The sequence below is a fragment of the Candoia aspera genome, chromosome 4, assembly GCF_035149785.1.
Source record: "Candoia aspera isolate rCanAsp1 chromosome 4, rCanAsp1.hap2, whole genome shotgun sequence".
Taxonomy (NCBI): domain Eukaryota; kingdom Metazoa; phylum Chordata; class Lepidosauria; order Squamata; family Boidae; genus Candoia; species Candoia aspera.
In genome coordinates this window covers 5,015,001-5,266,154 of record NC_086156.1, presented here as the reverse complement: position 1 = coordinate 5,266,154, position 251,154 = coordinate 5,015,001, and the positions used below count along the sequence as shown (strand labels likewise).

The 251,154-nt window shown below is 44.9% G+C and overlaps 5 protein-coding genes across 7 annotated transcripts; 3 read left to right on the top strand and 2 right to left on the bottom strand.

The window, feature by feature from the left end:
- Positions 1-3,922: 3,922 nt before the first annotated feature.
- Positions 3,923-15,256, bottom strand: MYD88 (MYD88 innate immune signal transduction adaptor). The gene is given in 6 exon segments (XM_063303303.1): positions 3,923-7,936; positions 7,939-8,049; positions 8,269-8,360; positions 9,933-10,113; positions 12,487-12,621; positions 14,874-15,256. Coding segments are annotated over 6 exon segments (909 nt in total). The 5' UTR covers positions 15,211-15,256; the 3' UTR covers positions 3,923-7,883.
- Positions 15,257-63,696: 48,440 nt separating this feature from the next.
- On the top strand, positions 63,697-119,043 carry LOC134497593 (mitogen-activated protein kinase kinase kinase 3-like). The gene is made up of 16 exons (XM_063303316.1): positions 63,697-63,783; positions 82,360-82,463; positions 92,551-92,594; positions 93,456-93,555; positions 97,336-97,449; positions 99,845-99,956; positions 102,533-102,666; positions 102,928-103,001; positions 103,622-103,689; positions 105,030-105,119; positions 107,198-107,395; positions 109,797-109,945; positions 112,610-112,741; positions 114,839-114,968; positions 116,588-116,765; positions 116,934-119,043. The coding sequence occupies exons 1-16, from the start codon at positions 63,780-63,782 to the stop codon at positions 117,160-117,162; spliced, it is 1,860 nt and encodes a 619-aa protein (XP_063159386.1). The 5' UTR covers positions 63,697-63,779; the 3' UTR covers positions 117,163-119,043.
- A 3,118-nt stretch (positions 119,044-122,161) lies between these two features.
- ACAA1 (acetyl-CoA acyltransferase 1) lies at positions 122,162-134,128 on the top strand. 2 transcript variants are annotated; one of them, XM_063303301.1, is made up of 12 exons: positions 122,162-122,341; positions 122,859-122,952; positions 123,161-123,218; positions 124,166-124,245; positions 124,640-124,682; positions 128,025-128,123; positions 128,860-128,940; positions 130,578-130,768; positions 131,405-131,584; positions 131,899-131,954; positions 132,637-132,782; positions 133,158-134,128. In XM_063303301.1, the coding sequence occupies exons 1-12, from the start codon at positions 122,180-122,182 to the stop codon at positions 133,231-133,233; spliced, it is 1,266 nt and encodes a 421-aa protein (XP_063159371.1). In that variant the 5' UTR covers positions 122,162-122,179; the 3' UTR covers positions 133,234-134,128. The 2 variants fall into 2 exon arrangements, with proteins under 2 accessions (XP_063159371.1, XP_063159372.1); XM_063303302.1 differs by lacking the exon at positions 132,637-132,782.
- Positions 134,129-135,055: 927 nt separating this feature from the next.
- DLEC1 (DLEC1 cilia and flagella associated protein) lies at positions 135,056-189,863 on the bottom strand. Its single transcript, XM_063303330.1, has 38 exons — positions 189,750-189,863; positions 186,353-186,493; positions 185,810-185,966; positions 182,335-182,445; positions 180,436-180,635; positions 178,279-178,502; positions 177,229-177,310; positions 176,660-176,747; positions 174,640-174,813; positions 173,106-173,242; positions 171,960-172,052; positions 170,038-170,128; positions 168,501-168,663; positions 164,450-164,642; positions 162,750-162,808; positions 161,358-161,529; positions 160,594-160,687; positions 160,277-160,407; positions 158,846-159,004; positions 158,429-158,568; positions 157,445-157,595; positions 157,246-157,356; positions 155,617-155,735; positions 154,797-154,982; positions 154,016-154,077; positions 153,667-153,818; positions 152,579-152,688; positions 151,303-151,373; positions 150,651-150,853; positions 148,422-148,571; positions 146,028-146,150; positions 144,913-145,007; positions 143,747-143,831; positions 140,920-141,114; positions 139,005-139,166; positions 137,460-137,613; positions 136,707-136,827; positions 135,056-135,301 (listed from the first exon to the last, which is right to left on the bottom strand). Exons 1-38 carry the CDS (start codon positions 189,846-189,848, stop codon positions 135,175-135,177), a joined length of 5,085 nt encoding a protein of 1,694 aa, XP_063159400.1. The 5' UTR covers positions 189,849-189,863; the 3' UTR covers positions 135,056-135,174.
- A 6,189-nt stretch (positions 189,864-196,052) lies between these two features.
- On the top strand, positions 196,053-244,919 carry PLCD1 (phospholipase C delta 1). Of its 2 annotated transcripts, none has more exons than XM_063303312.1 (15): positions 196,053-196,277; positions 218,500-218,664; positions 223,141-223,369; positions 225,435-225,564; positions 227,388-227,619; positions 228,220-228,421; positions 229,413-229,557; positions 232,211-232,360; positions 235,734-235,862; positions 236,315-236,468; positions 238,703-238,819; positions 239,823-240,001; positions 241,062-241,194; positions 242,190-242,339; positions 244,643-244,919. In XM_063303312.1, the coding sequence occupies exons 1-15, from the start codon at positions 196,244-196,246 to the stop codon at positions 244,732-244,734; spliced, it is 2,241 nt and encodes a 746-aa protein (XP_063159382.1). In that variant the 5' UTR covers positions 196,053-196,243; the 3' UTR covers positions 244,735-244,919. The 2 variants fall into 2 exon arrangements, with proteins under 2 accessions (XP_063159382.1, XP_063159380.1); XM_063303310.1 differs by lacking the exon at positions 196,053-196,277 and adding an exon at positions 208,618-208,871.
- Positions 244,920-251,154: the final 6,235 nt, after the last annotated feature.

The following is a 251,154-nucleotide window of genomic DNA, read 5'->3' as shown; positions in this document are numbered from 1 at the left end:
GGATTTAGAAAAGTCAATATAGGCTTAATGTCTTTCTGGATGTGAGGAATGACCCTCCAGGGAAATGCTGTTGTCAATGTTTGGAAAGCACATCTTGCAGAAAGCAAGGAAAGAACAAAAACACCACGATGTACGTTTTAAACGTGAGTTTTTATAGCTTCTTGCAATTGATGTGAATGACGCAAAAGTTCTGGGAGGCAGGCATTCACCTTACAAAAACATTAAAACATTCGTGCCCAGCATAGGAAGCCTCTCTTGTCTACCTGGACTCTGTGGAAAAAATTGTTACATCATCACACTAAACCATAATGAGGTTTAAACTTGGTTTAGTTGTGTAAAGTGACCCAGAAAGTTGCAGACCATGGTTTATGGCTTATCATGATATGTGAACCCAGCCATTCTGGCATATTCAGCAAGCCATGGTTAAGAACATTGTGGCTTATTTAGTGCAGTATGTGACTCATCCCTCTCTGTGTCCCCACGTCGGGGAACTTTTTTTCCTCTGACCGTTTCTCAATGGTACACAATTCAGATACACCCAAGCTGGTATTTATATTTGGTGTTGGGTGGTGAGATTTTAGCAACCCTTACATGAGCACAAGAAAACGTGGATTGGGAAAAGTATGAAAAAAAATATGAAAAAATGTCCTGCTTCTCCCAGTAAAAGAAAATTCAAAGCTACCAAGAGATTTGTCATGACATCCAGCACCAAAACAGGTGGAAAATGTTGATGGTGATGCCCTTGTCATGCTTTGGGGATGCAATTCTGGAACAGGGGCATCTGTGGTGGGAGGGTCAAAAAAGTGAAGATGGTGGCCGAGAGTGCAAAATTTAGGCCCCACCCCCCTTACACATGTATTGCATGCTCAATGCACGTTTAAAAAGTGGGACTTCTATCGTGCTGCTGCATTCACCATATCGAATTTTTGAACCAGTCGCTTGCTGAGACGGGCGGCTATAGAAATCAGATGATTAGATAGATAGATAGATAGATAGATAGATAGATAGATAGATAGATAGATAGATAGATAGATACTCTGTTGGCGGTGAATGCTTGGTTAGAGAAGAGCCAGTTTGGGGCAGTGGTTAAAGGCATTGGGCTAGAAACTGGGAGATGTGGGATTGTTCTCTCAGCCCCCGCCAGTGTGGGGTAGTGAGGAAGAGGCTGGACTAGGAGCAGAGAGACCTGAGTCCTAGTCCTGCCTTAGGCACGGAAACCAGCCAGGTGACTTTGGAGCCATCCCTCCCTCTTAGCCCGAGCTGGACACCTGCATTTTATTCTGAGTAATACAGTAAAGTATTGCATTGCAAAAAATGCGTTTTTCCATGTTTCCCTGACTCGCACCCTTCATGTGGCTTCAACCCGCAAACTTTCCAAAACAGAAGCCAAAAGCAACCTCAGCTGTTTCTTGCAGCAATTCTCCTCCTTCGTGCAATGTTAAGCCAATGGTGCATCCCAGGCGTTCTCGGTGGGTGCCATCTTTCCATTCCCTTTCTTCTGAGCCTTTCTCAGCACTATCAGAGCAGCCCCCTACCCCAGGCCCTGATCAACTCAGCAGATCCATGCCTGTTCAGCAGGCATGTTTCCCCTACAGTGTTGCATCCTGAGGATTTTGAGGTCATCTTTTTCACAGGATCCTCAGTGAAGAAAGCCGCGCCAGCAGCAGGTCTGAACAGAGACTTAGGAAGCAGAAATGATGATCCCTGGCTTGGGGGCTACGAAGTGAGAAGAGCGCAGGTTGGCAATGACTGTGTTGGCAAAACAGCCTCTCTCGGGGTGAACAGAACCATGCTTTGCCCAATAAACTCGGACGGGCTCTGCAAGCCCTTTTCAGACTAGCACATTTTATTTTTAAAAAGTTTGTCTTTGTTAGGCTGAAAAAGGGCTTCCAGACTCCTCCTGAGTTTTGGCTACCATAGCCTGACATGGCTCTCCTCTTATGTCTTTGATGAATTCTGGAAATTAAGCCCAATAAGAAATGGTTAAAGCAGTGTTTCTCAACCTGAGCGACTTCAAGATGTGTGGACTTCACCTCCCAGAATTCCCCAACCAGGTTGCTTCAAGGTGCGTGGACTTTGCTGGCTGAGGAATTCTGGGAGTTGAAGTCCACACATCTTCAAGCTGCCACAGTTGAAAAACACCGGCCTAGATCAATACAGTAGAATTCTAGTATTTCATGCGGGGTCTGTTTCCTGACAGCCTACCTCAAGGGGCTGACCGCATCCTAAAAGAAGGAAGCAGAAACCACTTCGATATTGCTGCTAGGAAAGCTACAAGCATGTTTCATGAAGTCACCAGTTGATTTTGATTTGAGGAAGATTTTACACAAAGAAGAAAGGGACTTTGCTTTCTAGCCTGGAGGCTGTCATACTTGAGATTTATTTTTAGTTATTTCTAGATACCTAGAAATGCATCCCTCTTGGTTACGGTGCACTTTTTCAGATGATATCCTTCTGTGGAAACAGCAGCAAGGACCCATCAATTCATGAGCTGTCACATTGCCAAAAGGGACAATACAATCAAGCCTAAGTGTTCAGCCTGATGTCTGAGAGTGGCCAACATCTGGTAATAATCAACCCATTATCTGAGCACAAAGGAGGCCTGCACAGCACAGGTATACAACATCTGGCCTGTGCAGTCATTTCTTTTATTCAGTTCTGCTCTGCATAAAAATTGGGCGAGAAGAGTTGTCAATGTCAAATAGCAACCATCCAGCTGAAATAACTGAGAAATAGGACTGGGCTGCCAAAAACCCAGTGACCACTAGGGGGAGGCAAAACTCTTTGCTGCCCCCTAGGGCCCATCTGCAAATTTGCAATCCTTATCTGGTAGCTCGAAACCAGGGTTTCTCAACCAGGGTTCTGTGGCACCCTAGGGTTCCATGAGAGGTCACTAGGGGTTCCCTGGGAGATTGTGATTTATTTAAACAATTATTTCACATTCAGGCAACTTCACATTGAAGAGTTAAGTTTCATTCTGTATTTTTAGTTTAAGAACATTGTGAATGCATCTCTACAGGCCTATCCATGAAACGAGTATAATTTTGTAACTTCTGGCCTATATTTGACCCTGAATATGCAGGGGTTCCCCAAGGCCTGGAAAATATTTCAAGGGTTCCTCCAGGGTCAGAAGGTTGAGAAAGGCTGCTCTAAACAACCAAGGAAAATGCGAGGTTGATCCAGGCATCCAGCAGAGGATTAATTTAGAACAGCTAAAGGCTGGACTGAAATCAGGTATTACTGTAGAGCCAGACTGTTCTCCGCTAAAGGTGTTTATACCTAGCTAGCATGGTTTCCACACAGGGTCAGAGATTAATCCATGGCGAGAAACAGGCATTGACTCTTGTGTAGAACCATCACTGAGCTCTCCTCTACGTTCTCTGCTTCTACATCTTCAAGCATCTGAAGTTTCTGGGGCTGGCAAGTCCTTAACTTCTGGTTCCAACTCAACCCAGACATGATCCCTGGTGCTGAAACGGGCAATTCTGATGCTACCTTCTCTGTAGGTCCCAAATGAGTAGTTTCTGCACTGTGCTCACTGGAAGATCTTCTGGGGTGGTACGTTCCTTCTGCAAAGACTGCTTGGTGTAATCATTAACTACAAAGGGGTAGAAATCATTGAGCACCCTTTTCAAGCTGATAACCTCAGCACTGTTTGGAGCTCAATTCCCATCATCTCCAGGCAACAGGAGGGCTGTGAATGATGGGAGTTGGACTCTGGAGGACAGTCCGCTGGAAAAGAGCCAATCTTGAGGCTTACGGATTCATTCACGCCTTTAAATACTGCCCCTCCCCCTAAGTAAAGTATTGCTTTTATATTATGGGTTGTTAAGTATTTGGGCAGGACTTGAGACAAGGAGTCGTCCTGTGTTCAAGGAAAACACAGATGGGAGCTTTCAAACACAGACGGGTAACAGCAAGCTTGGCTCGAAAATTATATTCAACAACATGCCAGGGTAGTCAACACTTAAATGTAATTATGAAAAGTCTTCCCTCTGCCAGAAGTGCTCAGAATCTGGTACCACAACCTAAAAAAAACCATTAAAAAAATCTACAGATAATTGAAACACTATACGCTGAAAATACACAGAACAAACAGTTCGCAATTGCAGTTTTGATGACATTTTCATCTTGGTTCAGATCTATAAGCTACTAAAACAAGAAGGTATTTCTATCTGCAAGTGGATTCTTGACAGCAGACATGCAATAGCATGAAGTACAATTTGTTGCAGGTCTATGAAATCGTGAAACATCCCTTGAAGAAATGGAAATGGTGAATTTTGATGTCAGATTTCCAGCCTATCTCAATGTTACAAATGTTAAAAAAACATACTCCTTCTTCTATGAATAGCTTCCCTTTCTTGTTTTCAGGCAATCTGTCCTGAATTCCAAGGGAAGGTTTTCTTAACTTCTATATATACATAACCAAACGTGCATTATTGCAAAATGAGCTTCAACAACACAGAGTAAAATGCACTGATTCGTTTCCAACTCATGCTAAGCCAAAAACAAATAAACCCACTTTCTGAGTAAACCTGGGTTAATTATTACCCTGCATTGGCACACTGTTTATGACCATCCTTGAATTTATCTGTAAAAGGAGAAACACATCCCAAAATATCAGTTTCTCATTCACCCAGTCTTACATTCATTTCAAATTCCCATTTTCCGCATCGCTCTGCACTTTTGCTCAAAATCCACATTAAAAAATTGTACGCATTTGTTGCGCCTCTAAGATAAACAGTCTGTTGTTAATGTCTTTTGTGGGGGGGTTGTTTTCAGCAATATACACATTTTTGCTCAATTTCTTCATTATAACATTTCAGAAAGTGCTAATTTCAAAGTACAATTTGTTTTGAATCTTACTGTGATTCAGGAAGTGCGGACAGTTTGAGTACATCTGCCTTCATATGAATCAGATTAATTCCACCCCCCCATTCCCTGTCCAAAAAAAAACAACCCAGATGAGAATTGGATTAATTTACACATCCAAAATTACCTCCAAGGACAAATCAAATTGAAGAGGGGGAAAACCACCCCCAGTAACAAGGAACATTTTTTCTTCCTTCTTTCTTTCTTTAATTTGTGGACACCACATAAAAAGTCTTTTTGGTTCTACAGAGTTTAAGGGCAGTACAGAATGAAAAGCCATTATGCAGCACAAAATAAGAATAAAATGGTGAGCAAGAGGGCATGTGGTTAAAATACCCCAGCAAAAACCAGCCTATGTAAGCAAACAGGAGGAGAGATGGATCCTGCTGGCTAAGAAATGAATAACGTGAATTATACAAATGCGCCTTTAGCCCCTGAAGTCTTTAAATGCTACCTAAGAATACATACAAACTAATATTTCCAAGTATCATATATTCTGATCTGACACATGGCACCTGAGGGCCCTGAGATAGTTACAGAGATATTTACAAGCTGTGGTCAAAAATTTCAAGATTGTTGCCGTGATGTGTGATCAAAGCTCCACCTGTTTTTAAGTGCATGTAAAAAATGGGTGCAGCTTTGATCCTATAGTCAAAACTGCCATCTTGACTTTTTTGACCATCCCCTGCATACACCCCTGGAGAGACAGATAAAAATTCAAAGCTGTAACAGTACAAACTCCAGCACTGATTGCCGTTCTGTTAAACCAGTGCATCATGGAGCCATGTGGGAAGTGGCGCACGCACACCTCCAGCCATATTGCAAGAGGGCCCAAATGCATTAAAATTATTATTTTTTCTACATTAAACTTTCAAATGTAACTACCGCCCTCACCCAAACATTGGCGGACCTCAAAGAAAGACACTTGGATGAATTTCGGCTTCAACTCCCATCATCCACAGCCTAAGATGACGTGGGTGGTAGTCTACACATACCTGTAGCAATCCCAGGACAGGGAAGATTATATTTCATGGCATCTTCAGAAAAAAAAAATCATTTTTTCCAGCTGGAGCACGTCAACTCTTTCACTGTTAAAAAGACATTGCTCCCCCCTGCAAGGTGGGGAGAATGCTGAACTTTGCAAAAAAACATTTTAAGGAGAGATGGAAGTAGCCAGACGAGGAAGGATCATCCTCACGGGGTATGGGATGCAGATGGAATGTCTCTATATTACAATAGCTACAGAAATATATTATAAATTTTCTTTGTCTATTTTTTTTATTCAATATTTATGCATTAACACCCCAAATATTTCCATGATCTCTCTTTCAAGTACTATGTTATTGCCTAAATCTGGGGCATGGGCCTTGTGTGTGTTTGAGAACTTGGTGGAATGAAAAAGATACAGGTAGTCCTCGCTTAACAACCATTCGTTTAGTAATGGTTCAGACTTACAATGGTACTGAAAAAGCCAACTTGCAACCAGTCCTCACACTTATAACCGTTGCAGTATCCTGGGGTCATTTGATCACAATCTGGGCGCTTGGCAACCGGTTCACATTTTTGACAGTCGCAGCATCCTGTGGTCAATGATCGCCATTTTTGACCTTCCTGGCCGGCTTCTGGCAAGCAAAAACAATGGGGCACCACACGGTTTGCTTAACACCCATGGTGATTCACTTAACGACTGCCGCAAAAAGGTCGTAAAATCGGGTCAGATTTGCTTAGTGACTGCTTTGCTTAGCAACCAAAATTCCAGTCCCAGTTGTGGTTGTTAAGCGAGGACTACCTGTATTTTTCTCCTGCTCTGAACATCATGGGCTGGACCCAGACTTGACTATGCTTGATCACCCCTGAAATTAAAGGGATCGAGCAACCTAGCATGATTTCAGCAGGGTCAAAACTGTACCAGCTTAGTTGCTGTATCTAACTGGTTCATGAACCTGAGGAAGTAGGTCTCAGTCAGGAAAGTCAGAAAGCTGGTCTTGAAGTCTTCCCACGCGAGCACCAGCATTTGGTAGAAGCCACAGTGACATCACCCACATCATGACATCATCACCCAAACTATATTGTTTGCGACATTTGCATTATGATGTCATATGAGCATCCCTCCCTTTGTGATACCCATGCGCTCTAGGCACAGCTGAGAGTCAGCTGTGGGTCCGGTACCCATTCAAAAGACACACTTAAACTGTGGCCATTTCCTCTCCCTGATTTGGAAGTGGGACAGAGAGAACTGGTTGCTTGTAAAATTTATACAGGCCACGTTTGCTCATAACTCTAAGCCATAAACCCTGATTTACCCACACAAGAGTGGAATTCACACCCTGCACTAGGCCTCTATGAAACAAATCATGTTTGGTTGAGCAGCCCTTGTGAACCCAGCCACTGTCAACTGTGCTTCATGGCTTGGTATTACGTGTGAATGAGTTCACTGAGGCTTGGTCAAGCAACCTCGGTTAAAGCAAACCATGGCTTATGGCACTAGGTGAAATGTGCGTTCACGTACACAAGGCAGATCCGTGAAATGCGGTAGGCGAAGGGCCTTCTAAGGCGTTGGGGGTTGACTGCCCTTCTCGGAAATAGGAAAGTGGGACGGGTCCCACTCTGATTCTGTGGCACAGAGCGATGGTTCTTGTGGTCTTCCTCCATAAGAAGCCACAGGCACTTAGCAGGAAGTAACTGGTGTTTTTCATCCCACCGGGTTGTTGGCAGGAAGTTTAAAAGACTTCCTGCCATCCATCAAGTTTTTCTTGGTTCCTTCGTTTCACCAAAAACGAAAGGAAATAAGCAAACGGGACTCAGATTAATATCCCAGTTGTTACATTCTGTTCCTTCTGACCCCAACGCGAGGCCGGGGACTGCTCCAGGGCCTTCACGAAGGCTGGCTTTAACCCGAGTTTGCCGTTCACAGGGAAGGTGAGGAATCGCGTGTGGCTAAACCCTGCTTACTCTGCGACTCCCACCCTCCCTGCAGGCCCCACCCTCCGGCGTCGCAAGGCTTCGGCCTTTCAACGCGGCATCACGGGAGCAACAGAGATCGGGCCAGTCGGGTCCAAAACCACTTCTTGGTGGCCGGATTTGTGTAGTCGCAGATGGTGATGAACCTTAAGATGCTCGGGAAGTCCTTCTTCATGATTTTGCATTTCACTGGAATTAGGCGCTTGTGACGAGCTCCTGCCGAAGGAAGCCGAGACGGGAACGTGACCTAACCAGGCATGTCACCTCACCCCGAGCAAGGGACACGCGGCCGCAGCTCTCCCGGCCAGCCTTCCCAACTGCATCTGGCGTTCTGAACCGCGTGGCCCATCCCAGGGCGGCCCAAAGGTCCGCAAGGCCACACGGCACGGCTGACCAAGGACGCTGACCTCGTTCCCACCGTGATCAGGATCTTACCTGGGGAGAGACTGAGAGCAAACTTGGTCTGGAAGTCACACTCCTCACTGTCCAGGTAGTCATCTGAGATGACCACCACCATTCTCCGACACCTGTGGTTACCCACAGAACAGGGGAAAAAACACACCAGGGATGAGTTCTTGCTCTGCACTAAACCCGTGTTTATCGACTCATGAGCTGAATAAGCCCCCTTTGGCTGAACCTACACAATATGTTGTGTCACAAGCCATGGTTTTCAAGGCACCGTGAGCGTTTCTATAGCTTACGACCTGCTCCACACCTGACTGGGCGACTTGCTAAATCCCCTGTAGGGAATAATTGTGTAGGTCGGCAGGTCACCAAATAAACAAGGAACTTCAACTTCTAGCTCCTCCATTTCCAGAAGTGACTTACAAAGTGTCGGTACAACAAAATTAAAAGCAAAAGCTTTGATGATGATTAATCAGTCATTCGGATGTGCCACCATTCGGGGACGGCTTGGTCTTCCCTTGTCCCCCTACGGAGTCACGTCTCAATGAAAAAGAAAAGAACGAGGACACTGAACTGACGATTTATGGATCTGGGGATTAAAAAGAGCTAGAGTGGGAGGGGAAAGGGCGAGATGGCAATTACTTGATAGAAAAAGGGGCAGAAGTCAAAATTCTATGTTTCCTTTCTTTTTTTCACTTCGTTTCTTCCTTATTTCCTATCTTTTTTCTTCTTTTACATTTTTTATACTTTTATTGTATTGTAAAGTTCTAATAAAAATATTTGAAAAAAGAAAACATGGGGAAAAAAATGAGGGAGGGGTGGTCCAGATATCCAGGCTTCTATCACTGAGAAGGTTGGGGCTCAGGGTCTCTAAGGATGCTACGGGTAGTCCTTGGCTTATGTCCACTCGTTTAGCGACCGTTCAAAGTTACAGCGGTGCTGAAAAAACGGACTTGCAACCAGTCCTCGAAGTTCTGGCTGGTGCAACACCCCCGTGGTCATCTGATTGTGATCCGGGCACTCAGGTGCCCGGCTCGTGATTATGATGTCACAAGGAGCTGCGGTTATGCGATCGCCACTTGCGACCTTCCCTGCCAGCTTCCCACAAGCAAAGTCAATGGGGAAGCCGGCAGGGAAGGTCACAAGTTGCTCCAAGAAGTCGGTCCTGTTGCTTTTTCTCCTGAGGAGGGTCCCACTCCATAACACTCCACCTGCTGCACTCTGTAGCAGGCACCCACACAGGGCCTCCTCCAGCCCTCCCAAGGCCTCCGCTGACCATCCATGCTCCATAGCATCTGCCCGTGGCAACCCCCTGTGACACCGCAATAATCCTTGCCTGGGACTCCCACCGCTTCCTGCTTAATGACCCAATTGGTCCTGGGGTTACAACGGCAACGAGGACTGCCTGGATTGCTGTCGCTAAGCAATGGGGTCATGTGACATCGCGCTGTACAACTGCACTGCTTAGCGACAACAGTTCTGCTCCCAACTGCCTTCATAATCCGAGGACTACCCGTACTTCTTCAGTGGTGGGACCCACAGCAAGTCTCTTCCCCCAGATCTTTTTGGAGAGACACTAAGCTGCCCTTCCCACCCCCACCCCCAAGTGAACACAATCAGTGTTTTAATCCCAGCTCATCCCGCTTCTCCTCCTGGGTCAGCTCAAAGCTTTTCAGACATGGTCCTGAACCCACCGCCTCTCTATCAGCTCGCTGGTGATGGACCACACGCAGGTTCCCGGCAGGACATCCCGATCAAAGACACAGAGCTTCAGCTTATGTTCTGCCTGCTCCAGTTCCTGGATCATCTCTTGAACAAAGGGAATGTCGTTCTGGCAGTAACAGATGAAGGCGTCAAACAGCTCCGGGGTTTGCCCTGCAGAAAAGAAGGACAATAATCAGGAAGGGAGGGGACCCAGCATCGGTACAAGCCACCGTGATAGCAAAAACGCCTATCTGTGCGGCATGATGCCACAGTGCAAGCAGTGTGAATTACCTACTGGCGAGTAAGCAATTCATGTCCTCCGCAGGATGACATCATGCTGCATGTTACCCCTTGCTCCCTCTTGCCTCCCCCAGTGGACTCCTTGAGGAGGAGAGGAACAAGATAACCCAGTTGTCTTTTGTGAAATACTGACCCCTCCCCACCTTTGCAAAGCTTCCCTGATGCATCATCTAGAAAAAATAAACTTGTGCATCGTGCTCCGCCCCTGGTTTGCCTGTGGCTTAGTGTGATGTACAAACCCATTTGTTTTTGCTCATAAATCACTGTTTAGGGCTTAGTGTTGATAAGCAAGCCAGGCCACCATGGCTTGTTCAACCACATCAGCAAGATAAACCATGGTTTAGTGTGACAAACCACAGAAGCCCTAAACCAGCTTGCTTCCACCTGGAACCCTCCAGAGGTGATAGGCTTCAGGGCCCAGCGTTCCCAGCCTCTGGGGCCACGGGAACTGAGTCCAATATAGCTACAAGGGAATGTAAGATTATACCTCCCATTAATAATGTGACTAATAACTAAAAAGCAAAGCCAGGGGCAGACTGGCTCCCTCCTCAAAAGAGACTAGCATCCTCCTGGTTACATCAAAAGTGCGGGGGGAAGAACGCCAGCATCTAACAGCTTTGAACAGCCTGCAAAGAGGTCCCACGACAGAAAGCAGGTTACTTGCTGGAATTCTTGGGTCAGCCTTTTTCGTCATCAGTCTTAGAATTGTTCCTTTGCTATTCCTCCAGCCCCGCTTGTGGCTAGAGAGGCGCCGGGTTGGGGAAACCTATGATAAGCCAAGGTTGACCATTTCCTCATCCACCCAAACCGATTTTGGTTGAAGGGCTGGAAATTAACATTCCGTGGCAGATGCCGATCCATGACTAGCCAAGAGCCGGAAAGAACTCCTAAGAGAGGATACACACATTTCAGCTGCTAATCCCCCCTGTGAGAGATTTGCTCATCCCAACTCACTAGCCATGGCGTAGTGAGGAAGCCTGGCATTGTGCTGAACTGGGTTCAAGTCCCACTTTCACCACCTTCAACCATGAAAGCATCCTGGGTGACTTTGGGCTAGTCTCTCTCTTCCTCTTCCTCTGCCTAGCCTACCTCATGGGGCTGTTGTTCTGGGGAAGAATACTAGGACTGAGCACGATGCACAGTGCCTTGGGCTCCTGAAGGCAGGATATAAAACTAATGAAGTCGTAAATGAACGTGCTCTGCTAGTTGGAGACTTAGAGGGTTGTGCAAATCCAGTTTGTACGAACCAAGCCAACTGTGGTTTATTCCTGAAACCAGGATTAGGATAACCATGGCTTAGCCTGTTGCCTCCCCCCATCTCTCCAAAAATGATACCCAGTAGCATAAACAACTCTGGGCCATTCCAATACTGAGGGGTGGGGAAGGAGACCTCAAACAGGGCTAACCCAGAATAAACAGATACAGTCGCTCTCTGAAATGAACAATAACATCTGAGGTCCCCTTACTACTCAGGAGGTGCACAGTAAGCCAGTTTCAGCTAGCCTCCTGGAGGGAAATGCCATAAGCTGGCTTGCACATCACGCTAAGCCACAGTTTCGGGTTTCCATAAAAAAGCCACAAGGGGCTCCATACCCAAACCATAAACAAACCACAATTGCCTCCATGCACAAACTATAAATAGACAGACCACAACTGGGTCCATACCCAAACCATAAATAAACCACAATTGCCTCCATGCACAAACTATAAATAGACCACAACTGGGCCCATACATGAACCATAAATAAATCACAACTGACTTTGCAAACAGACCACAGTCATCTAAATGATCCTTATTTATTTATTTATTTATTTATTTATTAATTATTCAGATTTCTATTGCTGCCCATCGCCCCCCAAAGAGGAGGACTCTGTGGTCTGTGATGTATGAACTAGCCTGTCGAAGCTTTCCCTGCGGAATTTCTACCTGGCTTGCAAGTGTTGGTAGTTCTGAGAACCAAGAAATCTTCCCTCACTCCTACTGCCAGAGGTAGTAGGATTGTCCGCTACTTCCTCCCTAGGACCAACTTAAGAGGGCCCCACGCTACCCCTCTTTCCAATCCCCACCATCTGCCTGATTTAATTTATTTAATTGAGGCCCTGCCCAAGTCCGAACTAACTCCGGGAGGCCTACGGTAGAACCAAACAGAAGAGAAAATACAATACAATAATTATTTTAAAAACAGTCATTATTAAAAGATGTTACAGTGTTAAAATTATTCACAGATCTGACAGCCCAGTTACCAAGCGGGTCGTCCAGAGTGGTGATACCCTTCATTTCGGATGCCCTCGGAAAGCTACTGTCCACTGCTGGGACCTGGACTGGCCGCTCTGATTCTTCTTGCTTCTTCTTCTGCAGATACTTCTTACAGTTCTCCTCTGCAAAGTGGCACATAGAAAAAAATGTATCTCAGAGAAGAGGCGGACAACTTTGGGAGGCGGGGACAATGCGTAACTTTGGGGAGGTGAGAGACGGTGGGGACAGCCATCCAGGACAAGCCCCCATGGCATCATCTCTGCCAGGGGTCCCCAGACTCTTCAGCTCATCAACCCCCAAACATTTATTATATGAAAATAATAAATACTACCTTAACCAATAGTACTATGAATAATACAGGTAGTCCTCACTTAACAACCATTCATTTAGTGACAGTTCAGACTTACGACGGTGCTGGGGAAACTGACTTGCAATTGGTCCTCACACTTATGACCATTGCAGCATCTCCGCGGTCATGTGATCATGATTTGGGCACTTGGCAACTGGTTCGCACTTATGACTGTTGCAGCATCCTGTGGTGATGGGATTGCCATTTTCGACCTTCCTGGCTGGCTTCTGGCAAGCAAAATCAGTGGGGAATCGCGTGATTTGCTTAACGCCCAGGTAGTTTGCTTAATGCCCACACTTATTCACTTAATGGCCACCACAAAAAAAGGTCATAAAATCAGGTGGGATTCAATTAATGACCGTTTTGCTTAGAAACTGAAATTCCAGTCCCAATTGTGGTTGTTAAGCAAGAACTACCTGTAATAATAATAATAACAACAACAACAACAACAGACCCAAACACCCTAATTTTACAAAAAAATACACGCTTGGAACTGGTTATATCTTCAGACACTGCCTTAATAATTCTTAGGTCCTTGGTTAGGACTTGAATTATTAAGTTTTCACCAGTCTTTGACTGAATCTACTTGTAGATAACAATAACAATAATAATGACAACTCAAGGCCACGCTTGCTGGCGGCTGACCATCCAACCCTGGGTCACACTGTCTGGCTGCTAGCCGCCTCACCTTCAGGACTAAGGTCCCAGGTCAGGGGCTCTACAGAGACCCCAAAAGATTAATTGACCCCCATCAACCTTCCATCATTTATTGACTCTCTACTGACCCCCAGACATTTATTGACCCCCTGGATAGTCCCATCAACCCTTGGGGTCAATAGTGACCACTTTGGGGAACCTTGATCTATCAGAACGTGTGACATCACGTGCCCCCCCAAGTGCCTACACAGGTGGGGCCACATCACAAATGAAGAGAAAAAGGAAGTTTTACATCTTTTCCCATGGTGTTTTAACCATGCTATTATTATTTTAGGGATACAGTTTCCATCCCAAACCCTCCTTAAAATGACCCATTTGCTGTCAGTTTTCAACAATCCAGAACAGGGCTGAAAAAATGGAAACGGTGGGAGGAGATGGGCAGTGACAAATTTGATAAATAAATAAATAAAAAATAAAAAGAACAATTATCTTTTTCCATCAAAGTCAACCACCAGGACTGCATGCTCAAATGACTTATTTCCTGTCCACTTATGATGCCATTAAACCAGTCTTCCCTATTTTGAACGCCCTCCAGATGGGTGGACTTCAACTCCCAGAATTCCCCCACCAGCCTGCCCGCTGCTGAGAATTCTGGGAGTTGAAGTCCACCCATCTGGAAGACACCCAGACCTGGGGACCTGAAACTAAAATCTGGAGACCAGAGGCACGTCGGATGCTCACGAAAGCTTCTGTTTTAATTAAACGTGTTAGTTGGAAAAACGGCTACCCGATTCGTTTGGAGGTGCTTATGGTGAGCCCAGGGCAACGAAACAGGATGGGGAGGAGGGGTGAGCAAGGAAATGATGATGAAACCTTCCCTACAAGGAAGCTTTTCGGGTTTTGTATAAATCACCCACAATCAGATGGCACAGGGAAGGCTGCTTTAGGGGGCATTTCAGCTCTTCCCCACCTCCAGCCCCCCACACGTGCTTGACAGACAGGCATTCAACAGGTGATGTTTTCCCCAACCTCACCTGCCTTCCTAGGGCTACTGTTGAGAAGGGGATGCTGGATTAGACCACAGCTGGAACTAAATGCACAGGGGTTTTGCAACACCAAAAAACAAAACGAAACCCAAACCGTCGCCCCTCCGGAGCCGAGCTGGGAGCCGGCCGAGGCCGATCCGGAGGGGCTGGGCTTCGGGAGGGCTCCGCGGGCAACCCAGGCGCGCTCATCCCAGGGTGGCGCGCCGCGCTCGCCAGCTGCAGCGCAGCCCCCCGTGCAGCCGCGCGACAGCTGCCTCCCCAAGGCAGGGCGCCCCCGTCCCGTCCCTCGGGCCGCGACCCGTCCCGCTCCCGCGGGGCTCACCGATGCTGGGTCCCAGGTCGGTGAGGATGTCCTGGCGCCCCAGGAGGCGCAGCAGCGCGAGGAGGCGGCCCACCGTCGCCCCGCCGGGGCTCCGCGCCTGCCAGTCGTCCAGCAGGCGCCCGGTGGGGTTCGGCTGGGCCTCGAAGTGCTTGATCTCCAGGTACTCGTAGCCCAGCTCCTCGGCCAGCGCCGCCCAGTCGGCCGCCACCGGGGCGCGCGGGTTGAGGTAGAGCGCCAGCCGGCGCCGCAGCGAGTAGTTCAGCGCCACCAGCGGCACCGCGGCGTCTTCCGACGGCTCCGACGCGCTCCCGACGCGCCTGGTCACGGCTCCCGCCATGGCCGGCTCCGGCTGGCTCTGCCCCGCCGCCTCGCCTCGCCTCGCCTCGCCCTGCCTGCGCGCCGGGCCGCCTTCGCCCCTCCTCCGACGGCGCGGAAGCAGAGGCGGAGACCTCGCCGCCCAACCGGTTCCGCTGGGGAAATGCATACTTTTCCTTTTTCTTTAAAAAGAATGTTGTCCGAGGGAGGGATCGGGCGGGGAACTAGCATTAAAATATAAGTTGGGGTTGGAAAGCACACTACGCCAATACGTGTGAACTCTGCCAGTGTGCCAAGGCGGGCAGTTTAAAGCTCTCCCTGAACCCCACTGAGGCGGTTTAAATCAAGGCCAACCAGGGTTAAGCAAACCAGAGCTTAGTGGATTGTGTCAACAGAACTGGAAATATGATAGTAAAGTAATTTGAAGAATCTTAGCTGTTCAGTTTAATGAAGTGTTTCTATTGCCCCAAGGCAGAATGGCAGGTTAAAAAAAGAGAGAGGGAGAACAGCTAAAAGCCAGAAATATTCCATTCCTAAATATTTATGGCTTCTGAGAACTTGGTTGGTTTGAAGAAGGAACTACAGTGTAGTTTTCAGTGTCTGCCAGAAAGGTGAGAGATCCCGGTTTTCAATGGAGTTTAGCTTTTGCCCCTGCCAGCTCTTGTAATTACCCAACATTTCAAGCAAACTGGCGTATTCTGCCAGAATTCATGATAGACCCCACAGTTTGTTCATCTGGTGGTTCATAAGCTCACCCCAGATCACTTGATCAAGATGGTAATTCAACTGCTCTCCTCCATCTAAAACACTGCATTTTTCTGGCCACTTCCTGACTTTTTTTAAATGCTTTTATTTTTTTGGCATTTCATGGAGGAAGTACCAACACATTACGGTGAACAAATTATACTAATGGGGACAACGCTGAAGGGTATTGCTCCTCTGGATTTTTAAGCATAAAGCGAATGCCTAAAGCAGGGTTTTGCAACCCCCATGAGAATTTGAAGGGGGTCATAAGGATATATATATATGGCCAAGTTCACCAACTTCCCAGATTAGGCTAAAATGGTTTGCTTGCTTCTGGGTCAGTACAATGGGAATCCAGCTGTTATCCCAGTGGGTGATGTGAAGTAAGCCATCCTCTCCTGCATCATCAAGGTTATTTGGGCATTGCCTGTGATGTGAATGTCACAGCTGTGATTTGCTAAACTAGGTGTAAGATAAGGGTTGTGTGAAAGCAGATCATGTGATCTGTTTCTTTTGGCTTTGAGGGTCATCTGATCTCACCCACCCAGCAAGGTTGGGCAGCCTTTTGCAGCCAAAATTGCCTCTTTTAAAATAATTCTTTTTTTGGCCGCTAAAAAAACCAAGTGGACAAGATAGCATTACAGAGAGCGCAGGGGCAAGATTTTTATTCATATAGACATTTTTGGATTCCAGGCTTAACACGTCCATTTCTCTTTCATTTCCACTGAAAATCAGCAGGAAATCATCTTTAATCTGCTGGGTGGGATTCCATAAATTGCCTTTGGCATCATGGCAGCTGGGGAAGCAGGCAAGCAGGCTACACCACGCTAAAAGGGTTGATGAGTCAGTGGATTGGGGGATTCCAGCTATTATCGTAGCAGACTGGAGACCACCAAGTAAAGCCTCTCTACACTTTCTTATTTTGAGCATAGCATCTGCTGTGAACCCAGCCACGGTGTTTCCTTAGCCCATGTTTTGGGTTTCACCAGCGCATTTTAATCTGTGCTTTGTTGAATCATGTTCAGTTTCCAGTTTTCTCTGGGAACACTGCCAGCTCCGGGGTGGAACAGCTGGTTCCTGTAATTGCTGAAAATCTCATTGTCCATCTTGGATAGGACAGAGATTCATGCTCGGAAGTAAAGCTTAGAAACCAGTAAATCACGTGCTCGGCACATCATGCTTCCTCTTGTAATACACAGCAACAGTTGTTTCTCGTCAGACCCAATGCCTGTGCAGAAAGCAGTTAACTGACCCTAATCCTTCAAGAGGTAAGAGTTAGCACAGTTATACGGAGGGTTAAAATAACTCCATCCAATCTGGTAAGTTGTAAGAAAAACCCATAAATAAAGCTGCTGAAAGAAAGCACAAAATTCACCGACCCTTCCCACATCCTCATTGATTACCATGGTCGAGTCCCGCCTACTGTTGCTGGCCTGCCCAATAGGAAAAGAGCTGATGATGTCACGGAGCCAATAAAAAAAGAGGCAGGGTTTCATCGTGAAGTTGCAGCCGCCGTCTTGACTCTTTTGACTCCCTGGCAAAGAGTTGATGCTTGACTTTGTCTGGCTCATAGATCTGTTCGGCTCCAGCTACGTGGTTGGATAAACCTTTCCCTCCCTGCGGATTCTTTTCCCAATTTGAACGAGGCCTAAACTGAACATGCTTTGGGCAATGTACCACATCAAGGGCGATTGCCCCACAGTGCTTCTTAACCTTGGCCATTTTAAGATGTGTGCACTTCAACTCCCAGAATGCCCCAGCCAGCTTTTAAGAGGAAGGGGGATGTAAAACAGCTTTTTAAAACCAAGAGAAGAAAGGCAATAGATCTTGCAGCAAGGCTGTGGTTTCAACAGAGGAGAGAGCCCTCTAGTGTCCAGCAACTAGAATAACACACTTTTGAAATAAGTTTGGTCCCATTTATCCATTTGTATATTACAGGTCATCCTCGCTTAACAACCATTCGTTCAGCGACCATTTAAAGTTACAATGGCCCTGAATGAATGGTACTTACATCCAGTCCTTGACGTTATGGCTGTTGCAGTGCTCCTGCGATCATGTGATCAAAATTCAGGGGCTTGGCAACCTGCTCGCATTTATGACTGCAGGGGTGCTTCAGCTTCCCCCAACCCACCTATCTACCCCCCACCTCTGCCCTTTTGGCTGCCCTGCACTCCACCGCCCCTGACACCCCCGGCTGACCTTCACCCTCTTCTTCCTCCCACTGCTGCTGAGGTGCACCTGGCCAAGCCCGTCACGGAGCAGCTGCTGGCCCACACAACACTTTCTTCTGCTGGCTGTGCAGGAAGGCCACGTGTGGCCTCAGGAAATAGGCATTGCATGGCCAGCAGCCACCTCGCGAAGGGCCAGGCAGGGCACACCTCATCAGCAGCGGGAGGAAGAAGATGGCGAAGGTGACTTGGGGGCAGTGTTGGGAGACCTGAAGGACCAGGTTGGGGACAGATTTTTATGAAGAAAATCTATCTTTGTGGTCACTAAGAGTCAATAATGACTTGATCGTACATAAACCATCCAACTGTAATTAATTCAGTAATCCTTGCTTGGGTGGAATACAGAAAATGTATTTCTATGAACATATCCCTCGAGCTCCTGTTGAAAATGATAACTGGAATTGAAGGAGTCTGTGCAGTGGCATTTCTCTGGAGCAAGGCTCACTTGCAGTGATCACACTAGTTGGTTCCCAGACTGGTAACTCCAGAAGACCATCCTATAAACAGCCAGATGCAGGCATGTCTGGAAGATGGGGTCAAAAATGTCAGGAAGATGGCCGTGATGCTGCAATCAAAGCTTGACTTCTTTTTTATGTCCATTGCCCTTCCTTCCTTCCTTCCTTCCTTCCGTCCTTCCGTCCTTCCGTCCTTCCGTCCTTCCTTCCTTACACTTACATGTCTGCCCATCTCATAAACCTGAACTCTGGGCAGCTCACAACACTAATAAAACCGAGAACAAGGCGACTGACCTACCATCTCCAATCCATCAAGTCATACAATCCTTGAGCTCTAACCTATCTCCATGCTATGTCCATCCTGAACAAATCTCGCACATTTCATGCTGGCTGGGGAATTCTGGGAGTTGAAGTCCATACATCTTAAAGTTGCTGAGGTTGAGAAACACTGTAGTAGATCAAAATGTCAATTTGACTGCTAAACTTACTTCAAACCTTGGCTATCATGTGCTAAGCCATCCAATCGCCATTTCTTTTTTCCAAACTGGCCACTGCAGATTGGCCAGCACTGTCCGGCTCTTTAACAATGGCCTCAAAATCTTCCCAAGCACCATTTTCAGATAGTTTTCTTTAGCAAGATTTGTTGAGAAGCATGGGATGGGGTTACAAGAATCCCAGCAACTGAACTTTTTCCTTTTGGAAAGTCTTTTTGATTTTCTGTTTAATAGCACTCCTATGATCCCACAAGGAGGTGTGTCTTTTCAAGAATAACAGAAAAGCTTGCAGCTGGGCAGGGATTAAAAAAAAAGTCAAGATGGCAACTGTAAGGTTTTCTGTTATTAGTGAAAAATCAAGGATTCTGTGAAGCCCAATTTGAAAAGCTTAAATGCTGTCCATATGGCACTCTCTCTATTCCCGAGCTTTTCCATGCCAGGAAAAGATTTAGCCAAAGAGGGAGCAGCTATTTCTGAACCCAGTCATCCATCCAAACGACAATTCCTGTGGGCACGCATGATAATTATATGATTATCTAGAGCATATGTGAGGGGAAGATATTTGCTCGCCCAAAATTCTCTTCCTTTCTGCAAGGCGTTTATTTGGAGAAGTGAACATCAAGCGTGCCTCAGTTGTCGGATGAAAAAGGATCTCAGCAATCACTTTACCCAGAAACTTTATTGGTTGAACTGATTTCTTCCAGAGGCTTTTGTGTTTCAAAGGGTGCTTGGCATGGTTTCCATGCTATCGTTGCTATAATTAAAAGGTGCCCTATGAGTGGGTGACTTTTCAGCTGACCGTACCCCAATTTGGTTCAATCCTCTCAGCCTCTAGAACCCTCAATGCCACAATGAAATTTTATATATTTAGTCTGCCTTAAGAGATGGAAAAACTGTGTGTTTCATTCCCTGGCCTGTTTGCATTTATCTTTGAGAAAGGACAATCCTTTGGTCCTGCTCCTTGCACCGTGGGGCTAAGCGAGTGCTGTTGGACGGCTTTGCAGACAGAAGAGGCAGTCTTTTGCTAATCCTTTCTAGGGCTTCATCATTAGTGAAGAAAAAGGGTTGAGATTTTCCTTGCTTCTGGACTGGAGACAATCACTCAAAAAGGGGAAGATGGAAGGACGTCCAAATCATACATCTTTCTAAGCCGCAGGCATAGTTTTGTTCATTGTGGTTTAATGAATCCATCACAACTGGCTGAGTGTGCATAAAATTCAGCCATAAACCAGGGTAAACCAGGGCTCATCGGGCAGGCCACGACAAAGACAAAGCAGTCAAATTAAGGCTTAATGAGACGCATAATCCCAATCTAAGCGGGTCTGAAAAATAAAAAGGTCAACCCACATCCCAGCTGGGGAAGGAGTAGTAGATAAATGTATTAGGAGAAACATCTGCTAATGCTGTATGCTATATATACTGTAAAGCTGGGGAATGCTGTGCTGTAACGTTGTGTTTGGATGTCAGAATTCAGCCCATAATCCGTTTTCTACCTGCCAAAATACTTCAGGTGCAAAATGTGTTCCTAGTGAGCAGATATTTCAAAGTGCCAGAACACCAACTGAAAATATTGGTGGCAATGTGAGAGAAATTTCTCCTAAGTCTGCCACTTGCCAAGCTTTCTTCTGGATGAAAGCGCAAAATGGAACGCTGACTTTTTATCATTATTTTTACATGACTCATATTTCCTTTCTCCTCTGTTGGTTTATGGGCTTCCTTTTTGCAATGCAGCTATTTTTAACCCCCCTCCCCCCATTCCCATTGTTTGGAAGGGAGATACTCATCAGATCAGGCTTCCTTGCCCACTTGTCGCGGCTGATGTTGTGGCACAAATGACTTTTATCCGAAGCAGCTTCATCTAAATCGAAAGGAGGGTGTGAGTTGGACTGTGTTACAAATAAAGAGGGGTTCACTCACTGCACATTTGCCCCGCAAGTTGTCCTGATGTTCACTGGCCACAAGGACATGCGCAGGAAGCCTCTGGCGGAAAAGGGGCAGTCCTCCAGCTGACCACAAACTGGTCTATTGCAAGATTAACAATTGCGGTGTTTGGGGCCACTAAGTGCTACAGACCACCATTGCTCAGTGGTAGACCACATGCTCTGAATGTACGGTTTAATTCCTGACATTTCCAGCTCCAGTGAGCAAAGACCCTGGTCTAAGAACAGTGGCCAGTTATTGCAGACAATGGTGGGTTGTATAAACTGTAGTTTATTTAGCCAAGTTTCATTCTATAAACCATGTTTGACTGGTTCAGGCATCGCTGTAAACCTCAACGCAAGCTTCAGGCGACATGCTAAGCCTGAACCAAACAAATCATGTTCTGACTTAGCACAATGTGTGAACCCAGCCATTTGTGGCTTATTCAACAAACCGCTTCGTACAACAGGAGAGTTGAGCCAGTGTAAAATGAAGGCCAATTCACCTATGAAATTGACCCAGAAAGTGTTCAAATATCTAGACCAGTGTTTCTCAAACTTGGTAACTTTAAGAGGTGTGGACTTCAACTCCCAGAATTCCCCAGCCAGCATGGCTGGTTGGGGAATTCTGGGAGTTGAGGTCCACACTTCTTAAATTTGCCGAGTTTGAGGAACACCGGTCTAGACCTTTCCAGGAACAGAGCATCAAAATTTGGATTTTTTTTTTCTAATTATCATCTGGAATCTACCTTCCTGTGACTCAGATCCATTTTTCCAAGCCTTGCATTCTGGAATGAGGGAGGACAGATCCTGCTCCCCACAACTTGTTACAGCCTCTTTGGAAGCGTGTCACTACCCTGGCTCACTTGTTGGGGGTGGAAGTAGGTGGGTGAGTGTCCCAACAGATTCCTGAGCTGAAAACTACCTCTTTTTTTGATGCCTCTCAAGCTTCTACCAGGCCCAGAAACAGGGCTGTAAACAAAGACTGCGTTTAAATGAAGTTCTTTGCTTTGCAATATGCTACCTTCCTGGATTTTTATTTTTTTTCGGTTAAAGAGCTCCAGAAATTGGGCACTGAGCTTGAGAAGACAGTGCTAGAAGAAAAATTAGTGCGGACACCGTGGATGGCATCTCAGCAACCTAGGCACTAACCCTAATATTCTCCGCACCACCGCAAGTTTGGCTTAACACGGTGTTGCTATTGCAAATTACGCAATAAGCTACGATCCAGCAAATCGCATCTCGGAACACTGGCAGTTCAGCCTCTGCAGAATCGCTTTCCCAGGTTGGAAAATAAGAACCAGTAAATGGTGCTGGAGAACGCAGCTTTAATTTCCTGGTTATTCTGTGATGCCTTTTACAAGCGATTGCAGTAAAAGTCTTGATTTGCAAATATCTCAGCTTGACGGATCAAAAATAAAACCAGTGGGCGTTTCATAGCAGTGGAAATCCTGCAGACAGTGGCTTAAGTTTCTTAGTTTTACAACATGCATCTAGCACTTGGGGTTTTAGAAGGAAAGGCCCCAGCAAGATGCAGTTCTTCTATCTTGTTCGGATGGAGTTTCTGTTTTCTGGTCCTCATCTAATCCAGCTCCACTCCTGAATACAAGTGGAAAGTTTCCACAGCTTCTCCTAAATCTGATATTGGAGCTAGGAGTGATTCCTATAGGTAGTCCTCGGCTTATGACCAAAATAGGGACCGGAAATTTCATTGTTAAGCATGTGGTCATTAAGTGAGGTATCATGTGACCCCACCTGATTTTATGACCTTTTGTGCCATGGTCATTAAGCAGATCACATGGTTCAGCACTGACTTTGCTTGTCGGAAGCTGGCTGGGAAGGTTGCAGGCAAGCTGGCAAGCATGTGACCCTGGGATGCTGCAACCATTGTAAATACATGCTAATTGCTAAGCACCTGAATTTTGATCATGTGACTGCAGGGACACTGTGATCGTCAAAAGCGCGAGGACTGGTCACAAGTCAGTTTTTTCAGCGCTGTCGTAACTTTGAGCAGTCCCTAAATGAATGGCTGTAAGTCGAGGACTACCTCTAAAGCATCTGACTCATCAGTTTAAATAACCTCCCACTGCAGTTTCAGATAGGTCTGAAACAACCATGGTCCCCTCCTTCTCAATGAGGTTGCATTCAGTCTCCTGTACTTTTTCAATAATCCTGTAGGGAACTAGCATGATCCATTTGCATCCTGCTCAAAAGCAGGTAAAGGAGAACAAAGCGCTTGGCCTGGAGGCTAAGCAGGATTGCATCCGTTGGGACGTGGATGGGAGACCACAAGGCAATCCCAAGGCTGTAGGCTAGATTGAGAAGATGAACAGAATGTTCCAGAAGGCTGCGGCAAACCACTGTTGCATTGGAAAAGAAATTGGGTACATGGCAGAGCAAAACATTTGGAAGCTCTAGGGCAATGTTTCTCAACCTTGGTGACTTTAAGATGTCTGGACTTCAACTCCCAGAATTCCCCAGCCAGCCTTGCCTGCTGGGGAATTCTGGGAGTTGAAGTCCACACATCTTAAAGTCGCCAAGGTTAAGAAACACTGCTCTAGGGGGTCCCCGCTTTGGAGTTATCCAGAAGTGGGAAGAGAAAGAAGTAGTGATGGTGATATGGATAAATCCTTTTTCTAAAAAGATACAGATAACACTGAATCTGAAGGTGCTTTGCTGGAGGTGTGCCCAGGCCTGTGACCCAACCAGAACCACCAATCCTTTTTGTACAATAATCAACCATATTGAGCTGGGATGTCCACACAATGTGGTCAAAAAAATTAAGGTCGTGGCCATGATAGTGCAACATTTTTATGTGAAACAGGTGGAGTGTCACTCACACCATTGTGGCTGCCATCTTGATTATTTTGACCATATCCTACAGATACCTCTGATGCTGAGCAATAACCTAAACCCTGAACTCCTGGTGAAGGCATCCATATTGCCTTCTTCTTGGGTATTTCTTTCATTTCCAAGTCTAGCCTGCACCCGTGGGATTACCTTGTGGTCTCCTTTCCACATTCTAACCAGTTCTGACCCTTTTAGCTATCAAGCCCAGGCCAGGTGTGGCTAACTTAAACAACACCTCTCACCCTTCTAAATGAGAATCTGCCTCACTCAAGAGCAACATATTGATTTGCCCCTTGGGACCCAAGTTTGAAGATGATTGGGCTACAAAATCTCAGATGGCCACTAGGGGGCAGAAAAGTGTTAAAATTTTTTCGTGTTCTATTGGTGCCATCTAGTGGTGGTCTATAGTTATGCTGGTACTCCTAAAAAAAAACCCAAACCCACTTCACTTACCTAGCTTTATTCCAAATCCTTGTTTGTTGCACAATATATGCAACTAAAACCCAACTTCTCTAACTTAAGCATCTGATGTTCAGCCGACGTCCAACGATATGCTCCCCCTTCCTTGCTCAAAAACCATCTTCCTACAGGAAATTCGGCCGTTTCTCCCTTGCAAAGGGGACAGAGAAGGGCAGGGGGAAGGGACTAAATTGGGAGACGGAAAAATCACAGCAACAATCACAGGCTGACAGGCTGCTTACGCACAATTGCATTTATAAATGGGCCGATGTGGAAAGTAGCCGTGAAGCTCAACAGAGCCAGCAGAAATCTCTTATCTCCGGAAACATATGCTTTCACTTCCTCAATGGAGGTAAAATAGGACCCGCGGTAGTTTGAAAGCAAGAAGCCAAAACATGGCTGGGAGACAGAGCTGGCAGCCCTGCTTTATTCAGGACCAATGAGGACACCAGGCAAGAGGTTGTCTGTGCGTTGTGTGTCACACAAAAGAAAAGAAAAGGGAGCCAACGGGGTGGGGGGGAGAAAGAGACAGACAGCCGTAACGCATCAAATAGTGTGGGGCACGTAGCAATGGCGGACCCACATACAGGACTGCAAACAGGCAATCCTGTTAGGCTCGCCCTGGTTCTCAAATTTTGAAAGGAAGTGCCGCGGTGCAGCGTTCACAAGGCTGAGTTTTCTTGGAAATCGAGGGGAAAAACGGACTCTCCCCACGGCAGAAGGGGTCTCTTCGCCATCTGAGTGGGGAGACCTTGCACCAGCATAAAATGCCCTCTCTCTTTTACGATTCTTGCTTCCCGCTCCCAGTTTCTGCTACTTTTCCTCCAGGGTGGCCTAACTGATTTGACACCTCTTGGGTGGTATCAGAATAAGGGGGGGGGGATTCATAAGGGGGGAATAAGGTGGGGTACAGCTAAGGATGGATATGCAGTTCACCTGATATAGAAAATGTTTTTCATATTAATTGTCAACTATATGCATCCATCAGGCTTAAGTATTTATCTATTATTATTATATATATTATCTATTGGAAAGAACAGCATACTGGGGCCCAAATCTTAGATTGTCTTAGTTTCTCCACAGCACTAATATATATATATTGCACGCAGAATGGCTACGTTTATATTGAAGGCTGGGGCTTTAAGATCCCAATATATTGAACAAATTGGGGTATCTCACGGGGACTCAGCAGAAGTCAGAGCCTGCCAGGGCATCTTTGTGCCATCCTTAAGGGGAAGTGGAAGAGGGCCACACAGAACTCTAAATGCCTCCATTCAACATCAGGAACTGACACCAGAAAAATAAGGTTTTTAACCCAGCTGAAACTGAGACTAGGTTCACACTGCGTGGCGTTGTTTATCAGATAAGCTAAGCCAAAAACCTGTATGTTACAATCCAAATGGGCAGTTGTGCCCACTGCATAACTTCAAACTGTGGTTTGTTTGGTTTTGGCTTAGCATGACACGAGACCACATGGCTTGGTGTATGACAGCGTTTTTCAACCTTGGCAACTTGAAGATGTGTGGACTTCAACTCCCAGAATTCCCCAGCAGGCATGTGGGAGGGGTTGTTTAAGGTAGCCACACCTGGCCTGGACTTGGTAGCTCAAAGGGTCAGAATTGGTTAGAACATGGAAAGGAGACCGCAAGGGAATCCCACAGGTGCAGACTAGACTTGGAAGTGAAAGAAATATCCCAGAAGGTAGTATGGGTGCCTTCCCCAGGAATTAGGTGTTTAAGTTTAGGTCAGGAACATAGACATTTGTTCTGAAGGAATTGCACCAATACTAGTATCCTTTCCAAAATTTCCCAATTCAATAGACCAGAGTTTCTCCACCTTGGCAACTTGAAGGTGTGTGGACTTCAACTCCCAGAATTCCTCAGCCAGCAAAGCTGGCTGGGGGATTCTGGGAGTTGAAGTCCACACATCTCCAAGTCGCCGAGGTTGAAAAACACTGGTGTATGATATTGAATAATCAATTGATTATGTGCCATCAAATCAGTGTTGACTCTTAGTCTCTTTGACTCTTCATGTCTCTGCACATTACGTGAATCAACTTTGTTTCAATTAATCCCAGTGAAATAAACCGCAGTCTAGTGTGTTGTGCAAATGCAGCCAGAGGAAGTCACAGTCAGTTTGGCAAGCTTGCTCTTGACCGATTCTTCACAGATTAGCCTGAAACGGCAGCAGCGGGGAAGGGCCTGAAGATGGATGGGCTGCGGCAGAACGAGATGAGGCCCTCATGGGCACACAGGTCCGCCGTGTTTTCTCCGCTCACAGAGATCTGAAACAATACCGGAAAAATAATTCTAAAGCAGCAGCAGGAAAAGAAACATGAGATGTACTTCCTCTGCGGACTGAACTCCAGATAGAGGAGGGAGTCTCAGAGCCATGCTGTTCCACAGCTAAAACGTTCAATATATGTACTTTAAAGGTAAATCTCACGATCAAATCATAAAATCCTTCCAGCAGCAATGGTGAGACTGGAAATCCCCCTCGGTAAAAGGAACTGGACTTTGGGGAATAGGAAGTAGCTTCCAGCAGGGGAAAAAACTAAGTTAAAAACACAGCAGTACAGGTAGTCCTTGCTTAACCACCATTCACTTAGTGACGGGTCGGACTTACAACGGTGCTGAAAAAAATGACTTACGATCAGTCCTCACGCTTATGAGCATCACCAGGTCCACATGATCACAATTTGGATGCTTGGCAACCGGTTCACATTTATGACCGGCGCAGAGTCACATGGTCCCGTGATTGCCATTTTTGACCTTCCTGGCTAGCTTCTGGCAAGCGAAATCAATGGGGAACTGTGCGATTCGCTTAATAACCACATGGTTCACTTAATGACCAGTGATTCGCTTAATAACCACTGCAAAAGTTTGTAAAATTGGGTCAGATTCACTTAATGACTGCCTCATTTAGCAACCAACATTCTGGTCCCAATTGTGGTCATTAAGCAAGGACTACCTGTAGTTGCAAACTGCCTGGGGAAAGAAACTCCAACAGCCTATTCGGTTCCTCCTTTTCACACCTCCGGGGATCCATGCATTAAGCAACAACGCTGTGTCTTCGCTCGCTCTGCCCACTTGTTCCTACAGATTAGCCCCCTGTTAACAGCACAGCTGCTGAAGCTGGTGGAGAAGTTGGCAACCTTAATCATGTTCACTTGTTTAAACCAATGTGAAAAGTTTGAAGCACGGGAGATAAATCTTCTAAATGAGCATTTCTCAATTTCAGAGCGTTTAAGATGTGTGGACTTCCTCCGAGAATTCCCCAGCCAGCATGCATGGACTTCAATTCCCAGAATTCCCCAGCCAGCATGCATGGACTTCAATTCCCAGAATTCCCCAGCCAGCATGCATGGACTTCAATTCCCAGAATTCCCCAGCCAGCATGCATGGACTTCAATTCCCAGAATTCCCCAGCCAGCATGCATGGACTTCAATTCCCAGAATTCCCCAGCCAGCATGCATGGACTTCAATTCCCAGAATTCCCCAGCCAGCATGCTGGCTGGGGAATTCTAGGAGTTAAAGTCCATGCATGCTGGCTGAGGAATTCTGGGAATTGAAGTCCATACATCTTAAAGGCTCTGAGATTGAGAAGCACTGTTCCGAATTTCTTTTAGTTTTCTTGTTTTGAAGGCCGCATTTGCACAGACACCTTTAGTAACAGCCTCAGTCAAAGAAAAGAGGAACGCCCTACACTTGGTGGACAACTTCTCACCTTTTTGATAACTTTTCAATCTTGATCTCTTTGGAAGAAGTTGGTCAGGAAAGAACGTAGAGGCTTTGTCTGACGGAACTGCTTTCCGAATGAGGCTGATGCTGCCTGTGGCCCTAAAGCAAAATTTACTCCACCCTGTTTACAAGGGCCTTTGTGAAAATAGGGCTGTTGAAAACTGTTCTCCGTTCTCAGGAGCTGGGAAGGCGGCGGAGTTTTCCCCTCGGTCCCTGACGGCAGGCTTTGTGCATTTGGGGTTATTTAAGCTACGGCTAGTGCTCGGATGGGAGGCCAACAGGAGATCCAAGGCTGGAGATTAGATTGAGAAGTCTGAGCAGCTTTCTGCAGGAACGTGCAAAAAAGTGCTTTGGCATTGTTGCTTAGGAAAACAACAGGGATGCGCAGAAAGCAGGACTGGGCCTTCCCTTGAAAAAAAATGACTTTTCCTTGATGGGGCCTGGTGAGAGGTAAATGGGCTCCTTGCTATCCACGGTGTTACAGACAATGGCCAGCTAGTGCTCATGGCCAAGGCCAACTATTAAACACTCAGTGTTCTCAGGGAAGTGCAGGTATCTCCTGGTGAAGGATTTCTTTGGAACCCCAAAGCTGAAATGGGGCTGTTCAGTTCCCACCAGAAGTCCAGTTTGAACAGAAAGACACCTATTCTCTCCATACTTTCATTTTGGGCTCCGTAGGTCTTTACAATTCAGAATTCTTTGAGGAACAATAACAAATATGTATTAAAAAAGCAGAATTGTAAAGCATGAGATGTTACTGTCTTTATCTTTTATGTTTTATTGGTTTTATTGTAATTTCTTTCTTTGACTGTTGTGAGCCATCCAGAGTCATCAAGAGTCAGGTGGCATGCAAGTTTAATTTATTATTATTATTATTATTATTATTATTATTATTATTATTATTGCTTCTCCCCCAGATCTGAGGATTGTAGTCAAGGTTATTGAGGGTCCCCTCTTCTTATTAAACTAAAATTCCTGCTCAGTTGTCCTACTGAATATAATTAGAATTCATTTGGAAACCATTTTTAGACTAAAACTGTACACGTGGAATTGTATCACATCTGAAATTTGGGTTTTGGAGTTTCTATTTTCATTTGATTCATGATCTACCTATAATTTACAGCATTCTCTTAGTGAAATGCTCATTATCTATAATTTTTCCATTCTCCTTTTATTGATTCTAATTGTGTTGATCAAATATTTTTAAAAATCCCATAGAGACGTGCTTTGATTAGAAATCTGGTATGAAATGTCCTACACCAGCCTTTCTCAACCTTTTGACCCTGGAGGAACCCTTGAAATATTTTTCAGGGCTCAGGGAACCCCTGCACATTCAGGCTCAAATACAGGCCAGGAGTTGCAAAATCATTCTATTTGTTTCATGTGTAGGCCTGTCTACATGCATTAACAGTGTTCTTAAACTAAAAATAAAGAACGAAGCTTACCTCTTTAATGTGAATTTGCCTAAATTTGAAATAATTTTTTAAGTGAATCGTGATCTCCCAGGGAACCCCTAGGGATCTCTCATGGAACCCTGGTTGCGAAACCCTGTATACTGTTGTACTTTAAGTTTTTAATTGTGTATCATATTAGCCATAGAATATTTTAGATTTGTAGGTTGTCCAAGATTTGTTAGCTAAACGCCCCTATTTTAGTGTGTAAACTGAGATGATGATGATGATGGTGATGATGACGATGACGACTTGTACCACTTCTTTACATTCTTTTAAACTTGTATTATATATTTTCTTCCCTCCTTGGAAATGATAACACCTAGCTTGAAAAAAAGAAGTAAAAGTAACATAAATAATTAGAATTCATTAGCCCACTTGATGTCAGCAGGATGATTCGCAGGGGGCGTACGGGGGGGGGGGGAGAAGGTGAGGAAGTGGGTCTTTTGGGTGCCTGGACACCCAGCCCCTGAGGAGGGGGTGGAGGAAAGGGTGGGGCCCCGGTCCCCTGCTGCTTTGGTGCTGCAGCTGCTGAACTCAACTCAGCTTCGGGGCACCTGTGCCAAAGTCATAAGGGGTATTCTTGAACCGTGTGACCGGTCTACCGGCAGAACGCTACACACAGGTATTAAAAAGCTGACGTTATGAGTACGGATGGTGAGCAGGAGGGGGCCCCTATCCAGGGGGGAAAACGCATGCGTAGTTTAGAGGCTTTGAGCTGTCCTTCAAAGAAACCCAGAACAGACCCGCCTTGAGTTTGGGGGTTTATCTGTCTGGGTTTCCCACGCTCCTTCGGTTTGGTAGGATTTTCTGTCTACTATAGCAGTTAATAAACACTAGAGACATTCTCCTCGTCTCGGTGTGGTCTTTGCTTAAGCCAGGACAGCCCAGGTCTTAGTCTCTGCAGCACCTATGCTGCTGTGGGGTGGGGTGGAGGATAGAAGTGGCAGGCAGCTGTACTGTGGGTGGAGACCCCCCCCCCCCGTGCCAGGGATGGCAAGAGAGATGGCTTTCCGGCAGCACAGGAATGCCCCATCTGACCCCAAAGCCCTGAGACCCATAGGCCTGGGGAATGGGGTTCCCTAGCAGCCCCAGCTGGCCAATAGGAGTAGGGCATCGCCCCCCAACCGAAGATTTGCTGCAGACCCACTGTGCCAGCTGACGTGGAAAAATACCACTTCTGAAGTACAGCAAGAAGCAACTGGCCAAGGTTACCTTTGAGGGCAGGCAGACAAGTCCTCATTTCACACCTGCAGCTCTTTCCACTTTCCCTCCGGATTGATGGACTCTTGCTTGCAGGCCGCCTTTACTCCGAACCAACCCATCCCTTTTCCTTCGGGATCCTCTTGAATCCAGAGAGAGACAGAGTCCTTATTTCACACCTGCAGCTCTTTCCACTTTCCCTCCGGATTGATTGACTCTTGCTTGCAGCCAGCCTTTAATCCCAACCAACCCATCCCTTTTCCTCTGAATCCAGAGAAGGCCAGAGCGAGCCCGATTTTCCCAAGCCAAGAGGCGGGGAAGGGGGCTTAACCTATCAACCTCCGCGTGGTCCCCACTCCTCCTCGGTCTCCGCTCCCCGCCCGGCCGCTGAAAGCGAACGCGGCCTCGGGACGCGGTGCCAAAGCGTGCTGGGCGCCCATTGGCTGCCGCCGCCTTTGACGTCATCCTTTCCGGCTGTTGGGTCCCCCTCCCTCCCCGGACTGCGCGCTGCGCGCCGCAGCTGCGCTGGGTCGACGCGGGCGAAAAGTTTTTCCCTGTTGCTTTTTCTTCGCTCGCTCCCTCTCTCTTCCTCTTCTCCTTCTCCTTCTCGGCGTCTGCACTCCCGTCTCCCCCCCGCCGCCTCCTTTGCAATTCCCTTTTTTTTTGGGGGGGGGGGAAAGCAGGAAACTGGGGCACCCGCAGACCCCCTTTCTCCCGGCGCCGAGAGCTTCGCCAGCCGCGAGCCCCGACCGAGCGTCCTGCAGCTGGGCGCGTTTCTTTCTGTCTCCTCCTCTGGACGGGGAGGAAGGGACCCCCGTCCGGGAAGCGCGTCGCGGGGCCGCTCCGGCGGGGCAGTTGCCCCCTCCCCTTCTCCTCCTCCTGGGGAGGGGGGCCTTTGGGATCGATCCGGCCCCCCGCCGTCCCCGGTCCCGAGGTCTGGGCTGCGGGAGACGGAGCCTCCGCGCAGCTGGCGAGGCCGAGGAGGAGCGCGGAGTGCGCGGGTCTCCCTGCGAGAAAGAAAGGTAAGCCCTCCTCGATCCTGGCTTGCGTTGCGTCGCCGGAGTTTCGGGCTTCATTCTGGGAAATCCCCCCTCCGGTCAAAATCTCCCTCCAAGTTGGGTTGCGCGAGGTCCTTCCTCCCTCCGCATTGCTGTCGGATTTCCTCAACTTGGCATTGTGGCTGCGTAGAATGGTTCTCCCCTGCCACTCCCCTCTCTTGACTAGACCTGCATTCACACGGCCGGCCGAGGCGGAGGCTCCCCGCTCGAAACTAGCAGGTCGTGTGAACTGGTGGTTCAGGGATCTTTGGGTGAGCGTGTTGGCGAATGCCTCTGGAGTTCCCCCCACCTAACCCTGCCACTCCTTGGAAGACTTTCCCTGACTTCTTTCTTCCCACCATTTCTCCCCCCAAATAATTCCCCCCCCCCCGCTTTTGCTAAGGGAATGGAAGAGGTTAGCATCAGATCTGGGAGGTTAAAAGGAAAATAAAATAACCTACACCTTTAAATAGCATCTCTAGTGCAGAGAGTTAAAAAGTTGACAACTGAGATTTTGGACCCTGCGGAAGACAAATGTTGATCTCAGCACAGAGTTTTTGTATCTAGGATTGGTTTTTATTTGGGGGTTGCACACACACACACACACACACACACACACACACACAGGTAGTGTTCTTCCTGTTTTGGAGGAGAAGATTAATAAATTAGTAGGGCCTTATGCATATATGCACAGTGTTCTCCCCAAAAAGAAAAATAGTTCCAGCTGCTGCAGGCCACTGTGTCCAAGAAAGCATGTCGCGGGCTGCCCTGAACCCTAGCAGTTTTTATGTAAAGACATAAAAACGTACACAGCTCTTTATGTACGTAACCTTGGCCATGGATATTTACGAGAAGAAAGTCCGGTTGCAAATCTGGACACAAAAATTAAGAATTGACCAATTCAAGGGCAGCTCTGTTACTTGAAAATCAGCCTGTTGACTCCAAGCAAAATATTTTACTGGCCTTTTTTTTTCCTTTTTGGACGAAGGCTGATTTAAAAAAAACAAAAAAAAAAACTTCTGCTTTACCCTGTAAGTTAGCGAAGTTTGGAAAGTAGTTCCCTTTCTGATGAAAGAAAGGGAAGGAATTTAGCACTGATATGTAAGTTCCTTCTGTGCGATAACAATAGATTTGTGGGCTCGTTTACAAGCCACGAGCTTAGCCTTATGGTGGTGGGGAATAATAATACCAGAACTCTGAATATGCACAGGATTTCTTTGCTTTTTCATAGTCAACTGACGCATGTTATCTGGGATAAATAAATATCCAGGTCAAAGTGTGTGTGAAGTTCAGCTGTGCCAAAGACATATCATGGGAAGGGCGAGTTAGTTTCGTTTTGGTTTCAGGTGATAGGTAACCAAGCCACCCTCTCTTGCTTATACTTAAAGAAACCATAGCTTGTTGAGTCCTTGGCTTAATGTGAAACTGTAGCTTAATGTGAAGGCTGAAGCTGGTTTGTCAACGGTGATTTGTTTACAAGCTGATCAGGAAAGAGAACTTGGAGCGAAAGGCTCAGCTGAATGCACATATCAACCAGGCGTGTGCTGCTGTTAGAACAGACTTAAAACTTGCTAAAAACCCCGTGGAAAGAATTGGAAATTGAAGGATCCATGCAGTAATCACTTTATATAAATCGACTGTTAGACTGAGTGCAGAAGACGTACGGTTGGGGCCACAGCATCTGAAAAAGGGTATTGTACAATTGGAAAAAATAGGGGCAAAACCCCCCAAAATGATTGCGGGGTAAAACTGAATGAAAAAACCACAGTGCTGAAGCTTGCAGGAAAGGGGCTATGCTTCAGAGATCTATAAAGTAATGCGTAACGTAGAAAATGTGGAAAGGGAAAGTTTTCTACCTCTCTCACAACATGTGAAAATGCTGGCTGGAGGGGGTTGATGCATTGGATCAGCCGCCATGTAACACAGAACGCTGGACCAGATGGGCCCTCGGCCTGATCTGGCCTCCATGTGGCTTAGTGCAACAGCCACACCTCGGCACCGGGGCTTAGTCCAGCAAAATAAAGGATGCGTGAATCTGGTTGAACCATCGCGGAAGCCAGGAATAATTAGCTGTGTATTTCAGGTTACGGCCATGGCCTTTCCTGTTCTCTTGAGCCAAAATCTTGTGGGCATTTCTTGTGACCTTGTGGGCATTTCCATGCACTGGTTCTGCATTGCCTTATTCCAGGATGTTTTTTGAGTTCCCTGTCTAACTTAGCATCTTGGGATTCCTTGAGGATAACCTGGCTGGATTGCGTGTGGTTAGGCCCCCCCCCCAAAAAACCTATAGGCTTTTGCGGGAGGCAAGGGGATGTTCTTTATGTGGTTGTCTTCATTTTTTAGAAAAATCTGAATTTGGATGGGATATTGTATTTCTTTTGCATTTCCCCAGGGGGTTTTATCAAGGGATGGGTCCTGTCTCTCCCCCGCCCCCGCCTGCCCATGTGGTCTTTGATGAAATGTTAGGAATTAGAGCAATCCAATAAGCCAGCAAATAATGAAAACTCCAATCTGGATTTCATTCAGATTTAAGTCCTGGGTGGGAGAATGCGATTTCCAGATAATTTTACAAACATTGACAGGACCATCCTATGCCTGGTTAGTCAGAAATCAGTTCCCTGGTGATTCTTGGGCATGCAAGAGATCACAGTCTTAATGGCTCTGTGGCACACAGTCATCTGGTGGGGAGAATGAGCAAAAAGATTATTTTTCCCTATGTTTCCAATGCATTGTATCAGGGCTTACTGGTGATTCCAATCTACATTTTGGGGAATTGAGAAAAGCTTTACAATTGCAGTTTGGGATGATGACTTGGGAACCACGGAGGAGCCAAATGAAATGCCCATTTCCTGAGAATTAATGTGTTTAAAAACAACAACAGCCACCAATAGCTTTATAGCTCTGGAGGGGTGGTGGGGTCTTTTTCTGAGTCTGCAGAATTGATTACTGTTGCAGTTGATCGATTGCGGTTGAAAATGGAAGGGTGTTCTTGCTGATCTGCAGGTGTCAGTCAGTCTGTCGGTTCCTGGGTGCTGTGAGCAGGTTCTGCTGCAAACGTTAAAAAGCGCTTAGTTCAGATTCGGCTTGCAGAGAGGGGGGTCCTGAGGCCGAGTGAGGAGAATGGGCCTTAATTGCTGCCAGAAATATTGGCTGTTCTTGTCAAAGTCGGTAGTGAGTCTCCAGTGAGCAGTCAGAGGCAGGAAAATGAGATTCCTTTGAGTTAACTGCTGGCGACTTCCCTGAATGCATTTGTGTAGTTTTTTTGACAACACTACGGAAGCAGTTTCCCATTGCCTTCTTCCGGGATGCTGTTTTGGTTTTCCATCTAGTCTACTGTCCTGAGATGTCCTGGTGATCTCCCATCCAAGCACTAACCAAGTCTGGTTTTGCTTAGTTTAGCTTCTGAGCCCAGACGCCATGCATGTAGGCTGGGTCAGGCTTGCATGGCTGAATGATCTCCAGTGGGCAAGAGGAAAAAAGTGGATGTAGAAAACTGTAGGATCATGTGGAAGAATTTGTCTAATCTTCCCCCACATGCCTTCTTCCCACACAGTATTTTTTTTCCTCTTTCTCTCTTTAGAGGCTTTGTGAAAAATTGCATCATGCTTTTGTGGCTGTGTCACAAAAATTGGAAGAACAATGTTGGCAATGCAGCCCGTGGCAACTGAGCTTCCCTTTCTGTCTGGTAGATATAGATCGGCCTGCATTTGAATGGCTGTGAAAATGCAGCCCCAGTGTTTTGGCTGTTGGGAAGTCAAGGATGGGATTCATGCATCTGGCTAGGGAATTCTGGGAGTTGAAGTCCGTGTATGCTGGCTGGGGGATTCTTGGAGTTGAAGTCGGCGCACACTGGCTGGGGGATTCTGGGAGTTGAAGTCCGCGCACGCTGGCTGGGGGATTCTGGGAGTTGAAGTCCGCGCACGCTGGCTGGGGGATTCTGGGAGTTGAAGTCTGTGCATGCTGGCTCGGGGATTCTGGGAGTTGAAGTCCACATACCTTAAAGTTGCCAAGGTTGGGAAACACTAATCTGGATAGACAGAAAGAAAAATCCAGGATTAGTCACTATCCCATGAGTGGTAGCTGGTGTCTAGGTGCAGCTGTTAAGCCTCCCCACTGTTGAGATTTGATCATTATGTTTGCAGAACATGCTAAAGTTTAACTAAAATGAAGTTTGGGATTCAACATGTTAAGGGAATGTAGCCATTACCCCACCATCTCATTAACCCATAATCCTGTTTATTTGTGAAGGCGCAGAATGTGATGGGAATGCAGGAACTGAGTGTTGTTAGCCTGGGTTGAGTGTGTTTTGCAAAGCCAGCCAACATCTGCAGCTGTCCAGGGTGGGAAAAGCTAGGTCAGTCTCCTCTGCGAAGAGGAAGAAGAAAGCATTTTGAAAGCCAGCGTGGGGTACAGGCAGTCCTCACTTAACAACCACAATTGAGACCAGAATTTCAGTTGCTAAGCAAAGCGGTCATTAAGTGAATCTGACCTGATTTCGTGACCTTTTTTGCAGCAGTTGTTAAGCGGATCACTGCGGGCATTAAGCGAACCATGTGGTCATTAAGCAAATCAAGTGGTTCCCCGTTGATTTTGCTTGCCAGAAGCCGTCCGGGAAGGTCGAAAATGGCAATCACATGACCACGGGATGCTGCGACAGTCATAAATGCGAACCAAGCACCCAAATCATGATCACATGACCATGGGGACACTGCAACAGTTGTAAGTGTGAGAACCAGTTGTAAGTCAGTTTTTTCAGCACTGTCGTAAGTTTGAACCACTAAATGGATAGTTGTTAAGTGAGGACTACCTGTAGTGGGGAAGGTGCTGGACTAGGAGGGGGGAAAAACCCAGGTTCTCATCCACCTTCAGCCATAGAGGTTCCCTGGGGATGGGTCATCCCCTCCCTCTCAGACCAGCCTACCTCACAGGATTGTTGTAAAAGAAAATAACCTTGCTCTGTGCGTAGTTATAAACTCATACCAAATGCAAATACTTTAAGTAAACCCCTGATTTGATAGCCTGGCAGGGGGAAGAGAGGTGTTTAAAAGTAGAACAGCTTTCAAAATCCAATGGGATTTTGCACAAACAGATTTGTAATATCTTGTGCCTTTTACGCATGTGTAACATGGCAAGTAGGGGACATGGTGGCACTGCGGGTTAAACCGCTGAGCTGCTGAGCTTGCCGATCGGAAGGTCGGCAGTTCAAATCCACGTAACGGGGTGAGCTCCCGTTGCTAGTCCCAGCTCCTGCCAACCTAGCAGTTCGAAAACATGCCAATGTGAGTAGATGAATAGGTACCGCTTCGGCGGGCAGGTAACAGCGTTCCGTGTAGTCATGCTGGCCACATGACCACAGAGGAAGCGTCTATGGACAAACACCGGCTCTTTGGCTTTGAAACGGAGATGAGCACCTCCCCCTAGAGTTGGACACGACTGGACTTAATGTCAAGGGAAACCTTTACCTTTACCTAACATGGCAATCAGGATTCTATAGGTGTGCAAAAGCATGCAGGGCGCAGGGGGATTTTGCCTGTGGCATCCAAGTCTGCTAACCTGAGGTTAATTAAAGTGAGAGTTTACAGTAGCCTGGATGGCAAATGATTGGCAGTCTGAGGATCTACCCATAATGGCAAAAGTGGATTGTTTTTTCCGTCCTTGATTTCAGATCCACGAAAAGAACCAGGAATCAGACAGGCCAAAACTCCACACCAATTCAGGATGGATGGGTTCAGCATTGCACTAAGCCCTTGTTTGCTTCACTGATCACCCGGGACCGACACCATAAGCCACATAAGCAACAAACCATGTTGGCTGTGTTCATGCAACATGCTAAACAAACCACCCAGATCTTGGCTTAGTGCCGTGCATGCTCCTGCTTTGGTTAGTCAGCAGACAGGGGATGTTGAGGTTAGCCCATGTTGCAGCAAATCAAGATTTGATGGGAGTTTTGGGGAAGTATGGTAAAAGCAATGTTTTTGCTGAGATTTTCTGCAGGAGGGGGGTGTCTTCGGGGATGGTGGGTTGAAGTTGAAAGTGCTTCTGTTCTGCTGAAAAGCTCAAAGACCCTTTTATGCCCTTCGTCCTCAATATAGTCTTGATGTCTCAGGGGTTTCCAGTCCTCCAAATGTGCCCTAATAGGCAGAAACCCACAACTGTGCTACGTTCATAAATGCTGAAAAGACATGCTTTCTATCTTGAGCAATTGGAGTCCTCTGGGGGAGACAAGGACCGGGTAGGCGAGAGGCTGATGGAGCTTGAAATTTGCATGCTAGGCCTGAAAAACGCCACAGAAGGCAACTCCTGGGTTGCATCAGAGAGATGCTGAAGTTGTTTGTTCCTGGCGGGACAAAGTGTTTCTTGGATCTGAAAATGGGCCTGGATTTTCTCTTGAAACTTCTAGCCTCGGGTGGCCAATTAATAGCCTGTGGAGTTGTAATAACGTCTCAACTTTCCTATCATATATGGTGCTTGCTAGATTTGTATTTCACCTGTCAAAGCAACTCAAAGCAACATAAGCAGGGTTCTAACTGCACAAAAACAACCCAGTAAGGTAGGATGGACTGGGAGTTATTGATTGATCCCAAGTCCCTCGGGGAATTTCTATGGCTGAAGATGGATTTGAACCTTGTTTTTTCCCATCCTGCTCCATCACAACCCAGTGTTTCTCAACCTTGGCCACTTCAAGATGGCTGGGGAATTCTGGGAGTTGAAGTCCACACATCTTGAAGTGGCCAAGGTTGAGAAACACTGCCTTAACCACTACACTGTGCTGCCTCTCAGGGGCATCTTCAGGGATTAATCAAGATCAGAAAGAGGGCAGATGGGGTACTGCAATGCAAGTCCTGCCCCTTTTGTGTTTGTGCTGATGTTGCACACATGTTCAAAAGGAGAGGCAGCTTCATCAGGACGCTCCATCTGTCATATTGTGGATTTTGACCACTGTGGCCCCCTCTGTTTCTGAGCCTTTGGGACAGGAGTTCTGAATCTGTCCCCAGGTGCTATTTTGGTGTGCTGAAAAATTAATGGGGACAGTTAGTGGCAGAATGGCATCACTTGCAAAAAAGATGAATGAATCACTTGCAAAAAAGAAGCATGCATCTAATTGCCATTGAAAGAAACATGCACCTAATTTCACGGAGGGAATGTTCCTTTTCATATGATAAACCATTCACGGTTAATATTACTGTCTTATTATGGTGGTGATGATGATTATAATCAACCATCTAACCCTGTCCAACCCCTTCAGATCATTTTCCTGCAGCTCCTCGTTCACTGTCCAACTGAAAGCAAGGAAGGAAGGAACTAGGAGGTTCTGAAGTCAGATGTTAGTTGCAGATCCATAACTGGGAAAAGGTTGCTTTGGAGTTAAGAAAAATAGCACTGGAAAAAAACCAGTTGTTCTAGAAGAGAAGTCTTCTAGGGCTGTGCAAAATGGAAACTTGCAATCTCAGTGAGGCTATTCCAGTTGTTCTGGGCATGTTTTGAGATCCGACTCTTGTGAGGGGTCTGTTCCAAAGTAGGATCAAGTTTGGACTGCTCAAAACTTCCCATGCATAGTTCAGAACGGACCATCTCAGAGTCAGAAGGATCTGTGATATCCCTGGAATCCAGCTGGGTCTAAACAGTAAACCAGAGTTTCTCAACCTTGGCAACTTTAAGACACGTGGACTTCAACTCCCAGAATTCCCCAGCTAGCATGCTGGTTGGGGAATTCTGGGAGTTGAGGTCCAGACATCTTAAAGTTGCTAAGGTTGAGAAACTCTGCAATAAACTGTCCAACATCCTAAATGGTTTAGGACTAGGATCTCTCAAAGATCTCTGAGTGACCTGCTCTAGCTAGAATCTCCATTCCTAGACCAGTCTGGTCTCCAGGGCACGAATACAGTCTTCCCCATAGTTTCTACGTTCTATTTTACAAAGCCCCTTACTCTGTTCTGGTGCTTCTAGACTGTGATCTCTAGAAACCAAGATCTTTTCCACAACAGGCATTAGCCAGGAGGGCTGGGTTTTGGTGGGAGAATGGACTAGCAAATTTGGAGATGTCCAGCTGAGAAAGACTGTTCTAAGCCTTCTTTTGAGTTCATTTCCTGATTTTCATCCTCTTTCCTTAACAGGAGTTGGTGTTTCTTGTTGCTGCTATTTCAGTTTTGGGCCATAGGCCTCCTATTAAAATAGGAAAAATATATATGGCCAAGGAAATTAAAACATTGGTATCTTGGAGTTCAAACTAGGTTGCTGACTCATTTTCCCCTCTCGATGTTGATGCTCTAATTACTTAATCACTGTGTGCATTGGGAAGACTGATGAGAGATGAACAATAATATGGCTTAGCTTTTCCTTGGAAATATTCCCTCCCTGAATCTGGTTCAGGGATATGAAACACACACTCTCACAGACCAGCATTTAGGGTTTTTTTCTCTCCCTGCCGCTTCCAAAATGTCAGTTTTTATAAAGCAGAAGTTTAAACCAGGAGACTGTGAGTTCTAGTCCCACCTTAGGCCTGAAAGCCTGCTGGGTGACCTTGGGCCAGTCCCTCTCTCTCAGCCCAAGAGCCAATCAGGCGTGGTAGAAGAGTTCTAGTCCCGCCTCAGGCATGAAAGCCAGCTGGGTGACCTTGGGCCAGTCCCTCTCTCTCAGCCCAAGAGCCAATCAGGCGTGGTAGGAGAGTTCTAGTCCCACCTTAGGCCTGAAAGCTGGCTGGGTAACCTTGGGCCAGTCCCTCTCTCTCAGCCCAAGAGCCAATCAGGCGTGGTAGGAGAGTTCTAGTCCCATTTTAGGCATGAAAGCCGGCTGGGTGACTTTGGGCCAGTCCCTCTCTCTCAGCCCAAGAGCCAATCAGGCGTGGTAGAAGAGTTCTAGTCCCATTTTAGGCATGAAAGCCTGCTGGGTGACCTTGGGCCAGTCCCTCTCTCTCAGCCCAAGAGCCAATCAGGTGTGGTAGGAGAGTTCTAGTCCCATTTTAGGCATGAAAGCCTGCTGGGTGACCTTGGGCCAGTCCCTCTCTCTCAGCCCAAGAGCCAATCAGGCGTGGTAGAAGAGTTCTAGTCCCGCCTCAGGCATGAAAGCCAGCTGGGTGACCTTGGGCCAGTCCCTCTCTCTCAGCCCAAGAGCCAATCAGGCGTGGTAGGAGAGTTCTAGTCCCACCTTAGGCCTGAAAGCTGGCTGGGTAACCTTGGGCCAGTCCCTCTCTCTCAGCCCAAGAGCCAATCAGGCGTGGTAGGAGAGTTCTAGTCCCGTTTTAGGCATGAAAGCCGGCTGGGTGACTTTGGGCCAGTCCCTCTCTCTCAGCCCAAGAGTCAGTCAGGTGTGGTAGGAGAGTTCAAGTCCCGCCTTGGGCATGAAAGCCGGCTGGGGGACCTTGGGCCAGTCCCTCTCTCTCAGCCCAACCCACCTCACATGGTTGCTGTTGCGGGGGAAATAGGAGGAGGAAGGAGTATTTAGGTATGTTCCCCGCCTTGAGTTATTTATAAAAATAATAAAGGCAGGATAAAAATTCTAAAAAAAAAAAAAGTCATCTTTTCAGACCCTCAGACAGGCTAGCTAAGTTCTTTATTTGCTGTGGGGGCATTTCTCATGAACTTAAAGTAAAGGTAAAGGTTTCCCTTGAAATTAAGTCCAGTCGTGTCCGACTCTAGGGGGCGGTGCTCATCTCTGTTTCGAAGCCGAAGAGCCGGTGTTCGTCCGAAGACGCTTCCTCTGTGGTCATGTGGCCGGCATGACTACACGGAACGCCGTTACCTGCCCGCCGAAGCGGTGCCTATTAATCTGCTCACATTGGCATGTTTTCAAACTGCTAGGTGGGCAGGAGCTGGGACTAGCAACGGGAACTTACTTAGGGGTAAAATGTGCTTTCAGATTTGTTTATTTATTTGTAAGTAAGGGAATCCATAGCTGTCAGACGTTTGGGAAAATGACCCTGTTAATAGAGGTAAATGTCATTGAAATAATTTGCATTTATTGAAGCATGAGATTGGCAGTTTCTATACCCGACGTATGGACAGTAACAGAACAGCTCTCATCTACTTGTCTGTGCTTCTGAGCTAAAATTGCCCAGCTTTCTAGCTTACAACATGTGTGAAGGGTTGAATGAAAACAGCTTGTATGTACTTGTAGGTTCAGGGTGCAACGCCGTTTTTGTGTGTTGTGGTATAGCTTCCATCTTATGGTCCCGAAATTGCTTTGGATGCCTTACTGGACAACCTGTGTTAGAAACTAGATGGGAGAGTGTAGCCTTCTTCGACTACTCTGTGGTTTTTGATACCTTCAGTCTTACTGTCCTTCTGAACTGCTTAAAAGGTGGGACTTCGGGGGGCACTGCCGTGCAGAAGCTCTGGGTCTTTCCGTCCAGCCAAGTCCAAAAAGCAGGTGTGGTAAACAACAGCTTGAAACATAGTCCATTGACGTTTGGTGACCAACAGGGTTCCATCATGACTCCCATGTTGTTCAGTATCTCTGTGATACTTCTGGAGGAGGTCATCCAAGCTTTGTTCTTCCTCACCATCCAGCTCTAAGGAAGACTTAAATTGGTGTTCTTGGACACTGTCTGAGTTTGATAATCAACCTGATGAAGAAGACTAGTTGAAATTAAATCCAGAAGGTCCTGGGGATGAATGGTTCCTAGCCTTGAAGGCGGTGGGACTGCCTCTGAAGGCCACCTGCTGCTCTGAAGGCCATCTCATGGGCTTCCTTGGGCAGTTGGGGGCCACTGTGAGAACAGACTGCAGGACTAGATGGGCCAAGGGGCTGATCCAACGGGGCACTGCTTATGTTCTTACATATGTTCTTATGTTCAGGCAAGATGGAAGTGCCAATGGTAAAAAGCAGTTGTCCTCTGAAATGGTCCATTTGCTCTGAATGTTGCAATTTGCAAAGTAGAGAAAAGAATAGGTACAAAAACTGGCATACAGACTTCCCTCAGATATACGAAAAGTGTATACAAACTTCAGTTAGATATACAGTTGCAAGGAATATGCACAATAGGCAAAAATATGGACCAAGACTCTGGGCCGTGGGAGAAGCTCATACAAAATTAGATACAAACTTTTAGGCAACATGTTTTTTCCAGTCTGCAGCCCATAGCGAAAAGAGGGGGAGCAAAATTTAAGATTGGCAAAATAACACACCTTGACAGATTCAACCGCTCCTGAAACTTAGACGAGGCTCCCTTTGCTACCTCTTAGAAACACTCCACGGGTGAAAATGGGAATGAAAAGCTCATCAGAAATCTAAAAGGGGGTCCTCACTGTGTGCCATGCCCTGTTAGGTAAAGTTTGAGAAAGTCCTTTTGGAATTTGACCTGCAGCTTTTATTTCTGAGATATTTGTAGCTACGAAATACTTGTGTACTCTTCAGTTACAAACATTCCTGCTGGAGAAGAATCCGACTGAATGCTTTTTCTGTGTACCGCCTGTACGGAAAACAGATTATAGCAGCCTGAAAAGGAAATATGGGGTTCATCTGGGTTATTTTCTTTGCACAGAAAATCCAGACTTACTGTTTGCTTTTCCCAGAAGGTGATACAGTATGTGGGCTGCAGATCGCTAACCCAGGCTTACGAATTTCCCACTAAAGCCTTGTTGTTTCTCCAAAGAAATAGGAGCCAAAATTATCAACTGTGTTGCATTCAGAATTGCTTCGGGGGGAAATCAAAGGAAGACAGTGTGTTTTTGGAATGTGAGGAATGATTTGGCTTCCAAAGCAGAATTATTTATGTTGGCGGTTTGATTTCTCACCTGTTGCTGGAATGGGACATCCTTTTTCCTGTCACTTCTGTGGTTCTGGTTGATACGTTGCTGTTTTCCTTAAACCTTTCAACCTGAAGATGGGCGTGGACAGCAAGATTACCTTGGAAGCACCCTCAGAAAATCAGACTAAACCACAAAGGTGCCTTTTTGCCTCCTAGTCCCAGAGATGAAAAGTTGGGAATTTGGAATGATGGCCCCCTTCAGGAGACGGTGCCCAGTTGGACTTGCCACAATCCAAGAAGGATGTTGAAGAACTGGAAAGGTTGCAGAGAGGTCCGACAAAAGATGGTGACCCTTGGAGGCTGAATCTTACCCAGAATGGTTAAAATGTTTTGCGTAAAGAAGGGAAGGCTGAAGGGAGACCAATCCCATCTTCCAATCCCAGGATTTATTCTCCAGAGCTCTCAAGGGCAGGACAAGAACCAAAAGGTGGAAGCTTTACGGAGAGCTTCCATAACTCGGATTTCCCAACCGTGCGAGCCACGAAGCAGTGGAACAGCCTGCTTCCTGGAGTCATGGAGGGTCCATCTCTGGAGGTTTTCAAATCAAGTTTGAACACCCCTTTGTCTGGGATGGTCTGAAGATCCCTGCCCTGAGCAGGGGGTCGGACTGGAAGACCTCCCGGCTCCTTCCAACTTTAGGACTCTGTGATTCTATGACTGCAGAAGGGCCAGCGAAAGGAAGTCCCCCTCGCTTAGCACATGTGATGGCACCAATACGGCTTCTGAAGCTTCAGATCCATTTTGCAGTTCTTTTAGAGCGATGAACCAGCCTTTACAAATAAACAAGCAAAAAGCATCTGAACCAGGAAGAAAGGATGGGTGCGTATTATCTTGGTCATACCAGTTGTGAAACCGGTTTTGGCCACGACTCGGATGTCATTATTTCATCTGTCATCAGGCATGACAAATATGGTTTCTTGGGGATCTTGACATAATCGTTGGTTAGCATTTGTAGGGTAATAAAATGTCTGATCTTTCTCTTACTTGCTTATTCTTGCAATAAGCGATGAGGTTGCGCAAGCAGGGATGGTAGATGGCTTATGTCTCTGGGGATGGAAGTGGAAAAATGAGGCCGACACAAACGGAGTCCAGGAATGGTGAATTTGCAGATTAATCCAGAAAATGACCTTGGCTGAAGAGCTTTTTGGTGTGGTCCACCTTCGTGAAAGACACATTGCATTAAGTACGTGTGAACAAGGATGGGATTATTCTCTGATCGGTGTGCAAGCAATTGCATTTCTTTGCTTATTTGAGATTTTTTTTTCTGCTTTGTGTGCCATACAGTAATGAAATTTGAGAGCAGTTTAGGATGGCAATCACAATAAGACATGAATGGTGACAACAATACATTTAAGTCAGTGTTTCTCAAGCTTGGCAACTTTAAGAGGGGTGGACTTCAACTCCCAGAATTCCCCAGCCAGCCATGCTGGCTGGGGAATTCTGGGAGTTGAAGTCCACCCCTCTTAAAGTTGCCAAGTTTGAAAAACACTGGTAAGTAAAGGCCAGACAATGGTGGGCTCGTAAAATCAAGGCAGTAGATAAAAGGCTGGAGAATCACCAGGTAATCTTGAAAGCCCCAAAGAATGGTTAGATATTTCTTGACACTCGAAGGATATAAAAATGCCAGTGAGAGTTTTGCCTCAAGGAGGAACTTCTCATGAGCAATTCTTTGTAGATGATCTAGGAAGTGAAAGTCTTTTGAATTAGAAACAGATTAGAAAGGCTGTTTTTAATAGCATGCACGAGGATTAAAGTGTGTTTTCTTTCTTTCCTTCCTTCCTTCCTCCCTGCTTATTGTAAGAACATAAAATGTAGAGTGGAAATTCATTCCCAGAAAAAGCTGAAACTTGGCAGCTCCAGAACTCGAGTTGGGCAAAACAAGGAAATCAGACAGATTCCTCCAGTTCCGACATATTGTTATAAGTTTTGCATATCTCTGCTTCCATCCCACTTCTGAAATCATGTTTGTTTGTAGGGGTGGTTTTTTTTCATGCCACTTCCCCCCACGACCCCCCAGGACAGCTGTGGCTGATACTTGGAGGTTCAGGGCCTGAAATTAACCTTCTGAAGGGCCCAGGACGTCATCAAACAATGTGGACTAGCAACTTGATCTGAAGGGGTGTCGTTGAACTTTTCTGGCCTTCGGGGGTGCTTTAAGTGTGCGGGGAGCAAGATGCACCTCATAGACCAACTCTCCCCCATCACTCTTAACCTCCCCTGACAAGAAGACTCAAGAAGATACTCTTCAAATTTGGCCATTTTACCCCCCAATTTATTTATAGATTTATTTATGATTAAACTTATACCCCTGCTTTCTGCAGAAAGCAGCATTCAAAGTGGCATGCAATTAAAAAAAAACGGTAGGGTATGTAAACATAAAAAAATCATTGCAATTAAACCCAAAGGCAAAATTGAAATGAATTATTGAAATAGTTAGTCATTAACAATGCAGGCTGGTTACAAGCAAGCTATAGATTGCTAATAATCTTTTCTCTGTTTGGGCTTGGACTGTAAATTAATTTAGATTGATTGAATCATCTCCTCCTCCTCCTCTTCCTCCTCCTCATTAATATTAGCAGCAGCAGCAGCACCTAATTATTAGAGCTTATTTAAACCTAACAGCCAAAGAATATAACTGATTTTCTGATAAACCGCCCACAGTTCCTCCTCGGGGGGAGATGGGCAGTGATATATATGATTAATAAAATAAATACAAGAGGATCAACGACTACAGGTAGTCCTCACTTAACAACAATTCATTTAGTGATGGTTCAGATTTACAATGGTGTTGAAAAAAACGACTTATGACTGGTTATCACAGTTAGGACTGCTGCATCGTCCCCATGGTCACGTGATCCCGATTTGGGTGCAGGGCAACTGGTTCGCATTTAAGAGCATTGCAGCGTCATGTGGTCACATGATCGCTATTTTCGACCTTCCTGGCTGACTTCTGGCAAGCAAAATCAATGGGGAGCTGTCTGATTCACTTAATGACCATGTGCTCACTTAATGACCTTAGTGATTTGCTTAATGACCATCACAAAAAGTTCATAAAATCAGGTTGGATTCGCTTAATGACCATTTCACTTAGCAGCTGAAATTCTGGTCCATTGTGGTCATTAAGTGAGGACTACCTGTAATGCTTAGTAGGTGCGTTTGGTGAGTCGATCTGCTGCCAGAATCTCATTCTGCAGCTTTCAGAATTTCCACCCTGCGAATGTTTTATCTATTACTGTGAGTCACAAAAAAAAGGGGGGGGAGATTTTCATGCATGCAATACCCAGCACAACCTTGTTGGCTCTTCAGGAGTGAAGCCCATTGAATTCAATGAGACCTTCTCCATGGAAAATAGGAATCTAGTTGTTGGAATGATTTACAAACTGCTCCTGGGTTTTTGGGCTGAAGCTTCATTGGGGAGCTTCGGCTTGCGCCTTTTTAATTAGCAAGCCTGTTTTCCTGCAAATTGTGATGGAAAATATCAAGAAAGAGGAGTAGGAATGCTAGAGAGATTTTGCTGGCAGAATGGAGGAGGATAGAAACTAGACTCGGCGCCAAGACATGAGAGCAAATCCACCTGACTTTAAAAAGGAAAGGAAAGGCTTGGTTTCTTTTAGGTGATATTTGTCTGGCTCCTGTTCTTTTAACACCTATCTGACGCTTGAAAGATGAGCAGATAAATCGTCCTCCCTCCTATGCCTTGCTCTGCATACCAGGAAATAGTTTACCTGTTCAGTTTTGGCTGGCAGATGTCAGAGCAAATACTGGAGCAAAATCTTAGGCTAGGAAAACAGAGGAAGAGAGAAACATACAGATAGTCCTCACTTAACAACCATTCATTTAGTGATGTTTCGGACTTATGACAGTGCTGGGAAAACCAATTTACGACCAGTCCTCACACTTACGACCATTGCAGTATCCCCACGGTCACCTGATCACAATTTGGGCACTTGGCAACCAGTGTGTATTTATGACTGTCGCAGCGTCCTTTGGTCACATGATCGCCGTTTTCAACCTTCCCAGCCAGCTTCTGGCAAGCAAAATCAATGTGGAACTGCTTGATTCACTTAATGGCCACATGGTTCGCTGAACATCTGCAGTGATTCACTTAACAGCTACCACAAAAAAGGTCCTAAAATCGGGTTGGATTTGCTTAATGACTGCTTCACTTAGCAACCAAAATTCTGGTCCCAGTTGTGGTCGTTAAGCGAGGACTACCTGTAATTACGAGGAGATGTGATCAAACTGGCAGCGCCCTGCTATGGCTTTGCAAAATGGGGAGATGAATGCTCAGACTTGAGGGAGAGTGATCCAAGAAGGAGTTTGCACCTCCTGGTCTATGGTTTGCACCTCCAGGAGAGCGTGACCTCACCATTTTTGAGACCCAGGCTTCCTGCAGAGACCTCTTTGCACCTACCTTTTCCACGATTAATGAAAGGCCCAGCGAAGACCAGTTCCCATGGAGACACACGCTACCTCCTATGGCGGCCACCTTTAAGTTGGATCTTGCCGCAGGCCCATGCTTTGTCAGGAATTGCGTTCTTCGGGCAGAGTCCTAAATCAGGGTCCCAAATTCTGCTGAGCAGGTCTCCCTTCCGGGCTGCAAGCCATCTGCTTGACTTCCCACTCCCCCTTTCAAGAGAGCCTTCAGGGAAATCTGTCCTCCTTTTCGTCTATTCTTTTTCGGGATGTGCTGGATGTCGGCTTGCGCAGCAGGTTGAGATGCTGGCTCCGCAGCTGCCCAAGCAACAAGACGCTTGTTTGGGGTGACTCATGAAATGCCAGCCAGAAACAGCTAAGAATGGATGAGATCATTGTGAGAGCTGATCGGGAGCATCTGGTTTCTTTGGGGAATGGCTGGACAAAGCCGGCTTGCAGTCCAGGAGGGGATTTCCAAACAGCTTGCTTTCTTGCCTTATGTGTCTAATTGTTTATTTTGGGCTTATCTTGAAATCCAGCACACCATGTGGCTTTGTTCGGAGGAAAGGGACAGAATTGGCAAAGCTGGTCCTTATTCTTTCAGATCTTAAAAAGGAGTTACCTGTGTCCAACTTGGGTAGAATTAGCCAGTGGGTAAAGCTGCGGGGATTGAAGTGGAAATTTAGGATGATGTTGGCTGGGGAATTCTGGGAGTTGAAGTCCACACATCTAAAAGTTGTCGAAGTAGAGAAATCCTGGCCTAAGGGAAGTGCATTTGAATGAAAACACATCTGTCTGTCTTGCATGAATGCTGTCAGACCACTTGCCTTCGGTCTAAAAAGAAAAAAAGTGTGCATTACCTTCTATGAATCTGTTCCAAATCCACCTTCAGTGGTTGCATTTGCCTTCTGAAGGTTTAGAAAACAGCATGTAAGGTTTTCAGGTTTCAAGAACCAGGATGAAAGGTTTTGCAGACACCTTCCCTTCTGATTTCCTCTGCAATACAAAAATAATCACTGTGTTTACCGGTCATTGATGAGTAGAAAGGACAACTGAGCAGATACTTGTGCTCTGATATCATATTACATGCCTGCATTCAGGTGGAAGATGGCTTTGGACCTCAGCTGTCCAAGGTCCACTTGTAGTTAGGGGGGAAAAAACCTGTCGCTCGTAAAATTTGGTCAGCAAAGTCAGTAGACCGTTTGTGTAGAGAAGTGTGTACGATGTGAATGGGTTGTGCACAAGCACACAATTACGGATGTTTCGGGGCTGTTGGGAGTTTCAAACTTGCTTCTTGCTGGGAGTTTCTTCAGGGCCCCCCAGGTGAGTTGTCCTAACAGTCAGGAACCACGCTGAGACAAGGAATCGGTCTCTAGTGTTTATTGCTGCTACATAGGACAGAAAATCCTAACAAACTGAAGAAGCATGGGAAAAACCCAGACAGATAAACCCCAAAAGTCAAGGCGGGTCTGATCTGTGTCTCTTTGAATGGCTGCTCAACTCCTCAGTACTACGCATGCGTTTTCCCCCCTGGATCGAGGCCCCCTCCTGCTCGCCATCAGTGCTCGTGAGATGAGTTTCTGCTACCCCAAAAGCTGAATACAGTATGGGCTTGTAATGGTACCGTAGCAACCTGGGAGGACCTGAGGAAATAAGATTGCAGCAGGAATTGCATACGATGCAGCAGCATTTTCCAATTTGTTGGTGGACTGTGGTGTGTGTGTGTGTGTGTGTGTGTGCATGCATTTGTGAAGACCAGGAGTGAGGTATCAGTAAAGGACTAATTCATATAAAGCATCTGTGTTCTTCCTACATCAGGAGAGAATCTAGGCAGTGTTTCCCGTGCTGGCTGGGGAATTCTGGGAGTTGAAGTCCACACCTCTTAAAGGCGCCACGATTGAGAAACATTGCTTTACAGCTTATGTGCAGTTGCCATACAAGCCTTCCTATAGACTCTTAAGGTGAAAACAGCATCTTTTGTAAAACATAATCCCAAAAGTTTGTAGAAACCATAGGCTGAGAACAAGAATTTTCCATTGATCACTTAGGAGTTCTGTATAAAAGCTGCATGCACAGTTCACATTCATCCATCCACCTACATCCTTTCAGGGTAAGCAGCATTACGCAAAGCATACAAAAAGTAGTAGACAAAGAAATTAAGGGAGGAGGTAAGAAAAAGGAAAGAAAATCTGGATTATTTTTATTTTATTTATTACTTCCTGTACCCTTTCAGACTTTTCGATCCTTGCTTTTGCCAGGTCTAAATGCTGCTTCAAATACTTCCTTCTGTTCTTCAAATGTCTCTTCCCTCCCTGATTCAGGATTTAATCCACCCCATCCAACCACGTGTTCAATCTACCCCTTACTTCTGACCCATTCATCCTGTCTTTTATATTTATTTTGAAATCTGACCCTCATTAATTCTCTCTCTATGATCAATCCATCTAAATATAAGTCTTTTGTACTGGTCAATCCACATTCTTTCCACTCCCATTCATTCCTCACCCTATGGCTGTTAACACCCTTCTTTAGTACCGTCAGCCCTTTGAGGTAGGCCAGATCAAGAAACGCCTGGGATTCCAGAAATACTTCCCGTTGTGATAAAGTGGAATAACAGAGTCTTGAAAGCCTGTCCAAGTTTCTTTCTGTCCCATTTTATTCTAAGCACAGTCACGACAGAGTTATTTGGAATTTTTTTCCCCGTGTTACCCACTGTTTCAGGACTGTGTCATCTCTTCTCCAAATCCTTCCTTAATAGCATGTTCATACTTTCTCCAACATGCGCTCTACATTTCTTTACAGGATCCTATTCCTGATGTATTTTATTTTATTCTTTTCCAGCTCTTACTTCTAAGTGACATAATGAGATCATGTGACCACTGGGGGTGGTGCGATGTTTTGGAAGTACTTTACAGGCCATAAAGCACCCATTCAGAAGCCGTCATAACTTCAGACCATTGTTAAACAAACAGTTGTAAGTTGAGGACTACCTGTAAACCACCAAGGTGACATCATACAGTCTTGCCTTATTTCCTGCTCAGCACAGAACCATTTGCTAAGCATCCCATTTATTCTTACACATATGTTGTTTTCGTTATATGCCACTCTTAACCAATTTTCAACCCATATTTGTGCAAAACATTCCATAATTCAAGCCTATCGCTTTATCATATACTTTTTTAAAAACAGTGTTTTTCAAACTTGGCAACTGTAAGACATGTGGATTTTAACTGTCAGAATTCCCCCATGTATTATAATATTATACATATTAAAGCAGTTTCCAGAAGCAAACCACTTCCATATTTTAGCATTCCTTCAGTTACACCATCAACACCTGCAGCCTTACCGTTTTTCAACATTCTCACATTTTTACTTCTTTTTCATCAATTTTTTCCCCCTGGATACTAACATGTATAACATTTGTTTCAGTGCTGTTCTCCAAATGTCACTATCATTCCCATTCAATCTCTAAAATACTTCCAGCATTCCCTCCCTTCGTTTTCATCCCAAATCGTGTCATTATTCTTATTTAATTGCATTCACTCCTTGGGAGGCACCTTGTATAGCCCTTTTGGCCATGTCTAACATTATTTTTCATTTTCTTCAAAATCATTCTACATTTTCTCTGCCTCTTTTAATCTTCTGCTTCTCAATCTCTTTGACTACATTTATGGCAACAATCTTTTTCTCCCTGTGCACATTACAGTTAGTCCTCACTTAGTGACCACAATTGGGACTGGCAAGCACCGTGGTCATTAAGCAGACTCATATGACCATGACAGACTTATGACTTAATGCTGCAGTTATTAAGCGAGTCTTCTGGGGTCATTAAGTGAGACATCATGTGACTGCAACTTGCGATTTTACCGCCAGCTTCTCCATTGACTCTGCTTGTTAGAAGCCAGCTGTGAAGTGCGCAAATGACGATCATGTGACTGCGGGACACTGCCATGGTTGTAAATGCCCACTGGTTGTGAAGCGCCTGAATGTTGATCACATGACCACAGGGATGCTGTGGAGATCATAAGTGTGAAGACCAGCCGTAAAGTTACATTTTCAGCGCTGTGGTATCTTCAAATGGTCGCTAAACAGGGACGTCATTAAGCGAGGTCTACCTGTATATAATATAATCCCTCGTTTTTTTGCAGCAGTCTTTCTGTAATACGTATTTTGGTCTCATCTGCAGCCACTTTCACTTCCTTGTTCCACTAAGCGTTGTGTTTCATACTTCCCATTCTCATTTTACGCACTTCTGTGGCACTCCATAACACAATGTTCTGAGCAGCATCCACACATTCTTTTCTTACCTTTATTATCCATTTATTCTCTTGGGAGATGGAGTGATATTCCATCCATCCATCCATCCATTCTGCATTTTCTCTTCCTGCAGTTCTACTTTCACTGTTATTTCTTTTCACTTCTTTTCTTCCATGCCCATCTTCCCCAAGATCTGCTCCTGACACTTAATAGCAGTCACTAAAACACCTTCAGAATCTCTTATCACTCTCGCATCCTTTACTAGTTAGCTCAGTATTTCATTACAAAGAATGACATTAGTTATGGTTTGAGATTTATGATCGTTCCTTTTGCTGTGTATATGTATGAATTGATTTATGCTTAAAACAAGTATCTGCAAAACCAGAATTTTTCCTAACTAGATACCACTCAGTCATAATAGTCATTCCTTTTTACGTCTCCATTTATGTATTCTTTCATCTCAGACCCACCCATCAATTTATTTCTCCCTTGGATTGCATTCGTTCAGAAAGTTGCACAATTTTCTCTAGTTCTTCAATTACCACCATTAACTGGAGCATTATATGCAACTATCACTAAATTATGGATTCCTATTTTCATAAGTGACCACAACAACTTGATTGATCGATCGATCGATTGATTATGTGCTATCAAGTTGGTGTTGACTCTTAGTGATCACATAGATTTTCTCCATGACACAATGGAGATGGCCCCCGTTCATGTTTTCTGACATAGGTTTAATTCTTCCATTCATAATAAAACTTATGCCTTCATTTCCCTACATGTATTCACCAATACCAGAAAGATCAGACTACAGCCACATATAACCTCCTCCTCCTTTCTCTTAGATTCACAGTCCTCCCTCCCTCCCTCCCTCCCTCCATATACTTCAATAGGAATTGAGGACAAGTCACTTATATTACAATCCTAAGCATATTTATTGGGAAGTAAGCCCTATTTTATTCAGTTAGGTTGATTGCCAAATTTGCATAAGATTGTAGCTTTAGTCAAGACCCAACCCAAGATATTTATTGGCACTGCTTGTAAAGTCAGCTGTTCCAATAGATACTCCATCCAATTCTCTTAAAAAACAGTCAGAGGCATATCAACTTAGCAGTAAGCCCCATTTTGTTCTAAGGAATTTACTCCTCTGTAAATACGCTTCAAACTGCAGTCTACTTAGTCTTTTCCCCAATGGGGCCTTACCAGATTAGTTAACTTCACCACATTTAAGGTGAATGCTACCTAGCCAGTATTTATACAGTGGAAAAGGTCAACTCATATCCTTAATTATGGTAGGTTGATTATTAAAAAAAAAAAAAGTGGGACAGCGGTGTTGGACTGTAGACATACAGCTCAGAGTTTTCAGAACTACGACTCAAAAACCCCTGGAATAGATGGAGAAAATGAAGAGACCATAACTCATCATTTTGCTGTGAGTGTGTCTTCAGTTGCCTTCTAGATCATTTTATACCTTGTAAGAAAGTCAATCGTGAATGTAAAAATCTAAACGGTCAGAAGCGGCAGGAGATACAGAGAGCTCTTAATTCTTTGTTGTCATAGAATGGTCATGTTGAGTTTTGTGGACCAGATATGGTAGCCCTTCACTTGATGTATCAAGAAAACCTGCCCGTTCTCTGCACACTGTATGAATGGTCTGCCATTAGATTGTCCTCAGTCTTCATGTTGGCTCTGGAGACAGGATTCAGCATAGGTGTTTGCATCAGTTATCATTTGTGTTGTTTATTCATTCAGTCGCTTCCGACTCTTCGTGACTTCATGGACCAGCCCACGCCAGAGCTTCCTGTCGGTCGTCACCACTCCCAGCTCCCCCAGGGACGAGTCCGTCACCTCTAGAATGTCATCCATCCACCTTGCCCTTGGTCGACCTCTCTTCCTTTTGCCCTCCACTCTCCCTAGCATCAGCATCTTCTCCAGGGTGTCCTGTCTTCTCATTATGTGGCCAAAGCACTTCAGTTTTGCCCTTAATATCATTCCCTCAAGTGAGCAGTCTGGCTTTATTTCCTGGAGGATGGACTGGTTTGATCTTCTTGCAGTCCAAGGCACTCTCAGGATTTTCCTCCAACACCACAGTTCCAAAGCATCGATCTTCCTTCCTTCAGCCTTCCTTATGGTCCAGCTCTCGCAGCCATATGTTACTACAGGGAACACCATTGCTTTAACTATGCAGACCTTTGTTGTCAGTGTGATGTCTCTGCTCTTGACTATTTTATCGAGATTGGTCATTGCTCTTCTCCCAAGGATTAAGCGTCTTCTGATTTCCTGACTGCAGTCAGCATCTGCAGTAATCTTCGCACCTAGGAATACAAAGTCTTTCACTGCCTCTACATTATCTCCCTCTATTTGCCAGTTATCGATCAAGCTGGTTGCCATAATCTTGTTTTTTTTGAGGTTTAGCTGCAAGCCAGCTTTTGCACTTTCTTCTTTCACCAGTTATCATTTACCTCAATTAAAAAATAAATCCTTGCTTATGGCATTGCCATAAGACACATATTATAGCTTTTTTGTTTATGGCTTAAGGCTATGGGAAGCCAGACAATTGTGTCTTATTCTAAAAACTAATCGCGTTAAATATATGATTTGCTGAATGTGTAAACCTGGTAATTCTATAGAGCAGTGGTTCTCAACCTCAACAGCTTTAAGGTATGCAAACTTCAACGCCTGGCTGGGGCTAGGGGAATGCTGGGAATTGAAGTCCACACATCTGAAAGTTGCTGAGGTTGAGAAACACTGCCCCAGAGTAATGGGGGACAAAGCCTGAGGGGCCGGGGAAGAAATTAATGCAACATCGTGGGGATATGGCAGAGGAAAAAGGTGGCTGGCACATGTTTGTGTCCTGAACAGATTTTACACATCTAGAGGCTGTCCTTGGATGGTGCTGGAATAAGGGGGAAAACACTCCTTTAACAGCAGGACAGCTGGCGTTAACCTGTCTCATTCACTATTTGTGCCACCACAACATGCAAGCGAGAACGCAGACTGGGATTGGTCACCAGGCTGTTGTCTGCCACCCACCGGCTCCCTAAACTAAAACACTTCCTTTCCATTTAATTTCCATAATCTCCTTGTGCCAGGAACAAACAAGAATGCACTCTTAGGGTCTCTTCCTCATGGAATTTAGTTCAGCAACATTGTCAGGTTCTTCCACCCCTGTTTTTATGCAGAATTGCCTGTGGACCTGGTGGGTGACGCTATTAAAAACCAAGCATGTGAGAAATTCCTGCATAAGGTGAAGCTAGGTTCAAGCCACACTCTAAACCCTTGTTTGATACAAAGTAGGCTGTTGAATGAACCTCAGTTGGTGGGATCTGTGCAGTTCTCTGAGCCCATAGGGAGCTGCAGAGGTTGTCAAAATCTGTAAGATGGCTGTCGTGTTGCCTATCAGAGCATGATCTCTTATACGTTGATTATTTCTTTTGTATCAGCCCACAGAGGTTTATGCAAGCCATCTCCAAGTGGGTGCATAGTGGCATGCCTCATTGGGGTAAGGTAGGGGAAGTGGGTCCTGGTTCGTGCTTGGATGGGAAATCTCAGGGGTCTACAGGCCAGATCTGGGAAATGGGAGTAGCATTCCTAAAGAAGGCACTCGAAAATCACTTCGATATAGTTGCCAAGAAAACTGCACAGACATGTCCATGTAATCACCAGGAGTTGGACCCATCTCAAAGGAGCTTGGTCTTGAATGAGAAGAGAGAGAATGCTAGGCAGCACGGAGACATTTGAGACGTTGAAGGGATCTGGAAATGTTGAGGTGGTCGAGGATGATGGGGCTGGAGAAGGGAGGCTCCTGACAAGGAAGCATAAGGGGGCCTGTTTGTGCCACACACTTTGTGCTTGGAGGGGTGTCTGCCACCGGGCGGTTAGTGGAGGACCTGCAGTTAGTGCCAGTTGATGGAAAATACTCGTTCTTGTTCGAGCAGAACAGCCTCCTTGCTCTATTCCTGGCGTGCAAGCAGGTAGAAGTCAAAAAGACGCAGAGCTTTTCTACAAGAATGAGAAATGAGTGCCCATTTAGATGGAGTCGATAGGCGTCTCGCACACTTTCCTTTGTCCTCCAATTAGACGCCGCCAGCTTAACCGGTGGGTCGCTTCGGGCGCAGCCTTGCTTAACAAGCTGTTTCACGCCAGCTGGAACACTGCTCCCAGGTGCGAGTATCGACTGAGGAAGAGGAGGAGGAAGGTGGAGGTCTGCAGGGACTTTGGCACGTGTATCAGAGGATTAGGGCAGGATGAGAAATAGGGAATTGGAGGATTTCTGGAATGGCACTTTTGTGTTTTTCTTCTTCTCTCCCTCTTTAACTTTGGAGAGGTTGAAGTAAGGGTTAGATTTTTCATGTGAATCATACGAAGTCAAGAATTCCAAATCAGTATCAGGCATTCCAGGAAAAGAAGATGGGTTGAAGCTCATTCATTAGCAGGCAGCGGTGAGCAGGATACTGCACTACAGGTGGTCCTCGACTTACAACCATTCACCTAGCAACCGTTCCAAGTTACGAAGGCACTGGAAATAGTGACTTGCAACTGGTTCTTGCACTTACAATGGTTGCAGCATCCCTGTGGTCACGTGATCAAAATTCAGGAGCTTGGCAACCGGCATGTACTGTATTTACGACGGTTGCAGTGTCCCGGGTTCACATGATCGCCATTTGTGACCTTCCCAGCTGGCTTCTGACAAGCAAAGTCAATGGGGGAAGCCAGATTCGCTTAACAATCATGTGATTCACTTAACGGCCACAGCAAAAAGGTCATAAAATCAGGCATGACTCACTTAATGACTGCCTTGCTTAGCAACGGAAGTTCTGGTCCCAATTGTGATCATAAGTGGAGGACTGTCTTAGCCCAACCTGGAAGCGTCTAGATTTGTTGAGACTGCAACTCCCAGAATTCTCAGTTGGTAGCCATGTTGGCTGGAGAATTCTGGGAATTGAAGTCCTCTACATCTGGAGGAGCTGCAGTAAGCATATCAGTTGGCACTCCTGTGAATAAAGGAAGGGTAAATAAATTTAATTTTTTGTCCTTGGTAACATAAGTCTGCCTGAATAGACAGATTGATGATTTTTTGTGGGTGGGGGTACTTTCTGATAGTTTTCTCCAGGCCTGCCACCTCCTCCTGGTCATATTAATCTTATTAATAACCATTATCAATTATATTATTATGGTTATTAATAACTTATAATATTATTAATATTTTTGACGCTGCATTGCATTCATGCTCTTGCATCAAGCCAAGTAAGTTTTAGGTCCTGACTTTATATCTGGAAAATGCAAAGGCAGGTTTTAAACAGAACATGTTTGCAGATTTCATGAAGTTGGGTTGAGGTTTTATCTGTACAAAGGGTGGCATGGCTTTGCCTTATATTTGTAAGCCCCTTGGTATCGTGAGAAGAGGCGGCCTACAAATGTTTGCAAATGAGTAACTGAATAAATCCATGTCCATTCAATGCAGAAAAGCGAGTCCCAGATTTTTTGCCTCTGCCGGTAGAAAACTTAGAGAGTACAAACCCGCTTCTAGTATTTTTGACCCAACCTTTCCCAATCCCCCAGCTGTGCTGCCCCAGCCAGGACTGCCATACTCCACAGCTCACGTGGGTCTTCTCGCTATTTAATGCAAAGATGAGATGACAGCCTTCGGAACAAGTGACACTTTGCTTTTAAAATCTTTAAAATCTTCTTCCAGCGATTTATTCTTTGCAGCTCGTAACCCCCTGCTTTTTTGCTCGAAATCGATGCCTCTAAATCAGAGTTTCTGCATCTCAGCAACTTTAAGATGTATGGACTTCAACTCCCAGCCAGGGCGTTGACGTCCATGCATCTTAAAGCTGCTGAGATGGAGAAACGCTGATCTAAGTTAGCAGCAGCTCGTCCCTCGCACGGAGGTGCAGCTGCATTCCTGTTGCTTGTGCGCCTGCCCTCCGCTCCACCAGTTTTGGATTGCATCTCCGGAGGCTTCGGAAGAGCGTCTTGCCTTGCTTTGACTTTTCGCCTACGCTGAGTTTTCTCTCAGGGGTTTCTCCATCAGGAGCTGACTCACCCCAATCCGTAGCTTTTCAAAATTTCCTCAGTTCTGGGGTTGGGGCAGGGCGTGAAGCAGACCCGGCCTCACATGGAACAGGAATGTGCTGGGACTGTGTGGGAGAAGGCCCTTGAAAGGGGTGGCGCTGGAGCCAAACGCTGGGGAGCGTGCAGATTTATGAGAGGTCCAGAGAGGGAAATGCAGCTGGCAACACCAACCCTATGATTGGGACCTGAGCTTTTAGAAGCTGAGAACAGGGTGAAAAGATGCCCAGCCTCGTAGAATCTCTTGTGCAGAGAGGCCATCACTAGTTAGCTGGAAAGTCTGGGTTGCAATTAGAAGAGGAAATGGTGGTTTTGCATTAGGGGAAGCCGAGCTTTGCATTAGGAGAGGCTGAGTTCTCCTGAAAAAGGGTTGCAGAAACCCAGAAGATCAGCAGAGGGGAGCAAAGAGAGGCAGGGAGTTCTGATTCACTGCTAAGCGAAGCAGTCATTAAGCGAATCTGACCCAGTTTTACGACCTTTTTGTGGTGGTCATTAAGTGAATCACTGCAGTTGTTAAGCGAACCACGTGGTCGTTAAGCAAATCATGCACTTCCCCATTGGTTTTGCTTGCCAGAATTCGGCCGGGAAAGTCGAAAATGGCAATCATGTAACCAAGGGATGCTACGGCGGTCATAAATGCGAGCCAATTGCCAAGCTCTCAGATCGTGATTACATGACCACAGGGACACTGCAACAGTTGTTAAGTGTGAACACCAGTTGCAAGTCGATTTTTTCAGCACCGTCATAAGTCTGAACTGTCACTAAACGAATGGTTGTTAAGTGAGGACTACCTGTACTAATACTTCGCCCCTTCCTTCTGCTGCCGCCTACGTGTTGTAGAGGACAAGTAAGCAGAACTCTTAAAGCACACCCCAAATACATTTTGTGATCCTGAACATAAAGTGCATACCTGGCTGGAAGTTCCCCTGAGGGTAAGGGAAGTGATTTCCAAGTCAGCATGCAACTGTGATCCTAAAGAGCTTTAATTTAGAAATAAGTGTCAGATTTGATCGGCTAATAAGTGCGTCGGTATCAGAATGTAGTTTTGGAATACCATCTCACAATTATCACCCTCTTGTTCAAAGTTGCAATGACACTTTTCTTTTTGCCCCTGCTAGTTTGAAACCGCAAATATGGGAATGTCTCGCACAGTGACAGTATAACCGATGTCTTGTGGGTGCGGGTTTCCCCCCAACGTTTACAATACAGAAGTAATAAATGAAAGCTGTTTTTAGTGGTGCATGTTTTTACCCTTGTTCTGAACTACATATCTGAATGGAGCACTTTTTGTTTTTTGATGGGGGTGGGGAGGTTGTTCTTAAGAAAAGAATCAGTGTGTTTAAGCAAAACACCAACGCTAGTAGAGACCCAACAAAAAGGCTCAGAAATTTCACTTGTTCTGTAGCATCCAACCGGTCACCCATTATTCCTTTGAGAAGTCCATAATGCTGGGAAAGCTGGAAGGAAAGAGAGGAAGATGGTGACCAGCAGCAAGGTGGGTGGACTCAATTAAAGTGGCAACGGGGGCACCATCGGGAGACATGAAGGGACAGATCATCCTGGAGAAAATCTATGTGATCACTAAGAGTCAACACCAAATTGATAGAACATAATCCTTCAATGCAAAGACCCAGCTCTCTGGAGAAGGCTCTGATGCTGGGAAAGGTGGAAGGAAAGAGAAGAGGACAACCAGCAGAAGGTGGATGGACTCAGTTACAGTGGCAATGGGTGGACCCTTGGAAGTTGGGGACAGGTCCTCCTGGAGAAGTTCTCTCTATGTGTTTGCTAGGTGACACCACCTTGATGCCATACAATCAATCAGTTGATCAGTGCAAAGACCCAGCTCTCTGGAGAAGGCTCTGATGCTGGGAAAGGTGGAAGGAAGGAGAAGAAGAGGACGACCAGCAGAAGGTGGATGGACTCAGTTACAATGACGTTGGGGGCACTTTTAGAAGACCTGAAGGGCCGGGTGGCAGACAGATCGCCCTAGAGAAGGATTTTCTCAGCTATGTGATCGCTAGGCATCGCCAACTTGATAACACAAAATTAATCAGTCAATCGATATTATAGACAATATTCTTTTCTCTTTAAGATTTTCTCTTTAATATTATAGACAATCTCTTTAATATTATAGACAATATTCTTTTCTCTGCCTCTTTAGTGACCGTTTTTCTGACCCCAAATTTGCTGTTTAATAGTTGCTTTATAGAAAAAGTATCCCCCAAAATGTGACACCTGGGAAACCAACATTTCCCACGTCTGCTGGAATTGGTGGATGCTTACGTGACCGTCCAGATCCACACCCTTAATCATTTGAGTCATCCTTTTTTGTTCCTTTTCTAGCCCTGACGTCTTTATTATTTTTTTTTAAAGGATGAGGAAACCAGAAGTACTTTAGATGCCTACTCTGAGTATTGGTATAATGACAGCATGATTGAGACTTCTATTTTCAGTCCAGTCTCGCTTTTTTAGCTTTGGATATGGAGTTTGATTTTCCAGGGTATAAGGACTCATACTTGTTTTTTTGTCTGTTTCTAGTGGTAGCCCAGCTGCTAGCCCAAATTTCTCAAAAAAATAATATTTTTGAACAGTTCTGTGGTGCACTGAGAAAAGAAGAGAGAATAAAAAACTTGTACACGCAGACCCACACATAAACACCCAAACACACACACGATCCCAGGCTTTGCTCTTCCCCCAATCATTCGGCTGGGATGGGGTTGAGTCAGCAGGTTGAAAGCTGGTTGGGAAGGGTTGTTCTGTTTTTTTGTTCTGTTTTTATTGGTTGTTGTGAGCCACTTATCACTGTGTGAGATAGGTGGCCATATAAGCGCAAGGAAGGAAGGAAGGAAGGAAGGAAGGGATTGAAGGAAGGATTGAAGGATTATTGTAATGGTATGTGGGAATGACCTTGGGAGACAGGAAGGAAAGCCACAGCCAGGGGTAAAAGTAAAGGTTTCCCTTGACATGAAGTCCAGCCATGTCCGACTCTAGGGGGCGGTGCTCATCTCCGTTTCAAAGCCGAAGAGCCTGCGTCTGTCCGTAGACACTTCCGTGGTCATGTGGCTGGCATGACTAAACGGAACGCCATTACCTGCCCGCCGAAGTGGTACCTATTAATCTACTCACATTGGCATGTTTTCAAACTGCTAGGTGGGCAGGGGCTGGGACTAGCAACGGGAGCTCACCCCATCACGCAGATTCGAACCGCCAACCTTCCAATTGGCAAGCTCAGCAGCTCAGCGGTTTAACCCGCAGCACCACGGCGTCCCTCACAGCCAGGGGAACGGTTAGATAAGAGGCAGCTGAGCCTGCAGCTGGATAGCGGAAGGGGCAAGAGGCTCAGGAGGGACCCTCCCTAGTTTCTTGGACTGTAAAGGTGAGTGGGGGAGAGATGTGCTTTCAAACTTGCAAGATTCTGTTGGTGTAGCCTTACAGTAAATTAGTCCTTCTGGGTGTGGTTCCTGTCTGGACTGCCTCGCAAGGCTGACATTTATTGAGCAAATGCTGATTAAACAAACTGTGCCTTTGCTGGACACGTCAACCCTTTGAAGAGTGTGGAGCTGCAAGAAAAGGATAATGTATCAGGCCAATAGTGTTCTGCCGATCCCTTTCAGAAGCAGCTCTGCTGGGAATTGAGCTTCAAGCATCAGGTCTCAGCTTGTTCTGAAGCTGTTGCCCTTCCTTTACCAGTTCAGACACACCAGAGGGTAGAATTAGTGGCTGCGTACTCTGATAAAGGGAGCAGTGCAAGCAAAACAAACTATCTCATTGTATCGGTCAAAAAAAGCAGTTATTTGTACTTTCCTTTTTTTGAGATTGCTTAACTGGGAATAGGTATTGTGACTTAAAGACTTTGTTTCTGTTACGCATATATAAATAATGGCTCACCTGGGTTTCTACTGTAATCCTGCTGTTATGTCAGTAAGGGCCTGTGGGGTTCCATCTAACCCATTTGTTGAGAATTTGTCAGCCCTTTGGGGTAGACTAGGTTAGGAAATAGATACCATAAAAAATGCTAAAGCCCTTCTTTATTGATTTAAACCATGATACAGGTAGTCCTCAGTTAACAACCACATTCATAGTTACGACGGTGCTGAACGAGTGGTGGTTATGACCGGTCCTTGAAGTTCTGGCTGTCCCAGCATCCCTACGGTCATGTGATTGGAATCCGGGAGCTTGGCAATTGGCTCGCACTTGCGACGGTTGCAGTGTCCGGTGGTCACGTGATCGCGATTTGCAACTTCCCCTGCCGGCTTCCCACAAGCAAAGTCAATGGGGCAGCTGGCTGGAGGTGCTTGCTTAACGATCCGCAATCCTTGCTTAATAGCGGCAACAGGGACCTCAGGGATTGCCTTTGCTTAGCGACGGGGCCACATGATATTGTACTTTACGACTGCATTGCTTAGCGATGGAAATTCCAGTCCCACTGCTGTCGTAACTCGAGGACTACCTGTAATAGAAACTTGAAGGTCCAACGGTTTTCCCCTTCCCCCCCCTTCACCCCATTTATACCAAAGACAGTCAAGGTGGGACAGTCTTGAGTTTGTTTATTTATTTATTTTTCAGATTTCTATCACCGCCCATCTCCCCCAAGGGGGACCCTGGGCGGTTTACAATAAAATTAGAAGCTAAAACTGTAAAACACATAAATTATCACACAAATGACCAATATGAATAGAAAATAAACAAATATAAAATCCAAACAGCGACAAGATCTCGTTCAGTAGGGAGAGCACTCGTTCAGTAGGGACCAGCCACCCCCAGGAAGAACCTTTCCATCCCAGGCGAGGCAGCAGAACCAGGTCTTCAATCTCGGTTTCTTTTTCATGCTTTTCTGTTTTCCCTTGCTAAGTATATGTTTTCCCAGCTTCGTGTTTTCTTCGAGGCCAACGCTGTACTGCTCTACCAAATTCTGCCATTTGTTTAAGTTCCACCTCCCTGCTCTTTCAGTCATTTTCTCCTTGGATTATGACAGCCATAAAACTATATTGACTCTGCGCATGGAACCAAAATCAGATGCCGCGGGGTTTTCATTAACTTTGTTGTGATAATCTGAATTAAGAATACATTTGCATGCCTCTGGTGGAACAAGAAAGAGAGAGGTTCTCTGGGAACGTTGGAGGCTGTTGTTTTATGCCATGTCAAAATTTTGATTAGAATCTGAGAACAGAAGTCTCCTTCGTGTCCAGTTGGTCTCCTGATTCATCCCTGTCGCTTTCTGACCATGTTATAAAGTGGTTTGCCATGGCTGCTGCCAGGATGATTTTCAACATCTCACTCTAGTCTAATTCCTGGATTCCAAGAATGACTTCCATCCAAGGCCTGGCCAGGCCTGACCCTGCTTAGCTTCAGAGATCAGCCAAGGTCAGCTAGATATTGCCACCTAGGCAAGATATATTCTCCACTTAATTATTTTTCTCTTTTTTTGGTAGGACATCTATTATTACTGAAGGCCTCAACAGGGCACGTGCTCTAAGTCAGTAGCGGGACACAGACCTGATGACGATACAACCATGGGTAAGTCTTGTTTTACTTTTTCTGGCTTTCGTCCTTTGTTAAGGGTGGTGTAATGTGGGGGATCTTTTAACTCTTGTGGATTGAAGACCTATATGAAGAGCAATTAATGGAGAGGAGTAATGATGTTGTGTGTCTTTGATACGATGCTTCTGCTGATGTAGCCCAGAATTGTGTTAGGCCTTCTAGCGGTTGTCTCCCACTGCTGATTGACGTTCGGTTTGTTGTCAATGACTACGCCCAAGTCCTTTTCAGATGTAGCGCTTCCAAGGTCTATATCCCTCAAGTTGTGTGCCTTTCCTCCCACTCCCAAAATGTAAAAGCTTACATTTCTCCCTGTTAAAGAGTATCATGTGCCACTCAGCCCAACCTTCCATGAGACTACAATCTCTTTCCGTTGTCCTGGGGGTTGGTCAGAGCTCCCCCTTTTGTGTCATCTGCAAATATGATAAGCAGCCCATCAACCCCATCAGGTGCGTTCTCCATCTTTGGAGGTTTTTAAGAAGGGGCTGGATGGTCACCTCTCATGGATGGTGGAATTGTTTCTTCTGCCAATTGCATAGCGTTGTACTAGATGATCCTTGTGGTCCCTCCCAATTTTCCAATCGTATGATTCTGTGATTCATTGGATGCTTTGATGAACATCAACTACTGGTTGTCCTCTCTTAATGACCATTCGCTTAGTGATGGTTCAGACTTACAACAGTGCTTAAACCTGACTTACAACTGGTTGTCACACTTACAACCATTGCAGCGTCACCGCGGTCACATGATCACGATTCACACACTTGGCAACTGGTTTCCATTTACAACTACTGCAGCATCCCGCGGTCACGTGACTGCCATTTTCAACCTTCCCAGCCAGCTTCCGACGAGCAAAAGCAATGGGGAACCACATGATTTGCTTAATGACCACATGGTTCACTTAACGACCAGGCGATTCGCTTAACGAACACCACAAAAATGGTTGTAAAATCGGGTCGGAGTTACTTGACAACCGCATCGCTTAGCAACTGAAATTCCAGTCCCAATTGTGGTCATTAAGCGAGCACTACCTGCACAACTGACTATGTTAGTTTATTGCTTCACAGGAAGTATTTTCTGAACTCTACAAGCGAGCTGATTACTCAAGTCCTCTACACTTCAAGAATTGGGTTCTACCTGCAGATCAAAGCATTTGTGCGTTCCTCTGCTATATAGCAGGGCAGAAAAAATTGCTTGTTGTCTGTGAAGACAAAGGCTATGATTAGGGACTGGAGTTACCCATTGTATTTCTTAAAGCCTTACACAATGCACAAACCACACAGTTTTGAGTTCTTCTTAAGCTCACCTAATTGGTAAGAGGATAAAAGTTAGGTTGGATTCTGCCAGTTAATCTTCTATCTTCCTAAGTGGTCGTCTTTCAATCTTAGGCTAATGAGGAAGAGTTGGAAGGGCAAAGGAAATTGACTTTCTCTGTGGATTTCAAGTATAGATGCCACTTGATGACCATCCTTCCTGGTTGTTAATATGGCTCTTTGTGAACTGAGATTTTTCCTCTCACCAGGGTTGTAGCTGGTTAGAATCAGATAGATATTGGTAGGGGCTGGCATTCCCAAGTTTTAGACACCGTTAGGGGTTGGTCCTGACGTTTTCAGTGAAACTTGAGATCAGCAAGTTTTGTTGCTCAGCTTGTACTAAGCTAGAGTTCAACAGAGCAGGGGTATGTAAATACAGGCAGTCCTCGCTTAACAACCATTTGTTTAGTGATGGTTCAGACTTAACGACAGTGCTGAAAAAACGACTTATGACTTGTCCTCACCCTTAGAACGATCACAGTGTCCCTGTGGTCCCATGATCACAGTTTGGGTGCTTGGCAACCAGTTTGCATTTATGACTGTCGCAGTGTTCTGTGGTCACCATTTTCAACCTTCCCAGCCGGCTTCCAGCAAGCAAAATCAATGGGGAACCTCATGATTTGCTTAACAACCACTGCAAAAAAGGCCGTAAAATCAGGTTGGATTCACTTAATGACCGCTTTGCTTAGCAACCGAAATTCTGGTCCCAATTGTGGTCGTTCAGCGAGGACTACCTGTATTAGAAATCTATAAGCCAGCTTAGATCAACCCCCAGACTTCTCTGCTAGTAGGGCAGCTGCTGAGAATTCTGGGAATTGAAACCTACACGGTATAGGGCACTTAGGTTGGGGAAAGCTGGTGAAGGTTCTATAAAACAGAGATACTCAGATGAAGTTGTATGTGGTACACCTGAAATTACCTGTGAGGCTGAGATCCTTGATAGCAGTCCTGAATGTTAATTAAAAATCAATTAACCTTTCCACAGTTGAGCATTTCAAGTTCTGAACTGCTTACTACACAGGCCGTTCTGCATTCTACATGTGGGAAAGTCCAGAGTGATGGAATAAGAAGGTTGTGCTTATTTTAGGCTATAAGTGGATTTCTTTTTCAGTTCCCATGTGGGTAGCTTTAAAAGGATAAATAGCTAATAATCCAGGATGACAAATCTTATTGCTGCATCCAAGATCATGAACCAGTTAGTCTATAACAACAGCGAAAGAACTGATCTAACGGGGTTTCCCACAGCCCGGCTTATAAATTAAGCTAATATTCAGGTTTTACTTTCCTTCTGTATCTTAAGTCTTAATGAAGTAGACGAAAGTTCCATTTAGCCCAGTAGCCTGTTTCTCTGCTTTTTCGTAAGCACAAAAACAGAATTTGAAGCCTGCTCAGCTTTCATTCACGAACAAGAAGAGGTCATTGTTATTAGCTGCATGGAAAAGGCAGATAGTCACATTCTTAAAAAAGATTATTTTGTTTATTGTTTGTTAAATTTGATAAATAAATAATCTAATACATTAACATCATTCTTCCCCTTTAATGGGTAGTGGGTTTTTCTTGATGAAATAGTAGCCTCGATTTTCAATTCTCTGAAAAGGTGGTTGTTGTGAGATACTAACAGTAGATTTATATTTCCAATATATTAGGTGGTGACTCAATTAAAGCTGTGTTTATTAACTGTTACTCGAAGACGGATCAAATTAAATTGGATGAGATGAATATTGTACTGGGAAACCATGAAAGTGTGAGAATTCAGAGAACAGTGTTATGTCTGTTTTGTCAACAGAAGACACATCTTTCAGTGTCCACTTACATTATGAAAATGAGAAAAAAGCCAGTTTGCTCTGAAAGTCAGGACCATATATCCTAGTCTTCAGTGGGATATATATGTAACAGGTAGTCCTTGCTTAATGACCATTTGTTTAGTGATGGTTCGGACTTATGACAGCGCTGAAAAAAAAGACTTATGACTCGCCTCACACTTATGACCATTGCAGCATCCTGCAGTCATGTGACCACCATTTTCGACCTTCCTAGCCGGCTTCTGGCAAGCAAAATCAATGGGAAACCACATGATTCACTTAACAACCATGTGATTCACTTAACGGCCATGCAGTTCGCTTAATGGCCATGTGGTTCACTTAATGACTGCATCGCTTAGCAACCAAAATTCCAGTCCCAATTGTGGTCATTAAGCAATGACTACCTGTATTGGTTCTTTCCTATACCAACACATGTATCAGGAGCAATGATACAGAAATTTCTGAGTAGTGAGGAGTAGATTCAAATTTTAGGAAACAGAACATCTACCATTTTGGATACAGCAAAACCTGAGTTTATTGGCCCATTTGGGAAAAGAAGGGGCCGAACATCCATGACATCCAATTTATTTAATATTTATCCAATTGCATTAGGTTATTTATTTATCAAATTTAACAAACAATAAACAAAATAATCTTTTTAAAGAATATGGGTATCTGCCTTTTCCATGAAGCTAGTAACAATGACCTCTTGTTCATGAATGAAAGCTGAGTAGGCTTCAAATTCTGGTTGACCCAAATGCAACATGATTGATTGGCATGTTTGTGAAATTCAGGATCATTTTCCATTATATGTTGGTTTGCTACATGTTGGAAGTTACTTAGACTCTTCAATAATCTGGTGGGGGTCCTTTTATGTATTTTGCGCTCCAGGATAGGAGTATCCCCTGGGCAGTCAAAAAAGTCAAGATGGCAAGCATGACTGCATAATTTAAGCCCTGCCCCCTTTTTACACGTGTCTCATGCATGACCCACCTAAAAAGGGGCAGTGATCACATGGTTTTGATCATCCTCTTGACATTTTTCACTCTTGCTACAGGAGGCATTTTAATTTCTCTTTTTATAGTCAAGCAGGAATGCAGAATCCTAACGATGACCATTTTCATATGAGTAGGGAGGAGTGAGAAGTTTGCAGGAAATCCAACTCCTTCCTGGTTTCCCTCAGGCATTTTTTACTGTAGTTTGGATAACACAGCCATTGTCATAGTAACAGATTATGGTTTTATTTTAGCAAAAAGCAAGAGGCGAAGCTGGTCTAAAAAGAGGTAGGGAGGAATCTCCAATATCTCTTGGGGTATATCAGAGAATAAAGTTTTTCCAAGTCTTTTCATATTACAGGGAATATTAGTCACTGTTTTTTCTTTCTGCATTTTCCCAGTTTAGGCTGGATCTGGTGAAAATGTTCCTCCTTAAAGAACAGTCTCTTATTTCCCACCTTTTGTTTGTGAGTCGAACTAATATAATGTCCGTCCATGGGATGGGAAGAGGCAGTTCCAGCCAATTTATTTATTTACTTCGTGTCCTTCTGTTTATTTAGCACTCAGGGCGGCTCGCTGCAATTAAAAATAGGAAGGATAAACCGTAAGATGAAAGCAGTAGAGTTGAAACCTAGATAAAATTATAATCGGTATCATTAACCTCAGTGTCGGTTGAATTAAGAATTTAAAGCTTGGAAAGGTTGTGAAAGAGACGGATTTTTTTTTTGTGGCCATATTCTTAAATACTGGGAGAAAGGCGTCTCTTGGGAACCACACAGGGGAAGACTTTCTCCCACCTATCAGATTAATGAATTTCTAGCAGAGCCATTTCTCCTGTAAAAAAAAAAAAAAGTGCTCAAAATCCAGCCTTTGTTCTGTGTTGTACTTCAAGCCTAGCATCATCCTGTCTTATCTGCAGAGGTCTACCAGTGGTCTTCTGAAAAGTGCTTTTATTCTGTAGTTTTGAAAATATTCCTACTCTTCTTGATTGATCCCCCCCTGCTTTCCTCCCCATCTGATGATCAAGGTGGGGTACAGCAGTAACATTCTGCAGATGGGAACGAAACAGCAACGCAACCAAAACGGGGGTACAAATGAAACACGACAATGAACTTTGTTAAAAGTCACAGTTAAAAGCTTGGGGGAAGAGAGCTGTTTTTGCCAACGTCTTAAATAATGGAAGAGTGGGAATCTAGTGCACTGGCTAAGGAGGTCCATTCAACCACCTGGGAGCGACACAAGGGTAAGCCCATTTCTGCATACCTGATAGATGAGTGACTCCAAGGTCAGCACAACACCTTGATGTGTGCCTGGGAGACACATCACTGGTAGTCAGTGCAGGTCTTCAGGAATCACATGATCCCTCTAACTTGAACCAGCTGGCCAGCTTTGGTGCCACATGTTATTTCTGGACGTGTTTCAGGGGCAGCCCCGTGGAAAGCACGTTGCGGTAATCCAGTGGGACGTTACCAAAAGGTGGATAGCTCTCACTAACGCTGATCTGCTCAGGATCAACCAGAGCTTCAACAGCATCACTGACAGACAAGGCAGATGAAAATTGGCATACTGCACCTGCCTCAACCTGGTGTCACCGGTTGTCTTGTTCTGCAGACCCCGTAAATTTATTTATTTATTTATTTATCTGTCTATCTATCAATCAAATTTGTCACCGCCCATCTCCTCTGACTGGAGGGACTCTGGGCGGTTTACAGTATAAAACAATAAATATATAATAAAATTTCAATATAAAACACACTACAAAACAATTTCACAGAGCTACCAAATATAATAAAGTTGCTAATACATTTTGTGAGGTCTTGCATCTTGGTTTGAAATGGCTGTCCTCTCAATGCTTCTTGATCTTGAGTTGACTTTTTGATACTTTTTCTCAGAGATCACCAAAAGTTCCATATTAGGGAGGAGAAGGAAAACAATTTTTAAATGTACTCCAATTTAGGTATTATTTCTTAGAGATATTTATATATGAGTAGTCCTCACTTAATAGCCAGTCATTTGGTGATGGTTCGGACTTATGACTTATTGGAAAAAATGACTTACGACCGGTCCTCACACTTAAGACTGTTGCAGTGTCCCCACGGTCACATGATCATGATTTGGGTGCTTGGCAACCAGTTTGCATTTATGACCATCACAGTGTCCCATGGTCATGTAATCATCATTTTCTACCTCCCCAGCCAGCTTCTGGCAAGCAAAATCAATGGGGAACTGCATGATTCACTTAACAACCACATGGTTTGCTTAACACCCATGGTGATTCACTTAACAACCACTGCAAAAAGGTCATAAAATCAGGGTGGGTTTGTTTAATGACCACTTCACTTAGCAACCAAAATGCTGTGCCCTATTGTGGTAATAAAGCGAGGACTACCTGTATCTGTCCTCAGAATGCATTGATTACATCCCTTTCTGAAGGAAAGGTCTCCAACCTTTATCCCTCCGTTTTTGGTCTTAGATACACCACACATCCTCCTTAGACTTCAGTTCTCAAAACACAGAAATCTCTGTCACTCTCCTTGACATCAGAGAAAAGTGAGAACCAAGTGTGTGCAAATGCAATGTGTTCACAATTACTCTTTGCTTTGAACAATGCCAGATACCCAAGTTTGTATCTTTGACCATTTTTAAAATTATTATTATTTTAATTTGTTCAGTTGTGTCTGATTCTCAGAGACTGCCTGGACCAGTCCCTGCAGTTTTCTTGGCAAGGTTGTTCAGAAGTGGTTTGCCATTGCCTCCTTCCTAGGGCTGAGAGGGAGGGACTGGCCCAAGGTCACCCAGCTGGCTTTGTACCCAAGGTGGGACTAGAACTCCCGGTCTCCCAGTTTCTAGCCTGGTGCTTTAACCACTACATCAAACTGGCTCAAACTTTGATCATAGGAGGTTCCTTTTACAGATTTGATGAGGGATGAGGACCTTCTCTTCAGTCTGGGATGATTGCAAAGAAATTTTCTGCATACATAACCCAGATCTTTGCTCACTTCCTTTGGAAAGTTTGATCAAACTCGTAAGTGGCTCAACTATAAACACATTTCAGAATACGTCTGTCTGTCTGTCTTGCACTGCACTGCACTAAGTATCTTTTCCTCTCTCAGCCTCTACCTTCTTCCTCCTAAGTCTTCCACATGTGATTTTTTTTCTTTCTTTTCCTTTGTTGATGGAAGCAGAACCTTGGAACCGACTACAAATTTCTTCCGACTTATAGCCAACCAGCCAAGCCAACAATAACAGGGCTGTCTAGACCATCTGAACACTGCTAAGTTATTCCTCTGTCTCTCCCCATTTTCCTTGCCTTTGACAGCTAAAGCTTTTGGTGTGGTCTGCTCTGACCCTGTTTCTGCTGTTTCTCCTCCTTTGTTGCTAATTTCTCATCTAACTTCCAGCCGACGTCCCTGATCTGGGGGAAACGTCATTCCTTCTGTAAAAGACCCCTGTTTGGCCTGGAAATATTGCTCAAGCTCATTAGCAGCAGTCATTGCATTCCACCAGTTGGATAACTCCGAGAAACTTCTGAAGTCCTGTAAGTTTGGAGCTTGGGGTTTGGAAGACGGAATTCAAATGGGAAAGCAGCGTGTCTGAGTGAGACGACTGTGGCGTCGTGTTCACCTTTCAAACTGACATTTGTTTAGTTTTAGGTACCAGTACTATAGTGAGCAACCTGCAGCCCTTTTGGGGTGGAAGTGTTGAGAGCATATGAAAACACGCATTTATCAGGAACAACCTAGGTTCTCCAATGTGCCCTCTGCTAGTTGGATGTGATTTCCAGGGCATTTGAAAACATAATAGGGCATGCTAAACATGCTAGAAGCTGCCTGATGTTGCAGTGTTTCGAGTCAAAAAACACTGGTGCACAGTTCACTCAGCTGTAACTGTATCTCAAATTGTGGCTAAACCTGACGACAACCCACTGAATTTTCTGGAAGTTTTATAAATTTGTTCTTTGTTTGTACAAATACATTTTCTATATAATCCAGTGAAAAGAATTTATCCTGACGTAAAGATCAACGCTATCTTGACATAAGTCAAAGGAGTCGGCGAGAGAATTGGAGGCAGGCAGGGGCAGGCAGGCTAGCCCAGTGTTTCTCAACCGTGGCAACTTTAAGATGTGGGGACCTCAACTCCCAGAAAAAAAAACACTGGAATTCGCTGCCGTGAGATGTGGTGTTGGCCACCAGCTTGGCTGGCTTCCAAGAAGGGTTGGACCCACTCATGGAAGTCCTGGGGATCAGTGGCTCTTAGCCTTGATGGCAGTGGGGCTGCCCCTGAAGGCCATCTGCTGGGAGACTCATGGGCCTCCTTGGGCAGTTGGGGGCCACTGGGAGAACAGACGGGTGGACCAGATGGGCCAGCAGGCCGATCCGGCAGGGCACTGTTTATGTTCTTACATTGTTCGTGCTTTCTCCTTGTCGTTGTCCTCCTCCTCCTCCTCCTCCTCCTGAAGGCCATTTGCTGGGAGACTCATGGGCTTTCTTGTGTATTGAATGGCCGCTAGGAGAACAGACAGCTGGACTAGGTAAGACAGGGGTCTGATCCAGCAGAGCGCTGCTTATTTCCTGTGTTCTCTCTCTTCTAGTTACATTTTACAATTTAAAGATTGCCATCTTGTCTTCCCTGGCCTGAAATTCATAAATTTGTCTCCATGACAGATGGATATTTGCTTAAGCCTAGGACAGCCATGAGTCCCTAGGGCAGTGTTTCTCAACCTTAGCAACTTTTAAGATGTGTGGACTTCAACTCCCAGAATTCATGCTGGCTGGGGAATTCTGGGAGTTGAAGTCCAGACATCTTAAAATTGCCAAGGTTGAGAAATACTGCCCTAGGGAGTGTGGTGCTATACAAAGTAAATAAATACATAAATTACTTAAATATAGACATGAAATACCTAAGCCATAATCACCCAGTTGATTCCATTTACTGTGTTTCTCTCTCACATTAAAACTTAATCTGCAGTAAAAGTGTTTAGGATTTTCGTTTTTTAACTTGAACCAAAATGGGTGTTTTGCCTCTATGATAACCAGGCAGTTGTGTTTCTGTTCTTTCTTTTGTTCTTCAAAACCTCTGATTTCCTCTTTTAAGTTCAGAGATGTTTGTGTGAGAGGCAGCCAAGTTCTTAAGAAAAGTATAAAAATGGAAGTTGGGAAAATACTAGTTAGTGTGGAGGCGAATCTGGATGACACAGGGGAAAATACGCTTTTATTTATATGATATTATTGTGGCTTTCTAGGAAATCTAACCCCCCTCCAACCCCAGCGATTTTCAGAGTGATGACTGATCCAGAAATGAAGTTCCTTCCAATAAGTGATCCATTTAATCAATATATTTTGTCCGAATTGATCAGCAGCAATATGCTGCGCTTTGCCCATTTAGCATTTGACACCTTGTAGATTGCTTAATTCTAGTTTTACTCTAGAGAAAGAGCAGCAATCATTTTAAACATCATAACAATTTAAAAAAATAATAGAATTTTACCAAAAGTCTTTTATGCCTGAAAGATCCTGTTGTGGGGGAAACAGAATTTTCCTGGTATTTTGTGGGCAAAATGAATGTGGAGGATAGACAAGTGAAAGGGGCCAATTTCCTGATCTGCAGAATCTGCAAAGGGTGGTTTTTAAAATTCCCCTCTTCCTCACCCAGTCTTTGAAACCACAGACATTGGGGGTGGGGAGAAAAAATGGTAATTTCATGAGGAGTTAATCACATCATCTTCCTGTTGACCTATTGTAAGCATCTGTACTAATTCTGTTTTCTACCCTGTTGTCTAATGTTGATGGAATTAATGCCACAATTAACTCTGCCAATTCTGTCTCAAAATATTTAGCCGGCAGATACATTGTGAAGACAGCTAGAGGAATTCTGCAGCTTATTTGTAGCATTTATGTGATTTATCTCAGCCTCAGTGTAGAAGGATTTAAGAGGATATGCTTAAGAATATCCTTACATCCCCTGGCATTTACAGGTAGTCCTCGCTTAACAACCATTTGTTTAGTGATGGTTCAGACTTAACGATGGTGCTGGAAAAATCGACTTATACCCAGAACGCACGCTTACAACTGTCCCAGTATCACCGTGGTCATGTGATCACGATTTGGGCACTGGGCAACCGGTTCACATTTATGACCATCGCAGAATCCTGTGGTCATGTGATTGCCATTTTCTACCTTTCTGGCCAGCTTCTGGTAAGCAAAATCAATGGGGAACTGCATGATTCACTTAACAACCACATGGTTCGCTTAACAACCGCTGCAAAAAAGGTAGTAAAATCAGGTCAGATTCGCTTAATGACCACTTCACTTAGCAACCAAAATTCCAGTCCCAATTGTGGTTGTTAAGCGAGGACTACCCGTAGCTTAACTCTGTATTTGCGCCCTCCTGGTTTGTTCTTTCATGATTTCCATGATCCTCACTCTCAAATGCCAAAGGTTTGATCCTGAATTCCCACTGAAATGGTTAATGTGTTTTAAGTGGTACCAGTTTCTGTTGGGTCTTAATTATTATTTTTATAATAATTTCATTTATAGACCACTGAATCCCTAAGGACTCTTGGCAATGTACTGCTAAGATACATAAGAAACACTATACAATAAACAAAAGGCAATCATTAAGATACATATGCCTTATACCCTAAACCATATATAATAAAGCAGTGTTTCTCAACCTCAGCAACTTTAAGATGTGTGGACTTCAACTCCCAGAATCCCCCAGGGCCTGCATGGGCTAGGGAATTCTGGAAGTTGAAGTCTGCACATCTTAAAGCTGCTGAGGTTGAGAAACACTGCAATGCCTTCCAGAAGATCTGTAGAAGGTGGTAAAGTTGAGAGCCAACCAGTGTCTACTGGCAGGGAAACTGGTCCAGCCACCAAGAAGCAGGACCATCACACTTTGGTCCCTCTCGCTGCCTTAAAAGGGGGCACCCCCTCATAGTTTATCTGGGTAGATTAAATCAGCTGGACGGATTCACAGTGGTTCTACAGAGGCTAAGCGCACACACGTACAAACACAAAGCGTTCACTCAGATGCAGCCTGTTTTTCATCACCATAGCCTTTCCTCTTGATCAGAGATTCCAGGACATTAAAAAAAAAATGGACAGGTTCAGCAGCCTGAAAAAGTTGGAACAACCCCTGCTGTAGATACCTGGGCACCAAGTTGCGTTGGTCTTTAGAGGTTACTGGATAAACCATTGGAAAAATCACATGGAATTTTGTTTTTGTATACAATAACCACAGTGAGACTTTTATACGCTCAAAGGTGGAAAGACTCAATCTTGCCTACAATGGAAGAATGGATGGTAAAGTTGATGGAGTTGGCTGAGATGGCAAAATGGACAGCTTTGATTAGAGAGAAGGCATTGACTAATTTTCTGGCGAATTGGAAGCCCCTTCTGGACCTTTTGCATGCAACAGAAAAGAATGAAATTATGATGATTAACGATTTGATGATTAATATTACAAGTTGACAATAAAAAAAAAGGAATATTAAGTTGTAACCGTAGAGTAAGAGTTTAATGTAAGTTTTACCTCTATGTGTTGTAAAGAAGTTGGGAGTTACTCCTTTTTCTATTTCTGTTCTTTTTTTTTTCTTTTTGTCCTTGCACTTCTGCTTTTTCTCTTTATTAGTTTCTGTTAGATTTTATCTCTTTGTTTTAAAACTTAATAAGGTTATTTAAAAAAAGAAGTTGCTTCCAGAACTTCAGATTGTACCCAGAAGCCTGTTGTCAATCTTCGGAGCACTGAACTGGTGTGCCTTGACCAGCAAATGCCAGTCGCGCAATGGCCGGGCACCTTAAACCAACTGCAGCATCCGTGGGATCTTCAAAGGCGGCCCCAGTAGCCTAAGCAGGTGGTAACAAGGGAACAAGTAATCATCCTTCTCCTTCAAGGGAAACAGATAAGTGTGAGCGACGATATTCAGTCACAGGCCAGGTTGAAAGTTCCAGCCCGTTTGGAACTCAAAAGAGATGCATTAGGTGTCTCTGAAGCTTTAACTCACCTATTTTAGCCTTTAATTGCATCTTCCCCTATGTGAACGGTTGTGCTGTTTCAAATACTCCTGAAATCTGAGGCTGAAATGGCCTACAAGTAGTCCTCGCTTAACAACCATTTGTTTGGTGGCTGTTCGGACTTACAGCGGGGCTGAAAAAACTAACTTATGACTGGTCCTCACATTTACGACCATTGCAGCATCCCCATGGACGTGTGATCACCAGTTGGGCACTTGGCAACCAGTTCGCATTTATGACCATTGCAGTGTCACGTGGTCACGTGATTGCCATTTTTGACTTTCCTGGCCAGCTTCTGGCAAGCAAAATCAATGGGGGACCACATGATTTGCTTAAAAGTCACATGGTTTGCTTAACAACCACGGTGATTCAGTTAACGACTGTCGCAAAAAAGGTCATAAAATCAGGTCAGATTCGCTTAATGATCGCTTCGCTTAGCAACTGAAATTCTGGCCCCAATTATGGTTGTTAAACAAGGACTACTTGTAAAATCACAAGTCATGGTCACATTATGTCTTGCTTAATGACTGTCAGTGGTTGTTAAGTGAGGACTAACTGTACTGGTGTAGGCTTTCATGACTGCTATCTGTTGGGCGGTGTTGGGCTTCAGGGTTTAGTGACCATGGTCTAGACAAGAAATTCCCTGATGTTTTGCCGGCAACTGTGGCTGGCATCTTCAAAGGCAGAATGGCCTGTTTCGTAGACCACAGGCAACTGAGCAGGGACTGACTGGGCTCCTGTCTTTTAGCCAGGTGACCTGACTTCTGATTGGCCATTAGCCAAGGTGGTTTCTGATTGGTGTAAGTTGGTGAGGGCTGGTCTCTGATTGGTCCTTTGTTCATGCCAGCTTCTGATTGCTCAATTTTGGAATGCTGATTCCTGATTGGTTCTTTGTTTGTGCTGGGTTCCAGCTGGTTAGCCTGAGCAGCCGAGTGGGTCCTTGTCCTGGCAAGTTTCTGATTTGCCCATTTTGGGAGTCTGATTCCTGGTTGGTCTTGCTTTTGGGCAGGATCTTGGTGTGGCACAGGGGAGGTAACCATACCTTCACAAACAGATAGTCCTCATTTAGCAACCACAATTGGGACTGGCAGCTCTGCTGTTCAGCAAAGCAGTCACTAAGTGAAACCATGATTGTGCTTACAATCTTTCTTTGGCTTTCTTTACAGACCTGTGAAGGTCGTAAATGCAAGGACTGGTCACAGTGACTTTTTTATGACCATCGTAACTTCAAACAGTCGCTAAATGAAGCAGTCACTAAGTGAGGACTATCTATGCCTTCTGTGTCTTTTTGGGCAGGAAATGGAATATCTCTGTAGCTTTCTTGGCAACAAAAAGGAAGTGATTTGGCACTACCTCCTTCTAGGATTTTTTTTTTGAACTTCCACATTTTAATAGATTTAGAGTTTCCTGGTGGTATCTCATCCAAGCATTAACCAGATGCAGCTCTTCTTAGCTTTTTTTTTTTCTCCTAGATGCTTGCTCCTGAGCTGGACTTGTGAGACATAGACCCTGATGAAACCCTTGTATTGTGGCTTCAGTTGGGCCATCTTCTTGTGCCTATTTCCTTCTTCCTTTGCCTCTGATTTAGTATTGTTTCCTTTCATTTTTACCTGTTGGGAACATGGGCTGGGTCCATGCTATTCCCTGTGATTATTCCAAAAATCTGATCTTTCAAGCGATGCAAATTACCCATTTTGGGATGCTTATTCAGTGCCTTTTGTACCAGTTTGCACATTTTGGGATACTGGCTGGGGAACCCTGGGAGCTGAAGTCCTCACACCTTAAAGTTCCCAAGTTTGAAAAACATCGGGCTAGGCTGAGGGCTGAAACGGCATTCCCATCCTTCCAGGGAAGCTTCCAGGGAGGATCCCTAGTGTTGCAATCAACACTGGTTGGAAAATACCGTCTCTGGCAGAAGTCCTCGAGTAAACGGGGTTGCACGATGGATAGCTTTGCAAGCAAGTAGCTCAGCTTGTTGATCTTCCTTGAGAGCTTCATCTTTTTGCAAAGGCGGTTTGTTCCGTTTCCTGTTTAAAGCACACCTGCGCAGGACTGTCTAAAAGGGCATCCTGCTGACTATTGTTGTTTGCGGAGTCCAGGAGAAAGGATTTCCCAAAACGCAAAAGATCAAGCAAAGCAAGGGAGGTGATTCTCCCTGCCTCTGTGTAATCTCTCCCCTTTGGTCACTCCACAGGACTGCTGAGGGAAAACAGCATAGACTTGTTCGTTTAAAGCTGATCTTATCTTTACACTTCTTTGGGTGAGGGCCCACACCACATTCTTCAAGCTGCACATCGTAAGCTTTTCCTCTCTAGAAAAGTGCTCTGCAAAATCTAGTACAGGTAGTCCTCGACTTACGACCATCCATTTAACGACGGTCCAAGGTTACAATGGCCTCAGAATGGGCACTTTATGGCCTGTAAAGCACTTCCAAGCATCACAAAAGTTGCACCACCACCACCCTGCAGTCACATGATCGCATTTCAGGCATTTGGCAACCAGCTCACATTTACGACTAGTTGCAGTGTCCCACGGTCACACGATCGCATTTTGCGACTTTTTTGCTGTAAACCCATTGGGGAAGCTGGATTCACTTAATGACCACCATAAAAATGGCCGTAAAGTCAGTTCCGGTCACATGGTGACTCGACTTATGACTGCGATGGCTTACGATGGAAATTCCAGTCCCAACTTTGGTCTTAAGTCGAGGACGACGTGTAGAGCCACGGAGAGTGTAAATATTGACATCTGGACAAAGCTTTGGCTGGCAGAATTGGTATCAGGCATGCATTCTGGAATCAAGTAAAATCCTGCAGCCACTTTTAAAATATCAGAGGTTTTTTTCTCTTAATCTCTTGAGTGTTGTGCCCTCTTCTTGTATGCACTGTGGTGGCATAATGTCTGTTTCTGGGGCATGTAGATATGATGGCCGCTGTCTAAATGGGAATTCTAGGGAATTCTGGGAGTTGAAGTCCACACATCTTAAAGTTGCTGAGGTTGAGAAATGCTGCTGTTGTCCTAACAGCCAGGAATCACGCCGAGACGAGGAGTAGGTCTCTAGTGTTTTATTACTGCTACATTAGACAGAAAATCCTAACAAACTGAAGAACCGTGGGAAAAACCCAGACAGATAAACCCCAAAAGTCAAGGCGGGTCTGATCTGTGTCTCTTCGAATGGCTGCTCAACTCCTCAGTACTACACATGCGTTTTCCCCCCTGGATCGAGGCCCCCTCCTGCTCGCCATCAGTACTCATGACAGCTGTAGAGGGAAAGCAAAGGTTTGCAGAGACTGGGACCAGAAATAACGGGCAGGAACCCGTGGGCACAGTGGGTTTCACGCAGGGCTGTTTCTGCTGAGCCAAGGATGGGTGGAGAGCCAGGAAAGACACTTCTTGAGAATACCCGGGCTGGATGATTCATTGACTTGACTCAGAAGGGGCTCTTTTCCTCATTTCGATCGAGTGTTTTTGAGAAAATTGGAGAAAGTACACACTCATCCCTGATCATGGATGCTAGCATAGCTTTATTGCCTACTTTTTCCAGGATAATATAGAATGACACACAGCAGTAAATCGATGTTTGCTGCTCTTTGCCAGGTGTACCGAAGCAAAGTAATAGAGGCCCCCTGTTCTTTGGGTCAGGGGTATTTAAAAATATAGGCAAGTGCCAGCTGAAAAATTAACAGGGTCAGGAAGAGTACAGAACAAATCCTTTGGTTCAGCCTTTCTCAACCTTTTGACCCTGGAGGAGCCCTTGAAATGTTTTCCAGGCCTCGGCTGGGGAACCCCTGCACACTCAGGCTCCAATAGAGGCCAGAAGTTACAAAATTATTATATTCGTTTCATGGGTAGGCCTGTCTAGATACATGAGCAGTGTTCCTAAACTAAAAATAAAGAACGAAACTTGCCTCTTTGAAGTTGCCCAAATTTGAAATAATTTTTTAAATAAATCGTGATCTGCCCGGGAACCCCTAGGGACCTCTCGCGGAACCCCAGAGTGCCACGGAACCCTGGTTGAGAAACCCTGCTTTAGGTAATCATGGTTACATTCACATTTGGTCTCTGTTTTAATATGATTTTGAAATAATTCCTATTTTTAATATGGCATTGAAATAATTCCTGAACTATTACCTCCGTTTCTTTGGGGATAGAAATGACAACTCGGGATGTATAAAATGTTGTATCATTTTATACATCCGCATTTGTACCATTAAAGTCAAGACTGGACTATTATCACATAACTAATACTTTGATGTGCTACTTTCTTTTTTTATCTTCAACTTTGGATGAAAAGTTAAATGATTTTATGCTTCTAGCACTGACCTCCTAAATGGCAATTGATACTGACAGAATTTTTACTTTTCTCTCTATATTTCAATAGGTTAAGCTTTTTAAATAATAGAATGTTAATCATTTTTAATCATAGTTTATAAACATGACTGTACTGCATTGAAATCTGCATTGCAATAATGCAGGGTATCGTGATTTACAACATTACAATAAATGGGGAAAAAAGGATATCTCACTAAGCTTACAAATACGTTTCTATCTACCACCAAATTCCCTTTTTTCTTTTGCTTTGTGATGCATCTTCTTTTTCCATTTTTAATGTTTTCGTTCTTATACTTTTTAACGTTTTTAATCTTTTATTTATTTATTAATGATTACTATATAACTAATACATTTTTAGACAAGAATAGTAGCACTCTGTGATGTCACATATTCTTGTTTTGAATGCATAATGATACCTGCATGAATGAATATAAATAGAAAAGGAATGGAAGAGGAATTCCATATCTGATACAGGCAGTCCTCACTTAACGACCACAATTGGGACTGGAATTTCAGTTGCTAAGCGAAGCGGTCATTATTTACTTATTTATTTATCTGCCAAATTTCTCTGCTGCCCATCTCGCACACGACGACTCTGTTAAGCAAATCCAACCCAATTTTACAACCTTTTTTTGCGGCGGTTGTTAAGTGAATCTCCATGGGTGTAAAGTGAACCATGTGGTTGTTAAGCAAATCATGTGGTTCCCCAATGATTTTACTTGGCAATCACATGACCATGTGACACTGCGAGAGTTATAAATGTGAACCAGTTGCCAAACGTCCAAATCATGATCATGTGACTGGGTGGGACTCTGCAATGGTCGTAAGGACTGGTTGTAAGTCGATTTTTTCAGCACAGTCGTAAGTCCAAACTGTCACTAAACGAATGGTTTTTAAGCGAGGACTGCCTGTATTGCAGTCTTATCAACAAAAGGCCACAGTTCTCTAAATTTTATGCTGCATGTTGGTAACAATAAAAATGGTTAATTGCTAGAAGAGTCTACGAAATGAATAAAAATAATGTACAAAAAAGGCTCTATATCAGAGAAAATGATTTACAAAAAAAAATGGCTATGAGGCAAATTAACACAGAAAAATGTGCACCACAGTGCATATACATTTAAATGTGAACTTTCCCTTAAATAAATACATAAATAGAGCCAGTTTGGTCTAGTGGTTAAGGCAATGGGCTAGAAACTGGGAGACTGTGAGTTCTAGTCCCGTCTTAGGCACAAAGCCAGCTGGATGACCTTGTGCCAGTCCCTCTCTCTCAGCCCGAGGAAGGAGGCAACGGCAAACCACTTCTGAAAAACCTTGCCAAGAAAACTGCAGGGACTCGTCCAGGCGGTCTCCAAGAATCGGACACGATTGAACAGATTAAAAAAAAACATATTTTGATGAACCAAATGTTGCCTTGTTGCAAGAATGAGAAGTAAGCTTCATATATTTTCAAACATGACCATTGTTGAAACTGACAGATTCACCCCTCCCTGAGATGGGGGAATACCGCAGGAAAATATATGCATATATTCAAATTTGGAGTGACTTCAGTTCTTCCTTTTCAAACTGGTGGAAGCAACTCTTTCCCACAGGTGGGTTAGGAATAGCTTTTATCTCTCCCAGTTCAAGGAGTTCAGGGCTCTTGATGTCAAACAGCACTGTCTGTTGTATTTGCTAACAAAGTAAATATTCACTTTGACAACTAAAAAGCAAATAGCCCAAATGTATGCAGGTGTTCCAGCAGCTGAAGCTTCTGATTGAATACATTTAGCTTTCTTTGCTATTTTTTTTGTTCCAGCTTCATTCCATTTACAGAGTGGGTAGCACCGGTTGCTCTCCAGTAATACTGGAGGGGAATTGTAGTCCAAATTTGGGGAGGGTATTATGTTGCCCCTCCACATCTTTGGGTCTTCCCTTCCCATAGCTAGACCTACCGGCAAATGGGACACCTCTCCGCAATCTTTTCTAAGCAGTTACAATGCCAAGATGAGGCTGCAGCATGTCAACATTCCTTGGAATGTATTCATGTGGGCCTCGGAAAGATGCCCCAGAGTTTCAGAGGTCTCACCTAATTTTTTGTTTGTTTGTTTGTTTGCAGATGAAGAGGAAGCTCTGAATTCTATTATGAAAGATCTCGCAGCCCTGGGCAAATGCGGGGGCTTCTTGGACAGCAACAGAAATAAAAACCATTCTAACAAACAGGTCAGTGATGGCCCTTCAGATTCCCTTCTACAATGCTCAGTGTTCCTGCACAACTTAAAAGGGATTAGATGTTGGTAGCATGTGGTTGCTCTGGGGTTTACGGCAGAAGAATATGAAATGGACAGGACCATTCGTGGTGGATGATAGAAATTGTGACCCTCTAAAAGGGAAGGAAAGTTACCTAGAGAAGGTAGAGTAGGTCATGCTGGGTGAAAGGAATGTATGGTCCATCTTGGCATTGGACAGCTTCATATATTTACTAGAGGTGCAGGATCAAGTCAGATCCAATCTGAATCAAGCCAGAAAAGAACCCTTTCTGCACGTGTGCAAAAAGGCATTGAATCATCAGCTTGATTTTGAGACAACTGATTTAATTTGATCCAAGCCAATAATCCAATCTGGAAAATCAATTTGCTTTGGAGATTAGACCCAGTTGCCTTTGAATCGACTGTGACTGCCCCTGTGTTTAAAGGGTGCTGCTCTTAACCCCTGCTGTCAGGCGAGCACTGAGGCGAATAAAAAAATTGAATTCCGAATTCCGAATAGAATAACACAAATTCTATACCAAGAACACCCCATCCTTCTCTTCCCATTGCTATAGCAACCCTTGCTTGTTGATGAAAACGAACACGCCGTTGAGCTCCAGGGCGTAACAGCTCTCTGAACTGAATTCAGTCCTATAGCAGCCCGTGCTGAAAAATGATTCAAGATGTTGAGCAAATTCACCAGGTCTCTTAACAGCTGTTGTGCTTGTCCAGTGTCCCAATAAGGCTTTGATTGACTTGTGGGATTAACTTTTTATGGAAACTGATGCACTGGGGGTGGGGAGCAGGCAGAACTTGGCAGGCGCCATCTTAGGACAATTTGAGAAGAGTTGAGAAGTAGGGATTAGTTCAGGAGATGAAACTTTCTTTACAAAGACTACACACATTCTTTTGAATTATCTGTTGGAGTTGGGTGGCTAATAAATTCAAATAAATAAATAAATGATTCTTGGAAGCTAAATGTGTTCAGCACACACCATAGTCTTTCTTGGGCTCCTTCACCCTCTTCATGTCTTTTCACCTCTGTCCTTATGCCAAATCTCAGTTGTTTGGGTGTATTTGAGAAAAAAAACAACCATCTAACCTTGTGCATCAGTCTGACAAGCAAGTGGCAACAGGTTAAGATCTCCACAACATGGAAATTAAAACGATGAGGGGCTGATGCTGAGGAAGATATAATTAACATCTCGTCATCTCCCATATTGACTACTGCAATGTGCTCTACATGGGGCTACCCTTGAAGAGTATCCGGAAGCTTCAGCTGGTCCAGAATGCAGCTGCGCGGGTTATTTTTGGTGCCCCTAGATCGGCACATATAACACCTTTACTGTGCGAGCTGCACTGGGTGCCAGTCCGCTTCCGGGTCCAATTCAAGGTGTTGGTTATGACCTTTAAAGCCCTACATGGCATGGGGCCAGGTTACCTGAGGGACCGTTTCATCCCCATTACATCGGCCCACCCCACCCGGTCAGGCAGAGAGGGCATGTTGTGGACCCCTTTGATAAGAGAATTCCATCTGGCGGGGTCCAGGAAGTGGGCCTTCTCTGCAGTTGCCCCCACCCTTTGGAACATCTTGCCCCCAGAGGTGAGGCAGGCGCCTTCACTTCCGACCTTCAGGAGGCCCCTGAAAACCTGGTTTTGCCATCTTGCATGGGGCGGGCAGGTGGGCAACCATCCATGGGGTTGGCTCGCACCTTAGAGCCCCTCCCACCTGATCAGAATTTTTAACCTCTTGGATTGTATACTTATTTATACTGCATTTTATATTTGTAATTGTTTTTATAGATTTTAATTGTTATTATTATCGTCTTAATTTTATTGTAAACCGCCCAGAGTCCCCCTTTTGGGGGAGATGGGCAATAGCAAAATTCGAATACTAGATAGATAGATTAGATAGATTGGATGGATGGATGGATGGATGGATGGATGGATGGATGGATAGATAGATAGATAGATAGATAGATAGATAGATAGATAGATAGATAGATAGATAGCAGTGGTCATTTGAAAAGCTGAGGAACATCTGTCAGCAATGGAGATTTTCTCCATTAGGGTGGAGGTGATGTGAAGGATGGTCTGATACTTTTGCAACAGTTCTGTGGACGCTGCATGACCTGATGAGAAGTGAAAAAGTGTTCCACGTGCAAAGTGGTCTCACTTCCCACCTCTTCCTCCCAGGATTAAGATAACCACAATGTATATCCAAAAATGCACTGTGGGGTCTCCATCCTTGTCGGTTACCATCTGTTGTAAAAGATATTTTATTCTGTAATGAGATCAACTTTTCAATTTATTTCCGAACATCTATTCCTGCCATTTTTCAGGGTTCTTACTGATAGTACAGAGGCCCTACGACTCTTCATAATAAGGTCCCCCAACCGATGTGTGTTAGGCAGCTGCAGAAACTGAAATTACGATTAAAATAAATATGAACAAATAAACAACAGCTCTGTATGGTAGGTTACGCTGCAAGATGGTGAATAGCCAAAGATCTCTTGATGAACTTGAAAACTGAGTATTGAGCTGGACCTGGATCATCTCCAAGATCTACTGCAATACTCCTTTTGATTTCTGAGTCCTCAGATGGTTACACACACACACACGCACGCACGCACCCAAAATTGCTCTCCAGTTGTTGGTTGGCTTTTTAAAAATGGTTAACCTTGTGCTTGTATATTTCGGAAATGGGATGTCCAAAGATCATGAACTGCATAAGCATCTCATACCATCTCTAGTTCAGGGGCAGATTTCTCTGCATCCTGATCCTCTGTCATTTTTTACTAAAAAGAAAGGTTCACTTCATTGAAGCGAGTCTATTCCTGTCCTGTCCCAACCTCCATCTTAGTTTTGACCTCATCAGAAATGTTCCAGTGTCTCTGGAAATGGAAATGCTTGTTTTAAGGTTGGAGCATGGATGAAATGTTCAGGACACTTCCAGTGAGGCTAAGTTGGGATGTTTTGACCTTGAAATGTTTTGCACTCCTATACGTTATGGTGCCATGTTTCTCAGCCTTGGCAACTTTAAGACGTGTGGACTTCAACGTGTGGCTGGCTGAGGAATTCTGGGAGTTGAAGTCCACACGTCTTAAAGTTGCCAAGATTGGGAAATACTACTATAGCGTTTCTTCAAGGTTCACCACTTCTGTTCTGTATGAGAAGTTTGATATAAGATAATGTAGAAAGAAGCTCTGAGAGGCATTCCAGATTCAGTTATGATACCGTAAAACCATAAAGTAGCATTCCTGGAATCCTCTCAGTGTCTGTTGCCTGACCTGGCCTACCTCAATGAGTTGACACACTTTGACCTGCATCTACCCAATATGGCTTTGCAGGTCCTCCCTAGATCTCCTCTGCAGGGAGGCCCCGGCCAGGTTGCTAACAGACATCCCAATTCAGCCCTGCACCCATGGAAGCCAGCCCCTTTAAGTTCAGTAGAACGTGGCTGTAGGACACGTCAAGTGTTTGTAGAGCCCAACTCTTTAATCTGCATCGCTGTTCCTGCGTTTTCTCCAACCGTCTCTAGGTCACACCAGGGTGCAGCAAAATATTTGAAGCAAGCTTTGTGTGCTGCTGATGGAGAAGGCACCCGTTCAGTGCCGGTCCAGAGAAGGACCGACAGTGCAAAATGGACACGGCCGGATTGTGGTTGTTGTTTCCCCTTCCCGTTGAGCCTCTCTCTCTCCCATGCTTGTTTTCCTAGCAAGTCGTATGTGAGTGCGGGGGAAGCCGTACCCAGCACAGTTTTTCTGAAGCATCCCTCATATTTCTCTTCTCGCCTGCCAACTGCTGTTCTGTGAGCTGGCCGGGGTGTTTTCCTTGGCCCTTCACCAAAGGAGGTCACTGTTGTTATTGTTTCACGCCGAAGAAAAAGGATGCAGTCATTATGTTTCCTCTCTTCGGGGGCTGCTTTAAACAAGTGTGTTGTCCATTTCCAGCAACAAATTGTTCCTAGACAGGGTTGTTCTGCTCAGCAAAAACAGCATCGGGTCCTAAGGACTGTTTTCCCTTGTTTGTCCAACCAGATGGGGATATAGAAAGGTTTCTCTTCAAGACAGATCGGTGTGACATCTCTGCACTTGGCCCCTCTGGGTGTTTTCAGGGAAGCACTTGGGGTGTGTGTGCAGTTTTAAGATGGGGGAGACCACAGATGAAGACTGCAGCAGGTGACTTGCAGGGAGAAGGTTTGGGGTCTTCCATTTCGAGATACAGCTTAGAACAGCCTTTCCCAACCTTTTGACCCTGGAGGAACCCTTGAAATATTTTTCAGGGCTTGAGGAACCCCTGCACATTCAGGTTCAGGTATAGGCCAGAAGTTCCAATATTATTCTATTTGTTTCATGGGTAGGCCTGCATATATGCAGTAACAGTGTTCCTAAACTGAAGAATTAAACTCTTGAATGTGAAGTTGCCCGAATTTGAAATCCTTTTTGAAATGAATCGTGATCTCCCAGAGAACCCCTAGTGACCTCTCATGGAACCCGAGAGTGCCACAGAACCCTGGTTGAGAAACCCTGGCTTAGAAGGACCTATCTATTAGGTTAAAGGAGAGGTGGATAATTTGTGGTCTTGAAAGTTGTGTGGGGTCTCTGAAGGCCTTTAATGCAGTTCTTGGAATCAGGAGGAGCTGGGAGGGGTGTGTCAGAAAAGTCAAAGTGGTGGCCACGGTGGTGCAGTTGAAGCTCCACCCCTTTTTAATGTGTGTTACAATGCATGTTAGCAGGGGTGTGGCTTTGATTGCACAGTCATGGATGCCTCTCCAAAATTCAATAGTGCAATAGCCAAAAATCAGTGGCATGCTTTCCAACTATTTTGAGCTGGGGAACCCCCAAAAACAGTCCTGGAAACCCTAACTGAAAAGAAGAAAATCACTACTTTCACTGCTGTTAGAAACCTGGGTAAAAGCATGGGAGAAAAATCACACACCCACGTCTGTGATACAACTGCCACCCTTTTGCATCATCACATGGCAGTTCTTGTGCCTCCATTAAGCATACTGATGCAGCCCTTAAGCCCCACAAGATTGCTCCATCCTGGTTCATCATACTACATTTGAGGAACACTAGTTGGACATGGTCCAAGGAAACTTCTTTCAAACAGAGTTTGAATGGTCCTTCAGCTGAGTATCTAGTGCCTGGCTGGGGACTTCTGGGAGTTGAAGTCCACACGTCTTAAAGTTGCCAAGGTTGAGAAACACTGATTGAGTTACTCAACTGGTGTTTTGTTACACAGCACAGAGACTTTCTAACAAGGCAGCAGGAGACGCAGGAGACGACGGCATCCCAGCTGAACTGTTCAAAATCTTGCGAGATGATGCTGTCAAGGTAATGCATGCTATATGCCAGCAAATTTGGAAAACACAGGAATGGCCATCAGATTGGGAAAAATCAACTTACATCCCCATACCAAAAAAGGGAAACACTAAAGAATGTTCAGACTATCGAACAGTGGCACTCATTTCACATGCCAGTAAGGTAATGCTCAAGATCCTGCAAGGTAGACTTCAGCAATTCATGGAGCGAGAATTGCCAGATGTACAAGCTGGGTTTAGAAAAGGCAGAGGAACTAGGGACCAAATTGCCAATATCCACTGGATAATGGAAAAAGCCAGGGAGTTTCAGAAAAACATCTATTTCTGTTTTATTGACTATTCTAAAGCCTTTGACTGTGTGGACCATAACAAACTGTGGCAAGTTCTTAGTGGTATGGGGATACCAAGTCATCTTGTCTGCCTCCTGAGGAATCTGTATAACAACCAAGTAGCAACAGTAAGAACAGACCATGGAACAACAGACTGGTTTAAGATTGGGAAAGGAGTACGGCAGGGCTGTCTACTCTCACCCTGCCTATTCAACTTGTATGCAGAACACATCATGCGACATGCTGGGCTTGAGGAATCCAAGGCTGGAGTTAAAATCGCTGGAGGAAACATTAACAATCTCAGATATGCAGATGATACCACTTTGATGGCTGAAAGCGAAGAGGAGCTGAGGAGCCTTATGATGAAGGTGAAAGAAGAAAGTGCAAAAGCTGGCTTGCAGCTAAACCTCAAAAAAACCAAGATTATGGCAACCAGCTTGATTGATAACTGGCAAATAGAGGGAGAAAATGTAGAAGCAGTGAAAGACTTTGTATTTCTAGGTGCGAAGATTACTGCAGATGCTGACTGCAGTCAGGAAATCAGAAGACGCTTAATCCTTGGGAGAAGAGCAATGACCAATCTCGATAAAATAGTTAAGAGCAGAGACATCACACTGACAACAAAGGTCCGCATAGTTAAAGCAATGGTGTTCCCCGTAGTAACATATGGCTGCGAGAGCTGGACCATAAGGAAGGCTGAGAGAAGGAAGATCGATGCTTTGGAACTGTGGTGTTGGAGGAAAATTCTGAGAGTGCCTTGGACTGCAAGAAGATCAAACCAGTCCATCCTCCAGGAAATAAAGCCAGACTGCTCACTTGAGGGAATGATATTCAAGGCAAAACTGAAATACTTTGGCCACACAATGAGAAGACAGGACACCCTGGAGAAGATGCTGATGCTGGGGAGAGTGGAGGGCAAAAGGAAGAGGGGCCGACCAAGGGCAAGGTGGACGGATGATATTCTAGAGGTGACGGACTCGTCCCTGGGGGAGCTGGGGGTGTTGACGACCGACAGGAAGCTCTGGCGTGGGCTGGTCCATGAAGTCACGAAGAGTCGGAAGCGACTAAACGAATAAACAACAACAGAGACTTTCATTTTAAGAAGGCTTTGGGGCCGTGTCCCATTTTCAAAACAGGAGGTCTGAACCCTTTTTTAAATGTTGGAAACCATTCAGGATCTCCATCTGGTGTACACTGAATTTTAATGACAATGTTTTTGAATACGCAACCCTCTTCATTAATGTTCTTGAAGTTTACCCCTGTTTCATTCTGCCCCCTTTCTTAATTTATTTGTTGTTCTTTTAATTATTTCATGATTCCTGACTATCCTGGATTCTTCAAGGCAAAATAAGGATTGCCACTTCTGAGGATGGAGGAATGAGTTGCTTCTTTGCGAGATGGGCAGCTATATAAATTTGAAAAAATAAAAGACATGAATGGCTTTCTCCCTATCTGCTCTTCTGGATAAAATTAGTGGAGACACGTAGTCCAAAAGCTATTAGAGAAGATGAAATAGTTTGCCTTGTTTCACTTAGACAAAAGCAGTAAGTGCATTTTTATCTTGTACGGATCCTTTCCTACTTGGTAATGCAGAGGGAAAAGATCAGAATCGTGCAAGCCGTGGTCTTCCCTGTGACACTCGATGGAAGGGAAAGTTGGACTTTGAAGAAGCAGGATAGAAAGAATATGGATGCTTTTGAATTTTGGGGTTGGAGAAGACTCCTGAGAATACGGTGGGCAGCCAAAAAAACAAACCAATGGATCATGAACAAATCAATCCAGAGTTCTTCCTTGAGGCACAAAGGACCAGGCTCAAATTATCTTACTTTGGACGCATTGGGTGAAGACCCAGCTCTCTGGAGAAGGCTCTGATGCTGGGAAAGGTGGAAGGAAAGAGAAGAAGAGGACGACCAGCAGAAGGTGGATGGACTCGGTTACAGAGGTGATGGGTGCATCATTGGAAGGACCAGGTTAGGGACAGATCATCACGTAGGCAATCTATCTAAGTGGTTGTTAAGAGTCGAAAACAACTTGATGGCATGCAGTCGTCGTCATCATCATCAACAATGCACAGGGATATAGCCTGCATTATCCAGACAGTTAGGTTGTGACAATATCAGATGTTTTTCGTATCCCAGATTGGTTTGCGTATGGACAAGTTTCTGTAAATGTCAGTGACAAAAAGCATCAGATTGAGCAGGCCAAAATGCCAGCAGGGACTTCTGGCCTAAGAGGGCATGTGGCAACCAGAGTTGCTTTTCTAAGCTCATTCCAGTGTCGCAAACAGACATTGTTGGACAGCTTCCTGGTGCTTTCCCATCCTTTGTGTTCACCTGCTCTCTCCAAAGGCCTTTCCCACTGAGAGCCACCTGTGACCCAAACATGCACCCAAAGAAGGTTGTCCCCATGGTGTTGCTTTCCCACATCCCCAGCTCAAGAGTGAGACAGGCTTAAACCCTCCATAACTATCGGGTTAAAGGAGTCTCCCCCCACTTTTTAATTTTTTTTTTAATTAAATGGATAAGGCTACCTGACTCCATCGCAGCTTGGGGCAGCGTACAATGCTGAAGCAATGCGAAAGAACGATGAGTATCTGAAGATAAATCTTTATGCCATTTGGATTCTAACACCATTTGAAGGTAGCTGCAAAATCTGTAATGGCATGTGGGAATGACCTTGAGAGGCACAGCCAGGAGAACGGTCAGATAAGACGTAGCTGAGCCTGCAGAAGGAATGGGATGTGGCAAATGTCTCAGAAGGGACCCTCCCTAGTTTCTTGGGCTATAAAGGCAAGGGGGAAGAGATGTACTTTCAGTCTTGCAAGATTCTGTTAATGTAACCTTACAGTACAGTAGACTTAGTTCATCTGGGCATGGTTCCTGTCTGGACTACCTCGCAAGGCTGGCAAAACCTCTTAGGTTTTCTCGCTATAGAACCATGTTCATGCTCTTTTAGCTTTCTGCCAACTCAAAGGCAACTGGAGAATGCTTCAGCTCAGCCACGGAGAAAGGCCTAACATCCATGCAAGCAATGATAACATGGTGGGACTAGATTAGCATCCTCTGCTTCATCGGTGTTTCTCTTACATTTGGGCAGGAATAGCTTAGAAGGTCCAAGGGACCCATAAGTGAAGTGGATCCACAGTGATGATCCAGTTTAGTGACCCACCAAAAGCAGCCTTGCTGATTTCCAACTTTGGGTGGGCCTTCTGCTGGTTATTGGTGCGATCCATCTCACCCCTTTGGGATGTAATCTTTTTAAAACACACATGCATGCTCTTTCCCTCTTTCACATAAATAGTCATTGAACTGAAACTTTCTCATTGCAACAACATATTTTCAGGAGTATAGAATGGAAACATGGAAACTGCTAATCATGTTCTGGATAAAGCTCAAGTGAGAGATTAGAAGTGTTTTCAGGAAGAGACATCATTCCCTTGTCCATCTAGGAATTCTTCTGTTTAGATACCAGCAGTGTGTTGCTGATCTTTCCAAATGATGCTCACTCCCAAGTATGGGATGCGCTTTTTCCATCCTGAAAAGAAACCGGAGAGAGAAGGGGGAGGGAGATAAGGCTGTAATTTATTTCTGCATTAAAAAAAAAAAATGATAGTGGCCGTGCCTAATTCTCCAACCAGTGGATTTTACTGAAGCCTTTTGTGCTCTAGGCCCACAAGAAACGGGCACATTTTTCCAAAACTTTCTGCTTGTGGAAGAACAAAATGTCAGGATTGCTCCAGTGTATTAGAATGGCAGAAATGCGGGTTTTGGCCTTGTTGGGAGGAAGCAAATCCAAATGGCAAGCTAAATCATATTCTGGTTTGTTTTACTATGTTGTCCGAGCTGTTGACCAGCTGATTCAGCACTGGAAATATTTTTTAAAGGGTCGTCAGCAGGAGGTATTTTCACTGGGTCCCACAGAACTGCATGTATAAGATGATCCTGCCCAACATTTTTGCAAGACAAGCAAATCATCACTAGGACATATTTTGCTTTCAAGCCACACTTTCAGCTATTCAAAACATGCACCATACATTATTTTGTCCTAAACTTTATTCCAATTCTGGAGGGTGGGCTGCAAGATATTGCAGATGCCAACTGAGGGAAGGGGACGGTGGGTGGATTGAAGCTGAGACTGAATACCTAAGACCAGGTAACATGAGAAGAACAGAAGAAAGTTGAATGGAAGACCTCCAGATTTATAGTTTAAACCCCTGCCTCGTTTCTGTATTTCTTTCTTTCTTTCTTTCTTTCTTTCTTTCTTTCTTTCTTTCTTTCTTTCTTTCTTTCTTTCTTTCTCTCTTTCTCTCTCTCTCTATCTCTCTCTATCTCTCTATCTCTATCTCTATCTCTCTATCTCTCTCTCTGTCTGTAGTTAATGGTATTCTATCTCTTTTTCTTACATAGTTGCGGAACGCCAGGATCAAGTTTGAGCATGATGGAGAAAAAAGGTACATCTTGGGTCTACAGGTTTAGATATATCACTTGGTTCTGCTGAACCTTAAAAAGCATAATTCATGAGTAAATAAAGCCCAACTTCATTCTTTCCCTCATTTGGTTGTTTCCCTCATAACAGAAAGTTCCCCTCTTGCAGGTAGCCCCACAAAATGATTATACTGAGATTTTGGCAATATTTTTTATTTATTCTCTTGCGCTTCCATGCCACTCCAGTTGAAAATGAATGAATTTAATTTAATTTAAAGAATTTAATATGGCCGATCCAGCCAACTTTGCAACTCTGGGCAGAGTACGGTAGATTAAACCAAAAACAAAACAAACCATTTCAGTGGAAATCCAAACCATTCATTGGCAAATGACTCTGAGCTGCTTACAGTCGCCATTCTAGCCATAAGGTTAAAATGCAGTTACGCCAATTTATTAAATGTGTTTGGTTTGTTAAGAATAATTGGGTGTGATAAGGCACAGCTACTATTCTATTTTCCACAACACGGTTGAGCAGGTAGAAAGATTCCTTTCCTGCTCTACAGGCACCGTTTTTCCTTTGATACAGCGTACATCAAGAGTTGTGTAACCAGCCTAAAGGACTCGTGAGATCCTGTGTGAAAGGAGGCCAGATTCTTAATAAATCTCCTGGTTTTGCTGGGCCTGGAGGTCGGGGATTGCATTGACACTCAGCAGGACCTTTCTAACATGGCTCACAATTTGGGTGACGGGAAGTTCACGACTTTAATTGGCTTCCATAACCGAGATTGTCTTTGCCTTGGTGCGCAAGGGCCTGTCCTTAGAAAAAGTATACGGTGGGGGTGGAATGATGTTATCAAAACAAACAAACGTGCATATGCGTTCTGCAGGATTATCCAGTTCCAGAGGCCAGTTAAGTTCAAAGAAGTTTTACAGAAAGTCATGGATGCTTTTGGGCAGATGATGGATTTGCATTATGCCAGCAACGAGGTACCTTGCATGTTGCTTGCTTTTCTGTCTGTGCGGTCAGCATTCTCTCGCCCCCCGTGTGCAATCTTGCAGCAACAAGCTGAGGATGCTTCTGAAAACAAACGGTTTGGCCAGTCTTCCTCCAGATCCACCCTAACCGCAGGGGTACCCAGACAGGTGTGTTGGAAACCTTTTCCTGGAAAATCCCTCGTTGGGAGGGCATTGTGGTTCAGGCCTGGAGCACCTGCTGGAGAAGATGCTGAGTTGGTGCTCAGCATTTGTACAAGCTGAAGAACTGGGAAACGCTTACACCTGCAATCCCAGGATTGGGTACTTGGCCCCATTCTCTGATTTGCTCTTTGCGGTTAACTGTGTTGTCTAAACTTTTCGTCTGGAGGTTAACTGACCCTTCCTGTTCCCAAAGTATTTTTGGTGGAGTGGCCGAAAATTGGTGCTTCTCTAGGAATGCTGTCTCTTTCTCCTTTGCACAGAACAATGGGAAAGAGACAGAAGTTCACCCTTGACTTACGGCCATTTGTTTAGCGACCATTTGAAATTAAGGTGGCACTGAAAAAAAGTGACTTGTGACCGATCCTCACACGACCAGTGCAGTGTCCCTGTGGTCTTGTGATCAAAATTCAGGCACTTGCTACTTCCCAGCCGGCTTCCGACAAACAAAGTCAATGTGGGAAGCCAGATTCGCTTAATGACATGATTTGCTTAATGACATTATTACTTAACGATTCACTTAATGACATGATTCGCTTAATAACATGATTCACTTAATGTGCACAGAGATTCGCTTAACAACTGTGGCAAAAAAGGTAAAATCAGGCATGGCTCACTTAACGACTGCCTCACATAGTGACATAAATCCTGGTCCCAATTGTGGTCGTAAGTCGAGGACTACCTGTAATTCTGTCCATAGTGGTGCCCAGCGTAGGTTTTCCCTTGACTTTTGTTTAATTTGTAGAAAGAGGGAGATAGGGAATGGTAGCCTCCCTCCCTCCCTCTTTGCAGCACCTGGGAGAATTTCAGAAATGGCTGTTCACCGCTGACTTGGTTGCTAGCAATTGTGTCCAGTTGGTGCACAAAGGAGAGTCCAATTGCAAGTTGCACGAACACAGACAATATAAGGCATTTTCGGATGCTCACGATCACATTCTGTGGCTCCACCGTGATTTTTCAAAAATGCAAAATGTTTCAAAAGCCCCTGCAAAACTTCTTCCAAGTTTAAGAGACATGTCACCAGTGTCCTGCTTATAGCCCAGTGATTCTCAGCCTTGCCATCTTTAAGATGTGTGGACTTCAACTCTCAGAATTCCCTAACCAGCCTTGCTGGCTGGGGAATCCTGGGAGTTGAAGTCCAGACGTCTTAAAGTTGCTAGGGTTGAGAATCACTGCTCTAGCCAGTAGACTTTCTGCACAGCCAAAGTTTCTAAAGTTCAGAACAGTCCATGGGGTGGGGTGGAGAATAAGTAAATAAACCTGCAGGTTTTGAAATCCCTTTTTCTGGTGGTGTGGTTTTGAGACAAGAGGCTGACTCTGGAGTTCGTTTGGGACCTGGGTTGACGGCTCACAACGCTACCCCCATCAGCCTCGCTGACTCAAGTCCTGGTTTAAGCACCGGGAGTTACAAAGCAATGAATCAGCACTTGGCAGTTGGCTTTGCCTCGGCCTTCCTGGCTTATTAATGTACCTATTCAATGTCCTAGATGCTTCGTTTCCTGAGTCTGCAACTTGCCAACTTGCACTCCGGTTTACATGCATCTATATTTAGGCCAGCGTCTGGTGGAGATGGTCCATGCACACAACAGTCTTGCTGGCGTGGAGAAGTCCAAACCTCCTTTTCAGGTTTCGGCAACAGGCAGGAGTCAGTGGCAATGGGGCACCAAGGATCCTCTTAAGCCTGATGTCTTTTGAGGTCTTTGAAGCTTGGTGCAAGGGTGCATGTATGACTGAGAACAGGAGGAGGGCTGTGGAAGGCTGCAGGATACTTTATTCCAGATTTTGGAAGATTAATGTACATTCCAAGGAAAGGCAAGAGAGAAGTGATTTGCAGCCAATTGCCAGACGAAAATGGTAAAACAAATTCCAGGGAGGGAGTGCAGAGGAGGGAAGAGAAATTGGAGGGAAGAGAAATTGTACAGCAGTCTAAGAATGTGAGTTCAATTCCTGATTCCTGTTGCTAGGAGAAGGACAAGTCATTCTTTAAGATAGGCCTCCCCTGCAAGGTTAAACTGAAGTCTGCCACCAATTTTGGTCTAGTCAGGGATGGACAGCCGACGGCCTTAGGACCACATGATGTTCTCAGTCTAATTTCCGTTCCCTATGGAAGTCCTCAGCCCAGACCTCTGATAGCGAGCTGCCTGGTGCTCTGCAGCTTGGGAAAAGGGAGAGTTTAGAAGTTGGAGGATATCAAAGAGACAAGGGGTGTCCCCATCTGTTGTGGCTCTGTTCCATTCTGCGCCACCAAAAGATAGCCCCCCGGAGCATACCTCCACCTTGCCTGCACCATCCACAGATTACCCCTTAGGGTAATTGAATAAAATTACCCACACTCCTCCAAGTGAAGAAGGCGACAGGGTATGGACTTTTAGACGACTCAGTCAATGAGCCGATTTGTGTGCATGCAAAAAAAAATAAAGCAAAAATAAAGAAACAGACTAGGAACGTAGGAAATCCAAAGAACATTGCTGGCATTCTTCTGTTTCTCTCCACCGTTCTTACAACCACCCTTAAAGCACACATTGGAACCGGGGCTCTCCCAGGATGTACAAGTGCAGAATTCTGGTCTCTGCATGTGAGAAATAATCCACATAAAAGCTGTCTGATTCCATCCAGCAAATGATACAGGTAGTCCTTGCTTAACAACCACAATTAGGACTGGAATTTCAGTTGCTAAGCAAAGTGGTCATTAAACAAATCTGACCCGATTTTACGACCTTTTTTGCAGCAGGTGTTAAGCAAATCACCATGGGCATTAAGCGAACCACATGGTCGTTAAGCAAATCACGTGGTTCCCCATTGATTTTGCTTGCCGGAAGCCAGCCGGGAGGGTTGAAAATGGCAATCACGTGACCACGGGATGCTGCAATGGTCATAAATGCAAACCAGTTGCCAAGCGCCCAAATTGTAGTCACGTGATTGTGGGGACCCTGCAACAGACATAAGTGTGAGGACTGGTCGTAAGTCCGAACCTTCGCTAAACGAATCCTGGACTACCTGTATGGCCTCATTGATTCAGGCAGCCAGATGAACAGCTGTAGTGATGCTACCGTTTCAGAAATCAAAGAAAGACATGGCAGGCTTGCATCTCTATTGCTTTCTTTTCCTCAAGGCCCGTCCATGCCTGTTTCTGAAACAAGCTAAGTAAGCGGTGGGTGGAAGCTGCCTTCAAAATGAATTGCTGCCCAGCAATTGCAGTCCAGTCGCTCCCTCTACATGTAGCCAGCCCTGTAGATCCCGGGCCCCAGATACTTTATTTTCTCAGTGCAATGCGGGTCTTCCTCTTAGCAGAGCGAGAGACGCTTCATGTCTCTCCTTTTCTAAGTAACTGTTTTGATAACTTTTATTCAGTTCCTCCTTGGGGGAATGCTATGATGGAAGGAAAGGTCAGAGCCCCTGGTGTTTGTTTCTGTTTTCCAGCAGAAGGCTCCAATTGCTTTGCACCGGCCGGACTTCGACGGCCGGACGGCCCCGGCCCAGCCGTTCCCAAGCCCCCGGCGTTCAGCCACTTCCTCCCTTTGCCCTTGTTTGCAACTCAGCTGCATCACCGGTGTTTGTTCAATCTTTTTCCAGCTCCTGATTCCCCTGAAATCCCAGGAAGATTTGGACCGGGCGGTGGAACACTTGGACCTGAGCCCTTCTCTGAAAAGCCTGAGAGTGTTTGTGAAGACGCCAAAGGAAATGAATGTGAGACCCCTGCTTTCTGCCCCCTTGGATTTGTGTACAGAGCAAAAGGCGGCACGGTCGTCCGAAGGAGTGGAAACACTTGTATATTTTGAGGATAGGATGGCTGGGAGGTTAGAAGGGCACCCTCTTGGAGTTGGTCTTTGGCCATTTCACTTCTTAACATTTTTGTTTACCCAGATCTGTATGGGAAATGGTGGTTTTTTTCCCCTCTCCCTGCTGCGACTCTGAGCTGTGATTGCTTGCTGCAGAGGGCAGCCTGGGGGGTAGCGACTGGATAGCAACTGGCGGCCTTTGTGCAAAAGCTGGCTTTCAGAGGAATGCGCCAAGTAGAAGCAGAAGGCCGGAAGTTGGGGGGGGGACACCTCTGCATGTATTTTTTGAACTCCGATTTGGCAAATTCCAGTGCTTCCTAAAACTCCATTGCCAAAGCTGTGATTTCTCACTGATTTTTGGTGGGAAACAAAAGGAAGACATTTTGAAAGTCTTAACATGGGTCAGAAGACCCCACTGCCACCTTCAGGACCTCTGAAACTTTGACCCTGCACAGTTGTATGATATCATGGTGTCCTCACCCCCATCTCTTCTGATCAAGGCCATTTTAAGAAGGTAAAAATGAATTAATCTGTACTTTCTACCTAGCTAGCTGAGCATCTAGTTGAGCTTGGCTGATCTGAACAAGCTAAGCAGGATCAGGCATGGTTAGTATTGGGATGGGAGATTTGTCAGCTAGACTGAAAAGTAAAAAAGAAAAACACCTTTGAAGAAGACAACAGCACCACTTCTATCCTGTTGCCAGGGAAAACCAGCTGGATTATGATGATGATGATGATGATGATATTATTATTATTATTATTATTATTATTATTTTCCACAATATCACCAGGAATGAAGTTTGATGGAAGGAGACTTTTTAAAAAAATTATTTTCTATCCTGCCTTTATTATTTTTATAAATAATAAAGGTGGCAGACATACTTTACTTTTACATGGCTTTTTTTAAAAAAAAAATCTCCACATTAACAGCTGTTGAATGTGGAGATTCCATTTCTTGATTCTGACTTGTAGCCGTTCGGCTAGCCTTTCGTTTGTTTAAACCATCCAAACGATGTGCAAAGGGTTCCATTTTTGTTGCTCAGACAGGATCATGGCATGATTGGGGTGAAGTTAACAAACACTACCCCCTCAGTGGTCTAAAGTAGCATTCCTCAATACATGTGCATGGTACATGGTGGCATGCAGAAATAATCTAGACAGATGCGAGTCCGCTGTAGAGCAGAGAAAGTGGGGGGACCCCCATCTCTGGATGACTATGCTGAGCAAAGGGAATAATGCATCTCCCTGGGATGTTTTCTGGAGTTTGAGGTTAGAATAACCCCTGAGCAGTTTGGGCCTAAGGGAGAAGTGGAGTGAGATGCAGTGAAATAAAATGGAATGCAATTTATAAAAATAATAAAGGCGGGATAGAAAACAAAATAAATAAAATAAATAAATGTTTTATGCTAACTTAGCATTCTGCCATTAGCATTACCGGGATGTATTTTTGGCATTTGGGCAGCCATCATGCAAACACTGCTTCAACCCCAGGTAGTTCTCATTATTTTACAGGTAGAGTGGGGGTTTAATAGTATGTATGTATGTATTTATTTATTTTTTATCCCACCTTTATTGTTTTTATAACTAACTCAAGGGGGCGAACATAGCTAATACTCCTTCCTCCTCCTATTTTCCCCACCACAACAACCCTGTGAGGTGGGTTGGGCTGAGAGAGAACGACTGGCCCAAGGTCACCTAGTTGGCTTTGATGCCTAAGGTGGGACTAGAACTCTCATACCACGCCTGATTGGCTCTTGGGCTGAGAGGGAGGGACTGGCCCAAGGTCACCCATCCGGCTTTGATGCCTAAGGTGGGACTAGAACTCTCCTACCACGCCTGATTGGCTCTTGGGCTGAGAAAGAGGGACTGGCCCAAGGGCACCCAGCCAGCTTTCATGCCTGAGGCAGGACTAGAACTCTCCTGCCACGCCTGATTGGCTCTTGGGCTGAGAGGGAGGGACTGGCCCAAGGTCACCCAGCCGGCTTTCATGCCCAAGGCGGGACTAGAACTCGCAGCCTCCTGGTTTCTAGCCCAGCACCTTAACCACTAGACCAAACTGGCTCTTCGTCTCTCCTCTTGCCTTCCCAAGTTACTTCTTTACAATACAAAGAAAACTGGTGGGGGGGAGAAGCCAGAAGGCTTTGGCCTTACTATTCAGTGATGTCACCTTGAATAGATCACCCAAATTCCACTTGATTCCCCCCACTAGCTGAGCACTGGAGCTTTCTTGGAAAGGCTGGGACATTTGATCCATCGTTTCTCGGGGCTGAAGGTGGGGCCTTCAACTTTCCTTCTGTTTGTAGCCTCTGCAAGCCAACAATACCAAGCAGCATGAGATAAGGATATCTAAATCCATGGGAGATATACTGGGATCTCTGTATAAAGACACCGAGAGGACACGAAAGCACTCAACAGGTCAGTGAGATGCAGTTGTGCAGTGGACCACGTTCGTCTGAGGATCTCCAGTAGCTGGGAATGATCCCATTCTTGTATCTGGTCAGAGGATGCTCTTCAACCTAAAGTGTCTGGTACAGTGTTCCTCACCCTTGCCAACTCCCGTGTGGGGGAGATGGGCGGTGATAAAAATATGATTGATAAATAAATAAATAAATAAAAAACTTTAAGACGTGTGGTCTTCAACGCTCAGAATTCTGGGAGTTGAAGTCCACACGTCTTAAAGTTGCCAAGGTTGAGAAACCCTGGTCTAGTGGCTACTCACAGGCTTCTCCTCCAGTCAGTGGCCTGCCGGCATGTAATTCTGCAACTGCATTGAACCTAGGAAGGTCTGTATCTGGTCAGTGTTTGGATGGGAGACCTCTGCCCTGGCAATGCCATATCTAATACTTTTAGCTTCAGTGAAGAATGATGTAGACAATCAAAGGCGTTCCATGTCCAGGGCTGGATTTGGGTCAGAAGCTTGCAGAGCAGATTTTGGTCCCTGCTACCTGGAGTTCAAACTTCCCTAAATCTGAGGTAGCTCCCACCTATAAAGTAGGTAGGAGCTACCTTACCTGGAGTTGACCCCCTCAATGCCCCAACCTATAAGGCAGTTTTGCCCCATCTGCAAGGCAGCTTGGCCTACCCTGGTGTTTCCCAGATGTGCTGGGACTGCAGATCTCAGAGTTTCAGCCGTCTTCCAGGAACGGCAGGCCCACCAAGAACGGGTGAGTGAGTGGATCCATGGCTGATACTTGGGTCTTCCTTGCCATGTTCTAGTGAGGAGTTGAAATCCCAACTTCTGCAGTGGACCAGATTGTAGGGGAATTTGCTCTAAGAGATGGGCTCAAGAAGGATTTCCCATCCACATTACTACATTTGTCTTACTCCTTTGCTGGAGATTCCTGGCAAAGGCCAAAGCACTGATTTTTTTAAAACTATCACGCCTTTTCTCCCTTACGTTGCCATTGGGTCTTTGCCCAGAATCCTGGGAGGCAATTGGAAAACTGTTTCAGAAACAAAATGTGCTGGTCTGTTGTTCCATTGAGTCTCTGCAGATGTCCTCTTGTGCTTGAACCAAATGGATATGCTTGCTGTTTTTCTTCGGCCTGCCAGTCGAGTTTGTTAGCAGACCAGTGACTTTCAGAGTTAATATATACTTGTTGTTGGCAGAACACCCAAAAGATTCTTCTTTTGGCGAAAGAGGCAATGCTTGGCAGAGGGTCTTATTCATTAAACAGACAAGGGGGAAAAGGAATGTGCGAAAAGGAACAGAGGGTATCAAATCTGCAGTACCTGAGGATTGCAAATGTTCCTTCCAACAATGGGTTTGGAATGACTGATAAACGTAACTCTGTTTTTTCCAAAACAAAGCAGTTTTTTAGTCCTCATGGTTGGAAGAGAAAAAGAATCCCAAAGTGTTGTTGGCATTTTCCTGGGGAGGAAAATCATCCTGAAACCTAGAGGCAGCTTTACCAGATGGGAATGCTTACAGGTGCTCAGCTTACTCCAGTGTTGAAGCCCAGTATATTTGAGGGAAGGAGCAAAATATAATCCAGAGACTGGGATGGAAAATGTAATGCTTCTAATGTCCATCAAAGGGTTGTAGATACTGGGTCTTTCATAAAGGGCCCAGCATCTCCAACCCTTTGATGGACATTAGAAGCATTACATTTCGGTTGAACTTAGGATCCAAAGCTGGAGGGAGATGATGGTAGTGATAATTCTGGTTTCACTAACGGTGTGTCACAGTTGGTGTTAGCTGGGGGATCTGTATTTGGAAAAAGGAGAACACCCCAAGAAGAGAAGCGGGAGCAGAACTACGAAGCAGCTACACTAAGTCAGGGAGGTGGACCAGGGTGTGTCAAATCCAGAGGAGGGTTGAGATACCCTCACTTCATCCTGTGGGTTCAGCCCTTGCCACTACAAGTTCCCTCTAATGCTGGACTTCAGTTTCTGTCAGCTTCAGCCTGCATGACCAGTTCGAAGGGGCTGTGAGGGTTGTAGTTCAAAAACAACTGGAGATCTCCAGGATGCCCACTCTTGCTCTGGGCCAGAAGGATGGAGATAGAGTCGGTTTAGCACTTCCATTCCTTACTGAGTGAGGGCCCATCACTCAGTAAGCTTTACATGCGTGTTGATGGTTCCAGATGTTCTCCTTGGCATCTCCAATGAAAGATCTCAAAGACCAGGTCCAGGAATGATCCTCTGCCTGAAACAGGTACCCTCCATAGGGTTTGGTCATGCTATCTGAAGGCTTCTGGAAGTTGTAGTCCGAAACATCTGGAGGGTACCAGTTGAAGCCAGTCGTAGCAGGGCAGAGTTCTGCTTCCACTGAGGGCAGATGTCTGCCCAACATCATCATCTGGCATGATGTGTGCGAAGGGCATTCTCTTGACTCTTCTATTTTCCTTCATGCCCTACATCCCCTGCTCAGTGTTAGGACTGGATTGCCAGCCTTATGAAACTCTTCACTTTCAAGGCCACCCTCCCCTTCCCTGCTGTTGGGATCCACACTCATCTCTCGATCTGGGTGACACCTGCCTGTCTTGCAGGCTCTCTGCACACTGGTCGAAGTTCTCCACCTCCCGGGAGTGTTCCTGAAGAGCAGCAGCAGATCGCTCGCCAGGGATCGTACACCAGCATCAACAGCGAAGGAGAGTTCATCCCCGAAACGATGGACCAAAATGTAAGCTGCATTGAAAAGCTTGGAAAGAGAATCAGACCCCAGAAGTCTTTGGCTCTGGAGTGGCAGAAGAAAGGATGTGATGGATCAGCTTGACTTAGCCCTGTAAAGTTCCCTGGGATTCTTCACAACCTAAGGATCCGGTGCCCTCCTGGTTGTACTTTGCTTGGCTGGGGTGGCACGTGCTTAAATGGGTCTGCTTGGGGCTATTTCAAACATGTTCTGAAACCCTCCTCATTTCCCCCCTTCCTTTTTCTCTCAAAGTTGTTGGACCCATTTATTAGCCCGGACGACTCACTTTCTGGTAGCTGTCAGTCCCTGGACAGATCCATAGACAGGTAAGGGAGGTATAGGATAATAGCAGAAATGGCTCCCTGGGAGATGAGTGCAAGAAAGAGGTTTTACCAGGGAACTGTTTCGCCCCCTTTCGAACCAGAAGGGGTGCCTGTTTCCACATGTTCTTGCTTATTTCTTGAGGTCATCATGAAGTTCTGGGGGTGGCAACAAGGGAGGGGGGGGCTCCTCAGGGGTGGTGTCCTGGTTTCAGAATATCCTCCTTGGAGAGACTTGCCTGGTGCCTTCCCTGTCCTCTCTGAGATTTCTCAAGCAAGGACCTTTTATTAAATGAACAATAATTTATTAAGTATAAAAAGTGAGGAATTATTAACACCGAGCTGCTGATTTTTATGGTTCTTTTTCTACTCTCTGGGTAGATACAGGCCTTCTGTTATGCATCACGCTCCTGGTGTGTTTATTAATGCAAGATGCCTAACATTTTCACGTGGTGAGATAGACATTGCTAAGTTTAAAATTTATGCTGGAATTTAAAATGATAATGCGTTATTAAGATTTTCAGTCCCAGCAACGGAGGGGACCAGTTTGGAAAAGGCAGATGTAGAATAAGCAATGCCGACAGCTGAGCGTATTTTGCTGGATCTAATTTAATCTCTTTATGCAGTCCACCTTTCAGCCAAACACCTGTTTCAAGAAGGAAGAGAGAAACCAAGGACAGCTTGGAGTGTTTAGGTGAGAATGCTAAGCACAGCATGGTTGAGTTCAACCAGGATTGATATACCCAAGGCCTCACCAAAGTCTTGGAAGGCTGAAGATGGGTGAAAATTCCCCCAAAGCAAGAACGTAAGAAAAGTTTTAGCTGAGCTCTAGAAGGCTGCAATGTCAGAGGTTCTGAATGACGGCAAGCTCCTCAGAGTTCTGCTCAGTCAGCCCCAGAGAACGGGGATGCTCCGCCGGCCGATACGTTCAGGATCAGACATTTTGCTTGCAGAGATGATTCCCGGTGGAAGGCCTGACTTCGGTGTCCGTGTGTAGCTGGTGAAATCATGGAACATTTCCTCACTGTTCTGTTATCGTGACCCCTGCTATTAAAAAAATGAATACATGGCAGGGGGCCCAGAGATGATTAAAAAAGAAAGAAAAGAAAGGCAGTGTTTGGCTTGAAGCGATATTGCGTTGGACCAAGCTGTGGAAGCTGACCTTCAGATTCAGGCTGTGGGACTCTGGGAATTTTTAATAGGCCTCCGGGGTGCGAAGCTTAAGTTTCTGATTAAGCGGCCATTTGCCTAAGCCCCAGCTGTCCAGCTCAGTCAACAGCCCCCTGCTTTCTTCCCTATTCCTTATGGCCATCTCAACATCCTTCAAGAAGAGCATGTTAAGGAGAAACAGCCAAACAGTCTTAGGAGGTGATCCATCAAGCAGTGGCTAAATGAGGTGGAGAATGAGTAGGATTTATGGCTGGGCTTAAGTAGGACTGCAGAAAATTAGTGAAAGGAAACAAAATGAAATGTAAGCCTTTTGTAACCGTTCTCCTGGCTGCGATGCTTGCTTTCTGTAGCCGATCCCCTTGTGACTACATCTTGTTGTTGTTTTGTAAGAATATTGTTTTCAGCAAATGGGCCCATTTCTCATTTCTCTGAGTCACGTATCCCTGTCTTGGGGAGGCTGCTAACAGCCTGATTGTGCAGAAATTGGCGATGTGAAAACAAAAATTGAGCTTAGGATGAAACTGCAGATTCTACCGTTCTTTTTGCACGTATGTACAGTACAGACACACTCCCATAACATGTACATTTCAAATAAACTGAGTCAGCAGTGGATGAAAAGAGCATGTTGGAGTGGTGAAAAGAACTCTTTTAATCTTTTCCTCCGTTGGTAAAAATAATGGGAAGAGTCAGCCGTAAACGGGGGAATCTAGGACAACACATATTATTGGATTCTACCTCTAAGTCAACTTTTAACTCTGGTTACCATCTGGAGTGGCTCCAGCTGTCTTGGATTTTATTGAGCAGGTAGGGGTCAAGCATGCAAAAGTTTTCCACCTGTTCACTCCGTTCCTCTTCCTTTGCCAGATTTCGATATTCCGTTTTGTGAGCGAGGGAAAGGGGGCACCTTTCCGAGGCAGTATCATCTCTCTCAGAGTCGCAAGGATTACAATGACGGTAAACCTGTCAAAACAATGGTTTAATTGTTTCTGAATGGTAGAACATAAGGACTGGAAACAGGGGTGCCTGCAGGGTGGTCAAAAAGGTCGATACGGTGGGCGCGAAGGTGTGATCAAAGCTCTGCCAGGGCCATGCACGTAAAAAGCAGAACTTCAGTCTTACCATTGTGACTTGTGACTTTTGACAAGATGGCTGCCATCTTGACTTTTTTGACCATACCCTGCAGACACTTTTGGTAGGAAGAACCTTAGCTAGCCCAGTTTAGGAACCTCCTACTATAGCACTACTACAAGTCAAATTCCTTGTATGTTTGATCATGCTTGGCCAATAAAGTATTGTATTGTATTTTATCTACTACTGCTATTAAAAGAGGAAGGTGTAGATGGACTTGGAGGGAAGGATCCAACAGGGCACAATCCTTGCCCTTGAATTGTCTGTGTGAACCCTTTATTTCCAAACCTGTAAGAAGATGGCATGCCATGTTTTATAGACAGGATAAGATTTTTCTCTCTTCCACACTAATTAAGGTGTGTGTAACTGAATGTGTCCTGTGTAAGGCTTTCCGTTAACCCATACTGGTTTTGGACAGATCATCACCGCCTTACTGGTTCCATCATCTCAATGTGTTGGAAAGTAAAGAAGCTGAAGAATACTGCAGCTTCCTCTGGACCTCTTCCTGCAAAGGGCCTTGAGGAAAGAACCAGAGAGATTTTCTTGCATTCTCTGCTGCAGCCAGCCTAAAATCAGTCCTGTCAATGAATAGATTGGAGAGCTCAGATCCGGTATTTTGGAGTAGCAGTTCCCAATTTGTATCTGTGTTGGCTGAAAATTGCAAGACTGAAGTCCAACATGTGTGAAGGACAAATTGGGGAGTATAATAGCACTCAAGAGCCAGTTTGGTCTAGTGGTTAAGGTGCTGGGCTAGAAACCAGGAGACTGTGAGTTCTAGTCCCACCTTAGGCCTGAAAGCCAGCTGGGTGACCTTAGGCCAGTCCCGCTCTCTCAGCCCAAGAGCCAATCAGGCGTGGTAGGAGAGTTCTAGTCCTGCCTTAGGCATGAAAGCTGGCTGGGTGACTTTGGGCCAGTCCTTCTTTCTCAGCCCAAGAGCCAATCAGGCGTGGTGGTAGAGTTCTAGTCCCGCCTAGGCATGAAAGCCGGCCGGGTGACTTTGGGCCAGTCCCTCTCTCTCAGCCCAAGAGCCAATCAGGCGTGGTATGAAGAGTTCTAGTCCCGCTTCAGGCATGAAAGCTGGCTGGGTGAGCTTGGGCCAGTCCCTCTCAGCCCAACCCACCTCACAGGGTTGTTGTGGGGAAAATAGAAAGAGGAAGGAGTATTAAGTATGTTTGCCATCTTGAGTTATTTATAAAAATAATAAAGGCAGGAAAATAAACAAACAAACAAATGAAAGGCAGACAGAAGAAAACTAGGATCTCTGTCACCCCAGAATGCAGGACACGGAACAGTGACCTTGAGTGACTGGAAGACAGGAACGTCCAGTAACTTCAGACCATTTGTTGATCCTTGTTGAATATTACAAACATTTTAAAGGGGAGCCATTTCCATAGGAAGATGGTGGTCTTCATTTCATGGGGTGTCTTCAGGAGAGATTGGATAAACATTCCTTGGTTGGGAGGTCCTGTTGGCTGATTTGTTTGGTTCTAATCCTATGACCTTTAGACCTATGTTTATTTTCTTGCTTTGGGTTATTTATGCTGTTTTTTGGTTTTTTTGCTGTTACTTTAATTGGGATCCCACACCACTCTCATTTGGATCCATGCCTGGCCTCTTCTATGAATCATGGAATTCTTTGATTTTAGAATTAAGGTAGAAAAACAAACCAAGATGACTGATAAAATTGGACTGGACAATTTTGAACAAGCAAGAGAGTCCGATCCGATTTCAGTGAGATCCACCCATCTTCAGAATTAAACAGTGTTCCTGTTCAGTCTACACACACATGGGGGGAACTGCACATAAATGCAAGAAACCCTTAGGAAAAGCTACATGTACACACAGTATACCGGGCAGCGCAGGAATCCATGGTTTCAGTTCTTCTCTCCCCATTGCTTTCCAAGGCCGAAGGACGTTCCCCAGAAGTTACGCTCCTCCAGAGAACCTGTTTCAGCTTCTGCCTTCCAGCCGGACGAAGAGCTTCAATGGAGACAACAAACTCATCACCTTGCGGTACGAGGAACGTGGGAGCAACAAATGGTGGCACAATTGTGACAAGATCTTTCAAGGCTTTGGCTCTTCTCCTGCCAAGACCAGGAAATGTAAGTTGCCTGGCAATGGGCTTCTGCTGGGTATGTGGACCTGGATGGGAGTTCTCTTTGTTGGCTGTGTTAAATGCTATCTTGGAACACTTGGACTTCAGCCAGAGAAGGAACATCAGGGCTGGCTGGTACAGGTAGTCCTCGTTTAACCACCACAATTGGGACTGGCATTTCGGTTGCCAAGCAAAGTGGTCATTAAACAAATCAGACCCAATTTTACAACCTTTTTTGTAGCCGCCGTTAAGCAAATTACCATGGGCATTAAGCGAACCATGTGGTTGTTAAGCGAATCACGCAGTTCCCCATTGATTTTGCTTGCCGGAAGCCAACCGAGAAGGTCAAAAAATGGTGACCACGTGATGTTCCAATGGTCATAAAATTGAACCATTTTTCGAGTGCCCAAATTGTGATCACATGACCGTGGGGACCTGGCAGCGGCCGTAAATGTGAGTACCAGTCGTAAGTCGGTTTTCCCAGCACCATCGTAAGTCTGAACCATCACTAAACAAATGGTTGTTAAGCAAGGACTACCTGCGATGAGACTGCTCATTTAGGGGTTGTTCAGAGTTGATGACCTTTGAGGATGCTACTTGCATTGAGAGGGAGGGGAAACACCTTTGAATGGCGAGGAAACCATCTCTTGTTTGCCATTTTCAGAGGCAAGGTGATGATTTCAAAGACTGAACAAGGAGCAGGTCTACCCCAGCTATCAGAACAGGGCTTCTCCTCTGACTCAAAAAGCAAAATGAATTGGCCTTGAAGAAATTCCTTCCCTGATCAATAGGTCAGTTGGGCATCTTCCATCGTGGATCTTGTAGAGTTAAAAGAAAAACTGAATGGCCGAGAGCGCCATCATCTCTCAGATTTTCATTGCAAGGCTTCCCTGGAATTACAGAGGGCCACCTCAATGTTCCTCTGCGTTTTTGACACCTAAGGAGCAAGTGTGTTGGGAGTGGGGTCTTTATTCCCTGCAGGAATACTAATTGTCACTCTGACAAGGTTCGGTGATTTCCCATTCAGCTCCCTGAAAAATTAACAGTCACCTCCCTTGTAACCACAGAAGCTGTTCCCCCAATTTCCAGATGGAGCTCCCAAAATTCTGGGAATTGCAGCCCTAGAACATGTGGATGGAAAAAACTGAACTGCAGAAGAGTTTAGATGATGGTGGAGAAAGTGATCCTCTGAACACGGTTAGATGCACAACTCAGGCCTTCTAGCTAGTGTGCCTGTAGTCATGAACTGCACCAAGACTATCTGGAGGTCCAAAGATTATCCACTCCCAGCCTAATTAACATATCCTCCCAGTATCTTCAGGCATTTCGAGCCATGGTGAAGCCTCTGAGATGTCCTTCACTCTCAGCCTTGAGCAGGCTTAGACCTCTGAACTTTTTAAATCACACCCTACTTGGATGGCAAAGGATAGTCCTTCGCTATCGGTCACTTTATAATCATCATCTTAGCTCTGAAAATGACAAAGAGAAAGAAAACACAGAGGTGTTTCCCCCTCTCAACACAAATAGGATCCTCAAAGGTCAAAAGAATTCCTGAGCCCAGATTTTCCACCCCTATTTTCATATCCCCTTCGTGCAAGGGGAAGTACCAGAGATGGGAACCTGGCAATTTTGGGGAGACAGGAAAATTCAGAAATGGTAGACAGTGGGGTAGGTAACTGGAGGGCACTATTTTCCTCTAGACGGTGAGTTTTTGCTACCAGTTGGGGATTTTCTTGCCTCCCCTAATGGTCAAGCTGAACATTCGCAGTTGAGAGTTTTCTGTTGAACGCGAAATCCTGGGGATTTTGAATATCTATTTATTTATTTGCTGTCCAATGCCATTTCTATTGCATTTCCAAGTTTTCCTTATAGCCTGTTCAGAAAGCCCTGGGACACAGCGTTGGCACGTCCATTCTGGCCATCGGCATTTTTGTAAACGAGGCTGAGCAGAGTTAATTACCATTGAATTAGTCAGAAGGTATACAGTGAATCTGCTTAATTTTGATGAAACCTGAATTTAGTGATGTGTTGGCAGCTGAAATCCAGGCCAGGCCTAAATCCAGCCGATAATGAGTTTCGAAAGAGTGGCCAGGTCCTTAGATGGCTGTTCTCCAGGGAAAGCACAAATTCTGTATGAGGAAGGAAATCAAGTTAAGTAAAATGCAGATAGGTTAGCTCCAAAGGCCAGCCAATTCTTTAGAAGTCCCAGCCTCTACACAGGCTAGAAACCTGAAGTGAAAGCTGACGTTCTCCAGCTTTTGATGAAACTGCCAGATTCTGCCCTGGAAAGAGGTGAATTTCCCCAGTGTTGTGCATGATCATTGCATATTAGGAGTTGAGGGAGTTTGGGGAGCTGGGGTTGTGGGGGTTTTCTCCTTCACCGTGACCTTCTTTCTGCCCCTTCTCAGCACTGCAGGCCCCCGTGAACTGGAGGCTTGGAAAGTTGCTGGGCCGAGGAGCCTTTGGGGAAGTCTACCTCTGCTACGATGTTGACATTGGACGGGAGCTCTCGGTGAAGCAGGTGCCTTTTGACCCCGACAGCCAAGAGACCAGCAAAGTGAGTGTTTGGTCCAATTAAGAAACAGGAATTTGCTGCCCTTCTCACACACTTCATGTCTGTCTGTCTGTCCATCCGTCCATCTCTCTGTCTGTCTCTCCCTCTCACCCTGTCCATACATCTCTCCATCCATCCGTCTTTCTCTCTCTCTTTCCCTGTCCATCCATCCATCTGTCCATCTCTCTGTCTGTCTCTCCCTGTCCATCCATCCATCCCTCTTTCTCTCTCTCTTTCCCTGTCCATCCATCCATCCATCCCTCTGTCTGTCTATCTCCCCGTCCGTCCATCTCTCTGTCTGTCTCTCTCTCTGTCCATCCAACTGTCTGTCTATCTATCTCCCTGTCCATCTGCCCATCCATCTCTCTGTCTCTCTCTCTCTCTCTCTCCCTGTCCATCCATCCATCCATCCATCTCTCTGTCTGTCTCTCCCTGTCCATCCATCCATCTGTCCGTCTCTCTGTCTGTCTATTTATCTATCTCCCTGTCTGTCCATCCATCCATCTCTCTGTCTGTCTGTCTGTCTCTCCCTGTCCATCCATCTCTCCATCCATCCATCCATCCTTCTTTCTCTCTCTCTTTCCCTGTCCATCCGTCCGTCCATCCATCTCCCTGTCTGTCTGTCTGTCTCTCTCTCTCTCTAATATGCACATATTTAAACACACAAAAGGCTTCTTTCCTTGCCGGTGCTGTAACTTTTTTAAGGAGGCATTTCTATAACAGAGTGAAATCTTGGTTTAAAGGACCCTCATTTAGCAGGCTCATGATCACAATTGACCAAATTTTGGTTGACAACTCACAAAATAACAGAGAAGTCCATTGCATCTGAAGTAATCTGGAAGAGGCATTTACGCTCATTTGGTATTAATTCTTTGCATTCATGGTGATCTGTATCATTTGTGTAATGAGGTTGTTGCACAAAGAGCAGGTGTGATGTCAAGGTGCCCCCCCAGAACTGGATGGCCCCCACCCTGCTGTTGTTTAGAAGGGATGTTAAGATCTCTGACCTTTGGCCTTTGGCAAGGGAGGGTGAGATCCCTTGCTTCACGGCACTTGCCATCTTTTTTCTTGGCACTTGCCATCTTTTTTCTTTTATTGATTTTATTATAATTTCTTTGTTGTGAGCCGCCCAGAGTCCTTGAGGGTCAGGCAGCATACAAGTTTAATAAATAATAATAATAATAATAATAATAATTAATAATAATAATAATAATAATAATTATTATTATTATTATTATAGGTAGTAGTATTATTTGCATCCCTTTATTTGCATCTGATGTTATCACACAAATGGATGCCGGTCATTCAGTTTGCTTAAGCTGTGCAGTGGTGTCATCATGCATGTAATCTCAATCACCACAAAGGACTTAACTTGTCATTTTATGGACATTTGGGAGGAACAGATATTCCCTCACCCCCATTGAGCCAGTAAACTGAGATTTCATTCTAATCAACCTAAGTGGGTAACCTTAGGTTGATCCTTTTTAATAGACATCCTTTAAAAAAAAAATTATAACCCTCCCCAAATTCCCAGTTACAGTCCCAGCAGGTCCACTGGATTAGGGAAGGCTGTTAAACAGCTCTTCCGTTTTGATTCCTGTTGCTTCTGGATTCAGACAGGAAACATTACTGGCCAAATATTGTTTAGCAATGGAGTCACTTTCCTGGAAAAGCCCTCAGATTTGCATGATGCTCACTGTAGTAACAAGTTGTTACTACTGGAATTGCAAAGGAAGAAACAGTCAACTTTTATGTTTTGAATTCGGAGACAAAACATTTCCAAGAGCCAACACACGATAGCTGCAAAAGGCCATCCTTGGGGGATCTGTGGGTGCCTTTAAATATCTGGGTTTTACCACCCTGAAATAGGAAATGAAAGAATGTATGTGCTACATTTATATAGTTTTGATCGTACTTACTGTCAAAAAATAACAATAAATGGACAAACACCCATGTGGGTGCATATCATTTACAAGCCATGACCTTATACAGCAACCTGGTTGCTTGATGCGCAAACTCAGGAGTGAATTAATGTTAAGGGAATTGTTTGACCATTTGCAGGATGCTTGGAAATGTTCAGCTGAGTCACCTTGAGCTTGCTAATTCGTCTCCACTTTTCACTGGCAGTTAACAAAGGATCTGGGAAATCTGCCTTGGTTCCCTGTCCAAATTTGGTCTGCTCTTACTGACAGTCATGGAAGGGAGATTTATCAAGGGCTGTCTGGCCACCCGGCTATTCAGGATTGCCGATTTTAGAAAGAGGGCGGTTCTCAATTCTCATGCTTCTGAGGTTCTCAGACGCATCTTAGAGGCCACCATTGGAAACAGGATGCCTTGGCTAAGTAGACCTTTCAGCGTCCTGATCCTGCAAGCGGGCTGAGTTCTTGCTTCTCGATCAGTTTTGCATCAATGGGACAAAATGGTTGCACCAATCCGTACTCCCCTTAAGCAGCCCAGTAAAAACGGAAGTCACTTCTGCAAACTCATGGCTCGTTCCTTGCAATGTTGGGGTTGGAGATGTCAAAGGAAGCCAGATCCAGAGCATCGGGGTTTACAGAAGGCTAGATTGGCTTTCGTTGCCAGATCCGTCTGCACGTTCACCATGTTGGATCTGGCCACGTCCACTGACCTACCCTTCCCCCTGTAACCATTCTGGACTTATTTTAGGAAGTCAATGCCTTGGAATGTGAGATCCAGCTGCTTAAAACCCTCCATCACGAAAGAATAGTGCAATATTACGGCTGTCTCCGTGATCCGGAGGAGAGGAAGTTGTCCATCTTTGTGGAATACATGCCCGGGGTAAGCCAGCCTGCCTGTTTTTTTAAATTTATTTACTTATTAAGCTTATTTCTGTCCTGCTGCAAAGCAAAAGCCTCTTGACGGCTTACACAGGATGAAACAATGCACTGAAAACATCCACGGTGTTATCCAAGACCCCACAGTCATCTATAGGAACCATATACAACATTAAAGAAAAACCACTGTGTTACCATAAAAATCAAAGTTAGAAATAAAATGGCAACACCCCATCAGGGGACATCTCTCTGCAATAACTTGGTTTTCAGGAGTTTTCGAAAAGAAATCAACAGTGTGGGGGCCCACCTGATTAGAGACTTTCCCAGATTTCCAAGTGGGGTGAAAATGCTGGATCGTCTTTCTAAGGCAGTATTTCTCAACCCAGCAACTTTAAAATGTGTGGATTTCAACTCCCAGAACTTCCCAGCCAGCACGTTGGCTGGGCAATTCTGGGAATTGAAATCCACACATCTTAAAGTTGCTGAGGTTGAGAAATACTGCTCTAGGGGAACAATATGACCTTTTGTTCTGACTTCATTTTTCTTGTCCTCAAAATGTGGCCCTTTTCCCATCCCTGGATTACTTATTCCCATCTGTGTCTTTCACCCCTAAACTCATGTTCACAGCAGACAGGGATTTAGATTCTGGGGGCTGATATAACCTTATATCACACTTCATCACACACCTTTCTTTCCTTGTTCTATTTAGGGCTCTGATGAAACCAGTTCTTAGAATTTTGCTGCACTTCACATTTAACAGGGAAAACCTCCTTCTCAGAAACCAGGAGCCGGTTCCAATTTGCATACTGGATGTTGCAAACAGATTTGCGCTTACGCAGAGCAAACCTCCCACTGAACTTAACAATTTAGATCCTGTTTAGATTAGTTTTGGATAATTTTATTGTGGTCAATGACTATCTTAAAACAAGATGTGACATAATCCAGGCATGCTGGTGTAACAGACTTAGGCATAAGTGAAATAATGCCTTCTGTTAACTACTCTTTTGACACTTAAGTTTTTAGCAATACTTAAAGCTGGGTAAGGAAAAAAAAAGAACCACAAAATTAATTCCAAGTGGGTTTCAAAACTAGATACTCAGTCTCTAGTGCAGAACACTAACAATATAAAAATAAGTTGAACTGTGCAATCAAATAATCTAAACTATGAATAAGTTACAATGGATAATTCACACGTGGATAATTTATGTCCTGTTATCCCAGTTGCCGGGGGAGATCTCCGAGGTATTTATTCTGCTGACGTGGAGCCCCAGATCACAGCAGGAACCCTGTTTTTTGTGAATTTAAAATACATGGCTGCCTGAGTGCAGATTGCAGCAGGCTCCTTTAAACTGAATTCCCTTCAGATATGCCAGTCTGACTCCTGGAATGCCCACCCAACGGGGAATTGGAAGAGCTGAAGCCCCCGGTTGGAGGAAGCTGGACTAGACAGTCACCATGAAAGAATGAAAAAAAGAAAACGGCTTTTTCCAACCAGGAAGCGCGAGGGCTTGACCACAGTGGTTTCCGAATGACACAGATGCTCATACTTGCTTTTCTTTGTTTCCCCCCAAAATATGAGCACTTTGGCCAGATGTGAATTTAGTTTCGTTTGGAAGCGATGCGTTTTATTGTGCAGACGCAGGGAAGACTGTTCCAACCTGATGCATGCCAGAAACACGCGCAGCTTTCTCACTGTTTAGCCCATCCAGGCCTCTGTGCACTGCAGCTTTTTAAAGTGAATCCCCTATTCAATGAATCGGAGCCGCTGGGTATTTTTGTGAGGGAAGCACTGAAAATACCACCTTGTTGTCAGTCTGTGAGCTTTCTGGCAGCTCGCACACAATCCGTCCCCCAGGACGGAATTTAGAATTTTTTTTCTGCATCTCCCAGTCGTGGCCAGAAAAAACGTCTGCTCTGACAGCTAATAATTCCCTTCTTCACTGTCAGCACTTCATGTGGGTGTGCCTGACTCAAATATTATTACTCCTTTATGCATTAAAACTACAGCGAGTGCCCCAGCAACTGGCAGACTTTTCAGAAGATATATAGTTTCAAGAGCCAAAGAAACTAACCAAACATTGTTCTCTTGTGGGTTTTTTAGGGTTCCATCAAAGACCAGCTAAAAGCCTACGGTGCCTTGACAGAGAACGTGACTCGTAAATACACGAGGCAGATCCTACAAGGGGTTTTCTATCTCCACAGTAACATGATTGTACACAGAGATATTAAAGGTAGGCACAACCTGCAGGAGACATTTCAGGTGGCTTATGCCAGCCAAGATGCTTCAAGGACCGAAGGAAAAAGTGTTCTCAAACTTGCTGGAGCCCAGTTGTGATGAGATCTGCAGTGCAGTTTCTCAAAGACTTCACCCCACCATGAAAATGACTTTGATTTTCCTACCTTCAGGATGTTAGAATTTTTCTTAAAAGTTTCTTGTTAGTCATCTGAGCCAACTATATTACTGGAAGTGGCAAAGGTTGGTGGTGTTTCTGCATCCCCCCCCCCCATCATCATCATCATCCCATCCTTCCAAAGCCTCCTAAGCCTCCCCAGTTTGGGGAACAAGCAACAGCAACAGGCAGAAAGTATCCTTTAATGTCTTTCTTTGGCATTTAAGAGAATTTAAGGCATTTAAGGCAATCACGTATGTCTTTGATCACCCGCCTGGTCATAAATTAGGGCAAGCCACCGCAACATCTACCCAACAGAATCTCATCAAAATCACCCTCTCCTTCGAGAGATATCCTTCATCAAATTGAATTAAAACAGGGAGGGGGGAAAATGCACCAGTTTTCCGTCCAGCGTTAATGTAATCTGAAAAGAACTCTAGCAACCGGGAAACCGGAGTTATATATATCAGAAAGGATATGCTAATTAAAATATGGCTCGACGATAAAAGTCAAGCCATTGTCGGGCCTGTTGCAACATTAATATAAATATAGATAGGTAACAAGAGAGGTATGTGCATACACACACCATATTATATAATGTGGATTTTTTAAATACATCAATACACACACACAAAGACTCTTAAAGTATGAGGAAAGTTGTAATCATTGAAGAACGGGAGTTAGCCACATAATCTGGGAGAAAAAAAACCCGAAGCTGCTAGGGAGAATGTGTGAGATTTGTTCAGGGTGCTGATGGAGTTAATGCATAGTAATGTTCCAGCGGCCCCAGCAATGGCTTGGCTTAGTTTCAGGAGGGGCTTCATGTTGACTTGGGTCTGTAGAGCCAAAGGGATGGCCTTGAGCGTGCAGCAGATGTGGTGCCTCGTGATTCTTCACTCTTCGTTGTAAATGATCAAACATTAAGCATTAGGCACTCAACTACAGGTAGTCCTCAGTTAACAACCGCAATTGGGACTGGAATGTTGGTTGCTAAGGGAAGCGGTCATTAAGTGAATCTGACCCTTTTTTGCAGCATTGTTAAGTGAATCACTGCAGGCATTAAGTGGACCATGTGGTTGTTAAGCAAATCATGTGGTTCCCCATTGATTTTGCTTGCCAGAAGCCAGCTGGGAAGGTCCAAAAAGGTGGTCACGTGACCATGGGATGCTGCAATGGTCATAAATGTGAAGCGGTTGCCAAATGCCCAAATCATGATCACATGACTACGGGGATGCTGCAACAGTCATAAGTGTGAGGACCAGTCATAAGTTGGGTTTTTCCCCAGCACTGTTGTAAGTCTGAACTGTCACTAAACAAATGGTTGTTAAGCAAGGACTACCTGTAAGAAAGACTGAAGTCAAGATTTGCAGCAATATCTTGCCAGCTTGCTGCTGACTCTCTGTCATGTTGTTTCCTCCTCCTCCTCATCTATCTTCTTCCCCTTCCCCGCCCCCGCCTAGGTGCCAACATTTTGAGAGATTCTGTTGGGAACGTGAAACTAGGAGACTTCGGGGCCAGCAAACGCATTCAGACCATCTGCATGTCTGGAACGGGGATGAAATCTGTCACGGGAACTCCCTACTGGATGAGCCCTGAGGTCATCAGCGGAGAAGGCTATGGAAGGAAGGCTGATGTATGGTAAGATGAGGGTTTAATCCCAGGGAGGCTTGTTCATTGGTTGCGGGGGCGGGGTTAAGACGAATGAACAGGGCTGGAACTCCCTAATATATTCGTAAATATTTTCCATTTTCAGCCCAAGAGCTTAATTTTAGCTGTTTCTTTTCTCCTCTCCATGTTCTTCTGCAGGAGCTTGGGCTGCACCGTGGTAGAAATGCTGACTGAGAAGCCGCCCTGGGCAGAATTTGAAGCCATGGCTGCCATTTTCAAGATCGCGACTCAACCCACAAAGCCCCAGCTTCCAGACGGGGTGTCGGACTACTGCCGCAACTTTCTCAAGCTGATCTTCGTAGAAGAAAAGCGGAGGCCCACGGCAGAAGACCTTTTGCGGCACCCATTTGTGAACTTCAGCCTCTAGCAGGCACTGTGGTGGGAAGACAAGGAGAGACCGAAGCGTTCGCGCCCGAACAAAGGTGTGAGCGGCAAAAGAGACCTGCGTGCTTCTCCATCCAACCTCACTTGGGTTGCTCCTACCTGTGCTGCGTTGTTTTCCATCGTGCCTCACGGGCCAGGCCGTTTTTTGCAGGGCCTGAGCTGGACTCTCTGGAAGATCCATGAAAAGGAGGCTTTGGGAAACAGGTGATGCCGCTAATGGGGCTGTGTTGCCTTGTGAATATTGGCAGAATATTGTTTGTGTAGTTTTTAAAGAGAATTGAATGGATTTGACCAGCCACCAAGGAACAAGATGAAGGAAGTTGGTAGACTCTTGAGCCCACCTCTTGGGTAAACTTGCCGAAATCACAGGGCGCCCTTCAGAAGGAGTTTGGTGCTTCCCTGCCAATCGATAGCTTTGAAAGGGGAGCTCAGATGAACCACCTTTCCAGGATCCTTTGAAAAAGGAAAAACCACGATTCATAGAATCACTTACAAAACAATCACCTTGAACAGAAGGCTAGGGAAATTTAGAAGCATTCCTAAAAAGGAAGAAAAAAAGTTACATCCAAATCACTATAATATGTGTTGAATATTTTGCTGAAAATTCCCCATGATGGGGATGGCAGTTGCCTGCCGTTGCCAAGTTTCAGGGCTTACGTTTAGAAATCTTCTAAAATCACAAAATTGTTAAAGATGGCAGACTCATCCCTTGCTTCACCCAGCATGGTTGTAGAAGGATAAATTAAATATCAAGGCTTCTGGGCAGAAGATATGAAAAAGCTTTTCCACCAAATGGCATTCTACAATTATTTACGTATAGAATACCAGCGTTGACTTCATTAATTGGTTGGGTGAAGGGATGGATTATTTTACCAAGCAAACAGTTGTCCTTTAATTTGTGATCAACTTATTTATTTATTTATTTTTAAGCAAAGTAGATACTTATTAAAAAAACAAAAACAGTTTTCAGAGTAGAAAAGTTTTCCCTGGTGGGCCAGCTGAATGCATCATGTGAAATGATGCCCGTTTATCTGAGCTTGATGAATGAAAGAATTGTTTGATCCAATATGATGATCGACTCAATTTACTGTAATTTAGTGCAGTGTTTCTCAACCTCTGCAACTTTAAGATGTGTGGACTTCAACTCCCAGAATTCCTCAGCCAGCATGAAATGTGCGAGATTTGTTCAGGATGGACATAGCATGGCTGGCTGGGGAATTCTGGGAGTTGAAGTCCACACGTCTTAAAGTTGCCAAGGTTGAGAAACACTGACTTAGTGACAGCCCTAATGCTTTACCAAATGCCCCCAAATTGTGTACGGATTTCGCATATCAACACTGCCCATTCTCTCTTCAGTGGTCCAAGCATACAGATACTGTAGAATAGGGGAAAGGACATGAAAAGCCGGATTAAAACGTTTTCAGCCTTGGAAGAGGCATTTCCATGGGGGCGAGCAAGCTTTCAGTGCAAAAAGAGATCAGATGTATCAGGCAAAGTGTGTCTGGATTGGTGCAAAAAGGAAGAGATCTACTAGGTTACTAGCCAATCAGAGCCAAATCATCTTCTCTGCCATTCAGTTCCCTGGTTGGTTGATGCTGCTAATTGCTGGTTTGAAACTTTCTCAGAAGCTAATGATTCCTGTGGTGGTATTATTATATTTTCTCTCACCACCGACCCAGATTCTGAGCTAAGACCTGTGCGGTTTAAGTCCTTGTGTATTTTAAGCAAATGTGTGTATTTGGCATATATTTTGCTTAGTTTACATTCTGTCTTCTGTGATGATGGGAAATCTAGTTATATATCATGCCGAGACTTCATCCTCAGAAAACGATTTCTGTGTTCCGTTTGATTCTTCACTTCTCTAGTGAAGCACCAGACACTTGACCAGGCAAAGAAATACATTTTGTGGGTTACTTTTATACTTATGAAATCTAAAACAAGCAGAGATTGGATGATGATTGTTATGCCTTTTTTGGTGATTGTACAGTGCTTCTGACTATAATACAACCTGACTAAAGGCATAATTTACATTCTCCTCTTTTTAAGGGATCTAGACTGAACAGTTTAAAAAACACTGATTACTATCATGAAAGCAGTAAAACAGTGAGGAACAACCCATATCTGGCTGATCTTAGACACACTTGGATATTGTATATTTCCACCATTGCACACCCATTCACCCCCATAACGTTGCACAATATTAGTTCCAACCCTTGCCTTCTGGATTGAATTCTCTATCCATTAATGCTGGAAGATAGAAATCTTAGAATATTGGTGCTTTGGATGGGCAGAACTATGTAACCCAATAGAGTCTTCGAAGGCCAGTTTGCAAAGTTTGTTCTGTGATGGTGGCTAAGTCCTTGTTTGTGCATCCCAACTGCCAGAGCTATCTTATTTCTTACGGTGGTTCTTCTGGGCCACTCGCAGATTGCTGGACTTTCTGGTGCTATGAATTCCAACCTCTAAAAAAGAACAACCCTGTTTGTTTTTTTACAAGTTTGTTTATCCAAAGATGATAAGGAAAAGCCTTCAGTGTCCCCAACTTTTTTTTTAACCTCCTCCTACTCTGCCTTTAGTCCAACTTTTAAATGGATCAGAGATTATATGAGTTCAAGAAATATGTGTAAAGGCTATTTGGAGGTGTAAATTGTCACTTGTTCATCTCACCCCACTTTTGAGAATTTTTCTTCTCTATTTTTCTCCTGTATTTTCCCCTCAACTGAACTGGATGTCATGCTGTGTGGTTCTCCAGCGTGATGCTTTTATTGTTTCTTGATTGCCTTCAGAAATGATGTGTCTACCTTGGCAGTTTTTGTCATAGTTATACACAGCTTCGCCATCAATATATAATTGCGTTCTTTCTCTGTCTCTGTTGATATGTAAATAGATGTGAATTACTCCTCAGGTGCCTTTGCTTTTGTTTTGCTGATTTCTTGCTGTGATTTACATGCACAAAACATAAAAAAGAAGAAGGAATGAGTTGGCTTTAGACTCATGAAAATCAAATGGGGCTTAACTAACTTAAATCCTGTTGGTTTCAGTGGACCTGTTACAAATACGATGTAAGTGTGGGTCTGTCCAAATGTATGTATTCTGTACAGTTTTTTTAAAAAGAAAATGCATAGCCTATCAAGAAAGAAGTGCCAGGGTATAGTGGGAACTCTGCTTTTGAAGAAAAAAATGCAATTTCATTCATACCTTTATGCATATGGATTCTAATGTGGGTTTTCCTTACCCAGGAAAAACGCTTGATCTTGTACGTTGTCTAAGGATCGGCAGCTCAAGTTGATCCTCAGACCTACTGCTCTGTGGACTTACCTGTCTTTTATTTAAATTGGTCTGAACTTGGATTAGCCATGAAAGGTTTGGAAAACCTTAGAGTTCTTCATTGTTCATTGACCACTAATTCACAGAGTGCCTTAAACAGAGGGTCCATCACATGGCAATTAAAACAGACTCAGAAGGGATTTGAATTAATCCAGTACACATGCCCCTAGATTGCTCCACCCGTTAGCAGATTTTGGGTGTGTGTGTGTGTTGTGTTTGCCTCTCGGATGAAGGCGGAAGGAGGCTTAAAATACAGGAGTTGCACTTATTTTCAGAATACAACACACCACCATCCTGTTTGTGGAATACTATGTGAAGGCCACTTAAGTAGACTACACCCTTCACCTCAGCTAGCAACCGGATGTTAGGCACTGTGTCGGTACGGAACGACACATGGGTGGCGTGCCGAAGCCTAGTTTTAATACGGAAACGCACTCTTTACAATTCCCTTGTCAGAGTTCGGATGCCGCTGTTAATCCTTGGGGTTATGTCCATGCCTTTCCAGGTATGGATAATTTAAATATTGTAAATTATTACAACTCTGGAAGGATTTGTCCATAGGAAAGGAAGGTGATACTGCTGTTTTGGCATGTGGGAGACAAAGCTGAATGTATTGTATTAAATGCTGTAAATGCTTCATCTTCCCCTCCCCCCCCCGGTGCATGAAATAAAGTGTTTTTAAATTTTGTGTTATTCCAGGACCAAAATGTTTAATTATTGGGGTGTGTGTGTGTGTGTGTGTGTGTGTGCGTGGAGAGAGAGAGCGAGAGAGAGAGAGAGAATCAGAGGCATTCTGATTGCGGTTTGGTAAAAGTTTTATTCTGATCTTGTCTTCGTCAGTTCATGTGTTATGTATAAAGTGGGCCACTTCAGAAGAGGAGCAGAGGCTGGTGTCATGTTCAAATCTTTGGCAGCGGCTGGCTAAATGCAAAAAGTGGTAAATGTGGGGTCCTGAAAACGGCTGGTTGGCATGTTTTTGCCTTGTAGTTCTCTTCCAAATCTTCTCCCCGCCTCCGAGTCTGCAATTTCACGAGCCCGACAGGAGGACGGTCAAACATTCCCAGCAGGAGAGGCAGGAAGGGGAGTACTGCGTTTGCTGGTTGGCGCAAGCTTTCGCTTAAAGCAGCTTTGCAAACCAGGGCAGCCCAGGAATCCTCGCCCGGCACGTTCAGATGTATAAATTCATCGCCTCAGCACAGTCACGCTGACTCGCGCGTCCCGGCCGTGCCGGGGAGTGACGGCGGCTATAGAGAACTACACGTCCCAGGATGCATAGCGGACCCCGCCTACCCGTGCAGGCGGCAGCCCCCCGTCGGCGGCAGCAGCTCCGTAGAGATAGGAAAGTGAAGAGGAGTGCTCTCTTCCGGGAGGATGAGAAACTCGGTTCCTATTGGGCCTTCGAAACGAGGCTTGGAGAGGTCCGTAGGTGCGTTCACGGGGAGGGTGCTAACAGTGAGAGCCGTCGGCTGCCTTAGCGAGCAGAACCGGCCTTTAGAATGGAAGGAGTCGAAATGGGGGTGTGACTCTTCCTTTTCCAGAGTCTATTCGGGCCGCCTCTCCGCCTACGGTAAGATGGCGCCGGCGGGGGCGGGGCGGGGCCCGCGCGCCTTGGTTTCCCGGCATGCTGTGCGCCTGCTCCTGCGCACCTGCTCATCGTTGCTGAGGCGGCGGAGATGGAGCGGGTGCGGGTGGTCCTCGGGCATCTGTCCGGCTCCGGGCAGCGGCGGGCCTGGGCGCCTTCCCCTTGCCGGAGCGGGCTGTCCGGCCCGGACGACGTGGTGGTGGTGCACGGGCGGCGGACCCCCATCGCCAGGAGCAAACGGGGCGGCTTCAAGGTAAGCGCGGGGCGGCCTCTGCGGCGGGGGCGGCGGGCTGAAGCGCCTCCGCGGCCCCGCGAGCTCCTCTTGCGAAGCCTTTTTCCAACGAAACGAAACAGAACCAACCCCCCTCCCCAGTAATGCCCCAAAACTGGCTCCTTTAGTGGCGTCGGACTACAGCTCCCATCACTCCCAGCCTCACGGCCGTCATTGACAGCAATAGCCCAGCACCTCTGGAGGGGCGGGGGGTGGCGTTGGTCCGTTTAGCCCGGCCGTGCTCTTGATATGGGAGGTGTAGTCCATCCCCTTGGCTGGGGATCATGGTCTGACCCCCCTGGAAGGGTCCTAGATTTTACGGGGCGGGGGCGAATGTGGGGGAAGGCTGCCCGGCAGGATCCCACATCAAGTGCCCGATGGGTGCAGTTGGACTGCAACTCCCATCATCCCCCCTCCAGCCTGTCTACAGATGGGGTGAGGGTGCTGAGCCACCCAGGTAGGCTCCCCTCCCTTTCCTTTCCTTTCCTTTCCTTTCCAGGAAACTACACCTGACGAGCTTCTGGCTGCGGTCATGACTGCTGTCCTGAGCGATGTCAAGCTAAGCCCCGAGAGGCTGGGCGACATCTGCGTGGGTAAGCCTTTCCATCCGGAGCCCCCGGCCTCTGCCCTCTTCCCCCCCTCCTCTGGGGCTGCAGGTGGCAAGGCCACTGGGACGGGACGGGGCGTGGGCTGCGGTCTCCCCGTCTCCCTTTTTAAGGACCGGCTGCTGCAGCATGTCCGGAAGGGCAGCCGAACCGCCGATAACCGATAATGGAAGCAGTTCTCTCTCTTTGCATCTAGGGAACGTACTTCAACCTGGGGCTGGAGCCCTGATGGCGAGAGTTGGACAGTTTCTAAGGTGAACTTTGCCCCCATCTACAAGTGAGGCAGTGGGCACAGTCATCGTGGCAGAGACGAAAGTGGGATCTGGGTTGGTTAATGCTGACAAACTAGGACAGAGGGCATGTGGATGGCCTGTCTGGTATCAGGCCCTTGTGCTGCTGTTTTTTGCTTGCTGTTTGTACTGTGTGGCTGATGCAAGTGAGAATATCCTGTAAAAAGAAGAGCAGGAAGTTAATGGGTTATTTATTTGTTGGCTAGATTTATATCCCTTTTTTCCTCCACGTTGTTAATATGGCATCTTCATGGTCTGCTGCAGGCACCACTGTCAGATAGGAAAATGATGTAAGAGCAAATGCCATTTTTAATAATAATAGTTTATTAAATGTATATGCCTCTCAGCAACTCTGGGCAGTTTTTGACACCTTGGAGCTCTTCTGTGTCACATTTTTCATGTGACCATAGAGCTCGGTGAGTGCTTATGTTTATCACTTGCTGTGGCTTGAGAGAATCACTGGATGTTGTGCTGAGCCAAGGCCTGCTGTGGGGATCAAAGGGTAGTTCCGCAGACCAATTTGCCATGATAGAATCCCCTTTCAGTTCCAGCCCTAAGTCACTTGGGCTGTATTTAAGGTTTTCCGTCTTGATATTTGTGGTATAGTTTTATAAAGGGTGATACAGCAGTATGTTCTTTGTTTAATCCCTTGCATCTCAAGCGGGGCTCTCTTGACAGTTTTCAGTCAATTAGTAAAGAGCGCTGACCTACGTAAGCCTGTTTGGGGATTGCAGAGTGATGTAGATGAAACGGCATCAGATCCTAGTTACACTGTTTTCAGTGGCTTCTAAGATCACAAACCAAGATCATCAAGGCATAAGAAATCCTTAAAATGAATTACTCCACCAAGGTCTGATGCTGTTTTCCAATTCCCTTTCTATGCTGATGAAGTATCTTGTTCTTTGTTGCAGTGGTATTCCAGAGACTGTCCCAATATCGTGTGTTAACCGGCAGTGTTCGTCTGGGTTGCAAGCTGTGGTCAATATTGCTGGTAAGAGGGCTGTGTTTCGTGTGAAGGTGATAGTCAGACTCCATGCATGGAATAAATATAGCATTTCAGTAACTGAAGCACAGTGCTTTTGAAAGCCTTGATACTGTGACAGGTAGAGATTTAAACTGCTAGAATGTAATGTTCTTTGTGGGTTGTCTTTAATACTTTTTGCAGAGGAAGTTATAGTCCTGGTACCAGTAAGTTCTACAGAGTTCTGGGAATATTATTTTTCTAGGAGGAGGTCGATATATTCTGTCTCATTCCTTTCTGAAAAAACTACCATCTTAGGGAATGTGCTGATCCCCACCCCCACCCCGTGCTCCCTGCAGCATTTGCAAGGAGGGTATATGTGGGGTTAACTGGTTGACTTAAAATTTGTTCATTTTATTTACAGGTGGCATTAGAAATGGCTGTTATGATATTGGCTTGGCCTGTGGGTAAGCTTGTTTTTATCATAATTGTTCACTGCTCACTAATAGCAGCCCTTCTGTCTCTCTATTACCACCGTCATGTGGTATTTTCAAGCAGATTATGAAAATCTGTATTTTGAGGCAGCTAGTTTGGAAGAGGATTTCTTGAGACCAGCATTTTGCAGGAGTGTGAGAGAGTGCTTTAGATATTGAATTCTGCTACAAAATACCAGCCTCAAGGGCCCTTTCCTAAACTGTCTTGGAAATAGTTTTATTTAACCTGATTTATAATAACCTCAGGGTAGTTCATACAGTTTCTTCTATAGCAGCCTTACAGATTTTTAAAAGCAACTGAGTGGTAAAGCTAAGATTTGAATCATCTTAACAGATAGCCATTTTGTGCTGCATGCTTAATTAAAATGAGTAAAGGCATTGTGAAATGCACGCTCTGCATTTGTCAAGACCATTCCTGGAATTAAGTCCCCTGCTTTTTCCTGGCATGCAATTGTTAAGAGATTAGCGGCGATCGATGCTCTGGGTTGAAAAGGATACCTTCTCCACTAATTCACATGGCTGCTAGGGGGATACTGTGAGAGTTCTATTCGGTAGCACAGATCTCCATTACCGCTACATCCATGCAGCTTCCTCGGTGGCAGTACAGACTAGAATTTGGTTGCCTTTTTCTGTGATCCATCTGTCCGCCCGTCCATCCCCCAGTCTAGCCTACGTCCCTGATACATAAAGTGTGGTAAGCAATAAGCACAACAGGCTGCTGGAAATCAGGAGTGGGTATAGTTTTCAGCCCATGGTCGGAAGGTTACCAAAGGTTGAAATGTCTGCGGCGTCAGGTCACTGGTGAAGGCCCCTTTCTGTATTTTCACATGCACACATCAAGCCCACGCCAGCTTAAACTCCTCGGCTGTGGTGCTCCCTGCCCAGGTGTGAGAGTGACCAGTCTTCTCTCCACTGAAGTTGGGTAAAGAACTTCTCAGAGCTTCAGGCAGAAAAGGTTTATCCTCTGTTGCAGACCAGCCCTTTCTCTGCCCTTGGGTTGAGAGATAGGCCGTTCCTTTCTTGGCATGGTGGCAGGGGCCAGAGAAAACAGCTTCCAGGGAACTAGCATGATGGCCTGGATGGTGAGCCCCCCAGGGAGAATTTGGCCTGTAAGCCAGAAGTTACCGAAATGAAACAAACATGCGTCCTCTTAAGTCCTTCCTGCTTCTGTCCCGTCGCATAAGGTGAATGTTAAGGCTTGTTCCATGGCAGCCATTGCTGGAGATAGGATTACAGTGTGAGGCTTGGTGTGAGGCTTGGTATTTGCTTGGTTCAAATTCTTCTTCAGCCACAGACCCCTCAGCAATGGAGCGCCTTGGCAATTTAGCAATCCCGCCTCAGTGCCACATCTGTAAAACTGAACTTAAAGGAACAGGTGTCCCAGTGTTAGTAAGACAGAATTCCAAGGGTTTGCAAAAATATTATAAATGCTGTTCATTCTTTTGTAATGGTCTCTTGCAGTGTGGCAATCTGTATAAATGCATTTTAGGTGATCCACTTGAAAACTAGGTTGGGTTAATCAAATGGCTGCATTGTTTGGTGTTGCCTCCAGATCTCTCCAGATGAAGCAATTGCTCCACCTGCTTTGCGCGGGGCCTTGTGAAAAGGAGCTGCAGGCCTCCTTTGATATTCAAGTGCTATATCAGAACACAAAACCCATGGCTGTAGTTAAATAAATATTGGGATGTGCCTGCACATGTGGCTTTATGCCTTTTGTAAGTGTCATAGCTTGGTTTTAATTGTGCAATTACCTGTGGGCTCGGCAAAGCCTGGTTGGCAAATTAATTGCTAGAATAACCTGAAAACAAAGTTGAACACTCTGTGGAAGCTGACTTGAGCTTCCTGATCTTGTGCAATGCTAAGTTCACATTGCCACATGCCTGCATCTGCGTGGCACCTGCTATGGAGAAACATTGACCCAATAAACCATGACGAGTGGGATTTACTTAATCTTCTGCTAGTCCACAAACTTCCACTAGCTTTTCACAATTGCTGCTACAAGGAGTTTATAGTATGCCAAATCTAATCAAGAGGGGTATAAAATGTGTGTGGCTGAAATCTTTTGCTCTGAGGCTGGTTGGTTCCCCGAGTAGCAAAAATGGTCCAACCTCAAAGCAGTCAGCTCCTCCAGTGGAGCTCAGAACAGCCCCTTCTGTACACTTGGATCAACCTCCTCTTTTGGTAACCGCTCTGCTTCTTAGATGCACAAATATTTAGAACCCAGTATTACTGTCAAGACAGTCACACAGACCTTGAAGATAAAAAGTCCTCAGGTCTTTTGTCTCTTGCAGTTTTAGGCTAGCGTTTCTCTCTGGAGCCATCTCAACCACTTCTCCTGAATCTGTGGCTTTAGCTGGTGCCTTACTGATTTCGAGAGGAACTTTTTGGCCAGCAGCCATTAAGTCAAGGGTTTCCATTCTTCTATAATAGCTGAGACCTTGGACCAGTGGCTGCGGGGAAAACTGAACTACAGGGACATTTGCAACTACTTCTTTAATAATGAATATATTAGGTTGGAATAAGAAGGGCCATTTCAGGAAATCTCACAAACGGGTCTGTATCCTAAGTGGCACAGAGTAGTGTGTGTTTTTCTTTTTAATGCCAAAACATTGCTGCCATTATCATTGTTGACTTTGAATGCTGTACTCCTATAAATAATTGCTTGGAAATACCTTCTCGCCCACCAGGTCAGATAGGGTGGGTGTACTCCAGGTCCCTTCCCTTAAATGTTGCCATCCAGTGGAGCCTGGGCGGTGGGCCTCCTCCCCAGCAGCCGTGCCCTGTGGAACACCCTCCCCCTCCCTGAGATCCAGCAGGCCCCTATGGTCATAGCCTTCCAGAAGGCTCTGAAGAGTGGGCTCTTCCTCCAGGTGCTGGGCTGGGGTGGTCTTTTAAATAAATAAATAAATAGATTTCAGTGGGCTGTTTTGAAGTTAAAGTAGGGAATGCCTGAGGTATAAAAGTCTCCAGCTCAGAGTCCTTGATCTGATAGGGCAAAGCAACTTGCAGAATCTGCAGGTCTCTTGAAATAGCACTGATAATGCAGCTCTCTCTGCATTTGCCAAGAAATAAGTCCAAATAAATCAATGGACTTCCTCCTGGGTACGGCTTGAAGCTTTAGTTAACTATTCTCCAGCGGTCCAAGTTTCACATGCAGACAGATTCACATTTTTGTCGTACAGTAACTTATGTCTTACCTGCCTATTTCTGTCAAAATGCTTGCTTATCCATTTCTTATCATTTAGCTTTTCAGGAATCCAGGCATGATTTGTACGAATGAGGAATGTTCATAAACACCTTCTCTTGTTCCTCCAGAGTGGAGAGCATGTCTCTCCGCAGTGCAACTAACCCTGGGGATGTCAGCTCTCGCATGATGGACAACAGCAAAGCCAGAGACTGTCTGATCCCCATGGGGTAAGAGGCCGCTGCTCTCGTTTCTCCATTTCTGACGGTAAAAGGTTGACGCTCGCTGGGTTCACACATTGTCCTAGGGTACAGCGTGGCTTTGGCTGAGTATGCTGTACAAATGCAACCAAGTGTTGCTGATTCAGCAAGCCGTGGTTTAAAAAAAGACCACCACTAAATCTAGCCACTGCAGAACTTTTAAGATGTGCTGGCTGGGGAATTCTGGGAGCTGGAGTCCACACATCTTAAAGTAGCCGAGGTTGAGGAACATGGGCTTAAGCACATGATACCAGTTGTTCATTGTTAAGATTCTGAGAAGGTAAGTGAGTAATGACTGGGTGGATAAAACACCTCTAGATTCATTAGTGTTGGGATGTCATTCCATCATACCCAATATTGTTATAAAAGGTCCGCTTTCTGCATTATGAAAAAAAGTTGCAGTCTTTGTGAAGTGAAACGAATACACACCATTTTGTATATTTGAAAAAAGAGGGTAAGATGCTTCGATAATTGGAAACGCAGCTTACGGGCGCTCTTTTCTCCAAACCTCCACTTTCACCATCTATCTCAGCTACTGCAAATTTACTTTTGGAAGCTGTGATGATTTTAGTCATTGAATTAATTTATGGGCAACCATGAGTTAGAACGTTTGGGACACTCAGTGATCCGTTCTTTTTTTTTTTAATAGATAAGATGCTTTAGAGCCAATGAACTGATCCACATGCCTTTTAATATTGTTTTTCAGAATAACTTCTGAGAATGTGGCAGAAAGATTTGGCGTCTCCCGAGAAAAGCAAGACGCTTTTGCCTTTGCTTCCCAACAGAAGTAAGTGGTGGGGCCTGGCTTGGCTTGGCAAGTCTTCGCTGTTTCTGTGCAGTTTCTCCCACCTTTATGTTGCTTGTGGTTCTTATTTTTCAGAGCAAATGCCAGAATCATAAAGATGGACCAGCCTAAGACTTAAGAGTTGCAAGCCAGTGTTTGTTTGGCTGCACTTCACTTACTCTGTAAAGCTAAACTTGTAGAGCAGCGTTTCTCAACCTGGGCAACTGTAAGACATGTGGACTTCAACTCCCAGAATTCCCTAGCTAGCGTGGCTGGCTGGGGAATTCTGGGAGTTGAAGTCCACACATCTTATAGTTGCCAATGTTGAGAAACACTGAATTAGAGTGTCTATTTTGTTCCTCTACATGAGCCAGTTTTTTAGTGGTTATCAGGGCAGCCTTTCTCTTTGATGATAAAGCAACGGTTTCAATCAAAAACTGGTCACTGGATGTCCCAGTGCTGTATATAGTTGGGAAAGCTGTTGCCAGGTAGTGAGCTTTTCAGACTTAGCCTTGCTCCCAAGCAGTTCGGTCTTCAAGCCTTTCCCCGTATCATCGCTGTGGTACTACCAGTCACGAAACCGTATGCCCGCCCCCACTCATGCCCTTAACTTTGTTCAAGCGCAGGAATCTGACATTCTGCATAAAATAACGTTTCTTCCTTGGCAGTCTCTTCTGCTTAGGCAGGCGCTGAGGCTGTGGCTTCACACAGGTTTACATCAGTCCCTCCGCCTCTGTGCCTGTGAGATGGGTTGGGTTGCAGCTTCCGTTGTCCGCCAGGCCGGCTGACATTCTGGCACAGCTCAGCTGGCTTGATGTATGCCCGGCTCTGGAGGTCCTTGAGTGTGCTGTGCCCTTCCTCCCAAGGAAGTTTGCTGTGACCCAGAGGGCGCAGACTGATCTGTGGCTGCAGTTCTGTTCAGATACTAACTCCTAGTTGTGCTGGAGAACTCAGCTCAGCTGCTTCCATGCCGGCTGGAGAAGAATTACACACAGTCACAGTCCATCCAGGGCAAGTAACCCAGGTTAAGGGTACAGTGTTTGCTGAAACAGAGAGCTGATTCAGACTTGTAACAAGGCTGAACCATTTTTTCTTCTGATTCTGACCCCCCGAGTCAAGGCCCAAGAAACCACAAGCACCGGACTGTGGGCCCGCCAGTCTCCTAGCTCATTCATCTGCTTCGAACAGCAGCCACTCGCAAGCTTTGTCAATTACAAACCAACTTGGGTTTTTAGAATCTGGAATTGTATCACCACTAACTTGAGAATGTGTTCTCACTTGTATGTACTTGTATAGGGAATCTGCGCCTTCCGTTATGAACCATGAAACATGTTTTCCTGGTAGAAGATAAACTTGCTTGAGAGAGGAACCCTCTTTGTTGGTATCACGTGATACTGTGCAAGACAAATGACAGTTTGATCAGGGTTGGTGCTGCATAACAGCCATTTTTCAAGGGTAGAATTTCAATTTTTTCCAGGAATAGTAACAACAATGCTCTTTTCTCTCTTAACGTCTCTGCTGGAGAGGTTTCTCATGAAAGTTGTAAAATAGATCTGGGCCCCTTTCTTATTTAGTAGCAGTTTTTGCTTTGAGTTTTAAAATGTTCTAAAGGTAATTTTTTGGGCGTGGTGTGTTTCCAGAGCAACTCAAGCTCAGAAGTTGGGGTGGTTTAAAAATGAGATTGTCCCTGTGACGACCACCTTCACTGATGACCAGGGCACTGAGAAAACAATCACTGTGCTGCAGGATGAAGGAATCAGGCCAAACACTTCCCTGGAGGGATTGGCCAGGCTGAAGCCGGCCTTCCAGGAGAATGGGACTTCCACAGCTGGTAAGCCTCCAGAGGAAGAGATGAAGTGGGGGGATTGAGTCAGGAAAATATGTGCCAGCTCTCTTCCTCTAATGGGGATGGTATCAGAGCAATAGATGGGGATTGGAAGGCCCGGGTTCAAATTCCTGTTTAGCCCCAGAGCACACATGGGGACTTTAGGCCGTGTCCTGACATCTCACAGCCCAGCTTATTCTGCAAACTGGTGGCTGTCAGGATAAAATACAGGGAGGTCTCCTTGTATGCCATCTTGGCCACCGAGAACACAGGCCCCCCAAGGATGCGCAGAGCCCTTGATAGGCCTAGATACGTTTCCCAGAGTTGTTACGAAAGTGTCCTTTTAATGTGATAAGAGAGAAAAATTATTTCCAGATTACACAATCTGGAGAGCTTGTGTAAATTGTTTTTAGATTGAATTAGATTTAAATATAAAAGAAATTAAAAATACAAAATTATTGGCCATGTTCTTTTCCTGTGGAACAGTTGGCCAGGCCTTAATGGAGATTTCCACGCAGAAATCTCTTCTGCTGCTGGCCCTGGATGACTGTAATGCGACTCACCCAGTTGTGCCGGTCTGCCCGTCTGCCTGCGTCCTGTGACTGAGCCTGTGCTCGCCGTGCTTGAAATTACTTCCCACAGGCAATTCCAGCCAAGTGAGCGACGGGGCTGCCGCGGTGCTCCTGGCCAGACGTTCCGCAGCTGAGCAACTGGGGCTGCCCGTCCTCGGGGTGCTGAAATCGTACGCTGTGGTGGGCGTCCCACCGGACGTCATGGGCATAGGGCCAGCCTATGCCATTCCTGCGGCACTGAAAAAAGCCGGTGAGGAGTGGGATTGGGAGGGGGGAGGGAAGGAGCCGAGGCCCACGCGGCTAGTTGAGTCCTTTTGATGGAAGGGCTCCTGGCAGAAGACTGGGTGGAGGGGACCATTTCCCCAATCTGTTGCCACCTTCTGTTTGCTCACGGTGGCTTCAGGGGTGGGGGTCTTCCTGGGGTGAGTCTTACGACTGCCTGGGGGCATCTCTGGGGCAGCAGAATGAAGGAAGGGCCTTGAAACACCACTGTACGTCACCTGTAACACCTCCCCGAAAGAGGTGGGTTTTACTTGTTTAATCGTATCAATCTGTAACCTGCAGGTTTGACCGTGAATGATATTGACATATTTGAAATCAACGAGGCCTTTGCTAGTCAGGTAAGATTTCTGAAGAAAAGGTTATGGTGAAGATACTGTAAAATAAAGATGTTCCTAATTGTGAACATTAGCAAGAGAGATTTCAGCTGCCCTGGAGTCTCTGCCCGGCCCATCCGGGTGAGGCCGACTGCATCTGTGAAAGAGGACCTGGAGGCGCCAAGGCCGTTTACTGGCTCCCTCAACATTTCCCCAAGCCAAGTTTGTCCTGGCCCTGCCCCCATGTTTGGGAATGAGGCCTCTGAAATCTTCGAACACAGCGTGTCCCTCTCATTCTACCAAAGTGGCGTCGCATGTCTGCATGGTTGCGTGTGCCACCCGTGAACCTAAACATACCTCCAGCTGGCCATTGGTCCCATTCTTTCTTCTCCCCTCTGCCTCTTACTACCACGATGTCCATTTTTTTCTAACCTCCCTGGCTTACATTGCAATTTCCGATCCTTTCAACAGACGGCGTTTCAGTGCGGCGTGGCCTCAGTAAACGTATACTGATGCGTGTATGGGCAGAGATACCCTGTCAGGGCAGATTGCGGAAATAGTTGTTATAAAATGTGAAACCTTGATTTAAAAAAAAAAGAATCTGAAGGAGTTAAGGAAGAGGCCACTTGTCCCAGCTGTTTGTCCCAGCTGAGGCCCCTGGTGAAATTGGTTCCCCAAAGAGTTCTTGACTGTGTTGTTTCTCCAGGCTGTCTACTGTGTGGAGAAACTGGGCATCCCAGTGGAGAAGGTGAATCCTCTGGGTGGTGCCATTGCCTTGGGACACCCTCTGGGGTGCACCGGGGCTCGGCAAGTCGTCACTTTGCTCAACGAGCTGAAGCGCAGGGGGAAGAGGTGAGTGTGGAAGGCACAAGCTATGGGTGGAATACGTGGCTTTCGCTTGTTGCTTTAAAGGAGTGCTGCATTCAGTACACCAAAGGAATTTCTCAACCTGTTCAGGATGTCTGACGGGTAAAACCTGATCTCCTGCAAGTTCTGACTTGCGTAAATGAAAGTGGGGAGATGCTGGATACCTTGCTGTATCTGCTTTCAATTTTATTGATCTCGAAACTCTCGCTTAGGATAGCTGCTTATTTGTGCTGCTTTTAGCCAGTAACCCTCTGTATATAAGGCCTTCTCTCCCCCAGCATCCTTTTGTGTCTCCCAAACGTCTGATCCGCGAGACCCTCTGCCCAGGGAGCTTAGCCCTAACGTGCGCTCTTGTTCCAGGGGCTATGGCGTGGTCTCAATGTGCATCGGGACCGGGATGGGAGCCGCTGCGGTGTTTGAATATCCAGGGAAGTGAACAGAACTTCGGCCTGTTGTGCAACCTGCTCTCAGGGCCTGGGAAGTGACCTGTGATCCATCCTGACGTGCAGCTGGCTTTATGAATGCTAGATGTGTGCCCTCCGCGGTGGACAGAGCTTTCAAATCCAGTGCCCTGGGAATGAATATGGGAATGGGATGTAGCAAGGCCCTAGGCTGCTTGTCTTTAAGAAAACATAGTAACAATAGGTCTTCTTGCAGGGCTCTTATGCCTTAATCACTAGGGCATAAGGGACCTACCTGCCAAAGGCAGGTGGGCTGGGGTTGGCGCAAGGGAAGTAAGGATGCTTGATGAACTTGACTGATAGTCTGAAATAGATTGCCTTATCTGCAGTGCTGGGATTAATGTGCAATTGGAACAAGGGTTTTTTGAGTCTACGCCAGCGAGTTCCTTAAAGTAGTCAGAGTACTGCTTTGGGGGAAAAGTCACCACCACCACTAGCAGCAGCTAGAAAATGGGGCACAAGCACATTGGGGGACAATAAAAATCATGGCACCTCACCCTCCCTGTTGGGCTCCATTTCAAAGCCTTCTAGGTACTCACAAGCAGCTGTTGCCAGTTTTTTTTCCCCTTAAGGTGACTTTAGTTCATCCCACATCATTTTTAAAGATAAACTGGGACCAGGTATGTTCTTTTAAAAATATTACTGTTACCATGATCAGGAACAAAACTGCCACCAACTGACCTCTAAATTGTTAAAAGGAGCAGCAGCATAAGCAGCAGGTTGGAAATCAGATGATTCAGTTGCTGTCTTGGCAGGAAATTGCTCAGACTGGCTTTGCTGGTGATCTGAGGAGCTAAACCAATTCTTAGAGATGTTCTAATTAACTAATTAAATTTCTGTCAATGGATTAAATTACATTAATGAAGCCTCCGAATGGTTCCGAGTCATTTAATTAGTAGAAAGCCATTCTATCTAACATAGAGCGGTGTTTGGTACCAAGTTAGATGCTAAAGTACTTTCTGCTCTGGTTTTGTCTTTCTTGCTGCATCTGTGCAAAGGCAGCAGAATCCAGATGCCCTTAATTTGCACCCCTTCCTACTAAAATTGGTTATGTGAATAATTGAATAAGGGCAACTGGTATAGTTTGAGATCTAACATTCTTTTCCTGTGAAAAATTACATTACTGCTTTGAGTGATATATGGACTTGGGAATCCACTCAAAAGGCACTTTCAAAAAAGCCTAGGTTTACTTCGAAACACATGCCAGGCTGTATTTGTTTGGTTTTAGCTTGGTGCATTGTATGAAATTAAACCATAAGCCTGGTCTATGGCTTAATTTGTTAGGCTGAACCAGAATTTGTGATTTCTTCAGTAAACTACAGTTAAGGAAATGATACGACAGCATATCGTGTGAACCTAGTTATACGGTTAAGTACAGCAGGTCCCTGGTTTAAGAACGAGTTCTGCTCCTAAGTCTGTCCTCAGGTCGACTTTGTATACAAGTCGGAACAGTTATTAGGATCAGTTAGTCAAACGTTAGTATATAGTATATATTTTACCTTTCTATGCATATGAAAAACTTAAGAAACACTTCATAATAATACCCAAAGTAGTAGTGTGCGTTTAACCCGAAACATCATACTTAACTCAGATTTTTAGTACAGTAGTTTTTATAGAAGTCTGTTCTTAACTAGGAGTCATCCGTAAACCGGGACGTTCTTCAACCAGGGACCTCCTGAATCTCAGAGGCAGCCCCGGTGATTGCTAGGCCAGCCCAGCCCAGCCCAGCCCATGGCAAAGGCTTCCTAGTGAAGGTGCCGTTCAGCCTTGGCCATGTCCATGCAGAAGCTAGGTCCTTATTTGAGAAGTCAAGCTTGCACCCAAGCCAGTGATAGAAATATTTTAATTTTCTCTAATCTTACAAAAACTAGCTACTTTTAAGCTGCTCACAGCAAGGCCCCCCCATGGCTTGTTCTTCAGGTGCCCTTGAGCAACTCTTCATACTTTTCGTCATATGAGCCCGTTCCGCGGATGAGGAGCAGGTGTGGCTTCTCCCCCAGCATGCCAACAACTGTCGCGGTGGCTTCATAGGCCACGCTGTCTCTGTTAAAGGAGAGGATGGTAAGAAGCGAGTCCCCCCTTTGACTCAAGCCATGAAAGGGCTCTCCTACGCGTGGCTGGAAACTGCAAGGAAGCAAGGGTTTGTGTGGTGTGCTGCTGCTGCCGCCCTCGGTCACCCACCCCCTTAGTCCAGAGCTGTGTGCGTCTAGCAGTGAAAAACCCGTCATCCACACTAACTCTGGCAGGCTGCAGGAGAGGAAATGAAGAAGACTGGCTGCAGAGCTCTGCCTGCCCCAAGGCTTCTAGAACAGGACCAGGCAACCTCCCTGGTTCGGGGGCTCAACTCGTCCAAGGTCCAAGAATTGGAAGGAGCCCCTGAGAGCATCAAGTCTAACCCGGTGCAGCAGTTAAGCAGATGGCCCTCTGGATGTCCTTGAACATCCCCTGAATGGGAGATCCCCACCGTCTCCCATGGCAGTATAAGGTCATCAGAAGTGCTGGGGCTGAAGTGCGTCATCCCCTCCCCACCCCGGTTTTTTTCCCCCCTTTCTTTAGGGTTTTTTAATAGGTGGGACTGGGAGCAGTATGGCTTTGGAGGGCACACTATTTCCGTTCCCCCATGAAAATGCCCCAAACGATGCCATTTTGAATCTTGGGAAGATTTAAAAGTGGGGAAAGAAAGAAGCGGTCCTCTCTTGCTGTCCTTCCCACCTTGTTTTTGAAAGGTGGATTAAGGTTTAGGGTGGGAATGCCATCCTGCCCCAAATCATTTTGCCACCAAATTTGCAAATGCCAGGAAGCCCCTAGCAAGCCAGAAGCGCCTTATCCTTGGTCCAGATTACACAGCCATTGGTTTAGCTTTGTTGCAAGCAAGAGTCTCCGTGCTCGAGACCCAGGTCATAACCGTCCTGGCCGTGGAAATTATAAGGCCTCGTTCACTGATGATAGGGCAACTTGCCTGCAGCTAATCTGGCCTCAGTGGGCCGGTGTCGTAAGATCTCTATCTTGGCTTGGAAGAACTGGGGCGAAAGCATCTTAGCTTCTCGGTGTCTGTCCACCACTGAGCTCTATCCACTGGCTTGGCAAAAGATGGATTTATGGCATCAGCAGCAAAGGGATGGGATGCTGGGATGCTTACAAGTTAGAAGCTTCATTTTGGTGACCAAGAAAGGTAAGGTTCATCACCTTCCCACACTCATGCTACTTTGCACTCATTTATGTTAAGGAAGGAGAGATGGGTAATGGTAGGACAGTTATTGTGCTGTACTCGGGGGCCACCAGCAGTCCGATCCATTAATGGGCAATTTCTACAACAAGGCACAGTTATCCTTGGGTATAATGCATCAAGAACTGGCACCTTAAGTTGGGTTTTCAACATCTGCCTTTGTCTGAGGGCTGGGAGGGGGCAGACGTGCAGAAGAATCAGGAAGGACTTCTCACAACCTACCTCGGGGTGAAGCGGATCACCAGGAAAGCTTTGGTAGCCGTGGTACCTTTGCGTGCTTCAAGAATGCCATTATTTGGAGAGAGGGAAAACACTTCTGGGTCTTTGTGTCGTTCCTCTGCAGCTTGAAAATGGAATTAAGAAGCGCTGGTCAAAATTCCAAAAAATATTCTTGAAAGAAAGATAATCCTCTACTAATCCTTCGGTGCTGATATGAAAATTTCAGTTGAGATTGCTCGTGATCTACGGATTTTTCTTAAGTGCCTCTGAGTCACGTTTTGACCCCTCGCAGCTAACATGGACAAGTACCTGCAGGTTTTTTTTAGCCACATCTTTGAAAGCATTTGCCTTCTTTCTAGGACTGAGGGAGCAACCGGCCCAAAGTCATCACTTGGCTTCATACCTAAGGCATGACTAGAACTCACAGCCCCTGGGTTTCTAGCCCAATGGCTCTATCTGTTACACCAAACTGGCTCTCCTTGAATTTATACAACTGATTTATTCAAAATTTAAATAAATAAATAAATTAGATGTGAAGAGTAACTCGAGCTCCTGAAAACGCTCTGCACTGTATTGCAGGTAATTTCTTCCATTCTCGTTCTATTCCAGAATAATACACACCAGGTCTTACTTCAGGGCTTGCCAACTCTACCATTTTCTACACGCTGCAGAATTTAACATACAGGCTCCCTATAGACCTCTCTATGGGGAGCCTTGCATCAGTTCAAAGAAAACCAGTTTTCCCATTTCTCTTACTCAGCAAAGCAGCCCAGTAGCTTCGGCATCTGCTGCGATTCACCAGAAGTACGCCTTCAGACCTTGTCTGGTTAACGAGGCAGGTTTTAAAATCAATTGTTTCGCAAGAAAGCTCAAGCACTGGGACGGTCAGCTGTGCGGTCATGGGGAGCACCTGCAACAAGATCAAGCCCCACAGCCTTTGAGGGGACCATGAAAAGCATTCTGAGAAGGCCAAGGTCACCCCTGGCTGTCCCCATGGGATGGGGAGAATAAATATTCTAGGGTGCATCTAAGGCAGGATCCGGATGTGATCTTTGTGGGCAAAGGCATCTGGAAGAGACCACGATGACATCATGTAGATCAGGATGTCATCACACCAAATGACAAATTATATGAAGGAAGTCCCTGAAAACTTGGCTGTCCTCCCAAGCCTTGGGGCAGGGTAGTGGCTGCGCCCCTATAGGATGTTTTATTTGTTCTGAGGTGGTGTTTCTCAACCTTGGCAACTTTAAGATGTGTGGACTTCAACTCCCAGCTGGCTGGGGAATTCTGGGAGTTGAAGTCCACCCTGGGGAATTCTGGGAGTTGAAGTCCACACGTCTTAAAGTTGCCCAGGTTGAGAAACACTGTTCTAAGGAGTTTGCTTTCTGATGCATAAGATCTGTTCCTGCATTTTTTATTCTTCCTTCTTTTTTAAATTGCACGCCAACTAGGATCACTTGGAGTACGGTGGACTCCGAATTGTATTAAACAAACCTTTTGCTTCATTTGCGTTAGATCATCATGACGTGCATGACGTCACTCCCCACGCACCCCAGTGGCTGGTCTTGTTTCAGCTTAAACCACTCCATGCATCTGATAAAGTGAGCTTGCATTTCACAAACGCTTGCGCCTTTTAATAAAACGTGATAGTTGGAAGAGGGCTACCAGGCTTCTGATTCTTGTTTCAAGCAAAACAGATGAATGGCAATAACCTCCGAAACCAGGGTAAGGGAGAGGGAGTGCTTTTCAGAAGTGCCTTTTGCAGCTTCTCTGACAGAATTTCTTGGCAAAACCCAGCTGAACCACCTAGGATGGCCTCCAGAATAGATCTCCATCTCCCTCATAGTCCAGTCAGCAATATTCAATATCAATGATTTAATATTAAACATTTATTCTATTTAATACCAACAGTTTTCTGGGTGGATACAATTCTCCCCATTGGGGGAGAGGGGCGGTAATATAAATCAGACAAACGGATGACATTTTGATAAAGGAGGAGGAGGAAGGAAGTTCAGAGCAAGCTGGTCAGTGCTGGTGTAGATGCCGAGGAAGGGGGATTTATGGAAGGCTGGAGAGGAGCAGCAGCTAACCGTGTTTTAATCGCCCATTCTTAGAGAGATCCCCCACTCCCCGCCAAGCCTTCCAAGATTCCCATGGATGATCCTAAAGATGTGCCAGAAAGTGAAAGAAATACGGGACTCAGCTTGAGGGCCCGACACCACCTGTTAAATCTGCCATTTGCATGAACTGGTCCAAATAAAAACTACCTTGGCAGCTTCAAGTTTCCCTCCATCCAGTCACCTGGGTAGCTTTGTTGCTGTACTCGATGATAAGATCTTGCCTAAACTCCAGGATTTTCTCCCCGTTTTCATGCTGGATCACTTGAAGCCCTAGCGGCAGATGGTCCTCTGGAAGATGTTGGTAGGTTAGTAATTCAATGGTTGTGAGAAACGACACCTTCACCTACGAGCAACCAGATTAAAATAAATTGGCGGCGGCGGGGGACGGGGGCTGAGATTGGAAAAAAATGGGTGATTGGATGATTGCTGATTCAGCCGCTTTCCATCAGTGGGCAAATGGACTGCGTGCTTCTGTACTGGGATGTTTTACAGACAAAACATTTGACCAGGAGACCTCCAAGGTCCCTCCCGAGCCCGTGGTTCTGAGTCTGTGAAAACTGAGCTGATCTAAAGGTTTTCCTTCAAGCTGCAGGGTGGTCACTGGGAAAGGAGAAACGCCATGGCCCCAAGAGGCTTTCTCTAGCCATGGCAGCCCTCTGAGGAACACTGAAAACCTACCTCTCAAACGGAGACCAATTCCTTCCAAATTTTAAGTAGTTACACCTAGGTTCATACCCTCCCAATTGACTGATTTCTTTTGATTTCATCAAAGCTCACAGTCACCTCTGAACTTCTGGAAAGTTACGGTTTATACATATTTTCTTACTAATATTGGGAGGTTCTTAATCTAAATATAAATTTATGTAACCGATGGAATTATATTTTATTAATATTCTACGGTTAACATCTTACTTATTTACTCTGGTTTTAATGCTGTTAAAGACTGCGCTTAAACTCTTTCACACACTTTATGTCTCTATTTTACCTTATTTGCTTCTTAAATTTCCCTGCTAATTTATAATTTTAGAGTAGAATAAAACATTGGTCAGGGACTGTAATGAACTAAACTGTCTCTTGAAAAAGCGACAATGTTCTTTCGGTAATTAGCAGAATACACATGGAATGCAATGCACAAAGGGTACGCAATACTTTGCTGGCAGGGCGGGAACAGATCCAGGTGGCTAAGCTCGGCAAAACCAGCAGCCCTCTAAATCCAGGGCCAATATTATCTTCAAGCGAGGTGTAACCACCTGCCCCTCTGCCCCTCACTACAATCTTCCCAGCACCTCTCTTTCCCTACCCTCTCCGAGCTGTAGCCACTGCCTGGCCTTTTCCAGCTCCCTTCTGCCAAAATGTGTGATCTGGTCTGGATGCAAACCACGAACGCCACCTGTTTTGTGCACAGAAAGGTTCAGAAAGGGGACCAATTCAGGGCTGCTTTAAGTAATGTTTGTTATTTCTCTGATTCTCTACCAGGGAATGTGGGGCCTTGACAGCGGGATGCCGAGGTCATCTCTCGCCTGGCAGTGGCCACGCTCATGCCAGGATCATCTTCGGCAACCTAATGCTGTGTTTCTCAACCGTGGCAACTTTAAGAAGCGTGGATTCAACTCCCAGAATTCCCCAGCCAGCCATGCTGGCTGAGGAATTCTGGGAGTTGGAGTCCGCACATCTTAAAGTTGCCAAGGTGGAGAAACACTGCCCTAATGCAAGGGTTATCAAACTTTTTCAGGCCACGGAACCTGACTGTTTTAAAACAAAAAACACAATTTCCTGGAACCCCTGATCAAGTGGGGTAGGGCTTCTGCATGTCAGCTGACAAGACCTGCTCTTTTCACTGTACCTAATGGGGGGGGGGAAACACCTGTGCGAGAGATGAAGCTTTAGCCCTCTGCAGAAACATTTCTTTCCTCTTTGTCCCGCAGAACCCATTCCTGTCCCGTGGAACCCAGTTTGAAAAACCCGTCCGAATGGACCTAACTCCTAAGGTTGTGGCCTACAATACTGGGAATTAGCTTGGCCCCAGTTCAATCATCCACCTGGATCTAACCCACTGTGCTCCTGAGCTGCCCACTGTCCCTTGGACAAGACCGTACCAACATATTTTCTAATGCGTAGAGCAGTAGGTGTGTTCTTCCTTCACCCCCTTCGCTCTGAGACGTTTTCAGACTCTTGGCGGGGTCCACGCCAGATATAGAGAAGGGATTTGATAAAATAAGGTTGAATGCCAGAGGGGTCTCTGTGTTATTGGTGAGTTTCACGTTCAGAGTGGTGGCGGAATAGGTCAGCACCTGAGGGAGAACATACAGAGAACCTGTAACTCCATTTTATTTGATACCAGCACATTTCAGATACCTGACGTCACTCCTAGGACAGACATCCTTCCTTGACCTGGTCACCTCCTGGGACTTCCAATACCCAAAATATTGCAACTAGACAGCTGCTGGATGAGGAACGGTGGGAGTTGAGGTCCAGGGCGTGGAAATTCCAGGGCAGAGAAGGCTATTTTAGCTGTAGACACTATTATTTTATTTATTTTATTTTTATTTTATTTTATTTTATTTATTTTATTATTTTATTTTATTATTTTATTTTAGCTGTAGACACTATTATTATTCCCCATAGTCACATACGGCTGCGAGAGCTGGACCATAAGGAAGGCTGAGAGAAGGAAGACAGATGCTTTGGAACTGTGGTGTTGGAGGAAAATTCTGAGAGTGCCTTGGACTGCAAGAAGATCAAACCAGTCCATCCTCCAGGAAATCAAGCCAGACTGCTCACTTGAGGGAATGATATTAAAGGCAAAACTGAAATACTTTGGCCACACAATGAGAAGACAGGACACCCTTGAGAAGATGATGATGCTGGGGAGAGTGGAAGGCAAAAGGAAGAGGGGCCGACCAAGGGCAAGATGGATGGATGATATTCTAGAGGTGACGGACTCGTCCCTGGGGGAGCTGGGGGTGTTGACGACCAACAGGAAGCTCTGGCGTGGGCTGGTCCATGAAGTCACGAAGAGTCGGAAGCGACTGAAGGAATCAACAACAACTATTATTGACTCTTACTGGATACAGGCAGACACCTCAAATGGTGGAAAACCATCTGCAGTATCAGAGTGAGTAGGCAAATATACCTGCCAGTAAAAATTACTGGAATTCTGAACTCACTTTTTATCTGAGATGGCGTCACGATAGGGAGCATTATGGGAACAGCCAGGTCCAAGAACAGCCTCCGACAAAACATGCATTCATTGCAACAGTTCTGTTCCAGCTGTCCACTAGACAGATCTGGGGGTGGGGGGGGGAATAGGGCAGGGGAGAGGAGGAGGATGTGAGGCTACTCCAGCTTATAAGGGGCAGAGTCCACATGACTCCATGGAAGCTGCAATGGCCCTGTATTCACTTCAGAGACCTGCAAGGACAGAAGGGGCCTTTGGCTGAAATGAGCTGCTTCAGATACACAGTAGTACCTCAACCTAAACACTGCATTCAAAAAACATCCAGATTCCAACATGGTGGAAAACTAGGGGGAAGGGGATATCAGGAGAGTTTCTACAGGGGAAGCACAAGCAGGTGTTGAGGGCATGGAATAACCAGCCGGGCATCACTGTAACCTCCATCTACTCCAGATCCTTGCCTGTGCCCAAACACCGTATGAATTGTATAAACTGATCTCAGGAAGGCCAAGATTCTTGGCAATGCAACAAACTCCCTGATTCTGGGTTCCAGCTTCCAAGCCTATTCTCTGCCAACTCCCTCAGTTGCATTCCCGCCCCCAGCAGGGACATAATCAAAATGTTAATGTAAGTACTGCATCTTCCCCAGTTATTTAGATCAGCGTGTGCTTCTCCAGTTGTTGTGGAACTTCAGCTCAAGGGAGCCTTCAGTCGGCAGGAAGGGTGGAGGTGGGGATGAAGATGGGAGCTGTATGCCAGGAACATGTATAAAGCCTTCTGTTGCTCAGACAGACTGATTCAGTGCTCTGAGGACAAACAGCTGGGAAATACCAGCCCTTGTTGGAAAGCAGGAAGTTGGAGAAAGTGGCTTTGCTTTGATCGAAGGTTGCTAACGGCACCTTTTGATTCTTTCCAACCCAACAGTACATTGAAAGAAGTCGCATCGAGGAGGTTGGGACTCCGTCAGTCCCTGCATTCTAAACCCCCTCCCTCCTGGCCCCGTGACCCAGAGCAGAGCTTATGCAGCCCACCCCATTTCCCAGGACACACATGCACACAAACACCCCCATACACAACCGGTTTCTTTGTTAAAAAGAAGCAATACAGATACCTCCTCTGGCTACTGCTGGTAAAGGGGCTGGAAAGAATCCCAGAGCTGTGGAGTCCTCGGTGCTCTCTGAGCCGTGTTGTTTTCTTGCAGACGTTTCATTGCCAGGCTAGGCAACATCTTCAGTGCGAAGGGGGAGTGGGACCTGCTCTCTGTTTATATACCACGGTTTGACAAACCACAAGCAGAGAGCAAGGCCCGCTCCCTCTTTGCACTGAAGATGTTGCCTAGCCTGGCACTGAAATGTCTGCAAGAAAACAACAAGGCTCAGAAAGCACCGAGGACTCCACAGTTCAACCCTGCGCCACAAAGAATTCCAGAAGCCAAGCTCAACAGGTTCTCCCCACCTCGTTTACATCTTCAGTTATTATTTTTTGGCTAATTTATTGTGAACAATTAAATGATTTTAGGAATAAATCAGGGTAGTTCCACATAAAACAGTGGCCTCATGTTCATTTACAAAGTGCTCTTGCATTTGCACGTTCCTTTTAGTGTATCCCTGAACTGAGTGGGGTGTGAAGGTTTCAAAATGACTTTTTCCCCAAACAATAAATGTGTGAGTTAAAACACCACCACCACCTTTTTCCTCCTCTGAGAAATGCAAGCATTTTGATGACTTCAGAAGCAAAGCATTACTTACACCCTTGAGAGCAGGATCTGGGATTAGACTGCTGGCCACTGCATGAAACACCAACCCTTCCTCATGAGCTACTTCAACCGTCAACCTGCAGGAAGAAAGCGGAATATTGTGACTTACTGTAAAAATGATGACAGACAAAACAGGAAAACTCAAGCAATGAAGAACGGCAATTCAAAGCCCAGAAAAAGCTTAAAAGGGAAAATAAAGATGCAAAGTTAATCATGCACCAACCCTGCAACTCGGACTTTGCACTATCAATGTCTGTGGATGACCAGGGTTCTAAGTGACTGACATCATCCCTCTTGGGATGGAGTGGAAACAACACCCCATCTTTGCAGTGTTATCTTCTAGAAATGACCCACACAACCACGTTCTAGGAACAGAAGATACTTTTCTGGACTGAAATCACGGGGGTCATCCAGCTCAGTCATGGCAACTCTGACGACTTTTCCAGCTTTACCTGAAGATGTTCTACCACTGAACTAGCCTTCAAATTACAAGTAGTTTTAGGGGCATTGGAGGACATCAAGAATCACAGAACTGTAGAGTTGGAAAGAATCACAAGGATCATCTAGTCCAACCTCTGCAGTATATAGGAGAACAATTCAGTCATGCATGAGAGGTGGCTGCCCAGCCTTTTCTTAAAAACCTCCAGAGATGGAGAATCCAGAACCTCTGTAGGTAGACTGTCTGACCGTGCACATATCTTGCTGTCAGGAAGTTTCTCCTTCTACTGAAATAAAAATCTAAGTCCTGAAGTTTATATCCATTATTTCTGGTCCTAGTTTCCATGGCCATGGAAAATAGTTCAGGACCATCTTCCAGGTAGCTTCTCTTTATGAATCTGAACACCAATATCTTGTCTCCTCTCCATCTTCTTTTCTCCAGCCTGAACATCCCAAGTTCCTTCAGCCTGTTCCTCATAGGGCAGGTCCTCTCTTTCCTTCATAGGGCAGGTCCTCTTTGTTGCCCTCCTCCGTACCCACCCCAGCTTGTCTATAACCTTCTGAAAATGGGATGCCCAGAATCATCATGGTATACAGGTGTGGTCTCACCAGTGTCAAAGAAAGGCCCTAATTTCTTCCCTGATATTCACGCTGTCATCATTGACCCAAGGCACACTCGTATTTCAGAATATGCCCCTTAAGCACCCAGACTTGGCTTACAAAGCAGGTTTGACGAATGCTTGCAAATCGATCCTCAGAGGGGCAACAGAGTGCCCATCTTCACGAGTTACCTTCCCAGGGACTTTCCGAACAATCTGAGGGAGGGAAAAATTCAACAGTGATGAAACTAGATTGGGATGGGCAATATTTCACTTTCAGTTTATGCAATTTATTTTGATAAGTCTGTTCTTTCAACATATAAGATTATATTATTATTATTATTATTCCTGAAAACTAGAGATGGTTATGTTACGGTGACCTATTACTGTGAATGATAAAGTCTGCTTCTTCCTTTCAAATGAGCTACAACCAATTTGGAAAAAAAGGACCATGGAAAACTCTCCTATTCCATAACTCTATAATGTTCATTCTCTTAAAATGGAAGCACGCAGAGCCCAAAGAGAACACTGTGCTTTGTTCATGTCAGTAAAGGTGGCAAGGACCGCTTTCTGATGTTCAATGTTCTTCCCTGATCATCTCAAAGACATCCAAGCAACTGACAGTAAAAGGCTGAGTGACGGAATTTGGTTAGCAAGCAATTTTACGTCTAAATTTGGGGGTGGTGCCCTTCAACCAAGAAGTGGACTTTAGGGACTATATCAAAGTGTCAGGAGACTTCCCAACAAAGCTGCCACTTGCCTACCTCTTCTGCAGTTCCCTAAAGCGCACTCATTGGCCCCCTTTGGAGTACTGGAGGAAGACCCATGTCTATTACAACTTGATGTACAGAAAATCTGCTACCACAATGGCGTGAAGATGGTGAGAAGTGGCTTTCCCAGCCTCTAGATTGGATCCTGATATAGGCATGTGTCACTGGGTTGGGGAAACGGAATGAAAACTCTTCCCTTCCACCACCACTGCCCTGAAAATGCTTCCTAAAGGGATAGGAAGCCCTGATCAGCTCTGTGATGCAGAGCGGTGGGACAGGTAGGGACACTCCCCCAAGGGAGATCTAGGTATCTTGGGCGTCACTCCTACAAGGTGCCACTGCCTGATTTTTGAAGCTTCTGAGTGGCTCTGCACCACAGCTGACCCCCTTCTGCAGAATAGCCCGATTCTCTGAAGAAAGGGAAAAAAAACTCCGGAAGAATGCAAATAAATCTTGCTTTATGTACCTCTCTGTCCAAACTCATGAAGCCAAGGGCAAAACCTTCACATTCAAACTTATGGATGATTTCAGGAAGCATCAGAGGAGTAAAGGAGATGTGAATGGCAGCAGCGCCACCTGCAGGGATGACCTGGAAACAAGAGTTTTGTTTTATTCAAAGGAGGCACTGATGGGACCAGTTACCCTGGCTGGATTGCAGGAATGCAGCCCACCACTAGATCAGCGTTTCTCAACTTTGGCAACTTTAAGCTGTATGGCAAAAGGAAGAGGGGCCGACCAAGGGCAAGGTGGATGGATGATATTCTAGAGGGGACGGACTCGTCCCTGGGGGAGCTGGGGGTGTTGACGACCGACAGGAAGCTCTGGCGTGGGCTGGTCCGTGAAGTCACGAAGAGTCGGAAGCGACTGAACGAATAAACAACAAAACATATGGCTGTGAGAGCTGGACCATAAGGAAGGCTGAGAGAAGGAAGATCGATGCTTTTGAACTGTGGTGTGGGAGGAAAATTCTGAGAGTGCCTTGGACTGCAAGAAGATCAAACCAGTCCATCCTCCAGGAAATAAAGCCAGACCGCTCACTTGAGGGAATGATATTAAAGGCAAAACTGAAATACTTTGGCCACATAATGAGAAGACAGGACACCCTGGAGAAGATGCTGGTGCTGGGGAGAGTGGAGGGCAAAAGGAAAAGGGGCCGACCAAGGGCAAGGTGGACGGATGATATTCTAGAGGTGACGGACTCGTCCCTGGGGGAGCTGGGGGTGCTGACGACCGACAGGAAGCTCTGGCGTGGGCTGGTCCATGAAGCCACGAAGAGTCGGAAGCGACTAAACGAATAAACAACAAAGCTGTATGGACTTCAACTCCCAGAATTCCCCAGGCAGCCAGAAACACTGCTCTACAGGAACAAAGGAGCATTTGTTGAGAGTCAGGTGGCATACAAGTTTAATAAATTATTATTTATTATGGTTACTCCTGGAATTTCTGCTCTTTCTGTGTCTTGGGCTGGCCTATCTTGAAGGGCTGACAACTGCTCTCCCAGCAAGCACTTGTCTTACAGTGGAATCAGGCACGATATAAATTACGCAAATAAATAAATAGCAGTGGGGCAGTTTCAAAATGATTCACCACCACCCCCCCCTCCCTGCCTTATAATCTGAAGTGGCAAATCCAGAATCCTACCATTTTGAAGAATCATCCCATTCTGAGCAATGTGCTCAACAGCTAGGAAGCAAACTGATGCTCCGGAAGTAGGAATGGAGCATTTGGCCCGTTCCCCTCTTTTCCCCCAAACTGTCAACGATTGGCCAAATGATGGTAAATCTTTCTTTCTTTCTGCATTTCTGCTCTCTTTCTCTTTATTTCTCTTTGTTTCCTTTTTCTTGATTATTAGTTTCTGTTATATTTTCTCTCTCTGTTTTAAAACTTAATAATGTTATTATAAAAAAAATAAAGTTATGGCAACAAACAGCATTAACAGTTTTGTTTCTCTGCCACTTGATATTTTTTTTAATTAATCAACTGTTGAATGTGTGAAAGGATGACACTGACTTTTTTTAAATGCAGTTACTAAATTGCTCACCAATTGAACATTTTCCTTCCGTGCTGCGTGGAGGGATATGCCCTAATTCGCTGCAATAAATGCTGTAGGAGGAAGCTGAGGATAGGTGTGTCCATGAACCCTGTTAAGGTGAGAGGCAGGCAGCCCTGGCCAGATGAGCTTCAAGGTGAAGTGAGAATGCAAACCTGATTCTCTGATACGCTACTCAAATTTGGTAGAAGGAGATCTGGGCTAGTCCATGGTGGCAAAAAGTTAGGAAGAGCCTACAACTCAGGAAAGCTTCTGAATTTTAAGAAAAGTTGTGTGTTGGAAAATGTGCTCCCAGGCTCCTGATTTTTTACTCAGATCTGGGGAACTGTCAGGGAGCTGGGTGTCCCACTACCCCACAGATCCCTCTGGCGATAACAAAAACTAGGGAGCTGGATCTAACACAGAGACAAGAAGATTGTCCCTTCCTCTTGCTAAGCTGTTGACACTCTCAGTCCCCTGCCTCCCTCCCCACTTTCAGTCCCTTGGCTTTCCTACCTACTGTGGTGGATTTCGGCAGTATCTCTGGTTCTCGGGAAGGAGGGAGCGCATTCCAAGGAGGAGGACAAGGTAAGAGGACACACAGTCCAGGAAGTGAATGTGGGAAACCTAAGAGGTTCAGGATAGCCCCACCCTAGAGCCTTTCCAGGTTATTCCCCTTTAGGTTAGGAAGAGTAGCTTCAGTCTGGCAAGATTCTGCCTCTACGGTGTGAGCAGATAAAGAACTGAAGTTGGCTGGACCGATCCTTTGTCGTTCTTGGGCTGGGCCTGACACCTACGAGGTCAGCCCGGGTTAAGGGAGCTGCAACTTACAATCTGCTTGGGAGTGATGCAGAAGGGATAGTCTGAGGGAACCCCCTCGTGAGGCCGAATGACCACGGAGACTATTTGCTCGGGCATCAGTGATTCGCAGGATGAGTCGTCAGAGCTTCCTTCATCATCCTCAAAAAGTTGCTCCAGAGCCTACAGGAATGAATGAGAGAGAGAGAGAAATTCCTGCAAAGACTGGCATTTTATTCAACAGAAATGGGGGAAATGTTTGTGACACAAATACAAGCATTTTATATTCTGTATTTTAAAGCGGTGGTTCATCATAGTAAATACGATTGCTTGGAATGTCTGCTGAGGACTGTATGGCTGTACCTCGAGTAGATCGAATTTTGCACGTGGGGCACCACAGCCAAGGCTGGAGTTTTAAGCACCGAGGTGGACGTGAGCAAGAAGCAAAGCTCAGCCTTGACGGGGCACCAGCTTTCCTCGGCATTGCATGTCAAGCGGAGGAACCACAAGCCTTCAGCCGTCAATTCCTACCTGGAAGCTACCATAAAACAGCCTCCACAGACTGACTTCTAGGAGCTTCTGGACAGGAAGCAGCCCTCTTCCTTGAGCCCTCTGCTCACCCTTAGATCCTCTGACTACTGATCCTGCCGCCAGTTGTTCACCATGCTCCAAGCAGCCTCTCTCAAGCTTTTGACCCCGGAGGGACCCTTGAAGTAGTTTCCAGGCCTGCGGGAACCCCTGCACAGTCAGGCTCCAACATAGGCCAGAAGTTACAGAATTATTCTATTCGTTTCATGGCTAGGCCTGTCTATATGCACTAACCGTGTCCTTAAACTAAAAACAAAGAAGGAAACTCCCCTCTTGAATGTGAAGTTGCCCGGATTTGTAATAATTTTTTAAATAAACCGTGATCTCCCAGGGAACCCCTCGTGGCCTCTCGCGGAGCCCCAGGGTGCCACGGAACCCTGGTCAAGAAACCCTGCTCCAGGGGCTGGAATGGAACAAGCACCGTTCATATACCGTCATTTGAGGACAAAAAGCAAATCACGCTGGTCTCTTCCACTGTTGCAAGAGCACCAACGTTTTACCTAATACTGATCAAGTCTTCTGTTAAAAGTGATACACCAGAACACTGTTTCTCAACCTTGGCGACTTTAAGACGTGTGGACGTCAGCTCCCAAGTCCGCCAGCCAGCCACGCTGCGCTGCACTAGCGAGTCTATACGGAGCAAATGGCTCTTCCGTTGGCCACAGGAAGGATCTTAATACAATAAAATACAGCAGCCACAATCTAACTGCTTTTTTTATTGATTGATTGATTGTATTTTTCCACCGCCCATCTTGAAAACACCCACTTGTAATGGGTGTCGTTAGAGTATCTATAAATATAGTCAGAAACCAATTACAACTAGTTTCTGCTATGAATCTTATTCTAGAGAACGTAGTGCCAGAGCACCTGAAGCACACTGTAAAAATACAGAATACCTTTATTTGTTTTCCCCATTAGTCAGCTAGCATCTCTTTTGCCAGGCTTAATTTTAATCTATATTTTTAATTGTTTATATTCTGTTTTGTTTTCCCTTGTTAGCTACTGTCTTGAGTGCTTGTCCAAACACTGAAGGGGAATTGGTGTAAATCCAATTCATCGTCTCCATCTCCATCAACATCATCATCATCATCATCATCATCATCATATTCTTTCTCAGCTGCTACTACAGCATCATTTTATATATATTTCTTCTTAAAAACTGATCCCCAATTTATCACCTTGGTAGACATGCACTTGGCTGGCTGTTTATTCTCTCCTCAATTAAGTTGGGGAAAGTTGGAACAGTTGGTTATTTGATGGCATCATGAAAGCAAAGCCAGTTGAGAACAAGGAAAATATGACAAAGGAAGTGGGGTCAGCTGACTGAAAGAATGGCAGTCCCGTGACCTGCAATGGTTTCACCTTCTCTCTGTTTCAAACAAGGTAAGTCTGTACATCCATGTTCCAAAACTACCACAGGGAATGATGGTGTATTTGTCACAGCTGCTAAAAACAGCAGAAGGGTCGCTGGACCGCCAAGTGCACTTTTTGCACCTGGCCTAAAAGCTCAAATAACTTTTCTCTCTACCCTCACCATATTGTAACTGAAATAACTGCGAACTGTAGAAGGCGTGTTCATTCTACTGTGTGTGCAGAAATGCCCTGTATTCTAAGAAGGGGAATCCCTTAAAAGGGGAAAAAATGACACATTTTGAACAGACTCTACAGACTAACCAGGTTCTCCCTGGTTGATGACTGTGTGGTGGTTCCTGAAATGAAAGACCTTTTCTTAGAGATGGTGTCAGCCTCCCAGAGGACATCAATCTCATTGCCATCTGTGTCTCTGATTGGAAACGGTGCACCGTAAAACACCAAGAGGTCCACCAGCTTGTCATCGTCCTTATCTTGGTTATAACTTTCCCAGTCCATTCGAATGTCTGAATTGAAGAAGAGGGAAAAGGCAAAATCAAAACCAGGGTGGCTAAAGAGTTGTACCTAGACATGGGGAAACTTACGCACTTTCTTCCAGGGGTGACTGCAACCTCAGGTGATCATTGGCTAAAATAGTGTTTTTCAAACTTGGCAACTTGAAGATGTGTGGACTTCAATTCCCAGAATTCCCCAGCCAGCATCTTTTTGAAAAACACTGAGCCCAAATCTCACCATTTGTTCAAAAACTCTCATCCTCAAGGTTGGAAGATATTTTGAGTGTGCTTGGAAAAAAACCTCAGAATCCAAGGAATCTGGGGCAAGGGGGAGAGGAAGGGCAGCACATTCTTAGGTGTTTTCCAACCCTGCAGTGATCCTGGCCCTTCGTTTTCCTCCTGGTTTGCTGGGGCCTTGGCTATTGTCAGGAAAAATGACACTGGCCAGTCCAAACACTTACCGAAGGGAGTGGGGTTATTGAGTCGGATGTACCGTGAGACGGTGTCCCCTCCAGAGATGTGGGCCCCAAACCTGGGAAAGAAAGTGATATATGTATCTGTGCACAATCTCTGTCTGTATTTTTGGTGCTTCCTATGAAAGAGAGAAGAACTAAATATGCTCCATCAACCCAACAAAAGACATTTCAGCACTAAAGGCTTGGTTTCACAGCTGTTTCTCTTCAGGTGCCTGTGGGAGTTTTGTCCCTCCCACCACCATCACCTAACACAATTATAGCTTCCATGGCTCCTGGAGACAGGATGGCTCTAAAGCCAAGCCTGTAGTGTTAAGGTGTTTGGATTCTTGACAGCAAAACTACAGGTGGTCCTCAACTTACAACTGTCCATTTAACGATGGTCCAAAGTTACGATGGCCTTGGACTGGGTGCTGTAAAGCATTTCCGAGCATTGCAAAATATCACATGCATCCCCATGGTCACATGATCGCATTTTGGGCACTTGGCAACTGGCTCTTATTTATGACCAGTTGCAGCATCCCACAGTCATGTGATTGCATTTTGCAACGTTTTTTGCCATCTTCCGGCAAAAAACACCCATTGAGGAAGCTGGATTTGCTTAACGACCGCTGTAAAAATGGTTGTAAAATTGGGTCCAGTCACGTGGTGACTCGACTTACGACCACAATGACTTACGATGGAAATTCTGGTCGCAGTTGTGGTTGTAAGTCGAGGACTACCTGTATAATAACTATGGTTATTAAAGGAATGCTAATTATTTAACTAGTAAGAACAATGTTGTGGGAAACTGGGATGGGGAAAACGTGTTTCCCAGGATCTCTCATGTTGACCAACCCAGCCAGAAGCTTACAGCTTACAGTAACTGCCTGAAGGAATGCAGGACTATTTGCAGCAGAGTAAGCATGTTCCAGTATATATTTAGGGGAGAACTGAGAAACAAAACAGAGCTGGACGAAAACAAGCATTGATCTTTCAGGCAGGAGTGCAGGGATTCAAAAGCAAAGAGCTTCATCCCCATCCCTTGCAGAAGACCCGGGCTGCAGCCTTTGGACAGATCCACTGCTGTCACAGGGTCAGCCCTTCAACATGCAAGAGAAGGAAAAGGGGGGTTCATGGCCCATGAGAGCTGTGGCCAGGTCAGGACTGTGTCCCCAAAGGTAAAAACACATGTTTATGATGGACTTAGCCACCGCTCTCAGCATTCCCCACCACCATGCATTGGGAGCTCCCAATAGCCTTGCCAGAAGTCTTTGGCATCTACCTGATGGTGGGAGTTGGCATGGGATGGCTTGGTCCGGTCATCTGCAAGAAGATAGGGCAGCCTTTCACCGTCATCTGTAGGGGCACCAACTTTGGCTCTGAGTCTCCCACCTGCACAAAGAGAGTGACTTATACACCCGACCGATCCGGCAGCTGAACGAGGCAGGGAGGCAAAGGGGCCTGGCAGTGTTCTTCCTTTTGCAAACGAGATAGCTGTTATCTATTGCAGATAATCAGCCGCGCAGAAGGATTTTGCAAATCTCCAGGAGAAGCAAGAAACGCAAGTTTGTCCCCTTCCTCTTGCTTGCATTTGCCTCTCAATGTAAGACAGCTCTTCCTCTGAAATTCAAGGAAAGCTCTAAAAAATACAAAAGACCCCTGCCTGCCTCACTTCCTGCTGGAGACTCACTGTCAGGCTCTGCCTGAGACCCAAATGAAAACCCAGACGCTAGGGTAGGCTTCGGTTCAGGTTTTATTTGGGAATAGAATGCATGCCTTTAGAAAGCTGAGAGTGAGGGGAGCGCGCCGGAGAGGGATTTAAATAGCCCGCGCCGGTCAGCGCTCCACCCCACATCATCCCAGGTGCGTCCCACGAGTCCCAACGGTTTCGTCCCTGCCGGGTGAGAGGTCGTGCATCCCCCTTGCGCCCCGGGCATCGCCTCGATCGCCTTCCTGTGCGGTAACGATCCACTGCCGGGCGATCAGGCTCTTAATTCTTCGAAAGCCCGGGCGCCCCTTTCCTGTGGTTAGTCAATTACCCGTTGGCTACTTGGTATCTTTTGTTTCCCGGTCTGCCGGTCCCGGTTACTTAGTTTCTTCGCACCTGTTGCTGGTTCTTTGTGTTTCTTAGTTGCCTTTGCCTAATGCGTCAGGGACCCATTTCCTTGTATTGTCATGCGAGCCGTTGCGATGTCACAAGCATCGCAACGGTCATCATGACACTAACCCAGATAAAGAGCCCAGGCATCACACGCAAGCCCCACTGAAGTCACGGGAAAAACTCTGGTAAGAATCACAGAGCTGCAGCCCGGACTGTTCTGACTGATGTCAGGTCAACGTCCCACCTGCTGGCTCAGACGGGCCGCCTACCTTACAGAGGAGAATGTCCTCGTAATGTCCCCACATATTGTTGTAGGCCGTGATTTCTACACAGAGTTCCTGGAAAGCCTTCAGGATCCCCTTCGATGGGTGCACGTGGAAAGTCGCTCCTTTCCCGTGGGACAGCATGGATGCTCGGAAGGCTGGAAGAGGGGAACAACAATAACAAGAACGAGCCCACTCTGTGGCAGTGCTGCTGCCAGACTTCCCTTGGTCTGAAAGGGACTGGCCTGGAGTCTCTTCACTGGGCAGTGTCCAGCTGCGTCCTCCCATCAAAGTATTTCTTCAGCCTCACAAACTTCCTGTCTACAGAAACATAACCAAGACAGATTCTTCTTACCTGATTGCTTCCTCTTTGCAAATTGTCTCGTTACCCGCCTGGTTTTTTCCACCATCGCATCCCTGGGTAGAGGAAATGGTCTCTCTGAGAACACACAAAGGAGCCTTGGTATCTGCAGGCATGATGCGTGCTTCAAAAACACACCTAAAACTTCCACGTGGCTGCCCATCTGAGGCAGATCTATTCATCAACTTTGGCTGCAAATTTCAATTCAACCCAGGGGCCACAGGCGGGATGCTATTATTCAAACTAAACCTTTCATGCGCTGCAGATGTGGCAACAGCAGCTTTCTTCACATGGCAATACGGATCTATTAGCTGAGGGCCACGACAGCCTTCTCAGGCTGGTACTAGCAGGAGGCACTGGACTACAATCCCCATCATCACCAAGCCACAGCAGGAAGCCTTTCCCTTAAGATGGCTTTTGTAAACATTGGCTCAATCCTTGGGTCCCATCCAGCAATATTCCACTGAGTCAGCAACTTGTAAATTATTAAGAAGGAAGAAAGTGGACCATGTAGCAGAAATGTTGGTGGGATAAGCTAAAAGGGGCTTTTATTTGGGATTCCATCTTGCCTGGGGTGAAATTCAGTAGAGAGAGAAAGGACAACTGATTCCTTCAAAGCCCACCTCCTTATGTCCTTTTAGTGCTTAGAAGGTTTTGGGAGTTGAATATTCATAGCTATATGGGCAAGGAAATACTTGTGCCTATGAGAAATCTACTAAGTAACAGTTAATGGAGTTTTGCCTTCCCAACCAAGGACAAACAAAGTAAGATGTACCCCTCTTGATCCTCGGAAGATCGTGGAGGGCTGCTGAAATAATCAGCTTCTATTGTGAAGAGAGCAGCTAATTCAGAATGATTGGTAATGATCAACTGACGTTTTATCACACTCTTCAAGGCCACTTCAGAGCCAAAGTTGAGTATTAGATCTTGTGAAGGCATGAATGCATTTTGCTCCTGAGCACTGCAGAAAAACAAGAACAGCAAGAACAGCAAGCTTCCTACGTTTTAGAGATGGGTGGCCAGAAAAGGGAGATTGAGATACAATACTGTGAAGGACAATGAAGGATTTCTTTACTACTTTAGCAGAAAAAGTGTAAGATCCTGCAGCCGATACAATCTCCAAAGAGCGGCGCAAGTTCATAGAAGCTGTGAGCATACTTAAGAACATAAAAAGCACCCTGTTGTTCAGTGAGTTGAAATGAATTGTAGAAATAATGTGTCTTATTGTTAAAATTAGAGTAAGCGATCAATGTATTTTTTATGCACATCTTTGCTGTAGAAAGTTGGAAGTCTATGTATTCTTTCCTATACATTTCTGCGCTTTTTTAGGGTTTTCAATCTTCTCAATCTTTTTATCTATATTTTGAAAATATAATACTGTTATGTAAAAAGAAAAAAAAATAACATACAAAGGACCCTGCAGGCTCGGGCTTTACAACACATTTGGTCTCTCATTCTAGCTAACAAGCAGGGGCCGGTAGGAAGCTCAAGTTCAAAATTGTGGGAAAGAAGTGGAAGCAGAGCAGGACGGAACAGAATCGTTCATACAAATTACGCTGCCTGCTTTTCATTATAACTCTGTCTCCTTCCTTTACCTGTCAAAGGGTATCGAGTAGGTGACACGCAGCCCTTTTACTTCGCCAGAGAGAGCCAGAAAGAGTGGCTCCAACATGTCTCCGATGCTACAGCACAGGACAAGGTCCTCCAGCTTGTCCTAAGAAAAAGAACGGCAGCTGGTTTCAGCAGGACCAAATTCCAATGCAGCCCTGTTGTATCACACTGGGAGGGAGGGGTAAGCCTGCTGAAACAGCCCAACCACTCAGCTCCAGAACCCTTGGCCCTCTGGGGCCAGGAGGCCGATGTGGAACGTGAAGAGCATGTCTCAAAATCTCACCGATTTTTTCAACTAACCAAGAACCCCACAAGCTACTCACCTCTCCCCATTTGAAAATGTGTTGGAAGAGCTAAAAGACCCCCTGCTTCTCAGAAGACAAGCTGGTAAGGTTTGGCATCCCATGGCAGCCCCTGCACCTTCTCTCATCTCAGCTCACTTCCCCACCCACCCCGCCCCCAGGAAGATATGCAGCCTTCCAAACAGTGCCCTGGACTGCAGTGGTCTGCCATTTTAATCTTCTAAGAATGCCTCTGAAAACTACATGGAACTCAGGAGCATTTTTTTTAACCCAAAGACCGGGTCTGAGGCTGGCGTTTTGCTTTGCAGCATGCCAGGGTGGTGCAGTGGTGAAGGTGTTGGACTGCCACTGGGAAGATCTAGCTTCTCCAGGCCTCTCTGTCTCAGCCCAACCTACTTCACAGAGGTGTTGTTGTTGTGGGGACAAATGGGAAGAGCAAGCACTGCACGAGCCATCTTAAGCTCCTGTACAAAGGGGGGATATAAATCTAATCCATAAATCAATACATTTCAATTAATTTTTCAAAACGGTAATTAACAGTATCCTGAAAAATACAAAATAAAACCTGGGGGGGGGGACCCAGCGTTTATCTAGCTCAGCAGAGTCCACCAGGTTTCTAGAGTGGGCCTTCAGATGTCAGCAGACCGCCCACCCACTAGCCATGATTCCAACAGTCCCCTCTCGTCCTTGTTAGCAGCTATAATATTTATTTACTTCATTTATTTATCTAGTTTGTCCCCACCCATCTCCTCCCATTGGAGGACTCTGGGCGGTTTACAGTAATCAATTAAAACAACAATAATAAAATCCACAATATAAAATTACAATAATAAATAATATAATAAGAGTAAAAACAAAAAAGTCCAAGTGGCAGGAGAATCTAAAGCAGTCCAAGTGTGGGAGGAGTGGTCTATAGCGACCATCCCCATGTAGGTCTATTCCCCTCTCCGCCCCAAGTGAGGCGGCAGAACCAGGTCTTCAGACTCCTCCGAAAGGCCAGGAACGATGGGGCCAATCTCACCTCCGGGGGCAGCATGTTGAAGGGCACAATTTTAGAAGTAATTTTGCCACAAAGATGGAGGATGCTTATTAATAGATGTATTTCTATCCAACCTCCCATCCCATTTGCAACATCTAACACTCTGTCAACCCTGTAAAAAATTAATCAGTGACAATACGATACAAAAAGAGGTTAAAAACAGAGACAAGTGCAGCACATAAAACCAGCATGCAGAAGTGGGCTGGCTGGCAAAGAATGAAGCAGCAACCATAATGCATAGTGAGAGGCAAGTAATTTCCAAACAAACTAACCTTATTATTATACGTTATCACTATGAGGAACTCCTTCTTCTCATTTGGGCCCAAAACGCCACTTTCTGGAGAGATGCTCAGCACACAGGAAGACGCCTGGCTTCCAAGGGGCTGTCAAGCCAATCAGGGTGGTGGATCATTTAGCAGGAGGCCAAGGATCCTTTGGATTAGTTGTGAACGCCACAACCCGCCCGCTCACCTCTCCCCATTTGAAGCGCGTAGGGAGCAGCGTCTGGTTAAGAAGGCAGGCTGTTGCTTCTGTGGGAATCCCAATGGAAAGCTCAAAGTGTAAGTGGCTCGAGAGCAGACACACGTGGGGCACTTGCACTTCCACGGAAACAGGGATGCGGCTGGAAAGAGAGAGAGAGGGATGCCCCATCACCATCAGTGCTGGTCTGCAAGCCTCTGCTGGTAGGACGAGGACAAACCAAAGGCTTCCAGAAAGGGGCATATTCTGCTCAGGCTGAATCTATAGAATCCCCCTTTCATTATTTTGTCGTTTTCTCTGCCCTTTTTCCCCCTCTTCTATCTACACTTCTCTCAGATTCCTGCTTACCAATTCAGCGTTTAGTCTGCTTTCCTCTTCAACTCCCTTTCCTCTGTTTCCTGTCCCTTCAGCCTTTCTGCTCCACATCCAACTCATGGAGTTCCCCCTGCCCAAATGGCTGGCAGGAGACTTTATAGCTCAAGTGAACTGATGAGCTATTGGCCAACTTTGGCTGGGGACAGTCCACTGCATTCAGTGGGGAGAATATTCCTAAGCATTTTGTGACATCACAGCAGCTCAGCCAATAACGAATGCCAAACAGAACGCCCTAAACAGTTAGAATCCTAGCAAGTTAGGAATAAAATAAAGGCAAAATAAATAAATAAACAAATTGTTTTGTTTTTGTTTTTTGTACTTTGCTCTTCTGCTTTTTTGTATTTTTTTTTCTTTTAGTAAGTTGGTTTTTAGTTGTAAGCCACCCAGAGTCATTTGGGAGTCAGGTGGCCTATAAATAAAATAATAAAATGAAATAAAACGAAATGAAATGAAATGAAATGAAATGTAAAAGAATGAAAGAATAGAATAGAGTAGAATAATAAAATAATAATAAACTGAAATAAACGTATAACACAATTCTCATATCTGATGTACCCAGAAGCATATATATATGCTTTCTATTCCTTTGCACATCTTTACCTTCCAACTCCATTTTCAACTTCCATCTCTAATACGGTTTGGAGATGATGACATGTATATGATGCAAACAAAATTGATACACAGCATTTGTCCAGAGGATACAATTCCCCGTTAGGAGGCTGAATTGTGAATGCAGAAGTCTGTAGGAAGAAAAGTGAGCGCTTATGTAATCTGGAACCCTCCAGGCTGGCTGGGGAATGATGGGACTTGCTGTTCAAAGCATCCAGAAAAACAGGTTGAGAAGGCTCAGCTAGCATTCTGCATTAGAGCACTTCCCACTTAAACCCAGGTTCAGCCACAGAGTATCTGAATGACTTTGAGGAAGGCAAAGGTTGTGGGGATCTGACAACTGACTGGTCAGTGAAACAGATGACAGATTTGGGGAACTGAGATGAAAAGCCTCTCAGAGCAACATACCTCCTCGCCCCTTTTTGCTATCCATGCAGGACTTTCCTGCATTTTCCATCTTCCTGGCAGCTGACTTAAGTTTTCTATTTCCAAAGTGCATCTCACTTTCTCTCCCAGTTTAATCAGACCCATATCGATGGATACCACGTCGATGGAAAGAGTAGGCCCCTAAGAAAAATTATGTCAAAACGGGGAGTTTGGATATGACAAAAAGACCCAACCATGGACTATTCCCTAAAGAGCTACACTGCCACCAAAACTCAGAAATCTTTCCCAACCATTTCTGCAGATTCCAAGAACTGAACCCATGGCTTTCTGCATGTGAAGTATGTGCTTTATCCCTGGGCTGTCTGCAGGGTGTGGTCAAAAAAATCAAGATGGTGGCCATGATGGCACAATCAAAGCTCTGCCCATTTTTTATGTGCACCGCCGCCATCTTGAACTTTTTGGACCACACCCTGCGGACAACCCCGTCCCAGAGTTTTACCGTACCCTCCATGTCTTGGCATGCCATACGTCTTGGCGAGTGCTCAGAGATGCCCACCAGCATGTATTCTTGGAGACCGCAGAATCCTTTGAAGACAATGCAGTCTAATATGGAATATTGTGGACTGGAATGGGTACACGGTTTTTGAACTGTTTTGATCTAAAAGGCTGTAAGCCAGTGTTTCTCGACCTTGGCAACTTTAAGACGGGTGGACTTCAACTTCTCAGTTCTGGGAGCTGAAGTCCACACAGCTTAAAGTTGCCAAGGTTGAGAACACTGCTCTAAGCTATGTGCATAAAGAGCAGTAGTAATACAATACCAACACAAATAAAGGTAAAAGTAAAAATAAACTTTAAAAATACGATACCAGCGCAAATACGCAAAAATTGATTGACTGATTATGTGCCATCAAGTTGTTGTCAACTCTTAGCAACCACATACAGTAGAAAGGTTTTCTCCAGGGCGATCCATTCCTAAACAGTATCCACTGACATCAAACCAATCATCTATCAGGGCCAAAGAGAATCATAAGTATTTATGATTCCAATTATTGTAAGCCACTCAGAGTCACTTGTTGAGATGGGTAGCTACAGAAATTGAAATACATACATACATACATACATACATACATACATAAGCCATCTCTGAAGGCCTTCTGAAATAGCCAGATTTTAACCAGCTTGAAGAAGAGTACAGAAATGGCAGCTCCTCTCATTTCTGTCCCCTCATTTTTTTCCCCCTACAATGAACTGCCACAGTTCCACTCAGTACCAGCACAATAATAAGACATTATATATATATTTAAATCCAGCACTCTTACAAACGCGCACAGCTACATAAACCATCCCTGCCCTCCCACAATATGCATGACTACAACTTTCCGAATTTCTAGTTAAGGTGACCAAAGGGATGATGCCGTGAAAATCACCTGACCTTGGTGGAGACATTCCTACCTTAAAGTCCGCCTCAATGTGCAAAGTGATAGGCTTCTCAGAGTGAGTGATTTCACATTCTAGATTGTGACAGGAATGACCAGGTTTCCCTCCCGTAATCACACACTCAAACTCACAACATCCATCTGCACCTGGAAAAGGCAAGTCTGTTACTTCTATCTAGAAAAAAACGATCACAATCTTTTTTAAACCAACTATTTTCCCCAAACCAAAATCAGTACCCCAGAACGCACCGTGACCATTTTTTTTTCTTACAGTGGTCCAGTACTTAAATGTAATAAGAGAATATTAGAGCCAACAATAAAAAGATCTTTTACCTATCTTTCCGGTAGAAGGTTCAACTTCCACTATGTCGCAATCAAAGATTTTCCCCCATATAAATGTGATGGCAGAGCTGCTGTTATTATGCATCTACAATTTCAAAAATGAAGGAGCGGTTAATGCCATTATACAGGATAAAAGGCCTCGTTTTCATTTAACTGAAATATGCAAAACCAGTGCTGCATCATTTTTTCCCACAAGACAGCCATGTCAGTCTGTTGCAATAACAACGAGTAAATATTTTGCATAAGCTATTGTGGTTTATGCTCCACCACATTAGATACGGAGTATTATCCTGAGGTAAGTTCGTACTGATGCCAGTGGCTGGAAAGAGAGGCACTAATGGTTAAAGGAGAGGTCAGAAGGATATGAACGCAGAAGATGCAAACAGCAATGAATTACCTATAGAGAATAGTAACCATTCAAAAAGCCGTTCTTGGGTGTGATGCAAGAAATCTTGCAACCAAGAAATCTTTGGGTCTGTTTAACCCGTGAGAACTAGCGTTAGATCTCCGGAACTGATTTTGTTAGCGTGAATTTAAGGTTTAGATTGATATAAGAATTTAATGTGCACGAGAAGTGTAGAAGAAAAAACAAACGAACAAACAAACTTGGGCTGCTGTCGAATTATCGGCCCAAGCATAAAGGCTTGAAATCTGCTTTCCAGAACGAGACAATAAATAAACCACATACTTTTACAGATGAAGGAACACACTTAATCCCCGAACGGCACCGGGCGTAGAGGCAGAAGGAAATGTACCTTAAATGTTCTCCTAACATTCACACCAATGTAGTTTTCTTCTGGAATGATAATAGCGTAGGGTTCTAACAGGAGCTTAAATGGTTCTGTGGAACCCTTGGTGTCGATTTCTAGGGCAATCACATCCTCCTTTCGCCATGCTCCATTTTCATGCGGCTGTGAGTTTTGAGGACTGCGTAAAAAACAGGCTTAAAATTGCTCTTTGCAACGTGCAAAAAGAAGCATCACCAGCTGCGTTTTTCCTTTAATAGAAACCAGAGTTGCATTGTTTCTTCACTGATACGCTAGCAACCTCAAAAATATTGCACCCCAAATATGATCTTTTTCGGTTTATTTTTATTGCTATAATGTACAAAAAAGGAAAGAGAGAAAAGGAAAACTTTCCACAGAATACAAAACTATGTATAAATACCCAAACAAAAATGAACAAAAAAGGAAACAAACAAAAGCATGTACATGTATTACAACAGAAATGTAAAAGGGGCTCTTTTCAAACAACAAATTAAACCTTGCCAATGTAGAATCATCTGTAAGGCCATGAAGACTGGGTTATGTGTCCAGGACTGGGGCCCCGAGTGTGTTAAGGGCCCCGCTTCGTGGCTATATTAACATCTATGGCATTTGCTTACTTGGTGACCATATATATTTATTTAGCTTTTAATTATCTTTAATTTTTCTAATTATCTTATTTGTTTTATGATAGTACACTGCCCAGAGTCGCCTGTTGAGATGGGTGGCTATAGACATCAAATCAATCAAACCATCAGTCAATCATACTGACCGCTTTTTCCATTAAGCTTGCAGAGACCCAATTCAAAGGCTGAGAACAAACACTTTTGCCCCATCCTCTCTTCTACTGCCCAAGAAAAATTGTTCTGCTTCTTAAGTTTTGCCTCCCTGATTAGGAATAAACCCCACGCAACCTTTTCGGAGGGTCTTCCTAGGGGACAAAAGAGGACTAAACTGCAACACGTAGCCTTTCTCTCGCTTTCAGAGGTCACAAGGCGAGGCAGGAAGGACAGAACGTGCTAGGAAGGCCCTTCCTCTCTCCTGGACACACAGAGGTTCTGTCCTCCAAGAGCGCAGAAAATGGATTAATTGACAAGCCTTTGCCCACTTTAAAATATCAAGCTAGAGGAACGGGGAGTTCTGTAGATGTAGGTTTTATTTCATTTTTATTTTAATTAGGGGATGCTGATTTGACTAGGGAAGTTGGGCTAATGAACATACAAAAAATGTTGTCGCCCCAAGCACAAGAATCCATCGAGCCGGCATTCTGGGCACACACGCAGCCCTCAGGCTAGTCCAATCTGCTGGGAATATCAGAACGGGTAGTCATCCCTCTAATGTTCCAGATCACAAACACCATGAAAACAAATAAATAAAACTTACAAAGGTAATTCTGGGATATCCTCCAGCACTATCTGAAGCACACTGTGGTATTTCTTTAGCTGTAAGGGGGGAAAAAGTAGGGGATTATTTAGATAGAAAGAACTTTCAAAATAATGTATTGCTCACTTTAATGGTACTCATCACAGAGATAGAGCAGTAGAGGTAGTCCTTGCTTAACGACTGCAATTGGGACTGGAATTTTGGTTGCTAAGTGATACAGCCATTAAGCAAGGGATCACGTGACCAGACCTGATTTTATGACCATTTTTACTGCGGTCGTTAAGTGAATCAATGGTTCCCTACTGATTTGGCTTGTCGGAAGCTATCTGGGAAGGTTGCAAATCGTGATCATGGGACTGCAGGATGCTGCAACCGGTCATAAATGTGAGCCAGTTGCCAAGTGCCCAAATCGCGATCGTGTGACCTCAGGGGTAGGGCAATGGTCATAGCTTTGAGGACAGGTTGTCCTTTCTAAAGACCCGTCATATCTCCAAACTGTCGTTAAACAAATGGCCGTTAAGCGAGGAATACCTGTAAATGTTTATCATGATCGTAGCAGCTTATCTTTGAAGCTGTGATTTAAGACTGGGGGCAAATCCACGTGGCATCCATTAATCATTTCCTGGGCACCTGTCCACATGCCTCCACCAGTATCTGTGACATCCCACAACTAAGAGAGTCTGAACACCGCTCTGGAAGTGGTGTTTTCCCTAATATGCTGTCTCACAGCATTGTGCGCAGGCCATGCACCAGGGGGCTGGCCTGAAATGACACGCTCTGTGCCAGCAATCTTGTGACTCAAATGTTTCTGCTCTATCTCCTTCAGTCTGCTCCCTGACTTCTTTGCCCACCCTCCGGCCTGTTTTGGCTGCAAGGGAGACCAGAACTCCAGCTTCTGCAGCCACTTCCCCGCCCCCTTTTAAAATGGGTTGGTAGAGTGCTGGACCTAGACCGGCGTCCTCAACCTTAGCAACTTTAAGATGGCGGACTTCAACTCCCAGAACTGACCTAGAGACTGCAAAGCCTTGAAATTGAGCAGCCGTGCCAGGCTTAACTGAATGTATTACTGGAAAGACTTGGTTCTCGTATGAGTTCATTATGCAAAAGTATTAGCAAACAAATCAAGCCTTCCAACAGAACGAATAAAAGCCAAGCATAAGGAAGGAGAATGTGGAAACTGCGTGGAACAGAATGATGGGTATCATCACACTCCCCGATCAAATGTTAAAACAACAATTGATCGACTTCGTGTCCATCTCGAAGAAACCCAGAAACCCGTGTCAGCAGACTGCGAGTCACCAGCAGGGAGAGGGAGCGAGATTGCTGTGTGAATTATATTGTTTGGGTTAGGTGATCTTCGCCCAAGGTCACCGGGCAGAAACCGTTCGAGCCAGCTGCTGGCACCAGGGAGGGGGCATACCTCTGCGGGCAGCTGAAGGGGGGGAAGAGAGGCTTGTGATTTTAAACTGTAGAACACGCGGGAAAGTTTATTCGCAACTTTGGCTTTGTACCAGACACCTTGCTTCATTAAACAGTTCAGCGAGCTAAAGGCCTGTGAGCTGCCATTGAGTGAATGCTCAAGTTACAGGTATGTTCATCTGTGGCTGTACATCTGTTTTGCATTCTTATTCAAGTTTGTTCAACCGCTTTGCAAAAAGCTGATGCGTGGCCTTCAAAAAGGGGCTGGGGGGAGCCCGTACCTGCTTCGGACAGAAACAGAGGGTGAATGGGTGATCGGAATGTGGCTGCAGAGTCCCCGCATGCGGAGTAATAGAGAAAGCTGTCTCTGTATCCAGGTTGTACTTTATCTTCGTAAAGTCAATTTTTCCTTCCAGTGTTAGCGGCTGCAAGTTGGGCTTCATTATCTGCCAGAAGAAAGGGAGCTCTACGTGGCTGTACAAAGACAATAAGACAGGAATATAATGACAACCATTTTTTTCTTTGCAAGCTTAGGAAGAATGGAAGAAAACTCTGAGGTAGACAACTAATCATTGATGCATCTGCACATGATAAATGCAGAGAAACAGCTTGTCCCAGTGAGGTTTTATTCCTGGAGTTCCAAACCACCTTGGATTCAGCGTCCCATGTATAAGTTTGAAAGAGGACCTGCTTTACTGAAATCCATAAACCCTACAAATGAAGGAGATGTACAAAATCCCCAGATAAGCAGTCTCTACCCATAAGCGAGGAACTTTGGATCATGCGTTTGACAGTTAAAAGCCATGTGACTATCCGCACGGCTCCTGTAACTATGGGGCTGTGGGACCAGGATGGTTACCTGCTGGCCATCTCAGGCCCGGCATCTGCTCCTCAAAGGAATCCAGGAAGCTGTGTTCCAGGCCCCCAAGTTGACCCACCTAGCTTGATACTGCTCACTCTGGTCCACAGCAGAGCAGCTCTCCAACAGGTGAGGCAGAGGACTTGGTCCTCACCTGCTACCTAGGCCTTTCAACTGGATTCTGGGGCCTTCCACATGCAGAATACATGCTCTGCCACTGCATTATGGTTCCTTCCAAAAATATGGTAGTCAAATCATCAAGCTATGATTCATCCTTAGGAGTAAGAGGGACAGCAACAAACTCATGTTCTGGATGTAGAAGGCCTGATGGTTCCAGACTGCAAGCAGTAAGGCCAGGGAAAACCTTGGTCTGAGGATTTAGAGCTGCATTTCTCAACTGTGGCAGCTTGGAGATGTGTGGACTTCATCTCCCAGAATGCTTTAGCCAGCATGGGTGGACTTCAACTCTCAGAATTCCCCAGCCAGCATGTTGGCTGGGGAATTCTGGGAGTTAAGTCCACGTATCTTCCAAGTTGCCAAGGTTGAGAAACCCTGCTTTAGAGGATAGTTATCAACTAATCAGATTGTCCAATTGTTTAAATAATGCAGTATCTGACAGCATTATGAACCCAGAGGGACAGCAACGTTGATCTTTTCTGCATGGTGGCTGGACACATGCCCAAATGTGCTTTCTGGCTATAGGCACTCCTTGACAACTTTTAAAACAGTAACCTCTTACTCAGAAGTTCACCACGATGGCATTTAGATGTGTATCTTTGTTCGAACTGCCCACCCAGCATCTTACTGTTCTTCCAGAAAAGCCTGCCTGGGCAAGGCGCTCAGGGGGACTAGCGATGGAAGTCCTGGCAAAGCCAGCATGCCTCATTTGCATGTGAATTAACATGTAAATTGAGTTGTCCCACAATGCAACTCTGAGGGAGCTGTTTGTTGCCACTCCCACTTGCTCTCTTCCTTCTTCTCCACCAGAAGCGAGCACAGGGATGCGTGCCGCTCTCCTCCATTCTGGGCACCGTGTGGTGGGCCTGGAATTCCCCTTTCTTCCACACAGCTCTTGGCAGCTGTAGGGCTGAGAGTTTAGGGCAAAACTAAGAATTTAGGAAGGAAAGAACAACAAAGGAACTTCATCTTTTCCACCAAGATGGATCTAGCAGAAGCCTCATTAAAGTCAGTAAGAAATTCTTTTTCTTCTTAATATGTCTGAGCGTGTGATTCTTTATGCTTGGGAGGGCTGAATGTGTAAGATCCATAACTTGTGTTTCTCTGGCATGCTCACTGAAGCTATCTAAGATACTTTTCTTTTTCTGTGCCAGCTTCTCAGCTGTGTTATAAGCTCTGCTCCATTTCAGTGGCTCTAGCAGGCTGCTAAATTGGCTTCAGGGTACTTTAATCAACAGAGGCGACTCTCACACAAGCAGGAAAACATTGGCTTCTGGTTCGTTTGTGAAGCAATTCAAGATGATGGTTGTTAGCAAGATACACCCAGGATTGCCTCCTCCAGCTGAGACTGACCTGTCTCTGTGTCCAGAGAGAAGCTGCTGGTGACCCCCCATTTCCACAAGACACATAGCTCGGAGGTGTTGCTTTTCTGTGGCAGAACCTACACCATGGAAAAGCCTTCTGCCACAAGCAAGCCCAGTTCCCAAACGTTTTGGCTTCTGGACATCTATTGAAAACAGAGTTGCTCCAAAGAGCCAAGATGAAGGATGATGCCTAGACTGAACAACTGCAACTCTGGTTTGGTGATCGCGTGACTGATTTCCATTTTAGGGTGGATATTTGGTTTTTGCTTTTCGTTGTCTCTATCACCATCAACCAGCTAGAGCCTTGCTGCTGCAGTGGGTTGCAAGGCAAGTAAACCATCAATAAATCAGTGGCAATGGCCAGCAGATGCCATCCCGGCACACCTAGTCCATCAACCCACGAGGCTAGAGCCTCGGAGCAGCCTTCCCATGTCCAGACAGAGCAATCAGTTAAAGCATTATGGGATGGTTCCCATGGGCTCTTTTGTTCTGAGAACTTGTATCTGCTCGTCTCATGGAAATCTGGACTTTGTCAAACTTAATCGGCTGGGCCATATTCGGTCAAGCAAAGGGTAGACAGGAAGCTTTCCATTCTTTACAGGAATCAAGCCACAGAGTCTGTGCATAACCCCACCCTGATATGCCCCAAATTAGGGTTTCTTTGTGCTTTCTGTGTTCTTTGCTTATCAACCATTCTGGGAACTAGCTGCTTTTTGAGAAGCAGAACTGCTCAGCCGCAGTGGAGAAGCTTGGTCTAGGATGTCCAAGGGGCTCCACGTTGGCCTTGTTCACACAACACAATGACCTAAGTCAATGGAGAGATGACTCTGTGATGGGAATACCAAAAAGAAGCCAATGTATCCAGTCAATGAATCCCCAAGGGGCTAAATGGAGCCCAAACCAGACCCAGCCATGCATTGGAGTAAATTAATTCCATCCACGCAGTTGTCATACAGGAATGCTTAAATCCAGGCATTTAATCCCTTTTGCCTATCTAACCCTTCAAGAAAAAGAGCTGGAGAGACTGGAAACAATACTTTCTATTATTATAAAACTCACTGCTGAGATCTGGCAGCACAGGACGTACCTCCCAAACGCTGGCTGGCTACCAAGTGGGGCTACTAAGCCATACTTCAGGCCGGAAAAGGGGCTAATGACAACGAAGCCTTGCCAGTATTCTCCTGGAGCAAGGGAAGATGGGATACCATGTACATCCTGGAGAAGGTAGGTGGGCAGGGTCTCTGTAGTCTCCATTTTTAAATTTTTTTTTCACTCAACGTGGTTGTGTGCTCCCAGAGCCATTGGCACCAAAAGGGAGGCTGCTAGTGAACTGCATGGCTATGCTGTGTATTATGAAAATAGGGCTACTGAATGTCTGGCTGCACTCTGGGGACTCAAGTGGTTGTGCGCATCACTTTCAACCTCACAGCTTCTCATTCCTCATTATGAAAATAAGCAGTTTGACTGGAAAGGATCTTACTGTGTCAAACTAAACGTCAGTGGCGTTTTGTGCAGTTTTACAAACCAATAGAAGTAAGGAACAAGATGGGCAGATGTTTCAAGCTTCCTTTTTGATGGAAATGAACTAAGCTCCCCACGGTGTAGAAACCTACTATAAGTGCCCCACACCTCTGCCCAAGATGCTAGTATTTCTGCTTATGCAGACATGAGGCTGTATCCATGTAATACACTGTATGACTCATCCTAATCCACAGGAAGTACATACATACATACAATTCTACCCATGAAGAGAACGGTATCATTTCCCTCCCACTAAAGTCGGTGTAATTTATGGGAAGTTAGTTGTGACTTAAATCTCACACATCTCAGTAGGGAGCTAAATGCAGCTGAGTCTGGCCCCACCACGTCCTGCTTGCCACACGGTCTGAAAACATCCCCATTCCTGCTCTGCAACGTGAGCATGGTACGTACGTTGTATTTCTCAGAACCAGCGTTTTCTCCACCGTGGAATAGGGGTTCAGTGAGCCAAAGCGTACAAGGTGCTGCGAGGTCACGTCTATCAGCTCGCCGGGCAGAGGACTGCTTTCTCCACCAGAAACAGATAAAAGTTTCAAAGCTATCAGCTGTCCAAGTCCTGGAAATGAACAGAACACAAATGTGTTTTTTTTTTTAATCTTTCAGCAAACATAGACGGCTGAGATTACAGTATGAGCTTACTGTGCAATTTATCACAGAACCCTGGAGTTGAAAGGGGCTACTGGGGCCACCATGTCCAACCATCACTGGGGAAGTTCCTGACTGCAGGACTTCAGGTTACAGGTTGTCCTCACTTAATGACCATTCGTTAAGAGATGGTTCAGACTTACGACGGTGCTCATGCTTATGACCGTCGTAGCATCCCCGCAGTCATGTGATTGTGATTTGGGCACTTGGCAACCAGTTCACATTCACATTTATGACTGTCGCAGCGTCCTGTGGTCACGTGATTGCCATTTTATATTTATTGATTACTGGTATTATGTATGATTTTATTGAATTTTAAATTGTTTTTATTGTGAGCTGCCCAGGGTCCCCCGTGGAGATGGGCGGTGATAAAAACATGATAAATAATAAAATAATAATTTTCAACCTTCCCAGCTAGCTTTCAGCAAGCAAAATCCATGGGGAACGCAATTCGCTTAATGACCACATGGCTCACTTAACTACCACAGTGATTTGCTTAATGACCGCTGTCAAAAAGGTCATAAAATTGGGTCAGATTCGCTTAATGACTGCTTCACTTAGCAACTGAAATTCGAGTCTCAGTTGTGGTCATTAAGTGAGGCCTGCCTGTAAATTATTCCTACAGAGGGTTGGCTAGTTTCCGCTTGAACACACCCCACCAGGGGGAACTCATCACCTCACCAGGTCACTGGTCTCACTTTCAGGCTGCAATTACCCTTAGGAAGTTTTTCTTGACAGTCACTCATACCAAGTTATCATTTATTGGCTGGCTTAGCCCACTGCTGGCTTCCCAAGTTGACAAGAACCACCCAAAGGCCATGATGTTTCTTGGAGCTACACTCTGAACACTTGCTGAGAGGGAGGGACTGGCCCAGAATCCCCCAAGGAGCTTTGGTGGTCGCAGGAGGACTAGAACCTGGGACTCCCTGTCCCTACTCCAGTGTCTTTCCAACTACCCTGCCTCCTGTGCTGGGAGGAGGGACTGGCCCAAAGACCCCCAGGGACCCTGGGTGGCTGATAGGGGATTTGAACCTGGGTCTCCTGCTCCTAATCCAGCCCCCTCCCCACGACATCACCCTGGCTCTCTAATGCAACATGCAAAGCATGAGGTCTCTAAGAATAGACTGAGCTTGGCCCGCGACTCTGTTAATTTGCATCTGGAGCACTCCAACTGCAAACATGATGCTGCCACGGTTCAAGGATCCTGTTAGTGATGCCTGCCCCCCAGCCCGACCCCAGGCATTTTAGGTTTAAGGTAAAAACCGCAGAGAGGTTAGTGGCACACCTGTCACAGTAATCTCGCTGATTTGGCAGTTGTCACAAATGATGATGTATGTCACTGAGAGGACAGCAGAAGAGATGGGCATGAACACCACCTGGAAAGGAACATTTCTGCATCCTCAAACACCAGCAACCACTAAGAAAAATTTAAAGTTGTCGCAAACCCAAACTGTCAAATGGCATCATGAATTTCCCCCAGGATGCAGAGAACTGAAGTGTGGCAATTCTCTGAGAATCCCAGTGCGTGATCTGTAGCTCCCACTGCATTCTGCTGCAACACGGTCCTTAGGAAAGCACCATTTCTCCTTTCAGATCTTACTGCCAGAACAGACATTTCCAGATTATCAATCTAATGCTTTAGGTTTGGCTATCAGGAAGATTAATGTTTTATACAGGTAGTCTTCGGTTAACGACGGTAATTGGTACCAGCAACTCTGTCGTTAATTGACATGGTCATAAAGTGCGACATCATGTGACCACGCCGACTTACAATGGCAGTTCCGGCGCTTCTGGCTGCGGTTGTTAAATGAATCCCGCGTGGACATTAAACGTGACATCACGTGATCGCCATTTGTGACCTCCTGCTGGCTTCCACATTAACTTTGCTTGTTGGAAGCTGGCAATAAAAGTTGCAAAAGGCGATCACGTGCCCGTGGGACGCTGTGACTGTCATAATTGCGAGCCAGTTGTCAAGCGCCCAAATCACGATCATGTGACTGCAGGGATGCTGTGACAGCCACAACTTTGAGGACCCATAAGTCTCCTCATTCAATGCTGTTGTAACTTTGAACAGTTGCTGAACGAATGGTCGTTAACCGAGGACTACTATTTCCTGCTCCTCCTCTTTATCCCACTGAGCCCAGAAGCTTTAAGCCGTTTTCTTTCTGCTGGTAAGCTTCTAATATTATAGGAAAGTGAGAAGTAAGTGTAGCAAAACAACTTCTCGTATGCATAAGAAGAAGGGGGCAGATTTTCTTCTCTCTTCCTTTATTTTTTTATTCACTGGATCTGCATATCACCTTTAAATCAAAATATGATACTTGAAGGAGCTGAGAAGATCATGATGTGAATCTTTTCTTATCTTTCAGCTGTAAAAACAAATTGTTGAAAAAGCACACTCATTATAACCACACGGTACAGTTCTACATAAATCCGCCCAGGACTTTGCAAGCAGCTAATCCTCATGTGGCTCAGAGTGGTAGGCAGCAGTATTGCAACCGAGACTCTCCCCACAACCCGGGTTCAATCTCAGCGGAAGCCGGGTTCTCTCTCGGGTAGCCGGCTCAGGTCGACTCAGCCTTCCATCCTCCCGAGGTCGGTCAAAGGAACACCCAGCTTGCTGGGGAAGGAGACGACTGGGGAAGGCAATGGCAAACCACCCCGCGATAGTCTGCCAAGAAAATGTCACGAAAGCAGCGTCCCTCCAGAGGGTCAGACAGGACTCAGTGCTTGCACAGGGGACCTTTCACCTTTCACACTTTCTGAATTAAGAGCCTCGTGTGGCTCAGAGTGGTAGGCAGCAGTATTGCAACCGAAACTCTCCCCACGACCCGAGTTCGATCCCAGCGGAAGCCGGGTTCTCTCTCGGGTAGCCGGCTCAGGTCGCCTCAGCCTTCCATCCTCCCGAGGTCGGTCAAAGGAGCACCCAGCTTGCTGGGGAAGGAGACGACTGGGGAAGGCAATGGCAAACCACCCCACTGCCAAGAAAACGTCACAAAAGCGGCGTCCCCCCAAAGGGTCAGACATGGCTCGGTGCTTGCACAGGGGACCTCTCACCTTTCAATCCTAATATAAACACCCTAGTCAAATGAATGGGCCCATTGGCTGGATCCTGCTTTTGAGTAACCGAAATGAAAATGAAATGAAAATGGCGCTCTCTAGTTCGCAAGTAGGCTGGACGCATGAGCCACATGACCAGCAACTGACCTCAATTGGGAGAGACTGACCCGGAGCAAGCTGAAAGATGGCTGGCCGAATCCCGAATGGTTCTTGCTCCGCGAAGCCCATCGTGGCCACAGACTTCAGATAAAAAGAAAAGAATGAGCCATTTTAAGGGCTGATTGACAGTGCCAGCTTGCCCCACGAGAAATGCAGGCCCCTGGCTATTTTTCAAAGGGAGGAACTCTTCCTAGATTCAACCCACAAGGAAGGCAACCTCCACCCACCTTTTTCTGCTCCTCCTCAAAAATCGGGTTTTCAGACTTGGGCCAGCTCAGGCAGGGCTGCAATTTATTTTATGGCAGGCAACCCCCTCCTCTCCAATTTGCTGCGGTGCGTTTACACACAACACCCCCTCCCCTCTGGTCACCAGTGGCTGCCTTTTGCAGCCATCGCTTTTTAGTAAGTTCACAGAGGAGCAGAGAAAAGATGGACCTGCCCTGTGCATTTTTTTTTTAAAACCAGGTGAAATGGGCAAGAGTTCAACACTTTCCCGTCCAGCCCACACGGTAAAACCGTGGGGTGGCGTGGTGTTTTCTTTTTTTTACTGGAACAGGAGGGCTAAAGAAACAGGGGGATTTGCCAACTCTAGCTATCACTATGGCCAAAGCAGAGGAAGGGGTTGATATTCATGAAGAGATTTCTTAAACCAGCTTCGTTTCCATCCCGTTTACAAACAGGAGACAAGAAGGTTAACGCTGCAGTGCAGAAAAGCTCTCAGACTGTACGAAGCCTGTAACATGATTGCATGTTCCAGGCAGGGGGGTGATGGGGAGGTAACCTGCATGTGAAGAAAGAAAAGCTCCCCCTTTGGGCATTTTTTCTTTGTTCTGGGGAGCTTTAAGGGAGGGAAAAAACCCAAAATAAATAGACTTAATATTTCCCTCTGAGGAGATTTAAAGAATAAAAGCAGGTGCTCTCCGTCTCTGTTAACCCCTCCAAAAATCAAACTAAAATATCTAACCCCTCCCGCTCTGGAGCTCTCATAATATTCCTGGCCACATCCTTTCTGGCCCCCCCAGAGGCCCAAAATACCAAAGGGTGGCCCCTGGCTGCCCAGAATCTTCCCCTTTTGGTTCTTGTTCAACAGGATTGGGATGGAAAGGAAGGGGCATCCGGATCTGTAACACTTGCCCGAAAGTTAGGCGGTGGCCACATGTCCTTCGGCATAATGCAAAACTTTCCAGTGCTGAGCCCTTCATTTTTGCACTCAAACTGTAAAAATTTTACTCCGCCCACAAGGCAGGCTCCGCAGTCCAAGATGTGTGGCACTGAAAGAAAAACACACGAAAAGTAGTAAATGCCAACCGGGGTGGGTGGGTCGGTGGGTGGGAGCAGCACTGATTGTTTAAACTCCAGCATTGGTGTACAAGGTTCTAGTCCATTGAAAATGCTGAATAAATTTGGAAAAGCAACTGCAGTAATAAGCCTGAGATCCGCCAGGATTTCCACTAGGAAGGGCCGGGGTGAAACAACTTGGGGGAGACAAGGTTCTGCAGCTTTCTGTTCTCAAACCACCAGCCTAATTTATAGGTGCTGCAGGATGGGATCACAGATGAGGTGGTTAAGAACAATTGAGGGATACGGGAAACCAGAATATGTCAGAATATATGATGTGGAGGTGGGATCACTAAATACAGCATCAAATGAAAAGTGGACAATGCAGGCAGGCTTTAATACTGTGTATCTTTCTGTGCCACTCCAGACGCCTGACCAAGCCGCCGTCAGAGAAACCCCACCTGGACAGGCAACCAACTGTGCTTATCTGCCCTGTCCTGGCATCTCTGCCTCTTTGACCTTCTTTTGAAAACAGTGATTTCCAAAACCTAGAACAGTCTGCGGCCAACTGATCCAGGATACTTGTGGTATGGATTCCTTCACAAAAATCAATCCAAGAGTCCTTCTGGAGTGGAGGGAAAGAGTGATAAGACTTTTTCCCCTGACTCTCACAGAGCAGAACATATGGATGAACCTAGATTTTCGACGAGCGAAAAAGAGGGTAAAACATCAACAGAGAAGGGGAGAAAAAAAAGAGAAGACCGAACATCAAGCACATTTGACTAGGAAGCCCAGTTTCAGAAATATTTATCTGAGTGGATTCTTTTAAGTATCCTTAGAATACGTCTAAGTAGCTGCTACTGAAAATCTTCTATGGCACTTTCAGGCCTATTGCTGTCAACAGGAGTTATGTTAGCCACGTCGAACTTACATCCCATGAACTTCAGTGGAGCCAACCTGTAGTTAATTCATTGTAACTAGGTATATTGATAGTCAGGGGCTTTAAAAGAAGACTTTGACAACGCACGGCAGAGGGACGTATCAAAGTCTTTTTGTCATGATGGCCACATGGTCTTTTCAGGTTCACAGACAATATGACACTTAATATAATTTATTGGGGAACACAATAAAAGCCCAGGGCATGGCGACATCTGGTTGGTCACTACGACAAACAGATGCTGGAGCTTTGGCTTAATCTCATATAGTGAATGCTTTGATGACATCAGGAGAACTTCCCTGAAACTATCCACTCAAAAAACAACCTCTCATCATTTGGGTGGGGAAGCAGGGGAGTGCATACATTTGCTACTGAAGCTAAACCATTTAAAAAGCTGGAAGGCAAAGCATCACAAAAACCTTCCCATCGGTGATTGTCACACAGTCAGCTCACGTGTTAAAACAGGAGGTGGTCTTCTGCCTTGCAAAAGGACCAGGAGTGGATATGCTGCCTGGGACTCCACCAGTAAATAATCCTCATAATCAGCAAGATATTCAGGAATAAACTGGATTATGTAGAGGCAACTCATCCCAGGAGCGACAAGCCCACCGTTGCCTGGAAATTTCCCTGGAAAGAAAGGAGTTTCTTTAGAAAACTCTGATTGTACATGTTGCTTGCTGATTGTAATGTAGCACCAAAACCCTGGGAATGCTTTAAACAGTATATATATTGTGTATGTATCTGTCAGAAACAGAGGCTAAAACCAGAAACACAGTAAAAGTCAGACCATGTTGAAGGACAGCATAACCATAAAAACTGATATGAAAGAGGGTTGCAAATCATTCTGTCCCTCCACCCCGCCCGCAGCTTGCTGAAAAAGCCAGTTCTATATGGCTTTTCGGAAGGCCAGCAGGGTCTGTCACAATTAATACAGTGCTACGAAGAATTGGCATTCGCGTGATGATAAAATAATCTGATTTGTATGATTTTGATTTAGCCAAGTGATTGAATCCAACCAACTATGGTTTATTTAATAAAAAAAGAGTTCTAGCCCTGCCTTAGGCCTGAAAGCCGGCTGGGTGGGCCAACCTTGGGCCAGTCACTCTCCCTCTCAGCCCAACCCACCTCACAGGGTTGTTGTTGTGGGGAAAATAGGAAGAGGAAGAAGTATTAGGTATGTTCTCCACCTTGAGTTATTTATAAAACTAATAAAGGTGGGATAGAAAATAAATTAAACAAATGAACAAACAAATAAGCCATGCTTAAAAATGAAGGGATGCGGTGGCGCTGCGGGTTAAACCGCTGAGCTGCTGAGCTTGCCGATTGGAAGGTCGGTGGTTCGAATCCACGTGACGGGGTGAGCTCCCGTTGCTAGTCCCAGCTCCTGCCAACCTAGCAGTTCGAAAACATGCCAATGTGAGTAGATTAATAGGTACCGCTTGGGCGGGCAGGTAACGGCGTTCCGTGTAGTCATGCTGGCCACATGACCTCAGAGGAAGTGTCTATGGACAAACGCCGGCTCTTCGGCTTTGAAACGGAGATGAGCACCGCCCCCTAGAGTCGGACACGACTGGACTTAATGTCAAGGGAAACCTTTACCTAAAAATGTCTTAGAACTATGTGTGAACCAGGTCGATGTGTAAGGCACTTTAACAGACAGAGGAATCAGCTCCCTTCCCTGGTGTAAAGGTTTTTAGAGCTGACCTTGGGGGAGGCATGAGTGAGCCTCCAAGGAGGGACTTGGAGAAGTGATTACACAGCCCTTAGAAGGAAGCATGAGAAAGAAACTCAAAATAACCCTGCCTTGATCTTGTTTAGGACACGATGGGACAGAGAGAAGCTAGGACAATCTTTCAAGATTCTGTCAATAAACCCTACAGTGATAAAGTAACCTTCCTAGAATCTCTGCAGTGCCTGTTTCCCTCTCCTGGCCTAGGGCTGCTGCCCACCTTCCAACTTCTGCAGGATAACGAAGAAGGGGAGGGAAATGCACCCAGGAAAAAGAGAGGAAAATACCTCTTGGAAAAGAATATGGATCTTGTCTAAAACTCACTTCGAGGTTTGTCTAAATCACAAACAAATGTTCTAAAAGAGCAGGTGTTCCTCCTGTCCCTTCAGGATAACACGTAAAGCTTCCCGAGATGAGTTTGACTCTTGAGGACGCCACAAGCGCATCCGTATCGTTTTCCTGGCAATAGCGTTAAGTGATTTGGCACTGCATTCTTCTGTTGTTTTTTTAATTGTCGACTCTAGTCTATCATCCTGAGATTCCTTGGTGTTTTCCCATCCACATCTGACCCTGATTAGCTTGTTCAAGATCAGCCAAGAATAGTCAGGAGCTGCCACCTGCTGCAGGCCTCTTTGGCATCCTTTGCAGCAAGTTCTTCCCCTCTGGAAGCAATCCACTGAAGACACTTTTTGCCTAAAACCATCTCATTAGAAATTGACATCACTGCACCCGGCAAGAACTCACCTATTGCAACCGAAAAGGCAGATGTAGCCGGAGGAATAATTCTGATGCTTTGGGATGTTGAGGTCATGTTCTGTAACTCTATAGCCATCTACAAAGCAAGAAAGGACAGAGCCAGTACAGCCCCCCAGCCAGTTTGTGACCCAGAGAGCACCCTCAAAGCACAGTGTCAACATTCCGCACCAAAATAGTTGACCTTTAAGAATAAGGGAACGAAGGGGATGCAAAAGTAAGTGGGAACAGATATGTCAAGGCCAAACACAGCCAATTTTATCCTTAAAATCCCAAAGCTGCTCTCCGGCCCAAAATTGCCTGAATGCTTTATTACTGCACATGTTCTCCACGGCCCTCACACTCGCAAAACAGTTAGTTGGGCCCTTGATTGCAAAAAGGTTGACTGTGATGTTACGGTGTATCTGTCCCAGAAGGAACTCTTAAAGAAGGGTTAGTGGGTTTAATTTATTAAATTAAAAGTGCCACTTTATTAAAAACTGAAAGATGTACCGATCCGGCTGAAGAAAAGCAAGGAACAGGCAACGTGGATCTCAGAAATTCTCTTGGGTGGCTCTTACCTCATAAACGTGGCCAACTTCATAATCCGAAAACACCACCGCAGGCGGGTTTGACAGAAAGACTGGCACTGACTGGGAAGTGCTGAAGTGAAAAAAAGGATGGTTACAAAGAGACTCCAGAGAATTCTCAGGACCATGTTGCCATGTTAGCCATCACTGATTCTGCTGAATGCCTATCTGAAGAGCATGGGAGTACTTCGTTGCACTGTCCCCGAAGCTGGGCTTTGGCCCAAGACCTTCTCCAAAAACTCTCTGCAGACGGTAACGTTTAACGTGACAGAAGGAAAAAACGATTAAGCCACACAGGTTTAGGAATGCGAACTGGATTTAATTCATTACATTGAAATCTCTATCGGCCCTGGCTCCACCCTGGCCCTGCTCTGGCATGCCACTCAAAAGATGGGTGTAGCCTGAGAAAAGCTGTGCTTCCTCGCTCTTGAATCACTGTTTTTTTAATGAACCTGCATCAATATTATTCTAACCACAGAATGAGGCCACATTAACAAAGATGAAACCCTTTTTTTTTTTTTAGCCAAAACGGAGGAGATTGTCTTTTGTGCAGACCTAGCCCGCCCAATGCCCTTGAGATATGGGAGGCAGCAACTCCAGGATTCCGGTGGCAGCCTGGCTGAAGGAAGTTGTGGTTCTGACATCTCTGGGAATGCTCTGGAATCTGCACCCTGAAAGGCTTTGCAGCTCCTCTGTTTAACATCTTGAAGCAATTCATTTCTAAAAGCAGAGACTATATGCCAACTGGTGATGCTCCCAGTAATGTGTGTGACAGTGGTTTATATCAGCTGTGCTCTCCTCGCCCTGTACAGTTGCTATCAAAAGCAACAACTTTGTGACAAATCCCCTCTTCCCTTTTCTGCAACATGCAGGCTGAGCAACACAAATATTTTTGTGTTCAGATATAGAATGACTTGGAATATTTGCGGTGGGGGGAGCATATAAATGTTAAATATCACTGTTGCAGCTAAGAAGGCCAGTAGTGTAAGAACAGAGAGCACCATTTGTATGTATTTATTCTTTTATTTTATAAAGAACTACCTTTCCATCACAAATTTTTTTCTTCCTGCTATCATCCGCTCCACCTTCTTTTGAGGCAGAATCAAGGACCTGCCTCCATGGAGTGAGTTAGGTGGGAAAAAGCGAGGATTTTTCAGGAAATTGTGGCGATCTTGCAGTTTCTGAAGGTACACACGGTCTTTCTGCCTGTCAGCTCTGGACATTTCATTCTTCCAGACGGGTTTGCGCAAGGGTCTAGCTTTTTTCTACCATAAATGAAAGGAGAAATATGCTTTTCAGATAGGCGTTTGTACAAGGCTCATCCTGTGTCACTGAAACTGATCACACCAAGCTTTGAGATTTTCAGAATCCTAGGACTGAAAGAGCTACTGAATCCATCTAGCCCACCTCCTGCTTAAGACAAGAATCCTATTTAAAGCCTCCCCAACAGAGGGCTGTCCAGCCCCTGTTTGAACACCTGATCCAGCAGAGGGGAGCCCAGCATCTCCCTGCGTCGTAAGTTTCATTCAATATCCAACTGCTCTTATTGTTAGGATATATTTTTTCGGACATTCAACCAGAATCTGCCTTTCTGTAACTTGAGGCCCCTTTTTCAGGTGCTGCAACCTGGAGCAGGAGAGAACAAGTCTCAACCTTCTTCCATGCAACATCTTTTCTAACAGAAGAGGATCTCTGTAGCTCAGGGTTGAACTGTGGCACCCCTGGTGCTCTCTGAGCTTGGTGGTTGGCTTGCAGACGTTTCATTACCCAGCTAGGTAACGTCATCAGCACACTTACCTAGTTGGGTAATGAAAAGTCTGCAAGCAAACAGCCAAGCTCAGAGAGCACCAAGGCCTCCAACATCTTTTCTGCATTTGAAGCAGGCACTCACACTCCCTTTTAGTTACTCTCAAGACACATAAGCTATATTTGTCAACTGCTCTTCAGAGGACAATATGGCCTCGGTTTTGGAAAGAATAGCCCTACAACTCATACATCTAGCAGTCAGAAATTTAAAAAAAAACTGGAAATGGGCAATGTCTGGTGAAAGTTATGACCCTGCATATATTTACTTGAGGGCGAGCACCAGGAATCCAGATGAACATGCTGCTGAGACTGACAGTGGGACTAACATAAATCAGTACAAATTGATTATAGTAAAGCCTGGGTGTAGTGTTAGTATCAGAAGGATTAGACTCCTCAAACCATGAAAAGGCCTATTTTTGAGCCTAAAAAAGCTACGCACTCCTACAGTAAATGTAAAGATTCTGCTATGCATTTACCAGAGTTTCCTGTAAATAGTTGTTCTCTTTTAACCACCCAACCCACAGGAGAAGCAGGGACTTTATAAATATAACAATTCGATACAACTAGGAAATTAGGCTGATTAAGCTGCCATCCCATCTTCCATCCAATTTTATTCTAATTATATAAATGTACATCTTGTAGGCACGGAAGCTGGATTTATCCATACAGTATTTTAGATTTCAGAACTGCCATTTACATCCTTTTTTTTTTTTTAATAATGGGCACAAAACTGCTGATGGAAAACAAGCAATGCAGTTAAGAGGCCTTAAGACACCCCAGACATTTTCTTCAGTTTCACTCATAAAACCCCACAAATACAGGTAGTCCTCGCTTAACAACCATTCGTTTAGTGATGGTTCAGACTTTCAATGGTGCGGAAAAAACCTTGCAACTGGTCCTCACACTTACAACCTTTGCAGTGTCTCCACAGTCACGTGATCACAATTTGGGTGCTTGGCAACTGGTTCGCATTTATGACTGTTGCAGCGTCCCATGGTCACGTGATTGCCATTTTCAAACTTCCCAGCCAACTTCTGACAAGCCAAATCAATGGGAAACCGTGTGATTCACTTAACGACCATGTGGTTTGCTTAATGCCCGCAGTGATTAACAGCTGCCACAAAAAGGACTGTAAAATTGGGTTGGATTCGCTTAGTGACCGCTTTGCTTAGCAACCAAAATTCTGCCCCCATGTAAGGTCGTTAAGGGAGGACCACCTGTAGACCACAGATTAAAGGCACAAGAAAGAGAAAAGGCTGTATTTACTGAAAAAAGAAAATGGCATCACGAGTCTAGAAAAGATTAACCGGATCACATCATGACAAGGCTGTTCTGCCGGACTAATCAGGAGACAATGTCGAAGCAGTAACAAAATAAAAAGACAGACTGTACCTTACAGGGTGATGTCATAGCTTCGCCTGGAAGATTAGTAACTGAAGACTCCACGGTTAAACTGGACAAAGATACATCTGAAAGACTTGCCCATAGCTTTTTCATGTGTGGGCTTTCCCTGAACTGGAGAATTTCTGAGTCATCAGAAACATGGTGTTTACGAACAAGGGTTTCTTTCATATAGCCAGGTTCTGAGACATCTACATTTAAAGGAGAGAAAAGCAAGCTTAGAGAGCACTAGAAACAGAAGGGGCATATAGACATATATACTTACCAGGGTTAGCCGTTACGCAGAATGCAAGAAAGGAGCATACCAAGGAAATTACAGGTAGTCCTCGCTTAACAACCATTCATTTATGATGGTTCAGACTTACGACGGTGCTGAAAAAACCAGCTTGCGACTGGTCCTCACACAATCATCATGTAATCATGATTCAAGCGCTTGGCAACCGGTTCGCATTTATGACCGTCGCAGTGTCCCATGGTCACAAGATCACCATTTTCGACCTCCCCGGCCAGCTTCTGACAAGCAAAATCAATGGGGAGCCACGTGATTTGCTTAGCGATCACATGGCTCATTTAATGTCCACCACAAAAAGGTCATAAAGTAGGGTCTGCTTTGCTTAGCAACCAAAATTCCAGTCCCAATCGTGGTCATTAAGCAAGGACTACCTGTAAAGGCAGGAGATAAGAACATGAAATACAACCAGCCTGTCATGAGTAAGGATGGCGAGCAGGGGGCTCCCATCCAGACTGTCAAGCGCATGCGTAGCACTGAGGAATTGGTCAGCCATTCCAAGAGGCACAGATCGGGACCGCCTTAACCTTTGGGGTTTATATGTCTGGGTTTTCCCACGCTTCTTCAGTTTGTTAGGATTCCTGTTAAGTACTAGCAATAAATATCAGAGACCAGTTCCTTGTCTCAGCGTGTTTCCTTAATTTCTTGTTCCTCCCTCTTTCGATGGGAGTAGGAGTTTGTTAGGATTGATGTCCTAACAGCCAGGAAACACGCTGAGACAAGGAACTGGTCTCTGATATTTATTGCTAGTACTTAACGGGAATCCTAACAAACTGAAGAAGCGTGAGAAAAACCCAGACATATAAACCCCAAAGGTTAAGGCGGTCCCGATCTGTGCCTCTTGGAATGGCTGACCAATTCCTCAGTGCTACGCATGCGCTTGACAGTCTGGATGGGAGCCCCCTGCTCGCCATCCTTACTCATGACACAGCCCAATTCATTTTTTTAATGGGCCACTGTAAAGCAGCCCATTATTGGGACGCGGTGGCGCTGCGGGTTAAACCACCAAGCTGCTGAGCTTGCCGATCGGAAGGCTGGCGGTTCAAATCCGCGTGACGGGGTGAGCTCCCCTTGCTAGTCCCAGCTCCTGCCAACCTAGCAGTTCGAAAACATGCCAATGTGAGTAGATTAATAGGAACCGCTTCGGCGGGCAGGTAACTGTGTTCCGTGTAGTCATGCCGGCCACATGACCACAGAGGAAGTGTCTTCAGACAAACGCCGGCTCTTCGGCTTTGAAACGGAGATGAGCACCGCCCCCTAGAGTCGGACACAACTGGACTTAATGTCAAGGGAAACCTTTACCTTTACCTTACTACTGTAAAGCATCTGAATTTACCTGGATTTCAAGTGTTAAAATGATGACATTTTGTCTTTATTTAATTAAAAAGGTACAAAGGCGAAAGAGAGAGAGAGAGGGAGAGAAGGACAGATGGATGAAGGGAAGCAAGCAAGCAATAACTACCAATAATTATATATAAGGGCTTTGTGTGTGTGTGTGTATTATATGTCCATATGTGCATTTAAAAAATGACAATTTCATATGCTTTCAGATATTAGTATACATTGCGTCCTTGGAAAATCACATTAGTCTTTCTAGTTACCTTTAGGAGCGCGGGTAACAAGTACTGGATCTGTGATGTAATCTTCAGGACAGATTAAATGGTGCTTTTTAAGAAGTGCGTCATCCACACACCACCTGAAGGTAGACTTCACTAGGGACATACACATTTAAGGGAGATAAGTGTTTAAAAATAAACTTGTTTCCATTATGTCTACATATAGGAGAAGAGGAGAACATTTTGGAAGGGAAACTGAAGCCAGTAATCAATTTCCATGCCCACCAAAAAAGCAACGATTGATTTGGAGGCAGATACTTTTCACAGGGAAATTTTCATAGGTGGGAAAAGTGGGAGCAGAGGGCTAAAAAGGCCTCTCCTTTTGCCTCTTCATCCTAATCCTCATTCTTCAAATTTTATAGTGAACCAACCCAATAGGATTTCTCTGCCTTGCAGCAATCCTCACCACACCAACAAGGTCAACTCAAATCCCAACTAATCCCTTTCTCGTAAACCAAGGGACGTTTTCCTTTGTTATGAGCTATGTTAGAATAAAATGCCCCTTCATGGTTAGGTTAGGATAAAATGTTAGAATAAAATGCCCCTTCGTGGTTAGGTTAGGATAAAATGTTAGAATAAAATGCCCCTTCGTGGTTAGGTTAGGATAAAATGTTAGAATAAAATGCCCCTACATGGATCACTGCCTTGGCGTGGCGAAGGGGCTTGCGTATCGCAATGAAGCCACAAGCAATGCCATGCCGGGCCACCCAAGATGGACAGGTCCTGGCGGAGAGTTCTGACAAAACATGGTCCACTGAGAAGGAAATGGCAACCCACTCCAGTGCCCTTGCCAAGAAAACCCCGTGGACAGTATCAAAAGGCTAAAAGATGTGACGCCGGAAGATGAGCCCCTCCGGTCAGAAGGTGTCCAATATGCTACAGGGGAAGAGCGGAGTGCAACTACAGTAGCCCCGGAAAGAGTGAAGTGGCTGGGCCAAAGCCGAAGGGACGCTCAGTTGTGGATGTGTCTGGAAGTGGAAGGAAAGTCCAATGCTGTAAAGAACAATATTGCACAGGAGCTTGGAATGTAAGATCTGAATCAAGGTAAGCTGGATGTGATCAAACATAAGATGGCAAGATTGAACATTGGCATCTTGGGGATCAGCGAACTAAAATGGATGGGTATGGGCGAATTTAATTCAGGTGACCATTACAGCTACTACTGCGGGCAAGAATCCCTTAGAAGAAATGGAGTAGCCCTCATAATCAGTAAAAGAGTGGGAAGAGCAGTACTGGGGTACAACCTCAGAAACGACAGAATGATCTCAGTTCGAATCCAAGGCAAACCATTCAACATCACAGTAATCCAAGTCTGTGCCACAACCACTGATGCCGAAGAGGCTGAAGTTGACCGGTTCTATGAAGACCTACAACACCTCTAGAACTAACACCAAAAAAAAAAGATATCCTTTTCATCATAGGAGATTGGAACACTAAAGTAGGAAGTCAAGAAATAACCGGAATAACAGGCAAGTTTGGCCTTGGAGTACAAAATGAAGCAGGACAAAGGCTAATAGAGTTTTGTCAAGAAAACACGCTGGTCATAGCAAACACTCTTTTCCGACAACACAAGAGACGACTCTACACATGGACATCACCAGATGGTCAATACCGAAATCGGATTGATTATGTACTTTGCAGCCAAAGATGGAGAAGCTCAGTAAAAACAAGACCTGGAGCTGCCTGTGGCTCAGATCATGAGCTTCTTATTGAAAAATTTAGGCTTAAATTGAAGAACATAGGGAAAACCACTAGACCATTCAGGTATGACCTAAATCATATCCCTTATGAATATACAGTGGAGGTGATGAATAGATTTAAGGGACTAGATCTGGTAGACAGAGTGCCTGAAGAACTATGGACGGAGGTTCGTAACATTGTACAGGAGTCAGCAACTAAAACCATCCCAAAGAAAAAGAAATGCAAGAAAGCAAAGTGGCTGTCTGATGAGGCTTTACAAATAGCTGAGGAAAGAAGAAAAGCGAAAAGCAAGGGAGAAAGGGAAAGATATAACCAACTGAATGCAGATTTCCAGAGAATAGCACTTCTTAGATGAACAATGCAAAGAAATAGAGGAAAACAATAGAATGGGGAAGACTAGAGATCTCTTCAAGAAAATTGGAGATATCAAGGGAATGTTTTATGCAAAGATGAGCATGATAAAGGACAAAAAAAGGCAGGGACCTAACAGAAGCAGAAGAGATTAAGAAGAGGTGGCAAGAATACACAGAAGAACTAGACAAGAAAGATCTTAATGTCCCTGATAACCACAATGATGTGGTCACCGACCTTAAGCCAGACATCCTAGAGAGTGAAGTCAAGTGAGCCTTAGGAAGCATTACTAACAACAAAGCTAGCGGAGATGACAGTATTCCAGCTGAGCTATTTAAAATCCTAAAAGATGACGCTGTTAAAGTGCTGCACTCAATATGCCAACAAATTTGGAAAATTCAACAGCGGCCACAGGATTGGAAAAGGTCAATTTACGTCCTAATTCCAAAGCAGGGCAGTGCCAAAGAATGTTCAAACTACTGTACAATTGTGCTTATTTCACATGCTAGCAAAATTATGCTCAAAATCCTACAAGCCAGGCTTCAGCGGTATGTGAACCGAGAACTACCAGAAGTACAAGCTGGGCTTCGAAGAGGCAGGGGAACTAGAGATCAAATTGCCCACGTTCGCTGGATCATGGAGAAAGCAAGAGAGTTCCAGAAAAACATCTATTTCTGCTTCATTGACTACGCTAAAGCCTTTGATTGTGTGGATCACAACAAACTGTGGGAAATTCTTAAAGAGATGGGAGTACCGGACCACCTTACCTGTCTCCTGAGAAACCTGTATGCGGGTCAAGAAGCAACAGTTAGAACCGGACATGGAACTACCGATCGGTTCAAAATTGGGAAAGGAGTACAACAAGGCTGTATTTTGTCACCCTGCTTATTTAACTTATATGCAGAGTGCATCATGAGAAATGCCGGGCTGGATGAATCACAAGCCGGAATTCAGATTGCCGGGAGAAACATCAACAACCTCAGATATGCGGACGATACCACCCTAATGGCAGAAAGTGAAGAGGGACAAAGAGCCTCTTGATGAGGGTGAGAGAGGAGAGTGCAACAGCTGGCTTGAAACTCAACATTAAAAAGGCTAAGATCATGGCATCTGGTCCCATCACTTCCGGGCAAAAAGAAGGGGAAGAAGTGGAAGCAGTGACAGATTTTGGAAAGACCCTGATGCTGGGAAAGACCGAAGGCAAAAGGAGAAGGGGACGGCAGAGGATGAGATGGTTAGATGGCATCACCAATGCAATGAACATGGATCTGAGCCAACTCTGGAGACAGTGGAGGACAGGAAGGCCTGGAGTGCTATGGTCTGTGGGGTCACGAAGGGTCAGACGTGACTTAACGACTGAATAACAAGAAGAATAAAATGGAGCATGGAAAATATTAATTCCCTTCACCTGATGGCAACTCAGTCTGACGGTAGGCTTCTGGAATTTCCATCTGATGCAAGCTCAAGAGTCTTTCCTCTTCTGCCGTGGCCCGGGCCCTCGCCTGGATGATGTGTCTCTCTAGCATCGTTGCCTCCATTAGTCGGTGATTATATTCTTCATGGAGCTATGGTTAACATCCAGTTATGGGTTCATTTATTTGACATCAAAGTACAAATTTTTAACATTATGTGCCAAAGAAGCAAAAAAGAAGAAGAAGAATTCTGCTGAAGACAGAAATGGACAGTAAACTTTTGCTCTGGCTTAGTATGGCAGTTTCTAACCCTTGTTCTAATTAGGTGATATAAGTAATAAACAAATGTAGATATGTGTACATAGATAAATACATATATATATGTCTGTGTACAGTATGTAACTGCGTGTGCGTGTGTATGTCTCCCAGAGTTACCAAAATAATTCAGCTTTGAACAGCCATAAAGCAGACCATTCTGCAAGCTTAAATCACCGCGCTCAACTAGTGTTTTCCTGAATAGAGCTGAACGGAAAGTTTACCTTTCGCAACTCTTCCACAAAGTATTCATGATGGGGATTTTTTCCTCCACGGGATTTGATCATATTATCCACCATATCTGCTGCTATCACCTCTGAAGTATATAAGTTCTTAAAGACACTGGTCAGCACATGGGAAATGTCCTGGTTGGGGATAGGGGGAGACACAATCAGAAAGTGAAACAGATGTGGAAATATTTGAAGCTGATCCTACAATAAGAGTGACTGCATGAGATTTCATGTCATTTCATGTCAATGGTACAGTCTATCCAGGAGAAAATACTACAGTTAAATAATTCCATATTTTCCAAAAGGGACACGGTGTCACTGTGGGTTAAACCGCTGAGCTGCTGAGCTTGCCGATCGGAAGGTCGGCGGTTCAAATCCGCGTGACGGGGGGAGCTCCCGTTGCTAGTCCCAGCTCCTGCCGACCTAGCAGTTCGAAAACATGCAAATGTGAGCAGATTAATAGGTACCGCTTTGGCGGGCAGGTAACGGCGTTCCGTTTAGTCATGCCGGCCACATGGCCACGGAGGAAGTGTCTACGGACAAACGCCGGCTCTTCGGCTTTGAAACGGAGATGAGCACCGCCCAACTAGAGTCGGACACGACTGGACTTAATGTCAAGGGAAACCTTTACCTTTACTAGCATCTTGAAAACTGGCTTAAAGCAAACTTCAAGTTGAAAGTTACAATGCATACACTTTCAGTGTTAAAAACCTTGAGCATGCATTCAAATAAATAAAGTTGAGAGTATAATGACAATGAATTTAGCAGCTGAATTTCTTGCTATCATGCCTAATAATTACAGATTACAATGACAGAAAATAACTTCTGTTTCAAATTAATGAGGCATATCTTTTTTTATTCAGTCTAAACTACATACAGTTGCTTTCATTCACTGCTGCTGAGTTCTCATGGTGCTGAAAAAATAGTTTGCCTATTCACCTTCGGCGCTCTTTATAGCATGAAACTGTCTTTGAGGATTCCTTAGAGGCTGCAGCTAGTGAAAAAACCAATTATTACATTGTTACTGAGCCTAAAAAAACATGTAACATCACACTGGCTTCCAAGCCAAGTTCAAAACATTTATGTTCATATGTAAAATGCTAAAGTTATTATGAACTCAATATTTAAGAGCTTCTGTGTTCATGTGACAGCCAGTTTGGTGTAGTGGTCAAGACATCAGGCTAGGAACCGGGAGACAGTGAGTTCTAGTCTGCCTTAGGCACGAAGCCAGCTGGGTGACCTTGAGCCAGTCACTCCTTCTCAGCCCTGGGAAGGAGACAATGGCAAACCACTTCTGAAAAACCTTGCCAAGAAAATGGCACGGACTGGTCCTGGCAGTCTCCAAGAATCGGACACAACTGAACAGATTAAAAAAATGTTCATGTAGAATATGTAAATTCATACAGAAGATGAGGCAGAATTGTCCAGAGTTGTTCCCAAAGACAGGTGGCTTCGAATTGCAAGAAATATCTCAGCTGGACATCAGAAACAATCTTCGAACAGTAAGAGCTGCCACTGTGGAACAGACTCCTGGAAGTTATCACTTCTCTTTCACATGCTCAGAATCTTTGGCAATGAGCAACATATAAACTGCAGCAAGTAAATGAATAAATATTTCTGGGTACTCACTGGGATTTTCTTATAATTGCAACTACTAATGCTTCACTGGAGACTATTCCAATCTGAGTTTTAGGAATTAGTTTTATGAGCTACAGGTCGGGGGGAGAGTAAGCACTTTCTGGACTCCCAAAAATTCCAGTGGGACTTTGGAATTCAACCCATAGGGACTGTATGGAGTAGTTGTCAATTTCATAAAATTTATATTCCTGGATTCATCATCCCTGGAGACGCTGATTTAACTGAAAGCTCAGATTTCTAGAGGCTGGCTATAATCTATGGCCAAGAAGGACCCCTATTGCACATGGCCACGGGTCAACTGAATATACAGCAAATCAACAACCAGAAACTTCCACCCTTTTTTAAAAAAATTGTGGCTACTGTGTAGGTTCCCATCTTTGACAAAGAACACCAGCACTGAAGCTCATCCTTCCTCTATGCAGGCACAATGTTTTGACTCAAGTCTTTCCTTCCAACTAATATTTACCCAACTCAGCTATTTTCCCCAGTGGACAAGTACTGGAAAATTTTAAAAATGGAACAAAGACCAAGCCCTCTTCTTCCTGTAACAACAAAAGAGATCCAATCCGATCATTCCTAAAATGTTTTGCTTCATTCTTTTTTTTAAAAAAAAGCAGGAAATCCTGATCACAAAGCCTCCCTCTCCTGCATCTGGGCACACTTCTGGTGACGGGTTACATTTTCACAAGCTTGCAGGCAGCTCTGGAAGCAGACTGTTAACGATAAGGGAGCTTTTCCAAGAAAAAATATTATTATTTAAAAACATACTTCTAAAAGATCTTAAATATGAAAGCCAGTCTGGTATGGTGGTAAAGCTGGGAGGCCATGAGTTCCAGTCCTGCCAGCTGAGTGACTTTGGGCCAATCCATCTCTTTCAGCCCAGCCCACCTCACAGGGTTGTTGTGTGAAAATAGGAAGTGGGCGCATTATGCACAACACCTTGAATTGTACAAAATAAAAGTGGGATATAAATCTATTAATAGTGAAGGTGGTAAAGGGATTGTCCAGTCTTCAACATTTTACAGACAAAAATACAGCCCCTTCTCTATCATGGATTTGGATCACTCATTCATATTTTAATAAACTTTCCGGCTAACCTACCTACCTACCTTCCTTCCTTTTCTTTCTTCCTGCTGTCATTTAATCACTGCCCAGAGTCACTGGGAGTTGAGCAGCATATAAATTTAATGAATTATTATTGTTATTATTAATCATCCTTCACTATGGTCCTTGTCTCCTTGAAGTCAAAGCATTTACAGCACTTTCTGAATTAAGGGGTGTGTTTAAGTCACCAACAGAACATCCTACTTTAGAAAATCAGTAACTTTAAAAGGAAAAAAAACCTTTCTCTCCTTTTTTTAATAAATTGGGTTTTTTAAAAAAAATTCTCTCCACTGCCCAGAGTTCCTCTGATAAATGGGCAGCGATACAAATGGGTTCAATACAATCAAATCATCAATAAAATGGATTAGGATGGCTCCTCCCCGCCCGCCGCCCCACGTGCTGCAGGTAGGCTGAGAAAGCACTCTGCACATGCCCAGGAACCCTCTGCCTCGGGTGTCCAAACTAGCATCCCGGGGTCTATGAGGACATCTAGGCACAGGAAAGAGAAACTGCAGGTGGCACTCTGCCCATGCTCAGAGGTGAGGCGCTTTGTCATCCAGGCGAGATGCCAAAGAAAAAGCGCCGCCCTACAAATGAGCGTTTGCAAGGGAACTAAGGCCGGAGGGTGCGGCGGCGGTTCTTCCTTCACCTGCGTCAGCTCCGAGGTGGGCCTGTGCCTGTACATGTAGGGCTCAAGGCTCTGGCAAGCCCTGGCATCCGCCGCGCCCGTTTCCACGCTGGGCTGCATCTTCGCGCAGCGCCCTTTCCCGGTTGCTAAGGGCCCGCTTTCTGAGAAACGAAAACCAGACCCTTAGCAACAGCAACTTCCGTTCCCTTCCGGAAGCCACGAGTCGCTCCCCCGCCTCCGAACTCCCATCTTCGCCAATCTGGTGCGGATAATCCCGTCGTTAGCCTACCATTCCCAGAATTCATAGCCAGCGCGCTGGGGCTTGTGGGAAATGTAAGCAAACTTGTATCAAGTGGCCCTCAGCTTGGGTGAAACTACACAAGCGGATTTATCTATAACGTGTCTGATTTGGTTGTGTGAAAATGGCCCTTCCAGGGCTGCGTCCAGCGAAACTATGGATTGTTTCCATGATGGTGGGTTGAGCAAGCCAGAGAGGCTTGGTTCATAAATAATGCAAAGCCATAAACCCTGATTTCCAATTTGTAAGGACTGGATTCGCACATCACACTTAGGCAAAACCAAAAAAATTGCATTTTGCCTCCCTGCAATATATGAACCCATTAGTTTGGCCACCCCTTATCTATTGCAGGTAAAATAAAAACACAAAACTAAGATTCCTTTAACAGCATTTAATTATAATTTGCATTGTTCATGTTTGTCAATTTAGGGAATTGATTTTAGATTAAAAGGCACAGCAAACATTGAATTTTTTTTAAAGGGGGAATTGCAACTAAAGGACATTGCTAATTTTATCCACTAAAATCAGCCTATGTTCCAGATCCATTTTGATACAGGCAGTTCTTAATGACCACAATCAGGACCAGAATTTTGGTTGCTAAGCAAAGCAGTCATTAAGCAAATCCAACCAGTTTTTATGACCTTTCTTGCAGCGATTGTTAAGAGAATCACTGTGGACGTTAAGCGGACCGTATGGTTGTTAAGCAAATCACATTGTTCCCCATTCATTTTGCTTGCCAGAAGCCAGACAGGAAGTTAAAAAATGGCAATCCTGTGACCATAGGACACTCCAATGGTCATAAATGCGAACTGGTTGCCAAGCACCCAAATCATGATCATGTGATTGTGGGGACACTGCAATGGTCATAAGCGTGAGAACTGGTCGTAAGTCGTTTTTTCCAACACCGTTGTAAGTCCAAACCGTCACTAAAGGAATGGTTAAGTGAGGACTACCTGTACCCATCTATTCCCTTTGTTTTTTGAATAGAAGTTAATTGAAGATACATGGATGCCAAAGCATAAATCCAAATATATTACATTTATAGTTTCTTTATTGGATTTCTTTCATGTAGGAGTGCAAGGCAGGGACGCGGTGGCGCTGCGGGTTAAACCGCTGAGCTGTCGATCGGAAGGTCGGCGGTTCGAAACCACGCGGCGGGGTGAGCTCCCGTTGCTCGTCCCAGCTCCTGCACACCAAGCAGTTCGAAAACATGCAAATGTGAGTAGATTAATTGGTACCGCTTCGGCGGGAAGGTAACGGCGTTCCGTGAGTCATGCTGGCCACATGACCCGGAAGTGTCCTATGGACAACGCCGGCTCCAAGGCTTTGAAACGGAGATGAGCACCGCCCCCTAGAGTCGGACACGACTGGACTTTACGTCAAGGGAAACCTTTACCTTTACCTTAGGAGTGCAAGGCAGCATACACTGAACCTCCCTCCTCCTACTTTTTCCCACTACAACAACACTGCAAGGTAGGTTAGACTAAGAAAGGCTAATCTAAAATCTGCCAGGGAGCTTCTATGCTTAAACCTGGATCTCCCCCAAGCCAGTCCTACACCTTCATCACATTGACTCCCTTCAAACACATTTGTCCCAGTTGGAGGGAAAAATGGTTCCACCCTTTGGGAAGATGAGAATAATAATATTTAACGTTTGTATAGCACATTCAGGAGCTTTATGCACTGCCAAAAAGGGAGATTAAGAGAATTAAAGCTTTTGAACTCTGGCATTGAAGAATACTCCTGAGAATACCCTGGACAGCCAAGAAATCAAACTGATGGAGCGTTGAACAAATCAACCCAGAGTTCTCACTCAAGGCACAAATGATCACGCTAAAATGATCCTACTTCAGACACATTATGCAAAGACCCAGCTCTCTAGAGAAGGCTCTGGTGCTGGGAAAGGTAGAAAGAAAGAGAAGACGACGACCAGCAGCAAGGTGGATGGACCAGTTACAGTGGTGCTTGGGGACAGGTCCTCCTGGAGAAAATCTATTTATGTGGTCACCAAGAGTTGACAACAACTTGATGGCACGTAATCAACCAACCAACCAACCACATGTCAACAAGATATTGTTGAAGATCCTTCAGAAGTGAATAGAGCTGTATATGGAGAAAGAAGTGGCAATTGAGCAGACAGGATTATTCGTCTTTAGGTCTGCGGAAATGGCATGGCCCTAAGCAATCCAGATCTGGTCTCCTAGACTCCATCACAACTCTTCAACTTGGTTAGGAGCACTCTGGAGAAAACCTATCATCCATCCCATTGGCTACAAGACCCCAAACCAAGTTTCATGGTAGCTGCTCCTGAAGCAACACATAATATTTTCAGACTGGACTTTGGTGGCCAGCAAGAAGGGCATACTGAACATCGGTCTTCTTCATCCTGGTGTCCTCCTAAAAGTTTGGGACAGCTTCCAGAATGCCCATCTAGCACTCAGTTCTGGGATTGGTGGTCTCAGCCTATCTGCAGGATGCCAAATTCTCAAAAGCTGCTCTAATTGAGTTAGGAATGGAGGAAGCTATAGTTTAATGCAGGGTTTCTCATCCAGGGTTCCGTGGCACCCTAGGGTTCCCTGAGAGGTCACTAGGGGTTCCCTGGGAGATCACAATTTATTAAAAAAATTATTTCAAATTCGGGCAACTTCACATGAAAATGGTAAGTTTCATTCTTTTAGTTTAAGAACACTGTTTAATGCATACAGACAGGCCTACCCATGAAACGAACAGAATGATTTTGCAACTCCTGGCCTCTATTTGAGCCTGAATGTGCAGGGGTTCCCCAACCGAGGCCTGAAAAACACTTCAAGGGTTCCTCCAGGGTCACAAGGTTGAGAAAGGCTGGTCTAATGCATCTCAAGGTTACCAGCTAGGGAAGGCAACTCTCTTGAGATCAAGACACGTAATCCAAGATGGGATGTTGGAGAGCCATTAAGCTTTGATGCTTATTTGTGCCTTGGTTGGACTATGTTTTAGATATTTCAGTGGCTATCAACACTTCCATTCCTGGGCTATAATTTTGAAAGGGGACAGGGCACTACTAAGGACTCCCTATGTGCTTGTGTGGATAGGAGTAAGTTCACTATCCATGCTGCCACCTTCCCTATGCAGCAATGGTCTTGCTGGATGATTTTATTCCACTGGCATACTGTCCCTGTTTGGAGGGGACATGATCCTCTAGATCAGTGTTTTTCGACCTTGGCAACTTTAAGATGTACGGACTTCGACTCCCAGAATTCCCCAGCCAACATGCTGGCTGGGGAATTCTGGGAGTCGAAGTCCACCCATGCTGGCTGGGGAATTCTGGGAGTTGAAGTCCACCCATGCTGGCTGGGGAATTCTGGGAGTTGAAGTTCACCCATGCTGGCTGGGGAATTCTGGGAGTTGACGTCCACACACCTTAAAGTGCCAAACCTGAGAAACATTAACCTAGGCTGTCTCTTTGCCTCTTTATTTGGGCCTGCTGGTGCTTTAAACTAATCAGATGATTCTCTGGCTGCAGAAAAACAAGCCTAATTATTGTCACAGTAGTACCTTGCTTTTGAAAAGTATTTGGGGAGGAGTTCATGAGCTTAATTCTACAGTGGTGCATACTCATGCACACACACACTCTTGCTCTGAAGGCACCTGAGCAGTTGATTAAGCTGACCGAGAAAGACCTTTAGGGTTGCATCAAAAGAATGTGACATTTCAGGATGGCCCAGAAGATGTATTTTAGACACTCATTAAGAACAGGACCGGCAGCATTTCAGCAGACAGACAGATTGTCACAAGAGAGATTTATTTTTCTCCATCCAAAGAACTGGAAGGTTTTTATGCAGGTTACAATATAGAAGGGTTTCTCAACCTGGTCAACTTTAAGCAGTGTGGACATGGCTGGCTGGGGAATTCTGGGTCGAAGTTCACACAGCTTAAAGTTGACCAGATTGAGAAACACTGATACAGAAACTAAACGGGTAGCCAAGGCTCACAGCTACATCAATGACCAGAGTTCTCCCATCATACTAAACTGTAGTTTAGTGAATCACAGTTTATTGAATAAACCACAATTGGCTGGATTTCAGCAACAAAGTGAAATCATTCTCACTTTGTCAACCAGATACTGACGTTTTCATGCTGATCTGTTCTCCGCTCCATGCCTCTTTATTTCATGAAGGAAATTATAAAATTATCTGCTTTTATCTGATTTTTGCCTCTATGTAACCAAGAACAGATTTCTCTCCAGGATGTCTCTAATCAAACTTCAGCTTGTTTGTCTCCAAAAGCTGTGCTTAATTACCTGAGTGTAGCTGCAACTAATTTACAGTGATTTTACATTCCTGCCTCCCGCAAGGGGTTCAAGAATGATTTATGGATCTTCACTCAGTTTTGCATCAACCTCGCAAGGGGCTGCTGATGTTAGAAGGAAATGGCTGGCTTTGTCTACTGGATTCTTTGGCTTTATTCATTCATTCCATTGTTTGCTTGGATATCTTGTGAAAAACCCAGGCAGTTGTAGCTTATTCAGTAGACCATGGTTAAACAAGCTATGGTGAAACCAGTCCGTGATCAACCCAGTGATCTTTGCCACCCGCTAGGAATTTGAATCAGATTTTTTAGTCAGTAGCCATTTTCTGTAGGGCTGGCATGAGAAGAAGTAGCTAAGGACTCACGTCATACTCTGGTTTTCTAATCTTGGGTGGGTTTGCTACCCTCTTCAATTCCATGTTCCTAAATTACAAAGCTCAGAACCACAACTCATTTTGTACCCTATGTTGAAATCTTCCCGCTTTTAAAGTGTTGCAACTCGAATTGGAGCATGCATTTAAGTTTTACTTCTCTTTCTGATTAGAATAGCTTTTTTGTTTTGGTTTCTGGCAATACACATCTATACCTGTCTATTTTTATCAACTGCATGCTGGAAATTCAATTGGCAGAGAGAGCCTCTTTCACCAGCTGGGTCTGAAAGCAGCAGGGGATGGTGCATCTCTTCAAACTTGGGCAGATTTCAGACTTCTGGAACCTTTAATCTCGATTCCTCCCTGGAAGTTGCTAATCTGTTGATCACAAAGTCAAAGAGCAGCTGTGTCCACCCAACATGCTATGTTGGCACCCATGGCTAACTAAACCACAGCTGACTACATTAACTCAATTATGCGGACTCACATAATGCCCTGAACCATCCACTAACCAGACCAGTTACATTTGTCCAAATGAACCAGCAGCCCCCTTTTACTATAGAGGAACCCAGCGGTGTTTCTTCAGAAAGTGATTTTTTAAAAAATCTTATAGTTTATTTATTAAAACTTTTGAAAGAAAGAGAACAAGTAACTCCCAAAAGAAGATGAAAGAAAGAGAGAAGGAGGGAGGGAGGAGACAAAGAAAAATTCAGACTTTTGGGATCTTTACTCTCAATTCCTCCCTGGAAGTTCCTGGCTGGGGAATTCTGGGAGTCGAAATCCACACATCTTCAAGTTGCCAAGTTTGAGAAGCGCTGAAATAAAATATCAGCAAAGAAGCAGGGGATTTACAATCGTCATGAAATGTATTCCATCCATTCATTGTAGGGAACTAAGTTCACTGAATCTTTTTTAAAAAATGAATGAGAAGTCTCTATGAAGGTCTGGTGATATTAATACGGCCACGATTTGTTATTGTTTCAAGGGCCAATGCATGGGATCAGGAAAGAGCTGAGGTCGCAAAAGAGGATTAAACGACATCTGGCTAGCCAACCGCCGAATCCTGGGTTTTCTTCCGATTCCCCAGAAGGGAGCTGGGCTGGCAATCTCGGGATCTTGGGAACGCGGCTCTCCCGCAGCTGCGGCCCGCCCCGAAATCTTGACGTACCTTTGCCAGCTTGAGGAGCGCAGTTACAAAACAGCCGGGTGGGGGCCCCGAGTTTTCTGCCTCCCGCTTCTTTCCAGATGTGCTCGCGCTGTCAGCGTTAGAGGGCGGCCCTCCTGCTTGGCCGAAGCACAACGGACAGACCCACACCCACACCCGCACCCGCACCCAGCCTTGGCTCCGTTCCCACAGCTTTCCCCACCGATCCCGGGCGCGCTGCTCGGGAAAAGCTGCCAATGACTTCGGAGCCGCCCGGACGAGGCAGCCCTTCTACGCAGCGGCTTTCTCCGGGGAGCGACCGAGGGACGGCGCGGCGGGGAAAGCCGAGCCGCCCGGCCGGCGCCGCCTCAACATCTGGGACGCAGCAGGGGCTCCTCCCGCCCGCCGCCCGGCCATGGCGCTCCGCGGCCCATCCTCGGCCTGCAGGGGTGAGCGGGGACTTAGGGGCCCGGGCGGGGCCGCGGGCGCCTTCGGGCGAAGCGAGGCCCGGCTCGGCGCTCTCAGGGCTGCCCGGATCGGGAGGGAGGAGAGGGTGGGTGGGTGGCCGGTCGCGCGTCCTCACGCCGCGGGGCAGCTGGTTACGGGGGCAGTATTCGGGAGGCTCTGGGCATACTGCAGTGGGGCCGGGGGGATCCGCTTCTATGCTGTCGTTTTCCAGATACCAAATCCAGTTTCCTTCTCTCTCTCTCTCTTTCTCTCCTTCCCTCCCTCCCTTTCTTTCCTTCTTTCTTTTCTTTCCTTCCGTCTGTCCGTCCCTCCGTCCCTCCCTTTCTTTCCTTCTTTCTTTTCCTTCCTTCCCTCCCTCTTTTTCTCCTTCTCCTCCTCCTCCTTCTCCATCCCCTTTCTTTCTTTCTTTCTTTCTTTCTTTCTTTCTTTCTTTCTTTCTTTCTTTCTTTCTTTCTTTCTTTCTTTCTCCCTTCCCTTCCCTTCCCTTCCCTTCCCTTCCCTTCCCTTCCCTTCCCTTCCCCTTTGTTTTTCTTTCTTTCTTTCCCTCCCTCCTCCTTTCCTCTGTTTTACCAGTCAGAGCCTCTTTTTATCTTTAAGTTATCTTTATTTAACTTTTTAAGGAGTTTCAGTGTGTTGCAAAGCAGAGCTGCGGTTCAGTCCCATGTTTTCATTTCTGCAGAGCACTTCTGCAAGGGGATGGGATAATTGCTCTACCAACTTTATTTGAAATGAAAAAGATAAAAAGATGATGGGGTGTTGAATATGGGCATCTCTCTAGATCAAGAGGTCAGTGTCCTCTTCTAGTAATACTACCAGCCAGAGCTTCTGAAGAAATTTCTGAACAGCACTGGGACTTAACATAAAGTGGATTTAAGTGATAGGTCACCCATCTTCTTCTTTTTTATAATTTTGCTGAAGTTTTTAATACAGTAAAAACTAATACAAACTAAACTAGAAGAAAAAAGAAAAAGAAAATTTCAGAAGATGCAGAAAAAAGAAAAACAGAAGGAAAAAAGTAGAGAAAAGAAAAAAAAGAAACAAAGCAACAAAGCAACAAAGACAATAATAAAGAGGTGGCTTCCAACCTTCATCACACTGAGCATCAACTAATATAACAACTTTTCACCCTCTTTTAAAAATAAAACTCTTTCACTGTCTTTCAAAAGTCAGAAATAAAAAAACTCTTTTCCCCATAGCCTAACTTTTATCTATATGCAATCCAGATATTGACATCTTTTCATTCCTGGTTCAACAAAAAGTCCATTAGGAGTTGCCAGAAATATCAAACAAATAATTTATCCCTGATCAGACGGTCCAATTTTATATTCCTTCTTTTTGCTCTTTACAATCTTAACCTTTAAATCAGCCTTTTTCAACCTTTTGACCCTGGAGGAACCCTTGAAATATTTTTCAGGCCTCAGGGAACCCCTGCACATTCAGGTTCAAATGTAGGCCAGAAGTTATAAAATTATTCTATTCGTTTCATGGGTAGGCCTGTATAGATGCTTTAACAATGTTCTTAAACTAAAAATAATGAATGAAACTTACCTCTTTAATGTGTCGTTGCCTGAATTTGAAATGATTTTTTAAATTAATCGTGATCTCCCAGGGAACCCCTAGTGACCTCTCATGGAACCCTGGTTGAGAAACCCCGCTTTAAATCATTCCTATGGCATCGCAGGATTTGATCCTTCATCAATCTTTGGCAGTCAAGAGGAGTCTTCCAAGCTTTTACCAGCCTACTATGTAAATCCAGGATTACAAAGAGGTATCATGTAGGATTTCTTGTTACAGCTGTTCATATCCAGATCCTTTTTTAAAATTTGTCTTTGATAGTCCCATTTTGGTGATCTTAGTAGGTCACCCATCTTCTCTCTTAATACTGATGCTCAGCTGGGGCTGCCAGACGTGTGCCAGTGAGCTGCCTTCTTTTTGATCACTTCTCTCTGTCCCTCTCATTTTGGAAGGGTGGGGGGGTTACTTCAAGGCACTGTTCATAGAAAGCATATCTCTGTTCTGGGGCTTCTCGAAGTTCTGCGTTGGGGAAATAATTGAATACCCAAAGGGAGCATTTCTGAGTTACCTATCAGGAATTATGACTGATCTGGGATTTGAACAATTGCATTGCACTGATTGATTTTTAGCATTGTTTAGGCATCTGAGCATAGAGCATCTGTGCCAAGGAGATAGTGTGTGTGATTGAGTCTGTGCCTGTGTGTGTACAGGTCTGTGTATTCCACAAAGCTCTGCTGCGTCCTTTGCACAGAATGGGCAGGTTTGAACTGGTTGAACAACCACCCACAAAGGTGCAGACCTCATCCTGGAGGCTGATAGCTATATAAGAAAGAAAGAACAAGTTTCTTATTGGTGACTGGAAACCCCTTATGGACTTTTTGCATAAAGATGAAAAAAACCCTGAACTTGTGATTTATGGTTTTGATGACTAGAGAGGATAGATTATAGAAAGAAAAGAGTTAAGGTGTAACTTAGTGAGGTTAAAATATAATTGTACTTATAACTGCGGTGAAGATTATCGGAAGCCACTGCTTTGTATCTTTCTTTTCTTTCCTCTCTATTTTTCTTTAACTTTTTTCTTTCCTTGCACTTTTTGCTTTCTCTTGGCTTTCTTTTTCTTTTTCTCTTTTCTTCTTTACTTTATATTATTAGTTTGTATTAGTTTTTTTCTTTTCTAAAATAGGGGGCAGGGCAAGATGAGCAGTAGGAGGCGGGGCCAGCGGGATCCATGCGCTCAGGGAAAGACAGTGAGAGCAGAGCATTTTCGCCTCCCATAGGTTCAAAATTATAAACAATATAAAAAAATAGATCTCAAAATTCTGGAACAAAGAACTTCATCAGCACCACTGAAGGACAGGCAGACAGCTGAACTCCACATCCATCAAAAGCTTTCATGCAATCTCAGAAGGTCTCAACAAATGCAGTGGGCTTTTAACACATTACAATTGTTAATTGATGGGGTATTTGTAATCTGTCGCATGGGACCTGTGTCTGAATAACCAAGCTGTCTCCTCCCCTGCCCCCTCATCCCAATTGAAATCCCACACCGCCCCTCCATGCAACGGATTGAGTGAGCTTCAGCTCATGAAAACTTCTGCCTTTTCGTAAAACGTGTTATTCCAAAAATATGCTACTAGACTCCTCCTGATTTTTGGCTACTGTAGACTAGTTCAACTCTCCTGCAATGTCTTCCCACAGGGGAGGCCAATGCCTTTCCCCACCCAGTTCTTGGTGCTTAGTTGGTGATTTAAGAGCTGGTTCCCAGGCTCAATGATTCCAGAGAGCGTTGTATAAACAACCAGCTGCAAAGTTCTACGTTATCAGTGAAGAGACCCATCTCCTCGCTAGTTCGTCAGGAGGCCATGAGACCCTTCCTAATGCATGCAGGGATATGCTAGGACTAGTTTGAAAATATTTGAGCGTATTTGAGGGACCCCTCTCCCCAGTTTCAACTACCCATCCCATTGGATCCCGCAGGAGGGGCATATCATGGGTCTCATCTACTAAGGAATGTCATCTGATGGGACCCAGCAAGAGAGCCTTTCCTACTGTGGCACCCACCCTTTGGAATGTCATTCCTCCGTAACTTAGATTGGTACCTACCCTTCTGGCCTTTAGGAAGGGCCTGAAGACTTGGCTGGGCCATCTGGCCTGGAGATCCAATAGTGGTGATATGGAGCCTGCTGAATGGCTACATTGTTAGTAAGTTGGATTGCGCTCTTGCAAATGATGTTTTTTGTTATGGTGTTAATAGTTTCGATTGTTTTTCATGTGTTTTTGTTGTATTTGGGGTGTGTTTTTTGTATCATTTTTGTATTTTAAGTTTGTGAGCCGCCCAGTCATGTGTATGAGATGGATGACTATATAAATGGAATAAATAAATAAAATAAAGTAGTGCACATGTTGGAATTCTTGTACTCCTGGAGGTCCCCTGCATCTCAATGAATCTTGCTAAAGAGAACTCTTGTGAGATTCCGGCGTGGAAAAATACCGCTTTTGGTTTATGCAGCTGCCAAAGAGCCAGACTGTAACACTTTTGTACCATTTCGCTCTTCATCTTTGTCAGTCTGCCTATATCAGTGTTTCTCAACCTGAGCAACTTTAAGATGTGTGGACTTCAACTCCCAGAATTCCCCAGGCAGCATGGCCCAGGTTGAGAAACACTGATCTTTGTCTGTCTGTCCATCCAGGTATCTCCCTGTCTGTCCGTCCATCCTTCCATCCATCATCCAATTTATATAGCTGCCCAACTCAAGTCTGGGCTGCATACGATACCTCCCGCCCCCAGGGGTCAGCAGAGCCTGATAAAAATGACAGAAACGAAAAAGGAACATGACCTCATAATAAAAACACATCCCCAAAACAACGCCCCATCCCAGGGCCTGGGGAAGAGCCAGATCTTCAAGGGCAGCAGCTTGGCCTCCACATCCTGCCAAAGGCTGAACAGAGACCAGCTAATCTTAGAAAAACATTAACTTTAGTTTTTTGGAACTCGACTGGACTGGCTAGATAGCATCCCTGAGGCAGTGAGGTCTCCACGGACTGCTCACTTCAGGAGAGAAAATCATGGTTGATACAATGTGCAGTGTGCTTTTCATTTGCCCCCCCCCCATTTTGTTATGGAGATGGAATTTTATGCAGGCTTCCTTGGGCATAAACAGACCTAGATGTAACCCCACTGTGAAATGTTGATGCAATGTAGCCTACCACTTTCAACACCCTCCTTGTTCCAATTTGCATGCGCGCGCACCCATATAGTTGGCATAGCCCACTTTGCCTTTGTTTACTCTGTGCCTGGAAATAGATAAGCTGGCCTCCCTACTCTCTGGACTACGCTCTTAACTTGGAGGCATCTTTTGCCCCCCAAGAGTGAGATCCTTTTTTTAAAAAAAGCATCAGTTTTCCAGAACTGCTCCCCACTGCAGAAGTGCAGGAGCTGAAGCTGCACCCTTTTTTCACATGCATCAAAAAAGTCAAGATGGGGCCACTACCATGTGGTTATGATGCATGTAAAAAAATGGGCAGGCTTTGATCACATGGTTGTGGCCCCATCTTGACTTTTTTGACCCCCCTGTGGACAGTGCTGTTTCCGCTCATTTACTCTTCAGATCTTTGCAGTTTGATCTTTGTTCATTCCCTCTGTCTGGCCAAACCACATCAAAATACTTCTTCTGTGCTAATCACTCTCTTTTATATTCAGCCCTACCTTCCTTCATCATCCCTTCATTCCTGGCTCTGTCTCTTACTTTACAACCCACCCTTCTTAAGGACCCCAGTTTCCCTGGTTTCATCTTTACGCTTCTCCTGACACACCTAACTCTCACTTCCATATAATAGTGGAAGACCCACATTCTTACAGATACCCATTTTCACTTTTTTTGGACACCATTGATTTTTTGCAACAGATTGCACTAGATTTATACCGGCATTTGCACAGCTTAAAGCAGTGTTTCTCAGCCTTAGCAACCTGAAGATGTGTGGTGATCACTTTGCCAACTCCACAAGGTGGAGCCTGTCGCTTATCGTTCTAAAAGCATGTACATCAATCCTATCTCTTGTGGATTGTGACTTTTCCTTGGATGATGTATTTGTTTCCCCAATAATTATTGTTCCTTGACTCTGCATAGGATAAGCCCACTGGTGGGAAGCTGCTGATATAGATAGAAGGGGGAACTGGAGCCAGGAGAAGGAAATTGCTGCCCCCCCAATAATTCTGAATTGGAACTTGTGACGGGGCAGAAGTGGAAAATAATTAAATACATGGACAGTCAGCCGATGTCTGTTTTTAAATTTAGTGGGAATTAGATGTAAGTTAAATCAATTTCACCTTTTTGGTCCCAACAGTAGCTTTGCTTTGGGGCATGTTCCTCCCCCTCCTAGCTCTCTAGCAAGTGTAGCTACAGGTAGTCGTCGCTTAACTACCCCAACTCGGACTGGAATTTTGGTTGCTAAGTGAATCAGTCATTAAGTGAATCTGACCTGATTTTACGACCTTTTTTGCAGCGGTTGTTAAGCAAATCACCATGGGCATTAAGTGATTATTATTAAGTGTGGTTGTTAAGCAAATCACACAAATCCCCATTGATTTTGCTTGCCAGAAGCCAGCCAGAAAGGCCAAAAACGGCGATCACATGACCACAGGATGCTGCGACAGTCATAAATGCGAACCAGTTGCCAAGTGCCCAAATTATGATCACATGACTACGTGGATGCTGCAACAGACATAAGTGTGAGAACCGGTCATAAGTTGTTTTTTTCAACATCGTTGTAAGTCCAAACCATCACTAAACAAATTGTTGTTAAGTGAGGAGTACCTGTACAGGGAACAAAAGTATCTCATAGGCATGCTAAGAGGTTAATCTATTCATTCATTCCATTATATAGCCACCCATCTCACTTTTACCTTTTCCTGGACTCATGAGTGAAGGCAAATTTAGGGCTGATCTATAGTGATTTGGGATGGGATTATACCCGACTTGAAATTGTCTCTTTGGTTTGATATTCACGGGCCGTCAATCATATTCTACAATAATGATTAGCTTATTCTCATAGTGTATATCTGTTAGAGTCTATCCTCCTATCCCACATTGTTGTTGTTTATTTGTTCAGTCGCTTCCGACTCTTCGTGACTTCATGGACCAGCCCACGTCAGAGCTTCCTGTCGGTCGTCAACACCCCCAGCTCCCCCAGGGACGAGTCTGTCACCTCTAGAATATCATCCGTCCACCTTGCCCTTGGTCGGCCCCTCTTCCTTTTGCCTTCCACTCTCCCCAGCATCAGCATCTTCTCCAGGGTGTCCTGTCTTCTCATTATGTGGCCAAAGTATTTCAGTTTTGCCTTTAATGTCATTCCCTCCAGTGAGCAGTCTGGCTTTATTTCCTGGAGGATGGACTGGTTTGATCTTCTTGCAGTCCAAGGCACTCTCAGGATTTTCCTCCCACACCACAGTTCAAAAGCATCGATCTTCCTTCTCTCAGCCTTCCTTATGGTCCAGTTCTCGCAGCCATGTGTCACTACGGGGAACACCATTGCTTTACCTATGCGGACCTTTGTTGTCAGTGTGATGTCTCTGCTCTTAAGTATTTTATCGAGATTTCTCATTGCTCTTCTCCCAAGGATTAAGCGTCTTCTGATTTCCTGACTGCAGTCAGCATCGGCAGTAATCTTCGCACCCAGAAATACAAAGTCTTTCACTGCCTCTACGTTTTCTCCCTCTATTTGCCAGTTATCAATCAAGCTGGTTGCCATACTCTTGGTTTTTTTGAGGTTTAGCTGCAAGCCAGCTTTTGCACTTTCTTCTTTCACCTTCATCATGAGGCTCCTCAGTTCCTCTTCGCTTTCAGCCATCAAAGTGGCATCATCTGCATATCTGAGATTGTTCATGTTTAGTCATACAGTATTTAGAATGTGGGGTGCAGGTCACTTCAGCAGAGAATGCAGATCAGCTATTGTTGCAATATGCAAATAGATTTATCCTTCCACTACTATATTATAATATTATAAAATAGTATTATATGTTAATATTATATTATTATTATGTTATATTAGTATTATAATATAATATAGTATTATAGTATAATATAATATAATAATAAGGATGGCTTAATTATACTGTTGCAAAGATAAATATATTTGCAAATTGCAGCAATAGTTAATCTGCGTTCTCTGAAGTTTGAATTGGCTGTTCTTCCACATGGAGAGAAATAAGATCTTTCCGTCAAGTGATCTGAAATAATTTTATTGAAATATTTGCTTTGGGATGATATTGTTCTAGATGATTTTGTCCCCCCCCCTTTTTTTTTTTTACAGGTTACATATAAATAGATCAAAGAGACTAAACATTTTGGTTTAGGTTATTTCCTTCAACATTTGACATTATTTATCTTGGTATTTATACTCTGCAAGTCAAATATTTAGAAAAAAAACCTAAAAATGAAAATAACATCACTGGAAGGGATTTTGATGGATCCAAACTGAAAAAAACTTTGCAAAATATTTAGTCTGCAAATTATTCTTTAGCCTGAACTCTTGTTCAGTTCGGCAAACAGGATTAACAGATGTGGTAAGAATGGACTCAAATGGTGTGGTTTGTAGCTCACCAGTTGCAATTTTATAGCCAGGCATTCCTAAGGCTTCTTGGAAAAAAATTATCTAGGTGGTTGCTAAGACTTGATATCAGCTTGATGGCACATTATCATCATCCATAATGCTCTTCTGCTTCAAGTTGCTAGACCAGTGTTTCTCAACCTTGGCAACTTTAAGATGCCTGGACTTCAACTCCCAGAATTCCCATGCTGGCTGGGGAGTTCTGGGAGTTGAAGTCCAGTCATCTTAAAGTTGCCAAGGTTGAGAATCACTGTCCTAGATCATAAGAGCAGGCAGCTTTGCTTGAAGCAGCTTGCCATCAGTGCAATTGGCAAGGTAGAACATGCCAGTTGGAGTTGGAGTCTTCAAACAACAGTGCAAAGAAAACCAATTCCGGAGATACAGAAAAGCATCGACATCTCCTTGCAACTTCACTTTGAACCCAACAGTCCATTTAACTTCTGTGGAGTGGGAGGAGCTGTGTCAGTTGGATTCCAACAGCAGCACTTTCACTTGAAACCAAACAATTCACCAGGGTTACATCAAGATGTAAGTTGCCAAGGTTGAGAAACACTGGTTTAGCCACTTGAGGAAGCGGAGGAGCATTATGGATGGTGACAACAATGATGAGCCGTCAAGTTGATGTCAAGTCTTAGCAACCGCCTAGATAATTTTTTTCCAAGAAGCCTTAGGAGTGCCAGGATACCTGGTAGAGCTAAGGATGACTTAAGCCCATCTCTCTCCTGGGCTAGGAATGAGACAAAAGCAACGTCACTTGGTTCCAGTGTGTTTTGCGCGATAGTTAGGTGCCTTAAATCAGAATTTCAGGGGCCAAGAAACCTCCCCAATCTACACACACCAGGTTGAAGTGGAATAATTCTCCTTCCTATCCAAAGAGCACTTCACCCCTGAAGGAATCAATTGATTGCTCTGCAGTTGATTGGACCATGGTACCTAATTGTGGAACAATAAATCCCACTGCCAAGTACCTCTTTAGACAGCAAATAAATAAATAAATAAATCAGGAGCCCTTGGTAGCACCGTATCCAACTATGAAATCTTATTTCAAAGAATATACTAAACTTTATTTCCATTCGTTAGCTAGAATTTTTTTGCTGCCAGAGACTAACACGCTTCTCTTCCTACAGTCTGTCGTCGGCCTTAACTAACACCTTCAGATTTAAATCATTGGCTGTGTTTGCGCAGCATGCTAAACACACATGGTTGTAAGTAGCTTGCAAACCCAGTGGCTGGATTCATGCAGCTTGGGGACCCAAAAATCAAGACAGGGCTTGGATTCACCCAACCTTAAGGCTTAGGGCAAAATGTGACCCCTTGTGTTTAAAAAAAAAAGAAGAGGAAATGATTGACAAGACACCACAGATGAACTTCTTTCTAAAATGTAAAACAGTATCACTGCTGGGTGAGTCACCCGTATTGCCGAGCCACTGATTTTACAGAACTTACTCATCCAAGAAGAGTTTCCTCAAGGATGTAGCCTAGCATGAGTGACAGGCCAGGTAGCATTTTCTTCATCACATCAGTGCACCATGTGATCATCATTCAACATGGATCACCACCAGACAGAACACTGAAACAAGCCATAGGTCTATCACATCATCTGCCAATGCAGTAACCCAACGAAGACTGAATCATGGTCCAACGATGAGTTGATCTTGCCTTCCCTTCATCGAGGGCCCTCCAGGAGGACCAGGATCACAATTCCTAGAATTTCTGAGGGCACCATCACTCTGGGCTGGGCTGGCTAGGAATCCTAGGAGCTGACGTTCGAGTACAACCGGAGAACCCTCAACTGGGGAAAGGCTCCGCTGTGCAAGATTTGGAATACAAAACTGACAATGTTTTTAAAGTCTAGAGCAGCCTTTCTCAATCTTTTGACCCTGGAGGAACCCTTGAAATATTTTCCAGGCCTCAGGGAAACCCTGCACATTCAGGCTCAAATATAGGCCAGAAGTTACAAAATTATTATATCCGTTTCATGGGCAGGGTAGGCCTGTCTATGTGCATTAACAGTGTTCTTAGACTAAAAATAAAGAATGAAACTTACCTCTTTAATGTGAAGTTGCCCACGTTTGAAATAATTTTTTAAATAAATCGTGATCTCCCAGGGAACCCCTAGTGACCTCTCGCGGAACCCTGGTTGAGAAACCCTGGTCTCCAATGACAAGAAGAGGGAAGGGGGGCCGGGGGCGCAATGCAATGTTGCTTTATGATTTCCAGTTGATGGTTCCCTGGTGCAGAATGGATTGATTGAATATGATGGTGTTCGGGATGTGTGTGTGTCAAATAATGTAATGGCAGATTTCTCCTCCCCTCCCCATTCTTCAAAATATAAACAGTACCTCTGATCAGTACAAATGTCTCTGAACTTTTATGATTTTGTAAAAATGGGAATAAGGAAATGAGTGAAGCTTTGCTGACTTGGAAAATGAGGAGGGGTGTTGCTTGCACACTCTGCTGCTGTCTCATGCACGGAAGAGCCCGCCTGGCATGCCCTTGCTGCTCCCCAGTTCACATTTAGAAGCCCAACATATGCTGCTCACCCTGGTTTTGCTCATTTGTGGTTAAGTTGTTGGTGTTCCAAGGTGAAATGTGGAAGTGGGAGGTATGGAAAGAAACACAGAAGGGGTTTTCAGGGCTTTGGAAATAAATTGCAGATCTACCAGCTTGCAACATGGCAGTGCTATTGATCTCCTAATTACGTAACCATGTTGTTCTTGCTATGGACCTTCCTATCGATTCTGACTCCTGGTGACTGCCCAGACAAGTCCAGGCAGTTTTCTTGGCCAAAACCTTCTTCCAAGATGCTTTTTGATTTCCCAGTTCAAGGCTGAGCATGAGAGAGGGACTGGTCCAAAGTCCCCTGGATGGTTTTCATGCCCCAGACAGGACTAGAACTCATGGTCTCCTGGCTTCTAATCCAGGACCTTTAACCACCACATCACCCAGGGTCTCTGCTTAACCACAGGGGCAACAAAATAACCCCATCCCAATATTATGTTATTGAAATGAATTAAAACTGGGGTAACAGTTATTTTGTGTAGCCTATAGACTCAGCTCTTGTTCTCCAATCAGATGGTTTAATTCTAAGGTGATTTTTTTTTTGCACCGGATTCCCGTGGGGTTAAAGGCAGAGAGGAGCGTGGGCCCCTTAACCCAGATTTATGGCCCTCATATCCCCTACCCACTGAATTTTAGTGCCCCAACTGCTGAAAATCAGTGGGGTGGCTTCCTGCCACTTTGGGGTGGGAAGCACCCCAAAACAGGTGGGTAAATTCTGCTTATTGGCTTAGCTGAGCTAAAAATGCACAAAAGGAATGGAGAAGAGAAAAATATAGCCCACCCCACAATGGGGAAAATCCAGACCCCATTCAAGCGGGTAGGGCAAGTCTAGTTTTCTGTGCAGCCCTGTTAAATATGACACCTCGCCCACCCCCAAATTTGCAATCACTGGTACAGATTAGGAGGGGAATAGGAAAGGTAGATTTTGTAAAGTAGTAGTTGAGATCTGTAACTCTAAAGCAGTGTTTCTCAGCTTTGGCAACTTTAAGATGGGTGGACTTCAACATGACTGGCTGGGGAATTCTGGGAGTTGAAGTCCACCCATCTTAAAGTTGCCACGGTTGAGAAACACTGCCCTAGAGTTACAGATCCATGTCCCCATTGACCACAGAACCCAGCAACTAATTGGCCCTTATGTTGAGGTTTTTGTTCTTGACTGCCATTTCTCTCTCCCACCCTTCTGGTCATATGTTGTGTTTTATCATCATTTATGTAGCCGCATTAATTTTCCTCCTGTTCTGTCACCCTTCCTTGGTCCTGCCTGCCTGCCTGACAAGGTTGTGGTGAGAAAAATGGGATATTTTGCTGGGGGACAACAATTAAGAGAAAGTCTCCCTAAACGCCTTCTTTTCTCCAGGAGGAGAGAAGGGAAATAAATGCAGCCAATTGTTGTTGTCATCCTGGCTCACCTCTGTTTCCATCCTGGGAGAAAACAGCCCAGATTTACAGAGACCTAAAAGCCACCCAACGACTTCTGTTTCCCTGTTGTGTCACATGGAAGTCAATCCAGTTTTAATTGCTTTTGAACTTCGGCCATCCCTTGCCTGCGCAACCAGTGCTGTCTCATTTGCATCCGAGCCCCAGCCTTGCAGGCAAGCCTCTTTCACCTCTTCCTCCCTCCTCCTCCTCCACTCCTCTACTGCCGTGTTCCGTTTCAGTCGCTCTCCTTCGCCAGCTGCGTTTTCGTCCGTCTCTCCCACAAAAAGGATTTGGTGGCTTCCCGGCTCCTTTTGGAAGCCCTTGAGGGAGTTCCTGATGTGCATCGGAATCCAGGTGCCTCTCCTGAAGCACGATGCAGTGCTTCAGAAAACAGTCCAAGCTCAGCAAAGCCCAGGAAAATCGGCTCGTGGAGGAGAGCCAGAGAGTGGCAGCTTTGAACGGGCAAAGGCTGGGTAAGGGCGCTTGCCAGCCGCAGCGGACCCAGGGCGGTGGCTGGCTTTCAAACCTCAGGTTCACCTTTCAGTAAACAGCCTCAGTTAGATTTTAATCTCGCTGATCCTTTTCTTCCTTTCAAGCGAGCGGTCATTTCTTGAGTTCTTGCCCTTGGGGCCCAGTCATCTCTGAAGGAAATGGTTGTGCTTGTGGTTTGTGGTGGTGGTTGTACAGAAATACCGAAGAGGGACACTCGGTCCTCTGAATGGGAACGCTGTGATAAAATTCCTGCGAGCAGGCTGCGATGTTTGACTTCCTACAACATCCGAAGGGTGCTTGTGATTATGGCTGAGTTGGCCAAGAGGTAAAGGATTGCCCTGAGAACCTTTTGGCATAATATTAGCCTGAGAAAGAGGCAAGAAATCTGTTTCCTTCTCTTTTTTCTGTGGGTGGTGGTGGTGGAGGGGGTCATTCAGGTTGTAGTGAAATGGGAATTCCATTGCCTTGCCTAGTTGCTTTTGCGTTTTCTGGTCTTATTAGCGGTGTTATATAGAAAAACAAAGAAAGGCAAAAATGTTCCCGTGCTGCAGATCTTGCAAGCTTGGCTATAAAATTCTCTGCGTAGTCTTAGTTTATAAGAAGCCATGTTGGCTAAGGGATGAGATGAAAGTAAAGATGTCTTCAAACTGAGTGGTGATTTTATGGACTGTGTAGTTTCCTTGGCAGTTGTGTGGATGTGGATTGCTGTTATCTTTTTCTAGAATAAGTATGTCCGTTGACTTCCAGTCTAGCCCATGCCCTTGGGATTTCCGAGTGGTCTCCCATCCAAATACTAATCAGGTCTCATTCTACTTAGCTTTTGGTGATCAGACAATATTGACTAAGTATTAAATTGCAGGACTTCCAGAAGCATCTTGGGGCTGTGACTTTTAATTAGTTTTTTTTTTTAAGGGAGAAAAACAGTGGGATTTTTTGGCTTCATTTGGGAGAGAACTTTTGAATTTATTTAAGGAACTTACTACAACTCCCATTACTCAATTGGAGCCCTAGGAAGGGCGGCATCTTTTCTTAAGTGGCCAAAAGAGACTTTTTCAACTTTATTTGAGAGCTCCCATTGACCTAAGATGCAAGGGTCAATGGATGGGGATAATGGGAACTGTAGTTTGGCAGTCTAGAGAGCAAGATGTCAATGTTGCGGGCTGGATGGTAAGTTAAAACAATCTCAACTGTTGCCAAAAAAAACAGGACTAATTCTTGAAGCCCTTGTTTCTTAGCGATCTGAAAAGGATCAGAAATATGCTTGTCTGGCACCTAGTATCCTGATCCATCCTCGGTTAGGGCCATATTCTATGCACCTAGCACATTCAGCCAAGGTTTGCTTAATTGTGGTTTACTGAATAAACCATAACTGGCTGGATTCACCTGGCTGCTATAAACCATGGTTTATACATCTGACTGGTATGGTAAATGCCAACCTGGGTTCTGCCTAGCTGCAAAGCCAGCTACAGAATCAGCTTCCTCGGGAGCCGTGTTTCTCAACCTTGGCAACTTTAAGGTAGGTGGACTTCAGCACCCAGAATTCCTCAGCCAGCATGCATGAACTTCAACTCCCAGAATTCCCCAGCCAGTAATGCTGCCCACGGAATTCTGGGAGTTGAAGCCCACCTATCTTAAAGTTGCTAAGGTTGAGAAACACAGCTCCAGAGGAAAGCTTTATCTGCAAATATCCAAGGATATCCTGTCTTATTTTAAATCCAAGTCTCAAGCTGGGGACTGAGATGGGCCAAGGGGCCTCTGAGACAAGGCTGCAGATCTGCTGGGGAGATCCAGAGGAACAAGGTGGATCTTTTGCTGTGGGAACTGCCTTTGCCTGTATGGAAGAGATAAATGTTTTAGCTAGAAATCCATGTTAAGATGTTGTGATTTTATTTGCTGGATTAATAAGGCCTACTTTATTAACTTTTATTGAGCCCTGATATCTTTTTAACCCATGCCAGGGCAACTGGCAGTTTCAACTTTGTACCGCTTGAAATCTGTGGGCAACATTGCTTTCCTTGATTAAAAGCCGATCTCTGCCATCTTGTGTTTTGCGCAGAATGTTCTGGTTTTAATTTTTTTCTGTGTGTTTTTTTTTCCTGGAGGGAGATTCTCTGGAGATGTTCCCTACACTTCAGCTACTTGGTGTTTTGCAGGTGACTTCATAAAATTCCAAAAAATTTTCCATATTCCCTTTTTTTTCTTTTTCTTTTTAAAAATTACATTTAACTCCCTGTTGTGTGGTTGATTATAACCCAAAAGAAATTTCTGGCCTGATTTGCGGCCTGATTTCCCAAGTCACATGCTCTAAAAGCTACTGGCCAGGACGTAGCTACATCATCATCATCATCATCGTTTCCCTATTACTTGCAAGAAAAGTTGGGATTGCTCCCAATCCCGCTGGTTGGGATTAGCAGGGAAGGCACCAGGCAGCACGAACTACCAATCATCTGCACCATATCAGGAGGGCGGGGCCAGAGAGGGGCGGGGCCGAATGAGATATGATGTTCCAACCTTTAATCCTACGGGCCCGCCCCTTATGGCTACAACTGGGCACCCACCACACTAAGAACAAATCACATCTGCCTGATATATGTGCCCACTTTCTGCCATCTTTTTTGCTATTGCAAACTGACTAAGTTTGTAGTCTTGGGTGTGAATTCAGCCTTGCTGAATTTCTTCTTACATTTCTTTCTCAAAGGGATTTCTTCCTTTAAAGGAAATAATCAAAATAGCAAGGAGAAGACAAAAAGAGAGGAGGGGAAAGGTTCTTCCTATCTCTGGTGATGTAGCTCCTAACTTTAGATATCATGCTAAGCCAGGATTTGATTTAACCATGGATGGCTGGATAAACCACCAGAGGCAGTCTTCACATAACATGCTTAACCATAAAGCACGGTTAACAGATTGCGGTGCAGGTAGTGCTTACTTAACAACCATTTGTTTAGTGACAGTTCAGACTTACAACAGTGTTGAAAAAAACGACTTATGACTGGTTCTCACACTTATGACTGTCACTGTGTCCCCGCAGTCACATGATCATGATTTGGGCGCTTGGCAACTGGTTCACATTTATGACTGTCACAGTGTCCCATGGTCACGTGATTGCCATTTTCAACCTTCCCATCTGGCTTCTGGCAAGCAAAATTAAGGGGGAACAGCGTGAATTGCTTAATGACCACATGGTTCGCTTAACGGCCACAGTGATTCACTTAATGACTGCTGCAAAAAAGGTCGTAAAATTGGGTTGGATTTGCTTAATGACTGCTTCGCTTAGCAACCAAAGTTCTGGTCTCAATTGTGGTCGTTAAGCAAGGACCACCTGTAGTTGGATCCACACCACGCCCTGATCCAAAAGGAAACAAAGCAGGTAAAACAGTAGCAGAACTGAGCCAATATCCTTTGCCAGCACTACACAGGGTGACTTCAGTTATTTATGTAGCCACAGCAGATCCCCGGTTAAAACCTTGGGGGCCTTCTTTAATCAGCATTTGACAGACACAGTTCCTTGCGCCTGGATTCTAGGTGAAACACAGTTCATAAAAGCAGTATTTCTGCGGCAACAATATATATTGATCTATTTATTTTCTATCCCGCCTTTATAATGTTTTTTTATACTCAGGGCAGCGAACGTACCTAATACTCCTTCCTCCTCCTATTTTCCCCACAACAACAACCCTGTGAGGTGGGTTGGGCTGAGAGAGAGGGACTGGCCCAGGGTCACCCAGCCGGCTTTCGTGCCTAAGGCGGGACTAGAACTCACCGTCTCCTGGTTTCTAGCCCGTTGCTTTAACCACTAGACCAAGCTGGCTCTCTGTAGTTCCTTGTGTCTGGTTTTAATTACTGCAGCCTGAAGATGTTACCTTCTGCTGGTTGCTTAAAGAGGTCCACTCTGGACACCCCTTTGCAAATGGAGATGTAGCTAATACAGGGCGACATCTGAGGGCATCTATAGGAGGACCACATGACAACTCATGTGGTGATGATACCATCATGTAAATGCTGCAGAATGCACCCTTGCATCATTGTGACACAAGTACATAATTGTGCATTTGCATGAAGACATCATTGTGAGCTCGTAGGCATGTTGATGTCATTGTGTTTTGCTACGGATGTTGCTGCAATGTAGGGAACTTGTACGGAACTTGTTTGCCCCAAGGCACGCTGAGTAGTTGCCTACTGTTAGACCATTACCACGTAGGTGGAGCCAATATCCAGAAAGAGGTTGACTTGATGTCTTTTTTAAAGACAGCTTCTCTAGATCCCATTGATCTTCCAGTTCTCCACCGCTTGCAGATCTTCTGTTTCTGAGCCAAAAGTTTGTGTGCATGGTGGTGAGTCTCTTCCAGACAACAGTGACTTGGGTTACCTTGGGTGCATGACAGTCTGGCTTGAGGAATGGAACCTGCTCCAGGAAGAACTGACCTCTTGGTCATAATATTCTGGATCACTCGATGGAGATGGGTTCCAAGATGAGGTCTTGCTCCTTTGACAGCTCAGTTCCAGAAGCAGAAGCTGTGGAAAAGGGATGTCCTCAGCATAGAGATCCAGGAGAACCCACAATCATGTCATATGTTCCACAATGCCATCACACAGAAATTGTAATTTGCATCATTTGCATCATGATGCAACTATCGTACAGTTGTCGGCCCTTTGGGGTCAACCAGATCAGGAAACACACTTCACAAGAACTCTACTTTAATGTGATAAGCTATTGAGACAGAATCTTGCAAGCCTAATTCTGTTTTCTCTTCCCTTCCTCTTATATCCAAGGAGGAGCCAGCATGAGTCTCCTCCTAACTCTATGTCCCGGGCTCAGAGCATGCTTCTGCACCAGTTCTTGTTTTAACAGTTTCTGAGTAGTTTCTTTGAGGTCATCTCTATGGCTCTATGGCTGTACAGTGTATAACTGGCATCATGTCATGGCATGCATGGTGTCACTTGCTCCTCTGTCAGTGCCTGGGGTGTTCAATATCATGGCAATGGTCTACTTGAGTTCTACAAAGATCCATCTGATCTTTCCTTCCAATTGCATCTGCACTGTATTAACTACTACTTGGAGTGAATATCTGGACATTTGGATGAGGTGTCATCATTGTGCTGATGATGCCCAAGTCTACCTATCATTGTGAGACATCTTCCTGTCCTGTCAGGTGAGACAGTGGAATGTTTTGAACAGGTGTCTTGGCTGAGTCATTCAGTCTTCATCTTCCTGATTATGTGCCATCAGATCAGTGCTGACACATAGATAAACCTTCTCCAGGATGACCTGTCCCTAGCTTGGCTCTTCAGACCTTCCAACAATACACCCATCAGTGCTGTAACTGAGTCCATCCCCCTTGCTGCTGGTTGTCCTCTTCTCTTTCCTTCCACCTTTCCCAGCATCGGAGGCTTCTCCAGAGAGCCGGGTCTTTGCATAATGTGTCCAAAGTAGGACAATCTGAGCCAGGTCATATATGCCTGGACAGTGAGAACTCTGGATTCTTTTGTTCAATGATCCACTGGTCCGTTTTCTTGGCCCTCCACGGTATTCTCAGGAGTCTTCTCCAACCCCAAAGTTTGAACGCATCAATACTCTTTCTATCCTGCTTCTTCTCTGAGCACATAATTCTACTACTTAAAACCAAAGATAATGTAGTCTAGCAACCAATGCTTGGATGGCAATCTTCCATCATGTGTACACAAGCCAGGGCTGAACCTCATCTCCAGGCAATTCTTCTTTGCTTGATTAATTTATGGTTCAGCGTATAGGGCAGGGAATCTTGCCATAAATGTCCAGTGGGGTGAACTTTCAGCTTTAGTTTGTCTGTGGAGTTCTTCCTTATTATCAAACGTTCCTTGATATCAAATCTTACCTGTTCTGCCTTCTGCATTGCCATCCTGGTATGACAGTCATTTTTTGATCCCAGAAGGAGGGATATCTGTAGGGTGTGGTCAAAAAACTCAAAATGGCAGCCCTGGCTGCTTTTGATGAGTGTCACACCACACATAAAAATGGGCAAAGCTGTGGCCGCACCATCGCACCCACTATCTTTATGTTTTTGACCACATCCAGTGGACCTCCCAGCCCAGAAGCCTAATGTTCATAACATCCTCAAAATCCCAAACAGGTACACCGTTCAGAAAGATTGGGGAGCAATTCCCCACATGATAAAAAAGCAGATGTTAAGCATCTTTGGGGCGACCTACCTTGGGTATATGGTCCTGATTTGCCAGATAAATTATTTGCAAACACGCCCCACAAGGGTGGAAATGGGAGGTGTTTGTTTGTGGTTCGTCAGAAGTCGCAAAGAAGTGAAAATGAGAACAGATCAGTTCCCTGAACAGCTAGATACAGAGCAGATAAGCAGTATTTAGTTTTGACCAGGGAGTGGCTTTGACCCAAGAGTTATTTGGGAATGAAAAGTCACCATGTACAAACCTGGGAAAATTTTGAGTGATGCATTTAAAGGGGCCTTTTATTCTGACTCAAGAGTTGCTGATGTTTGAACAAGCTTTGGTGGCTGTGCCCTTAATGGCCATCCAAAATCTGGCAATTACGAAACAGATATTGCTCCACAGCCAGCTGGCAGCTTTTGGTGCATTGAGCTTTTGCTAAAACAGAAATGCAGAACTGGGTGTTATCTGGATGACGCTGGAGAATTGGTTTCATCATCTCTAACTGTTGAACGTGCTGGCCGCTGATGGAATTAGAAATTCCGGAAGATCTGAAGATCCATATATTTCCCAGATTTGTGCTAAAGGAGAGTAACATGCCCGGATGGTTTGCTTGTTCTTTGCTTGGCCAACTGACAATCTTAGTTTGCTTATTTCCCTGGGCAATGGGCATCTCTGGAGCCATATTACAAACCTGTGGTAATGGTAATACTAGTTGTAGCAGTACAAAGAATTGCATGTAAGTCTGTGTGTTCTATGATGGCTAAATGAAACCTCCATGTTCAGGAAGACTCTACCCCTGAGCAGCAAGAAGCAAAGCAAAGCACTCTGTAGTAACAAGTCCATGCTTGTATAATGCTGGCATCCTAAACTGTCAGCCTTGAGAGGTAATCCAGACAGGAAGCATGGCCAGATGAACCAACTCTACTTTATTGCAAGGTTACATTAACAGAATCTTGCAAATCTGAAAATACATTTCTCCCCCTTCGCCTTTACAGCCCAAGAATCAAGGGAGGGTCCCTTCTGAGACATTTGTCACACCTCCATTCCTTCTGCGGGCTCAGCTGCCCCTTACCAACCATTGCCTAGTCTCTTCCTCCTGTCTCCCAAGGTCATTCCCACACACCATTACAAAAGCCCAGCATTTTTCATGGTGATTCTTTTTTTTTTTTTTTACATTAGAGATGATACACAGTCCTTATGATGCACAGGCACAAGGTATCCCAGTGGGGTGCTTTATCTGAGAAACCTGGAATTAAATTTTGTAAATGGGGGGGGGGTGAACACTGGGGCAAAGTCTTGTTCCCTGTAGCAGCTGCAGTGAACCCCTTTTTAAGAATGCCGAGAACGAGGACCTCTTTGAATCACAGAAATTGGGCAGGGCGTGTGTGTCTGTTCGCTGTGGTCAAAAAAGTCAAGATGGCAGCGCCAATGGTGACACACAAAGAAATGGGTGGGGCTTTGATGGCTGCCATTTGACTTTCTCAACCACACCCTGCAGATACCCCGATAGAGATGCAAAATTTTGACGACAGTTCCTTAACGGTTAGGCTGCAAAAGCAGAAAGAATCACAGATTAAGAAAATGAACCTTGCTTACTGCAGCCCTGGGTTTATTTTCCTGGCCTGACTTTCTGACATTTAGTTACTTCTGTGAGTGGAATATATAAGGAGAGAGACAGGCTTAGGTCATCTGAGGTTGTCCCAGTATTAAAGCGGCCTTTCCCGCCTTCCTTCTGACACCGGTCAAGGGCAGCCTCAAGAGGTGTCAGGCCTATTCAGCTTTGCCACCCCTTTCCTTGGGGGAAATGCAGGAGACTTGGAACAGGGGCAGAAGAAGCAGGAAAGACACTGGCAATGTTATGCCGGTCTGTCATCCCCCCAAGGTAGATCAAGCCAATATTACTTTTATTACAAGCTTACAGTAACAGAGCCTTGCAGGTCTGAATGCGCTTCCCCCCTCCCTCCTTTCATCTTCGTGACACTAAGGTGGATCTTGTCTGAGATGCTTTCCCAGATTACAGTTCTGCCCCAGACTCAGATTTCTTTTATCTGATTATTGCCTTGGTTGTGGATCTTCCTCCTGTCCCTCAAGGTTATTCCTTCTGCCCTTATAAAGCCAAAGTGAGATTTCCTGCCTCTCTAGAAAAAGAATAATGGACCTTCAAGATTGATGCCAGCCCTTCAAGGTAGCCCAGACTAGGAAACCAAAGCCATGAATGCTAACACTTTTATTAGAGGTTACAGTAATCGAATCTTGAAAATCTGAATGCTCTTCCCCCCTCCCTCCCTTCATCTTTGTTACAGCTAGGGAGAGTCTTGTCTGAGAGCTTTCTCAGATTACAGTACTGCCCTGGACTCAGATATCTTTTATCTGATTATTACCTTGCTTGAGGATCTTCCTCCTGTCCCTCAAGGTTGTTCCTTCTGCCCATTACAAGGTCTAGTTTTGTATAGTTTTCTGTACTCAAGGATTGGACGAAAACATGATCACAGGTAGCGTGGAAAGGCCCTGAGTCTGCAGTGGAGAAGCTCAGAGAAACTCTGGAGAAATCACCAGGACTGGCAGCATTTCAGTCCAAGGTCTGACCAGGGGGACAGCCAGCATGTGACCCCAAAAGGCTTTAAATGTAGCCATGAAGGCCCTCTGAGAGTTGCCAGGAAATGGTAATTTTTAATGGGACAGAAGAGGAAAATAATTGACAGTGGTGTCAACTGTATTGCATTAGTTTCAGGGTGAGTCAGATAAACCACAGCATGCTTTGTTCTGATTCCACCCACTGATCTAGCAAAGGTAAATATTTCTTTGAGTTGAGCTTGACATCTGGTGAGTTAATGGGCATCTTTATGTATTTTTCTTGGGAGTCACACAGAAGTTGTTACTAGGGCCGTCTCCTGGAATGTTGTATCATCTCCCACTCTAACCTATAGCTTCGGATTTCCTTGTGGTCTACCTTTCAAATGCTAATGAAGTCCACTCCCCCCGCCCCCAACAAGGTCCTGCCAGGGAAAGAGCTAAAATCTTGACAAGTGAAACACAGTCCCAGGTGGCTTCCTCAAACAGCTGGCCCTTGTCTTCTTCTGCTTTTCATCTTCCCAGATATGCGATTTCCTGGTGGACCAAGTACTGACCAGGTCTGACCCTTTTTCAAGACCACCCAAGGTTGCAAATGTGCCCCCTGCTTGCAAACTCCTTCAGTAAACACAGAGGAAGCTTCCTCTGGAGATCCATCTGGGTGGGAATGCCCCTTGAAAGCAAATGTTTGAGATACATCCATTGCCTTCAATGTTTAGGAACAACCATTAAAGAAAGTCTGTGGCTGTGAGCATAGTTTTGCTTTTGACCAGGTAAAATAACACATTCTCGTAAGCCCAGAGAGGCTGTGAACAGGGTTTAGCACGCATCACATGTGGAAAGCGTGACCTGTGTGCTAATTGTCACGTTGGTGCTCCTTAGGTTTACAAGACGACCATGACCTCAAGTTCCTGCTGCGGGGAAGTCATCTCTTGAAGGTCAAGTCCAGCTCCTGGCGACGAGAGAGGTTTTACAAGCTCCAGGAGGACTGTAAGACCATATGGCAGGAATCCAAGAAGATGCTCCGATCCCCTGAGTCACAGCTCTGTAAGTACCTGGCTACTCTTATCCGGGTAGAGCGGTTGTAGTGGAATTTACTCTTGGCTCCAGGTTTCAGATTATCTTAAAGTGAAACCTTCCTGCTCAATCAAAGGACTTTTTGGGGACTTACCTGGAGGCACCATAATTCCAAACAGTGACAATCAATACATGTAGTTCTCACTTAATGACCACAATAGGGACTGGAAACTCCTTTGCTAAGCGGTGTGGTTGTGAAGCGCAACATCACATGACTGTACTGACTTACGTCACTGCCATCAGTCCTGGCTGCGGTTGTTAAGCAAGGACTTCCGCAGTCATTAAGTGAGGGCCTCTCATGACTGTGACTTCCTACTCTCCATTGACTGTGCTTGTCAGAAGCGGTAGGGAAGGTCGAAAATCATGACTGCAGGGCGCCGAGACATCATAATTGCAAGCCGGTTTCCAAGCACCTGAATCATGATCCCGTGACCACGGGGACGCTGCTGCAGCTGCAGCTATGAGGACCCGTCGTAAGTCCCCCTTATTCAGTGCCGTCGTAACTTTGAACAGTCGCTGAACAAGTGGTTGTTAAGTGAGGACTACCTGTACTGTGGGAAGAATGCCCACTTAAGTAAGGAACCAAAGCACTTGCAGATAGATGCAACCAAGTATTTTCTATCGGCCTGTGCTGCCTCAACGATTCTCACCACAGGGACATAGAAGAGTCCCAAGGCTACAGGTTACATCCCCACTGAAATTGTACATAGGATTTTTAAAAGCCTTCTGAATCATAGCACAACCTTTTCTGCAGGAATGTAGGATCTGATAACAACATGGGGTGACCTTACCATGAGCTGACCCAGTCCCTCGACATTCTGATCTTCTAAGGAGACTTCCAAGTCCACCCTTTCTACTGATACTAGCGCCTTTTAACATAAACAATGTCCTTTGTTGTACCCAAATATTGACTCCCTTCACACCACGGAAAACACAACCATCTGGGTTTGTTCGTTTGTTTTGGTTATTTATCTCCTTCCCATCCAGGGTCATCAGACAGTTTCAGTTTGCCTGCTTTCCAATGTGCACTTCAGAATCAAGTCTGTAAGGATAGAATATTATTTGTCCCCCACATTATTAAGGACTGGCCCAGTCTGCCATTTTCGCATTCTGCAGTGCCCAGATATGATGCATGGCTAGAAATGAATAGGCAGCTCAACTCAGCCATCCTCTGCAACGTGCCAGAAAATCTGTATAAATATTGTAATAGTTTAGACACCGAGCTGTGCTGTGGTTACAGCAGCTGTCAGTCTTTGCAATGGGGTGGAAAGAGTCAAATGTGGTAGTTCCGAACAGGCCTCGAGTGTCTTCTGGATGTAAAAGATCATTGGTTAAGTTTGTACAATGTATTTAATTATTGAGGCTCACCCATTTGGGGGGCGTTGCATAATACATTGAGCGATCACCGATCAAAATGGAGTGCGCTGCATGCCAGTAGGGCAAATGCAACTTGTAGAAAACAGTTGAGCTGAGAAAATACATATATAAATAAGAATTCCACCCTGCCCGCGGCTCTCTGATCTGAACATGCATGCCATAAATTTGATAACTGAGAATGCATTTGCTGCCAATCATTGCTGAAAAGCTGGCCACCGAGCATGATGAGGCTGCTTCTGTCTGAACAAAGAGTCTCCTAACGGCAGAATTCATGTCTGAAAGGATTCTGATTTGATTTTTGTTTTCCTTGCCTTTGCTTCTTTCCTATCTCCAGAATTCTGGAGCATACAAATGTTTGCACACTGTTTGAGTTAGCCTGAATAAAAGTATTCTCCGCTTAGAGATTTTAAAATATTTTTAAAGCCACTGAAGTACATTCCACCTTCTCCAACCTGGCCTTTTCCAGATGTCTTGAGAATGCAACCCTCAACGTTCCCATCCAGCGCAGACCTCTTGATGCCTTGTGTTACTGGTTCCTTCTGATTCTGATTTTTTGAAGCCTTCCTTTTTTTTTCTCTGTATTCAGAGAAAATCTGAATACAGTCACGTAAATCTGACTTGACTTACACTGTTAATCTCAGCTTCCTTGCTTGTTAGTGACCCGCCCTCAAGGAAAGCAAAGAACAAAGCAAATAAGGGTGCAACTCTGAAATAACAAAAAAAAAACCTTCCACCACATTTCCTGCAAACATCAGATGAAAGGCCCCCTGAAGCCCCTCCTAGACTGAATGTTCAAGTATTTTGTGGAATTGTTAATGTGCACAATTCTTTCTGTTTGCCATTAGTTCAGAACAACTGCCATAATTAAGGGGGTTTCTGAGCAAATAATTCTAGATGCCGGTAGTCCTTGCTTAACAATCACAATTGGGCCCAGAATTTCGATTGCTAAGTGAAGTGTCATTAAACAAATCTGACCCGATTTTATGACCTTTTTTGCAGTGGTCGTTAAGTGAATCACTGCAGGTATTAAGTGACTCATGTGGTCATTAAGCAAATCATGCAGTTCCCCATTGATTTTGCTCATCAGAAGCCAGCCAGGAAGGTAGAAAATGGCGATCCTATGACCACGGGACACTGTGATGTTCATGAATGCAAACTGCTTGCCAAGTACCCAAATCATGATCATGTGACTATAGGGATGCTACAATGGTCGTAAGTTTGAGGACCGGTCATAAGTCATTTCTTTCAGCACTGTCGCAAGTCTGAACTGTCACTAAATGAATGGTCATTAAGCGAGGACCACCTGTAATGTGTTTCTCTAGGGCTGCTTGATTTAGGCTGCAAAGTTCCAGTTGACCACTGTAAGGCAGGAAAGAGATCCAGAAAACTAACATTTGCTGCCCTCTGCTGGACATCTGGATTTTTGCAAAGCCAGTTTGGTAGCCCTAGTTTTCTCACACTGTATTGTTGTCACCAGCGCCCTTTCCTAAGTGTCTCATGAAAGCTTTGCAATTTACATCAAAGGTGTCAGAATGTGTCAGCTTTCTTTTTCAAGGTCCCTACAGTTCTAGAGCTGTGTTTCTCAACCTTGGCCGCTTTAAGACGTGTGGACTTCAACTCCCAGAATTCCCCAGCCAGGGCTGAGGAATTCTGGGAGTTGAAGTCCACACGTCTTAAAGCGGCCAAGGTTGAGAAACACTGTTCTAGAGAATAGATTGGAAAGGTGATGGTCATGTATTAAGGGTTTATAGCCTCAGCTTTCGATCTCATCATCTGCCCATCAGCCCAGATTATGTATCTTGGAGCGACAAAGCAAAGATATAATATATGCAAGTAGAGATTTCACTGTCCTAGGGGGCTCCAGACAAGAGTCCCCTGTTGGGGGGGGGGGAGACGGGCAGTGATAGGAATTTAAATAATAAATAAATAAATAAAGCAAGCAAGCTCATTTGGCATATGAGACGTGCTTTGAAACTTCCATGCCTTCTAGGCATGTATCATCCTTGCAAACTGAATAACCTCTGTTTCTCCTTATTTACTGGAGCACAGTCTTTCTTCCTTGGTCCGTATTCTTAATGTGTCACAATTTTTCCTGGGTTTGTGCAGGCTTGCGAGAACTTTTTTTTCTCTTGCCTCTGAGTCTTTGGAACAGCCTTGTTTGGTCTGGAAAGCTGTAGTTTTGTTGGACTACAGTACCCAGGGGGATCAGCTGGTGTGGCCAGTGAAGGAACTGTCTGGAGGGCACCACTTTGAAAAGGCTAGAGGCCCTGGGGAATGTGAAATCTGGTCCTTGAAAGATGATAAATGGGGATATCACAAGCATGTTGTCATGCGACTGCTGCCCCAATTAATAATCTGGCATCGTGTTCTGTTTTGCAGACTGCCCCTGCCCCCTTTCCATTTGCAAAATGCGAACGAACATGCGTACACAATGTATGATTGTTTATTTGTAAGACTGATTGGTTGACTGACTAGGAGGAGATTTAACATATTTGGGGAAAAAACCTCCAGAATGTTTACCAGCCAAGATACTACATGAAAACCCCCAAATTTTGTATTTCCTCAGCAAGGGGTGTCCACAGCGAATTGAAAAAAAGTCAAAATTGCAGGAGCCATGACGCGGTTGAAGCCTCTCCTCTTTTTGATGTGCGGAGTAGAGCTTCAATTACGTGGTTAAGGCCACCATCTTGACTTGTTTGACCCCCTGCCAATACAGATGCCCCTGTCTTCACCTAAGGATGCATTCTGGAGAATTTGAATACAGGGCTCACTCACCGTTTGACTTGGTCCTAAAAGTTGTGGATTTGGGTTACGTTTCCACCTGAAGAGAAGACTCAGCACTCTGGAAAAGACATCCTTTTTTCTTCTTCTCTCTTTAAGTCTTGTGCAAAGCAGAGATTTATTTACTGTATGTCTTTGAGTTGCAAAACTTTTCTGCAGGTCTTTGGGGAAAACTCTTCCAGCGAGGAGCTGAGGGGAGTGAAACTTTTCTTTAGGGCTGTTGGGTTGCTGCAGATAAATCTGGTTACTGCCTGCCTCTGATAAAAAATCTTGGATTTGCTCCTGCAGTCTCCATTGAAGAAATCCAGGATGTCAGGCCAGGTCATAAGACTGAAGGGATGGAAAGATATGCCAAGGATGTCCCTGAAGTTCGTTGCTTTTCTATTATCTTCAAAAATCAGAAAAAAAACCTGGACCTCATTGCTTGCTCTGAAACTGATGCAAATCACTGGGTGTCTGGCCTGGGAAAAATCATTGCAAAAAGCAATTCTATGAGCCAGAGGCAGAAATTACGACAGTATCCTTTTTTGTCTGTTGGTTTCAAAAGAATTTCGAGGAGGGATGAGCTTTGTTGTATTGTATACTTTATCCTAACTTACCCCCAAAGAACACGGGACTGTCTTTCTGCAGCTGAACTCTCTGTAGCCCCATGAGATAGTTCAGACCAGTCTTTTTCCAACTTGGCAACTTCCAGATGTGTGGACTTCAACTCCCAGAATTCCCCAGGCAGCATGGCCCTTGCAGAGAATTCTGGGAGTTGAAGTCCACACATCTTAAAGTTGCCAATTTGAAAAACACTGATTTATACCAACCTTTCTCAACTGTGGCATCTTCCAGATGGGTGGACTTCAACTCCCAGAATTCTCTGCAGGGAAAACTTTGCTTTTAATTTCACAGTGACATAGCTGGTATATCTGGATGGCCAGTGATAAAGAAGGAGAGTTTGACCATGCCACAGCAGAGCTCAAAAAGGTCAAGATGATGGCCCCAACATAAAAAAAGGGGTGAGCCTTTGATTGCACAGTTGTGGTAGCCATCTTGATTTTTAAATGCATGCACAAACGCGCGCACACACACATCCCTGCTTCTGAATTTCTTTTCAGTTTGGGAATAAATCAGTCCACAAGGGATCAGGGCTCTCTTGCGTGTTTCTGTGTGCATCTGTCTTCAGATTTGAACAACTTAAAACTAAATCGTATTAGTAGTTAATTCACTGCATTTAATTTTGGCTTCCAATCTTCACCCCCAAGATGTTCTCCGGTACAGATGGGGAACACTCTGTGGTCCAGAATGTCCACCAGAAGATTGTCTTTTTCTCCAGGAATGTCCCAATTTGCTCATTCTCTAGGTAGGTTGTTATTTCCACGATCACTTCTGGAAAATGGCAGATCTCCCCAGAAGGACCAAACTCATATTTTCTGGGAGAAAAATGGGACATTGCACAGGGTAGCCAATGACTGTTTGGTGGCTCACACAGTCCAATGGCAGAGAGCCTTCATCTGCACTCCCAAATAATGTCACAGTTGAGAATGGTCAAGTGTGAAAATAGGCAAATCCTTTTTGGCAGAATGGCACAGACTTGTGATCTTGACTTCTAATCAAGACCATTTTGGGGAGAAAACAAGACTTGCCACCGTTCCAGTTAAGGTCTTCTAAATTTACCTTCTCTTTGGCCAAGCTTGTGGCTTTGCGATTCAGCGCCGCTCAAGTATGCCGAAGCCCCTAATTTCCAAGCTGAGCCTTGACCAAGGTTACTCTGACTGTATTTATCCCCAGCCAAAGTTTTCTCTGAAGTTATAATTACTGGGATTATATTTAGCATGCTGGTCTTGTAGTCTGAACCGTATAGGGGAAGGTGGGGTTGCCTGTGGAAATCTGACGCAAGAGCTTGTTCAACACACTTTGTTGGGAGGATGGAATTTAAAGTTAATCTCTCTGGATTGCATCAGGGTGGGGAAAGCTAATCCAGCTACAGTAGAGCAAGGTTTAAATACATAGTATAGACATGCTGTGATGCCACTTCAAAGGTTTATATTATGGTTGTGCAAATTTCCAAAGGAAAGCTTCACACCATCAGTTATCTAAGGAGAGCGCCCATCAAATATCCCACCTGTGTGAAACTTACTAAGAACAGCTTCTGTACATGTGATGTGGTGCAAGAAGCTGCTGCATCAGTGGGCTGATGTGCCCCACTTTTAGTCTTTGCTAAGGTGGAGCAACATACCCTCACAAGGTAGAGCAAAGCACATCTCTAGTACATACTAGACCATCATTTAGATGGCTTCAGACGGACAACTGAAATAGACTGAACAAAAATAGGGACTGATGAGAAAACTGTTTTCAGGCTGAACACTTTCTTCACATACTTACATCCGCTCTCCTATCTTCGCCACATCTCAAATCTTCTAGAATAGCATTGCCCCATCTGATGTCCTCAGATAACATCTGGATCTATTAGGACTACCTTTCCCTGTAGTCCCAAAGATTTGAAGGGCACCTGACCCGAGATCTAAATATTTAGTTTGAAATATTGTGCACGATGCCCCCTTTCCATGTAGGGTCCTTAACAATCATTTCAACAGCTGGATTCATGCCTGCCTGTGGAAAGCGGATAAGAACAAAGATAACAAGATGAGCTTTAAGGAACTCAAAGATTTCATGAAGGAAGTCAACATTCAGCTGGATGACAGCTATGCCAGGCAGATCTTCGAGGTAAGGAGAAGGTTTTGTATTTACTTTTGAGTTTCCTGAAGGTGGAGTCAAAGGTATTTCATAAACCATTAAGTGTTTTGTGAATGTAGAATTTGGGCTGGAATTTTATCCCAATGCTGTGATGTCTGACTTGCTCCTGTTGCACATGATGCACCTTCCAGCTGGTTCTTTACGTACCGTTTCCCTTTCTATATTCTGTTTCTTCCCACGTTACTGTATTTTGTTGACATTTTCTTCCCACAAATTGTGGTTTCTCTGTACAGGTAGTCCTCATTGAATGACCACTTGTTCAGCGACCATTCAAAAGTTACAACGGCACTGAATGAGGGGGACTTACGACGGGTCCTTGTAGTTGGGGCTGTCGCAGCATCCCCGCAGTAACATGATCGTGGTTCTGGTGCTTGGCAACTGGCTCGCAATTATGATGTCACAGCTAAGTGATGCAGTCATAAAGCACGATGTCACGTGACTGTGCTGACTTAAGATGGCAGTTGCGGCAGTCCAAGTTGCCGTCGTTAGGTGAATCCTGCACAGTTGCAGTGTCCCGGGGTCATGTGATCACCATTTGTGACCTTCCCTGCTGGAGCAAAGTCAATGGGGAAGCCGGCAGGAGGTCACAAATGACAATCATGTGACCACAGGTTGCTGCAACCACACAGGATTTACCTAACGACGGCAACTGGGACTGCTGTCGTAAGTCGGCACAGTCACATGTTGCTGCACTTTACAACCACGTTGCATAGCAGTGGAATTGCTGATCCCAATTACTGTCGTTAAGTGAGGACTACCTGTGCAACCAAACATTAGTGTGCTGCATTGTGCTGATAGCCATATTTAGGCATTAACTCCTGCCTTCTACCAGCATTGCTCAAGTGTTCCTCCTGCAGAGGAACAAATAATAAATAAATTTTAGAATAAGGCTTTAGAATAAATAAAGCCTTATTCTAAAACTTTCATAAATCTGAGCACTCACCACGTACATGCTCTGGGTATGTCTGCCTCCTGACATCACTCACATGTGTGCCTGCAGTTGTATGCACCAAGGCTCTTCCGCAGGTATCATGTGGGTGATGTCAGGAGGCAGACATACCCAGAGCATGTACGTGGTGAGTGCTCAGATTTATGAAAGTTTTAGAATAAGGTTGAACATGTGGTGGTTGAAAGCTTTAGGACTCTTCTGACTTCAAGTAAGAGGGAGAAAATGTGCGTGCTTTGGCTTGGTTTCTCAACGTTGTTTTTCCCTCCTGTGCTGGAGTTGTGTGAAAACCACACGTTATTTATTTTTCTCCCTACATTCCAACTCAGCGGTATGAATTAGGTGTCAAGATTCTTCTCTCTTTCAGCCACTCAGGCATTAGGAAACCAAATGTCATCTTTTCCCCTGACGACTCCTATTTTTCAGTAGTGAATTAGGGAAGGATGGGGTCTCATCGTAAGCTGTTCAGGCCCCAAGCTGCTTTGAAAGCATCCCCAAAGCATGGTGGGTAGGATTCTCATGCATCTCCAGTCATTGCACAAGGGACTGGGATTCAGTTCGTGCTGAGAAAGGGAAGGGAAAAAGAGCTGTAACTGCCAGTTCCAAAATTAGACTCCTGTTTTCCCCAGACAGGAGAGGCCAGCGTCCTTGTGGCCAGAAGAATTTGTGAACTTCTTGAGTCAGCTTATCAACCTACCTCCTTGGTGAAGCAACACTTCACTTGCTAAGCCAGCAGAGTTGACTGCGCCCAATGATCCTCCTCTTTTGCATTGTCTATGTCTAGCCCTGGTTTAGGTTGCATCCTGTAAAGAAGAAGTCCTTTTATTTCTTCCCTCTACATTCACAGCAGTGTGACAAATCCCAGACTGACACGTTGGAAGATGACGAGATAGAGGACTTCTACAGGATACTGACAGAGCGGAGGGAGATTGACCGCATCTTCTCTGATCATGCGGAGGACAAGCCGGTCATGTCACTGGACCACCTGATTCAATTCCTGCAATATGAACAGTGCGAGGAGGACGCTGGCCCTGAACTGGCACTCTCTCTCATTGAGCAATATGAGCCCAACGAAGCAGGTAACTGGAGATATGTTGGCCACCTCTGTGGAGAAGCAGGCAATGTACATTTCTCAGTGTACATCAAGAAGCAATGAAAGCCACAATTCTTAATTCTAAAAATCAGAATTAAGCGATCAGGCCCGCTCTGTCTTCCATCATCTTCTATGCCTTTTCCATTTTTTAAAAAATTCATATATTGTTTTATTGTGTTATTATAAAACACAAGTGGTACATTACATTATTTGGGTACAGTGGCATTTATGCAGTATTGCCTAGAGATTAGTGACACTGATGATTTAGACATCTTCAGCCTTTAAAGGTAAAGAAAAGAATGATGTCAATATTGACTATGTTGACATCATTGTCAACATGATGACTAAAATGTTAAAGTTGATAAGCATAAGGTTGCTTACATTTTACATCTAGGGCTGAGTGTAGCATTGATCAACGGCAAACTGCATTAAATTATCGGTTATATAATAGGAACCTTTATCTTAAGCTTCTTAATACTACGTTCTTCTCTGTATTGTTGCGTATCATTGTTTGTGCACATTAGGAAAAAGTTAAAAAAGAAAGCTCCCAGTATATCTTTTCCTTTTTAATTTTGATTTCTTGCAGTCCAAGGTCAAAAAGCCATGAGCAAAGATGGCTTCCAGATGTATTTGCTGTCTGTGGATGGGAACGTTTTCAATAAAACTCACCGCCAGGTGTACCAGGATATGACTCAACCACTCAGCCATTATTACATTTCATCTTCGCATAATACCTACCTCATGGAGGACCAGATAACAGGGCCCAGCAGTACTGAAGCCTACATCAGGTACTGAATATTTAATGGATTTATTTCTTGCATTTTTTTGCCTGCAACTTAACACGCCATACTTAGGATTCTCTTCTCTGATCCTTCCTTACAACAACAACCCTGTGAGGTAGACTGGGTGGAGAAAGAGAGAGAGACTAGGCAAAACACAACCATGTAGAACAAAGAAAAAGAAAGACGTTGTGGTTTTAATGAGTTTTCCCAGGAACTCGCAGAGTTGATGTGCCAGAGAGATGCTGGGCAAAGTGCAACCAATAAACTTTGTGCGTTGGAGACCCAAACCTGGGTCTCCTTGGGCCAAATCCAACACCTTTAGCACTGATCAACATCTATAGCTGTGGCCTGGGCTAGTGGTGGAATTGTAAGGAGGCCAGGAAACACCCCACAGACCGACATATGGTTGCGTCCTGGAAAAAGCAGAGCCGAAAGCGTGATTTCTCTTAAAAACATCTCACATAAATCCTTCCTTTGGCATGTATTAAACATGTGCATGGGCCAGCAGGGTTGAGCTCCACATCCCACCTGTTTGATCCTCCCGCAACCCAATTATGTAAGGTCACCCAAATCTTGGAAGAGAGTTCACGAAATTTTGCCTGGAAACACCGAAATTGCAGGAAACATAGGAATCTCGCCAGATTTTGGTCTTGTTTTGTACTGGTTTCAGGACTGGCCTCTGGGTTATATTGGGTAAAGACCCCCGCTGTCTGAAAAGGTGACTGATCTCCCCTTCCAATTTTAAAGTGAGACATGACTAGCAGGTGTCCTCAAGAAGACCTCAAAAAATCAAGATGGCAGCTGGCCGCATGTCCTGACTGCCATCTTGATTTTTTGGTGCCCCGCCATGGACACTTCAAATGGCCAACACTTTCCAATGTCCTGTTTGGTCCACCAAAGATGGAAAGTTGGTGCTTCCTCTTAACATTCCTCTTTTTTGGGGGGAGACTCACTTTGAAGGACACACCCGAACTGGTTTTTATGCTTTTTCCTGCAGAGCTTTGACAAAAGGTTGCCGATGTGTGGAGCTTGATTGCTGGGATGGCCCGAATTCAGAGCCGGTCATCTACCACGGTTACACGTTTACCTCCAAGATCCTCTTCTGCGATGCCATCAAAGCCATCAAGAACTACGCTTTCAAAGTAAGGGTAGCTGCCTTTTCTTCTAAGCCCGAGGACATGCTGGCATTTCTAAAGATTTAAATACAAGAAATGATTAAATATTTCAAACAAGGAAGGCAGAGCCAATACTGTTGTTCTGCTTCTTAAATAGTTTTAAGTCTGTTTGGAATTCCTTGGCTCCTGAAATCTTACTTGGCATTTCAGATGGAGGGCTAGATCCCCTAAGGATGGGGAGCTTGTTTTAAACATATAATTTTTGGTGCAGCTTTTATTTTGGTCTACTGTGTTGTTTTCTTTGCCATGCCTTTTAAGTATTTTTTTTTCTGTTCCCCACTCTCGTGTTAAGAAAAAAATACTCCTTAATAGTAATGCGAAGGAAAAAAGAAGAATATTGTCCTTTATTCTTTATGCAGAAGGATTATTTTCTTCCTTTCCTGTACCTTGAGAAAAAGGTACAGTACAGTAGAAACCTTGTTTTATATTCCCCCATTCAGTAGATTTCAGATGTAATGGACACAATTTTAGTTCAGGCTTTGACTCCAAATAACTAAAAAGGTCTGTTGTTTCTGAAACCATCTGGACAAATGCCATAAATCAACATCAGTTATGTAAATGGTGTAAATTACACCAATGATATAATTAGGCAAATGATGTAAATTGGCACATATTGATGCAATTGACTTAAATGGGCAGAATGATGTAAATTCACAAAAATGACGTAAATTACTTCAATTTGGATTTAACAGACACCATATGCTCCTAAATAATCAGTTAAATTGAAGTTTACTGTATAGCCCAAAGCAATCGTGTGGCTTTCTTTAAAAAAAATGCTTCAGGGGAATTGCTGACAGTTCTAGAGTTGTACTCCTGACACATTTGGAAGGTGTCAAGTGAGAGAAAAATGTCACACACACACATAGACATAAACACATCTTGTAATTATAAAACATACTGTTTTTCCATCTGTGAACACCCAGCAAGGTTATATAAAGCAGGGTTGGCAACCATATTAGGTAGCATAGACACCACAGGGGCCAAGACGTAGATGCTTGTAATAATTACAAGGGCCAAATCTTTTCAAGATGGCTAACTCACAAATTTCAGTGATTTCACTCTGAGAGATATCATGAAACTCCACCCCATTTTAATTTATTTTTTTAAAATTACCTAATGTTGAAGTTCTCTGAATGCCATAAAGAACCATTACAGTTGTCATTTCATCCATGGACACCATGCTGCCAGCCAAGGTGTCCTCAAGGGGGTCAAAAAAGTCAAGATGGTAGCTGCAACTGCATAATCAAAGTCCCGTTCTTTTTGTACATGCATCACATGAACGCTGCCTGTAAAAAACGGGTGGGGCTTCAATTAATGGTTGCGGCCACCATCTTTAACCCCTCCTGATCAGTCCTCTACGGCCAGCCCTTGACGTAGAGCATGCTGCAAAATCATAGAAGATCTGACTACAGGTAGTCCTCACTTAACAACCACAATTGGGACCAGAATTTTGGTTGCTAAGTGAATCCAACCCTATTTTACAACCTTTTTGTGGTGGTCACTAGGAGAATCACTGCTGGTGTTAAGTGAACCATGTGACTGTTAAGTGAATCACACAATTTCCCATTGATTTTGCTTGCTGGAAGCCAGCCGGGAGGGTCAAAAATGGCAATCTCGTGACCATGTGACAGTCATAAATGTGAACTAGTTGCCAAGTACCCAAATCGTGATCAGGTAATCATGGGGCACTGTGATGGCTGTTAAGTGTGAGGACCAGTTGTAAGTTGGTTTTTTCAGCACCGTCGTAAGTCTGAACCATCACTAAATGAATGGTTGTTAAGTGAAGACTACCTGTAGTGCTGTCTGAGAAAAAGCTCCACTTGAAACATCAGGACAAATGAACTTTTCTTTGTAAAATTTCCCTCAGATAAAGGGAAATAAGTAAATTTCACAGGAGCCAGGGCATCTGCAGGATATGGTCAAAAAAGTTGAGACTGCCACCACCAAAGCTCTGCCTGTTTTTTATGTGTTTCACACCATTGTGGCTGTCATCTTGACCTTTTTGACCATAACCGACAGACATCTGGTATGAAACCGATAGGCCTTATATTGCATGCTTTATTTTTGAATATCAAAGAATGAGGTATTAATATAGCCAAACACAATTTCTGTGTGAAGAAGAAAGGAAATTCCTATTGGGGATGATTAAGAGAATGCCACATATCCACTACATTAAATTTAGACTTGTAATCCAGCAACACACTACAACTCAAAGAATACAATTTGGGTGGTAGAGTTTTCCAATTTTTAAAAGAATCCATAGTTTGGTTCAAGTCACCTCTGATGGGGACAGGGTCCCCAGATTTACAAAGCAATCGCCAATCCATATTCAAAAGCCTTCTCCATCTGAAAGTAGGTTTTCTGGGCTGATCATTGAAGAACAACTTTCCTTGTTACACTTCATGCCCAAAAGTCATCAACAAGGGTTGTTCTGCTCCAGATCCACCATAAAGAGACTCTTGCCAAGGTCTTTCACATTTCTTGTTTTTATTTCGTGAAAAGAAGGTTCATAGAGCGGGACTTTCTCTAGGAGCGAAAGGTTTGGGGGAATGTGCGTGGGTGGAAGCCATGTTCCGACAAGTCAACCTAGGCTGCTTGGCGTTGTTTCTCTTCCACACAGATCTCTCCGTATCCTGTCATCATATCCCTGGAGAATCACTGTAGCCTTGATCAGCAGGAGACAATGGCACGCCACTTGCACTCCATTTTGAAAGACATGTTGCTGGTGGCACCGGTTGACTCCAAAACGACCGACTTACCTTCCCCAGAGGTGAGCTTTGGGTGGCCTTGAAGTTGCAAGGATGGCCATCTCAGTCAACACCACTAAAGGAGCTGGATCCCTGAGGTGGCCTCCACATCTGCTGGACTCAAACGTCCATCTCCTTCATCTTGCATGCTTGCTTCTCTTGTGAATGAGGGTGGGAGTCAGGGTTTGGTAATTCTGGAGGACCCTGAAGCAGAGAAAATCATCTCAAAGTTCTCTATGTTACTTCCTAAAGTACCACAACAGGCTGCAAAACGAATTGTAGATTTTAAAAATACCCCCGTTTGAGGGGTCCCCACCATTTCATCCAAGCATTTCCTTCCTTGTAGCCAAATTAAGCCAAATTAAGCCAAATAGGAATTCCATCTGGAAATTAAGGGAAGACAGAAAAACATATATTGATTTGACTTTAAGACAAGGTTAAATATTTGCAGATTGCCCATATTTTATGGAGCTACATTCCTATTACCTGGAAATTGGCAGCTGGACCATGGACCTCTGTGTCCTTCGTATTGCTAAAAGACCAATTCAACATTGGAAAGATAAGTTCATGACCCCAATTCTTAATAAACTGAAGCCCTGATATTACTTGCAACTTACAAAGGATTTACTTTCAAACATAGACTGTGTATGGACAGTTACATGAAATATAATAATATTTTATTGACACTGTTGTGTAAAACTTGATAGACAGAATAGATAGGATAAGATAGGATAGGATAGGATAGAATAGATAGAAAGTACAGGTAGTGTCATGAGTAAGGATGGCGAGCCGCATTTCTTGGTTTTCTGAAGACATTTCTAAACGTATCTCCTTAATTGCTTGTTCCTCCCTCTTTCGATGGGAGTAGGAGTTTGTTAGGATTGATGTCCTAACAGCCAGGAAACACGCTGAGACAAGGAACTGGTCTCTGATATTTATTGCTAGTACTTAACGGGAATCCTAACAAACTGAAGAAGCATGGGAAAACCCAGACATATAACCCCCAGGTGTTAAGGCGGTCCCGATCTGTGTCTCTTCGAATGGCTGAACAATTCCTCAGTGCTACGCATGCGCTTGACAGTCTGGATGGGAGCCCCCTGCTCGCCATCCTTACTCATGACAGGTAGTCCTTATTTAGTGACCACAATGGGGACTAGCAAATTGGTTGTTAAGCAAAGCAGCCGCTAAGTGAAACATGATTTTACAATCTTCCTTCAGCTTTCCTTTGCTTTACAGACCTGTGAAGGTCATAAATGCGAGGACTGGTTGCAAAGTTACTTTTTCATCACCGTCGTAACTGCGGACAGTCACTAAATGAGAACTACGTCTATGTGAATATATATATATATATATATACACATATATATATGCTGTGTGAATACACACACACACACATTACTTACATACACACATATGTATGAGAAGTCCGTGTGTGTGTGTGTGTGTGTGTAAAATTTTTGTCCTTTCTGTACTGCTTCCTTTTTTCTTTCTTTTCCCTCTCTCCCTCGTTGTTCTTTTTAACAAAATAAAGCAAACAAAATGAAACAAATTTGAAAATCTTCATAGCTGCTGGGCAGGCAAGATACCGGTGTTATAGAAAAGGTTTCCCTGAAAAAAGAGTTAAGAGACAAGTAGGTCAAATATTCAACACCTCATCTCCCAGGAACAGTAAAATATCCTTGGGACTGTTAATCATCACTTGTCCCCTGTCATGTTTTCCCACCTGTCTTTGCTGGCCCAGGTTCCTTTGAAGCTGATTATAACATTCAAAAATCTTCCTACACAAGGAGATGATGTATAATTTGCATGGCTCTAGAGAATTTCCCAAGCAATCAGGGTAGAACTGATCATCCTCATCTGCATGGCCATTGCAAGTTTTCATCCACATTTTTACCCTGCAAGCCTGCTTTGCAGATGGCGATTCAAACATTGACACCAGCAACTGAACGTTGGTGCTACCAACACTAGCCGTCTGGCAGGGATGTGCAACTTTCAAAAACGATTTGAAGGAAGCGCTCTGGACCTCACCTGGACACAAAGACAACACCTCGGTTCGTTAAAGCAGCCCTTCTTTTTTTCAGCTTTTGCACAGGAGCTTGTAAAAAAGACGCAGCTGCTTTAAGAGGTAAGTGAAGTCAAACTAGCTCCTTAAAAAGAGGAGCTCTAGGCTCATGTGGAAGCTGGAAAAAAGGTGCTGCTTTAATGACGGGTAGAGGTGTTGCACTCATGTGAAATCTGGGGGCACTTCCGTACCTTTTCTGAAGGACGCACAGCCCTACGGTCAGCTAGGATGTCAGTGCTTTGTTGCATTTTTCAAGGAAAGAGGGACATATGAACTTATATCTCTAGATATTCTGCTTTTTCTCTATTGCTATTATTGTTAATGTTATATGTAACGGGCAGTAGGAATAACCTTGAGAGACAGGAGAAAGGACCCCAACCAAGACAACAGTCAGATAAAAGAAATGTGGGTCCAAGGCAGAAATGTAACCTGAGAAAGTGTTTCAGACTTGACCCTCCCTAGTTCTCACAAAGATAAAGGGAGGGGGAAGGGCATTCAGATTTGCAAAATTCTGTTACTATAACTTTACTATAAAATTAGCATTGGCCTGTATAACTTTGGTTTCCTCGAAGGTCTGACATTATTGTTTTTTTTTAATTATTACTATTTTAAGTTGCTTCTGAAACTTCATAACAAGAGGGTTGCTTTGATGTTGCAGGTCTTTGTATGATTACAGCACAATAAATAGTTAATCTTAATCCTGAAATGAAGCTAGAAATAGAGAATCTCCCTTTTTACTCTTATAGTTTCATTACTATCAAATCACTTCTAAAGTCAGTTCCTCTTCTGGTATGGTTATAGTAAGCACTTACAGGTAGTCCTCGCTTAATGTCCACAATTGGGAGCGGAATTTTGGTTGCTAAGCAAAGCAGTCATTAAGCAAATCCAATCCAAAATTACGACCTTTTTGCGGTGGTCGCTAAGCAAATCACCGCTGGTGTTAAGTGAACCTCGTGGTCATTAAGCAAATCACATGGTTCCCCATTGAGTTTGCTTGCCAGAAGCTGGCCGGGAAGGTCGAAAATGGCAATCGCATGACCATGGGTCACTGTGAGAGTCATAAATGTGAACTGGTTGCCAAGTGCCCAGTTCGTGATCATGCGACTGCAGGGATGCTGTGATGATTATAAGTATGACAACCGATCGTAAGTTGGTTTTTTAGCACCGTTGTAATCCGAACCGTCACTAAATGAATGGTTGCTAAGTGAAGACTTCCTGTATTGGCTAATACCTGCGAAGTCATCCGTAGTTCTTTTAGATGAGCTCCCTGCATCTGATCACTTTATTTTCTCCACTGCGTTGTAGTCAGTTTGTATCTTTGTTATATCTCCTAGCAATTAAAAGGGAAGATTCTTGTGAAAGGGAAGAAGTTAAGCCCAGAAACGGAAGAGGTTTCAGACGAGGATGAAGCAGCTGAAATGGAAGACGAGGCTGTGAAGAGTGAGGTAGAAAAGAAGAAGGTGGTGAGTCCCCTGGTATATGATCTATGTTTGTACTAGGAGGAAGTAAACTGGGACCCTTTAAAAACCGTTGTGGGATGATGCATGTTGTATTCTGCTCTTGAAAGAAGATGATTAGGGGTTAGAAGAGATGTTTGGGATGTGTGAGAGCATGAATGCAGCACTTCTTTAAGGCAGCCTGCCCTTTTTTCAGGCTTCCATGTAAGCCTGGGAAAAAAAAAAGAAAAAGAGAGATGTAGCTGCTTTAATGAGTTGCATAGAAATGTGGCTGCTTTAATGAGTCAATCCTTACAGCAGCTGCATCCTTATTCAGGCTCACACAGAAGCCTGAAAAAAGACCAGGCTGCTTTAAAGAGGCATTTTGCATGTCCCCAAACACCTTGTTGAATAATGTTTGAGGGATGCGCAGGCCTGTAACGTGGCTGACTGATCATGATTCTCTCATCCTCTGCTAGAGCGACAAGTTAAAGCTTGCAAAGGAGCTGTCTGATACTGTCATCTACTGCAAAAGTGTCCACTTTCAGGGATTTGAAGACACAAAGTCCCAGCCTTCCGATGAAATATCCTCTTTCAACGAAAGCAAAGCCCTTAAATTGGCTCAGGAATCTGGTACGTAGCATCTGCTTAATGCTTTTAATAAGGATTTTGGAATGTATAACAGCATTCCCAACCCTGTAGTCTTTTTAAGTTTATAATTCATAGTATACATCTGGCTTGGCAACCTGTGGTCTGCCAGAGTTGTTGGATCAGAGATCCCAGGTGCCTTGGTCTTAGTCATTCTGGCTAGGGATGCTGACATCTGTAGTTCAAGAAGCAATGGAGGGTTGTCTGCTGGGGGCAGGTCAGCATCTGTAATACGGTGGGGTTTGGTGGTGATCAAAGCCCCGCCCCTTTGGTATACCTCTGAACCTCTGCAAGGCAAGAGGTTAGTAAGTTACATCTGCACGACATTTAAAAAATAGAATATGAAAAATTTATTTATTTATGTATTTTTAACCCGCCTTTATTATTTTTATAAATAACTCAAGGCGGTGAACATCCCTAATACTCCGTCCGCCTCCTAATTTCCCACCACAACAACCCTGTGAGGTGGGTTGGGCTGAGAGAGAGGGACTGGCCCAAGGTCCCCCAGCCGGCTTTCATGCCGAAGGCGGGACTAGAACTCTCCTACCACGCCTGATTGGCTCTTGGGCTGAGAGAGAGGGACTGACCCCAGGTCACCCAGCTGGCTTTCATGCCGAAGGCGGGACTAGAACTCTCCTACCACGCCTGATTGGCTCTTGGGCTGAGGGAGAGGGACTGACCCCAGGTCACCCAGCTGGCTTTCATGCCCGAGGCGGGACTAGAACTCTCCTACCATGCCTGATTGGCTCTTGGGCTGAGAGAGAGGGACTGGCCCAAGTCACCCAGCTGGCTTTCATGCCTAGGGCGGGACTAGAACTCACAGCCTCCCTCCCTCCCTCCCTTGTCTTCTGAAGTTCATAAATAGTAAATCACATCTAAAACCAACCCTCGGGCTGTAGCTTAGCCTGTGTCATTCCAAGACGTGATGAAGATTGCATTTTTCTACAAATCTACAGCCTGATCGCTTTCCTTAATACACTTTTTGCAAATTTGTCAGTTTGATAAAAGATGTCATTTCCCATGTTTTGATAAGCCATTTATCAATTAACAAGACACTGGATTTTTAACTATTATAAGTTAATAACTATTTACGTTACTGTTTACAAATATACCAGCACTTTTGATTTTGTTTATTTGAAGGCATTTTATGTGTACGAGTATCATCTATCTCTCTATCAATCTCTCTATCATATCTTTCTATCTATCTCTCTATCTTATCTATGATATCTGATACCTGATATCATGTCTGTCTGTCTGTCTGTCTGTCTATCTATCTTTCTATCTATATCCTATCTCTCTATCAATCTATCTATCCAATCTCATATATACATGCATTCATACCTACACAAACTCAGCTAGATGGCAGCAGGAGCCAACACTGAGTGTTTATAGAAAGTTAGGAGGGTTGGATCTCGTTATTTCCTGGATAGGAGACTACCAGGAAACCACACAGCTGAAGGTAAGATTGGGAACTTGGAAAAACATCCTGGCAGAAGACAGTGGGAAGCCACTGCTATATTGTTGCCAAGAAAATCCCATGAGCTCGGCCATTTGGACAGCCAGAGTTGAATGCAGCTCGAAGAAGAATTTAGCGACAAGCGTCATAGCTGGCGATGGGCTTGGTCTCCCAGGTCCAGCACTCCAACCCTGCCACCATATAGCTGCACTCTTTTAAAAGTATATCCTATCTCATCTTTTCCAACAGCAGCAGCAAGATACGCCTGTTCGACTTACAAGGGGGATAAGCAAATACTGTGTTTCCCCATTGTGTACCTCTAGAAACGGCCAGACTGCTTCGTATGCGGTTTTATAGAGCGAATAGCTGTTGATCCATTGATCTGATCTAATTCTTACTCAAATAGCAGGGCTGCAGAAAATGCTGCGGTCTCGGAAGGTTGTCCCCAAAACTTTCCTCTTTCTCCTGGGACGCACCAGGTTGGCTGTTCTGATAGTGGTTTGTGGGTTAGAGATAAACACTCCTGAACAGGAAGTAGTGTGCAGCCTTTCAGATCTGGTCCTGCCCCAGAGAGCTGCGTTTTGCGTGCATCTGTTAAAAGCCACCTTGTAGCTACCACGGTCTGGTCTGGCCTTGAAATCCGTAAATTACGGGTTGCTTGTCAAAGATTCTCCCTCTTCTCTGTCCTGGATTGAAATGCTTGTATGGAGTTGTCCTGAGAGAGGGAAAACAAAAACGTACCTATTTCTTATTCTTCACCCAGGAATTGACTTTATCCATTATAACGTCCGGCATCTGAGCAGGATCTATCCAGCGGGATGGAGGACAGATTCATCCAACTATAACCCTGTTGAGATGTGGAACATGGGTTGCCAGATAGGTAACTACAGTGGGGAGATGTGTACGCCCATTGGGTTATTAAATTATTGGATTCAATCCAGAAGCAGTCATGCGCAGAACAGACCCGTTGCAATCAGTAGGACTAGACAGAGACGCTCCAAGCTTTTTGGTGGATCTATTTTAGTTATCTCAAGGGCATGGATCAAACTCGCTGGCTGCCGTTGGTCTAAGGAAGGATCTCAGAGGCATCTGCAGAAGCCAATATTTTTGTCAAAACTATGAAAACAGTGCCACACCGTTGCTTTGCATGCTCCTCCATTTTTGTACCTATGTGCAACATCACAGCGCATATACAAAAGGGAAGGAACTTCAGTCGCCATGGTGTTTTCATCATAGTCCCCCAGCAGATGCCTCTGGTAGGCCATACACTGGGGAAGCAATTGAAAGAGTCGCCTTGTATAACTATTCGGTGGATTCTGCATGAAGATTGTGGCATCTAGATCGGTGTTGGAAAAGTTTTCTGCCTGCGGATCCATTCCCATGGTGGAGCTGCTGAAGGACTTCCATCAGGTTTGCTGGGTTTGGGGCAGGTAGAGTAAGGAAGAAGATCACATCATTCCAAGCTAATTTGCAACCTTCCTGTCATGAGCACTGATGGTGAGCAGGAGGGGGCCCCTATCCAGGGGGGAAAACGCATGCGCAGTAGTGAGGCGTTGAGCAGCCAGTCAAAGAGACACAGAACAGACCCACCTTGACTTTTGGGGTTTATCTGTCTGGGTTTTCCCACGCTTCTTCAGTTTGTTAGGATTTTCTGTCTAACGTAGCAGTAATAAAACACTAGAGACTTATTCCTCATCTCAGCGTGGTTCCTGACTGTTAGGACACTTCCCTCTCACAAGCTTTTTTTAAGGATTTAATGGCTGCTTATTATCATTAAGAACCCAGCTAGAAAAAATATTATGGGGACGATGACAATGATATGGTGATCACGAGCATGGTTTTCAAGAACCACTGAATTGCCTTTGTCTTACAATTCCTCCCAGTTGCCCTGAATTTCCAGTCCAGGGACTCAGAAATGGATGTCCATCAGGGCCGATTCCAAGAAAACGGATTCTGTGGCTATGTCCTAAAGCCAGAATTTCTTCGAGATGAACAGTCCAAATTCAACCCCAAGTCTATCATGGAAGGGCCGTGGTACAACCCTAAGAAATTCCAGGTTAAGGTAGGAGTTGAGAAAGAAAGCCCATTTACACAGCCGCAGGTTGTAGTGCAGCTCTGCAGCATCGTTTTGTGATGGATGGGACCATTTTTGCATCCAGCCTTTTGCATCCCAGCCCAGCCCATCCCACCCAACCCTTGCAATTTCTCAAGGTCTTAGGAGTGTGCAAAATTGTTCCTATTCAAAACCCCTGTTTCAAATGTGAAAGGCCCCCTCTTGCGTGCAAAAAAGCCATTTATGAGTGTGACATGGGACCTTTTGAACATTTCTTAAGTTGCCGAAGTCTGCAACCTTTTCTTCTTCTGTTCCAAATCTTAACAGAAGTTCATACGTTTTTTGCTATTATGTGTTCACCATTTGTACATAATTCAATTTCAAATTCCGTTTTGTGTGTTTCGATTCCAGCAACCTTTTTACCCATCTTAAAGCTTTCTTTTAACTGAGCATATGAAAACCATTGAAAACTGTGTCCTTCTTGCTGACAAAGAAAAAACGACGAGACTTTGGGATTCTGTTTTTTAGTTAAGAGATGAGTTATGGGATGTAGAGAGTTTATATTGTATTTAGAGGGTGATAAGCTGTTAAAATTGTTTTTATTTGCTGGGATGAAGGGGGAAATTACTTCTTTTTTCCTTTTTTTCCCTGTTCTTTTCCTCTTTATACTTTTTTCTTTTCCTTTCTTTTCTATTTTTCCTCTTGTATTTTTTGTAGTTTGCGTTAGCCTTTGTTCTTTCTATTTGTAATTCTCAATCAAATTATTTGGAAAGAAAAAGGAAAAGGAAAGAAAACGACGTCCTTCTGCAGGGAAGGGCCCAAGTCAGAAACAGTCCTGTTTTGAGTGCAAGACGTATTTTTCTGAGGTTCAAACCTTTCCTAGTTCCAAAGCAACTTGTTTCCCACGCAGGGCATCCGATTCACACTCATGATGGGCCATGCCAAACTCGAGGGGGTGCCCGTGTGAAATGTTTTCCATGCACCCTTATAGGATGCGAATATTTGAAGCTTAGGATGGGTTTAGGGCCTCTGAACTCTTGTTTTTCTCCTCATGTTCCCCTCCTTGCAGATCATCTCCGGCCAGCAGCTGCCGAAGGTCAACAAAAGCAAAAATTCCATTGTGGACCCGAGGGTGATCGTGGAAATCCACGGTGTTCCGAGGGACAATGGGAAGAAGCAAACCAAAGTAATTGATAATAACGGTAAGAGGAAAGAGACCGAGGATGCCTTCGGCAAGAAACCGTAATTTAAGGAGTAGATAAAAATGGGATTTTCAACGGAATGTTGCCGCTTCCCTTTCCTGATTTTCTGTTCAGATTTCTAGACGTTTTGTCCAATTTTTCCTTCTCTCTGGTTCTCCACCTCTTCCTCCCTGCAAAATTCAGTCAGCATTTTATGGCTATCAACGACAATCAGCCCTTTTTGAACTGGTTGAACTGATTTTCTTCTTTTCCCTTTTTTGGCCCCTTTAAGAGTTATGCAGGACAGCTTGTGCTGTGTAATAACCAGCACTCAGGAAACCGCTATTGGCATCTACAGGTAGTCCTCGTTTAACAACAATTCATTTAATGATGGTTCAGACATATGACGTGCTGAAAAAAACTGACTTATGACTGGTCCTCGCACTTAACAACTGTCGCAGCATCCCTGTGGTCACGTGATCATGATTTGGGTGCTTGGCAACCAGTTCGTATTTATGATTGTCGCAGCATTCCGTGGTCACGTGATCGCCATTTTCGACCTTCCCAGCCGGCTTCTGGCAAGCAGAATCAATGGGGAACCATGTGATTTGCTTAATGACCACGTGGTTTGCTTAATGCCAGCAGTGATTCGCTTAACGACTGCTGCAAAAATGTTCATTAAATGAATCACCACAGGCATTAAGCGAACCATGTTATCAGTCATTTTTTCAGCACAGTCCTAGGTCTGAACTGTCACTAAATGAATGGTCATTAAGTGAGGACTACCTGTATTTAAGGCTAAAACTCCTTCTCCTGGGGATTAGTTGACCAATGTCCATCTTTTCATGTTTTATTTATGTATTGCTAAATGCAGTACCCTAGTCTTCTGTTTATTCCAGTGCCCCAGGTGTTCCCACAACACGCTGACCTTCTTATGAAGTGGGTCATAGGAATGGGGTGCTTGTTGGGTCCGTGGCCTTTTTCTCACACTTTGTCTCTGCTTCCCTCTTGCCCAGGTTTTAACCCAGCCTGGAATGAAACCTTTGAGTTTGAAGTCGACGTCCCCCAACTTGCCCTGGTCCGCTTCGCGGTGGAAGATTTTGACGCCTCGACAAAAAATGATTTTATCGGGCAATTCGCAGCCCCCTTCACGAGTCTGAAGCGAGGTGGGTCTCGTTTGGCTTCTTAACCCAGAGCACCGCTCTCGGCTCAAAGGGGAGGGGGAGGTTTGCCAGGCCAGTTGGCATCATACCGCTTTTCAAAACATCCCTTTCATTCATGGATACAGCCATTTTCAAGGGGGCTCAATTCAGCCAACTTCAAATGGAAAGGAACGCCGAAACTGAGATTTTGATTGTCATAACCACAGTCCAACAAAGTTTATTATTTGGCTAAATGGTTTAGGTCCCCAAGGAAAGGGGGGCAGCACAGATCCCCCCCCCCCAGCTTTCACTGCCCCATTCAGCTTTAGCCAATGTTTTTGTAATTGTCTTTCTCTACTGTGTTCAACTTTGATCTGCATTATTAAAAAAGGGCGTGTGCTTTGGCATGGTGACTGAAATTTTAAAAGCTTGGGTTGAAGGTGTGGTCAGATACCACATTGTTTTCCCTCTCACGGTTTGAGAGTTTCACTTCTGTCAAGGGGCGCCATTGTTGGGCTGTGTGTAGGGCATCTGTTGGCCTAATCTGGCCCTGCTCCAACCATTTGCTTGGCTCTTGGACAATTTGGTCCATTACATACCTTTTATGTATGTTTTAAACATGTGTAAAGTCCCACTTACAGGTAGTCCTCACTTAATGACCACAACTGGGACTGGAATTTTGGTTGCTAAGAGAAGCGGTCATTAAGTGAATCTGACTTGATTTTACAAACTTTTTTGAGGCGGTTGGTAAGCGAATCACAGTGGTCGTTAAGTGAATCATGCGATTCCCCATTAGTTTTGCTTGCCAGAAGCCAGCCAGGAAGATCAAAAATGGCGATCATGTGACCAAGGGATGCTGCAATGGTAATAAATGCAAACCAGTTGCCAAGCACCCAAATTGTAGTCACGTGACTGCGGGGAGGCTGCAACGGTTGTAAGTGTGAGAACCAGTCATATGTCGGTTTTTTCAGCACTGTTGTAAGTCCGAACATCACTAAACTAATGGTTGTTAAGAGAGGACCACCTACTTAATGGACTCTTGGCTCTAAGAGACACCTCCATCTCTCTATTAGTCCATTAAATTGAAAGTTTACCGTAGATCTTGAGGGGCACTGCCACGAGGAGCTGAAAGAAAGGGATCTGGATGCAAGTAAAACAACAAGGCCTGAAAAACAAATGAGGGAATTCAAACTTTTCAGAAACTTCTTGTACCTGCCTCTCCCATTCAGGGCTTCTGGTTCTCCATCCCATGCCCAAGGCTGGCCAGCATTCTTGGCCCACTGGCTGGGAATGATGGGTGTTTTAATTAAGCACCTCCAGAGCACAGTAGCTCTTAAGGTAGAACAGTGTTTCTCAGCCTGGACAACTTGAAGAGGTGTGGACTTCAACTCCCAGAATTCCCCAGCCAGCAAAGTCCACACCTCTTCAAGTTACCAAGGTTGAGCAACACTGAGGTAGAGAGAGTTCCAGCCAAGATGCAGGTCCTAGTTTTGGAGCGTGATGCCTTCTACTGCCCAAAGAAGGGAATTGCTTCCTGAAGTCCTGATAATTAGATTAAGTTTCTTTTTGAGGGATTAGTAATTGCGCCCTTCTGCTGCCTCTTACCCTTATCTTCCAAAGCCGGAGCACACCTAGTGGTGGAAAAGGATCATCTCCCTTGCGGGCCTGTGCAGGTTGCTATGCTGTGTGCACATGGAAGGTGATGGGCCAGATTAGCAGCAAGGACACAGCAAGCCAGTCTGGGGGCGGGGGAGGCAAATCGCTCTGTGGTGGCCCCACATCTGGAGGGTCGGAGTGCTCCAGATGTAGACACCAGCAGAAGGAGTCAAGCTGAAGAAAGACAGGCCTGCAAATCAGAGCAGGTGGCCCATCACACTTAAAAAAAATCACCCTCTGTTGATTCCACTCCTGCGCTGCTCACTGGCTGGGTTCACACATTATAAAAGCCATAATGTGGGTGGGATGTATGAACTGACTCTATGGCTTCCTTAACCCATGGTTTAAGAATCCTGGCTTAATGTTAAGTAAGAATTTAGCCATTTGTCTTGGCTTAGTCTAACTTAGAAGGTCCCAGTGGGGATTAAACAGGGCAGGAAGAACAACAAATTCACTTTTGACCCCCTTGGCACCAAGCCCAGCAATTCCACAGACTATTGTGACTTGCTGTTGGTCCATGTTTTGCATATTATCCCCAAAGAGGTTACTTGATGTGACACAGACTGACTTCTAGATTGCATGTCAGATTGAAAACCTGAAGCCCAGCTGGGTGGAAGATGCCCAGGAGAAAACTTGATGTCCATTTTTTTTGTCTCTCTCCCCTTCTCAAGGCTACCGCCACATTCACCTTTTGACGAAGAACGGAGATCAGTACCCATCTGCCACGCTCTTTGTGCATATCAATATTTGGGACAATTGCTAAAGAAGAGACAGACTTCAGGGACCGCCCAAGGAATCTCTTTTTACATTTCCAGATAGACTTTTGATCCCCACAGCCTGCAAAGAAGAACTCAACTCTCCGGAGGGCACGTCGTGGGCTAAGCCTTTCCATCCACAGCATAATGCAGGCTGAATCTATACACTGGAAAACAGCTAGAAAATATTACCCTTTCAAAGTCGTGCCTTAACTTTTAATCCGAGTTGCTATTCTAGGGCAAGAAAAGAGGATTTTGAGACCCGCCAAGAAGCGTCCAGGTTGGTCTTGGTTTTAGCTCTGCAGGATCAGAACCGTGGCCTTCCACGCCATACGCCTCAGGAGCTTTCACTGGTGCTGTGGGAGTGACAGTAATAATAGTAAAGATATTTTTTAGGTTCATTTTAATGCAATCTGAACTGAATTTGCATTTCCCCAAGTTTTATGTTGACCTCTACGATGCTGCAGAGGCCAGTGGGAAAAACACCCCCTCCCATGTGTTATACGAAGGACAATTGCTTTATAAAAGGTGGGTGTAGAAAGAAGAAGGTGTTTGGGGAAATATGAACCCAAACATGTCCATTGTTCTGATGCTAGCTGGAGACATTTGCAGGCTCCTGCAAAAAGAGAAATGACTGGCCCTCAAATTGGGAAAATGGGAAAAGGAACCAATTTGGATCTGATACATAAGTGTAATCCTAGGATCTACCTGTGGGGCGATCCAAGTGCCTTTGCTTCTGTATCTACGTTGCTAATCCTCATTGCTGCTAAGCTCGATCTAGGGTTTATTAATTGTACTTTATTGTTTTCCCTGTGGGGGAACTCTGTAATTTGCCAGGACAGCACAGATGTTGTGTCTGGGAGAGTCAGAAATTCAATGAATAATAGGTGAGTGTTTCAGATCCAGCTTGGTTTGGTTGCTCCAGAACCTCAAAACGCTACAAGGTGGGTGTGGTGGCATTCAGGCCCCAAGCAAAAAGAATAAATCGGTTATCGCTTACATAAAGCTCGTGATTAAGAAGGAAGTTATGGGGTCCAATGACAGAAGTGTTCTGGTGGATATTGACCAGCCCACATTTCATAACCCCAACCACGCCATCTTGGATGGGGAATGAGATACGAAAAACGCTAGGAAAAAAAACTCCTTAGTTGCCCTGTGGTGTTAATTTTTTGTCACTCAGCCTCTAATCCTGGACATTTTCTGGATTGCATTCACTGGCCCAGCAGCTGGTGGGTCTTTTATGGGAAAGACCAAAAAGTCTTTTGCAATCCGTGGCAATCCATTTCCATTTTGGGAAAGGATGTTGTTTTTCTCCAGTTTTGTCCCTTCCCTTTGCACACACATCTCAATGGATTTGTCTGAAATATGGCCAGGCTCTTCTTCAGGGAAAGGGCATTTAGGGTTGCAAATATTAACACACTCAACAAAATGACCCAGTTCTGAGCATTTTTTAAAAAATCCAATTTTAACGAAGTATAAACTGGAAAACTTTGGGAAAGGTTTATAGAAAATTGGGCACACTTCTTTCCCATATAATCTCTAAACCCGTGTTTTCCAACCTTGGCAACTTGAAGATGAGTGGACTTCAGCTCCCAGAATGAAGTCCACACATCTTCAAGTTGCCAAGGTTGGAAAACACTGGCCTAGACTGTTGGGATTTTTCATCCCATTCTGTTGAAAAAAGCAAAAATGTGCAGCCATGGGGCCTTTCTACAAAATCCCTACAAGAAAGCAGAACGCCATGTTTCCAAACATGGCTGGATCTTGGCAACGTTGGATAGGACTCACCCACAAAGTCAGCAGGAGTAAACTGGGATATTTCTAAAGTCTTGATTTGATGCCGCAGCATGGATTTGATGATCTTCCCACTCCTATGGCTAAAAGATAGACACAGAGGTGTCTTCAGATGGTGGCCGTGATGGTGTGATTGAAGCTCTGCCTGGACCATTGGGGCTGCCATCGTGCTTTCTTGACCAGCCCCTGCAGTTTCTAATTCTGATTGGTTTTATCTGTCAACTGCATTTCATACAAATGGACAGTATAAAGGCTTTCTAACCCTTCAGCCAGTGCAAGATCTCCCAGACACCCTTCTGAGATTTCATTGGCATTGCTTATATATCTTTTCCCCCCAAGTCTAAATTAGCAGTGATAAGGACTAGTAACTTGACGATGTGAGAACCTCAGGACCAATATCTCACATGGTCTTCTTTTTAGACCAATATTGCACATTCTGTCCTTTGCTGCATCAGCAAAGTGGCAACATATTTGTAGCTTGGTTTTTATTTTATTTTTGTAATTGCAAAAATTATGCTTTTTTAAAAAAAAAAATCTCAACTGTGTTCTCCCACTCTGCACTGACTTCTGGGACCTGGGGCAAAGAGAATGGCAGTGGGTTGGATCCAAGCTGAGTTACACTAGAGTAGAAGTGAAATTAATAGTTTGCTTCAGGTCTGACTGATCCAGCTACTAGCTACTGGTGTAATTTAGTTTAAACTTTGATTACAGTTATGAAATTATTGTTGAACGAGGAAAAGGAGGTGTGGGATGATTTCTCTCTGTACGTGTTCTGCACCTGGGGGAAATATATGCAGTAATTTTCTGAGGAGTTTTATTCCAAATGCAACTGAACTGAGCTGAAATTCATTATGATTAAGATATCCAAATGGTTTAAAAGAATTATCTCCAAATCACCAGATGGGCATTTGAGTTAATAGAGCTGTTGGCGGTTCTAGACCATGATGTAATTAAATCTTTAATGAACGTTTTTTTTTGAAAGGTGGAAAACTAGAAATGTTCAGAAAACTTCCAGAATTTCATATCCAGGAGTTTTGAATCGATGTCCTTGCAAATGGGCATCCAAGGGAGGGAGGGGGTCAAAAAAGTCAAGATGGTGGGCACGGCTGCAGTCGAAGCCCTGGCCCCTTTTGATGTCTGTTACATTTGCTATCCTGACTTTTGAGCCTCTCTGAACTTCCTTGTACAGAATTAAAATTTTTTCTTATGAGCCTCTGCTTTGTATTAGGAATCTGCATTTTTTTAACACAGAGTTCAGTATCCACTGATCCAATGATGCAACTTTTTGTGTCTTCCCCAGCGTTCTGTGGGGCTGATCTGATCTAATCCTAATTTAGAGCATTCTCTAAATTGATGTTGGTGTTAGATTACTTGCACATAAGACATTGGGCAAATACTGTTTTATGGCCAGTTCTGTGCAGTTTTTATATCCCTGCTGTACTTTCGAGAAGCACGCAGCATCTCAATCCAGCTGTGGATGGAAAGGGCTGACCATCAATTCCACCTGAATGATACCGTCGTTTACCATATTCTTACTATAGGAGGCCCAAAGGTTGTTTCAGTTTTAGTGCATTGCAATAAAATCATTCACCCCACCCCAATTTATAAAGCACTATTTACTTGGAAAGAGGCAAGGGACCTCCTAGATCAGTGTTTCGCAAGTGTGGCCCCTTTAAGACGTGTGTACTTCAACTCCCAGAATTCCCCAGCCAGCTTGAGAAACACTGTCCTAGATAAATGAATTAAGAAATATGGCCTGTTCTTGGTCTTTTTCTGTTTTGCAATTCGGTATCAAAGGAGTTGCAGAAAGATCACAACCTTTGTACAACATGGTAGACCATAAATCAGCCAACCCCATTTTAATCTAGTGTCATGAGCATTTAGTATAGTCAGTTCGTGGTCTGGTATGTTATGTGAACCCAGAAATTTGGGGTAGTTCTGGAATCCATGATTAAGAATCTGCGGTGTTCATGCAAACACAGGAATGTGTGTGGACATCCATGAAATTCTTTCTGTGTAAGATTTGTTTTGTCAGGATACAAGGAGGTAACCTGATGCTTCCAAGACCCTTTACATTATCTCCGGAGGACCCTCGGATAATATGCCTAATTTCCATGGCATAATTACTAAATATATGTGGTTTGTTTTCCATTTTTTTCAGGCAGGGAAGCAAACGCACACCATAATGTATGCTCTAACAAAGGTTTAATACCTTAAAAAAAACATGTTAAAAAATTGGGCCAAAGAAATAAAACAGGGAAACAATTAAAATCTCATCCTGGCCTGCAGTGGGGAGAAAATTCCACCCACTCTTCACCCATTATGGCCCTCATAGATGCCAGAGAAACCATCACACACATCAAGTCACCCATGCGCCAAAGATGCAGATCACATACTGTAAATGAGGTTCACTGTGTTGCTGGAACGCAGCTCTGATAAACCCTTTCCTTGTGTTGATGACAAAGCAGGTCGAAAGTGGGGAACTCACCACATACCTTACTTTTTTAAAAAGATACAAATAAGGCTACCGAATTACAGTCCGCTATCAAAACTGCATTCTTCATTGTCATGATTAAAATGAAACTGTTTAGAAAAATCTGTGTTTTGATGCCTGATCTTCTTTCTCTTACACCTTTACAGAAATTCACACGCCTGCTAGCAGGGTCTTGTCTCTGGATTCCAAAATTAGAAATATTTGCCCATGGTTGGGATTTAAACTTCAGGTGGTGTTGATTTTTGGACCAACAGACAATTCAGTGACTTCTGTCAGAAGGTCAGCTGTTCAATAGGTCCTCATGGGACCCAGTCAGCTAATCTCACCGTTAAATGGCTAGGGAGAGACGCAAAAGGGTTGGTTAAGGCATACTACACTTTTACGAAAGCTGCCTGTGAATTAAAGAGATCAAACATATCTGGAAGACGCTAGATGAAAAAGCTAAGTGAAGTGGAGAGGGGGTGGGCCTTGGAGAATCCCAACTTTTGGGTTCTTGGGTTAGTGTAATGGTATGTGAGAAAGACCTCAAGAGATGGGGCGAGGTGATGCTGCATAGGGAACGGTCAGATAAGAGAGGGCATAGCCTCCAGCTGCATAATGGGCAGAGTAAGGGGCTCAGAAGGGACCCTCCCTAGTTTCTCAGGATGTAAAGGAGATTGGGGGCGGGGGGGAGATTTTACTTTCAGACTTGCAAGATTGATGTCAGCCTTCCCAGTAGACCAGACAGGAAACACAATCAGATGAGCTAATTCTAATTTATTGTAAGGCTACATTAACAGAATCTTTCAAGTCTGAAAGTACAGATCTCCTGCCATCTCCTTTACAGCATGAGAAACTAGCTAGGGTCCCTTCTGAGCCTCTTTCTCCACCCCTTATGCAGCTGTGGGCTCAGCTGCCTCTTATCTGACTGTTCCCTAGGCAGCATTTCTTTGACCCATCTCCCAAGGTCTTCCTCACATACCATTACAGTTAGATTAGCAGTGAAGCAAAAAGAAACTCTATGGGTAGAATAATTACCAAGGCAGCATATGGGAAATGTCTTTCAGGTTGAACAGCAGGAATTCCACTGAAGGAAGCAGCTAACCAAAGGGACAGTAGGCCAAAATATAAGCCACTTTAACAGCCCTGGAAAAGAAATGACATGGATTGGCTCCTAGCAAGGAATATCCTGGGGTATACCCAGTGGTCAGGCTGAGGGCTTCCCAGGACTATGATTTAAAGCTGATCAGGAAGAAAAATAATTTGGCTTTGTAAGAGTGACTGAGTGAGAATGAGTTAACCATGCATAATCTGTATGGAATGTTTTTGAGAGCCATAATTAATGTTACCTGTATGAGGATTAAAATACACGCTTAATACCAACCCTTTTATTCCTAGCAAAAAGCAGTGATTGAATTGGCACTAAGGAAGGGGGGGCAGGAAAGAGTGTGTTATCTGTAGAAAGTACTAACTGTTTCGTTCCTGTGCTAATTTCCTGCTGCAAATTGCCCCACTTCCATTTGTCCCCCAAAATGTTAGCTTTTAAACAAGTTCAGATGCATCTGAACTCATTTAAAAGCTAACATCTTAACCAATCTTACATTGGTTTGGTTTTTCTACTGGAAAAAAAACAGTAGAAAATGATGACCAGTTTTAAAATCCTGGTGATGTTAAGGTGAAATACATAATGTCCTTGTATTTCTCACATCACTGGGATTTCAAAATGTTTCCCTTCGGCTGAAGCGCTCTCGGTTTTAATTGCATTATGGATCATTTGCAGTCTGACAGGTAACAGAAACTGAAGCAAGCATGGGCTGATTTTATTTATATCCCACCAGCAAGGCTGCAGGGACAATCTACTTGATGGTCACGTTCAGAAAAACCCAACACAGTATTTTGTAATACCCCTTTTAATCCAATGTTCTTCACAATTTGATTCAACTTTTGAAGCAAGTGACCTTTTTTTTAACACAAAGAATGAAAAGACTGCTGACTTTTGGTTGACAGCTTCCAGCCGATTGCCTACTGACCATGAACAGGAGAATTGCAAATTGGAAGAGGGTTGTAACCCAGTGGCAGGGCACAGTTTTGCACACAGAAGACCCCCATATCCAAGTATGTGCTTGTAGTAGGACATTGGGCTGAGTAAGCCATGTCATTT

Coding starts and splice junctions, on each gene's coding strand:
- LOC134497593 (XM_063303316.1), top strand. Junction 93,556..97,335: donor TGCATTATGCCAGCAACGAG/GTACCTTGCATG, acceptor ATCTTTTTCCAG/CTCCTGATTCCCCTGAAATC. Junction 97,450..99,844: donor AGACGCCAAAGGAAATGAAT/GTGAGACCCCTG, acceptor TTCTGTTTGTAG/CCTCTGCAAGCCAACAATAC.
- DLEC1 (XM_063303330.1), bottom strand. CDS start 189,848: ATGCAGCCCAGCGTGGAAACGGGCGCGGCGGATGCCAGGGCTTGCCAG. Junction 182,446..185,809: donor TCAGACTGAGTTGCCATCAG/GTGAAGGGAATT, acceptor GTATGTCCCTAG/TGAAGTCTACCTTCAGGTGG. Junction 172,053..173,105: donor GGCCACCGCCTAACTTTCGG/GCAAGTGTTACA, acceptor TTTTATCTGAAG/TCTGTGGCCACGATGGGCTT.
- ACAA1 (XM_063303301.1), top strand. CDS start 122,180: ATGGAGCGGGTGCGGGTGGTCCTCGGGCATCTGTCCGGCTCCGGGCAG. Junction 122,342..122,858: donor GCAAACGGGGCGGCTTCAAG/GTAAGCGCGGGG, acceptor TTTCCTTTCCAG/GAAACTACACCTGACGAGCT. Junction 132,783..133,157: donor CTGAAGCGCAGGGGGAAGAG/GTGAGTGTGGAA, acceptor CTCTTGTTCCAG/GGGCTATGGCGTGGTCTCAA.
- PLCD1 (XM_063303310.1), top strand. CDS start 208,772: ATGCAGTGCTTCAGAAAACAGTCCAAGCTCAGCAAAGCCCAGGAAAAT. Junction 225,565..227,387: donor ATGCCAGGCAGATCTTCGAG/GTAAGGAGAAGG, acceptor CTACATTCACAG/CAGTGTGACAAATCCCAGAC. Junction 242,340..244,642: donor CTTCACGAGTCTGAAGCGAG/GTGGGTCTCGTT, acceptor CCCCTTCTCAAG/GCTACCGCCACATTCACCTT.